The sequence below is a fragment of the Homalodisca vitripennis genome, chromosome 4, assembly GCF_021130785.1.
Source record: "Homalodisca vitripennis isolate AUS2020 chromosome 4, UT_GWSS_2.1, whole genome shotgun sequence".
NCBI classification, from domain to species: domain Eukaryota; kingdom Metazoa; phylum Arthropoda; class Insecta; order Hemiptera; family Cicadellidae; genus Homalodisca; species Homalodisca vitripennis.
The window spans coordinates 201,412,643-201,670,000 of record NC_060210.1 but is presented as its reverse complement, the minus strand read 5'-3'; the positions used below and the strand labels follow the sequence as shown (position 1 = coordinate 201,670,000).

The 257,358-nt window shown below is 36.6% G+C and overlaps 7 protein-coding genes, 1 long non-coding RNA gene and 2 other non-coding genes across 20 annotated transcripts in view; 7 read left to right on the top strand and 3 right to left on the bottom strand.

Moving 5' to 3' along the window:
- The window catches only part of LOC124361371, a 29,353-nt gene extending 29,178 nt beyond the window's left edge, over positions 1–175 (top strand). Inside the window, exon 25 of the mRNA XM_046815419.1 lies at positions 41–175. Coding sequence (XP_046671375.1) covers positions 41–175 — 135 coding nt within the window. The remainder of the gene's footprint in view (positions 1–40) is intronic.
- Positions 176–6,562: 6,387 nt separating this feature from the next.
- Positions 6,563–34,141, top strand: LOC124360910 (polycystic kidney disease protein 1-like 2). Its single transcript, XM_046814913.1, has 12 exons — positions 6,563–6,701; positions 7,076–7,187; positions 7,827–8,095; positions 9,549–9,657; positions 9,864–10,047; positions 20,730–20,873; positions 22,045–22,247; positions 27,212–27,291; positions 27,996–28,079; positions 28,915–29,100; positions 30,817–31,040; positions 33,111–34,141. The coding sequence occupies exons 1-12, from the start codon at positions 6,641–6,643 to the stop codon at positions 33,900–33,902; spliced, it is 2,448 nt and encodes an 815-aa protein (XP_046670869.1). The 5' UTR covers positions 6,563–6,640; the 3' UTR covers positions 33,903–34,141.
- Positions 34,142–37,763: 3,622 nt separating this feature from the next.
- LOC124360906 (ubiquinone biosynthesis O-methyltransferase, mitochondrial-like) lies at positions 37,764–59,987 on the top strand. Of its 4 annotated transcripts, none has more exons than XM_046814908.1 (6): positions 37,764–38,076; positions 48,422–48,472; positions 49,196–49,336; positions 53,744–53,873; positions 55,858–56,097; positions 59,630–59,987. In XM_046814908.1, the coding sequence occupies exons 1-6, from the start codon at positions 37,994–37,996 to the stop codon at positions 59,810–59,812; spliced, it is 828 nt and encodes a 275-aa protein (XP_046670864.1). In that variant the 5' UTR covers positions 37,764–37,993; the 3' UTR covers positions 59,813–59,987. The 4 variants fall into 4 exon arrangements, with proteins under 4 accessions (XP_046670864.1, XP_046670863.1, XP_046670865.1 ...); XM_046814907.1 differs by having other exon boundaries at positions 48,419–48,472; XM_046814909.1 differs by lacking the exon at positions 48,422–48,472.
- Positions 59,808–63,280, top strand: LOC124360907 (ubiquinone biosynthesis O-methyltransferase, mitochondrial-like). The gene is made up of 2 exons (XM_046814911.1): positions 59,808–59,988; positions 63,087–63,280. The coding sequence occupies exons 1-2, from the start codon at positions 59,895–59,897 to the stop codon at positions 63,212–63,214; spliced, it is 222 nt and encodes a 73-aa protein (XP_046670867.1). The 5' UTR covers positions 59,808–59,894; the 3' UTR covers positions 63,215–63,280.
- LOC124360908 (ubiquinone biosynthesis O-methyltransferase-like) lies at positions 60,842–62,783 on the top strand. Its single transcript, XM_046814912.1, has 2 exons — positions 60,842–60,984; positions 62,600–62,783. The coding sequence occupies exons 1-2, from the start codon at positions 60,891–60,893 to the stop codon at positions 62,704–62,706; spliced, it is 201 nt and encodes a 66-aa protein (XP_046670868.1). The 5' UTR covers positions 60,842–60,890; the 3' UTR covers positions 62,707–62,783.
- A 7,331-nt stretch (positions 63,281–70,611) lies between the features above and the next one.
- Positions 70,612–74,210, bottom strand: LOC124360909. Its single transcript, XR_006922286.1, has 3 exons — positions 74,178–74,210; positions 73,820–73,953; positions 70,612–70,665 (listed from the first exon to the last, which is right to left on the bottom strand). It is a non-coding gene; the product is annotated as an uncharacterized LOC124360909 (long non-coding RNA).
- Positions 74,081–74,222, bottom strand: LOC124361626. Its single transcript, XR_006922371.1, has one exon. It is a non-coding gene; the product is annotated as a U4 spliceosomal RNA (small nuclear RNA).
- Positions 74,223–74,808: 586 nt separating this feature from the next.
- LOC124361633 lies at positions 74,809–74,949 on the top strand. Its single transcript, XR_006922377.1, has one exon. It is a non-coding gene; the product is annotated as a U4 spliceosomal RNA (small nuclear RNA).
- Positions 74,950–94,825: 19,876 nt separating this feature from the next.
- On the top strand, positions 94,826–165,858 carry LOC124360905 (solute carrier family 22 member 21-like). 5 transcript variants are annotated; one of them, XM_046814903.1, is made up of 11 exons: positions 94,826–95,134; positions 141,762–141,904; positions 145,999–146,239; positions 147,883–147,989; positions 149,606–149,760; positions 152,183–152,351; positions 153,368–153,513; positions 158,160–158,274; positions 160,775–160,998; positions 162,780–162,967; positions 164,978–165,858. In XM_046814903.1, the coding sequence occupies exons 2-11, from the start codon at positions 141,762–141,764 to the stop codon at positions 165,146–165,148; spliced, it is 1,659 nt and encodes a 552-aa protein (XP_046670859.1). In that variant the 5' UTR covers positions 94,826–95,134; the 3' UTR covers positions 165,149–165,858. The 5 variants fall into 5 exon arrangements, with proteins under 5 accessions (XP_046670859.1, XP_046670858.1, XP_046670860.1 ...); XM_046814902.1 differs by lacking the exon at positions 94,826–95,134 and adding an exon at positions 95,160–95,307; XM_046814904.1 differs by lacking the exon at positions 94,826–95,134 and adding an exon at positions 101,301–101,323.
- Positions 165,859–173,647: 7,789 nt separating this feature from the next.
- On the bottom strand, positions 173,648–219,834 carry LOC124360904 (extensin-like). Of its 4 annotated transcripts, none has more exons than XM_046814898.1 (7): positions 219,768–219,834; positions 179,796–180,039; positions 179,356–179,666; positions 176,978–177,067; positions 175,624–175,806; positions 174,277–174,626; positions 173,648–174,245 (listed from the first exon to the last, which is right to left on the bottom strand). In XM_046814898.1, exons 1-6 carry the CDS (start codon positions 219,798–219,800, stop codon positions 174,291–174,293), a joined length of 1,197 nt encoding a protein of 398 aa, XP_046670854.1. In that variant the 5' UTR covers positions 219,801–219,834; the 3' UTR covers positions 173,648–174,245; positions 174,277–174,290. The 4 variants fall into 4 exon arrangements, with proteins under 4 accessions (XP_046670854.1, XP_046670855.1, XP_046670853.1 ...); XM_046814899.1 differs by having other exon boundaries at positions 173,648–174,266; positions 174,298–174,626; XM_046814897.1 differs by having other exon boundaries at positions 173,648–174,626.
- Positions 219,835–257,358: the final 37,524 nt, after the last annotated feature.

The following is a 257,358-nucleotide window of genomic DNA, read 5'->3' as shown; positions in this document are numbered from 1 at the left end:
CAGGGACCACAGCAATATATGATAGTGTTTGGTTGTTTAGCGCTACGTGATAGTCCTGGAAGACAACTACCCAGGAGACGAGGCAGCGTACTTGGTGTGTGTGGTGACTGGAGCACGTTTCAGCGCAGGGACCACAGCAATATATGATAGTGTTTGGTTGTTTAGCGCTACGTGATAGTCCTGGAAGACAACTACCCAGGAGACGAGGCAGCGTACTTGGTGTGTGTGGTGACTGGAGCACGTTTCAGCGCAGGGACCACAGCTAATGTCGGCATGAAACTGTACGGGGAAGTTACAAACTCGCGGGTAAAATGACTTGGGTAATCTCTTCACCTTGAACTGATTATTTCTTGCATTTCTTAGTCCTATTATGGTTCACAAAGATTAGCAAACCTTAATTTATTTTTGCTTGTACTGTTAATAAATGTACGAATCTAAAAAATATTGCTTATAGCAAATAGATAATCTAAATCACTTTTAACTTTCTGACTAGATTGATAAATAATAGAGTTGTAATTTTTTAAATTTGAATGACCTTCATATCAGAACGAATTGATATATGAAGGTCGCTAATTAATTTAGCTGACTAATTATAATACCCTTTCTTGTATCAATTTTTAACTTTTTGAGCTTTTTGTGGGTTGACATAATTTCCACCAGCCATGTTATATAGCATGTATGGTGGTCATGTTCAGTGAGGCTATGTAGGAATTGTCAAAAACTTACCAAATATCATATATACGAGTACAATACCTGTTGTAAGTTCTGCAGTCTTCATCCTCATTAAATAGTATGTAATCCCTCTTGTAATGCCTTACTTGTAGTCCTTACTTACAAAAATAGTCAGAAGTTCATTGATTACACGACATTCTAGTGTGAAAAAATAGGCCAATTCTCTGTACAATGCCCTCTATAGTTTTTTTAATAATTTTACGTAACTGTTAATGAACACAAGTTGTAGGAAATCTATTTCTTTCAGTGCCATATCCTCGACTCCAAGTCTCATGGAATACTCAATACCCTAGGGGAAGACTGGTTCATCATCTACCACCCTGAGCCCTTGGGAGTGTTGAGATATCTGTACTTGTGGCATGACAATGCTGGCATGAGCCCTGCATGGTTAGAACAATTTATTTTTATTAAACATATTTAAAGGTTCAATAGGCATTGAGATACCTGTACTTGGGGCATGAACGACCATATTGTGTGGTCAGAACCATTTATAGTCAGTTATGGCTTGGTCCAGAAAATTCTTGTGTTAATACGTTTTGCTATCCCTAATGGCCTGTTAATCAACAATTTATATATTGAGGTGTACATTTTCCTTAATATGTGACTAACAAATCTTAGGTAACACAGCCCTTAATGTAATAGTCATTGTGCAATTCTGTAAAGGTTTGATTAAAACCAATGTTCAAACTAACATCATATTTCAGTCTACTGACTGTACGTATCTAATAGTTTAACAAAAGTTGTTTTCCTTACCGATGTTATTCAAAATGTTATTAATAATAAAAAGTGCTGGTCCAGTATCTTAGATAATCTAAAAATAAAAAGGCCGAAATCTTGGGGCATACGTGTTAATAACATTTTGAATTATATTGTTAGAATTGCGATTCCGTCCCTCTAACACAATAATATTCTAATACTGCACATGTAATATTATGTGACAAACAGTCAAAGACTTGACTTATCAATGAGCACCATACCAAAGGACTCAACATTTCCAACAATTCTATTGAATAATATCACTAAGGTATTAAATAGTTCATCCTAACGCAACAACTATGAAAATATTTCCAGGTTCTGCGAGAGAATAATGGTGTATGACTTGGACGAAGGTATTGGTTACTATTTCTACGTGAACAAGTGGATCTCTATGCAACCATACTCAACACCACAACTGCCGGTGTTTCCATCGCCCCGTAGTGAGATCCTGAGTATTAAACAGCTATTCCTGAACAACGTAATCACAGACTTCCGGATCCAACATCTCTGGCTGGCCACTCTGGTAAGGTACGTCAAGTCGTTAGCCACAACCATCCTTTACCTTGTAGTGTTCTACAGGAAAACCATTCCTGAACAACGTAATCACAGACTTCCGGATCCAACATCTCTGGCCGGCCACTCTGGTAAGGTACGTCAAGTCGTTAGCCACAACCATCCTGCAGCTTGTAGTGTTTTACAGGAAAACCATTCCTGAACAACGTAATCACAGACTTCCGGATCCAACATCTCTGGCCGGCCACTCTGGTAAGGTACGTCAAGTCGTTAGCCACAACCATCCTGCAGCTTGTAGTGTTTTACAGGAAAACCATTCCTGAACAACGTAATCACAGACTTCCGGATCCAACATCTCTGGCCGGCCACTCTGGTAAGGTACGTCAAGTCGTTAGCCACAACCATCTTGCAGCTTGTAGTGTTTTACAGGAAAACCATTCCTGAACAACGTAATCACAGACTTCCGGATCCAACATCTCTGGCTGGCCACTCTGGTAAGGTACGTCAAGTCGTTAGCCACAACCATCCTGCAGCTTGTAGTGTTTTACAGGAAAACCATTCCTGAACAACGTAATCACAGACTTCCGGATCCAACATCTCTGGCTGGCCACTCTGGTAAGGTACGTCAAGTCGTTAGCCACAACCATCCTGCAGCTTGTAGTGTTTTACAGGAAAACCATTCCTGAACAACGTAATCACAGACTTCCGGATCCAACATCTCTGGCTGGCCACTCTGGTAAGGTACGTCAAGTCGTTAGCGACAACCATCCTGCAGCTTGTAGTGTTTTACAGGAAAACCATTCCTGAACAACGTAATCACAGACTTCCGGATCCAACATCTCTGGCCGGCCACTCTGGTAAGGTACGTCAAGTCGTTAGCCACAACCATCCTGCAGCTTGTAGTGTTTTACAGGAAAACCATTCCTGAACAACGTAATCACAGACTTCCGGATCCAACATCTCTGGCTGGCCACTCTGGTAAGGTACGTCAAGTCGTTAGCCACGACCATCCTGCAGCTTGTAGTGTTTTACAGGAAAACCATTCCTGAACAACGTAATCACAGACTTCCGGATCCAACATCTCTGGCCGGCCACTCTGGTAAGGTACGTCAAGTCGTTAGCCACAACCATCTTGCAGCTTGTAGTGTTTTACAGGAAAACCATTCCTGAACAACGTAATCACAGACTTCCGGATCCAACATCTCTGGCCGGCCACTCTGGTAAGGTACGTCAAGTCGTTAGCCACAACCATCTTGCAGCTTGTAGTGTTTCACAGGAAAACCATTCCTGAAGAAAGTAATCACAGACTTCCGTATCCAACATCTCTGGCCGGCCACTCTGGTAAGGTACGTCAAGTCGTTAGCCACAACCATCTTGCAGCTTGTACTGTTTTACAGGAAAACCATTCCTGAAGAAAGTAATCACAGACTTCCGTATCCAACATCTCTGGCCGGCCACTCTGGTAAGGTACGTCAAGTCGTTAGCCACAACCATCTTGCAGCTTGTACTGTTTTACAGGAAGACCATTCCTGAAGAAAGTAATCACAGACTTCCGTATCCAACATCTCTGGCCGGCCACTCTGGTAAGGTACGTCAAGTCGTTAGCCACAATCATCCTGCACCTCTAGTATTTTAGAGGTAGAATTGACAAAAGTACCCAATCTGGTTATGACGGGATGGTTATAGTAAGAAAAAAATCACTAAAATGATAAGCAACTTAAATAAACATTTACTTTATTACTTTTCAAAATTGTTGAATTTTCCCTCCGTTTTGTATTTTAAACCAGATAAAATTATGTATACTCTTATAGTTTCTGAAGTGTTTGAGAATAAAAATTTGAATTTGTGGTTTGGCTTCTAAGTGTACTAGGGGATCAATACTATTTTACCATTTGTTTCATAGTTATAGATTCACTGGAATTTTAAGGCTCAGTGATTTTGGTACAAATACTCTATAGGATATTTATGACTCAATGCAATGCTTTTCTCTGTGTAGACTTGTGGTATACTATCAAATATACCATTTATATACTGATATTAATTTATGTAACTATTATTCCTACATAATTTCAAAGTTATATTCCTATTAAATATTCGTGTTCTTAAACCGATTATCAACAATTTCAATTTGTTAGCTCATTATTAACAGTCAGATTTGTTTCGGCTTTACTGGTGTACGCCAACAATAAATGTACGAGTAATATAGAACACTGTAATGATGTTGTAGATACCCGAGGGACCCAGTGACACGGCTGGACCATCTGACAGTCGGGATGTGCTACATCTCTGTCGCAATGCTCTTCAGCCTTAAGCTCTTTAAACAGGTGTAGGCCTACTATAAATTTATTACAGAACACTGTAATGATGTTGTAGACACCCGAGGGACCCAGTGACACGGCTGACGACTGAGGGACCCAGTGACACGGCTGGACCATCTGACAGTCGGGATGTGCTACATCTCTGTCGCAATGCTCTTCAGCCTTATGCTCTTTAAACAGGTGTAGGCCTACAATAAATGTAATACAGAACACTGTAATGATGTTGTAGACACCCGAGGGACCCAGTGACACGGCTGGACCATCTGACAGTCGGGATGTGCTACATCTCTGTCGCAATGCTCTTCAGCCTTAAGCTTCTTTAAACAGGTGTAGGCCTACTATAAATGTATTACAGAACACTGTAATGATGTTGTAGACACCCGAGGGACCCAGTGACACGGCTGGACCATCTGACAGTCGGGATGTGCTACATCTCTGTCGCAATGCTCTTCAGCCTTCTGCTCTTTAAACAGGTGTAGGCCTACTAATAAATGTAATACAGAACACTGTAATGATGTTGTAGACACCCGAGGGACCCAGTGACACGGCTGGACCATCTGACAGTCGGGATGTGCTACATCTCTGTCGCAATGCTCTCCAGCCTTCTGCTCTTTAAACTGGTGTAGGCCTATAATAAATGTAATACAGAACACTGTAATGATGTTGTAGACACCCGAGGGACCCCGTGACACGGCTGGACCATCTGACAGTCGGGATGTGCTACATCTCTGTCGCAATGCTCTCCAGCCTTCTGCTCTTTAAACAGGTGTAGGCCTACAATAAATGTAATACAGAACACTGTAATGATGTTGTAGACACCCGAGGGACCCAGTGACACGGCTGGACCATCTGACAGTCGGGATGTGCTACATCTCTGTCGCAATGCTCTTCAGCCTTAAGCTCTTTAAACAGGTGTAGGCCTACTATAAATTTATTACAGAACACTGTAATGATGTTGTAGACACCCGAGGGACCCAGTGACACGGCTGGACCATCTGACAGTCGGGATGTGCTACATCTCTGTCGCAATGCTCTTCAGCCTTAAGCTCTTTAAACAGGTGTAGGCCTACTAATAAATGTATTACAGAACACTGTAATGATGTTGTAGACACCCGAGGGACCCAGTGACACGGCTGGACCATCTGACAGTCGGGATGTGCTACATCTCTGTCGCAATGCTCTTCAGCCTTATGCTCTTTAAACAGGTGTAGGCCTACAATAAATGTAATACAGAAAACTGTAATGATGTTGTAGACACCCGAGGGACCCAGTGACACGGCTGGACCATCTGACAGTCGGGATGTGCTACATCTCTGTCGCAATGCTCTTCAGCCTTATGCTCTTTAAACAGGTGTAGGCCTACAATAAATGTAATACAGAACACTGTAATGATGTTGTAGACACCCGAGGGACCCAGTGACACCGCTGGACCATCTGACAGTCGGATTTGCTACATCTCTGTCGCAATGCTCTCCAGCCTTCTGCTCTTTAAACAGGTGTAGGCCTACAATAAATGTATTACAGAACACTGTAATGATGTTGTAGACACCCGAGGGACCCAGTGACACGGCTGGACCATCTGACAGTCGGGATGTGCTACATCTCTGTCGCAATGCTCTCCAGCCTTCTGCTCTTTAAACTGGTGTAGGCCTACAATAAATGTATTACAGAACACTGTAATGATGTTGTAGACACCCGAGGGACCCAGTGACACGGCTGGACCATCTGACAGTCGGGATGTGCTACATCTCTGTCGCAATGCTCTCCAGCCTTCTGCTCTTTAAACTGGTGTAGGCCTACAATAAATGTAATACAGAACACTGTAATGATGTTGTAGACACCCGAGGGACCCAGTGACACGGCTGGACCATCTGACAGTCGGGATGTGCTACATCTCTGTCGCAATGCTCTCCAGCCTTCTGCTCTTTAAACAGGTGTAGGCCTACAATAAATGTAATACAGAACACTGTAATGATGTTGTAGACACCCGAGGGACCCAGTGACACGGCTGGACCATCTGACAGTCGGGATGTGCTACATCTCTGTCGCAATGCTCTCCAGCCTTAAGCTCTTTAAACAGGTGTAGGCCTACTATAAATTTATTACAGAACACTGTAATGATGTTGTAGACACCCGAGGGACCCAGTGACACGGCTGGACCATCTGACAGTCGGGATGTGCTACATCTCTGTCGCAATGCTCTCCAGCTTTCTGCTCTTTAAACAGGTGTAGGCCTACTATAAATTTATTACAGAACACTGTAATGATGTTGTAGACACCCGAGGGACCCAGTGACACGGCTGGACCATCTGACAGTCGGGATGTGCTACATCTCTGTCGCAATGCTCTCCAGCCTTCTACTCTTTAAACTGTTCGAACCTCGTAAGCATAAAACATATACATGGGTGAAAATAACACAAATTCAGCTAAATAGTACTTTACGTTTTCAACTTACAGAATTGAAACTGTGCTCATCATTGTTTTACATAAAAACAATTTTCCCAATGCAATAAATTACTGTTATGTTCTCATGGAAATAAATCAACAGCACTATGAGAGAGGTGAACTGGAGCTAAACTCAATATCCACAAAAACTTATTATTGTATTTAGGAGTAAAAAGTATAGTATACTTACCTTGATAAATTCAATTTTGAGAAAATAAATATGATTATGATTAAAAACACTTTGTTTGGTGTAATATTTCATGACAATATATCATTTATAGGTTAATATTGTTTTATTGGTTGTCTGTCAGATCCAGGAACGGACGATACGTCGTACTCCCTGGGTGTGTCAGAAGTTACCTTGAGTGTCTTCAGTTTCTTAACGTCTTCGTGTACAGCTTGTATCTTGATGACATTGTTCAGGTTCGTTACTCTCATAATCCTGCTATGGTATAAATTATGAATTTTAAAATTAATTAATTTACTTTATTTGTATTTTTGTCATAATTGGAGGAATATCCAAAGTTGTAATGTTGCAGCAGGACTAGAATAATATGGACTGTCAATAGCTTGACAGGGGTGACTCTAGCAACCACCAGGACGGGTTATTCACTTATTAACAGAAAAACAGATAGACGAACATAAAGTGTAATGATACTGCTACCTTTCGTCAATACAATCGAACTATAACAAATTTATATTATTTAAATAATTTAAGAAAAAGTGCTGAGATTTTTATTACAAATCAGTTGGAAAACAGGAATTTTCCGGATATTTACTATTGTTCAGTGATACATAAAATCAGTAACATTACGTTTCGAAGAAGAGATCAGATTGCAGATCTCGAAAATGAACAATGACAAGTGACCGGAAAAATCCTGTTTCCTTCAAAATACTTCCCTCATAAAAAACAAATATTTTAAACAAAGTACATCTCCTTAATATGAGTTTAAGAGCTACTTTCAGAAACAAAATTTCCAACACCTTACTCTATAGTTATTTTTTAAGTGAATAGTTTTTGAACCACTTGACAATTTTTCGCTTAACTCAATTTTCTTGTAGGAAAATCTACAAGATAACATTCTCACAGGAGGAACTAGAAAATATTGAACAATCCCAACTTCGCTTCTCACCGCCAAGAAAAACTCTTTGGCCGACAAAGTTGGGTGGATTTATAGCTGGTATTAATGATGATGATGACGACGATGATGATGACGATGATGATGATGATGATGATGATGATGCCGATGACATTTTTTATGTTAAGCTTCAAGAGAGAAAGAATCGACCACCATCATACGCACAAAACAAAAACTATTTGAGAAATCACGGTAAGTAAAAGTTTTCAACATATTTCAATGTTTCTGCCCATTCTATTTATATTCTCACTCACAAATGGTAGAGAGGAAAGTATATAATGGTTCACAAAAACTGGCCATGACAAACTTATCTTTGGGATATAACAAGATTTTGATCTCGTTTGACGTGAAGTTGTTAAATAATGTTTTACTATAAAATATATATAAAATTCTAAACAACTACTGTTAATAATTTTGATTATATTTTTACCAGTTTTGTGGCTGTTTTGTACTAATAGAAATAACTCAATGCTCGCCATAGAATAACAAGAGACACAAACAACTCTGTTAAAATTATCGTTTAAAAGTTATGACACATTCTAGTTCAAATTTGTTGTAGAATAAAATATGTTGTCTAGGATAAAATAAAATTTAAAAAGATCAGAAATATCATTAATGAAATTCAGCAATTAAGTCTTAATTTAATGAAATCTCCAAAAAAACTTAATTTCTTAGTTCAAGATTTGTAACAGATGCTATCCAAGTGGTAATACGAGTATGCTGGGAATTCACAATGGTAATTGGTTAGTTTAGTAAGTTAACTTTTTTATAGTCTCAGAGTCACAGCTCTTAAGATATTCTCATAAAAAAGACAGATAGAAATATAAACTTTTGATCAATTTACGGGAAATTTTGGCCGTTTAAAGTACGAGTTTTGGGCAGATTTGTAACCTGGCTCAAAATAAAATGGCTGAAGATAAAAATTTAAGTTTTTCTTGCTGCGAATATTCACTATACTTCAAGTGACACGTTTTCTAATGATATGTGATGTATGAAAATAATCGCTTTAAGAATAATTATAGTTTAAGACAATAATTTTCTAAATAAATTATACTTAAAAAATTAAAAACATTCTGAAAAACATTTCAGTCATTTTCATAAAAGTATTCTGAGAAAAGTTTTTGAATATTCAGCCATTGTGGTGATGATGGAATTACTCTTAGAATGATTATTCAAGAAAGGTATCTTAAAGGGCTTTGACTAGAAACGTTCATAACAATAATGTGTTTAAAAAAAACTACGTTTTAGTAAATCCTCAAAAAGAGTCACGCTTTCAGAACTCATAGAAGGAAAACAATTTGAACACTTTTTGATATGGGAAGTGATCAATTCTATGTATTGTATTTTGCACAACTTTGGTGCAGAAAACTTTCACAGTTGAAGATTGACAATTTTTGCACGATGGTGAAACAGAATTTTTTACCGAGTGTATCGACATTGGTTAGTCCAAAGTTGGCAACACCGATAGAGGAACTGATCTTGGATTGTCCTACCTACATCTCAGGAGTTAATTGTTAAAAAATACCTAAGCGACTGAGACAGTGGTATCGTGCTGTTTTATAATGTGAGGTAAATGTTTATGCGTAACCAAACATTTGAATTTGGCTTGGATTTTATTGCAATAATTCTATTCTTGTATGTTTAGTGAAGTGGATGGCCTACCGGATGTTGACACGTGCGCCGCTGGTACCTGTGCAGCTCCCTAATGATGCACCCAATGTTTATGTGGACCGGTTCCTGGCTACACTTACTTGGTAAGCCCACCCCAGTGTGAGTTGTAAGGCCCGTAGTGTTTGGCTGCATTAGAAACACTTATAGTTAATTTTGTATTACTTGTGTTGGTGACAAATACTACAGCAAAATATCAAATTATTATGTCACTTGGTGATTCTCAATCATACTTTTATTTATGTTTTTGTTATTAATGTTATGGTATTTTTTGTATTGAACTGTTTCTCAGGTCTGTTTGCATCCTGATGGTAATCGTCTGCGCTGTCGTCTGCTTCTTAGTGGCTCAGTACATGGGGACTGTCAAAATTCTCAAGTGGATCACCATTTTCACTTTGGCCTGTCTGTTCCATGCTTTCATCTACTTGCCTCTTAAAATCGTTCTGGTCTCTGTCTTAATGGCTGTTACATTCAAGGTTAGTTTATACCTTACTTTACACTACTGTGCTGTAATAACGATTGCCACTCCAGTCAGGTGCCAACCGCACAGTTGAAGCTGCGATTTTAACAGAGGAGAACCTGATAAATCGGATGATATCATGGCCTCTCAATATGGGTTATTAAACGTTGCTATAAGCCCTTTTCAAAACCACTAACAAAATTGGTTAATTTGTCCTTTGTGGTGGGAATTTTCAAAAAAGATCTAAAGCTCTCAAACGTTATTCCAGTGTTCTATAAGGGAGATTCGTGCCTGACCAGCAATTATAAACCAATTCCAATCTTGCCTGAATTCAGTGAAGTTTTTTAAAGACTTTCTGAATAGATCGTTAATGAATGATTCAATATACTTTCACCTAGCTTTTTGCTTCTCAAAAGTGTTTCCACGGTCTAAGCAATAAACACGCTTGTGGATCTGGTGGTTGAGGAGGTTTGATAGACGAAAGTACTCACTCAGTGTCTCCTTGGATCCATTTCCGTTTAGTTAGTGCGGTTGTCTCAAAATATGGTTATATATATATATATACGGTCGGGAGAGAGAGAACTCTTTTCTAAAAAGAATTACTCTTAGACCAAAGATCACTAAAAGTGTATCATTAAAATTCGCCGACAACGAGACTACTCTTATTAGAAGTTTGTGAATCTATTTACAGGCTTCTACTTCGAAACAAACATTATAAATGTTGGCAAAAATCAATAAAATCGATATTAAATCAAAATATTGGCTTGTGCTTTTACTAAGTTCTACAAGTTTTGCCAAAACTATACTGATTTGGAGACATTATAAGTACTGTAAACAGAAAACAAATGTAAAAATTAAAGGCTTTCAGTTGTATTTCAGTATTAGAAGACAAAATTTTAAATTATATATTATGGTTCAGTGGTCTGGACCAACAAATAAAGTTTTAAAATGCCTCTTAAAACAAATGAAGTCTTAAATATGCCTCTTGATTTACATTCTGCAAGGTTTCAACAAGCAATATATCTTAAAAATAAAGTATTGCTATTTATTTTGTATTTTCTTTAGCTGATAATAACATTAAAGTCTAACTAATTTTTACTTACACTAAACTGAAAATGGAAGATAACTTCAAATGTAACTCCAAATGTTGACAATACGTGTCATTATACTGTATTTTATTAGTTTACTATTACATGCATTATAAACGTTATATTTAGGCTAACAGAAAAACACAGTCGTCACTATTATCATTCTCTGGTCTTGTCTTCAAGCAAGAAGCGGCAGCTAGGAGATGACGTTAACAACTCTTCATCTTGCCCTTCATCTACAGACGGTTCATCACCAACAGCAGAGCCAAAGTCTTCAACCAATGAGTTTTCTAACCAGTCTGCTGTTGCTGCTGAAGAAATACCTTCTACTAGTGTCAATGCATGACAATCATCAGTTCATGAACACCTAATAAATTAACAAAACCCTTTTCACGATCCTAAATTTGCCAAGAGATTCGTACATTTGGGCCCATATCATCCTAAATGTGAGTACCCTGTAAATAAAGGGAGAACATTTCGCTCATAATGGTACCATGCATATAGGAGCGGCGTTAGGGTAGGGCGCGGTTGGGCGACCGCCCAGGGGCGCCGGTAGCCTTTTTTCGTATGTAATTGAATTGAATTTAGGGGGCGCCGAAGAAATCTCGCCCAGGGCGCTAGGAGTGCTAAAACCGGCACTGCATGCATACCCATGGCTTGAATACAGTCTCCAAAAAAACAACAGCTTTTGGTTTTGTTTGTAGAGTGAACTGTAACACATTGAACTAAGCAAAACACTGATGTAGAAGTCTGGCCAACAGTTGTAACATCACTAGATTTAGAAATAGAAAATGTACGTGCTCATGCTATTTGGAGCCACTAACATGCGGAACCCATGCCAGCGTGTGGTGGCTAGACTGTTATATGACAGTCTGTTAGCCATGTACATACATTGCCATGCGCATGTATTGAACATCTACATCATTAGTGAATATTGCCATTCTAGTTTAAGCCATTGGAAATGCGTTGTTCGTACTTCAATCGCTCTACAATGTTTTTGACAAATCTACCAAAGAAAAGAACACGCAATATTTGAACGTATTATGAAGAATTCTACTCCTTTTTATGAAGGTCAAACCAAGTTGACACAATATGGAATTGCAGATTGGAAAGCGTAAACATAATCCTAGACAACTATGAAGTAGTGACTGTTGAAACACAGAGCAGAAACAACTTTCCTCACAGGGGTAAAGCCAAAACTCTTTGATAAAATCCGGGGAATAGTTTAATTTTATTTTCTGTTTTATTCTACTCAAAAAGAGTACTAACGCAGTGATATATCTTATCAAAAGCACTACAGGCAACAAAAATCGACTATTCAGTAGTCGACGGCTTGGTTAAGTCCACTACATCTGTACTATCATCATTTTAGAAGTGACAAATTTTTGAACAACTTTGGTCTCATTGCAGTAAAATTGCAGACTTTAAGCCAGCGGAAATGCCGAGGAATATTGCAGACGTGAATGTGATCAACAAATTTACAACACCGCCAAAAAATGTAACTTTGTTTAAAATCAATGAAGACTACGCTTAACTTTTGGTAAAATATTGTAATGTAATGTAATGTAGTAATATGTAATTTTTACTCAATTGTTTGTAATGTTGGTTTTGTAAAATAGTATATATGTATAAAGTCAAAATTATAGTTATACTGTAAACTACCCATACATGATAATTCTTGGTAAAACAAAATACACTTTACATTACACTATCGTACAGCACGGCCCTTTCCAGCACTCACTGAGAGTTTAAATAATGTTTTTACCTTAAAATAACATAGCAAAATTATAGTTATACTGTAAACTACCCATACAAGATAACTCTTGGTAAAACAAAATACACTTTACATTACACTATCGTACAGCACGGCCCTTTCCAGCAATCACTGAGAGTTTAAATAATGTTTTTACCTTAAAATAACATAGCAAAATTATAGTTATACTGTAAACTACCCATACATGATAACTCTTGGTAAAACAAAATACACTTTACATTACACTATCGTACAGCACGGCCCTTTCCAGCAATCACTGAGAGTTTAAATAATGTTTTTACCTTAAAATAACATAGCAAAATTATAGTTATACTGTAAACTACCCATACAAGATAATTCTTGGTAAAACAAAATACACTTTACATTACACTATCGTACAGCACGGCCCTTTCCAGCAATTCACTGAGAGTTTAAATAATGTTTTTACCTTAAAATAACATAGCAAAATTATAGTTATAGTTATACTGTAAACTACCCATACATGATAACTGTTGGTAAAACAAAATACACTTTACATTACACTATCGTACAGCACGGCCCTTTCCAGCAATCACTGAGAGTTTAAATAATGTTTTTACCTTAAAATAACATAGCAAAATTATAGTTATACTGTAAACTACCCATACAAGATAATTCTTGGTAAAACAAAATACACTTTACATTACACTATCGTACAGCACGGCCCTTTCCAGCAATCACTGAGAGTTTAAATAATGTTTTTACCTTAAAATAACATAGCAAAATTATAGTTATACTGTAAACTACCCATACAAGATAATTCTTGGTAAAACAAAATACACTTTACATTACACTATCGTACAGCACGGCCCTTTCCAGCAATCACTGAGAGTTTAAATAATGTTTTTACCTTAAAATAACATAGCAAAATTATAGTTATACTGTAAACTACCCATACAAGATAATTCTTGGTAAAACAAAATACACTTTACATTACACTATCGTACAGCACGGCCCTTTCCAGCAATCACTGAGAGTTTAAATAATGTTTTTACCTTAAAATAACATAGCAAAATTATAGTTATACTGTAAACTACCCATACAAGATAATTCTTGGTAAAACAAAATACACTTTACATTACACTATCGTACAGCACGGCCCTTTCCAGCAATCACTGAGAGTTTAAATAATGTTTTTACCTTAAAATAACATAGCAAAATTATAGTTATACTGTAAACTACCCATACAAGATAATTCTTGGTAAAACAAAATACACTTTACATTACACTATCGTACAGCACGGCCCTTTCCAGCAATCACTGAGAGTTTAAATAATGTTTTTACCTTAAAATAACATAGCAAAATTATAGTTATACTGTAAACTACCCATACAAGATAATTCTTGGTAAAACAAAATACACTTTACATTACACTATCGTACAGCACGGCCCTTTCCAGCAATCACTGAGAGTTTAAATAATGTTTTTACCTTAAAATAACATAGCAAAATTATAGTTATACTGTAAACTACCCATACAAGATAACTCTTGGTAAAAACAAAATACACTTTACATTACACTATCGTACAGCACGGCCCTTTCCAGCAATCACTGAGAGTTTAAATAATGTTTTTACCTTAAAATAACATAGCAAAATTATAGTTATACTGTAAACTACCCATACAAGATAACTCTTGGTAAAACAAAATACACTTTACATTACACTATCGTACAGCACGGCCCTTTCCAGCAATCACTGAGAGTTTAAATAATGTTTTTACCTTAAAATAACATAGCAAAATTATAGTTATACTGTAAACTACCCATACAAGATAACTCTTGGTAAAACAAAATACACTTTACATTACACTATCGTACAGCACGGCCCTTTCCAGCAATCACTGAGAGTTTAAATAATGTTTTTACCTTAAAATAACATAGCAAAATTATAGTTATACTGTAAACTACCCATACAAGATAACTCTTGGTAAAACAAAATACACTTTACATTACACTATCGTACAGCACGGCCCTTTCCAGCAATCACTGAGAGTTTAAATAATGTTTTTACCTTAAAATAACATAGCAAAATTATAGTTATACTGTAAACTACCCATACAAGATAACTCTTGGTAAAACAAAATACACTTTACATTACACTATCGTACAGCACGGCCCTTTCCAGCAATCACTGAGAGTTTAAATAATGTTTTTACCTTAAAATAACATAGCAAAATTATAGTTATACTGTAAACTACCCATACAAGATAACTCTTGGTAAAACAAAATACACTTTACATTACACTATCGTACAGCACGGCCCTTTCCAGCAATCACTGAGAGTTTAAATAATGTTTTTACCTTAAAATAACATAGCAAAATTATAGTTATACTGTAAACTACCCATACAAGATAACTCTTGGTAAAACAAAATACACTTTACATTACACTATCGTACAGCACGGCCCTTTCCAGCAATCACTGAGAGTTTAAATAATGTTTTTACCTTAAAATAACATAGCAAAATTATAGTTATACTGTAAACTACCCATACAAGATAACTCTTGGTAAAACAAAATACACTTTACATTACACTATCGTACAGCACGGCCCTTTCCAGCAATCACTGAGAGTTTAAATAATGTTTTTTACCTTAAAATAACATAGCAAAATTATAGTTATACTGTAAACTACCCATACAAGATAACTCTTGGTAAAACAAAATACACTTTACATTACACTATCGTACAGCACGGCCCTTTCCAGCAATCACTGAGAGTTTAAATAATGTTTTTACCTTAAAATAACATAGCAAAATTATAGTTATACTGTAAACTACCCATACAAGATAACTCTTGGTAAAACAAAATACACTTTACATTACACTATCGTACAGCACGGCCCTTTCCAGCAATCACTGAGAGTTTAAATAATGTTTTTACCTTAAAATAACATAGCAAAATTATAGTTATACTGTAAACTACCCATACAAGATAACTCTTGGTAAAACAAAATACACTTTACATTACACTATCGTACAGCACGGCCCTTTCCAGCAATCACTGAGAGTTTAAATAATGTTTTTACCTTAAAATAACATAGCAAAATTATAGTTATACTGTAAACTACCCATACATGATAATTCTTGGTAAAACAAAATACACTTTACATTACACTATCGTACAGCACGGCCCTTTCCAGCAATCACTGAGAGTTTAAATAATGTTTTTACCTTAAAATAACATAGCAAAATTATAGTTATACTGTAAACTACCCATACAAGATAATTCTTGGTAAAACAAAATACACTTTACATTACACTATCGTACAGCACGGCCCTTTCCAGCAATCACTGAGAGTTTAAATAATGTTTTTACCTTAAAATAACATAGCAAAATTATAGTTATACTGTAAACTACCCATACAAGATAACTCTTGGTAAAACAAAATACACTTTACATTACACTATCGTACAGCACGGCCCTTTCCAGCAATCACTGAGAGTTTAAATAATGTTTTTACCTTAAAATAACATAGCAAAATTATAGTTATACTGTAAACTACCCATACAAGATAACTCTTGGTAAAACAAAATACACTTTACATTACACTATCGTACAGCACGGCCCTTTCCAGCAATCACTGAGAGTTTAAATAATGTTTTTACCTTAAAATAACATAGCAAAATTATAGTTATACTGTAAACTACCCATACATGATAATTCTTGGTAAAACAAAATACACTTTACATTACACTATCGTACAGCACGGCCCTTTCCAGCATTCATTGAGAGTTTAAATAATGTTTTTACCTTAAAATAACATAGCAAAATTATAGTTATACTGTAAACTACCCATACAAGATAACTCTTGGTAAAACAAAATACACTTTACATTACACTATCGTACAGCACGGCCCTTTCCAGCAATCACTGAGAGTTTAAATAATGTTTTTACCTTAAAATAACATAGCAAAATTATAGTTATACTGTAAACTACCCATACAAGATAACTCTTGGTAAAACAAAATACACTTTACATTACACTATCGTACAGCACGGCCCTTTCCAGCAATCACTGAGAGTTTAAATAATGTTTTTACCTTAAAATAACATAGCAAAATTATAGTTATACTGTAAACTACCCATACATGATAACTCTTGGTAAAACAAAATACACTTTACATTACACTATCGTACAGCACGGCCCTTTCCAGCAATCACTGAGAGTTTAAATAATGTTTTTACCTTAAAATAACATAGCAAAATTATAGTTATACTGTAAACTACCCATACAAGATAACTCTTGGTAAAACAAAATACACTTTACATTACACTATCGTACAGCACGGCCCTTTCCAGCAATCACTGAGAGTTTAAATAATGTTTTTACCTTAAAATAACATAGCAAAATTATAGTTATACTGTAAACTACCCATACATGATAATTCTTGGTAAAACAAAATACACTTTACATTACACTATCGTACAGCACGGCCCTTTCCAGCAATCACTGAGAGTTTAAATAATGTTTTTACCTTAAAATAACATAGCAAAATTATAGTTATACTGTAAACTACCCATACATGATAATTCTTGGTAAAACAAAATACACTTTACATTACACTATCGTACAGCACGGCCCTTTCCAGCAATCACTGAGAGTTTAAATAATGTTTTTACCTTAAAATAACATAGCAAAATTATAGTTATACTGTAAACTACCCATACATGATAACTCTTGGTAAAACAAAATACACTTTACATTACACTATCGTACAGCACGGCCCTTTCCAGCAATCACTGAGAGTTTAAATAATGTTTTTACCTTAAAATAACATAGCAAAATTATAGTTATACTGTAAACTACCCATACAAGATAACTCTTGGTAAAACAAAATACACTTTACATTACACTATCGTACAGCACGGCCCTTTCCAGCAATCACTGAGAGTTTAAATAATGTTTTTACCTTAAAATAACATAACAAAATTTATTGTTAATTGAGACTAAAAACAGCCTTAAAAAGCAATATTAGAGCATTACATTCTAAAACTATTCCTGGAGGTTACCCCACAGACTCCCTTTTCCCTGGGTGGCATTTCCACAACCCCCCAATAGGTCTCCCCCCAAAGGCTTTCTCCTACTCCCACCCATTGGCTTCCCAAAAAATGTAAAACTCATTCCACATTTTGTTCTTTAAAAAGGTCTTGACTTGTTTATTTGTTAAGAACGATCTTGCAACAGCACATGTCAGTAATACTAAATTATTTAAACAATAATAGTTTACTAAAAAAGTAATTGAAAATTTTGGGGGAATCTGGACCCCTTGCTGCCTACGCCCTTGAACAATAGTGTGCCCGTTGTAAAAATTTGCACCATTATATCATTGTCGAGTTTGTAATAGCAGTGAGTACACATTTACACTATGTAGACTATAAGCAATTACCAACCAGAAGTAGGAAGAACCATGCGATACTGCAGCTAGACTTGTACCGAGTCACAGAATGTTCAGACACCAACAAGAACCATGTGATACTCCAGCCAGACTTGTACCGAGTCACAGAATGTTCAGTCACCAACAAGAACCATGTGATACTCCAGCCAGACTTGTACCGAGTCACAGAATGTTTATACTTCAACAAGAACCATGCGATACTGCAGCTAGACTTGTACCGAGTCACAGAATGTTCAGTCACCAACAAGAACCATGTGATACTCCAGCCAGACTTGTACCGAGTCACAGAATGTTTATACATCAACAAGAACCATGCGATACTCCAGCTAGACTTGTACCGAGTCACAGAATGTTCAGACCCAACAAGAACCATGCGATACTCCAGCCAGACTTGTACCGAGTCACAGAATGTTTATACATCAACAAGAACCATGCGATACTCCAGCTAGACTTGTACCGAGTCACAGAATGTTTATACATCAACAAGAACCATGCGATACTCCAGCTAGACTTGTACCGAGTCACAGAATGTTCAGATACCAACAAGGACCATGCGATACTGCAGCTAGACTTGTACCGAGTCACAGAATGTTCAGACACCAACAAGAACCATGCGATAGTAATGGTTTGGCCGTGAATACTGATAAAACTACATTGCTAGATTTTTTCAATTTCATCAAGACGCAATGACTCTTTGAGTGTTTGGGTTGGCGATACAGAGGTTTGTTCTGAGCAAATGGTCAAGTTTTTTAGGCCTAATTGTCGATAGGAATCTTAGCTTCTCCTTTCATGTAAATCATGTCGCACGTAAAGTCTGTGCTGGTATTTTTGTTCTTCGTAGACTTTCATCTTTCACGGGCACCGATGTGCTTCTAACTTCATATTTTTGCATTAGTTTATCCCTACCTTTCATACGCTGTTGAAATTTGGGGTTTTGAAAATTGCAGAACAAACCATGTCTTTCTTTTGCAGAAGAAAGCGGTGAGAGCTATTGCTGGCATCCGTCAATCAGAATCCTGCAAATCACACTTTAAGAACTTCAATCTGCTTACTTTTCCAAGTATATATATTTACCACACATTGGTCTTTTTTAAGCAAAACCAGGGCATTTTCGAGTCACTAATTCCGCAGTCCGGACACTGTCTCAGAAATAGCAACAAATTAAATATTCCCCCCCATGCAACCTCTTTTTTCAAACATCACTGTTTTTATAATGCCGTAATTTTTTATAATTCTCTTCCTGTGGACCTAAAGAATGTAAATGATATAATGGTCTTTAAGAGATCACTGAAGGCTTTTTTAATAGAAAAATGTTTCTACACCCTCAGTGAATTTATTGGAAATAAATAGTCTGTATGATGTAAAATTAATTAGTTTTAATAATTGATTAATTATAATATATAAATATTAATAATTGATTAATAATAATTTTATAGATACAAAACTGTACATGTGGTTTTTTTTAATATTTATGACGCAATCCAATGCATGTTACATGTCTGATGGAAATAAAGGATATTTGATTTGATTTGATTTGATTTGATTTGATTTGATACTGCAGCTAGACTTGTACCGAGTCACAGAATGTTCAGACACCAACAAGAACCATGCGATACTGCAGCTAGACTTGTACCGAGTCACAGAATGTTCAGACACCAACAAGGACCATTCGATACTGCAGCTAGACTTGTACCGAGTCACAGAATGTTCAGACACCAAAATGCTAGCAGAAGCTCCCCTTCTCCACAAGCTACTTTCTGGATAATTCTTGTATCGGTACTAAAAGGTCCTTACTTAAACTAACTCAAAGATTTAGCTGATGAGTTGAATGTTACCATTCCTCACTGTTAAGGACTGTAGGCTATTCTGTAAGTTTTGTGTGCTTTGTCTATACAGCATATAACTTAAGTAAATTCTTCAATTTACGTCACTTAATATTTATTCGTGTTTGCATTTGAGTTGTTTTAAATTTTATTATTGATGACAAATATTTATATTACTGATGATGATTACTCTGAAAAGCAGTGTATACTGATCAGCTCTGTGTGAATAAAGGTATTTTCATTAAAACAATGTTAAAAGAAAACACCGTGCCTGCATAATTAGTCAATCCCAACTTAGTATGCTTCCTGAATTTCCTGCCTTCAAAATTTTAAAAACATTTACACATTTAAAGATTCATACATATTTTTGAGATCTCATAAACATATAAAATGAAATTAAAATTAAAAGTGTTAAGTGTTAAATAGATTAATGATGCGATAAAAGTAATGATTTATAGAGTAATTTGGAGTTACAATTAATGCATATAGCTATCAGTATGCATCTAAAAAGGTCATTAACTTCCTCAATGTTGTCTTACAGATTTTCCATGATGCATTCCAAAGTATCCCTTAGTATACACATGTTTATTGTTGCAGAAGAAATTTTATACAGACTTTCACACGTTGGACCCAAGTAAAGGAAAGCGTATGGAACTAATGGGCAATAAGGAGCACTTGGAGAACATCATGGAGATGCGTCACGCGCCTCGATACCTCCCTATCATGGGCGTCAGGAGACAGGTCAGAGTTCATTCTACTTGGTCACATGTCGGGGGGACCACACTGAAAGTCTTAAACCAAAATAGTATAAAACAAGTCAGCATGGAATCCTTGTGGGAACAGTTGGTATGTAGTATACTCGATTGCACCAGGATTCTGTACACAGTTGGGACAAAAATCCTAGGCTAGACCAGTTGATTAGATTTGTGACGTTTACACACACAAATCATTATGAATGCCTTTGACTTCTGTTTTTGAAGATGCAAAATTAAAGTCTGTAAACAAATGTAACTGTAACATTGTAACATGATGTTTATTATTCTTATTTTAAAAAAATAAGTTAAAATATATGGAGTATTTTAACTAAATCATTTACTTATTTTTATATAGTTTATGTATTTATGTCATCTCTTTCTGTGTCTTAATTTAAGACAGTGAATTTAACTTGATTAAAAATTATATTCCGCAACAAAAAATCGTTCAATACATTTTTACGAGTATACATAGTATTATTTTGCAACATGTTCTTTTTTTGTTTGGAGGTTATTTTTGACGATGGAAGGATTGTGAAGGAAACAGGATTTTTCCGGACATTTGCCATCGTTCTGTGAAACTGTCGTAGGTTGTTGGTAGACGAGTGCAGACGTATTGTGACCTGTATTCTGTAGTTCAGTTTTAATGATTAGTGTTGTGTATAGTTTTTTATTAAGTGCATGTTAGGTACATGAGTTAGTGAAGTTGACAACATGGTGGTTGTGATTCCTGACAGGCGTGCCACAACGCTTTGGTATGATTTGTTTATTTTAACCTAGTTTGTAATTTTGTATTAGGTTAGTTATTACCTGAAGAAGAGACCAGATTGCAGATCTCGAAACGTAGTGTTACTGATTTCTTGTTTCACTGAACGTTGGCAAATGTCCGGAAAAATCCTGTTTCTTTCATGTTCTTTTTGTAGGTTATTTTTCATATTTGTCTTATACCTGACTTTTGTGTCAATACTTCTTTAAGATTTTTGACAATAAATATATTCTTATTAATATAGTAGCGGACGTCAGTATGAAAGCAAACAAAAACATGTTTTGTGTACACAAATATTATAAAACATGCATAAAGATCTAAAATCTGAATTCTAGTAAAGCGTCCCTTCAGGGTCTTTTATGAAGTTTAATATAGTAATATATCGATCTTTAAGAGAGAAGAAAAGAGGATGAAACTGAAGACCAAGTGGTCAGAGTTATCCGAGTTCCTGATGATATTGCTGTTGCTGATCGTCCTGGAGGGGAATCTGAGAGGAGACATCCTGCAGTATCACACCAACAGTCACGTGCGCAGGATGATATCCTCTTCCTACCGTCCTCCGGACCCTGCCTTCACCAGCGTCTTCAACAGGACCGAGTGAGTAGTGCCGTCTAACAGTACTGTTTATTCAAAACTATTTCTCACACACAGGAGTGACTAAATGAGAAGAACTGCTGCAAACCTCGTAACTTAATTTCAAAAATGTGTTTCCATTACTCGGATTTTGGGACACTCCAGTTCTTGAGATTTTAAAATTAAAAGTATTTTTATTTATCAAACTGTTAAGCACTTCAGCTAAAATGTTCAATACAGGAGATACTGATAGAGTTCAAACAGTATCCAAAAATCTCATAAGAAATTCGACATAATATTACAATGATTGGTAAATCTAGAAAAAGGATGTATAATTTAAATAATGAAAACCGTACAATGAAGAACATTCTATATTGATTATATGTGCGGGTACTGTTCACTCTAGATTTCATATTAAAGAGTAACATATTATAAATTTAAAAACTCTGCCCTAATATTATTTATAAAATACTAACAATTTATTTGAAATGATTTTATTCAACAAAGATTTATTTTAGGAAACCTCAATTTAATGTCTCGTATAAAAAAGATTCGTCTTACAACTCTGTTACAAAGTGTTGCATCTCCATCTTCACCCTCACTGGGGATCAAGTAGAGACCAACACCTCATATTGTGCCGATACACTTCACCATTGTATGCAAATGGAGCTTCATCACATAGATGTAGATGTTAAACCGAAACTAACTGTAGATGTCTGTCCACGGTAATAAACACTCTAAGCAATGTGTCGCCGCGGCGTGAACTAGACTTAGATGTCATTCGTAGTCGTAGCACTGATCGAGTGAATGTTACTGTTGATTTTTTTAGATTATTTGGTCATAATTACCCAATTGCAATGCCTTTCAGTTTAATGTGTGCTTTAATTTTTGGGAGAGAACAGAAGCAATCTTGTCATTTTGGAAAGGACAAAATTTAGTCAAAGCATTGAATGTAAACGTTGTTCGGTTAGAAAATATCTTTAATGTAAGGTATAACACGACATATCTTTGCGTTAAAAATTGTTATTTCATTTAAATTTAGAATTTTTAGAAGTTGGAGTACGGGGTTTTGCCCAATTTTTTTAATAATTCGTCCTTGTGAGGGATCATCTAAGAGGTGCTTTTATACAAAAAAAACTACAAGGCTAGTTGCTCCAATGACCATTCTACAACATATAAAAGTGAATTTCTGGACTGGCCGAATTTTATCATGTAAAGCAAGTTCTGTTCTGAAATTATTATTAAAATTACATTGCATCAAGTGACACAGTTTTCAATCTTGAATATTTGTAAAATTAAGTTATTCTCATTTTCACGTGTGGAATAATAAATAAATTAAACCTTACATAGATAATAGCAACCTTAATTTGTGGATATAAAAAATAGAAAACATCCTAATTTTTATGTGTTTGAAACAAATAGGGGTATAAAACGTAAAACAAACTGTTTGACTAAAACAATACCTATAAAAATTATCACTTGACACATGTTTACATTTACGCTTTTCGAGATTCGAACCCATGATCCTATATTTCTGGAATATTCTGTAAATTAAACTAATTGTAACAGGTAACCAATAGATTTATTTGATGGGACTAGCTAGCTCTTGCTGTTTTATGCACATAAATAGTGAACGATAGTGGCTCTGGGACACCCTGTATATTTGCATTTTAAATAATTCGTGTAACACTTTAAGCTATTAAAAGGAGTTTATTTGAAATATTATCAGATCTGATGTCTGCATAGTGTATTATAACATATGCAGCATCTCACTATATCCTGACGTATACTATTTACAATGTGTGATGTAACACAATCACAGAATATTAGGTTCAAGAGCAATATACATTAAAATATTAGATCTACCTACCCCATTTAACCAATACCTACAGCATCTCAGCAATACACAATCACTATTAGGTTCAAGAGCAATGATCATATACCTTCTCACTATATCCTGACGTATACTATTTACAATGTGTGATGTAACACAATCACAGAATATTAGGTTCAAGAGCAATATACATTAAAATATTAGATCTTCCTACCCCCATTTAAGCAATACCTACAGCATCTCACTATATCCTGACGTATACTATTTACAATGTGTGATGTAACACAATCACAGAATATTAGGGTTCAAGAGCAATATACATTAAAATATTAGATCTTCCTACCCCATTTAACCAATACCTACAGCATCTCACTATATCCTGACGTATACTATTTACAATGTGTGATGTAACACAATCACAGAATATTAGGTTCAAGAGCAATATACATTAAAATATTAGATCTTCCTACCCCATTTAAGCAATACCTACAGCATCTCACTATATCCTGACGTATACTATTTACAATGTGTGATGTAACACAATCACAGAATATTAGGGTTCAAGAGCAATATACATTAAAATATTAGATCTTCCTACCCCATTTAAGCAATACCTACAGCATCTCACTATATCCTGACGTATACTATTTACAATGTGTGATGTAACACAATCACAGAATATTAGGTTCAAGAGCAATATACATTAAAATATTAGATCTTCCTACCCCATTTAAGCAATACCCTACAGCATCTCACTATATCCTGACGTATACTATTTACAATGTGTGATGTAACACAATCACAGAATATTAGGGTTCAAGAGCAATATACATTAAAATATTAGATCTTCCTACCCCATTTAAGCAATACCTACAGCATCTCACTATATCCTGACGTATACTATTTACAATGTGTGATGTAACACAATCACAGAATATTAGGTTCAAGAGCAATATACATTAAAATATTAGATCTTCCTACCCCCATTTAAGCAATACCTACAGTATCTCACTATATCCTGATATATACTATTACAATGTGTGATGTAACACAATCACAGAATATTAGGTTCAAGAGCAATATACATTAAAATATTAGATCTTCCTACCCCATTTAAGCAATACCTACAGTATCTCACTATATCCTGATATATACTATTACAATGTGTGATGTAAAACACAATCACAGAATATTAGGTTTCAAGAGCAATATACATTAAAATATTAGATCTTCCTACCCCATTTAAGCAATACCTACAGCATCTCACTATATCCCCTGATATATACTATTACAATGTGTGATGTAACACAATCACAGAATATTAGGTTCAAGAGCAATATACATTAAAATATTAGATCTTCCTACCCCATTTAAGCAATACCTACAGTATCTCACTATATCCTGATATATACTATTACAATGTGTGATGTAACACAATCACAGAATATTAGGTTTCAAGAGCAATATACATTAAAATATTAGATCTTCCTACCCCATTTAAGCAATACCTACAGTATCTCACTATATCCTGATAGTATACTATTACAATGTGTGATGTAACACAATCACAGAATATTAGGTTCAAGAGCAATATACATTAAAATATTAGATCTTCCTACCCCATTTAAGCAATACCTACAGTATCTCACTATATCCTGACGTATACTATTACAATGGTGTGATGTAACACAATCACAGAATATTAGGTTCAAGAGCAATATACATTAAAATATTAGATCTTCCTACCCCATTTAAGCAATACCTACAGTATCTCACTATATCCTGATATATACTATTACAATGTGTGATGTAACACAATCACAGAATATTAGGTTCAAGAGCAATATACATTAAAATATTAGATCTTCCTACCCCATTTAAGCAATACCTACAGTATCTCACTATATTCCTGATATATACTATTACAATGTGTGATGTAACACAATCACAGAATATTAGGTTCAAGAGCAATATACATTAAAATATTAGATCTTCCTACCCCATTTAAGCAATACCTACAGTATCTCACTATATCCTGATATATACTATTACAATGTGTGATGTAACACAATCACAGAATATTAGGTTCAAGAGCAATATACATTAAAATATTAGATCTTCCTACCCCATTTAAGCAATACCTACAGTATCTCACTATATCCTGATATATACTATTACAATGTGTGATGTAACACAATCACAGAATATTAGGTTCAAGAGCAATATACAGGGAGCGGGAAGGCCCTATCCCGACAATGTTAAATTACCAATTTTCAGGTACATTTTTCTCATCAAGAACTAATTGGACTACGTACATGAAATTTTTACACCGTATTATATACACTATATTGAGTAAACACATGCCGTTTTAACATTTCTTAACAAAGTTTACTATAGTTTTTTGAATTTTTGAAAAATATTACTTTAAAAGTTTTAATTTTCACATTACTTAATTTTTTTTATAGAGGGTTAATGTAATGTTAATACCTTGATTTTTAGCACGTATTTGTTGAATATAGCCATCTTCAAAAGCACAAAAAATTTCAACTCTCTACCTCCAATAGTTTTTGAGAAAAATGTACCTAAGTATTAAAATATTAAAGTTAACGGAGAATGAGCATTAAAGTCAAAACTCACCAATAAGCTCAAAACATCCCTCCACCATAGGCTGGATCATCTGCTTTCTCTTCTTCCTCTTCCAACTCAATTTTTCTTTTTCTTCTGTTAATTCTAGCTTCCTTTGTCATAATTTTCAGCCGCTTTGTCCGCTTTTTTCATATACTATATGAATGTAAGCTTAGTTTCATAAGCGCCCGCCCACGCGCAAAGGGTAAAAATTCTGACGTGACATGGCTTACAAAAATATTTATAGTAAGCTAAATAATCATCCCACGACATTGAACCTTATATTTCTTAAAGAAGACATTCCAAGGAACAATGAAAAAAATTAAAGTGGAATTTGTAAAAATTAAAAAAAAGGGCCTTCCCGCTCCCCTTAAAATATCAGATCTACCTACCCCATTTAAGCAATACCTACAGCATAAATTTTGAGTTGAGAACGTAAAGTAAATCTAATCATGAAGTGTTAAACAAAATGAATTATTTGAAAGTCTAAATATGCCGAGAAAATATTATCTTATGTGTAATGTTTCAGCTACGAGACCTTCCTACAGACCACATTTCTGGCGCAAATGTACAAGTTTGTTTGGTACAACGTGGATCCCATTTCTTCTGGTTAGTTTTCCTTCATTTTATTTATATATTATCCAGTAATAATTAACTAAAACTATTTGATGTATTGTCATCCTAAAATTACTGACTGAATTATATAACCTTTTATCTAGTAAAAGTTGGAAATCTAGTAAACGAATTGAAGATCGTTTTGTTCTCCTTTTAGTTGAAAGGTTCTCCCCAGTTGTATTCCTTGTAACTTAACTTGACTGAAGTGTAGAGAGTAACACACCAAAGAAATCAAAAAATATTTTACTTAAATTTTTGTTGTTCGTAATAGTAAGAATTACAGAAACAAAATTAAGGGATGTACATTTTTTTGTCTAACTTTAGATTAGATTCTTTCTTTGAAGTTTATTTTTGACGATGGCAGTATTGTGAAGGAAACAGGATTTTTCCGGACATTTGCCATCGTTTAGTGGGACAAACTCTATGTTTCGAGATCTGCAATCTGTTCTCTTCTTCGAGCAAATAACTAACCTAACACATAATTACAAACTAGGCTAAAATAAACAAATCATACCAGAGCGTTGTGACACGCTGAAGTCAGGAATCAAAACCACTATGTTGTGTGTCAACTTCACTAACTCTAAAACATGCACTTAATAAAAAACTAAACTAGATTATAGACTAGGTTGAAAACTAAACTAACATTAGATTAGAGATGGAACACTCCACCTGTGATGTTAACCCTTTGGTCTGTACAGCCGGGGGCAGAGAGGACTGGGTGTGTGACGTCACCACGAGAATCCTGGGCACCATAAGTATGAGGCAGTTCCGTGTCCAGCCAGGTAGACTACAACTGTTGTTGCTGTCCAGTCCATTGTGTTAATCTACTAAATATTATTTGATTGTGACATAAATATAAGTATACTACTATACATCTTATTTTACTTCAAAGGTGGTTTCTGGCATTAATGTAAAATTTTTACAAATCTATTCTTAAACCACAAAGTGACAAGATAGAAATGGCCATATACTTTGCTTTAAGTGATGTTCAGTAAAGTGCTAAGAGACAAACCCAGCACCAATGGCAAACAAATGCCTAGTTCCATTCAAATTACACAGATATACTGTACAATAATAGTAAATGTCATCTATTTAAGAATGTTATAAAGTGGAAAAAACACTTTTGGCAAGAGTTGTAAGCAGAAACTGGCATTTTAAGATTTAAAGAGGCAAACGGTTAAATTCATTGCAACATGTTTTAAATTTACAATTTTAACACAATTTTGTGATGTTAACTAAATAATAAGATTAAGCCTTGAGACTCACTTAGTACAGATGTTCTATAATTGAATAGAAATGTTCTAGATATTATATTGATACTTCGAAATGATTGTAGTGCTACTATTTATTTTTCCTGTTGATTATACAAGTTTTGCAATGTTTATACAAAATTGTCCAGTATATTGAATAACCCTGTACATACTATCAAGGGTTATATAACAACACTGATTACATTTTATGTTTAAGTTAGTATTCCCTCCAAAAATTGAAAATTATTTATAAAAGGTTAAGGAATTGATTGCTCCATAAAAGTTACGTAGTGCATATGCACAGGATTTAAAGTTAAGGCAAGTTGAAAAAGACATTTCCTCACTTGATACCGATATGTTCTGACAGAACACTGCCGAGTACCAGAGGTGATGGCGAGAGACACGATATGTGCAGCACCCTGGAGTCGGTACTCAGAGGACACCAGCGACTACTTGTCCAGCTGGCTCACGATAGATCGGTCCTTGGGGTTCCAGACCAGCGAGAACTGGACATACACTGACCCTTCAGATGTTGACGGGTTCTGGTACTATGGTGAGACTTGCATGATCCACTTGATGACATGAGCAAGGATATGACTATTGATAGTTTCTTACTCTAAGGAGAATGGGTGCATCAGTATTTGTACGTTTCAGTCCTTGGGGTCCCAGACCAGTGAGAACTGGACATACACTGACCCTTCAGATGTTGACGGGTTCTGGTACTATGGTGAAACTTGCATGATCCACTTGATGACATGAGCAAGGATATGACTATTGATAGTTTCTTACTCTAGGGAGAATGGGTGCATCAGTATTTGTACGTTTCAGTCCTTGGGGTCCCAGACCAGCGAGAACTGGACATACACTGACCCTTCAGATGTTGACGGGTTCTGGTACTATGGTGAAACTTGCATCATCCACTTGATGACATGAGCAAGGATATGACTATTGATAGTTTCTTACTCTAGGGAGAATGGGTGCATCAGTATTTGTACGTTTCAGTCCTTGGGGTCCCAGACCAGTGAGAAACTGGACATACACTGACCCTTCAGATGTTGATGGGTTCTGGTACTATGGTGAAACGTGCATCATCCACTTCATGACATGAGCAAGGATATGACTGTTGATAGTTTCTTACTCTAAGGAGAATGGGTGCATCAGTATTTGTACGTTTCAGTCCTTGGGGTTCCAGACCAGTGAGAACTGGACATACACTGACCCTTCAGATATTGACGGGTTCTGGTACTATGGTGAAACTTGCATGATCCACTTGATGACATGAGCAAGGAGATGACTATTGATAGTTTCTTACTCTAGGGAGAATGGGTGCATCAGTATTTGTACGTTTCAGTCCTTGGGGTCCCAGACCAGTGAGAACTGGACATACACTGACCCTTCAGATATTGACGGGTTCTGGTACTATGGTGAAACTTGCATCATCCACTTCATGACATGAGCAAGGATATGACTGTTGATAGTTTCTTACTCTAAGGAGAATGGGTGCATCAGTATTTGTACGTTTCAGTCCTTGGGGTTCCAGACCAGTGAGAACTGGACATACACTGACCCTTCAGATGTTGACGGGTTCTGGTACTATGGTGAAACTTGCATGATCCACTTGATGACATGAGCAAGGATATGACTATTGATAGTTTCTTACTCTAGGGAGAATGGGTGCATCAGTATTTGTACGTTTCAGTACTTGGGGTTCCAGACTAGTGAGAACTGGACATACACTGACCCTTCAGATGTTGACGGTTTCTGGTACTATGGTGAGACTTGCATGATCCACTTGATGACATGAGCAAGGATATGACTATTGATAGTTTCTTACTCTAGGGAGAATGGGTGCATCAGTATTTGTACGTTTCAGTCCTTGGGGTCCCAGACCAGTGAGAATCTATCAGTTTAAAAAATAATTAATACTTCTAAACCTATACCTTTCTAGTTAAGCAACAAAGCTCATTTTTATTCAGCATTAATACACTTTTATTTTTAACCATTTTACTGGGCATCATTCAAATTTCATTTTTTATACCACTGTTCTTCTTTTGTCTTTAAAGTGATATGCAATATGTCACTTGTTTGTTGTATAACATTGTCCTCAGACTCCTAAGTGTCTAGCCCCTACGGTATTGAAGGCATAAAACAGTGTATTGAATACCCACTGATGTGTCAAGTTGTGTGTTTTGACAACAGATTTACTTCTGTATTAGTTAAGAGTTACAATGAGTATCAAACAGACTTTAAGACGTACATAAACACTCAGGGACGCAGGGATATCCACCCGGAGGTTACTCGCAGGACCTGGGTATGTCCCGGGAGGAGACACAGGGAGTAGCTGAAGAACTCTCGGAGGATGACTGGGCCGACCACTACTCGCGGGCTATCATCATCCAGCTGACTCTGTACAACGCCAATGTCGGCTGGTTCACGGAGCTGGCGCTCGTGGTGGAGCAGACTGTCACCGGACAGTATCTACCCACAGTTCTGGTTAGTGCTACAAATGTTTCTCAGAACTAACACGTTTGTTACAACACACTGCTGATTTTATATATTCCAGATAGTGCATCAATTCACTCCCATTTCCCGTCCACGAGCCAGCGTCCCACACATGTGATGCTTCGTCTTCCTAGTACCTTGATGTACGACGATGTTTCTGACTTTGTCGATTTTGCAGAATTGGTGTAAATGTGTGCTACCTTGTAACAAAGGCATTAAAGAGGATACAAATGGTGCAGCTAAGAAATATCAAGAATAAAGAAAGAAAAAATATTAAGAATATTTATACAGTCATGTGTGAGTGACAAAATACTAGAATTTAAAAAGATGTTGGTATTTTTGGTTGTGTGTTAATTGAGATACTAATAAAATAGAATGGTTTGTAAAGTCGATTACTGACATCTCCCTGGATACATTGCTGCTTGTAACAAACATATCCCCACCTACTGTCAGATTGATGGAGAATCTGTACGACCTGTGTAGAGTCCAAGGGGGGGAGTGCAAGTGTAGTAAATATAACAGCAAACAAACTGATATAAACAATATTTAAAATAATAATAAATTTTATTCTGAGTGGTAACTATCACTGAAAAATAATCAAACACAGCTGTGTTCAATGCAACTCACCAACACCAGCTACACTAAACCAAAGCAATGCGTAGCTTATAGTTTTAAGAGTAGACTCATTCTCCTCCCAGTAATATTGTTCCAGAGAACAATGAAAGAATCACACGAAATGACGTAACATTGAGAAATAGTTTATGTATATCCAAGTAGCATTATCAAAGTGATGCTGAAAACTTGTACATGTGTTTTGTATGTAGCTCTGGATACAAAATACGACATCCGCGATGTTAATTGATCCAATATGTTAATTGAAATTATTCGTAGTCAAGGATGCACAAAATTATTCATTATTATGTCACCACAAAATTAAGTAAAACTAAACTACAGTTTAATAGCATCATCAGCTGATGATTTCAGGGTCATGAGGTTCACAGTGTCTTCTTTACCACAACACTAACGATGGACTTGGCCTGTCTACTCTGGACGTGTTGCTCTGTAGACTTGGCCTGTCTACCGTAGACTTGTAGCTCTGTAGAATGCCATCAGTTGCAGGTGTTTTAATAGCAATACAAAATAACACAGTATATTGCACATTACTATTTCCATTTTTAAGTAGCAATTATTTGTCTTCAATTTCAGTGACCTGTCATTAAAAGATATTTTAAGAATTTATGTGGATAAAAAATAACAATTTTTAATCAACGTTGTGTTGATTTCTGTTGACTACTCCCAACTTCGTTTTTCTATCTCCTCCAGCTTGACCACTTTGAAGGTACGCTTCGAATATTATCATCAGTTGAGACGCATCAGCGGTGTTGAGATGTTTGTTCCTCCCGGTTTGTGCAAGCGTACCTGCATACTCATTTATGTGTTGATGGTTTTCGTTAGTAAAAATACTCTAGGAATTTAAATAAAAATTACTAAATAGTTGTGATCTTGTAAATCTTTTATAGCTATACTGCTTTATTTGTTATTAGACTTTGAAAAGTTTCAACCGGAATATTAAAGTAAATCACACAATAATGTTTTTGAGTTTTTCTCTTATTTGTCAACTTATGTGCGAAATTTGCTATCTGTAGCTTTACTAGTTCTAAAGATAATATTTTTTATAAAAATACAAAATGACGGCTAGCGGTTAAACGAGGCATTCTTTAACTTGACATATTTTTGAAACCATGAGTACTACAGCCACAGAAGTTAGTGGCACCCTTTCTAAACACCATATACATTTTCTTGATTGGAGGCATCAACATAAAATCAACTCTGAAACCGGAAATTCTTAAAACTGTTAAGTACCATTCCATTTTTTTCAATATACACTTCAGATCTTCTGAACATCCCCTCTTATGTAGGAAATAATCCATACTCCCCAGACTTCCTGGGCAAACCCTCTTTATTAGTATATCTAGATCCTCCACTATTTTTTAATGTTTTACTTGTATAAATATGCTAACACTTCCTGAGCATCTCTAAAATGTGTTGGTTTTGTTTCAGATACAATCTGTTCTTGCAAGTATACATATAGACTTCTGGAGTGAAACTTTCTTTTTGTTCTTCATTGTGTTGATGGTGCGACTGATCGGAAGAATGAACGCTCACGGACTGCGGAATTACTTCAAACAGTCGTGTCGCCTGTACGAATTGTTAATGGCGGTTCTAGCGGGCCTTGCCTTATATAACATGATCTTACACCAGATCAGTGCCAAACGTTACGTCGCCTACTACCTATCGCACCCTGAAGACAATCATTTTGACTTCTACAAGCTTGCACACTACGCGTATGCAGCAAGAACCCTGCTCTGTGTTTTGTTTGTTTTAAGTGTGTTACGTCTGTACTCGTTATGGAGATTTGGAGCTATATATTTCAGATTTTTTAATACTTTCCAACTCTCAAGATGTATTCTTTTGTTTTCCACGCTAATTTTCTTGGTTTACTTGTGTTCTATTTGGAGACTTATAGGTTATTCCTTGAGTATACTTATAGATGTGGTTTTTAATCCTAATATGTTTTATTGGAACACTAACTTACGTATCTGTGATAGCAATAGTTTCTTTGTTCATAGGTTAGTTTGCTTTCTTATTCGCTGTGGTAGTGTGATCCTGACGACATTAATGGTTTGTGTTTTCTCGTATGAATATAAAATTGCAAAATCTTGTAATTTAAATAAGTGGAATACATTGAATTTTATCGAATTTACGTTTGAAGAGGTGAAGATGAATTTTAGAAAACCAGAAAGAAACTGTTATATCGGTAAAAGAGGAGCAAGGAAACTAAGATGGGTGTAACAGCCGGAGGTAAAAGAGGAACCTGTACTTTTAACTATGAAATTATAGAATTGTCATGAATGCCTATATGTAATGTAGAAATGGTGTTTACTGTGCTGAGCTCATCACCCTATTTAAACAATGTAGACTACTAAACAAAAACTTAGAAATCCATATTCATGAGAATATATGATATAAGTTGTAAGAAAATGAAGCAGTTTGTTATTTTTTATCTTGTTAGTATCAATAAACAAGCTTTATAATAACCATGTTTATGTTTTTTTTCTTCCTCATAACTAAAAAACAATTACTTAAAAGTATACTTCATTCGTTTGAATTTTTGCAAATTTCTAGGTGCTGTGCAAAGTTTATCCACCCTTAAATTATATTCAGATGTTAGTATTAGTACCATACCTCCAATCAGATTTTATTCTGATGTTATTATTAGTATCATACATCTCAATCAAATTTTATTCTGATATGAATGAATGAAGGAATGAAATTTTTTATATTATTATTAGTATCGTAAATCTAATCAGATGTTAAGCCTCAAAGCGTCAGGTCACTTTTGATATATTTACAAGACCCAATAAATCCTTTATAAATATACTAAACTTAAACACTATGGTTTTACGTCTTTATATTAATAGGCTATATCATAATGTGTTGTCATACTACAATTTGAGAATTTATTCCTCGGTAAAAAACATTGGTTGAGGCTAAGAAAGCTCAGTATTGGCCTTAGATGAAATAACAACTCATAAAGGAAATGAAACGTACAAACATATCTCCAAAAGAAATGTAAAATGAGGATAATACCTGTGGCTGCAAGTCGAGAATATTGTGATTGGTTTGTCAGTTGCAAAATCTGTAGCCACTGAAACTATGAATAAAATACGTAATTGTCCTAATTCTAATGTTTGCCGACGTCAAACTGGCCATAGAAAATAGGCGCAGCCTAAGAATGAGTCTTATAATGTAGTATAGTATAGTGTGTTTCAAATACGTATATAACGTTGTATCAAAATTGTTGTTTCACTGTTCAAATTAGAAGGATTATTTCTACAAAATTAATTATAAATATACACCAAAATAATTATTAACACCATTCATTAAAATAATAATCCAATATTGTAATGCTCATACTAAACCCAAAGCGCATCCAAAAGAAGAACACACACACACACACACACACACACACACACACAATATAATTTTATTTATATTTACTATCATAAATATATGAATATACTGTAACACTGGTTTTGTCCAAGTCGTACTGTAGAGTTTAAAGGCGATTTGCATGCAATTAAATACGAGCAGAATTAGGAAATTGCGCTGTCCAGCGGAACTGGCAGAAAGGTTGATGGACCATCTTCATATTAAGAAAAAGCGCAAAGGACCAACATGGACTATCTAATTTATTTATTTTTTTATTCTTTACTCCATTTTTAGACATCTCCGGCTCACCACCTTCCACCCAAACCCAGAAAATAGCGGAACTCAGATCGTCGAACAAAAGTAAGCGCAACATTTTGTCATTGCTCTACGTCGAAACATACTAAAGTTTATTATGTTTACGTGAGAGTTATTACTGTTGAGGAGTGTACTGCGTTTCAGCCCAACCGCCCTACGAACGTTTGCACAGTGTTCAAAACTGTTCATCAGGCCATGGCAGTTTACGGTTTTGGAAGTAGGAAGCAGGAGGTTAGAAAACTTCAATTTTAATGTGAAAGAAAGGGGGAAGTTAAAATAGAAAATGTATAACTAAACAATTTTAACAAAGCCGTTACTCGATTGTTATTGAATTGTCAATATAAGATCTTGCGCAAGGCGTTGGTATTGAAAAATTACTTAGATATGAATAAACTAAATATTGCTTAGAATATACATTACAAGTGTATGAACAATAGGTAAGGGGTGAGGTAAGAAGGTTTGAATAGAGAATAGATATCAACCAAAGACACAGTTATTATTTTCGTCACTTCAAAAGTGAAACCTACCCATCTTTAATGTTATAATAACTAGTAGATTGTGCTGATATATGATGCTAGTAAGACTAAAGAAAGCGGACAAGCCTGTTATACTCATTTCAATTTATAGTTGACTAGTGGTAATAATCAGTGGTTTAATGCTGCTAAAATATATTTACTCTAATACTTTCTGAAAGAAACAGAAGACTAGTTAGTTACCTATGGACTCTTCCATGTGTGCTGAGTTCAAAATGGCTTTAAAGCTCTCTTGTAATAAGCTGCACACCAGAATATGTGTGTGTATGAATGAAACAAGGTATTGTATGTATGTATGAAACATTTGTATTGTTTTGAGTTACTAAAGCTATTTAATAGTTATCGATGCTCCCAATTCAAACTTATTAATTTATAGTAGCCAGCAACCTCCCTGATGATCATGGTAGTTCAAGATGGGCTCAATCGTAATCTAATGATTTACGATAATTGAACTTCAATTCGAGTACACTATGGATCAATTGTTAATATAATCTTTTCTTAATATTTATTGACAATCTTCTTAATACTGTAAATAAAAGGTACGTTTGTCTTTCCACAGATGATACCTCATATCTGCAAAACTTGTTGCAAGCTTGAAATGGTTGCATATGAAGTAACTACTGCCTTAATACCCCAAATAACTTAATTTGAAACAAGAAATTCTGGCTTGCACGATTGTATTAAAATTCTTAATTGATAATAAAAAAATTACTGCCTGTCTTTCAACGGGATTCCTTGAAGTCATTATTTAGGATAATAATAATTTCAAAAAGCCTATTAATGGTATTTGGAAGAGAATAGGTTGTGAAATTCTTGTTCTAGGCGTTTTCAAGATTGGCTATAATATTTATAAAATATTATGGAATAATTTACCAATTGTTAATGCAGTCGAGACAAATATGTCTCAAAAAGTCATGTGAACGGGCTAAACTCATATTTAGACTCCAAAAGAGAGCAATTAGTTCAATTTTTAAGAAAATAGCCTACGTCTATATTCCTGCAAGCATCTTTTCCAACATATTATTTTAACCTATACATCAATATATATTCTTTACGCAGTTAAATACGTACATAAAATCTGTTTAAATTATTCGTCCATGGACAATACATTGCTACAAGCTTCGTAGACAAAGTAACATAATCGTTTTCAAACATAAAATCTCAATGTTTGAGAACTACTTATCATTGAATTGCGTCAAGCTCTAAAATGCACTGCCGGAGGACATTAATCTTGAAAATAACATGTTTTTGGCTTGAAAGTTTAAAAGCTTCTTTAAAGGCGCTGCCATTACAGCATCGCAGAATTACTTCATCCCCGGTAGATTAATAAACTATGAAGACGTATATTTAATGTAATTATTTTAATGCATATTTTTTATTTGTTTGGGTACATGCGTTTAGTTGTGTTGTATAAGTAGTCCAATTAATTCTTGACGCTATTGTACAGAACCAACAAAGATTTGTAAATCTTTAACATGACAGCAAATTATTGGATCGCCGTCATGTAAGTAAAAAAGAATAAAACGTAGATTTGGCTTAATTTACTTTGTATACAGCTAATTGGAGCTGAAAATAAATTAGAGAGGTTAAAGAAATTAATATGTAGTAAATTAATTTTAATAATGTAACAGTTTTGAGGAGAAACCGAAAGGATTTTACACCACTACATCTAACTGCTTTTATAATTTTATTCCGCTCGGGCGCATCTCGTAATGAGACGGCGTATCCCGCAGGTCAAAACGAACCGTTTTATTGCAATTTGCATTTTAAAATTATAGTATTTATATCAACTCCCAAACCCCACTTCGCCACAAACCCCTACAATCTACTATGGTATTGTAATGGTCTTTGCTAAGTGGTCCAGGCGCGGCGCCATGTTGCCACCCGGCAGGCCGGGCCGGTCGCCGGCAAAGGCGATGCTTATTTACTTGCAGACAGTACGATTTTTTGTCCCTATTGTACTGTGATTATAGGTTGTGGAAAGAATTTGTTGTCTGAGAAGCTGGTTTCGAACATTTTTTATGACATGATATTCATTACGACTGGCTAAATAAGTGAAATCTAAAATAGAACAGCTCAGAAGTGAAACGCACACTGAGTAATATGGTAGTGTTTAGTTCACCGTCAATTCGCCGTTACTTTTTAGTAGAGTTCAGCGATGTTTTCAAGAACAACAGATCATTTTGGTAAGACACAATCAATATTTGTTGGGGTAGTCCTAGAAGCTCTTTTCTCGAATGGACTGGCGCACCTTATTTATTTATTGTACTAAAGTAACAAAATCATGTTATTATGTTTACAACATAACTTTGCCCACTGGCAGATTACACCTGTATTTGGGCTAAATCAAATTAACCTAACCTCACACTAGAAAGTTAATCTTATAGTTTCAGGACTAGGTGTAAAAATTGTATGTAGGACCTAGGCTACATCTAGACACCATAAAATTGATTTACTTTTAATTTTGTTTCATTTTACTGAACATGAAAGAACAAAGTGTAGTGAGAAAGAGAATATCCTCAGCCTATCAGCTAAAGTTCAAGAATCCAAATTTGTTAAATATATTTCCATGTTTATAAAAATTGATAAAGTGTTTTGTATTACTGTATAGGCTAACTAAAGGGGTAGGGTACGATAAGCATACCCGGTTTTTTTATATCAAAGAATGTAGCCTAAGCATTGATACCTAATATTCGCATCTCAAATCCTAGACTATCAATCAATATAAAAGTATCTATAGCCCTTAATAAAAATCATATGTTTTAAATTAAAATGTGAATTTAATATTTACAGCGGTCAAACAAATTATTATAACCAAAATTAGGAAAACCGAAGACTACTATATTTGCTCCTCTCACAGTTACAGTTGTTTCTGTCCCACAAATTTCACATAATGGGGTTTTCGGTACGAATCCAACATGTTGAAGCCATGAAAAACATGTTATCATCTTTCAAAGCAATGTCATGTAGTTTTCTAAAATTGACTGCCATTTTTAATAATGAAATGTTACTTATGTAAAATTGAAATATTTCCTTACGTGTATAATTTGAAAGTATTTACAGCTGTTGATATAGATTATTTAAGTTAATTATTCAAAATAATTAAGCAGTATCGATTGATTATATCTATGGTTATGATTAAGTAATAACGTTTTCCAGTTTCGATATAAAAAACCAGGTCCGCTTATCGTACCCTACCCAAATAGTTTTATTTTACAATCATGCAATAATAAGTTCATGTTTACAGAATATGTAAATAATGTTGTCTACTGATCTTTAATCCTCTCAGTGGTTGAATTACTACAATGACCTGATGTTACTGGGCTGAGTTTATTGGGATGTTCTGGGCTGCATTGATTGGGATGTTCTGGGCTGCAGTATAGTATAGTAAGCTTCGGTCACCACCACAATCGAGTTTGGGTACTAAATTATTGATTACAAATACTTACTAAACTATCGAATACAACGACATTCAGTACTTTGGTATTATCCGGTGGCCACTTTTTTTAAAAGAGTTTTCTTACTGGGAACATAAAAAAATTAAATTATTAGAAATAACAGACTTAATGTACTTACTCTGAAAATCACATGTCAATCACTCTGTGTCATTGTGGACGTTAAAATAAGTAACATTCCATTTTCAATAGCCGCTATTTATCGACTGCACGAATACACACAAAAAGATTTTTTAGTTGAATTAGAAGATAAATTAAAACTCCTAAAAGCAAACTCGGTAGTAATAGGAGATTTTAATATAAATATATTATCAGATAAGCCAGACGTGCAAAAATACATATCTATTATGAGCAACAACTGTTTTGTACCCATGATAAAACAAATTACCAGAATAGGACATTTAACTCGCAGTCATGTCTTGATCACATATTTATTAGACACAAATCTGTAAATATATTTGATATAGCTATTTTTCAGTTAGGAATATCAGATCATTTTTTATTAGCCCTAAGTTTCGAATATGGTAAAAATACGTCACACGTAAATAGGGAAGTACTAATAAATAAAAGTAAAACTTTTGTGAATTATAACAACGTATGTAATGATATACTTAGGAGTAACTGGGCGGATGTATATAATAGTATTAATGTTGATTTAAGTGTTGAAAGTTTTTTTGTGATTTTAAAGGCATGTATAGAAAATAACACGTATGTAATGGAAGTACCGAATAATTTAGCTAGAGCCAAAGTGAAAAGTCCGTGGATAAACAAACACATTTTAGATGCAGTTAAGAAAAGGAATACTTTATATAAAGCCACATTGAATAGGCCTTACGATATTAATCTTAAGAGATATTATGAAAATAACCTTGAAAGATTAAAACAAAAAATAGATTTAACTAAGAATTCGAATTATACTAACTTGTTAACACTTTCACTGCCGACAACGTAATTTGACGTCGCGCAAGGAGTTCTATAGACTGCCGACAACGTCATTTGACGGCGCCGACTTTTACAGTAATAAAAACTCATTTAAACGACTATGAAATTCGGCATTGATAGTCATTCGCTAATTCGATGTTTTTGTTTCTTACTCTATGTATTATAATCTATGAAATGTTGTTGGCAGTCATCTGTAACATCGGAAAAAAAGTGGTTTGTTTACCGCTTCGCGTCGGGCGTCGGCTATTTGTTGTCGTTCTGCTACCGTAGTTCGTCGTCTGCGTCGTTATTGTTTTGCTTGCTATTACGTTTTGTTTATGATTGTTTTGTGAGTAAATACAATGAATCGTAACAGTATTGAAGACAATCAAGTTCTAGAAGAGTTACTCAGATGTTCAAGTGACAGTGAAAGTGATGATTTATTCCAAGATGACACAGATAATGATCCCGATTTTACTACTGATGGACTTCTTGGAGATGCAAGTAAGTTTGTTGACATTGTATTTTTACTCAAATAACAAATATAAGCAAATTAGTAATAAAAACATTTATTCTTGTGTTTTGTAAATAATTGGTTTATTACAGAATTTTACAGTTTATTGTTTATTTTATTTTATTTATTTTTTATTTTTTATTTTTTATTATTCAAGACTTTCCACACTAAAAAAAATATTTCAGCATAAGTAAATTTTAATTGTAAACATGTGTAGCTATAGTGTTAGTAATGACAATTCTAAATACAGAAAAAAAATAATAAAAAATATATTATGCTACAGACTAGTACATGGTGATGTTTTTTTGGTCAACTTTTTATTTTTTACAAAAAACGTTATGTTTTTAAGTTTTCAACCAAGACTTTCTGTTTGAAAATATTTATGCATGAGCATCTGTGTAGAAAGAGGAAGAACTTAGCTTTAAAAAAATGTAAGTCCTATGGTTTTCTTATAATTAGTTAAAAAATTATATATATTTAAAAATCGTTAAAAATGGGCGGCAGTGTAAGAAAGTTGTCAAAATTAGGAGGCGGCAGTGAAAGTGTTAAATAAATACAGTGGTAATAGTAAAGAGCAATGGAAAATTATAAATCAAATTACAGGAAATAGGAGTAAAGGCGAGTTGAGTCAAATAGAACTAGAGAGCGGCATTGTAATTGATAATCCAACTCTTATCAGTATAGAAGTAAACAAATATTTCGCCAGTACGGCTAATCAGCTGACAGCTAACCTTCCCAGTGCCGGCGCTTGGGACAGCAGCGATACCACCTCAACTCTTGAATCTTTTTTTATCTATAGAACCGACCAGGAAGAAATCCTGGATATAATTAAACATTTTAAAAACAAAAAATCACGAGGTGTGGATAACATTTCTGTTGATATACTAAAGCAAATCAGTCATAGTATTGCACCGGCACTTGAGCATATTTTTAATTTAAGTTTTAAGTCAGGCCATTTTCCAACTTATTTTAAAAAGAGTATTGTGGTTCCTTTACTGAAGAAACCTAATTCAATAAAATTAGACAACTTGAGACCGATTAGCCTTCTACCGATAACTTCTAAAATAATAGAGAAAATTATGAAAAAACGGCTTCTTAGATTCCTAAACAGTAAACACTTTTTTAGCGAAAATCAGTTTGGGTTCACGAAGGGAAAATCAACGGAAGATGCACTTTCAGTTTTCGTAGAATGTTTATATAATAACATCAATTTTGGCAAAAAGGCATCTGCATTATTTATTGATTATAAAAAGGCATTTGACCTGGTGGACCAAACTATTTTACTTTCTAAATTAGAACATGCAGGAATAAGAGGAGTGGCGCTCAGCTGGTTTAATACATACCTTTCAAACAGAGAACAAATTGTAAAATTTAAAGACTGTTATAGTAATCCAGAAATAGTTGAAAAAGGTGTGCCACAGGGCTCTGTGCTCTCGAGTACGTTATTCTTGATTTATATCAATGATTTGCTGAAAAAAACATTCAAATGGCAAATTTATGCGTTTGCCGATGATTTGGTTCTATTATATGTTGATGAAAGCGAAGAGGAGATATGGCAATGTATAATACAAGACTTAAACATTTTGAAGTTGTGGTGTGTTCAAAATAAAATGATTGTAAATGTATCTAAAACTAAAGTAGTTAATTTTAATTTAAGAGATTTTAAGTTTATTAATGATATAACTTTTCATGAATTTAATTGTAAGCAAACAAACATATGTAGATGCGAGAAAATTGAGACAGTTAAGCATTTTAAATATCTAGGAGTATTTCTAGATAGTAAATTGTCATGGGTAAAACATATTGAATATATACAAAATTCTTTAAAGCGTCAAATTAGGAAATTTTATTATATAAGGAATAAATGTAACGCAGATCTATTACGGACTTTGTATTTTGCTCTTATACATTCTAGGTTGCAATATGGTATTCACTGCTGGGGAGGAGCGTTTAAAAATTCAATAGGAAAACTTAGAGCAACCCAAAACCATTTTTTGCGTATAATTTTATATAAAAACAAGAGAGAATCATCTTTTCCTCTTTATCAAAAGCTGAATATTTTACCACTCCAACATTTATTTATTTATAAAGTATTACAAATTTTTTTCAAAAGAAGCGGGAACAATAGAACAGAACGTTTATATAAGCATACGTACATGACGCGGAACGTAAAAAACAAAGCAGTTTTAAGACCAAAAGTTAAAAAATCTTTTTTTAAAAAATCGTTTGTGTTTTTAGGCCCAAAGTGTTTTGATATGTTACCAATTGATATAAAAAAGTGTAAATCTAATAAAACTTTTAAAGTTCACCTGAAAAAATGGCTGATGAACTCTGAGGAAACCAAACAATTAACAGATATAATTGAATAAAACATTTCTGAATGTATATGTGAGTGCTGTAAAGGTTGTATATGGAGTATAGGGAAAATTTAGATTTCATGGGTTAAAATAAAATAAATAAACTACGAAAGTAGCAGTATTTGATAAGTATGTATAATTGTTCCAGTAATTATGTTTTGGTTGCTTAATTTTATATTAATAAGTAAGGTTTAAGATTGTCCACATTAGTTTGTAAACAAATAAAGTGATAACACTACAGAGGCCGAATGCCAATTCTCAGTGTCATAAAAGTAGTGACTGATAATAATGTATATTGTTTGATTGCCGGCCATCAAAACTGTGTAGGATGGTCGAGTATATTCCTACCATTATAAGATGCATGAAGTGTAATAATGCAGAAGGAATGAAGATATTTTCATTTCATTTATTTTCATTTCATTTATTTTCATTTCATTTATTTTCATTTCATTATTAAAATTGGTTCTTGTTTTCTTCCTCCCAAAAGGAAGCAATGTCGGTTAAGAGGCCACTCTGTCTCCCATCTATTATTTGTTATTACGCTATAAATGAGAATAGGTTTAGATTGGTTATCATGTTACTAAACTAGAGTTAAAGATAACCTTTGCAAGAGATCTGAGCTTGAATTTGTGTAGTTTAAAATAGTAAAAAGTAACTAGTGCTTAATGTTACACTCTTGTTTGTAACATTTTATAAATACACATAACCTAGCTAGGATTTTATTCATCATCAATTCATTATTGTTTTATACATAAAAACAGCTGAACTATACTTTAATTTCAAATAACTGTAACATGACATGTCTTCAGTAGTTTAGATATAAATACCTATGATTCGATTCTGGTGGTGGTCGATTATTATACTGCAGCCCCTTTCTGTCACAGGAGAATACACTCATGTTTTTATTATTTGAAACAAAACTATTAAATATTGTACATCATGAATACTCAGAAATATTTGTTTGTATTTTTATAAAACTAAATGTCTTGTGTAAAGAACTGTAAAAACAACATGTCTGTAAAACAGTAGCTGCGGGATGTTACAAATAGGTCTAATAATTCTATAAGGTAATAATAGATGTTGGAAGGACTTTAGAAAAACTGCTAAATCACTGTCAATGAAGAGATCGATAAAATGTTTCATATTAGGTAGCATCATCAGGCATAACATGCAATAAACGAGGGCAACAGTACTGCCAATAGATATTTCCATTATCAGTTCCAAAATTAGAGGTATGATGACAGCACAAAGTAGAGAGCAATGATAAACCAGCTCCTAGCGATTGGACTTTAGCACCAACCCCTCCGTCAAGGTGAATACCCGGGAGAGAGTTAATCAAGTATCCATCTAAAAAAAACATGAATACACATCAGTGTTTGTAATAAAGAATACATTTTTACCGATTCCAGTAAAATGGTACATTCTGATTTCCAATAAATGAGAAATAAAATACCATGATATGATATGCTTACTAACTACTGTATGTTTAAGAATACAGTTTTTCTTGTTTAAATTGAATAACTTAGGTACTCATAAAAAACAAATTTAGGGCTACAGTATGATAAGAGTCCAACACGACAATCGAATCATTAAGAAACCGAATTAGACAATAGACAATAGACAATAGACAAACTTCTTTATTTACATATTCATTAAGAACAGTTATAGAGTCACATAATATTATTACATAAATATGGATGATGAATGTTTATAGGCCTACATTTTTGTTTCAGTTAAAAAAAAAAAAGTCAAGGTATATTTTGAAATCTCCATGTTTCATTGCAGGCGTTGAGGAACTCGTCCAGTGAATAAAATGGTTGATTTACTAGGATGTCATGCAGTTTTCCTTGTAGGGCACTCCTCTTCAATCTTCTCATTGTTTCTGGGAGAGCGTTCCACAACTTCCGGCCGATATAAGATGGTTTTTCTCCATAAATTGCTGTGCGATGTGGAGGCAGAACGTAGTTGGCTGCATGGCGAGTGTTGTATGAATGGATGTCTTTCCCTGTTTGAAGACCCAGGCTGTGCACATGTAGAATTACTTCTTGGATGTATAGAGCAGTGACGGTCATTATGCCGAGGGTTTGGAAGGCTTGTCTGCAGCTTTGTTGATGTTCAAGGTCAGCGAGGATTCTAATGGCTTTTTTCTGCAGGACAAGCACCTTGTTGAGGTTTCCGACAGAGGATCCGCCCCATACAGCAATCCCATACCTCATATGGGTTTCTACTAATGAATAGTAGGCTGTTTTGGCATTTTCTAGGTTTCCAATCCATTTTATGCGCCGAACAGCATAAATACCTATGCTGATTTTTTTGCAAAGGCCATCCACATGCTCTGTCCAGCCGAGATTTCCATCCAGAATGATTCCAAGGAATTTAACATGGTTTTCAATTTCTACATCAGGTATTTTTGGAATGTAGTCTTTTCTTTTACTAAAGTTAATCTGTATGGTTTTTGATGGATTTACAGCCAGGTCATTTTTCCTGCAGTATGTCAGTGCTTTGCAGAGGGAGTTGCAGGCGGTTGTATGTACTCCTTCTGCAGTGTCATCCTTTATTAAGAGTGTTGTGTCATCAGCATACATTACACAGTTGGTATTGTGATCTTGGATGTATGCTGGGAAGTCATTGACAAATAAGACAAAGATGACTGGGCCCATTAAGTTACGTATTTCATATTATGATTATAGTTCATATATTTTTTTAATATAAAGAGTAATAATTTAATGATGAGCTACAAACTATGTCTGCAGTATGATAAATGGCCACCATGACAATCTATTCAGGGAACCCAATTAATTATTGATTAGAAATACCTCAACTATCAAATACAAAACTATTTTTATTGTATATTTTTTTAAATTTAATGCTAACTGTTTTAAATAAATATTATAACAACAATAGTTAATTAGTTGTGGTTTTCGAGGAATGGCCAGCAGTTAGTCTACAGCCTACATTATAGCTATATGTCAGTTTGTTAATTTATTGTGTACAATTTTTGTTGTTATTGCTTGAGCAATAAGAAGCAATTTAGTACCAAAGGAAATATTATAACCATGGAAAAAAATATTTACAATTAATTAATTTGTTTATATTTTTCTTCTTTGGATAGCGATTGGTTTAGTTGAATTTTGTTGCTATATTTCACAATATAAACTTAATGGGCTGATATACTGACAAATTATGTGAATATAAAGAAATTATGCATTAATAGTTATTTGAATTTAAAAATAAAGTATTAAAATTCACCAAGTCTATACAAGAAAAGTATGTATTTACAACATTATTCTGATATTTTTATGTTAAATAACTGTCAAAAAGTAAATGCCTCTTGGTGGTTTAGAACCTGTGACACTGAACACAACTGTTATCAGTATGGCAGTTGCCATACAGACCTCTCTCTAATAACTCAGCCACTTGAGTGTGGGATGTCTGTGTTAACTGTGATGTTTACTCCCACTCGTTCATCGACTGGCATGGCAGGCAATCAGTTCTTTAAACTTTTACTTTGGACCTGTCAAATCTATGCTCTTATGATTATAAATCAGTTAGTATTTATAGTTAATTTCAAGATTATTTAAGTTCTGTGCAATAAGTGGTTCTTTAAGGTTAGATGTACAGGTATGTGATAAATTAATCAGTTGTCAATTAAAAACACTCCATTTACAAGAGCTAAATTATCAACTGTTTGCCTTTACTGTTTAATATTTTGCTTAATGTGGGTTTGTGAAGGTTGCACTTTTATTTATTTGGCTTAAAAGTTAATCAACTAAGTCTAACGTAAGCTTAATCTACTAATTTTAAAAAATGGTAGTAAATTAGATCTGATTGGTAGTTACTTTTTCATAATACTTTTTTTGAAAAGCACAGATTTAGTTGTCTGGTTCCTGTGGGGAAAGTTCTTTTAGTTTACATGAATTATAATTACCAATAAACTATAAATTTAATGTCAACTACATTTTCAGATAAATGATTTTGATCTGAAGCTTTTTTTATTTATTTATCTCAAAGGTACAGCAGACTTTGTTGGAATCGGTCTGGTTTCCTGTCGTTATTTCCTCTGGTGAAAATTCTCAACACCACTACGCTAACTCAGGTGTGTAATTTTTAGTTTTATTGACAGAATAATTTTTGAAGAAGGAGATTCCTGCTGAATGTTACAACCGGGGTTACCGTTACCTCTGCTTGCGGATAAAGGCTCTGTGGAAGGTAATAATATGTCTTCCTTGGGGAGCAACTCCATCCAGTTCACAAAAGTGTGCCATTGGAATCCTTTCAGGCACTTTACATAAAGAGGTGACCATCAGCTTGTAGACCAAGAAGTATTGCAACAAGGATCGGACATACACAGCCATGACATGGACGAATTCTACCAATGGAGGGACACTTACAGTTGAAGACTACAAACTTTAAAAACTGTTAATTGTTCATATAACGTAGCTATGGTAGGAAAGGTTGATTTAATTTGAATGTTGAATTTGGCTCACCTTCCTTTTATTGAAGTGTCTGGTATCTGACGCTGTCTCAGACTTGAGTCCTGGAATCTGGAGTCATGTTTGTCTGAATAGATCCAAAGAAAGTCAGCGACGAAAAGCTCAAAACGAATCTTTACATCATTTCGACACCTATAAATAGGTGAAGTGGTAGTCCCATTGTCTCATCAGGTGCACAGTTGAGTGCACTACGATGTTTCTGACACGATCTCTAGAAGCGCGGTGGAGCATCTGAGTTTTCTACACTTAATGTAGCTATGGTAGGAAGAGTTGATTTAATTTTGTATGCTAAATGTTCTTAATTATCATTTCCCTTATTAAATTTATTTATTTCATTACAATCCTCTTAGTTACTGTAAGTAAAAAATGTTTTTGACTTAGAAACAATGTACTTCATACTTTCATACTTTTTGGTGACAAGGTTCTGAACTCTAAAAGCAGTATTTATAGACTCTATCTTGTAGGAAAATGTTTAATCATATTCGATTTCTATGTAAAAAGATTGCTTTTTATCCATAGCTGATAGATTAACTTGAAAACTCGTTGTAAAAACTTTATCCCAGAAACATTATTGGAGTCACAGTTGCATTAGAGCATTACGAAACAAAGTTTAAAAACTCTTATTCTAAGATGTTTTAGAACTTAATTTTTCTTAAAGCAGATATTTATGGTAGTTCAGCTGATTAGCTCCTATTGGTGTATGTACAGTCTGGTACCAAGTAAGTAGTTTGAATATTAAAAAATTATAATCTTATATTTATGTTGTTTTTAAACTGAATTTGTGACAGTAGGAGCAGTAGCCTTTATTACTGCAAGGAGGGTAAAGTGAAGAACCTGAACAGGTACATACAAATTTAATTTACTTATTTTTTGAATTTAGAATAAAGTATTTCACAAATTATGACTCAGCTGTGGTTTAATAACTGTAGTTAATGTTTTTTATAATGTAACATTTTGTTTGTATACTGTAAGACCCACTTAGATTTTGTACATTGGTAGTGAAACTATTAATGAATTAATGTTGTAGACTTCCTTCATTGCGTCATGTGTAGAAGTATTGCAACACTGTATATACAATCGTAGTTGTAAATGTGACCATAAATTGAATAAGAGAAGAGATGAATCATCTGGTGATGACTAAATATAGCTCATCACTTTCAAGATACAAGATTTTTCATTACACAATAGGCTTTGTCAGACAGTAATACGCTTACAATTACTTTAAATATTTCGTAAAGTCTACCATTAAAATTAAATATTCATACACTGAATGAAAAGCTTAGGTTTTAAACAATTCAGCAACAGAAATTTTCAATTTTTAATTAGTAAAATAAAATTATATTATGTAAATGTAACATATTGAACAATAAACATTAATTGGTAAAAATAAAAATTTTAAATGTCTTATGGATAAACTTGTAATTGGTTAGACTCAATAAATAGACAGAGTAATTGTCAATGTAAATATAGAGAATCATCATCTATAAAACTACCTACCAATTTTACTAATCTATTGAACTTATTCTCAACATCAGTGTCTTTTGAATTGCTTTGTTATGTTGCAGCACCAAGGCCGGCAGCATTGACAAGCCTGATGTCAACTACCACTATGACATCAGGGAGGTGAAACATCATGAGACCATGGCCAAGGAGTGGTGGGACCCTCAGGGCTCCATGAAGGCTCTCCACGCCATGAATGATTTGAGGTAATATATTTTGTGTGGTGTCTTTGACCTACAGTAGTACCAACTTGTAGTTAGGTGACTACTACTACTACTACTATAGGCTCTGGAGGGGTTATATGATGACACATTACCCGCTACAGTCTGAGGTGAAATCATCTTCATAATGAAAGAATACTTCTAATGTTGTTAAAATTATATCAGGATGTTTTTGTGCTAGTGTCATATCAATGAGTTTAATATAAATTTTGGTTTTATAATACAATCTCGAACTATAGTAAACATTCAGCAGTTCCTGCAGAATATTGAAAATGCTCATAGTTATAGCTCCTCTGTCTTTTGTATTTTGTGTACTTTGGTATTATCTGGACCACCTTACAGTGTAATATTTACTTCTTATTACACAATATAAGTAGTTTTGAATTAGGTTATTATAAATATGTTAGTAGTGTTACTAACACCAAAGAAAAAGTTAACCTTTATGAGTGCTCATGTGATCTGAGCTTGTGTTTGGGTACTATCTTGGGAGACTTTTTTCTATTGTCCAACTTTTGCTATTTATAATATCTATGTATGTATATTTATATAATCGAATAACAAGTAGAAGATATGGCCAGAGTGGACCCAAGATAATACCAAAGTACCAAATGTTGGAATAAATGATAAAAATTAAAGTTTATTCATTTCTAAATTAATTTTGATTATATTAAAAATATTCTTTGCATTTGAACATTCTCAAGTGCCATAAATCTAGTAGAAGTCGTCAATGACCTTGTTTATTACTCTTGCCTGGGACGGGTGTTTGTTTATCAGTGGACTGTTCATAGAGTTCGATAAGTCAGCCGGACACATGACATCGTGTGGGTAGGGAGGGGGGAAGTCTACCCGCTGAGTTCAGGCTGCCTCTCGCTACGGTGTATGTGGCATTGAAATATTGTGTCAGTTCAGTTTGTGTGTGAATTCATTTATACCAGTAGCTTTTCTTATCTCTGCTCTGTATGCACAATTTTGTGGTAAATTTCTGTTTTTTTAAACAATGGCATCAAAAGCAAAAATGGCTTTGAAGCTTTGAGACGAATTGATAAAGGTGAGCCATTCAAATTGATTGCAGCTTATTATGGAAGTGGAACTTCTAAGTCTTAGACTGGAAGAAAAATAGGAAAAACATATAAGAGTTTTGTTTTAAAATGATATCTAAAGACAATTTAGATAATCAATGCGAAGCAAAGAAAGCTAAAAATGAATCACTGGATGAAGCGTTGTTCGTTTGGTTTTGTGCAGAAAGGGAGTGGGGTTTACCATTGTCAGGTCACATTGTACAGCAAAAGGCTGTAATTCTGAATAAACATTCGCCAGATGGTGATCCAAATTTTACTGCCAGTGAAGGCAGGCTCGATAGGTGAAAAAAATCACCAAGATTCACCAACTTACTGTAACAGGCAAAAGCTTGTCTGGCAATGTTGAAGGGGCCGATAAATTCAATAAAGAATTTGAAGATTTTGTAAAGAAAGAGAATTTATTAGCAGATCAAGTTTATAATGCTGCAGAGACCGGTTTATCTTATCGTATGTTACCAAGTAAAATGCTGGCTTTGAAAATTGATGAGTCAGCAAGACTTGAAAAAAAACAAGGATCGCTTTATCATAGTGATTTGTTGGAATGCGTCAGACAACCATACGTTTCCGTTTCTTTTACTATCAAAATCAAAAAACCCCACAGCACTAAAGAATGTAAATATTGTCATTACCAGTAATGTAATGATCCCAAAAGAGTCAGTGGATGGACAGCGCGACTTTTAAAAACAGGGTTGTTGAGTGTTTTGTTCCTGGTGTTTGAAATATTTAAAGGAGTGTGGCTTACCTATCAAAGCTGTCCTTTTTGTTGACAATGCCCCTACACACCTGGCTGCTGAATGACGTATCAAACGGGACATAACAGTCAAATATTTACCGCCTAATGTAACTGCACTGATTCAGCCAATGACTCAAGGTGTTAGAAACCATCAAGCGTGTTTTCAGGCGGCACATGTTAGGGCAGCTAATTAAAGGGGAAGAACAGGGTGTGGTGGACATTCTAAAATAATTTAATGTCAAAACAGTTTTGTACATGGTCTCAGAGTCATGGGAACATGTTGGCAAAAGCACGCTCATAAAGTCATGAAAGAAGTTGTGGTGTGTGTGTGTGACTTTTTTCTCTTAGCATAAGAAACTTATAAATTGCACTTGTTCCTGTAAGAACCTTAACGCTGCTTCCGGAGTGACAGGATATTCAAGATGGGTAAGGTTCGGGAGAAGGGGTCTCCTCCTATCGAGATACATGAGGAAGAATTAGGGCACTACATCTCAAAGTCATGTCTCCCTGGAAGAAGGGGAGGCCAGCTCTGAACCATCTTCTCCGGTCAAAGCAGGCAGGAGGTGGCACACTCTTGTTGAGGCTAGCAAGAACTTCTGAGGTTAGGGAACAAACCCCACCAACTCCAACAGTCATCTTCCACAGTAGACTAGACCTATCGAATTGCCCATGAACCCCAGAATCTCAACATTTGCGGTTAGTGATGTGCCGCTCCTGTAAATCCATAAGGTTGCCCAGATTTAAGTGACACATCGGTTTTTGCTGTGGCCAGTGGTGGGTTCAACTAGAAGGTAAAAACCAGCCTGAAGTGACCCCCTGCTGGGTTACGTCTGTGACTTGCCAGAGAACCAGATTGAAGCCATGGGGAGAGAAACTGACAATGAAGTGTAGTCTCAGGAGTTAGTAGGAATGTTTAAAAACGTCAACGTATGGTCAGACATTGAAAAAGATGCGAGGCTGCACGAAATGGAAACGTCATTCAAAGGTGACGCAACTCAAACAAAATTCTTTCATCAAAATTGAACTGCTTGTACTTTATTGCGATGCACATTTTAATTGTTTTCCACAATGAAAAAATGTTGTATTGTTTGTGCATGTTGTTTTTTTTTAAACATTCTCTGTTTAACCCAGATTTTTTTTGTTTTTGATAGATTAGCCGCGGTCCCGGCTAGTCCAACTTAACGAGGTTGTAGTATATTAGATAAACTTTTATTGCTGTGAGCATTCAAAGACTGGACCTTGTACATTGGATCACATTATGTAGAGAATCTTTTAATTTCTATTTTGTTGGACAAGTACTGTTTGGTACTTTGTTGTACTATATATAAATTTTCTTTGTTTGCTTTAGCAAAATTGATGCCATTAATATTTTTGTTGAAGATTTGCTTGTGAAAATAATGCAGTTACACATTTATATTTAGACAGTATACTAATTGTTCCTTTGACAAATGGGTAAATGTTTACTTTAGTCACTTCACTGTATATGTAGTTTTTTTAAGAAAATGCTTAAAAAGTAAATAAAAAAACAACATAAAACAGTTAAATATTGAAAAGGTCAAAAATTAAAAAATAATGTTGTACTATTGGTAGAATGGGCCAGGGCCATCAGTGTGTGCAACCTCTCACTCACAAAAACCCTTTCTCAGTATTACATTGTATCAGTCATTAAAATATAAAATTCAAAAAGGCTGACCGTGACTAATGTTTAAAAGCTAAAAACATTACAAACCCACCTAACCATATTATTCTATGAAACAGAACAATAGCCGCTACTGCAGAAGTACCGGTACACAAAGAATTCAAATTCACATTGCAAAGAAGAAGAAAACAAAAAAGTCTTTTTATTAATTCTGACACAACATTAGTAGTATACTTAAAAGTGTACTCACGATATTGACTTGTACATTGAATATGCAGAAAAACTTCACTCAATTACACCACCATAGAGTCTGCTTGAACAACATCAATTTTTTTATGTGAGTACGCAACCAAATTAACCAATTAGAAAAAGCAACGCCAAGATGTCCAAAGTTGTGCAACGGCAAACAGGACCAAATAACAAAAGAAAACTATGAATAAAATTGTCATTTTTGGACATGGGTGTAGAAATTGTGGCCAAAATTATGTAAAACAAACAAAAGCACAGATAAACTTTTGAATTACCTTCAAATGCTTGTAGACCTGTCCTAGCTCAAACTTTCTCGTGTGAAAGTCAACAACCTGGTTATCTTCTTCTCTTGTACCTACACTTCCTTAGGTTGCTCTACTTCCCAATCCAGAAATTCCAGATTCTTCTAGGTCCACTACATCAATGGACTAATTTGAAATATGACCTGAATTCATACGTTAATAATTTTGAGTGTAATATATGGTTTGTGACCGCCTACATATTCTTTTTGGAAATAAAAGTATATTATTTTAGGAAACGTGGCTAAATGAAACATTATCCAAAAAATGAATAGTGCTCTTCTCTAAAATTATTAAATAAGAATAATGATAGTTTTAAAAATGTTGGTAGGGTTACAGAGGTAGGACGGGTTGGATGTTCCAACATTAAAATCTGTTTGGTATTTTTAACAGAATTCCTTTCATCAAGAATGGCCTAGTAAACTCTCACCGGCTGAAGGCTTTGGAAGTGAAGAATAAAGTCAAATTTCTTGAAGGAATAAAGATATTGGACATAGGATGTGGAGGGGGCATCCTGACAGAGGTATATTAGTTATAATTCAGACTAGGTTTAGTACAAATTTGTAGACAATCTCAACCTTGATGGATTATTCCTATCACTCTGGTGATAGTTTGGATTCTCATAAAGTATTTCATCACTCAGTATTCAGTGTAGTTCATTTTAGCTTTGTTTGTACTTTGCAGGTTTAAATCATGTTTCATTTTTAGTTTTGTGAACGGAATACATAATTTTTATGAAGGAGTTTGAATATTTCTACCCTTAAATGTAAAATTACTGTTAAATAGGAATAGTAAAGTAGCATCATTGTGTTGAAGTAGTGGCAGCAATTGTAACATGCCAATAAAATTGTGCATTACTAAATGTCCTTAAGTACATTAAAAATAAAGCAGCAACAAACAAACATGACTTTGTGCTTTGCTTTTTAGAAGCCATGTTAGATATGAAGTGAGTAACAAGTGAAATGGGAACATTGGATGTACGAGGGGTATCCAAAAAGTAAGTTTCCCTGTTCTGTAAAAAGACGCGTACGTAACACAGCGTGCAGCTGTGGGCGGGGATATGTAGCGCGGTTTGGTTGGCAACAGGTGCGCCGGTCACTGGCCCATTGTCACGCTTCTCAGTCAGTTGCTGCCCAAACATCATGGAGACTCCACTGCGTTCTGCCGCCAGTTGCGAAGTCCGTAGTGTTATTCGTTTCTTGACCGCCAAAAACGAAACTGCCGTTGAAATTCATCATCAGTTGTGTCAAGTGTATGGTGAACATGTTATGTCCGTTCAGATGGTCCTTCGTTGGCGTGCAATGTTTTTGGAAGGAAGAGAAAATGTTCATGACGATGAGCGTAGTGGCCGACCGGCCAATTCTCGGCAACCTAACGTCATTAATGCTGTACGAGCAGTTATTGACAATGATAAGCGAGTGACTCTCGATGAAATTATGGATAAACTGCCGTCAAGTGTTGAAGTTAGCCGGTCATCTGTGCACAATATCATGACAGAAGATCTTCAGCTTGCAAAAGTGTGTGCAAGATGGGTGCCTCGCTTATTGAGCAATGCCCATAAACAACAACGAATGGCTGCTGCCCAGTCTTTCTTGCGATTGTTTGACGATGAAGATGAAAACCTTTTCAGTAGAATAGTCACTGGTTGATGAAACATGGATTCACCACTCAACTCCAGAGACCAAACGCCAGAGTATGGTGTGGCAAAAAAAAGGAGAGGCAGCTCCTCAAAAAGCCAAAGTTTTTGAGTCGGCAGGAAAGGTAATGGCTACAGTTTTTTGGGACTGCCGTGGAGTGTTATTGATTGACTATCTTCCTCGTGTCGAAACCATAAATGCAGAAAGGTATTGTGAAGTTCTCACCAGACTTCGGCGGGCAATACAGAATAAACGGCGCGGACTTTTGTCGCGCACGGTTCTGCTTATTCAAGATAACGCCCGACCACACGCTGCTCGTGCAACAATGGAACTTTTGAGGAAATTTAAGTGGGATGTTTTTGGTCATCCACCATACTCACCAGATCTTGCGCCTAGCGATTTTCATCTGTTTCCGGAGCTGAAAAGACACCTTGGCGGTCGGCGATTTGCCAACAGCGATGACCTTCAAAATGAGGTGGATACTTGGCTTAAAAATTTGGTGGGTGAATTTTGTGATGCTAGAATAAAAAAACTACTTCCTAGATACCAAGAGTGCTTAGAAAGGGATGGTAACTATGTAGAAAAATAAGGTATGATGTAAAAAGTTGAATAAATGTGTTTCAGTTATTTTTTGAGTCTTTTTAACTTTTTCATAATTAATGGAAACTTACTTTTTGGATACCCCTCGTACAAGATCTACACAATATACATGATTGGGGTTTGCTTCCTTTAATGCAAGGATTTAGTGAAATTACTGAAGGCTTGATGTACAGTGACCTTGTTTTATAGTGATAATAAATTGCTTTTGATTGTCCAGCCGTAGTGAAAGTCTCTCTCTATATGTTGATGATTGATAAAAGATGTCGTCAGGCGCTGGCGAGGCTGGGAGGCTCGGTGACGGGGATCGACCCCAGTGAGCAACTGATTGCGGTGGCACGTGCGCACACCCTCTCACAACCAAATGCCACGCCACCCTCATACACTGCCACCACGGTCGAGGAGTATGCTCCGAGTGTCATGGCTCAGTACGATGTCGCAGTGGCTTCCGAGGTCATCGAACACGTCCCTGACAAGGACTCCTTCTTGGCAGCAACCGTTGCTACCCTCAAGGTAACTGGCATTACCTTTCAGATATTTCTAATTTTCTATGACCTCCTACAAACATAGTTATTCCCTGTCTTGGTGTATCGTCTGTTACTATATGCAGAAACACAATCATTGCCATATCCTGTTTGAAAATCCTATTTTCTCATTGGCATTGTGATTTGGCTGCAATGCCTCAAAATTAATTTTGTTTTTATTTTTTGTGTGGTCGTATTAACACACACTGATTATTCACCTGCCACATACAGAGTGGTTAAAAGTATGGATACAGTTTGTTTAGTTTTTAATGGATAAAGATGGATGGATGTAATTCGAGACACTTTCTAGGTAATAAAAGTGAACGTTTTAGTCACTGTTACAACTTCCCCATTTCCCCAAAATGGGATTTGGGGGGGGGGTGGAGGGCTCAAAATATTTAATGTAAAGTGACACCTCATTTGATAGGTCTTGATAAGTTAAAAAGGACAGTAGAAACTAGACATTTCTATCTCAACCCACTTCAAAATGGCAGCTTATTGAAATTAATTGAGGCAAAAAATGAACATCCCCATTCAGAAGGTAAGTAACTTTAATAGACAAGCACTTTCCTAACAAACTCAAACCTGTTTTACAGTTATTACCTGCTGCAGGACAGGCCTCCCTTATCTTATTAGTTTTGAGGAAGTCCAGTATCACGTTGGAGTTTCCAGTTTCTGGTTGGAATTTCAGTTAAGACTTGTTTTTGTGATACTTTACTTTGAACAAGATAAGTGTATTATGATCCTGATAATGCGAGGCTACGGAGACCGGGTGGGATCTTATGATGAAGTAAGGAATTTATTTAATGGCACTTATCCCAATTGAAACTCTGTATCTAAATCAGGAATTAAAAAAAACAATCGCAACGTTTTCAGGGAACTGGCAGCGTTAAAGACCGCCCAAACCTGGACGATCAAAATTGCTTACAAACGAAGCATTGTCACTTGACGTTTTACAGTCTGTTGTAGAAGATCCTCTTGCCTCAACAAGAAATGTTTCTCAAATATTAGGTATATCTCAAACATCAGTTTGTATAGTTTTACATGGCAGCGGTTATAAAGCGTACAAAATTCCTTTAGTTCATGATCTAAGGACGATTTTGATGTTTAGATGAAACATCATTGCTTTCTTAGATGTGTGTTAAACGGTAACGTTAACAGACACAATGCTCATCATTGGGCTGATGTTAACTCTTATTGGATGAGAGACCAGCATACCCAGCACCATTGCAAATTAAATGTTTGGCTTGCCATTGTGAGAGATCAGTTTTTTAGACTCTTTTCTATTGATGGAAACCTTAATGCCGAGGTATACCAGGAAATGTTACAAAATCAGATTTATCCAGCTATCCAAGTAGCAACCAACAACTGCAATGAAATTTGATTCCAGCAGGATGGAACACCTCCACACTATGGCCTGCATGTCCGTGCATATTTAAACAATATTTTTCCAAATCGCTGGATAGGCAGAAAAGGAAGTATCGAGTGGCTACCAAGATCGCCAGATCTATCTCCACTTGACTACTTTGTGTGGGGTCACATTAAAAATGTCTATAAAATGAAACCCCAATGCAATGACCTTAGGGACAGAATAGTAAAAAAAAGGAAGAAACACTTCTTTATTGAGGCGAAATTAGGACCATATGGTCCTTTCTTACATTTAACCTCAAACAGCGGAAATTTAAAAAATAGTGCATGAATACATGCACTGTGCTGTTTCAAGTTTCTATAACAGACTTGGGCATTGTCAAACTGTCCTGGGATAGCAGTGTGAACATCTGATTTAAAAAAAAACAGGTTAATAAATCCAAGCCGTTTTATTACTTAACATAATTGTAATTACTAGTGCTACTGTAACTTCACATTTAAAAATTTTAAACTGCCCCCCAAAAAGCCCATTTTGGGGAAATGGTACTGTACACTTTTGTTTCCTAGTGGGTTATCCTTAGTTTCAGTTTTCTATCTTTGTCCATTGAAGGTTGAGGAGAATCCATCCATACTTTCAACTTAATTATGTCAATGAGCTGCCATTTTGTGCTGGGTTGAGATATAAAGCTGTAGTCTCCACTGTTCTTCTTTTATTGGTACCTTTCAAATGAGATGTCACTTAATGGGTCTTTTTACATTTTAAAAGTTTTAGCCAACCCACCCCAAAAATATTATTGTTGTAACAATGGGCAAAGTTACAATAGTGGCTAAAAAGGTCACTTCTGTTTGCTAGAAAGTTGTTTCATCCCTCCGTCTTAACCATAACAAATTAAACAGAGTGTATCCATACTTATAACTCACACTATACAGGGTGTACATAGAAGGATCCCTTATAATATTTTCTAATAACAGATAAATTTACACTTTGTTACATCAACACTACATAAAAATCTACTTTTTGAAGGAACTATCAGTTTTCTGTAATATCATGGGGACGTCCCGTCAAGGAGTACATGTAAAAATGTTAATGACAATAGGTCAATATGGACATCATTTTAAAGGGCTTATCTCTGATGTCACCCAAATATATTTTGCCGCAATCGCACTCAAAAAGATTGATCCTGTACAAAATGGCGGTTGTTCAAAGGTTTTACTTGGTTACATTTTATTAGTAGCCATAACCCCAGTAAAGCAAAACTGCAACCAAACAAGTACTGCAGCTAACTACTATCATTATGCTTCTTCATATGTACAGATTAGTGAATTATGACATTAGTTATCCTCAAGTCAAGGGTTACAAATTTGGTCCTAATATATTGATTATGGGGAAAACCTGATAACAGTAACAATTGAAATCTCTTATCTTTGGATCGCAATTAGGACATTCCTATTAGCCAGTCTATTCATAGTAGGCTATTCTAGTTTTCTTGTTTTAGTAGTGCTGTCCATCCATTTTATCAGTGCGCTTTAGTACAAAAGAGTTTGTTGTATTGCTTGTAGTTCTTCAACTACATTATGTCGCTTGACGAATGTGAACGTATAACACTTCTTATGATGGTTGGTTCAAATCCAACATAGTCTAATCGAGGGCATGTGTTATTTAATGACTACTTTCACGAGAGGCAGCCAATTTCTAGATGAAAGAACTGTTCAACGCTTTATGGAAACAGGAAGTTTTTTTCGTCATGGTCGCTGAAAAAACAACCAATAAAATCCTGGTCTCATACTGAAAGTTCATGTACCGCAACCTCTGACCTAGTGCTTGGACTTCAGTCTGACCCATGGTAATAATGGTTAGTAATTGTTTGTTCCCTTTATTTTTCCGAATTGGATACATGGATTTTCCATACATCACAGAAATGAAAGTTACCTGATGTACACGATATTATGTAGACACAATGAAAGACGCAGAAAAACAAATAGAGCAGCTTAAAATAGGTTGTAGCGATGAGTCGTCCCTGAAATTCTTACATTTATTGCTAGTGACGAAATTTAACTAGGCCAACGCAACTTTGTGGCATTTCCTGCTGAGCTGTCAGCTCTACTTGATAAATGTGCTAATGTTGTAATAATATAACCTGAACTTGTTGCAGCTGGGTGGATCTGTATTTTTGACCACTCCCAACCGCACCCTGTTCTCCTGGCTAGGTGGGATCGTGATGGCAGAGAATGTGTTGAACATCGTGCCCAAGGGAACTCACAACTACTCCAAGTTCATCAAGCCTGCTGAGCTGTCAGCTCTACTTGATAAATGTGCTAATGTTGTAATAATATAACCTGAACTTGCTGCAGCTGGGTGGATCTGTATTTTTGACCACTCCCAACCGCACCCTGTTCTCCTGGCTAGGTGGGATCGTGATGGCAGAGAATGTGTTGAACATCGTGCCCAAGGGAACTCACAACTACTCCAAGTTCATCAAGCCTGCTGAGCTGTCAGCTCTACTTGAGAAATGTGCTAATGTTGTAATAATATAACCTGAACTTGCTGCAGCTGGGTGGATCTGTATTTTTGACCACTCCCAACCGCACCCTGTTCTCCTGGCTAGGTGGGATCGTGATGGCAGAGAATGTGCTGAACATCGTGCCCAAGGGAACCCACAACTACTCCAAGTTGATCAAGCCTGCTGAGCTGTCAGCTCTACTTGAGAAATGTGCTAATGTTGTAATAATATAACCTGAACTTGCTGCAGCTGGGTGGATCTGTATTTTTGACCACTCCCAACCGCACCCTGTTCTCCTGGCTAGGTGGGATCGTGATGGCAGAGAATGTGCTGAACATCGTGCCCAAGGGAACCCACAACTACTCCAAGTTGATCAAGCCTGCTGAGCTGTCAGCTCTACTTGAGAAATGTGCTAATGTTGTAATAATATAACCTGAACTTGCTGCAGCTGGGTGGATCTGTATTTTTGACCACTCCCAACCGCACCCTGTTCTCCTGGCTAGGTGGGATCGTGATGGCAGAGAATGTGCTGAACATCGTGCCCAAGGGAACCCACAACTACTCCAAGTTGATCAAGCCTGCTGAGCTGTCAGCTCTACTTGAGAAATGTGCTAATGTTGTAATAATATAACCTGAACTTGCTGCAGCTGGGTGGATCTGTATTTTTGACCACCCCCAACCGCACCCTGTTCTCCTGGCTAGGTGGGATCGTGATGGCAGAGAATGTGCTGAACATCGTGCCCAAGGGAACCCACAACTACTCCAAGTTGATCAAGCCTGCTGAGCTGTCAGCTCTACTTGAGAAATGTGCTAATGTTGTAATAATATAACCTGAACTTGCTGCAGCTGGGTGGATCTGTATTTTTTGACCACTCCCAACCGCACCCTGTTCTCCTGGCTAGGTGGGATCGTGATGGCAGAGAATGTGCTGAACATCGTGCCCAAGGGAACTCACAACTACTCCAAGTTCATCAAGCCTGCTGAGCTGTCAGCTCTACTTGAGAAATGTGAGTTATTACCATGTAAATAAAATTTTCCTGTTATTCATATTTTAGAGCAGTATTAGGAAAATTTAAATTTTGTAATTGACAATCAGTTAGTGGATTGTTTTCAGATCCATAGTTTATGCTCTTCGTCTCAAGTTCTGAACAATGTTGTGAGATGCTGGTCAGACTCACATTGGAGAGGATACTGCACATTTTCAGACATAGGCCTAGTCACGTAAAAGACAAGACAATAGACTTTATTTGCACAATTCATAGAGAATTACATTAGCTTTAAAATATCTGCGATATTGTCTGCTGTATCTAGATACTTGTAAAAGGAGGTACATTTCAGCCATTTTCCTCAAGAAATAAGAACCATAAGACTTTTGAATTCCATTGGAGTTGGAAGGGCATATCTAGTACACTGACTTTCCAAACATGTTCTCAAAGATGAAGATTGGAAAGGATGAACAATTAAGCCTGTGCAACTACACTTCTGTGGGTCAAACACAACGGCCACTGTAGCTAGTCAGTGAGCTAGAGATGCAAGGAGACGGTTATGTTATGTGCTATTGTGGTGTTTGAATTGCATCATTGTAAGTATTTATCCCTGTCCCTAAAAAATCCAAAGTGGTAAGCTTAGGGAATTTTCTTTTTTTCAAAAGATGGAATTCTTGTGAGCCCAATACCTGAGAATTTGATGAATAGTGGACACTTGAGTCTGGGCTTGAAATGTACCTATATATCCTTCCACTTATCTTATATATGGGAACCAATTATAAGATTATTGTTGTCAGAATAGTCATATCTGGCCAGACTCATTGTGGAGGCTCTCGGCAGGTTGAGCTCCTCGATCACTGTGGCCAAGAAGGCTGAGGTTGCTCCTGACACCCGCACTGCCACCGCAAACAGACTCACTATAGCTGACTCCAGAGCCCCCGATGCCAACTATATCCTGTGACGACGCCGTGAAGGAAGATCGAAGAAATGGCCCTGTTGTGCATTCTGCAGCTTCAAATTTACAAAAACAAAGAATTGAGTCTGCTTTTTTAGGGACCCCTCTTAAATCAGCGGACAAAAATTGGCAAAATATCACCACCAAAAACAGACAAACGCAAACATTTACAAACAAATTGAACTGATTGAAAGATCAAACAAATTGAAAAATCTTGAATCTTAAAGAAATTTTAGATTAAAATCTGTGGTGTTTACTGTACAATGTACTATTGTCACTGCAATAAAACTGATTTGATATATTGTAATGCAATTTGTTTGTAAAATATTAACCATCTAAAGTGTCTTTTTATTATAATGTTCAAGATTTTTCTTATCTTTTCAAGATAAAGTACAGTGGGATTTCTTGTTTAATAGGTCAGATAATGGTTGGAGTGTTAGGAATCCCTAAGGATAATTAGCAAGTCCATGCTTGAGAGAACCTGTCCACTTTGAGACTAGAACATTGCTAGTTTCCCCTCCATGGGAGGGTGAGAGGGGGGCTCCTCCGCACCTCTCCTGAAATTTTCCTCACTCTGGAAGTGATCTCCAATTCTCTTGTAGAGTAGGACAGGTACAGCAGGCTGAGGCTATTTCCCTCTATCCTGAGCTGCTAACAATAATTGCCAACATTATGTTCCAGACGGGTGCAGCGTCCAGCTGGTCAATGGGATGTTTTACGATCCCGTGAGAAACCGATGGATGTGGTCCCCAATTCTCTTGCAGAGTAGGACAGATGCAGCAGGCTGAGGCTATTTCCCTCTATCCTGAGCTGCTAACAATAATTGCCAACATTATGTTCCAGACGGGTGCAGCGTCCAGCTGGTCAATGGGATGTTTTACGATCCCGTGAGAAAACCGATGGATGTGGTCCCCAATTCTCTTGCAGAGTAGGACAGATGCAGCAGGCTGAGGCTATTTCCCTCTATCCTGAGCTGCTAACAATAATTGCCAACATTATGTTCCAGACGGGTGCAGCGTCCAGCTGGTCAATGGGATGTTTTACGATCCCGTGAGAAACCGATGGATGTGGTCCCCAATTCTCTTGCAGAGTAGGACAGGTACAGCAGGCTGATGCTATTTCCCTCTATCCTGAGCTGCTAACAATAATTGCCAACATTATGTTCCAGACGGGTGCAGCGTCCAGCTGGTCAATGGGATGTTTTACGATCCCGTGAGAAACCGATGGATGTGGTCCCCTACCAAGGCCTTCATCTACGCCATCCATGCTATCAAGATCAAAGATCTCAATAGATAGATGTTTTAACTAAATTTGTAAATAAATCATAAAGTTATAGTTGTTGCAATAAACAAATTATTTTTAGTGGTTGTTTTAAACGTTTTCCTGACCCGTTTGTTTGATAGTGGGTAATTGAAATTCTGTAACCATAGTTAGAGTAAAGGATAAATAAGTGACCAGAGAGTCTTGGAGAGGTATCATTTGATCAATTAAGAAGAGCTGTGAAAAGTGCTGCATAACCTGGTTCTTTGTCCAAAGTGATTCCACGAGATCAAAATGTAACTGGTTCACTAACAGTACCGTGAGATTCCATCTACCAAAATGATAATAAATGTTCAAAACAACTGTGAAGATTTCCATTTTGGGTATTAAAATCACTTCAACAGTACTCTTAGAACAATATTATTTATTGAAAATATTCTTAGAGGTAAATCTTTGGTAATACAAGTAGTATGTCACTGACATAGAAGAATCATGATTATTTCATTTTTAATACACTAGGTGTACATTTTAAAAGTATAACTAAACACTATTGTTACACTATTACACATACCTATTATTGTTTTCAGTTCAGGATCTGAAAGCTAATTTGCATTGTATGGTTTTGTGAAATCAATAGAGAAGTCTCCCATAAGAAAGGATTGACTGTCAGCCGTTCTGGTGTTGGTCAAGGCCTGTATACGACTAACTTTCAGTCCCTATCTGGTTGTCTGATGATATTATGTGCCTGGCAGTCGGTTTTAAAAGCATATGAAGTTCAAAAAATAAAATCTGAGGAAAATTACCCTTTCATATTTTTACCCCTATAAAAACCTTCTGATTCGACCACTAAAATTGCTGTTAATTTCTGTCTTGGGAGAATCCCGGTTGTATGTTGACTCCTGGACCCATGTATGAAGATATACACAATATACATTACAGGTGTAGTTAATTAATGATTTACACACATCTTACTTGTAGGAAGATGTTTTAAATTACTTAGATGTATTAAGGAAACATTTATTATTTACAAAGCTTATTGATGTCAAACCACCAAAACGTAAGATTATGTTAAATTGTAAATTTATATTTTTAAGGTAATTTACTAAACTAGTTTTTCTAATTGCAGAAGATCTCACAGATCTGTCTGTTCTGGGTTATAAAGAATAATTAGTTCCATTACTTCATTTTATGGATTTGCTATCAAATTCGTCATTTGAAACCGTTTAAAAAAAAAAATCCTTCTGTTTGAAATTCTAACAATTATTTTCAATTTTAGCCTGTCATAACAACTACTGCCACAATAAACTAAACTGTCTCTCTTCGGATACAAATTGTTTTTCCAAATAGCTCCTGTACGAGTATTATTGTGACTGCTGATACTCCGTCTGGGAGTGCCTGCGTTATTAGCAAGATTGGTAGGCCTGGCTAGGAGAGAGGTCTGCAGTCAATGTTGTACCACCAATCACAGACAAGGAAGTCTTGACTGAACAGAGTTCCGTTGGGACACAACATCGGCTCTCCCGGGCCATCACCTACACAGATGTAGAATACCTGCAACCACAACAATAACATATGTACAGTATGATCGTTAGGTGAGGTTGGGACACAACATCGGCTCTCCCGGGCCATCACCTACACAGATGTAGAATACCTGCAACTACAACAATAACATATGTACAGTATGATCGTTAGGTGAGGTTGGGACACACATCGGCTCTCCCGGGCCATCACCTACACAGATGTAGAATACCTGCAACCACAACAACATATGTACAGTATGATCGTTAGGTGAGGTTGGGACACAACATCGGCTCTCCCAGGCCATCACCTACACAGATGTAGAATACCTGCAACCACAATAACATATGTACAGTATGATCGTTAGGTGAGGTTGGGACACAACATCGGCTCTCCCGGGCCATCACCTACACAGATGTAGAATACCTGCAACCACAACAACATATGTACAGTATGATCGTTAGGTGAGGTTGGGACACAACATCGGCTCTCCCAGGCCATCACCTACACAGATGTAGAATACCTGCAACCACAATAACATATGTACAGTATGATCGTTAGGTGAGGTTGGGACACAACATCGGCTCTCCCAGGCCATCACCTACACAGATGTAGAATACCTGCAACCACAATAACATATGTACAGTATGATCGTTAGGTGAGGTTGGGACACAACATCGGCTCTCCCGGGCCATCACCTACACAGATGTAGAATACCTGCAACCACAACAACAACATATGTACAGTATGATCGTTAGGTGAGGTTGGGACACAACATCGGCTCTCCCGGCCATCACCTACACAGATGTAGAATACCTGCAACCACAATAACATATGTACAGTATGATCGTTAGGTGAGGTTGGGACACAACATCGGCTCTCCCGGGCCATCACCTACACAGATGTAGAATACCTGCAACTACAACAATAACATATGTACAGTATGATCGTTAGGTGAGGTTGGGACACAACATCGGCTCTCCCGGGCCATCACCTACACAGATGTAGAATACCTGCAACCACAACAACATATGTACAGTATGATCGTTAGGTGAGGTTGGGACACAACATCGGCTCTCCCAGGCCATCACCTACACAGATGTAGAATACCTGCAACCACAACAACATATGTACAGTATGATCGTTAGGTGAGGTTGGGACACAACATCGGCTCTCCCGGGCCATCACCTACACAGATGTAGAATACCTGCAACCACAACAACATATGTACAGTATGATCGTTAGGTGAGGTTGGGACACAACATCGGCTCTCCCGGGCCATCACCTACACAGATGTAGAATACCTGCAACCACAATAACATATGTACAGTATGATCGTTAGGTGAGGTTGGGACACAACATCGGCTCTCCCAGGCCATCACCTACACAGATGTAGAATACCTGCAACCACAATAACATATGTACAGTATGATCGTTAGGTGAGGTTGGGACACAACATCGGCTCTCCCGGGCCATCACCTACACAGATGTAGAATACCTGCAACCACAACAACATATGTACAGTATGATCGTTAGGTGAGGTTGGGACACAACATCGGCTCTCCCGGGCCATCACCTACACAGATGTAGAATACCTGCAACCACAATAACATATGTACAGTATGATCGTTAGGTGAGGTTGGGACACAACATCGGCTCTCCCGGGCCATCACCTACACAGATGTAGAATACCTGCAACCACAACAACATATGTACAGTATGATCGTTAGGTGAGGTTGGGACACAACATCGGCTCTACCGGGCCATCACCTACACAGATGTAGAATACCTGCAACCACAACAACATATGTACAGTATGATCGTTAGGTGAGGTTGGGACACAACATCGGCTCTCCCGGGCCATCACCTACACAGATGTAGAATACCTGCAACCACAACAACATATGTACAGTATGATCGTTAGGTGAGGTTGGGACACAACATCGGCTCTCCCGGGCCATCACCTACACAGATGTAGAATACCTGCAACCACAATAACATATGTACAGTATGATCGTTAGGTGAGGTTGGGACACAACATCGGCTCTCCCGGGCCATCACCTACACAGATGTAGAATACCTGCAACCACAATAACATATGTACAGTATGATCGTTAGGTGAGGTTGGGACACAACATCGGCTCTCCCGGGCCATCACCTACACAGATGTAGAATACCTGCAACCACAACCTATGTACAGTACACAACATCGGCTCGACCGGGCCATCACCTACACAGAATACCTTATATGTACAGTATGATCGTTAGGTGAGGTTGGGACACAACATCGGCTCTCCCGGGCCATCACCTACACAGATGTAGAATACCTGCAAACCACATACAACATATGTACAGTATGATCGTTAGGTGAGGTTGGGACACAACATCGGCTCTCCCGGGCCATCACCTACACAGATGTAGAATACCTGCAACCACAATAACATATGTACAGTATGATCGTTAGGTGAGGTTGGGACACAACATCGGCTCTCCCGGGCCATCACCTACACAGATGTAGAATACCTGCAACCACAACAACAACATATGTACAGTATGATCGTTAGGTGAGGTTGGGACACAACATCGGCTCTCCCGGGCCATCACCTACACAGATGTAGAATACCTGCAACACAATAACATATGTACAGTATGATCGTTAGGTGAGGTTGGGACACAACATCGGCTCTCCCGGGCCATCACCTACACAGATGTAGAATACCTGCAACACAACAATAACATAAGTACAGTATGATCGTTAGGTGAGGTTGGGACACAACATCGGCTCTCCCGGGCCATCACCTACACAGATGTAGAATACCTGCAACACAACAATAACATATGTACAGTATGATCGTTAGGTGAAGTTGGGACACAACGTCGGCTCTCCCGGGCCATCACCTACACAGATGTAGAATACCTGCAAACCACAACAATAACATATGTACAGTATGATCGTTAGGTGAGGTTAGGACACAACATCGGCTCTCCCGGGCCATCACCTACACAGATGTAGAATACCTGCAACCACAACAATAACATATGTACAGTATGATCGTTAGGTGAGGTTGGGACACAACATCGGCTCTCCCGGGCCATCACCTACACAGATGTAGAATACCTGAAACCACAACAATAACATATGTACAATATGATCGTTAGGTGAGGTTAGGACACAACATCGGCTCTCCCGGGCCATCACCTACACAGATGTAGAATACCTGCAACCACAACAACATATGTACAGTATGATCGTTAGGTGAGGTTGGGACACAACATCGGCTCTCCCGGGCCATCACCTACACAGATGTAGAATACCTGCAACCACAACAACATATGTACAGTATGATCGTTAGGTGAGGTTGGGACACAACATCGGCTCTCCCGGGCCATCACCTACACAGATGTAGAATACCTGCAACCACAACAACATATGTACAGTATGATCGTTAGGTGAGGTTGGGACACAACATCGGCTCTCCCGGGCCATCACCTACACAGATGTAGAATACCTGCAACACAATAACATATGTACAGTATGATCGTTAGGTGAGGTTGGGACACAACATCGGCTCTCCCGGGCCATCACCTACACAGATGTAGAATACCTGCAACCACAACAACAAACATATGTACAGTATGATCGTTAGGTGAGGTTGGGGACACAACATCGGCTCTCCCGGGCCATCACCTACACAGATGTAGAATACCTGCAACACAATACAACATATGTACAGTATGATCGTTAGGTGAGGTTGGGACACAACATCGGCTCTCCGGGCCATCACCTACACAGATGTAGAATACCTGCAACACAATAACATATGTACAGTATGATCGTTAGGTGAGGTTGGGACACAACAATCGGCTCTCCCGGGCCATCACCTACACAGATGTAGAATACCTGCAACACAACAATAACATAAGTACAGTATGATCGTTAGGTGAGGTTGGGACACAACATCGGCTCTCCCGGGCCATCACCTACACAGATGTAGAATACCTGCAACACAACAATAACATATGTACAGTATGATCGTTAGGTGAAGTTGGGACACAACGTCGGCTCTCCCGGGCCATCACCTACACAGATGTAGAATACCTGCAACCACAACAATAACATATGTACAGTATGATCGTTAGGTGAGGTTAGGACACAACATCGGCTCTCCCGGGCCATCACCTACACAGATGTAGAATACCTGCAACCACAACAATAACATATGTACAGTATGATCGTTAGGTGAGGTTGGGACACAACATCGGCTCTCCCGGGCCATCACCTACACAGATGTAGAATACCTGAAACCACAACAATAACATATGTACAATATGATCGTTAGGTGAGGTTAGGACACAACATCGGCTCTCCCGGGCCATCACCTACACAGATGTAGAATACCTGCAACCACAACAACATATGTACAGTATGATCGTTAGGTGAGGTTGGGACACAACATCGGCTCTCCCGGGCCATCACCTACACAGATGTAGAATACCTGCAACCACAACAACATATGTACAGTATGATCGTTAGGTGAGGTTGGGACACAACATCGGCTCTCCCGGGCCATCACCTACACAGATGTAGAATACCTGCAACCACAACAACATATGTACAGTATGATCGTTAGGTGAGGTTGGGACACAACATCGGCTCTCCCAGGCCATCACCTACACAGATGTAGAATACCTGCAACCACAACAACATATGTACAGTATGATCGTTAGGTGAGGTTGGGACACAACATCGGCTCTCCCGGGCCATCACCTACACAGATGTAGAATACCTGCAACCACAACAACATATGTACAGTATGATCGTTAGGTGAGGTTGGGACACAACATCGGCTCTCCCGGGCCATCACCTACACAGATGTAGAATACCTGCAACCACCACAACATATGTACAGTATGATCGTTAGGTGAGGTTGGGACACAACATCGGCTCTCCCGGGCCATCACCTACACAGATGTAGAATACCTGCAACACAATAACATATGTACAGTATGATCGTTAGGTGAGGTTGGGACACAACATCGGCTCTCCCGGGCCATCACCTACACAGATGTAGAATACCTGCAACCACAACAACAACATATGTACAGTATGATCGTTAGGTGAGGTTGGGACACAACATCGGCTCTCCCGGGCCATCACCTACACAGATGTAGAATACCTGCAACACAATAACATATGTACAGTATGATCGTTAGGTGAGGTTGGGACACAACATCGGCTCTCCCGGGCCATCACCTACACAGATGTAGAATACCTGCAACACAACAATAACATAAGTACAGTATGATCGTTAGGTGAGGTTGGGACACAACATCGGCTCTCCCGGGCCATCACCTACACAGATGTAGAATACCTGCAACACAACAATAACATATGTACAGTATGATCGTTAGGTGAGGTTGGGACACAACGTCGGCTCTCCCGGGCCATCACCTACACAGATGTAGAATACCTGCAACCACAACAATAACATATGTACAAGTATGATCGTTAGGTGAGGTTAGGACACAACATCGGCTCTCCCGGGCCATCACCTACACAGATGTAGAATACCTGCAACCACAACAATAACATGTGTACAGTATGATCGTTAGGTGAGGTTGGGACACAACATCGGCTCTCCCGGGCCATCACCTACACAGATGTAGAATACCTGCAACCACAACAATAACATATGTACAATATGATCGTTAGGTGAGGTTAGGACACAACATCGGCTCTCCCGGGCCATCGCCTACACAGATGTAGAATACCTGCAACCACAACAATAACATATGTACAGTATGATCGTTAGGTGAGGTTGGGACACAACGTCGGCTCTCCCGGGCCATCACCTACACAGATGTAGAATACCTGCAACCACAACAACATATGTACAGTATGATCGTTAGGTGAGGTTAGGACACAACATCGGCTCTCCCGGGCCATCACCTACACAGATGTAGAATACCTGCAACACAACAATAACATAAGTACAGTATGATCGTTAGGTGAAGTTGGTACATGTGGAATAGAGAGAGTATCCCTTTCTTTCAAGGTGGTATGACTGAAGTAGTGGCTATTTTCCTCCTCCTAACGGCTGTACCATTGACCTTGGCTAGAAGCAGATCCTGTCACTCCCGAAGCCACGTAGAAGACAATAGGCTTAGTACTTTGAGGTTTCTTCAGTTTCTAGTGAATAAAGACACCACTATTGTTTAAGGTGGACTAACACTGACTTGTAAGTGGAGTTTTTGTGTGGACGTAGAAGATTGTCCATATTAGTTAAGCACTTTGGTCCGTGGACATATTTGAAAACCTCATTGGGTATGAGAAAGATACAAATGATATCTCAAGGTGTTTACAGACTGATTTTTCAAAGATTACAATACAAGATTTATTTTGTATTTTGAAACAATGATAACTTCCTTTTAATGTTAAACCACTAACCGAGAAATATTTATTAAGGCTGACTTCACGCATTTAAAAGATGAGAAATTAAGAAACTGGTTGTGTTGGAAAAACCCTTGCAAATAAAATTATAAATAGCACAAAAACGTTATGGGCTATGAGAATGATGAGATAATGGACCCTACCTCAGCTCCACATGGAGGATACCTCAACTCACATATATAAAATGTGAATGTTCAGTTTAGCTCAGTTCATCATGAACTTTTCTGTCACCAACTTTTTTTGGATTTCTTCAGACAAATATGACTCCAGATTCCAGGAGTCAAGTCTGTGACAGCATCAGATTCCAGACGCTGCACAAAGAGGAAGGTGAGCTGGAGCTAAACTCAGCATTCACATTCAACAAATGGTTTTAAGTTGCAGTAGAATAGAGTTAGGAACTTGAGAGGGAAAATTAAAATTAAACAATGACAAGTCAAAGCCTCCTAGACAGTTTCTTAAACTGATTTTCAAGCTTTGTGTTTATCAATATGTTAGTTGTACTTAAATAAACAAAATTTGAACACAAATAAAACAAAATAAGCCATTTTACCTGAACCCTAAACCCTTTAACTTGATATTCCTAGTCTATGTGAACAAGTATGCACATGTGTTTATTTTTTATTAATGTGAGTGAGTGATTTGTGTGCATGTACTCGTAGATGCGCACAATTTCCTTCTTAAGTTCATGTGTTTGTTTGTGTGCCCGTATTTTTAAGTTTTGAGGAAAGCACTAATAATTTATTTACTAGTAACACATACTTATTTTTATTATTTATAAATATCCTAATTTCTGTGCGTTTATCAACACATCAACATGCTGTTGCATTCTCACATTGTTGGCCCGTTTCGTTTCCTGAATGTCTACGTCATCTTTGATCTAAAAATATTTTCATCATAAACATAATCAAAGTATTTGGCAATATTGTGTTGTACTGTGTAACAGACTTCTACTACTTTAGGAACTTTGATGCCAAACGTGAACAATTTTCCAGCATTGAGAATTTTATTTTTAGCTGTCTGAAACACATTTCAATAATGGGACTAATCCTTTTCCCTACAATGGCTCAAATTGAAATGCTTTCTGCTTGACTTTTTGATGATTTGGAAGGGGTTATTAATCATGGCGATATTCCGTATCCAATTATATTCTAAGACTCTCCAAGTAGACATGCTCTACCACCAAAACGTGACATGATGTTCCTAAGTGCACACTCCTTTACCACTCTGTACAAATATTAGTAACTCTTACAAGAGCGTTATATGCAACCTGGACATAAATTAATACACTTAGTATACCTTTTTTATTTGCATATTCATTTCAGTGCAAACAAGGATTTTTAATCTACCAGTGGGTTTAATCTAGTGCAACAATCACAGTTGGAAAACAAAACTATCTCTGCCATTATGTTTTCTTTTATTATTTCTTTATAAAAATAGCTGTGTTAGTAGCTTTATCCACAACAAAGCTTATAATGAACCCCGACGTCTCAGGCTATACCAGACTGAAAAACAGGATAGGTTACAAAAACGTAAGAGGATCTCCATTTGTTTCTTAGAAAACGTCATTTACCACGACTGTAAGAATCCTTAAAAAATCTCATGGCTTAAACTCAATACTTCCCGACTCAAACCTTACACATTTACCACGACTGTAAGAATCCTTAAAAAATCTCATGGCTTAAACTCAATACTTCCCGACTCAAACCTTACACATTTACCACGACTGTAAGAATCCTTAAAAAATCTCATGGCTTAAACTCAATACTTCCCGACTCAAACCTTACACATTTACCACGACTGTAAGAATCCTTAAAAAATCTCATGGCTTAAACTCAATACTTCCCGACTCAAACCTTACACATTTACCACGACTGTAAGAATCCTTAAAAAATCTCATGGCTTAAACTCAATACTTCCCGACTCAAACCTTACACATTTACCACGACTGTAAGAATCCTTAAAAAATCTCATGGCTTAAACTCAATACTTCCCGACTCAAACCTTACACATTTACCACAACTGTAAGAATCCTTAAAAAATCTCATGGCTTAAACTCAATACTTCCCGACTCAAACCTTACACATTCACGTATCACTTGTCAAGCAAAATACTGCTTTTATAGTCGAACTTGCATAAACTCTGCCAAGGCTGATTCCAAACAACTACAGAGTATAAGCTGGCACGCCTAGGAGCTGACTTAACATTCATATATCAGTTTATCTTCTGAACCAAGACATTACTCTCTATTATTGCTTTGTTTGTAAACAACTGCTATGTTATGTACACTTCTTCCTCTGTTCTACAAATTAAATTTCAGTATTGTTTATATAGTACAAACATATAAACATGTCTTGAAAACTACAACTTGGTATATTTCACATCGATAAAATGCCACACTGTTTGAAACTGTACTATCAAAACATCACCCTCAATCTAGGGACTACTAGTAGAATGTAAATTTAGGTATTCACTTTATTTGCAATTATTAGAGTATTCATCCAGGATTATTTTTTCTAACCCTCCTTTTCTAAGCTGTTTTTCTTATTTTTAAATATTTTTTCAGCTCCAACATTTTTGCTCTCTCAAGCAAGTTGGATGATGTGCTCCTCAAAAAATGCTTCAATAAGAAACAATCGGACAGACACCCCTTAATATAATAATGTTAATCTCACCTGACAGCCAGTGGAAGGATCAGCCACGTAGCCTCGATGGTATCCCACAGAGCGGCAGGAGAAGTTTGATCCGGAGGGGGGAGAAGACAGGATAGGGTAGTCTTTGCCTGGACGTCCAGGAATTACCCTCAGATCTGAGGACAAAACAGATACAAAAATTCTATAGCACAAAACTATAATATTGTTCCATAACAAGTAATATACACATGCACCTTACCTACTTCCTATTTGAGGCTACAAACTAATTGAAAGTGAGATAAGCCCCCGTAAGGGCTTCCAGAAATTGCCAGTGCGGGCGATATTTCACGCCCCCACGGCGGGGTATTGGTAAAAAGTTTTCAATAAGCAATAATCGCACCTCAGATGAACTTCATTGGTTACGATATTGCCACTGCGCAAAGTTAACCTGAGCGTGTGAGGGCTGGAGTAGTCTAGAAAGCTACAAATTGTTTTAACTGTGAGAAGCGTAAATTTCAGTTCAATATCATTAAATATTTGTATGAGTTAAGTGTATTTAAAATATATATGTGTAATGATATTTATATTTTCTGAAGGTTTACAAATTTTTATTTCGTGAAATTGTAATATTTAATATTATATTGTTGTTAATTATGGTTATTGTACACATTTCTCTCCCAACGACGACAGCTCACAACGCCAATACTAGCGCAGTTCACATTTGTACCACAACTGGCGCTAGCATACACCGGGACACCAGCGCTACTATCGGCGTTGTTAGCAACTAATTATCATTGGGAGAGAGAAATGTGTACAATAACCATAATTAAACACTAATATAATATTAAATAGTACAGTTTTATTAAATAAAAACTGATAAAACTTTAGGAAATATAAATATTATTACACGTATGTATTTAAACACACTTATATTGTCTAAATATTTAATCATGTTGATTTGAAATGTACGCTTCTCATAGTTAAAAGAAATTGTAGCTTTCTAGACTACTCCAGCCCTCACTCTCTATGTTAACTTTGCGCAGTGGCAATATCGTAACCAATGAAGTTCATCTGAGGTGCGATTATTGCTTATTGAAAACTTTTACCAATACCCCGCCGTGGGGGCGTGAAATATCGCCCGCACTGGCAATTTCTGGAAGCCCTTACGGGGGCTCATCTCACTTTCAATAAGTTTGTATGTGCAAAATAAGCACAAGTACATTATTTAACCGTAATGAACCAGCTGTAACCTCAGTACTAATACAAGCCATTATCATGTAAAGTGTGACTTCGGGGATCGTCTGATCCATCTCTGTCGGTGTCGTTCACTGTAGGGGTGTGCCATGCCGTTCCGGAACTGGAACCGATCCGACGTTCCAGGTTCATGCATTCCGTTCCGACTGTGTTAATCTACTTATTTCAGTTTATGTCTGATTTCGTTCCAGTGCAATATATACGTTCCGATATTTGAATTTTAAACACAGTCTCTCTGCTCAAGTGGTTTTCGTGCATCATAGATACTCCAAATTAAACTTTGTGAAAGCCAAGGTTCGTAAATATCAATTTGAAACTACATCCACTCATAAAAACTACTGTCAGTATAGGTGATCAAAGTAAAACTTACCTGGGGGGGGTGGGGGGGGGGGGGGGTGGGGGGGGGGGGGGGTGGGGGGGGGGGGGGGTGGGGGGGGGGGGGGGTGGGGGGGGGGGGGGGTGGGGGGGGGGAAGAGCGACTGATATGCCTGCCTGGACAGAGAGAGTGATATGCCTGCCTGGACAGAGAGAGTGATAATGTCTGCCTGGAACAGAGAGAGTGATAATGCCTGCCTGGACAGAGAGGTGATATGCCTGCCTGGACAGAGAGAGTGATATGCCTGCCTGGACAGAGAGAGTGATATGCCTGCCTGGACAGAGAGAGTGATATGCCTGCCTGGACAGAGAGAGTGATATGCCTGCCTGGACAGAGAGAGTGATATGCCTGCCTGGACAGAGAGAGTGATAAGTCTGCCTGGACAGAGAGAGTGATATGCCTGCCTGGACAGAGAGAGTGATATGCCTGTCTGGACAGAGAGAGTGATATAGCCTGTCTGGACAGAGAGAGTGACATGCCTTGCCTGGACAGAGAGAGTGATATGCCTGTCTGGACAGAGAGAGTGATATGCCTGTCTGGACAGAGAGAGTGATATGTCTGCCTGGACAGAGAGAGTGATATGCCTGCCTGGACAGAGAGAGTGATATGCCTGTCTGGACAGAGAGAGTGATTGTGCCTGTCTGGACAGAGCGAGTGATATGCCTGCCTGGCCAGAGAGAGTGATATGCCTGTCTGGACAGAGAGAGTGATGTGCCTGTCTGGACAGAGCGAGTGATATGCCTGCCTGGCCAGACGGAGTGATATCCCTGCCTGGGCATATATATATATATATTATATATATATATATTTTAATAAACATTGAATCTTAAAAAGTACCTGCTCCGCCGGGAGTTGAACCCGATTTCTCACTTGCCGGGTGAATGTGCTACCATTACACCACAGAGTGCTTACTTTTTCGGATTCAATTATTTTGTATTTAGCCGTATCTGTCACATATGCGTTTAAATAAGCAAACTTTATATTTAATTATATATATATATATAAACTATCCGTTGCTGTCGCTTTTATGGCCCAAGCCATTTTTTAACATTTCGTATCTTATCGTTACCTTGTTGATTTAAAACTTGACAACAACTTGATATCCTGGTTTTTTTCTAGCTTACACTCCTTATTTGGTACTAATGTTTGGTTCAAAGTTTAGTTCGACGACAGCTATTAACAAAGAATGAAAGTGTCATGAACATCTCGCGATATCGGTGTCTACTGTGTTCGCTGTTGCCGTCACGGCCCGGAGCCACAGGAGAGGGGGTAACCCGCTCTGTTTAACTGCAGTTTCGGCGGCAAAACAATGTGAGGATATTTGCAAAGATTGGAGAATGGGTCGAAGAGACATTGGAACACTTGAGGTCGGCTTGCGTCACTTTGCTATTGTTTGTGGCGGCGCTGTGCGGAGTACGGCTCCGAGCACTTCCATCTGTCTGGTTTTTTTCATTGAGAAACAGAGTAAAATATGGTGGAATAATTCATCAGCAGAAGTTAAACACACTCACAAACAGTCCGCAAAAACTAAATGTTCACAAGAATTTAGCGACCTTCCTGTCCGCTCATTCAGTCTCTGTCACGGGAAGGTTAAGTTAGCTCCCACTTTACTGATTGGCTTTCTTACGTTTACGCGGCAAATCGCTGTACTCAAAAAGTAAATTTAACACCGAAAAACAGTTTTAACTGTAAATTTATAAACTTTACCGATAAAGTAATGAGTAGTACTGATTTCACTTAAAACATAAAGCAGCTACCATACGCTTCCATAACAAGGAACAGGCGAATACATAAATACGATTCGAATTTTAGAAAACTAACTCGGAAAGCGTTACAGTACTATAACTTGAATCCATACCCATTCCTACATTTAGAGCTTGGTGTTTCAATGGTTACTTATTCTTTCGGCAGGAATTTCGTTAAAACGTTTTAAAATAAGGTAAGGAGAATTGATTCGTAGAACGGTTTTGCTTTGCATTACATTTTGATAAAAAGTGTATTTTTACCATTTAAAGCAAAATACAATACATTTACTGAAGGTTTTAAATGATTGTATTCTAATTATTCGCGTGAATGAATGGTTCTCACCGAATTCTGGGAGACATTTTGGAGATGTCTCTTAGAGTCAACACAAAATTATAGTTGAAAATGAGATCAGAAATGCTTAATCTATTGCCTGTTCACTTAAAGGTGCACAATTCATAAATTACTACTGTTGCAAAGTTACAAACGTAGTCCTTAGCCGTATTTCACTCAGCACCTACAAAACTAAAGACGCAACTTTCGCTGCTCAGGTGATTCACCTAGGGCACATGTTCGGTTTCTGTTTACATCCAGCAGACATTTAACAGCTGTGCTCATTCTCATGGCTTCATCAGCTGATTATATAATTAGCGGCCATATTAGGCGGCGGCCTTCCTGTCCGCTCATTCATTCCCTGCCACGGGAAGGTTAGGTTAGTTTTCAACTCTAATGATAGGCTCAAGTATTAGATAAATATTAAACGAAGGTTGAGGTTAAGAATAAAATAACCGGCTTTTTGCTCTTTACTTCAATTACATGTTTATCTTGAGTGTTGTTGTAGAGGAGCGAGCTGAGGAATTATTAAATAATCTGCTGCTTGAACTTCAGGTACAAACCGCGTACTTAACCTCGCCAGCGACACTGACGGTGGTACTCTTCCTAGTTGCTCTTGAAATAGTACGTAATTACAGAAGTCGTATACTTTACCTTATTGACGTGTTTTATTACTCGACTAACTCAATAAGTTTGTCTGTAATTTAGGAAATTATTGTATAATAGTTTCAATATTCAATACATGTGAAATATTAAATGCAGTTTCATGTGTGTCAAATGTATAATACTTAGCAAATATAATACTTCTATCAAAACTCAAATAAGATAACCGTCTTAAAATGTATAGAACATTTTATTAGATTTTTTAAATATTTTAACCACGGACCCCAAGAATATCCATGTAAAATTTTAGTACAATCGGCACATTAGTGTTTCTGTAAAGGAGAAACACACACACATAGAGAGAGATATGACATTATATAGTATTTAGATAAACAGGCTCCATTGGAATAAGCAATGATTAGAAGACAGAGACAGAAAATAACCTGTTACCCAAAACGCCTGAAAACGTTACGATATTATTTTTACTTTAAGTTGAAAGTCATCCCAGAGAAATATCCTACATCACAGGTATTTTTATACGATATTTTATAACGACTTAGACCATTGTGAAAAGATGAAAGGGACAACACTGTAGGCCTACTGCGTTACTCAACAATTGGAATGATATTACTCTACATGTTGTGTTCGACATGTTAACTCCAAATTAAATCTCGATTGAGATATTCTAGAATCTAGATCTCTGGGAAAGGGGAAGATTTAACATTCATCTTTTAAAGGTAGTCACTTGAAAAATAGATTTAGCTCAGTAGAAGTGAAAGTACTTACACGGTAAAAGTAACGGTAACGGAGGTTAGGTTAGGTTAGGTTTGTTTAGGTTAGGTTAGGTTAGGCTAGGTTAGGTTAGGTTAGGTTGGTTTGGTTTAGGTTAGGTAGGTTAGGTCCAGTACTAAAGGTAGCGGAGTAGCTTACAAGAGATTTCATTAACATTCCATGTTTTATCCTCAAACGTACTTATTACGTGATATTCTAAAATCAATTTTCTTAAATTATAACAGAGTAATTTAAATCAGAGTTAACATTTTTCACGATCAATAATTACACAAAATTACATGTTTTATCCTTTACATAACATTTTAACGTGTAAAGGTTTTCGCGATGATGTTTTTCACTCAGTATTTGTCTATATTTACAGATGGATTCAGATCTCCTCGCTAGTTTCATGTACTCGTGTAACCCCTGCTGAACTGATAAAGTATATACCTTATCGTAATGTTTGATGTACAGAGTAGCTTACCTTTTATCGATAATTGAATCAAAGAATGAAAGGATGTTGTCCAACACTCAAATGTCACACACCCCCCACTTATGACTGCATTTTGAAAAAGTTAAAACAACTTTTTGCATGAGTAAATTTATATTTATTGAGCTTCTGGTATAATGTGAATATATTGTAACTGTATGTAAATACTACACAATAACTATACTATGAATAGTGAAGTACTCACACGCTATCGGGATAAGGCGATATTTTGTTACATTTGCATTCCGAAACAGAAACAGACATTGGAGATGAAAGGTGGCAGGGATGTGTGATAGATCAAATATTAAAAATCTAAATAGTGTACTGTTAGCAAACAGTAAAAACTAAAATAATTAATATGACTTAATAATAACATTAATTAGTGACTGAATTTGTGTGCTTCTATTTATTTTGATTTGTAACCTATTCGTGATTTGCATCATGTCGAGCCAAGGATCAGGCGCTGTGCGTCCACGACGTTTATGTCAGCGAGTGTCAAACTTGAATATCTTTGGGACTTTTATCCTCATATGTTCGGTGACTGAGAGTTCAATACTCCTGATTCACCGAACTTGTGTGACCAAGAGATTCTGCATCTCGTTCATTCCAAAAACCAACTTCTACACAGACCCGTGTTCTAGACGTCAAGGTCACGGGCATCAGGTTCCCCGGAATGAACCGGTTTCCTCACTCCTCAGAATACTTAGGCAATACTCCAGAGTTCATTATTGTATATGAAGTACAGTTTTCCAAAATGCCCACCCTTGTTTAAATCCCTCTAAAGAATTGCATGACACAGACTCGCTCGTTTGTTGGGTCTGCTACTACAGTGGGCACTCGACCAATGCTGTCATATATCACTACCTAGGCTACTGCTCTTTCAGACTGGTATGCTGGAAATGGAGGGAAATTTTTGTTAATAAAACATTAATCTGTGTCTTATAACATATCTCATTCACGTTGTTTATCGTTTTTTAGTAGTATTATATTATCTTTCATACAATATAAAATTAGCCTACGCACAGGCTGCTTGCCCATGTAGGCTAATTTCCATTTTATAATATATGTTAATATGTAATAAATAGTTTTACTTAAATTATATAAATAATATTTATCCAACTACTGTACTTAAAATTAAATTCTTTTATTTTATCGCCACTTAGTAAGTATAGTAAGAGGGTAATTTACTATTTATCAAATGTAAATAAATATATTATCTATGTGTATATGTTTTTGGAAATAAAAAATGTTTCTATTCTATTCTATTTTAAAAATAGCATTCACCAAATAGCATTTTATTTAACGTACAAATTCGAAACAAACTAAGCACATTGATGGGTTAACTAGGTTTCTTTGTTTCGTGTGAACCTCTGCGTTCTCGATAAATACTCGTATGTCTCTTTTATCGACGTCTGTTGTCTTTTGTCAAAATGTGGTTATCCTTATATTTTCACCTACTCGATCGGTGTTTTGTATTTTTAACATGATCTCGTTATGTTAGTATTTTTTATAATGAAGCCTTCCATCACACTACTGGTGCCCATTAAGATCAGACGGTTATCAGTCAGCATTTGATTGATGTGTCATGCGGAAACAGATTCTAATCCGGTCCCTAATTACTTAGTCAGTAACAGAGTGCTATAAGACACTGCCAAAATTTGGAATTCCAACTAAACGCAAACTACTCTGGCCATTAGACGATCTAAATCGCTTTTGTGTGCCTTTGGCACATTCAAGGGGATGTTGCTATATAGACCGGATCCAGAAATAGATGTACCCACACGAATATGGTGGCGGGATCGAAGTACTATATAAGCTTCTTACCGAAGTGAAAGAAATGCCAGAACAAATTGCTATATCCTTGCGAGCTATTAGCGACCATTAGCCGATTTCCGTCATCTGCCGATGTTCCCACTTCTGCGAGTTCCCAGGGCCTACGCCGTCTTCACGCCCGGCGGCCGCCCATCCTCGCGGTGGCCTTCACCCGGTTCCCCGGGTCCTCTTCGAGCCTCGGGCAGTCAGTCGGTGTCGGTCCTCTCCCTCGGTGCATCATGGAACTTCCCGTCCTCACTCTCTGGCTGGGTGAGTCTGTGCTTTAGGAGTTCCTGTACGGCTCGCTGACTCTCTTGTGGTCAGGCGGCACGTAATGTTTCTACCGATGAAATGTGGCGTTCTTCCTTCATTTACACGGTATTAAAAATAGTTTTTCTAAGGCTGAAATTCCGTTACTCTACATACTCGAAATTCATGTCTGACCTGTGGAGGAAATAAAGGGTACTGTTACCATTCCTGCTTAATTGGTATGATCGGATACTACTTATATACCGGTACGAATGGTAAATGTCTAATAATTTAGTTTCGGTATCTCTAATTTAATCATTTATACCATAAGCCTAAAAAATTACCACAGAGACTTTATGTTGTTCAAAATTAATTATATACCTTACTTCAATAATATCGATTAAAGAGTAGCCTCTCCGCCGGACTCGAATCCGGACTTGCCGGGCGACAAGCTACCGTTATGCCCTTACTTTTGTTCTCAAATAATTACGTTTATCTTATGTATTTTAATAAAACTGAAAAGTTTAATTTTAAATTGAATTGAAAAGAAATATTAAAATATTTAACTTGTATTGTTGCCAACAAATTATATACTGTCTATCTGTATATTTAAAACTCCTCAAAGTTGTACAGTTTTAACATTGTTCCGACTAAAATTGTAAACTTGGTTTTACAAATGATTATGAATCTCCAAAAATGTAATAGTGAAAAATGACGGTGTTGCTTCATTTCAGGAGCTGTATTGCTGTTACGTTGCGTCGCCGAGCCCAGCGGAGACAAGAGCACGCCCGCCTCCACAGACAACACCTTGGACAGCTCCAGACCCATCCTGAGCACTCGAGTGAGCAACAGTTCCAAGTACCACGACCAGGTCGAGTTCATCAATCACTTCCTTCTGAGCCCGCAAGAAGTGTTCAACAGCAGTCTCTCCGACTCCTCAGTGCCGCCGAGTGAGTCTAACGATCCTCCCAGGAACCAGAGCGAGTTCACGTCCGAGAGCAATAACACTACGCCAACCGATCTCCCAGTGATCCCCGTGAAGTCGGTGCCTGCCGCGTTTTCCTCTGTAATAGACACCGTACCTATCCATCCTCGCATTCCTAGAAGGTCTCTGGTCAGGAGGAGAAGTAGGATTCGCCAGAACAGGTACAGCACCAGAGTCCGCTCCTATCAGCCTGCCAAGTTTCTTCTTCCACCGTTTGAAAATGAGCTTTCAGAACCACTGACAACGCTTCCTCCAACGAGCACGTTTTCTACAAGTGAGCTTTCTCCGGCTCAGGTCACTCCGAGTGCTGTGCCCTCCCAGGAGGCTCCACTGCCACTCCAGATAAAGTCCGGACAGAGAGAGTCTTCTCCGAGTGTGTCACCTCCCCAGTACCGCAAAGTCTTCATCCCACCGCCTCTGAGATACTTACTTCCGCCCTTCTTCTACGAGAATTACATTGCCGCTCAACCGTCCTCCTCGCAGTTGCCCCCACTGAACAAACTCGGATCTTTCTCACCGACAATCAACGTTTACTATTCCACAATTAGACCGTTTTGTAACAAAAGTTGTTACAATCAGGACATAGAAACCTCATCAATCGCTCCAATCATCGTGATAGAGACCGCGTCTGAAGGCAACATAGACCTAGGCACTTGGAAGCCTTGGAACCATCAGAGTAGCCCGGCCCCTCCTGTTCCTCCGACAAAGTACCCTCAAAGTGATCTCGACAAAAACCATCAGAGTAGCCCGGCCCCTACTGTTCCTCCGACAAAGTTCCCTCAAAGTGATCTAAACAAGGATGTGGAACTCATACAAAATTCTGAAGTCAGCCAATATCAAAACCAAATTCCGTCAACGACAGAAAGGTCTCCACAAAACTATAGTGAAGCAATACATTTCAGAACTACTAATTATAACAAATGTAACAATGGCAAATGTCGGAACAGTTTTGAGGATATAAACTTGCCCTTGACCTCCAGACAGTCAACTCTCCGTCTATTCTCTTCCACCACGGCTCCTCCAACCGACGTTCAACCGAGTGCCGTCACTTCTACACCATTTCAGACGTTTCCTTCTAAAACAACAACACCGTCCACCTCGGCGTTCCCCGTCCTGAGGGGGCCGAACATAGAACAAGTGCTGTTCGAGACAGGAGACTTCCAGATCTTCGACGAGAATCTGAACGACTCAGTGGACACCACGGTGTCGATGATGAACCGTCCCCTGCTGGCCCAAGAAGTGGCTCGTGCAGGGATGAAGATCACTGCGAGCCTGCAGGAAGACAGGATCAGGAAGGGGAACGTGAGCAGAGGAAGTTTCAAGTTCAATCATCTCGACCAATTCAACTTCCAAGGCAGTTCCCTGAATGGAGCTCCGAAGACATCTCGACTCGCAGTGGCCGAGTCATCTTATTACAATGACAGGAGAACATCGAGGCACCCGGGCCAGCAAATCGGTAAGTTTTAGTCTCCAAGCTATAGTACTGCAGCATGAAGTCAGAGTAACAGTAACAGCTTTAGTGATTATGTTTATGATCAAACGGTGTATCATGGCATAATGCAGCCTTGCGTACACTAATTATACTGCAGGCTTCTAGAAATATGGTTACAAAGTTCAAGAAAATTTTAATAGTGTCAAAAACATAACCTCACTTTAAGGTTTTACAATCTGCTTAAAAACATATGTTGTTTTAAAAATGTAAATGCAAAACCTTTGTTAGTTTATGTTTTATAAATTATGTTTTCAAGTCCATCATTTAAATTTTTTACGTATATCTAATAAAATTTGTCATTTCAATATGTTTAATCCAATCAATAATGTAAAGTAAGAAAACGGAATTACTACACCTTTGCTATTAACTGGATCGCTCAGACAATATCAGAGACCAAATTAGATTGCTCTAAATATTGGTATAGAAATCTGTTTCGTTCTTTCAGAAAACTAATAATAATAATTATGTTAAAACTGATGAATAAACATGTAGGCGGGCTTCTGTGTTAATTCAAAAAACGCCAAATTACCATGTAAGAACAGAACACTCAGTCTCTGTCATATTATTGTCTGTCCACATAATGTCTCGAAAACTAAATTACCTATGAATTTGATATTTTGCTTGAAGTCTTTTTTCTACACAGGTAACATTGAGTTCATGGTGTATATCACTTCATATGATTTGGCTGAGCGTTAGCGAATATTTTTACATAAATCTTATGAGTAACCATGATGCCAACGGAAAAATTGCAAAATAAATAAATTTGGAAACAATTTGAGTACAATCGTTTGTGATTTTAACATACCATATCTTTATTCATAGAGTATTATTTTGAAAAATAATAGAGTAAGTCAATGTTGGAACGTTTGTTTGTGCTCAGTGGGAGCGCCTGCTTAACTCTGACGCAACTCGCAACACACAGCTGTCGGTCGGGTCTGAGAAAAATACATTTTCATCATCGACAAATACTCAACTGATAACCGTAGTGAAACGACCTTGAGTTTTAGTCCTTGAAACAAAATTACAAGTCCAAATATCCATATAACAAGTGTAGGCCTATTTTATGTCTACTTATACCCTTTGTGTGCCATGAGCTGATGAGATCTGTCCGCGTATGTTTCCGAAAAGTGCCGATCTGCCGTCAAGATCTGCTTGTCGAATATTTATTACTCTGTCACTAAATGTTACCATATGGCATTTTACTTAGATTATTTATATTTATTTGTTACAACTGATAAGAGCTGTGTGCCAAGTACGAAAGACAACTCCTATACAAGTGCAGATTATGTACATTTTGCACTAATATATAACAAAAGTTTGTCTATTAAATTCAGCAAAATTTAATTTCTTATAAAATTATAATGAACAACTTAGTTCATATCTAATACATCACATTTATAGTTGTATCAAATTACATTAAATTGATAACTATATGAATAAAAAATATTTGATTACCTTAAATATTGGCCCTTGGCCCCTGTAAACCAAAAAGTAAACGAAACTTATCTGCCTACAGAGACATACTAGCTTATGTAATAAGAGTGCGTGTATATACGAATATCAACGTGTCTATCAGGAGTTAAGTTATATTAAAAATTAAATTATTAAAACAATTATAACTCAATTAGGGAAATTATTTGTGCAGACTATCTCTATGTTTATTAAATCAACAAGCTTGCAGTATGAACCAGTTTCTTAAAGATTTTGAAAACAAATAATGAACCCATATTAGAAATTTCTTTTTTTTAATTAACTTTACTGTACCGGTACTATTAATTATTATTATTATTAATAATTGTTGTAAAATTATTATTATTAATTCTAATTTACAAATAAATGCTGAACTGAATAGCAACACGAGATTGTCCTAAAAAGTAAGTTAACTTTTGACTCACAAATGTAATATAATTCTGGAAGAAAACTACTTTTCCGACGGATATTGCTATTTAAAAAAACTACAACTTACACAAATTTTATTGTTGAATGTTGCGGATAGTCTAGGTAGGCCATAAAAAAAATAATATTATTCACATAGTTATATCCTCTAATAAAAATTCAAAACGGTGGATAATTCGATGAAGACCGGATACAAGAGATGTTCTAGTTTAATTGAAACTCCCAGTTTACTGTACATCACTGTACGCCGCTACGACATATTATAAAGTTCAAATAGTGATCCAGGAAAAACAGGAGATAAGATTTTAGTTACTAGCAGTTACCATTGGTGGACTTCGAAACGCAACAAACTCTTAAATATATTCTTAACCCCTTTTAGTTTGATTCCCATCTACAATAAATTAAACCGTTTAAAATTTGGAACATCGTATTTAATATAAACAAATGCTGTAAGGTTTTTGAAAGGTACACGATAACAATTCATGTTAAAACTAGTAGTTTCTTCGTGGTTCGCACGCATTTTCGTAGGATTTTCGTATGAACACTTCTGGTTCGAGTGAATTATATTTCCAACGCCATTATTTGAGATTTCCTTGTTCATAAGATCAAGGAAATATGTCTAAAAGTGTATACTTATGGCTATTTTTAATTATTTCAGGTTAATATGTTTTGCGCCTTAGTTGATGTTGCCTTGTTTCCTAGATCGAGGAATTACATAAATACAACGGTATGAGAAGCCTACTTCGTTCAAAAAGTCAACTAAGATGCGTTTTATAACTGTCATAAACTTTCAAGTAAAAAGTTATATAGTAAATGTTTCTCTGATATCTGCATTACAGTACTCACCAAGCACTGCACACTCAGTATTTGCTAAAGTGTACAGATAAAAGTAGATTTTTACTAAAACTTGTTTCTTATCTGAAAAATGTTCTTACTCTGTGCTCAACAGTGGTTGCATAAAAGTTCGAAACAAAAAGTATGGTTACTATTAAGCTTAGTCCTGTGCTTTTCAAGACCAAATGTAAACAAATTGAAAATAGTGGTTAAATTAATTACACGAATGTTTGTACTGCCATAAAGCAATGTTTGCATAGAACAGTTGATTAAAGTTTCAGTCTATACTGTTATATAAAATCTTTTCCTATTTATCTGATTGTTTCCGTGAACTTTTATGGTATTTTAACAGTTATTCTGTTATTCGGGGCGGAGCTGAATCCAACACATATATCATTAAGTTAGAGCTATTTTTGGCTTATAAAACAGTAAAACTGACCCAACTTTGATCTTTCTGCTGCTGTCTTCTGTAGCTAGACAGAAAGAACCAGTAGTTTACTGGACTACGTTTTACCAAATGCCAGAGAATAGTGGTGGGGGGGGGGGGGGGTGGGGGGGGGGGGGGGTGGGGGGGGGGGGGGGTGGGGGGGGGGGGGGGTGGGGGGGGGGGGGGGTGGGGGGGGGGGGGGGTGATTACATAGTTTATACTGTTATTCGTCATTTTGTTTTATAGTACTAGTTATGTTGTTATCTGACTTCCGAGTTATCTTGTCGATATTACAGTTAATACTTCTGAAACATTATAATTTGAATATGTAAAACATGGTGTACATTTTTATATATAACTATGATGTTTTGCTAGTGTCATAGCCAGTTAATGTACTTGTTTGCCATTGTTATAGTCTTCTATAGTTATACTTCTGTTTTATCCACACCATCCATTGACTATTTTTGTGTACGTGAAATGTTGTAATATTTGTTGTATCCGTTAATCCCAATGGCCAATTATAAGTTCTATGGAGTAAAGGCGGTCAGGGCGAGTGAGTGTTTTAAGGGTTTACAAGTTTTGAACTCCTGTAGGGTCAAAGTTAAGATTATGTCACTCCCTATTTTTAAATGAGTCATAGATATGGTGCATATACTTTTTATTTAAAATTGAATCTTGGATAGCCACAACCACAGAATGGATATCAAATTATAGAGAACTTCGTCGTTTGTATATTAAAAAACTAAGCACTTTATAAGAAAAACCAAGAGCCATTTGATGTGTAATAATTACATCATTGAAAAGTAACACCTCCAAAAATTCTGCGATCAAAGATGAGGATAAGGACGTTGAAATGGACTGTTTCCATATCATATAGCTCTGATTTGCGGATTGAATATTAGCAATAACTACGAACCTTCGTTCAAACTTAAGTTATAACACTTCTATTGTTTCGACTTCAACTAAGTCATCTTCTGGCGTCAATAAGTATTGACTTCAAAAATGAGGAGTCGTTTATTACAGTTGGAACTGTTTGACAAAGGTAAGTGGCAATGTTGTTAGTTTAAACTAACATTGCTACTATGGGATAAAACTGAACGTAGTTTAATACAGACGGCTCTTAAATCGAAAAGTGTTCGTTTTATCACCTCGGGAGCCGATCTGGCCTTGTCTTCGCTTTAACATTTCCCAACATCCTTGAGATACGAAAGGAATGAATTAGCAAGACGTGAAAATATGTGGTTTTCATATCAGTTGTAAGCGTGGTAAACTCGCTACCAGCTGTAGATTATGTGATTGTCCATTGTGTTGCTAACGTAATAACAAGGTTAGTCACAATGTTGTTTCTTCTAGCGGTACAGCCTGCACTTCTACTGTGTTGGTAAGTATGCTGCATGCATCACATCAGCGTATTTGTGGACTTGGTGTGCCAAGTTATATTGTCCATTGTGTTGCTAACGTAAGAACAAGGTTAGTCACAACGTTGTTTCTTCTAGCGGTACAGCCCTGCACTTCTACTGTGTTGGTAAGTATGCTGCATGCATCACATCAGCGTATTTGTGGACTTGGTGTGCCAAGTTATATTGTCCATTGTGTTGCTAACGTAAGAACAAGGTTAGTCACAACGTTGTTTCTACTAGCGGTACAGCCCTGCACTTCTACTGTGTTGGTAAGTATGCTGCATGCATCACATCAGCGTATTTGTGGACTTGGTGTGCCAAGTTATGTCAATAGTCAATAGTCAAGTATTTATTGCGGAGACAAATAGTACATTTGTATAGCAAACGTCAAGTATCTAATAATTTTGACACACATGCTACATCGAACTCTCATTCATACATACATTTTGACACTCACTCTGCTCCATTCATCGCCAATTTTTTACCCACCTCAATTCGAGAGCAAGTCTTCTGATTGTGCGGTCTCCCAGTTATACGCCATAAACTCGTTCACGCTATAAAACGAACGTGTGTTATGCGTTGGACACTAAACAGCGTTTCAAACGAGTTTTAAATTTTTTATGCGTAGGTGAATTTTTAATTTCATCTGGCAAGCTGTTCATGAGATAAACTCTTGCCTGTGAGGGCAAACGTTCATGAACTACCGTCCTGTGTCTCCTGGTTCGGTAGTTTTCCCTGCCTCTTGTCTCGTACGAGTGAACATCCCGTCCGTTGGTCAAGGTGCATTTGAGCATACAATATGACGTTGTTTCTAAAATGTAAAGAATTGGCAGAGTCAACAGTTGCAATCTTTTGAAAACTGGCCTGCACGACTCTCTTAATTTTAATTTTGCAATGATGCGTATCGCTCGTTTTTGAAGCTTGAACGCTCTTAAAACTTGGTTACTTGCTCATGCATCCCACAGCACTAGTCCATAGGTGAGATGTGGATAGATCAAGCCATAATAAGCCGTCATCATAACCTGAATAGGGCAGTATTTAGCTAGAGAACTCAGCACATAAATGCCTGAGGCTAATTTGGAGCAAACGTAATCGATATGAAAATTCCATGTCAAACCTTGATCAAGGTAAATTCCAAGGAATTTCGAGAAACAGACCTCTTCTAATATGGCCTCATCCAACACGATGGCCGGGCCATATTCGCAGGCTGTCGAGCGCAAAGAAAAATTTATAACATTGGATTTTGAAGAATTTGTTTTTAGATTGAGGCTATGAAAATGTTGCACGCAACTGTTTACTGCAACAAAGGTGTTTTGTTCTAAAACTGATTTTGTTGTTTCATTAAAACAGAGAGTCGTATCATCCGCATACTGCACGATTCTTCCGTGTGGTAGTTATGAGTCTATGTTATTGACATAGAGCAGGAACAGAATAGGGCTGAGAATTGATCCTTGAGGGACTCCATAAATAATTTTCATTGAATTAGAAACATGGTTTGAAATTTGGACAACTTGAGATCTGTGGCTTAAAAATGAACTAAGCCACAAGAGAGGCACGCCTCGAATGCCATGGGATCCCAATTTGTCAAGCAGCGTAAGATGGTCAACACAATCGAACGCTTTAGATAGATCGAGAAACACACTTAACGTGTGATTTCGACTCTCTAGCCCCTCTACAATCGTCTCAACAAGACTCACAATTGCGTCTATCGTTGATTTGCCCTTTCTGAATCCAAATTGTTCATTTGAGAGCTGATTGTATTTGTTAAGAAACTGAAGCATTCGTAATAAAAAAAGCTTTTCAAATATTTTTCTTATTACAGGCAAAATCGAGACAGGCCGATAACTATTGATGAGTGTGGGATCGTCTTTTTTGAAAATAGGGATTACTTTTGAGATTTTTAGGAGCGAGGGGAAAACTCCTTTGCAAAATGACAGATTAACTAATACAGTCAAAGGCCTCACAATATGCTTAGAGCATTGCTTGATGAGCCACATTGACATTAAATTAGTATCATTGGACTTTTTCGATGGAAGCTGCTGAATAATTCTATCCACTTCTTCCTCAACGACAGGTGTTAAGACCATTGAGATTACTGGACTTTGTCTTTGAATGGGTTTTACTTGATGTGATGACGGACGAGGGCCCTGCTCACAGGCTACATATGCAAAAATTTGTTAAATGCATTTTCCACCTCAATCTCATCATCCACAATTCGATCCCCAATTTTAATTTGGACTTTTTTCGAATCTTTGACTTTATTGTTAATAATGCTCCAAATGGTTTTTGAAATGTTTTTGGAAGACTTTATCGAATTTAATGTATCATACGTGTATGATTTTGCAGCTTGAATGACTTTTCTATAAATCTTTTTATAGTTCCGGAAAAAACTTTAAAGTTATTGTCTTTTGTGTTTCTGTTAATTTCGGAGAAAAATTTAAGTTTTTCTCTCGAAATCAGGATGCCTTTGGTAATCCAATTATTTTTCATATTATTTATGTATTGTCCATGTGCCTGTATCAAACTGCCAGACACTAGGGGCGACTGCATAAACTTTCTAATGGGCGAACTAAAAACAATACACTTTATGTATGCCTATTTCCAACTCAATACATTTAATGGAGTGGAATAACAACATAATATTCAGTATGGTTTGGTATATGAACAGTGCTTTTGTAAAAATTAAAGGCTTTGACTTTTGCTGTGTTCAAAACAATGCAATGAATAAAATTGTTGCTAAAACATGCAAATACGTTTATTTTTCTCGTACGATCTTAATTTGAACTAAGAATTATAAATACATTTTAAACTATAAAAAGCACGACTTGTGCCTACGTCTGAATGTTTCACTGTGGCCAGTGGCTACAATATTTATGTAAGGTAAGACGTTTGTGTTCATGGTAAAATTTTGAACCAACTCATTTTGACGATTACACTATTGAATTATATCCTTTGTTTAAATTTATTATTGACGTTGGTTTATCTGAAGGAAAAAGTGATTTAGGATGTTTCCAAAGGTAATGTTTTACATGGATAGAACACTAAGTTTCCAGGATGGGAATCTACCCTCTTCTTCAAGTAGAAAAATACTTAACACATACGATTAAGGAAGTACAAATGGAGATGAACATGCCAAAGTCATGAAAATTGACGACATATATAGCCTAGGTGTACGTCAAAAGTCTTCAAGCACACTTTTGTAATATCTGACATTCTTATCAAAAGGGGTAATTCAATCAGTCAAAGTATCCTTCATCCATGGTGTTTAATGCACTTTAATATAGTGCCACACGTGTATTAAATATCAATAATTAACAGTATAAAATGTAAATATATTAATTTTCGTTACTGATTTGCTTCTCTAGATTTTTTATTAAAAAAAAATATATCTCTTGCCATTGTATTAAAAACACTTATTTAAAGAACAAGAGGATTTTCAAATATTTTTTTCTTTAGTGTTTTTAAGAGTTTTTTCCTCGGGAATCAATCTACAAAGTGCTGTATAAAAATAGATATTGTATACCTATGTAACCCATGAAAATAAATTTCTTTTTATAAAATTCTAATCCAAATTATATTGCCAGTATCTATAGTTATATTGTTGATTCCATAGATAAATGTTTGTTTAATATTGTTTAGTAAAACAGACAGTTATTAGTATGTAAACATGTGTACTATAAGTATAACCAGTTCGCAAAGGTGGTATTTCACTATCTCCCTCCATTCCAACTTCGGCATGGTTCTTATAGCGTGTTTCTAAAGTTCGAATTTTATTTGTTTTCTATAGATGTATTACCGCGAATGCTTATGCCATATGCGACTAAATAAATGAAAAATAAACAAGCTTTAAAATATTAGGGTCACATAAACAAACCATTTTCCAAGTGCATAAATGGTAAAAAATTTAGATTTTAAACAATCGATGTTTTCCCAGCTCAAAATATTAAGCCCTACAAATTTTGGAGTATAAATATGTTCTAAGTCATATATAATATAATAAAATATCATACTATATACTATAATATATATACATAATATGTTTTAATCACCTATACATTAATGGATGGGTAACGAACATAAAATATTATTACTGCCTTGTAATACTTTTTACACTCATGGATGATTACAGTTTATAGTTATTGATCAATCGCTTAAATTGAAGTTAAAAGCGAGACACTCTTGACATCAAAGTTTCAAATCAATCTTCAATTAGTATAAATTAGACAAGTTTGTTATTACTGCAGGCCACATGTATCCAGACTTCGCTGAGGCTGCATGCAAAATTTCGATTCTGTAGCTCATTTCTTGAATATAAAATGATGCAACTTAGAACTTGTTCTTGTTGAAATGAAATTTCAAGTCTACAGATGAAATCTTTCTCAAGATATCTTGCTGTATGATACATTACCTCTCTTATTTCATTTGTGTCATTTAGTTTCATAGCAGCTTTCAAATAATAAAATTTATTATTGTGTATTGTGAAAAAATTTAATGTTTCATCAGACCCACATAACTGAAATAAAAGTCTTATACAATCAGACCAATAAAACTAAATAAAAATAAAATTTTATTTCAGTTATTTATCAGACCCACATAACTGAAATAAAATTTTATTTTTATTTAGTTTTATTGGTCTGATTGTATAAGACTTTTATTTCAGTTATGTGGGTCTGATGATGTGTTCAATGAACACGAAAGGCCTCACAAAAATAAACTTTGTTATTTATTGGAGTGTTTGTTCCTATTTTAGGATACATAATATGTTGCATGTTACAATACATAATTATACTCAGTTTTTTAAAACATTTATTTATTCTGCTATTTTCTCTGTGCCATATTGGTTATGCATAAAACCGACGTAAAAATGTTCGCTAACGCTCAGCCAAATCACATCGAGTGACATGCACCATCATCGTAACCTGTGTTGCCCATATGTGAATGTGCTTGCGCAAAGATAGTTCGTGCGGATAGACAGACAGAAATTACATTTTCCTGCTCTAATTAAATATTATTTAAACATCAATTCATTAACAGTTCAGATAATATTAACAAATTGCAACTAATCATCATTTCAATACATTTGTGACTTAGTTGCAAAAAGCAAGATTAAATGCAGCGTAGATTATTAGTTGGGCCAATTACTAAACCGACTGGCGATAGAGAAAGGTCAAAGATACCGTAGGTCGTGTGGGCATTGGACGTGCTGTAGATAGCAATGACAAGGCCCTCAGAGTGACCGCTCTGCTGCCAGTGCTGTTGAACTAGTCACACTACGCCACACAGTCCACCTCTCTACAGCTGACCGAGGTAAACTATCACTATGTTTCGTCTAGAGTGAGGTCACAGATAGCGTAGGTCGTGTGGGCATTGGACGTGCTGTAGATAGCAATGACAAGGCCCTCAGAGTGACCGCTCTGCTGCCAGTGCTGTTGAACTAGTCACACTACACCACACAGTCCACCTCTCTACAGCTGACCGAGGTAAACTATCACTATGTTTCGTCTAGAGTGAGGTCACAGATAGCGTAGGTCGTGTGGGCATTGGACGTGCTGTAGATAGCAATGACAAGGCCCTCAGAGTGACCGCTCTGCTGCCAGTGCTGTTGAACTAGTCACACTACACCACACAGTCCACCTCTCTACAGCTGACCGAGGTAAACTATCACTATGTTTCGTCTAGAGTGAGGTCACAGATAGCGTAGGTCGTGTGGGCATTGGACGTGCTGTAGATAGCAATGACAAGGCCCTCAGAGTGACCGCTCTGCTGCCAGTGCTGTTGAACTAGTCACACTACACCACACAGTCCACCTCTCTACAGCTGACCGAGGTAAACTATCACTATGTTTCGTCTAGAGTGAGGTCACAGATAGCGTAGGTCGTGTGGGCATTGGACGTGCTGTAGATAGCAATGACAAGGCCCTCAGAGTGACCGCTCTGCTGCCAGTGCTGTTGTACTAGTCACACTACACCACACAGTCCACCTCTCTACAGCTGACCGAGGTAAACTATCACTATGTTTCGTCTAGAGTGAGGTCACAGATAGCGTAGGTCGTGTGGGCATTGGACGTGCTGTAGATAGCAATGACAAGGCCCTCAGAGTGACCGCTCTGCTGCCAGTGCTGTTGTACTAGTCACACTACACCACACAGTCCACCTCTCTACAGCTGACCGAGGTAAACTATCACTATGTTTTCGTCTAGAGTGAGGTCACAGATAGCGTAGGTCGTGTGGGCATTGGACGTGCTGTAGATAGCAATGACAAGGCCCTCAGAGTGACCGCTCTGCTGCCAGTGCTGTTGTACTAGTCACACTACACCACACAGTCCACCTCTCTACAGCTGACCGAGGTAAACTATCACTATGTTTCGTCTAGAGTGAGGTCACAGATAGCGTAGGTCGTGTGGGCATTGGACGTGCTGTAGATAGCAATGACAAGGCCCTCAGAGTGACCGCTCTGCTGCCAGTGCTGTTGAACTAGTCACACTACACCACACAGTCCACCTCTCTACAGCTGACCGAGGTAAACTATCACTATGTTTCGTCTAGAGTGAGGTCACAGATAGCGTAGGTCGTGTGGGCATTGGACGTGCTGTAGATAGCAATGACAAGGCCCTCAGAGTGACCGCTCTGCTGCCAGTGCTGTTGAACTAGTCACACTACACCACACAGTCCACCTCTCTACAGCTGACCGAGGTAAACTATCACTATGTTTCGTCTAGAGTGAGGTCACAGATAGCGTAGGTCGTGTGGGCATTGGACGTGCTGGAGATAGCAATGACAAGGCCCTCAGAGTGACCGCTCTGCTGCCAGTGCTGTTGAACTAGTCACACTACGCCACACAGTCCACCTCTCTACAGCTGACCGAGGTAAACTATCACTATGTTTCGTCTTGAGAAAGTTTCCATTCCTGTTGAATACTATTCGATTAAAATGTAGTTTGCAAAGTTATTGTAAATAATATGTTTTCAATGTAGCCGTAGAATAATGAGCTACCTCCTCTGTCTCTTGTGTAGAGTTGTAGTAAGGAGTAACGCATCCAGAACAGTAAGATGGCTCGATATTTACAAGTTTCACTTACCTCATGGAAATCGTTAAAAATTATACGATAATTACAAATATGTAAAGATATTTATTGAAGACATTTGATCTCAAACAGTTCTCGAGAAATGGACAGACGTAAATATATAACCTACGGACAAACTTGTAAGAAGAGGATGTGTTCGTCATTAAGCACTTTTTATTTAACACATTTTAATTGATTAATTTTCGCGTACCTTGCACTACATCAGGGGGTTTGCTTTAATAATGCCCTAATTAAATAGTGCGTGATTCCAACTTTCTTCCCCCGATTCACTTCTCTTTCGCCCACATGGACGACTTCTTGAGATCTGAATAATTGCTTTGTAATAGTCCTTAAGTTCTGAATGATTGCTCAATACTAGTCTTTAAGATTTGAATTATTGCTGACTGCTAGTCCTTAAGATTTGAATTATTACTGACTACTAGTCCTTAAGATTTGAATTATTGCTGCTTGCTAGTCCTTACGATTTGAATTATTGCTGACTGCTAGTCCTTAAGATCTGAATTATTGCTCAATACTAGTCTTTAAGATTTGAATTATTGCTGACTGCTAGTCCTTAAGATTTGAATTATTACTGCTTGCTAGTCCTTAAAATCTGAATGATTGCTCAATACTAGACTTTAAGATTTGAACTATTGTTGCTTGCTAGTCCTTAAGATTTGAATTATTGCTCAATACTAGTCTTTCAGTTTTGAATTATTGCTCAATACTAGTCTTAAGATTTGAATTATTGCTGACTGCTAGTCCTTAAGATCTGAATTATTGCTCAATACTAGTCTTTAAGATTTGAATTATTGCTGACTGCTAGTCCTTAAGATTTGAATTATTACTGACTACTAGTCCTTAAGATTTGAATTATTGCTGCTTGCTAGTCCTTACGATTTGAATTATTGCTGCTTGCTAGTCCTTACGATTTGAATTATTGCTGACTGCTAGTCCTTAAGATCTGAATTATTGCTCAATACTAGTCTTTAAGATTTGAATTATTGCTGACTGCTAGTCCTTAAGATTTGAATTATTGCTGACTATTAGTCCTTAAGATCTGATTCAGAAGGTTTTCCCTGATAGTATACATTTTTTTTATTTTCTTGGGACAATAAGTTTAGAAATTGCACTTATTCATAAAAAAAATCTTTCAGCTGCTTTCGGAGTGACATGATTTTCTGGATGGGCAATGTTGGGAGTAAGGGCCGCCTCCTGTCGGGATCCACTTGGAAGGGGTTTGGACATTAATCTGCCATGTCTCCTTGGACGTAGGGGAAACTACCTTTGTACCAGCCTCTCCAGTCAAAGTAGTTAGGAGGTGTCTAGGCTAGCAACTGCCCTTAACACTTAAGGACCCCCACCGACTTGTCGTAACCTCCCCCGCAGCAGACCTAGACTTACCCTTGCACCCCAGAATCTCGACATTTGCGGTTATCGATTTGCCGCTCTTAGGCCTACATAGAGTTGCTCAGATTTAAGTGGCACATCGGTTTTTTGCTGTATCCAGTGGAGGTTGAACTGGAAAGTATAAACCAGCCAGAAGTGAACCATCCTGGGGGTCGATCAGTTGTTGGTTGAGCTCCGTACGTCACCGCCCTTGCTAGTTTTGGTTTGCCAACTGCTAACTCCAAGATAATGATAGCTCTCCAAAACGAGGTTGAAATACTTTAAGATTTTAATTGATTTTTCAATTTTTCGGCACAGTGTGGCCCTGACACCTTAAACGATAGTCGTTGCTAATGCAAATTTCATTTGTGAATTTTATTGGTGTGGCGGAATAGGTTTTGAATAATTTAAATTGCTTAAAGTGTATAGTGTAAAGCGTAAAGTGTCGTTGCTAATGCAAATTTCATTTGTGAATTTTATTGGTGTGGCGGAACAGGTTTTGAATAATTTAAATTGCTTAAAGTGTATAGTGTAAAGCGTAAAGTGTCGTTGCTAATGCAAATTTCATTTGTGAATTTTATTGGTGTGGCGGAATAGGTTTTGAATAATTTAAATTGCTTAAAGTGTATAGTGTAAAGCGTAAAGTGTCGTTGCTAATGCAAATTTCATTTGTGAATTTTATTGGTGTGGCGGAATAGGTTTTGAATAATTTAAATTGCTTAAAGTGTATAGTGTAAAGCGTAAAGTGTCGTTGCTAATGCAAATTTCATTTGTGAATTTTATTGGTGTGGCGGAATAGGTTTTGAATAATTTAAATTGCTTAAAGTGTATAGTGTAAAGCGTAAAGTGTCGTTGCTAATGCAAATTTCATTTGTGAATTTTATTGGTGTGGCGGAATAGGTTTTGAATAATTTAAATTGCTTAAAGTGTATAGTGTAAAGCGTAAAGTGTCGTTGCTAATGCAAATTTCATTTGTGAATTTTATTGGTGTGGCGGAATAGGTTTTGAATAATTTAAATTGCTTAAAGTGTATAGTGTAAAGCGTAAAGTGTCGTTGCTAATGCAAATTTCATTTGTGAATTTTATTGGTGTGGCGGAATAGGTTTTGAATAATTTAAATTGCTTAAAGTGTATAGTGTAAAGCGTAAAGTGTCGTTGCTAATGCAAATTTCATTTGTGAATTTTATTGGTGTGGCGGAATAGGTTTTGAATAATTTAAATTGCTTAAAGTGTATAGTGTAAAGCGTAAAGTGTCGTTGCTAATGCAAATTTCATTTGTGAATTTTATTGGTGTGGCGGAATAGGTTTTGAATAATTTAAATTGCTTAAAGTGTATAGTGTAAAGCGTAAAGTGTCGTTGCTAATGCAAATTTCATTTGTGAATTTTATTGGTGTGGCGGAATAGGTTTTGAATAATTTAAATTGCTTAAAGTGTATAGTGTAAAGCGTAAAGTGTCGTTGCTAATGCAAATTTCATTTGTGAATTTTATTGGTGTGGCGGAATAGGTTTTGAATAATTTAAATTGCTTAAAGTGTATAGTGTAAAGCGTAAAGTGTCGTTGCTAATGCAAATTTCATTTGTGAATTTTATTGGTGTGGCGGAATAGGTTTTGAATAATTTAAATTGCTTAAAGTGTATAGTGTAAAGCGTAAAGTGTCGTTGCTAATGCAAATTTCATTTGTGAATTTTATTGGTGTGGCGGAATAGGTTTTGAATAATTTAAATTGCTTAAAGTGTATAGTGTAAAGCGTAAAGTGTCGTTGCTAATGCAAATTTCATTTGTGAATTTTATTGGTGTGGCGGAATAGGTTTTGAATAATTTAAATTGCTTAAAGTGTATAGTGTAAAGCGTAAAGTGTCGTTGCTAATGCAAATTTCATTTGTGAATTTTATTGGTGTGGCGGAATAGGTTTTGAATAATTTAAATTGCTTAAAGTGTATAGTGTAAAGCGTAAAGTGTCGTTGCTAATGCAAATTTCATTTGTGAATTTTATTGGTGTGGCGGAATAGGTTTTGAATAATTTAAATTGCTTAAAGTGTATAGTGTAAAGCGTAAAGTGTCGTTGCTAATGCAAATTTCATTTGTGAATTTTATTGGTGTGGCGGAATAGGTTTTGAATAATTTAAATTGCTTAAAGTGTATAGTGTAAAGCGTAAAGTGTCGTTGCTAATGCAAATTTCATTTGTGAATTTTATTGGTGTGGCGGAATAGGTTTTGAATAATTTAAATTGCTTAAAGTGTATAGTGTAAAGCGTAAAGTGTCGTTGCTAATGCAAATTTCATTTGTGAATTTTATTGGTGTGGCGGAAATAGGTTTTGAATAATTTAAATTGCTTAAAGTGTATAGTGTAAAGCGTAAAGTGTCGTTGCTAATGCAAATTTCATTTGTGAATTTTATTGGTGTGGCGGAATAGGTTTTGAATAATTTAAATTGCTTAAAGTGTATAGTGTAAAGCGTAAAGTGTCGTTGCTAATGCAAATTTCATTTGTGAATTTTATTGGTGTGGCGGAATAGGTTTTGAATAATTTAAATTGCTTAAAGTGTATAGTGTAAAGCGTAAAGTGTCGTTGCTAATGCAAATTTCATTTGTGAATTTTATTGGTGTGGCGGAATAGGTTTTGAATAATTTAAATTGCTTAAAGTGTATAGTGTAAAGCGTAAAGTGTCGTTGCTAATGCAAATTTCATTTGTGAATTTTATTGGTGTGGCGGAATAGGTTTTGAATAATTTAAATTGCTTAAAGTGTATAGTGTAAAGCGTAAAGTGTCGTTGCTAATGCAAATTTCATTTGTGAATTTTATTGGTGTGGCGGAATAGGTTTTGAATAATTTAAATTGCTTAAAGTGTATAGTGTAAAGCGTAAAGTGTCGTTGCTAATGCAAATTTCATTTGTGAATTTTATTGGTGTGGCGGAATAGGTTTTGAATAATTTAAATTGCTTAAAGTGTATAGTGTAAAGCGTAAAGTGTCGTTGCTAATGCAAATTTCATTTGTGAATTTTATTGGTGTGGCGGAATAGGTTTTGAATAATTTAAATTGCTTAAAGTGTATAGTGTAAAGCGTAAAGTGTCGTTGCTAATGCAAATTTCATTTGTGAATTTTATTGGTGTGGCGGAATAGGTTTTGAATAATTTAAATTGCTTAAAGTGTATAGTGTAAAGCGTAAAGTGTCGTTGCTAATGCAAATTTCATTTGTGAATTTTATTGGTGTGGCGGAATAGGTTTTGAATAATTTAAATTGCTTAAAGTGTATAGTGTAAAGCGTAAAGTGTCGTTGCTAATGCAAATTTCATTTGTGAATTTTATTGGTGTGGCGGAATAGGTTTTGAATAATTTAAATTGCTTAAAGTGTATAGTGTAAAGCGTAAAGTGTCGTTGCTAATGCAAATTTCATTTGTGAATTTTATTGGTGTGGCGGAATAGGTTTTGAATAATTTAAATTGCTTAAAGTGTATAGTGTAAAGCGTAAAGTGTCGTTGCTAATGCAAATTTCATTTGTGAATATTGAATTCGTAAAGTGTCGTTGCTAATGCAAATTTCATTTGTGAATTTTATTGGTGTGGCGGAATAGGTTTTGAATAATTTAAATTGCTTAAAGTGTATAGTGTAAAGCGTAAAGTGTCGTTGCTAATGCAAATTTCATTTGTGAATTTTATTGGTGTGGCGGAATAGGTTTTGAATAATTTAAATTGCTTAAAGTGTATAGTGTAAAGCGTAAAGTGTCGTTGCTAATGCAAATTTCATTTGTGAATTTTATTGGTGTGGCGGAATAGGTTTTGAATAATTTAAATTGCTTAAAGTGTATAGTGTAAAGCGTAAAGTGTCGTTGCTAATGCAAATTTCATTTGTGAATTTTATTGGTGTGGCGGAATAGGTTTTGAATAATTTAAATTGCTTAAAGTGTATAGTGTAAAGCGTAAAGTGTCGTTGCTAATGCAAATTTCATTTGTGAATTTTATTGGTGTGGCGGAATAGGTTTTGAATAATTTAAATTGCTTAAAGTGTATAGTAATTTTACTTTAACTCTTTTAGTGCCAGGGATCTCGATACGAGACGATTTATTTTTAAAATTTATCGTCCGCAAAAAGTGCCCGAGAACTTTATCCCATACTGGCTGACATCGTAGCAAAGGTCAAAAGATGAACTGAACTAATCTTTTCAACCGTTTCTACTTTGTACTACTGTTAGATGACGTAAACAACTAACTAAAATACAAAACTTCCTCAGTTAGATCGCAATCGGATGTCGTGAAGGTAGCGAAGAGTTTTTGTTGTTATGCAGTTGTGCGATTTTATTCATCTAAAGTGTTTCTAAGTTCTAAGTTGGTTTCGCATAAGAAAACTTTTACAAGATGATTGTGCCGGTGAGACGACCGAGTGTCCATGAAGACAGTGTTGTAGAGTTTGTTTGAACATTGCCTGCGAAAGGTTATGTTTATGTTTTGAGTTTCTTTTTAGTAAATAATGGTCTATTACACATGATTTTGCATTGTTTTAAATGGTCTTTATCATTTAAGTATTAAAATTTCAAAGGAAAGTTTTCTTAAGAAGTTGTTTAACCCAAACTGGATTTTATTTTGTTTCCGTATAAAAGTCGTTGTCTAAAGTGAGTTTTAATTTTTGTATTTATATAAGAATCTGATTGTTACATATTATCTGATGAAAAACCTATTTACCTTTCAAAATAATTTAAAAGTAGCTTGTTACAGTGAAAAATAAAGTTTGTGATTGTTTTTCCAAAACAGTGCTTTTTAGAAAAAATCGATCTCTAGCAATTAATTATTTAAACATTTTTGTTTATGATAAAATATTAGGTTATTAAACATGAATTTTGATATTTTTTAAATGCTCTTTAAAACAAAAATATTGAAATATAAAAAGAAAGTTATGTTATAATAGTTGTTAATCTCGCACTAGATTTTTATTTTGTTTCCGTGAAAGTGATGCTGTCTGAAGTGATTTTTAAATTTTAAAAATTATATAAAAGTCTGAATGTCACATTGTTTATAATATATAATTCACTTACCTTTGAAAAGAATTAAAAGTTAGCTTTTTATGGTTAAAAATAAATCGTAGGTGAATATTGTTCTAAAACCTTGCGTTCTCGTCCAAAACCCTCTGGCAATGTTCGCAGTCACACAAAGATACCTGGGCACGTTTCAAGTTTCCATCTCTGGCACTAAGAGGGTTAAGTTAAGTTTTTAGAATATATTCTATTTCAACACTTTTTTTGTTATTCCACAATGATTTACAGGCTTTTAAAGTAATAGTAGAATTTATGGAGATTTGTGTAATCAGTAGACTACCTACGACAAACTGCTGAAGATTTATCCGTGATTTTTATATTATGATTTATACTTCAGGGAATGTACATTACACAAGGGAGCTGTTCACAGCTGAGTGATATGTCAGGACAGAGGGACGTGACTGCCGATGTGGATTCAAGAGATTTTAGAGCTATTGCCCTTTCAATATAAGGGTCACAGTTGTGTGGTAAAGCTGGGAGCTCCCATTGAACAGCGGTTGGCTTGGTAGACAGAATCAGTGAATGGGATTAAAGAAAAGTTAAGGCGTCTCTATCATTAACACATTAATTCTTACCATTTAACAATTAACATGTTTAATTCTTGTCAAAAATAAAAATAATGATTATGTTTGCTATATTAGTACAAGAGCCGGAAGCCACTCTGTAGTGTCCGAACAAACAATATGGTTTTTTTGTGAAATAAAAAGGGAGGGTGTCAAACAAGTTACAAATAATGAATAAGGCTTTTTCTCATGTCATATTTTTGCCATAATTAAAACCTATCGAGAGAAATGTAAATAAAAGTGAAGTCATTGCCAACCTACTTCGGTTGGCGGATTCTGTTTTTTGTAAAACCGATAAAAGAATTATTATCCATGCTGCAGAAGTTTCGGTGTGGCCCGACATAGATTGTGTTAAAAGTATGAAACGATAATTTTATCTCAGTTTGCATGGTTTTATGTTTAAAAACTGAACACCAACAGTCAGACACGTATACAGTAGACACGTTACCGTCAGTTGATATAACAAATAAAACGGAACCCGCCACAAGTCAGCCGAAGTATGTTGGCAATGACTTTAGTTTTATTTACATGCCTCTCGATAGTTTTTAACTGTGGCAAAAATATAATTTGAGAAAATCATCTTTTATTACTTTTAACCTTTATTATTATGGTACCCTCCATTGTGATCTCCACCTGTACTCGCTTGGCTGACAGTCAACGTCACTCATGGGAGACTCTGTACATCTGAACAGAAACTGGATTGTGTTGGCTTCTGCTTCTTTACAATGTATCTTGGCTAATCGTATTCAATTTTGTTAAATTAGGCACATATTTGTTATGCCTAAACCGAGAAAAGATAAATCAAGTTTTTTATAATAACGTATAAGTTTTTCATAATCATGCAATAACATGAAATCATTGTATCGAAACAACTACAAGATTCAATAAAAATTGATACAGAAATAATACTGACTCTCGCCTTACACAAATTTGTCAGCGGGCCTTACTTCAAGATTTATATTTTTTCGCATTTATTCTCAATTTCTTTGGCGACCATTACATAACGTGGAGCAGAGATGACGTATTTTGGAAACTGTAATAAAGAGTAAAGTAGCGGTTAGAAAGGTTGAATGTTGAGTTTAGCTCTAAAGCGCTTAGAGATCGTGTCTAAAACATCGTAGTAGACTTAATAGTATAGTATCTGGTGAGATAATGGGGATCCTTTTCACTTAGTTTACACTATATTTTGTAGTCTGTGTGTCTCTGATGTGGAAACGAAGTTCATTTTGAGCTTTTTCGTAGTCGATTTTTTTATCTATCTCTCCAGAACATGACTGAAGACCGAATTCCAGGAGTAAAGTCAGATCCCAGATGATGCACTAAGAGGAAGTTTTACTGGAACTAAAGTACACATTCAGATTGTAATAAAAGCTTTTAATACTCTCTTTAATATATAATATCCTTTATCCTCTAAAATTACACAAAATAATATTTTCTTATACCTATTAAAATGTCAAAGTGGGGTGGCCGTTTGGAGTTTCCAACTAATACGATTGGTAGATCAAAGCTAATCAGGGTTTTGGGATTTAGTACGATGTCCGTAGTATGAAGAACTGTACAGAGCCAACAGTTATGACAAATTGTACTCTTTAAAATAATTGATTATTCAAATATTATTTACTCAACAGCCTTTGACGTTGTACAAAGTAACCATGTAATATTTCAATCTCTTTGCTACTCGTTGCATTGTATCCAGACTGTGCTGGAAGAGATATTATGACTTTCGAATGTCTACCCCGATTGTGTGGCAAATATCAATAAGAGTTTAGTGTCCACAACCACAACTTCACTTGAAATAAGTCAATATAAATTAATAGTAATTTTGAAAACATTCAAAAATGTACAAAATAAAAATATTTTTTATTGGCAGTGACAATAAGAAAATTATATGGTAAACGTCAAAACGGGTTTTATAAAATTCCATACATTCATACACACAATACACATTCATACACACAATACACATTCATACACACAATACACATTCATACACACAATACACATTCATACACACAATACACATTCATACACACAATACACATTCATACACACAATACACATTCATACACACAATACACATTCATACACACAATACACATTCATACACACAATACACATTCATACACACAATACACATTCATACACACAATACACATTCATACACACAATACACATTCATACACACAATACACATTCATACACACAATACACATTCATACACACAATACACATTCATACACACAATACACATTCATACATACAATACACATTCATACACACAATACACATTCATACACACAATACACATTCATACACACAATACACATTCATACACACAATACACATTCATACACACAATACACATTCATACATACAATTTTACAATCACGCCTCTTTCATTCATCGCCAATGCAACCCACTTAGTACAGCAGAGTCAGTCTTCTAATTGGGCGGTTTCCCAGTCAAATGCCAAAAACACACCTGCATTATAGAATGTTTGTGACACCAAGAGGCGTTTAAGGCGAGTCTTTAACGTGTTAGGCGTTGGGGCATCTTTAACTAAATTGGGCAGTCGGTTGAGGAAATACACACTCGCTTGCGAGGGCAGGCGAGTGTGCATAAACCACCGTTCTGTGTCTCCCAGTTCGGTAGTTGGCTCTCCCACGTGTCTCAAACATGTGTACGTCTCGGCCTCTGGTTAAGGTACATTTACTTATACAAAACAAAGTTGTTTCCAAAATAAATGTAGAGGCACGGCAGAGTCAACAGCTGCAATTTATTGAAAGCTTGGTTATACGATGAAAATTTGATTTTGGCGATTATATGAATCGAGTGTTTGCTCAAACTCCCCAAAAGACCACTCTGTAGGCCAGATGGGGGTAAATCAAGCCATAATACGCCGTAATAGCTACCTGACTTGGGCAGTATTTGGCTGAGGATTTCGTAACAAAAATTCCTGAGCAGATTTTGCCGCAAAAACGATCAAATGTGCACATTCCAAGTCAGCCCTCGATCACGGTGTATTCTTAGGAATTTTGAAGAGTTGACTTCTTCCAGTGAGGAGACAGCTAACAAGATGGCAGGCTCACACTGGTTGCCCGCAGTGTGCAGGGCAAAATTCAAAATGTTGGATTGTGAAGGGTTTATTGTGAGATTGAGACTATGAAAGCATTGAACACGGTTGTTGATGTCAACAGAAAGCTGTTGTTCCAAAGCTTTGCTAGACATTACATTGAAAAAGAGAGTCGTATCGTCGGCAAACTGCACCAATTTTCCATGCAGAAGCGATGAGTTTATATCGCTGATGTAAAGCAGGAAAAGCACAGGACTGAGGATAAACCCCTGAGGGACTCCATAAGTCAGTTCTCTTGATGTGGGTGATTTATTTGATACCTGGACAATTTGAGATCTGTAACTTAGAAACGAGGTAAGCCATTTAAGAGGCACGCTATAATACAGTGGGACTCGAGTTTGTCGAGTAGTGTACCGTGGTCAACGCAGTCGAATGCTTTGGACAGGTTTCATTGTGTGGCTTCGACATTCAATCTTCTCTACAATAATATCGACAAGACTCACGACTGCGTCAGTGAAATAATGAAAACAGAATTTTTAATAAATAAATTAGATAAATAAAATATACTTGATATTTTTAATTAATTACCTTCCAAAAGAAATAGTCGTGAATACAAAGGGCAAACAAGTAATCTGAATTCTACAGTATTTTACGGGTTTAAAATATTGTTTTCCGAGAGTCTCTCATGTCACTTTAAGGTAGGAACTGTGTGAAGAGAAGGATTTAGGATTAAGGAATATTTTGTAAGTGGATTATAAGCATTTAATTACTTAGTTTGAGGGGAGAGGACATTAGTCTGACTTGAATTCACAATTTTGGATTTTAAAAGTTAAAATGGAGGGAAATTTGTACTGACTGTATTATATCTACACTAATGTCTGTGGGGAGAGGAGAGTGATCAAACAGTCAGATATATTTCACTGACTCGTTAAACATTTCTGATTCTTTGTCAATAGTGTAGCGTTTATTTAACTGTATACACAAATAAACTATCAATTTTTCCAACAAACATCCCATATATTCTAAACATCCGACATATTTGATGACAAAGGGGCTTTTACCCAAACATAATCACATTGGTGTTTTGATAAAGATAAGTAAATTAACATGTACCAACAGTTCAAGACTATTTACTCAGATAGCTAGTAGATAACACTCTCAGCTACGAGTTCCTGTGCCGTAGATAAAACGTGTTGCAAGCAGAACTCAGAGACTTGGGACACGGCTGTACAAACTTCAGGGCGAACACTTGTTTGTTGTCAGTTCTCCTTCGTACACCGCCCTTTCTGTACGGTAAGAAATCTTCCTTCTGTGCCGTAGTTATAGCTTTTTGTAATCAGACCTTAAGACTTTGGGACACGGCTGCACTAACTTCAGGGCGAACACTTGTTTGTTGTCAGTTCTCCTTCGTACACCGCCCGTTCTGTACGGTAAGAAATCTTCCTTCTGTGCCGTAGTTATAGCTTTTTGTAATCAGACCTTAAGACTTTGGGACACGGCTGCACTAACTTCAGGGCGAACACTTGTTTGTTGTCAGTTCTCCTTCGTACATCGCCCGTTCTGTACGGTAAGAAATCTTCCTTCTGTGCCGTAGTTAAAGTTTTTTTAATCAGACCTTAAGACTTTGGGACACGGCTGCACTAACTTCAGGGCGAACACTTGTTTGTTGTCAGTTCTCCTTCGTACATCGCCCGTTCTGTACGGTAAGAAATCTTCCTTCTGTGCCGTAGTTAAAGCTTTTTGTAATCAGACCTAAGACTTTGGGACACGGCTGTACAAACTTCAGGGCGAACAATTGTTTGTTGTCAGTTTTCCTTCGTACATCGCCCGTTCTGTACGGTAAGAAATCTTCCTTCTGTGCCGTAGTTAAAGCTTTTTGTAATCAGACCTAAGACTTTGGGACACGGCTGTACAAACTTCAGGGCGAACACTTGTTTGTTGTCAGTTTTCCTTCGTACATCGCCCGTTCTGTACGGTAAGAAATCTTCCTTCTGTGCCGTAGTTAAAGCTTTTTGTAATCAGACCTAAGACTTTGGGACACGGCTGTACAAACTTCAGGGCGAACACTTGTTTGTTGTCAGTTTTCCTTCGTACATCGCCCGTTCTGTACGGTAAGAAATCTTCCTTCTGTGCCGTAGTTAAAGCTTTTTGTAATCAGACCTTAAGACTTTGGGACACGGCTGTACAAACTTCAGGGCGAACACTTGTTTGTTGTCAGTTTTCCTTCGTACATCGCCCGTTCTGTACGGTAAGAAATGTTCCTTCTGTGCCGTAGTTAAAGCTTTTTGCAATCAGACAACAAGACTTTGGAACACGGCTGTGACAAATTTTCTGGGCGAACACTTGTTTTTTGTCAGTTCTTTGTAGACCGCTCGTTCTGTACGGTAAGAAATCTTCCTTCTGTGCCGTAGATAAAAATGTTGTTGGAATATTAGGATTTTACTCATTGTCAAGAAATGAATAATTCGTTATCACGTAGGTTTCTCTTACCGTATAATAATACCGTTATAATTATTCTTAACGTTATAGTTTTAGCAAAAAAAAAAATTATAACTCAATATTAATTCCAGTACTGTTTGTAATTTTACATTAAAAGGGTGAGTGTTAATGGTCTTCAGACAATCTGGTGAGCTCTTGGCTCTCTTGGCAACGACCAATAATAAGCAGGAACGTGAAAATGGTATAGTATATTGTTAAATGTTTTATAGTGCTTTGAAGGCAGTACTTAAAAATAAATTTTGTGAGAAGGAAATAATACTTTTTATTACTTTCTATTACTTTCCTTATTAACTCTGATAACAAACCTATTCATCAATTGAATTCATCTACAAGAAGATAGGCAGTAATTGCGTAAAAACAGAAACTAATTAAATTAAAATAGTTTTCATTCTAAAATACAATGTTATCAGCGTAACTTAACTTGCACACCTAACGATCACGATTGATATGTAAACTTATCATAGTTAACACGTTAAGTTAATGGCATAGAATGTCGCTGTTATTTGTGTCTTATCAAAGTGTCAAATTAACTACTAACAAACCATTATTTTTAAATGGCGTGTACTAAAAATAGACAAGGCACTAGTAACAGTCCACTCAAGGTGACTTGGCCGCGCGGGTCTCAGCACAGTGCAAATCACTGCGGTGTCTGATCACTCCACACACTGATTACACGCTCTGCATGTTGAGACACGAATTTGTGCTAGCCCGGGATAATATGTTTTATTGCGTATACACACTGATATGTTATGGCAACCGTCAAAGTTGTGACACTTGTGTTAATGAAAATTGTGTGTTCGTTCACTACATTTAAATCTCATTCACAAATAAAATGTTTACATTCAACTCAATTCTCATTCATATCGAATGTTCCCACTCTGGGGATCATGAGACATCACAATCCCGACAATCTTCCATTGCAAAGGCTCACAAAACCTTTCTTCGTGAAACTTATAAATACATCTTTTTAAATTGTGAAATGTGCTTTCGGTAATATATTATTTTTGACTTGGTATCATTTTTCATTTTGGTTGTATCCCTTCTGAAGGCAGAATAAATATGAATAAAAATGAATTTGTAATATTATTTTAGGACATCGTATAAAATCAGGCCCAATGAAAAACGGTCGAGAAAGAATACTGAACTGGGAGACAGAGAACGGTAGCTTATGAATGTTTACCATCCCAGGCACAAGTTCAATTTGTCAACCAACCGCCAAAGTTCATTTAAAAATGCTGCGACTCCTAAGGCATTAAAAGCTCCAAAGAGTTGACAACAAAAGCATTCTAAAGCATATACGAGTTTATGACTCACGTTTGGGAGACAATATGATTGGCTGAATGACATTGGGACAAGAGTGGGAACAATTCTTCATGAATTGGGGTGAATGTAAAAATTGTACGAATGGCAGTTTCAAATGTAGTGAATGCATGCAAAATGTTAGTGTGTTATTTAATTTAATGGTTACCACAACTTTTCAGTATTTTAACGCCATAAAACATATTATTATTACATATAACTTTGACATTGTGTACATGACACGACTGGGGGGGAATTACATGTATTTTATTATATTTTTAACACATTAAATTTTATTTATAAAATCGTAATTAAAGGCATGTTATATTCTTAAATTAAAAAGAAAGTTCCTCGAGTCATAAATGAAAAACTCTGACGTACATAGGTTACAAATTTTATATTTTAATCTTCAGTAGTTTCTACTCGGCCTTGACTACAGGATTTCCCGTAACTCAACTGTAATTACTCGCAGATTGATAAAAATGTGTTTCTACTTTTTCTGTTTTATGACCTTCAAAAATGAAATCGTCAAGTGTGTCATATTTAAGGGGGGAGGGTTGAAATTGAGAAGGTTTCGTAAGGGTTACAAATATCAATCTATATTATTTTTATCCACATTTATTTCGTTTGAGACACTCAAAATCAACCGAGTAACATGTAAAACATCAGTCAGAGTTGGCTAAGTAGATGAAGTTAGATATTTTTGAGTTGCCTCTATGTCTGACGCTGACACAACACTATATAGTCTACACAAGTATCATTTAAATGTCTGACGGCCAGAGGTAAGCGTATGAGACTAAGAAGTGAACTGTCAAACATACTCGTGTATTTACGTCACCTGCCGGTGCGACCTCCACCTACGTCACTAAGCCTGTTCAATCTTACGGGAAATCCCTGAGTCGATTAAAATTAAGATAATACGCTTATACAAGGAAACTAGTTGCCTTGCTGACAGTACGCTTTGGCTCTTGCAATGCCATTAAAGGAGTATTACTAAAGTGTTAAATACTCCTCTATCTGTAACACAGAAGTGTCGGATTAAACACGTATTACTGTACATACATACTGCCATCATGCGGGTTTAGCAAGTTTCGTTACCTCACGCTTCTCACTGTGATGGCTGAAACATCTGTGACGCGTCCGAAAGGAAATGTTTAAAACATGGCAGATACCGCTGCTATCATCGGCTGATTCCAGAGAATTTTGTACACCAAAGTTTAAACTCTAAAAACACTGTTTCATTTAAAAAATGTTGCGATTCTGAATGGTTTAAAATAGAAAAGCACTTCTGATTGAAAACTTATATTTTACTACATTATTTAAAGAAAAACACAGAATCACATGTAACCGATTATGACGCCTATCACGCGCGCAGGTGCTGACTCTCCACAGTCAGCTGCTGCAGTCTTACCTTCAACACTGCTTCAGTTGATTAATTCTTGTGTCACTTTTCAAATATTCCGATCATGGAACAAGAAGGATGAAATACTTATAAAACCAATATAGTCTAACTATAAAGAATTATAATATCATAGGCGCTCAGTAAGTAACGCATTTAATAATTAATTATTGGTTACACCTATTCCATATTTGTTGATAGGGAAGGAAACGACATGTGTTCATACATGACAATGAATGCCTCGCCACAAACACTGGGAGTCGGCTGTAGAGTAACCAAAGTGTTATATTTCAATGTACAATTCGCTAAGTATACTATTAACAGGTTATAAAATATTACTAGAATCCCTGATAAGATATAGTGTTGTGTTATTAAACTCTGCCGCTAATCGAACACTATAAAATATAGTCAGCTATCAAGTAAATGTTTGAGACATGCTGATAGAGAAATACTACAATGTAATTTATTTCGAGTAGCCAGAACTACTGTCAACAAGAGATTATTATGAACAGTAACAAAGTGATAGTAGATAGACTTAAGTAGATAGTGACAAATAGCGTTGTCCCTGGAAACATTGATAGTATAAACCTTTTACTTTTAGTTTTCGAATAATATTGATCCTTTTTTAACCATGTTTTTCGTTCGAAATATATGAGTTTATAATAAAGTAGTTTAATATTTACTGTTCATTTTCTGTTGATTCATGTATGGAGATTTGACAGAAGTATTACAAGATTTTCTGTTGTTTCCAAAAATGAGCAAAAGGAATCCGAAATGGCTATACATAAGTAAACAGTGATATATGGTTCCTGGCGCACTTTTGGGACATACAGAAAATCCATTTTAACTACTGTTCAAAGGAACATAAATCAATGCTTTATAAATAAGCACGGTTGGCATGTCATGGTAATAGCAAGAAAAAATAGTTTACATAGCCATATGACACTGTGCAAGTTTATAGATGTTATCTCCTATGGTTTTTAAAATATTAAGCCGTACCCATACTTTTCAAACACCTTGTATGTAAATGCGAACTGGTTCACGTTTCGTATACTTACAGGGTGTCTCAGAATACTTTACCAACCTTTACAGTTTACAGATATTATTCTTGAACCAAATACAAACCAAAATATCTTATTTAAACTTTAAAAAACTCAATAGTTACCCGTACAGACGCCATTTTTATATATATATATATATATATATATATATATATATATATATATATTTAAATTAACTAATTTGAGAACGGCTTGTTGTAATAAATGTCAATTTGGTATACAGCATTATACCGTAAAGACCTAATTAAGGAGGAACTAACAACAAGTTTTTTTATATGGTGGCTTCTTAAAACCTTTAAACATATTATAAAAACAAAATACGATGAAAAAGTTACTGTTATAACATTTTAGTTTTATAATTATTTACAAAGCAAACGATACCAAGTTCAAGAAGATCGGTTAATAGACAAGTGAGATGTTAATAGACAAGTGAGATGTTATTAATAGACAAGTGGATGTTAATAGACAAGTGAGATGTTAATAGACAAGTGAGATGTTAATAGACAAGTGAGATGTTAATAGACAAGTGAGATGTTACTAGACAAGTGAGATGTTAATAGACAAGTGAGATGTTAATAGACAAGTGAGATGTTAATAGACAAGTGAGATGTTAATAGACAATTGAGATGTTAATAGACAAGTGATATGTTAATAGACAAGTGAGATTTTAATAGACAAGTGAGATGTTAATAGACAAGTGATATGTTAATAGACAAGTGAGATGTTAATAGACAAGTGAGATGTTAATAGACAAGTGAGATGTTAATAGACAGGTGAGATGTTAATAGACAAGTGAGATGTTAATAGACAAGTGAGATGTTAATAGACAAGTTAGATGTTAATAGACAAGTGAGATGTTACTAGACAAGTGAGATGTTAATAGACAAGTGAGATGTTAATCTACAAGTGAGATGTTAATAGACAAGTGAGATGTTAATAGACAAGTGAGATGTTTAATAGACAAGTGAGACGCTAATAGACAAGTGAGATGTTAATAGACAAGTGAGACGCTAATAGACAAGTGAGACGCTAATAGACAAGTGAGATGTTAATAGAAAAGTGAGATGTTAATAGACAAGTGAGATGTTAATAGACAAGTGAGATGTTAATAGACAAGTGAGATGTTAATAGACAAGTGAGATGTTAATAGACAAGTGAGATGTTAATAGACAAGTGAGATGTTAATAGACAAGTGAGATGTTAATAGACAAGTGAGATGTTAATAGACAAGTGAGATGTTAATAGACAAGTGAGATGTTAATAGACAAGTGAGATGTTAATAGACAAGTGAGATGTTAATAGACAAGTGAGATGTTAATAGACAAGTGAGATGTTAATAGACAAGTGAGATGTTAATAGACAAGTGAGATGTTAATAGACAAGTGAGATGTTAATAGACAAGTGAGATGTTAATAGACAAGTGAGATGTTAATAGACAAGTGAGATGTTAATAGACAAGTGAGATGTTAATAGACAAGTGAGATGTTAATAGACAAGTGAGATGTTAATAGACAAGTGAGATGTTAATAGACAAGTGAGATGTTAATAGACAAGTGAGATGTTAATAGACAAGTGAGATGTTAATAGACAAGTGAGATGTTAATAGACAAGTGAGATGTTAATAGACAAGTGAGATGTTAATAGACAAGTGAGATGTTAATAGACAAGTGAGATGTTAATAGACAAGTGAGATGTTAATAGACAAGTGAGATGTTAATAGACAAGTGAGATGTTAATAGACAAGTGAGATGTTAATAGACAAGTGAGATGTTAATAGACAAGTGAGATGTTAATAGACAAGTGAGATGTTAATAGACAAGTGAGATGTTAATAGACAAGTGAGATGTTAATAGACAAGTGAGATGTTAATAGACAAGTGAGATGTTAATAGACAAGTGAGATGTTAATAGACAAGTGAGATGTTAATAGACAAGTGAGATGTTAATAGACAAGTGAGATGTTAATAGACAAGTGAGATGTTAATAGACAAGTGAGATGTTAATAGACAAGTGAGATGTTAATAGACAAGTGAGATGTTAATAGACAAGTGAGATGTTAATAGACAAGTGAGATGTTAATAGACAAGTGAGATGTTAATAGACAAGTGAGATGTTAATAGACAAGTGAGATGTTAATAGACAAGTGAGATGTTAATAGACAAGTGAGATGTTAATAGACAAGTGAGATGTTAATAGACAAGTGAGATGTTAATAGACAAGTGAGATGTTAATAGACAAGTGAGATGTTAATAGACAAGTGAGATGTTAATAGACAAGTGAGATGTTAATAGACAAGTGAGATGTTAATAGACAAGTGAGATGTTAATAGACAAGTGAGATGTTAATAGACAAGTGAGATGTTAATAGACAAGTGAGATGTTAATAGACAAGTGAGATGTTAATAGACAAGTGAGATGTTAATAGACAAGTGAGATGTTAATAGACAAGTGAGATGTTAATAGACAAGTGAGATGTTAATAGACAAGTGAGATGTTAATAGACAAGTGAGATGTTAATAGACAAGTGAGATGTTAATAGACAAGTGAGATGTTAATAGACAAGTGAGATGTTAATAGACAAGTGAGATGTTAATAGACAAGTGAGATGTTAATAGACAAGTGAGATGTTAATAGACAAGTGAGATGTTAATAGACAAGTGAGATGTTAATAGACAAGTGAGATGTTAATAGACAAGTGAGATGTTAATAGACAAGTGAGATGTTAATAGACAAGTGAGATGTTAATAGACAAGTGAGATGTTAATAGACAAGTGAGATGTTAATAGACAAGTGAGATGTTAATAGACAAGTGAGATGTTAATAGACAAGTGAGATGTTAATAGACAAGTGAGATGTTAATAGACAAGTGAGATGTTAATAGACAAGTGAGATGTTAATAGACAAGTGAGATGTTAATAGACAAGTGAGATGTTAATAGACAAGTGAGATGTTAATAGACAAGTGAGATGTTAATAGACAAGTGAGATGTTAATAGACAAGTGAGATGTTAATAGACAAGTGAGATGTTAATAGACAAGTGAGATGTTAATAGACAAGTGAGATGTTAATAGACAAGTGAGATGTTAATAGACAAGTGAGATGTTAATAGACAAGTGAGATGTTAATAGACAAGTGAGATGTTAATAGACAAGTGAGATGTTAATAGACAAGTGAGATGTTAATAGACAAGTGAGATGTTAATAGACAAGTGAGATGTTAATAGACAAGTGAGATGTTAATAGACAAGTGAGATGTTAATAGACAAGTGAGATGTTAATAGACAAGTGAGATGTTAATAGACAAGTGAGATGTTAATAGACAAGTGAGATGTTAATAGACAAGTGAGATGTTAATAGACAAGTGAGATGTTAATAGACAAGTGAGATGTTAATAGACAAGTGAGATGTTAATAGACAAGTGAGATGTTAATAGACAAGTGAGATGTTAATAGACAAGTGAGATGTTAATAGACAAGTGAGATGTTAATAGACAAGTGAGATGTTAATAGACAAGTGAGATGTTAATAGACAAGTGAGATGTTAATAGACAAGTGAGATGTTAATAGACAAGTGAGATGTTAATAGACAAGTGAGATGTTAATAGACAAGTGAGATGTTAATAGACAAGTGAGATGTTAATAGACAAGTGAGATGTTAATAGACAAGTGAGATGTTAATAGACAAGTGAGATGTTAATAGACAAGTGAGATGTTAATAGACAAGTGAGATGTTAATAGACAAGTGAGATGTTAATAGACAAGTGAGATGTTAATAGACAAGTGAGATGTTAATAGACAAGTGAGATGTTAATAGACAAGTGAGATGTTAATAGACAAGTGAGATGTTAATAGACAAGTGAGATGTTAATAGACAAGTGAGATGTTAATAGACAAGTGAGATGTTAATAGACAAGTGAGATGTTAATAGACAAGTGAGATGTTAATCTACAAGTGAGATGTACAAGTGAGATGTTAATAGACAAGTGAGATGTTACTAGACAAGTTAGATGTTAATAGACAAGTGAGATGTTAATAGACAAGTTAGATGTTAATAGACAAGTGAGATGTTAATAGACAAGTGAGATGTTAATAGACAAGTTAGATGTTAATAGACAAGTGAGATGTTAATAGACAAGTGAGATGTTAATAGACAAGTGAGATGTTAATAGACAAGTGAGATGTTAATAGACAAGTGAGATGTTACTAGACAAGTGCCAAACAGTGTCCTACAAATCCCTAATTGGACCCTAATCCTACAATAGGAAGGGATATTATGTCAACAGTTCAAAATTGTACTATTATATAATCAGCTGATTAGAGCAGCTACAATTAAAACAGCTGATTGTGATTGTCACGAAGTAGTGATGTCACACAATGACAGTTGGTATTGTTTAGTACATGGCCTTTAAAATCGAATTACCTCACTTATTTATCAGCCGATTCTCTTAAACGTTGTTATACTTTAACTTAAACATATCGTTCGATTTTTAATTAAACTATCAACATAAAATGAAGCGAAAATGACTTGTTTTATTGTTTGTCGTTTTTATTATTTATAATGTAATTAGGCCTAATAGGTTATAAAGCTATGTATCAAATTTAAAGTTATTACTTATAGTGATCCGTATACTAATCTAAATTTTAGAATTTACCCAAGGTCGGGTGTGTGTGTGTGTGTGTGTGTGTGTGTGTGTGTGTGTGTGTGTGTAGATAAAAACTTGTAAAGTTTTTATTCAAATACAACAAAATAACGTTCAGTGCATATGTACCTTGGAAAATAGTCAATTAATTGGTAATGACAAATCTGACTATGTTCGGTAAATAGCCTCAATCAATGTATCATTGTAACTCTACACACGTGCGGATGTACGCCTGGTACGCATTGTAGATCACAGCTTATCACCTGAACAATAAGAGATAAGAGAGTGTTAAGTAGGCAGAGCAGCAGTGTAGTGCCGGGGTAGATCAGAGAGTGGCAACATTGAGAGTTGACACATTGACACCTTCGTCCGCCGCAGCCGATCTCGACACGAACCAATCATGCGCACAATGTCCTGGCTGCAGGTTTGTCAACCATTTTATTATTGAACGTAACGGTTACTGTGCCGTTACTTCTAATTGGAGAATGGGGGTCAAACCCCCAATTAGCGTTAGCGAAGCCTCGGGAGACTCACAACATTTCTCTTTTTCTCTGTCTGTTCACGCTATGTCTCGAGAACGATTTGCACTACAGATTTAAAGATTTGTGTGATATAGGTAATAATGAGTACACTAGTAGCGTATGTCCCCTTACGCGGCTTGGCTGAGCGTAAGCGAAGCCAAACTGTTTGGATAATGTATCGAGGTCAGGGGTGTAAACGTCAGCCTCTTCCTGAAACCTAATAATAATCTTTTATTGCTATAAACAATTGTATTGCTAACGTCGTTTCTCAAATATTAGATTTAAACTGTTTTGCTACCTTAGAAAATTAAATACCATAGCTAATTACATTATAAATTCTAAGTAAATTTCTACAGAGTTATTGAAAAGTAAGTTGCAACCCCCCCCCCTTAAATGTTACGTAATTTTAGATATGTGAAATCTGTATACGGCACTGTTACTAGATAATAATGATAGTTTGAACATTTTTGACTCAGTGGAAAGGGGTGTTGGGGGGTAACTCAAAATTGTTAATAGCGCTCATACTCTTGTAACATGTCATTTTAAAGGTCTTTGTTATTCAATAAGAAATGTACTTAAATAATTGAAATCGGACAACTCTAAAAGAAATGGCAGCCCCAACCGTAGCTGAGCATTATTGTAATTTATAACGTAGAAACTAATACCTAATTTAAGAAATAATGAAAAACCAACTAAGACAAAACTTATTTTGGCAATTGCAGATAAGTATTGTTGTATTAGGGGGGGAGTAGTTGGGGAAACAAATACCCTCTCGTTTATTTGATTCTTAACTTATTCTATGCTTCTATTTAATCAGTTTCCTACATTTCTAACAGTTCACTTGAATAGGACTTATTCAGTTACCAAATACTAAGTTCCTACTAAGTTAGTTGTAGTTTTTAATCCAGGGTATGAATCGAGGTAGATATAATTAATAATTAGAGACTCGTGTAGGAATAAATTTAGGGAACTTGTGTTTGTGTCAATGCCCTGCTTGTACATATTTGAGACAATAACATATTACCGTTCGAAGTGTGTGCTGACGCAGGGTAGGACGTTCATAACTACAATACTAGAGGCCGGGAACATTTCAGAGTTGCCCAACATAGACTAAAATCTTACAAGAGCCTACCATCTCAAGTTGGTGTAAAATATTTGAACAAAGTTCCTGATCATATAAAGAACCAGACGAACCCTTTGCATTTTAAACAATTACTCAAGCACTATTTAATATTGAATGAGTTTTATAGCGTGAGCGAGTTTATGGAACATAACATTTGATCGGGCACCTCTCACTGGGTGTTGACATGTCTATTCTTATGTTGACATTGTCTACTTTAGATGAAGATTTAGTTTTTTGCTAGGTACAACAATTGCTTAAATAAAACATTATAAACATTAACATAATTTATTTGTAAGTCTATAGAGTTACACGTATTTATGACGATTGCTATACAGATTTTTTTATTTGTTTTCTGGCAATAAACAATTGTGAGTGTGATAAAACAGCTGAACATTGTTGGACAGCTGAGCGTTTGTTGGCAGTTTTTCTTCATATGTTTGGCTATACCAATCCACAAAAACACACAAAATATTTTTATTCTACTCAAATTGGGTAAATACTACCCAAACAGTAAATAATTATTTTCGATGCGATAAGATGTATATTTTAATATAGTACAAGTTTGCAGAGAGATGTTATGTGTGCGAGAGACGTCGCCTGAATCTTTAGAAAAACAATCTCTAGAAATACAAACACCACGGTCGACTGGAGCGTGACGTCACTGATAACGTCGAATCTACGTAAACAAACAAACGGTCCGTGCACGACGCTCTACTTGGCCAAACCGTTCTATCGTTCTCCGTCGTTTTAAACTTGACGAATCACCTAGGTGAAATTGTAATTGATGTATTCAGTATTACGTTTAGGTGTGGGTGTACACTGTGTCTTTTGTTTATCTGAGTGCGTTTGACACTGCCATAACAGACGTGCCACGTGGGTATATATATATATATATATATATATATATATATATATATATATATATATATAACTCATGGATTGCTTCAAAATGTAAGTACGTAATATAAAATTCTGATATATTTCTTTTATGTTTTTTTATTCTCTTTTAAGCCTCAGCTCTTGGTTATGCTGGCTTGGTTTTTGGTCACTGTGGCTGTTATTCCTATCATGATTGGACCTCCCCGGGATTTGAACCCGTGATCCCTCAGTTAGAGAGCCGAGACTGTATCCACTAGACTACGGAGGGGGATAGATGTTTCTGTATAGTCTATTAAATTTGTATTTAAAATAGTTGTTCCATAAGTCTCAAACCGCAAAAAATGTGGATGTAAAAAGCCAAAATGGGCTCTTTCAGTACATCGCGAAAACGTACAGAATTTCGCTAGATAGTGTAATTCCTGTACTCTGAGCAAACGTTTATGGATTTATTCAGTTTTATCTAGGATAGCTTCAGCCATATCACACAGTTGGTCGGTATTGCCTTTCCACCAAGTTCCGGACCAACTGAGTTATATTGTATTATTTTAAAAACTAAACTGTAGAGTGTATACTAAAAATTAAGAGTTCTCCAAAATTAATTGTTTTTTATGTGGGTGAAATAACGTTTGATAACAACTTTAGAAATTAAAAAATGATTATAAGCAGCCTTGAGTAATTTTGTATATAAAGACAGCTCTTGGAGTGGGACAAGGTGAGCGGGAGTGGAGGTTGGTCAAGTTTGGAGTAGACGCGTGGAGTAGATAGTTAACAGTGAGTAGAGAATATATACGTAATAGAAGTAAACTGGTAGCCGACCCAGATGTGGTGGAAGGGAAATTAGTTGCGTTTCCCTGGCAAGCAAAGTCGCGAGATAACTTGCACAACTGTTGTCACCTAGTGTGAGCAAGGGTAAACAGTTTTAATTGCGTGTAGTGTTGACAGTACACGCGACAGCTGCATTTCTGGTTGTTGCGGGAGTCAACGTAAAGTATGTACGGCTAGACACAACAGTAATATACGGCTAGACACAACAGTAATGTACGGTTAGACACAACAGTAATGTACGGCTAGACACAACAGTAATGTACGGCTAGACACAACAGTAATATACGGCTAGACACAACAGTAATGTACGGTTAGACACAACAGTAATGTACGGCTAGACACAACAGCAATATACGGCTAGACACAACAGTAATGTACGGCTAGACACAACAGTAATGTACGGTTAGACACAACAGTAATGTACGGCTAGACACAACAGTAATGTACGGTTAGACACAACAGTAATGTACGGCTAGACACAACAGTAATGTACGGCTAGACACAACAGTAATGTACGGCTAGACACAACAGTAATGTACGGCTAGACACAACAGTAATGTACGGCTAGACACAACAGTAATGTACGGCTAGACACAACAGTAATATACGGCTAGACACAACAGTAATGTACGGCTAGACACAACAGTAATGTACGGCTAGACACAACAGTAATGTACGGTTAGACACAACAGTAATGTACGGCTAGACACAACAGTAATGTACGGTTAGACACAACAGTAATGTACGGCTAGACACAACAGTAATGTACGGCTAGACACAACAGTAATGTACGGTTAGACACAACAGTAATGTACGGCTAGACACAACAGTAATGTACGGCTAGACACAACAGTAATATACGGCTAGACACAACAGTAATGTACGGCTAGACACAACAGCAATATACGGCTAGACACAACAGTAATATACGGCTAGACACAACAGTAATGTACGGCTAGACACAACAGCAATATACGGCTAGACACAACAGCAATGTACGGCTAGACACAACAGTAATGTACGGCTAGACACAACAGTAATATACGGCTAGACACAACAGTAATGTACGGCTAGACACAACAGTAATGTACGGCTAGACACAACAGTAATATACGTCTAGACACAACAGTACTATACGGCTAGACACAACAGTAATATACGGCTAGGGTTGAGCTGTAAACAGTGAAACCTCTTACACGACACTCGGTGTAGTAAGGAGCTCCTACATTGTGTCTAGTACCTTACATCTTTATACTGATAGAAAGTAGCGCAACAGATCCCTGTACCACGATCGGTGTAGTGACTTGTGTCGAACAGTTGTTCACGAGAATTGGAGGGCAGTGTCGGACTGTACCACGATCGATGAAGTGTCGAACAGTTGTTCACGAGAATTGGAGGGCAGTGTCGGACTGTACCACGATCGATGAAGTGTCGAACAGTTGTTCACGAGAATTGGAAGGCAGCGTCGGACTGTAAACATATACAGTACAGTGTAAATAGATCCCTTTTACGTGATCATATGCCACCACACGAAGTAAATTAAGTGACAATCAAATCACAAGGAAGTTGGTCCGCCACAATTGTCATAGATGATTCTTCCTTGTTTACGGAGTCATCGGATCTCTTGAACGTGACTCCATCTGGAACTCTGCATATCTTCGGCACCGCCGTTTATAAAGCTATAGCCACAGTGTAGCGACGAATTCTAACCATTTTTCGAGTTTGAGATGGCTTTGCAAGTCCAGGTCCAGTGCGAGGATTCTTTTTGAGTGCTCGTTTCAAACTTCCATCTTAGTGACGGTTTACATTAAGAGCCTGAAAGACCGGTTAGCGCCATTTTGAACAAACCACTCTGATAATTCTTTATATCTCCTCTCACATAGAGGGTAAAACTCAATGTCTCAAATTAGGTATTGGCTTCCACAAGGAGGAGCTTGCCTGGAGAGGGCTGCAGGAATTTACCCGATCGGATGTAGCCTGGATCCTTTAAGGATTACCATCTCGACAGGATTCACTATTTTCCATATCAGCAGTGTAACCATTTATGAAAAGCGGTAGTTTTCACGCTTTCCACCATCCTTAAGCGTTCGTAATATTAAAACTTAGAGCTAAATTGATTATTGTTATATCTGTGAGTTGAAAATGTGTTAAAAGAAAATACACAAGTATATGAGGCAAAGAGGACTGGATCGGGGAGGATTACAAAGGGGTGAATAATAAATTAAGGAATGCTGTCTGACATACGGTAATTATGTTTTCATGCTTACACGACATAGCACTGCACTGTTTGGTTTCACGAAACTGCGTCGAGTTGGTCTTGAGCAACAAGTCTTGAGTAAGTGCCACACAGTAGTCCGACAAGGTATACGGAACACGGTAGAAAAATAGAGAACTGGAACTAACAGATCTTAACTCGAGAAAATACTGCTACTAAACAGGGACTTGCGACACGATACGTTGTAACCAATCGTGGACTGTGGGGGCGGCGAGGGAGCTCATAGAGAACTGGAACTAACAGATCATATCTCGAGAAAATACTGCTACTAAACAGGGACTTGCGACACGATACGTTGTAACCAATCGTGGACTGTGGCGGCGGCGAGGGAGCACAAGCCATACACCTCGCTACAGAGATCAGACTAACTTGCCATAAAAAACTCTGCACGATATAGAGGTCTAAACAAGAGAGCGGGGGACGCGACGTTACCGTCTAAAATAGGAACCAAGAGTGCATGGCGTGAGCTCCGATCATTAAGAGACAAGAGAAGGAACCGAGAGGGCATAGCGTGACCTCCGACTATTAAGAGACAAGAGAACAGATTTTGGAGAGAACTGATTTTTGCAATAAGCTGTCTTTGCCAAGCCAGTTACTGAATTTCATTGGAGTTATATACACAAATACATATTAACAAATTAATATTAAAGTGAAATACACATGATTGACAATGTTAGAAATACAATATTGTTGTTTAGTGTGGTTTTATTGTAAAAGGCTTTATTTAGTGCTCTGATAAATTAACTGCTCAATAATTTAGCTTAGTTATTCCTAAAAATTGGTTTTGAGCATATCTGCCATTGTTATTATAAAATAATATTGACATTAATTTAGTTTAAAATATCCTATATTATGCTATATGTCTATATGTACAACTGTCGTATGTAGACGTCAATATTTTTCCATTTCCAAATTTAACAATGGACCTCAAAACAAACTCGCCGGCTCTCTCACTCCCAAAAACTTGCCTCACTTTGATCTCGAGAGAGGCATTATGCACAGCAGCATGTCACGTGCCATGCTCCCATCAATGTCAGTTATTGACGGGTTTCCTCGAGTCACGAGTGACGAGCGCACCACGTGACTGCGGTGAGAACAGGTCGGGCGAGTGCCGCGGCTCCAGTGTGGATGTAGGTCGGGTCCACAGTCAGTGCCTGCACGTACGTACGCCAGTCTGCAAGTCACTCACTGTATGATGGCTCCCAGCGATGACGTAAGTCAATAACTTAGTGGTTCTCGGTTGAAACAAAACCGCGCTCGTTCGCTTTTAAGGGTAACTTCAGTCAGTTGTTGACCCAGTCGCTCAGAGTTGGCGATAACAATTTTTTAGAATACGCTGTTCTGGAGCCGCGTGAGTAGATAATATCTAAGACAGTGGAACTTGCATGGTTGTTGTATGCTCAATGAACTCATTCCATTATCGGAAATTCCAAATTAATAGAGTTTTAACTGTCCGAGTTTAGTGTATATCTTGTGAAAATTATTTTATGGATTCATCCGATGATAGAGGTATGATCTGAGAGCAATTCTGAGCAGCGTTACTTCGTGATTCATGCAGTGTACAATGTTTAGAGAGTAACATTTTTAGAGTGTAATATTTTCGGAAGAAAGATATGTTATTTTTATGTTATATTATAAGTACTAGTATTTAAACTACGTTTTGTGTTAAAATATCGGTCCTATTGAATACCACAAATAAAACACAAAGAAAATACGTGTTTTGTTTCAAAACGATTTTCTATTAAGTATACTAGTGACTTTTATTAATCAGAAAAATACTTAAAAATTAGTATATTTTACTTTTTCTTATATTACCTTTGGCAGCAGCGTAGGCGCTGTAGTTGACAGATGCAAAGATAGTTCGTGTACTCTCCAGACTGATATAGGTTTTCTACAAATTAATGAAGTTTTGGCCTTGTTTTATAAGATAATGCCCTTAATACTGTTGAACAAGTTTTCATTTTTCCATTAATGCTCAAAGAAAAATCTTTACAATTTTAACCAAAAATTAAAACCTGTTAAACCTGTATTATATTCAAGAAAATCCTAGATATGCGTTATATGACATAATGTTTTAACTTAAATATATCATTAGGGTTGTTTCTACTAAATACAATGATTAACTGTTGTTTTTATTCTAATTTTTCAATGTAAAAAATCGAACAATGAAACGAAGGAAGTCAAAGGGAAATAATTGTTCGTATATAAAGATTTTTTATTAGTGTACAGTTCCCTCGCCCCTCATCCATTTATGCATTACACGTAAGGTCACTGGCATACAAACTTAAGTACGAATCTGATACCATAACCTTTTGCCTTTTATGTTACTTTTGTGAGATATTCGACTGGCATTATTTGAAAGATCCGTTACAAAATTCCCATGCATCAAAATGTAAACAATAAGTACACCATGCTCAGCTTATCAAGCATTTTTAAAACAAAACACACTGAACTCTAAAACAGAAGACGTTAGCCCAGAACACAAATCGAACTAAATCCTTACTAAAATTTAACATTTATGTTCTAATTTTCTATGTAAATTATCGTTTAACGAAGTTACTTATTATAAATTAAATAAAACTGTCAATTCCCAATGCTAATTTAGAAATATTTACTTTAACCCATCTGAATGCTAGAGACAATGTACCAGACTATTAGAAGCAGCTCTACAGTCACCATAGTGAGACATTCAGAAGGTTAACAGGATCAATTTAATCACAGGCGCGGAGTACACCAAAATCAAACTTACTTTACCACTGCTAGAGACAATGTACCAGACTATTAGAAGCAGCTCTACAGTCACCATAGTGAGACATTCAGAAGGTTAACAGGATCAATTTAATCACAGGCGCGGAGTACACCAAAATCAAACTTACTTTACCACTGCTAGAGACAATGTACCAGACTATTAGAAGCACCTCTACAGTCACCATAGTGAGACATTCAGAAGGTTAACAGGATCAATTTAATCACAGGCGCGGAGTACACCAAAATCAAACTTACTTTACCACTGCTAGAGACAATGTACCAGACTATTAGAAGCAGCTCTACAATCATCGTTGTGAGACATTCAGAAGGTTAACAGGATCAATTTAATCACAGGCGCGGAGTACACCAAAATCAAACTTACTTTACCACTGCTAGAGACAATGTACCAGACTATTAGAAGCACCTCTACAGTCACCATAGTGAGACATTCAGAAGGTTAACAGGATCAATTTAATCACAGGCGCGGAGTACACCAAAATCAAACTTACTTTACCACTGCTAGAGACAATGTACCAGACTATTAGAAGCAGCTCTACAGTCACCATAGTGAGACATTCAGAAGGTTAACAGGATCAATTTAATCACAGGCGCGGAGTACACCAAAATCAAACTTACTTTACCACTGCTAGAGACAATGTACCAGACTATTAGAAGCAGCTCTACAGTCACCATAGTGAGACATTCAGAAGGTTAACAGGATCAATTTAATCACAGGCGCGGAGTACACCAAAATCAAACTTACTTTACCACTGCTAGAGACAATGTACCAGACTATTAGAAGCAGCTCTACAGTCACCATAGTGAGACATTCAGAAGGTTAACAGGATCAATTTAATCACAGGCGCGGAGTACACCAAAATCAAACTTACTTTACCACTGCTAGAGACAATGTACCAGACTATTAGAAGCAGCTCTACAGTCACCATAGTGAGACATTCAGAAGGTTAACAGGATCAATTTAATCACAGGCGCGGAGTACACCAAAATCAAACTTACTTTACCACTGCTAGAGACAATGTACCAGACTATTAGAAGCACCTCTACAGTCACCATAGTGAGACATTCAGAAGGTTAACAGGATCAATTTAATCACAGGCGCGGAGTACACCAAAATCAAACTTACTTTACCACTGCTAGAGACAATGTACCAGACTATTAGAAGCAGCTCTACAGTCACCATAGTGAGACATTCAGAAGGTTAACAGGATCAATTTAATCACAGGCGCGGAGTACACCAAAATCAAACTTACTTTACCACTGCTAGAGACAATGTACCAGACTATTAGAAGCAGCTCTACAGTCACCATAGTGAGACATTCAGAAGGTTAACAGGATCAATTTAATCACAGGCGCGGAGTACACCAAAATCAAACTTACTTTACCACTGCTAGAGACAATGTACCAGACTATTAGAAGCAGCTCTACAGTCATCGTTGTGAGACATTCAGAAGGTTAACAGGATCAATTTAATCACAGGCGCGGAGTACACCAAAATCAAACTTACTTTACCACTGCTAGAGACAATGTACCAGACTATTAGAAGCACCTCTACACTACAGTCATCGTTGTGAGACATTCAGAAGGTTAACAGGATCAATTTAATCACAGGCGCGGAGTACACCAAAATCAAACTTACTTTACCACTGCTAGAGACAATGTACCAGACTATTAGAAGCAGCTCTACACTACAGTCATCGTTGTGAGACATTCAGAAGGTTAACAGGATCAATTTAATCACAGGCGCGGAGTACACCAAAATCAAACTTACTTTACCACTGCTAGAGACAATGTACCAGACTATTAGGAGCACCTCTACACTACAGTCATCGTTGTGAGACATTCAGAAGGTTAACAGGATCAATTTAATCACAGGCGCGGAGTACACCAAAATCAAACTTACTTTACCACTGCTAGAGACAATGTACCAGACTATTAGAAGCAGCTCTACACTACAGTCATCGTTGTGAGACATTCAGAAGGTTAACAGGATCAATTTAATCACAGGCGCGGAGTACACCAAAATCAAACTTACTTTACCACTGCTAGAGACAATGTACCAGACTATTAGAAGCAGCTCTACAGTCACCATAGTGAGACATTCAGAAGGTTAACAGGATCAATTTAATCACAGGCGCGGAGTACACCAAAATCAAACTTACTTTACCACTGCTAGAGACAATGTACCAGACTATTAGAAGCAGCTCTACAGTCATCGTTGTGAGACATTCAGAAGGTTAACAGGATCAATTTAATCACAGGCGCGGAGTACACCAAAATCAAACTTACTTTACCACTGCTAGAGACAATGTACCAGACTATTAGAAGCAGCTCTACAGTCATCGTTGTGAGACATTCAGAAGGTTAACAGGATCAATTTAATCACAGGCGCGGAGTACACCAAAATCAAACTTACTTTACCACTGCTAGAGACAATGTACCAGACTATTAGAAGCAGCTCTACAGTCATCGTTGTGAGACATTCAGAAGGTTAACAGGATCAATTTAATCACAGGCGCGGAGTACACCAAAATCAAACTTACTTTACCACTGCTAGAGACAATGTACCAGACTATTAGAAGCAGCTCTACACTACAGTCATCGTTGTGAGACATTCAGAAGGTTAACAGGATCAATTTAATCACAGGCGCGGAGTACACCAAAATCAAACTTACTTTACCACTGCTAGAGACAATGTACCAGACTATTAGAAGCAGCTCTACAGTCATCGTTGTGAGACATTCAGAAGGTTAACAGGATCAATTTAATCACAGGCGCGGAGTACACCAAAATCAAACTTACTTTACCACTGCTAGAGACAATGTACCAGACTATTAGAAGCAGCTCTACACTACAGTCATCGTTGTGAGACATTCAGAAGGTTAACAGGATCAATTTAATCACAGGCGCGGAGTACACCAAAATCAAACTTACTTTACCACTGCTAGAGACAATGTACCAGACTATTAGAAGCAGCTCTACAGTCACCATAGTGAGACATTCAGAAGGTTAACAGGATCAATTTAATCACAGGCGCGGAGTACACCAAAATCAAACTTACTTTACCACTGCTAGAGACAATGTACCAGACTATTAGAAGCAGCTCTACAATCATCGTTGTGAGACATTCAGAAGGTTAACAGGATCAATTTAATCACAGGCGCGGAGTACACCAAAATCAAACTTACTTTACCACTGCTAGAGACAATGTACCAGACTATTAGAAGCACCTCTACACTACAGTCATCGTTGTGAGACATTCAGAAGGTTAACAGGATCAATTTAATCACAGGCGCGGAGTACACCAAAATCAAACTTACTTTACCACTGCTAGAGACAATGTACCAGACTATTAGAAGCAGCTCTACAATCATCGTTGTGAGACATTCAGAAGGTTAACAGGATCAATTTAATCACAGGCGCGGAGTACACCAAAATCAAACTTACTTTACCACTGCTAGAGACAATGTACCAGACTATTAGAAGCACCTCTACACTACAGTCATCGTTGTGAGACATTCAGAAGGTTAACAGGATCAATTTAATCACAGGCGCGGAGTACACCAAAATCAAACTTACTTTACCACTGCTAGAGACAATGTACCAGACTATTAGAAGCAGCTCTCTACAGTCACCATAGTGAGACATTCAGAAGGTTAACAGGATCAATTTAATCACAGGCGCGGAGTACACCAAAATCAAACTTACTTTACCACTGCTAGAGACAATGTACCAGACTATTAGAAGCAGCTCTACAGTCACCGTTGTGAGACATTCAGAAGGTTAACAGGATCAATTTAATCACAGGCGCGGAGTACACCAAAATCAAACTTACTTTACCACTGCTAGAGACAATGTACCAGACTATTAGAAGCAGCCTCTACAGTCACCATAGTGAGACATTCAGAAGGTTAACAGGATCAATTTAATCACAGGCGCGGAGTACACCAAAATCAAACTTACTTTACCACTGCTAGAGACAATGTACCAGACTATTAGAAGCAGCTCTACAGTCATCATAGTGAGACATTCAGAAGGTTAACAGGATCAATTTAATCACAGGCGCGGAGTACACCAAAATCAAACTTACTTTACCACTGCTAGAGACAATGTACCAGACTATTAGAAGCAGCTCTACAGTCATCGTTGTGAGACATTCAGAAGGTTAACAGGATCAATTTAATCACAGGCGCGGAGTACACCAAAATCAAACTTACTTTACCACTGCTAGAGACAATGTACCAGACTATTAGAAGCAGCTCTACAATCATCGTTGTGAGACATTCAGAAGGTTAACAGGATCAATTTAATCACAGGTGCGGAGTACACCAAAATCAAACTTACTTTACCACTGCTAGAGACAATGTACCAGACTATTAGAAGCAGCTCTACAATCATCGTTGTGAGACATTCAGAAGGTTAACAGGATCAATTTAATCACAGGCGCGGAGTACACCAAAATCAAACTTACTTTACCACTGCTAGAGACAATGTACCAGACTATTAGGAGCACCTCTACACTACAGTCATCGTTGTGAGACATTCAGAAGGTTAACAGGATCAATTTAATCACAGGTGCGGAGTACACCAAAATCAAACTTACTTTACCACTGCTAGAGACAATGTACCAGACTATTAGAAGCACCTCTACACTACAGTCATCGTTGTGAGACATTCAGAAGGTTAACAGGATCAATTTAATCACAGGTGCGGAGTACACCAAAATCAAACTTACTTTACCACTGCTAGAGACAATGTACCAGACTATTAGAAGCACCTCTACACTACAGTCATCGTTGTGAGACATTCAGAAGGTTAACAGGATCAATTTAATCACAGGCGCGGAGTACACCAAAATCAAACTTACTTTACCACTGCTAGAGACAATGTACCAGACTATTAGAAGCACCTCTACACTACAGTCATCGTTGTGAGACATTCAGAAGGTTAACAGGATCAATTTAATCACAGGCGCGGAGTACACCAAAATCAAACTTACTTTACCACTGCTAGAGACAATGTACCAGACTATTAGAAGCACCTCTACACTACAGTCATCGTTGTGAGACATTCAGAAGGTTAACAGGATCAATTTAATCACAGGCGCGGAGTACACCAAAATCAAACTTACTTTACCACTGCTAGAGACAATGTACCAGACTATTAGAAGCACCTCTACACTACAGTCATCGTTGTGAGACATTCAGAAGGTTAACAGGATCAATTTAATCACAGGCGCGGAGTACACCAAAATCAAACTTACTTTACCACTGCTAGAGACAATGTACCAGACTATTAGAAGCACCTCTACACTACAGTCATCGTTGTGAGACATTCAGAAGGTTAACAGGATCAATTTAATCACAGGCGCGGAGTACACCAAAATCAAACTTACTTTACCACTGCTAGAGACAATGTACCAGACTATTAGAAGCACCTCTACACTACAGTCATCGTTGTGAGACATTCAGAAGGTTAACAGGATCAATTTAATCACAGGTGCGGAGTACACCAAAATCAAACTTACTTTACCACTGCTAGAGACAATGTACCAGACTATTAGAAGCACCTCTACACTACAGTCATCGTTGTGAGACATTCAGAAGGTTAACAGGATCAATTTAATCACAGGTGCGGAGTACACCAAAATCAAACTTACTTTACCACTGCTAGAGACAATGTACCAGACCATTAGAAGTACCTCTACACTACAGTCATCGTTGTGAGATATTCAGCAGGTTAACAGGATCAATTTATCACAGTAGTACATCAAACTTACTTTACCACTGCTAGAGACAATGTACCAGACTATTAGAAGTACGTCATCGTTGTGAGACATTCAGAAGGTTAACAGGATCAATTTAATCACAGGTGCGGAGTACACCAAAATCAAACTTACTTTACCACTGCTAGAGACAATGTACCAGACCATTAGAAGTACCTCTACACTACAGTCATCGTTGTGAGATATTCAGCAGGTTAACAGGATCAATTTATCACAGGTGCGGAGTACACCAAAATCAAACTTACTTTACCACTGCTAGAGACAATGATCTGCTGTGTCTGGTATTATGACTGTACATTTTATTAGTTGGGATGTTGCCAGAAACGTTTTACGGTTTATGTAGATCCAACAAGCAAAGTTATGTGACGATAGCAGCTATCTCATTGACACTGACCTCGGTGAGTGTGATTATTGAACTCACATTCCGTATCAAGTGTTCAGAGTTAGGTTACTGTTGTTCACCAGCCGTATATATCTTGACGGTGGGCCAAAGTAGCAATAAATACATCTGTACGTCTTGAATTATGACTGTAAAAGTTTTTAGTTGTCATGCCAGAACCGATGTACGGTTTATGTAGATCCAACAAGCAAAGTTATGTGACGATAGCAGCTATCTCATTGACACTGACCTCGGTGAGTGTGATTATTGAACTCACATTCCGTATCAAGTGTTCAGAGTTAGGTTACTGTTGTTCACCAGCCGTATATATCTTGACGGTGGGCCAAAGTAGCAATAAATACATCTGTACGTCTTGAATTATGACTGTAAAAGTTTTTAGTTGTCATGCCAGAACCGATGTACGGTTTATGTAGATCCAACAAGCAAAGTTATGTGACGATAGCAGCTATCTCATTGACACTGACCTCGGTGAGTGTGATTATTGAACTCACATTCCGTATCAAGTGTTCAGAGTTAGGTTACTGTTGTTCACCAGCCGTATATATCTTGACGGTGGGCCAAAGTAGCAATAAATACGTCTGTACGTCTTGAATTATGACTGTAAAAGTTTTTAGTTGTCATGCCAGAACCGATGTACGGTTTATGTAGATCCAACAAGCAAAGTTATGTCACGATAGCAGCTATCTCATTGACACTGACCTCGGTGAGTGTGATTATTGAACTCACATTCCGTATCAAGTGTTCAGAGTTAGGTTACTGTTGTTCACCAGCCGTATATATCTTGACGGTGGGCCAAAGTAGCAATAAATACATCTGTACGTCTTGAATTATGACTGTAAAAGTTTTTAGTTGTCATGCCAGAACCGATGTACGGTTTATGTAGATCCAACAAGCAAAGTTATGTGACGATAGCAGCTATCTCATTGACACTGACCTCGGTGAGTGTGATTATTGAACTCACATTCCGTATCAAGTGTTCAGAGTTAGGTTACTGTTGTTCACCAGCCGTATATATATCTTGAAGGTGGGCTAAAGTAGCAATAAATACATCTGTATGTCTTGAATTATGACTGTAAAAGTTTTTAGTTGTGATGCCAGAACCGATGTACGGTTTATTTAGATCCAACAAGCAAAGTTATGTGACGATAGCAGCTATCTCATTGACACTGACCTCGGTGAGTGTGATTATTGAACTCACATTCCGTATCAAGTGTTCAGAGTTAGGTTACTGTTGTTCACCAGCCGTATATATCTTGACGGTGGGCCAAAAGTAGCAATAAATACATCTGTACGTCTTGAATTATGACTGTAAAAGTTTTTAGTTGTCATGCCAGAACCGATGTACGGTTTATGTAGATCCAACAAGCAAAGTTATGTGACGATAGCAGCTATCTCATTGACACTGACCTCGGTGAGTGTGATTATTGAACTCACATTCCGTATCAAGTGTTCAGAGTTAGGTTACTGTTGTTCACCAGCCGTATATATCTTGACGGTGGGCCAAAGTAGCAATAAATACATCTGTACGTCTTGAATTATGACTGTAAAAGTTTTTAGTTGTCATGCCAGAACCGATGTACGGTTTATGTAGATCCAACAAGCAAAGTTATGTGACGATAGCAGCTATCTCATTGACACTGACCTCGGTGAGTGTGATTATTGAACTCACATTCCGTATCAAGTGTTCAGAGTTAGGTTACTGTTGTTCACCAGCCGTATATATCTTGACGGTGGGCTAAAGTAGCAATAAATACATCTGTATGTCTTGAATTATGACTGTAAAAGTTTTTAGTTGTGATGCCAGAACCGATGTACGGTTTATGTAGATCCAACAAGCAAAGTTATGTGACGATAGCAGCTATCTCATTTAACACTGACCTCGGTGAGTGTGATTATTGAACTCACATTCCGTATCAAGTGTTCAGAGTTAGGTTACTGTTGTTCACCAGCCGTATATATCTTGACGGTGGGCTAAAGTAGCAATAAATACATCTGTATGTCTTGAATTATGACTGTAAAAGTTTTTAGTTGTGATGCCAGAACCGATGTACGGTTTATTTAGATCCAACAAGCAAAGTTATGTGACGATAGCAGCTATCTCTTTAACACTGACCTCGGTGAGTGTGATTATTGAACGCGCATTCTGTATTAAGTGTTCAGAGTTAGTTACTGTTGTTCACCAGCCGTATATATCTTGACGGTGGGCTAAAGTAGCAATAAATACATCTGTACGTCTTGAATTATGACTGTAAAAGTTTTTAGTTGTCATGCCAGAACCGATGTACGGTTTATGTAGATCCAACAAGCAAAGTTATGTGACGATAGCAGCTATCTCATTGACACTGACCTCGGTGAGTGTGATTATTGAACTCACATTCCGTATCAAGTGTTCAGAGTTAGGTTACTGTTGTTCACCAGCCGTATATATCTTGACGGTGGGCTAAAGTAGCAATAAATACATCTGTATGTCTTGAACTATGACTGTAAAAGTTTTTAGTTGTGATGCCAGAACCGATGTACGGTTTATTTAGATCCAACAAGCAAAGTTATGTGACGATAGCAGCTATCTCTTTAACACTGACCTCGGTGAGTGTGATTATTGAACGCGCATTCTGTATTAAGTGTTCAGAGTTAGTTACTGTTGTTCACCAGCCGCACATATCTTATAACTACTGCTGAAAGTACAAAGTTATCATTTTTGTCTGTTGCTCTTAAAATTTTAATTCTTCAAATTTACATTTCTTATTGCCAGAAAATGTTTTGTTTTGCTTACTAATTACCAAACAAACCTAATATTAGTACTTAGCGAAAAGATCAGGTAATACAGTCGGACATAATGCATACATATTTAATTAATGGTGTACATGAAATTCTCTGATTCTTTTTGCCCAAAGATTTCTATAATTTATTAATGTTTCTGTAAAACACACAAACTTTAGATAAACATGTGGATAGTTTAATATGTTATCGCTATTAATTTTCGTACAGAAGTTTAAACTGCAATAATTCGTATAACTGCACGATCAAAAACATATTTGGAAACTTTTCGATTTTTGAAAGTAAGAAAACGTTTCCAGTCCTACATTTACTAAAGTGGTGGTTAAGTTAAAATACAAGGTAGTCGACACCAGTTTTGATTAGCAGTCACATCATATTAAACAGACCAATATTGTTGATTTTTAGTTTTTTAAATGGCTAAACAATATCATACATTGGGATGTCGGGGATCTAAGGTGTCGGACTTTGGAAGTGTACTAGAGAATAAGTGCTGTAATCCTGCCTGTGGCCATATAACTTTACCATTATTATCACTTTGTACTGCACCAAACCACAAGCACAGTCACGCCATACTTCATACCCATTTGTGAGAGTTAATCTGTGATACGTGGACTCACACGTTTCTTAATTGGATATAAAACAGAATCTGCCCGAAGTCACGACTCTGATAAATGTGCAGTAGTTTAACGAGCCAGCAATGATTGTTATTTAGCAGTGGAAATCAGCTGTTTTTACTATCGTGACTCACTCTTCCAGGAGCTTATCACTGGATCGTGCTGTTGGGAATGTCATGAAACAATATACACATTGTGTTGGAATAGTTTATAATCTATTGTACTTTTCCATGCAACACAACACCTATCTGTACAGCAACGGTGACCCAACAAACACATTGTAGACTCAACTGAATTTGAAATTATTCGGTTAGGCAATAAGTTAGACCTTGCCAAAATATTCTTCGAGTTAGAGGCTTTGCTAAGAATAATTTATATGGAATAATTGAACTAATTTTTATAAAGGGGGTGTTTCTACAAGGTTATAAACTGCTCTTAAAACATTGTTAGGTTAGTTTTGGTCCAGGAAAATATTGTGTACTAAATTATTGATCATATCTATATAATATTGTTTAAGTGATGCTTTTATGGTTTTTTGACCTATGACTTTTATCACTAACACAATTTTTAGAATATTCCTTTGTAATAGTTTTAGCAGGTTTTTCAATATAATTTTGGTATTTTAATTGGGTTATTTTAATTATTGTTTTTCTTTGAGTTTCCAACAGGATGGCAGCTGCTACTGTGCCAGTAATGCTTGGTAGTGTTTTCATGTTTATAGCCGAACTTTATAAAACCGTCTGAAAATATAACGGTTATTAGGGATGATTGCTACATAAATAGAGCAAATTACATAAGTAGAGGGTTTTTATAAATGTTTCCAATAAGGTATTCTCATGTTGTCAAATAATTATACATATCTTATTCATGCAAGATGTTTTTGTGCCTGAAAGTTCAGAAAACCCCCAGGTCACTCATGCAGAGGCAAGATGACATCCTGGTTCCCACTGCGGTACTGTTTAGTTGTAGTTCTCCTAAATGTATAATTATGTATACTTAGTATCATGTTTAGGAAAGTTATTCTGACGCTTGTATTAGCTTTAGAATTGCTTGCCCTTCTGTTTCAATGTGACGGGTCATCTTTGAATTGTCAATCACGTTATAATTACATTAATCAGTTCGTCACTTTAGAATTGCTTGCCCTTCTGTTTCAATGTGACGGGTCATCTTTGAATTGTCAATCACGTTATAATTACATTAATCAGTTCGTCACTTTGGAATTGCTTGCCCTTCTGTTTCAATGTGACGGGTCATCTTTGAATTGTCAATCACGTTATAATTACATTAATCAGTTCGTCACTTTGGATTTGTTTGCCCTTCTGTTTCAATGTGACGGGTCATCTTTGAATTGTCAATCACGTTATAATTACATTAGTCAGTTAGTCACTTTGGATGCCAAACCTTTGGTTATGGACAGTTCTCAAAAAATCCTTGGAGTCACTGGATTCCAATCTTGATTTTACGAGTCATGTAAAATCTATATATAAAAGCATCGTGATCAAGTTGAAGACGTTATAGAGATGTGTAAAAATACTGCCAGTGTCTGCTAAGTTGAAAATTGTCCGCTCAACAATTTTTCCTACTGTGTACTATGCTCTTTCATCTTTCGCTCGTTGCTTTACTCGGGAAAATGTAATGTTCACACTAGATTGCAAAATAGAGCTCTGAGATTTGTCTACAGTCTCAAAAAATTTGATCACATCAGTGAATTTAGGTTAAGTTCTAAGGTGCTATCGATAAAGATTTCTGTGACTTGCAAACTGTTTAACTTTTTCACAAAATTATTCAGACTGGCAAGCCTGAATATCTCAGGAAGAAACTAATTTTCAGGCATGAAATAAACACTCTCAAGTTCTCGACAAGACGGCCTACTTCATTTGCCAAGGGTTCGTCTAGAAATCGGGAAGAAACCTGTTAGACGTTTTGGACCGGAAATATACAATGCCCCTGCTTTGAAGAGCCTTAGTTACCGTTCGTTTAAAAATCTTGTCAAAAATATTGTTATACAATTTTATTTAGTTTTATATTTGAATGATTATTTATCTGTATGCTATGACAAGAGTTGTATTGTAAATCAGAGTCTGTAACTTTGAAGAACGCTTGCTGAAAAAAGACGTTATTGTTTTATGAAGTTACAAAAGGCATGAGAAATGTTGGTATAAAGTAATTGCACAGCAATATTTACTGACAAAGTTATTCGGAAGTGGTTTTTCGATTACACCTAGTCTTTCAATGAAACCATATGTGATTTCACATAAGAGTCCAAGTTTGTTTAGCAGAGGGCTGAACAAGTTCGTCTACATTACAAGGAGTACGTTCAGTTGATGATACGGAAAAATGGCTCTTACTGGAGTCGGTGTAAATGTTTCCTTGATGCTTTTTTGAAGCAGTAAATTTAGATTCCGCATTGATAACTTAGGGTCTTTTTGTAAAATTATTCTTTTATATTTTCCATCAACCTAACAGGTTTCGCTCCGACAATCGGTTTGTAAAATATTAAAATGTGTATTTGTTCAGTTTCAGAAATTTAACGGTTAATATGTAAAATGACGATGGAATACACATCATCAGTACACGAAATTACTACACTTTGGTTTCTTCAAAGGTTAAATCACCCTTCGTTAATTTATTGTGGAATTTTCTTTGACCTGTCAAGTGTCAGTAATTGAAGGTTGAGTCACATTGGCTATTGCTCTACGGGCCTGTGGCAGATATGGAGGTCCGGTCTTATTTGGATTGGAATTTGCATTCAGCGTGTGGAATAGATTTTTGTTAGGCGATTCTTGTTCCGGAAGGACAAATTTAAGAGCCTCTGGAAAAATTCATGAAGTTAAATTTGGGTGTTGGTACAAAGTAGGCTCCTTCTCTATAACCAATGTTTCTTTACTACTGAGATTATTCTGTAGAATACTAGACAAGATGACAGGATAAACACCCCTAAACATAAAAAACCAGTTTATTTACCCCTCCGAGGTTATGAGGATAAATATTTTAATCAAACAATTTTGACACTTTTTACTTGGATTATTACTTTATTTGGATTATATATATGTATATATATATATATATATATATATATATATATATATATACACATATATCGTGTATATATATACATATATCGTGTATATATATACATATATCGTGTATATATATATATATATATATATATATATATATATATATATATGAACATTGTGTATAGTCATCATGTATGTATGTATATAATATGCATACGAATAATTATGCTTATATATAATGTGGAGAATTTAATTCTGACAAATGGTATGATATTGTACTCCAATGCCAACATAGTAGTGTATTGACAATAAATACACTGTCCATAGTGATCACATGAAGAACACACGTGCAACTGACAAATGTAACATCGTGTTTCCCTAACATTTATGTTATCCTGTATGTTGTACTACGATAGCAGGTGACGTAGTTGTGGTGATTTACGAACTTTATCCTGTACATATGTTAAGTGAGTGCATTTTCGCGCATCTACTCAAGACTTGAACAGATAACTACAATGCAGGTTTATCTACAGCCATATTTACTTTTAATACCTGTTTCCTTATTTGAAAAGTAAATGTAAGGAAAATAAGACAGCTTTGTTCGCTGTCATGGACAATGCTAGCAAAGTTTGAAAGACGGCTTACTTTGTTGTCATAAACAATGCAATTGTTATAATACCGGTTGCTTTGTCTCATAAATAATGGTATAAAATGATTGTTAGACGGCTAGGTTTGTTCTCATGGACAAGGCTATCAATGGTTGTGAGACATCTTTGTTTATTCTAATGGATAATGCTAGCAATAGTTCTAAGACAGCTTGATTTTGTTATCATGGGGAATGGTAGCAATGGTTGGAACAGCGTAGTTTATCTTCATGGACAATACTAGCAATAGTTGTTAGTTTATTCTCATGGACAATGCAATGATGCTAGCAACGGTTGTTAGTTTTTGTCTCATGGACAATGCTAGCAATGGTTGTTAGTTTATTCTCATGGACAATGCTAGCAACGGTTGTTAGTTATTCTCATGGACAATGCTAGCAATGGTTGTTAGTTTATTCTCATGGACAATGCTTTGTTAGTTTATTCTCATGGACAATGCTAGCAATGGTTGTTAGTTTATTCTCATGGACAATGCTAGCAATGGTTGTTAGTTTATTCTCATGGACAATGCTAGCAATGGTTGTTAGTTTATTCTCATGGACAATGCTAGCAATGGTTGTTAGTTTATTCTCATGGACAATGCTAGCAATGGTTGTTAGTTTATTCTCATGGACAATGCTAGCAATGGTTGTTAGTTTATTCTCATGGACAATGCTAGCAACGGTTGTTAGTTTATTCTCATGGACAATGCTAGCAATGGTTGTTAGTTTATTCTCATGGACAATGCTAGCAATGGTTGTGAGACAACTTAGTTTATTCTCATGGACAATGCTAGCAATGGTTGTTAGTTTATTCTCATGGACAATGCTAGCAACGGTTGTTAGTTTATTCTCATGGACAATGCTAGCAATGGTTGTTAGTTTATTCTCATGGACAATGCTAGCAATGGTTGTGAGACAACTTAGCTTATTCTCATGGACAATGGTAGCAATGATTGAGTGATTTTGTACATTTAGATGTAAGTGAGCCCAATCGTTTTTATTAAGTGTAAAATGTTATTGTTTGAATCTAGACTTCATCGTTTCTAGTAGTAAACTTAAAACTTGAAAATTAAAAAATAAAAATATTTGAAGTGTTTGGTCGTAGTGCAGTATAGATCTTTTTATTTCACCCACTTTTGAATGAACTCTGACAGGTTTCCTCCATCTAGGCTTCCTTAAACTGTATAAACCGTACAATAAACCATATTTAATAAAGATAAACTATGACTTATGTTAACCACCTTCTATAACAATATGATATGTGTTGTTACCCCATTCTGTGCTATGTGCACTAGTTCGGTGCTCTGGGCACTAGTTCGGTGCTCTATAGAAATGTTAGGATGTCACGGTACCACGATTTTGGTTTATACCATTAAATATAAGTACAGGATTTTATCAATAATCACAAAAATGACAGATTTATTAAGACTGGTGTTACACGCGGCTTCGCACGCAGATTTCAAAATCAAAGTTATCCACTTAGTAAACACTTATAACGTAATATAATAGTGTCCTATGACATTTAAAACGTAAGTAGGCATACACCAGTACATATTATTTCAGTTTTCATAGTTAAGAGAATGAAAACTTCATCGCTCTTATATCAGGTTCTGCGCAAGTATGAATTGTTTCAGAGCCATATCTGAGTTTGCCTTGCTGCTCTGATTAAGAAAATAAATACTCGTTGGTCTCAGAAATATTCAATCAAAAAGTTTTTCTTCCAGTTCTTGACATATATTTCGATCAAGAACATATTTATATTTAGGTCTCGGAAATCCATTCTGGTTAAAATGACGACTTTTAATATATTTTCGATGCCATAGTAGGGTATGCCTTTTGGCTCGATGAAGATAAGACGTATACGTAGAGAAAATAAGCCAACAAGTATAATTACAACGTCTTAGAAGCCAACCACTTTCGAATGACATGTGAAAATAGTTTCAGCTTTGTCCGTTGGGGTTTATAATAGAGTTTAAATAGTTTTACCAGTGCATTGGTTCCTTTAAATTCGCTTCTGGCAAAATATGGGATAAAACGTAGATACTAACTTTGTATTCGTTGTCCCCATTTACATTATTGATCAAGCACTGTTACAACGTTTACATTTTAATTTATGGTTCGCCCTCTTTGACGAATTCAGCTGAAAGTTTTAACAGATGTTTGGTTTCAGTTAATTTTGGATTAGATACATAAATATCATTACTTTTTCCGAATTCTACAATATCATGTTCCGGAAATTTTTCCGATCTTTTTCTTCATATAAACCTTTCTCGGTTTTAAAAGAATATTTTACAAGAAGAATTAGCCCTGAGATTAGCGCTTATTAACACATTTAACGATTCATTTTTATTTACAAAATGAGTTTAAGTTTTATATTTTTAACTTTTTCGATAACCTCCCTTTTCGACCCCCACTCTAATGGTGCTTGCAATTAATTCCTTTCTTTAGGAGAAATTCTTCTTTTGAATTCCAAAGATTAGCAAGATAGTAGATGAAGCAAATATTAAAAAATAAAGAAAATTTGTTTTGCAAGAAAATTCTATACAAAATGACAGGAGAAACACCTCTAAACCGTGTATCAACTAGTACTTTAGATATACTTGATTATAAGAATTATTATTGGTAATTATACAGTTTTTCGCATAAAGTGTACCTTCGTTCAGTCTTTATTTTACTATTTACATTCAGTGTATTCGCTTGTCCTGACTTATACTTCCATACTTAGACCTCCCCCAGTTGGATAGGAAATATGACTATAAGGATAACAGGCCAGTGCCATAACTAACAAGCCGTAAAATTTGCAATAACTTTGACGACCTTCGAGTGAACGTGCTTGCTTCTGTAAATATCGGACCGAACCTGGTGTCGTAATACGGAGACTGGCAATACAGTAGTACCAACCTAGGGCGTATTACACTCTGACGTCAGTGTTCTTGCATATATAGCAATAAGTGTAAGTGGGTATCTTTAGATAACGTTTTTATTGAAAACCGAAATAAACATAATTGAGGTTTTCTCTGAACCATCGAACCCATCTGCACTAGGTTTTAATTTTTATTTATAAGTAATTTTATCAAAATAAAAGGAAAAGTACTAAACACATATTTTGCTAATGTAAAGTAAAAATGCGTCGTAAATTTTATAAATTTCTTTTTTAAGTAAAAAAAGTTTATACAATTCTTATTTAAAAATATAGTGACTTCACAAGAATTAAGAAAGCAATTAAGAAAAAGTCTAAATAGTAAAAGAGACTCTTAAAATAATATTATATCAATGGATTTTCATTCCTCATTAAAATTAGTAGAACATATTAAATGTAATTTTGTATGTAAGATGTATATAATTTTTCAAAGACTTCCGTCACATACTAGGTGTGTTCCAGCACTCTGACGAGTAAACAAGGGTATATTGAATAAACCTTGGAATTCTATAGTGAACTTGATGGGTGTCTAGTCTATAAACATATATGGATTCCCAATCCATCATTGCATTTATAAACATCAATTTCACACGCCTTTATCGGTTTAACTCTGGACGCCAAAGAGGATTCTGGCCAATGGCCCTGGGAACATTGTCTAACATTTGCTGTTACTTTTTTCTTATTGGTTAGTAACTTGTTTACTTTGTATCGAAATCTCCTTGCAGTAGATGAGGCTTATTAATATAAAACTCTGCCAACAGATGGACCTGGATGCCATGTTGAAGGAGTTGGGACAATTCGGCAAGTTCCAGACAGTCTACTTCACGATGCTTCTATTCCCTGTCCTCCTCTGTGGCTTCCAGTCAACCGAGTATATCTTCACTACCATGAACATCCCTCACAGGTAGGCTTACTGATATGGGGACTGAGTGGTAGGTAAGCAAGTTCCAGATAGTCTACTTCACGATGTTTCATTTCCCTGTTCTCCTCTGTGGCTTTCAGTCAACCGAGTATATCTTCACTACCATGTACATCCCTCACAGGTAGGCTTACTGATATGGGGACTGAGTAGTAGGTAAGCAAGTTCCAGATAGTCTACTTCACGATGTTTCATTTCCCTGTTCTCCTCTGTGGCTTTCAGTCAACCGAGTATATCTTCACTACCATGAACATCCCTCACAGGTAGGCTTACTGATATGGGGACTGAGTGGTAGGTAAGCAAGTTCCAGATAGTCTACTTCACGATGTTTCATTTCCCTGTTCTCCTCTGTGGCTTTCAGTCAACCGAGTATATCTTCACTACCATGAACATCCCTCACAGGTAGGCTTACTGATATGGGGACGGATTGGTTGGTTGGGCCAAAACTTGTCTGATTCTAAATCAGTCGGTGTGGCGAATTGGGTGACGTGTGGCAGGAGCCAGCGATTTGGAACAGTCCGAGTTAGCAACCCGGATTGATGTGATGCCATCAGTCGGTGTGGCGAGTTGGGTGACGTATGGCAGGACCCAGCGATGTGGAACATTCTGAGTTAGGAACCCGGATTGATGTGAAACCATCAGTCGGTGTGGCGAGTTGGGTGACGTGTGGCAGGACCCTGCGATGTGGAACATTCTGAGTTAGGAACCCGGATTGATGTGAAACCATCAGTCGGTGTGGCGAGTTGGGTGACGTGTGGCAGGACCCTGCGATGTGGAACATTCTGAGTTAGGAACCCGGATTGATGTGAAACCATCAGTCGGTGTGGCGAGTTGGGTGACGTATGGCAGGACCCAGCGATGTGGAACATTCTGAGTTAGGAACCCGGATTGATGTGAAACCATCAGTCGGTGTGGCGAGTTGGGTGACGTGTGGCAGGACCCTGCGATGTGGAACAGTCCGAGTTAGCAACCCGGATTGATGTGATGCCATCAGTCGGTGTGGCGAGTTGGGTGACGTGTGGCAGGACCCAGCGATGTGGAACAGTCCGAGTTAGCAACCCGGATTGATGTGATGCCATCAGTCGGTGTGGCGAGTTGGGTGACGTGTGGCAGGAGCCAGCGATTTGGAACAGTCCGAGTTAGCAACCCGGATTGATGTGATGCCATCAGTCGGTGTGGCGAGTTGGGTGACGTGTGGCAGGACCCAGCGATGTGGAACACTCCGAGTTAGCAACCCGGATTGATGTGATGTTATCATCAGTCGGTGTGGGGAGTTGGGTGACGTGTGGCAGGAGCCAGCGATGTGGAACAGTCCGAGTTAGCAACCCGGATTGATGTGATGCCATCAGTCGGTGTGGCGAGTTGGGTGACGTGTGGCAGGAGCCAGCGATGTGGAACAGTCCGAGTTAGCAACCCGGATTGATGTGATGCCATCAGTCGGTGTGGCGAGTTGGGTGACGTGTGGCAGGAGCCAGCGATGTGGAACAGTCCGAGTTAGCAACCCGGATTGATGTGATGCCATCAGTCGGTGTGGCGAGTTGGGTGACGTGTGGCAGGACCCAGCGATGTGGAACAGTCCGAGTTAGCAACCCGGATTGATGTGATGCCATCAGTCGGTGTGGCGAGTTGGGTGACGTGTGGCAGGAGCCAGCGATGTGGAACAGTCCGAGTTAGCAACCCGGATTGATGTGATGCCATCAGTCGGTGTGGCGAGTTGGGTGACGTGTGGCAGGAGCCAGCGATGTGGAACAGTCCGAGTTAGCAACCCGGATTGATGTGATGCCATCAGTCGGTGTGGCGAGTTGGGTGACGTGTGGCAGGAGCCAGCGATTTGGAACAGTCCGAGTTAGCAACCCGGATTGATGTGATGCCATCAGTCGGTGTGGCGAGTTGGGTGACGTATGGCAGGACCCAGCGATGTGGAACACTCCGAGTTAGCAACCCGGATTGATGTGATCTTATCAGTCGGTGTGGGGAGTTGGGTGACGTGTGGCAGGACCCAGCGATGTGGAACACTCCGAGTTAGCAACCCGGATTGATGTGATGCCATCAGTCGGTGTGGCGAGTTGGGTGACGTGTGGCAGGAGCCAGCGATGTGGAACACTCCGAGTTAGCAACCCGGATTGATGTGATGCCATCAGTCGGTGTGGCGAGTTGGGTGACGTGTGGCAGGACCCAGCGATGTGGAACACTCCGAGTTAGCAACCCGGATTGATGTGATGAAATCAGTCGGTGTGGCGAGTTGGGTGACGTGTGGCAGGAGCCAGCGATGTGGAACAGTCCGAGTTAGCAACCCGGATTGATGTGATGCCATCAGTCGGTGTGGCGAGTTGGGTGACGTGTGGCAGGAGCCAGCGATGTGGAACAGTCCGAGTTAGCAACCCGGATTGATGTGATGCCATCAGTCGGTGTGGCGAGTTGGGTGACGTGTGGCAGGACCCAGCGATGTGGAACAGTCCGAGTTAGCAACCCGGATTGATGTGATGCCATCAGTCGGTGTGGCGAGTTGGGTGACGTGTGGCAGGACCAGCGATGTGGAACAGTCCGAGTTAGCAACCCGGATTGATGTGATGCCATCAGTCGGTGTGGCGAGTTGGGTGACGTGTGGCAGGACCCAGCGATGTGGAACAGTCCGAGTTAGCAACCCGGATTGATGTGATGCCATCAGTCGGTGTGGCGAGTTGGGTGACGTGTGGCAGGACCCAGCGATGTGGAACAGTCCGAGTTAGCAACCCGGATTGATGTGATGCCATCAGTCGGTGTGGCGAGTTGGGTGACGTGTGGCAGGAGCCAGCGATGTGGAACAGTCCGAGTTAGCAACCCGGATTGATGTGATGCCATCAGTTGGTGTGGCGAGTTGGGTGACGTGTGGCAGGACCCAGCGATGTGGAACAGTCCGAGTTAGCAACCCGGATTGATGTGATGCCATCAGTCGGTGTGGCGAGTTGGGTGACGTGTGGCAGGACCCAACGATGTGGAACAGTCCGAGTTAGCAACCCGGATTGATGTGATGCCATTAGTTGGTGTGTCGAGTTGGGTGACGTGTGGCAGGAGCCAGCGATGTGGAACAGTCCGAGTTAGCAACCCGGATTGATGTGATGCCATCAGTCGGTGTGGCGAGTTGGGTGACGTGTGGCAGGACCCAACGATGTGGAACAGTCCGAGTTAGCAACCCGGATTGATGTGATGCCATCAGTCGGTGAGGCGAGTTGGGTGACGTGTGGCAGGACCCAGCGATGTGGAACAGTCCGAGTTAGCAACCCGGATTGATGTGATGCCATCAGTCGGTGTGGCGAGTTGGGTGACGTGTGGCAGGACCCAGCGATGTGGAACAGTCCGAGTTAGCAACCCGGATTGATGTGATGCCATCAGTCGGTGTGGCGAGTTGGGTGACGTGTGGCAGGACCCAGCGATGTGGAACACTCCGAGTTAGCAACCCGGATTGATGTGATGTCATCAGTCGGTGTGGCGAGTTGGGTGACGTGTGGCAGGACCCAGCGATGTGGAACACTCCGAGTTAGCAACCCGGATTGATGTGATGCCATCAGTCGGTGTGGCGAGTTGGGTGACGTGTGGCAGGACCCAGCGATGTGGAACACTCCGAGTTAGCAACCCGGATTGATGTGATGCCAACAGACTATAATTGACTTCAGTGGTTTGATGGGACAGGCGCAAAACGTATTGATAGCTAATGGAAACGTGCAATAAATCCTGATCCATTCTAAGCCTTACATCTTCTTAAATCCCCCATGTTCTCTTTATTTGTTGTATCATAAAATCTTTAAACCGAAATGTTCATATCCACCATCTGACCAGCTCGTTTCTACACAGCTTAAGAGGAACGCAGCCAGAACCAGCAGCCGGCATACATTTCTTCCAATTAATTTATCTGGAAATTGGATGAACTTGTACAAAGTTAATATTCCTTTCTGAATTCACTAAGGTTATTGAAGTAACGCAGGCTATATTGTTTTTTTTTCTAGGAGTATTGAATCCCCAATAGTCCCCATACATAACCAAGAAAATGCTAATCTATAAATGTGTTTTTGAATCAGTCTCACCCCTGTATGTGTGTGTAGGTGTCGGATACCCGAGTGTGAAGGTACTACAGGTGACGCCTCGTTCTCCACCCCTTGGCTTACCCACGCCGTGCCACTCAATAAGGACCACGAGCCAGAGAACTGTCTGCGATACCGTCCCCTCAGCAACAACACGGTTGGCCTCAACACGTCCTGTCCTGCCGACCTCTTCAACCTCAACGTCACCCAGGAGTGTCAAGAGTGGGTGTTCGCAGAGTCGGCCAGATCCATCGCTCATGATGTGAGTTGCCTTCTCTTCACATTCTCTTGTCACTTATATTATATCCCATTCTTTACAATCCGTTCAGAACTTTTGTATACACTGAACAGGCAGAAGATGGATGTTGAGGAGTGAATATACCTTTTGAATCAGATTCGAAAAGAACATCTTTGAAATTTTTCTCAATCAATTTTGCCCATGAACAATACACGATCAATATGATAAGACGATCATACAACTATCAATGCTACTTGGTCTTACACTTACTTATTAGAAGAGATAGTTTTACTGACGAGACTGATTCTTAAATCGGCTACCGAACAAATTCGTGTTTAGTGTGGTTAAGTGATAATGCTCGCTGGCAACATATAAGACACGTGCATATCTTGCATAATGTAATGAGGTACATGATATGAGGAAGCTAATGAGGACATGAACCTTCGTTTTATCATGACAAACGAGTTAAAAGTTATACAGGGTAGATATGGATAAAGCTGCAGTCTGGATGTGTTCAGAGAGCATTAGACAATAGGAACATTTCTAATGTACTTATTGCAATGGAGGAAATCTGGAGGCTGTTTGTTGGCAGCCATCACAAGATTATCCAGCAGGTTTATCAGTACCTCGAAGGCGTGGTTTATCCTTCTTTAGAGATCCTATGACCTGTAAAGATTTTGACCCTCGACATCCCTCTGCAAGCAATATGGAGTTACTCCTAGGCAGTTTATACTATGCCTCCAGCATTAACGTGTAACCTCAGTATTGGTCTCTGGAACTACCAATATCCTCTCTGGCCTGCAAACAATATGGAGTTACTCCTAGGCAGTGTATACTATGCCTCCAGCATTAATGTGTAACCTCAGTATTGGTCTCTGGAGCTACCAATATCCTCTCTGGCCTGCAAGCAATATGGAGTTACTCCTAGACAGTATATACTATGCCTCCAGCATTAATGTTTAACCTCAGTATTGGTCTCTGGAGCTACCAATATCCTCTCTGGCCTGCAAGCAATATGGAGTTACACCTAGGCAGTTTATACTATGCCTCCAGCATTAATGTGTAACCTCAGTATTGGTCTCTGGAACTACCCATATCCTCTCTGGCCTGCAAGCAATATGGAGTTACTCCTAGGCAGTGTATACTATGCCTCCAGCATTAATGTGTAACCTCAGTATTGGTCTCTGGAACTACCCATATCCTCTCTGGCCTGCAAGCAATATGGAGTTACTCCTAGGCAGTGTATACTATGCCTCCAGCATTAATGTGTAACCTCAGTATTGGTCTATGGAGCTACCAATATCCTCTCAGCCTGCAACCAATATGGAGTTACTCCTAGGCAGTGTATACTATGCCTCCAGCATTAATGTGTAACCTCAGTAATGGTCTCTGGAGCTACCAATATCCTCTCTGGCCTGCAAGCAATATGTAGTTACTCCTAGGCAGTGTATACTATGCCTCCAGCATTAATGTGTAACCTCAGTATTGGTCTCTGAAACTACCAATATCCTATCTGGCCTGCAAAAAAGGTGGTATAAAAGGTATTAGAGTAATATAAGGTTATTGTTTCATCTTCTCCTTTGAATCTACATTTTCGTTGTTTGCTTAATTTTATTGATAATTTTGAAATTTTAATGATTTCTTACAATCATTGTGTCTGTTCACAGTTCAACATCATGTGTCCAAAAGACTTCTGGAAGTTGACTATTCTCGGAAGCTTCTCTGTAATGACCAGTTTCGTGGGGCTGCCGCTTGTTGGTCTTATCTCTGATAGGTTCGTTTAGTTTTTATCTGCAGATCTATATTATCTATATTATCAGTTCACAGTATTAGATTAACAAGTTATATTCAAATTTGTTCATTAATTATTTTTGTATTTATAAGTTATGATTCAAATATTTGTTTAATTTCCTGTCACAAAATATTGTTTTAGTTGTACATCACCATGTTTATTTGAGAAATATTTCATAAAGTATTTTAAAACTAGCATGGAAAACACAAAATGATCACAATAGTATTAAGCATTCATTAAGGTATCAGGAGCAGTGGAAGGCGATATAGGTCGTTGGTCGGTGGCACAGGACTGGCAAGCTAGCTGACATCGGTTATATCCTTTTGTCTTTTCGTGGCTTTCAGATAGAGAGCCACAGAGTCAACCATTTGGCTCTTACTGACTAAATTCCATTGTTAACAAAATTTGAACTGATTTTTTCAAACAACTCTTAAGCAGGTGGATCGGGCAGTGCGTAACCTTGACTTACATCCGCCTAAGTGTATTGTTTTTACTCTTCGTTTGGCGTTCAAATGTAAGCTAAGGTGGAGGGAAGGGTTAATACAACGTGAATATTAAATTTAGTTCCATTTATCTTCCATTTAGTGCAGTGTCTGAAATCTAATCTGCCACAGACTTGAGTCCTGGAATCTGGAGTCCACGTCCGTCTGGAGAGCTACTTATAAATCGGCGAAGAAGACGTTTAAACCGAACTCCTTGCACAAACTGAGACAATCAGAATACTACTTTATCTGGATTACAGCAGATGGCTGCAGGTAGTCTCTTATGTCGAAACAATTTAATGAGTTCGCTTTGAACGTCGTCGCCGACCTTCAAGGTTTCAGACACTGCACTAAGCGAAGGTGGAATGGAACTAAATTCAAGGCTGAAGTAGTTACGGATCCTATATTCACCTTGAATTATGGTGTGTTGGTATTAAAAATATCTGCATAATATGACTTTAGTGAGAAATTTTCAAGACACAGGAAAGTGGATATGGATCTTCTGTGACAACAAAGGCTTCAGTAGTGCTTAAAGGCTTTCTATGTCAAATCCAAATGTTTGAGTATGATAAATCAATGGTAGAAAGTTTAGATTGCTGGATGGCTAGTTCGTGTCTCAGTACGGCCACGCCCGCAGTACGGCTATTAAGAGTTCTACACTAGAGTGCGCGATGGTGGAATAAACGTTTCCCTATCAGGATTTCACTATCCGGTTCGGTAAACGGTAGGCTGAGAGGTTTACTATCGCGACCTACTGTAAATGCAGTGTTCTATTGCAAACGGATTAATCAACAAAACATTAGGCTCGGAGTGTCTCTACTATGGAGGTTTAGAACTATTATATCTACTACCAGCGTAAGGGCGTGTCAGTTCAACGGAAGATTTTGAAATTAAGGGAGTTTTTAATGCAGCTTCTTCAACTGAATGGGTGAAAGAGGCGTTTGTTCTTTATTGGTTTACTGAATACCAGTCCTGTTGTAAATGTTCGATAGTACCGCACTCACAACTTCCGTGATTGGACTCCGAACTCGAGCGCTGTTCCTCAACCCGTCTATCTCTAATTCACGTTTTAACTGACAAACAAATATCTAAAAGAAAATGTGATTTTGTTTTCAGATTGGGCAGGAAGACTGTAATGGTGTACGGGGCAGTCCTCATATGTTGTGTAGGCATCATCCGCTCCTTCGCTGTCAACTACGAGATGTTGGCCTCTCTTGAGATCCTGAACGGTCTGGTCACAGGTACCGTCTACGGACCTGCCTTCTTGCTGGGTATGTTACTACTACAGTACAACTCTGCTGCAACTCGCTATAACATAAGTAGGCTAGAATGTTGGTCATAATCATAACAGTACAACATATCTGGTGAAAACTATGTAAACATGGTTTAAGTATCGAACGTATTGTTATTGCTTTTGAACGACCGTGATTATAAGGAAGTGTAAACCTCATAAGGAAGGGAACAAGTGAACTGCAGCAGGAGGTTTTTGTGTTTCAGCGCTCAGCAAGCTCAGGGTCGCTTCTTCACAATAGAACTCTCAAGGACATTATCATTATATAAATGATTACATAACTGTGATGCTGTTGAAGGATGTACAAACAACTCTCTTTGGACTTATACTAAGTCTTGAATTACCGTTTTTGAATGCAAGTATTCCTTATAAATTGAATAGTCTTTAATTTTATCGCTATTTATAATTATAGTGAATAAATGTCAGGAATTACTTGGCAGTGGTACTTGAGTAAGTTTTGTTTACCAAGAGGAATGGAAGGGACTCTCTCGCGCAACAGATAAACAGTTCGGTAACAAAGTTATCTCAGGTCTTACTCAAGGCAGCAAGGCACGGTAGTGGCAATCGAAACCTTCGCTTCGCGATAATTTGTTTACCGAGACGAATAGAAGAGACTGTCTCGTTCAACAGACATACAGTTCGGTACCAAAGTTATCTCAGGTCTTACTCAAGACAGCACGGCACGGTAGTAGCAATCGAAACCTTCGCTTCGCGATAATTTGTTTACCGAGACGAATAGAAGAGACTGTCTCGTTCAACAGACAAACAGTTCGGTACCAAAGTTATCTCAGGTCTTACTCAAGGCAGCACGGCACGGTAGTAGCAATCGAAACCTTCGCTTCGCGATAATTTGTTTACCGAGACGAATAGAAGAGACTGTCTCGTTCAACAGACATACAGTTCGGTACCAAAGTTATCTCAGGTCTTACTCAAGGCAGCACGGCACGGTAGTAGCAATCGAAACTTCGCTTTGCGATAATTTGTTTACCGAGACGAATAGAAGAGACTGTCTCGTTCAACAGATAAACAGTTCGGTACCAAAGTTATCTCAGGTCTTACTCAAGGCAGCACGGCACGGTAGTAGCAATCGAAACTTCGCTTTGCGATAATTTGTTTACCGAGACGAATAGAATAGACTGTCTCGTTCAACAGATAAACAGTTCTGTACCAAAGTTATCTCAGGTCTTACTCAAGGCAGCACGGCACGGTAGTAGCAATCGAAACCTTCGCTTCGCGATAATTTGTTTACCGAGACGAATAGAATAGACTGTCTCGTTCAACAGATAAACAGTTCTGTACCAAAGTTATCTCAGGTCTTACTCAAGGCAGCACGGCACGGTAGTAGCAATCGAAACTTCGCTTTGCGATAATTAAATATATGTCACAAAACAATATAAATAATAGTATTAATTTTATTGTCTTGTGATGAAACCCCAAAGAGAGTATTTTTTATTTTAAGTAAGAAATGTCAATGCCCAGATATAAAGTGTTGGATGTTGTAGGAGGCATTGTGATAAGGTGGCGGAAGTAAACAAATCACTTGCTTATCGTGGGATAAGGAGAAGAGGAATCAACGACCTGAACACTGATTTCTTCTTTATTATTTCGTGTTGAGTTGAAAATCAGCCAATCCAACTTTTTTTAAGAAGACGCAATATTATTAAAATTATTATTCCATTGTTAATAAATTTAAGCCCAATTTCAAGTAACTTAAATCATGTATGTTGTTTACTGGCCACAGCGTTAGCAGCAAGGCTAGTAGCAGTATTTTTACAATACAGAGTCAATGACTCCTGTGAATTGTAAGTCTTGTTTCAAATTATATTCAGTACGTATAATTATAAGTGAGTACATTACATTTTCAGCGATCTTGACAATTCCTAGGAAACTTTATTTTAAAGCAGTTATCAATGAAAGAATTCTTATTTACAAAGTGAAGATAGAAATTGTATTCTGTTGAGTAGTATTTTTCCAAGAAATAAGCTACAAGGCAACTTCACGTACATTTTGACAAAGTGCTATACGTTAAATCAAATGGAAATTGCAACACAGCAATGTCATGTCAAGTCACGGAATCGGGAGACCATTCAAAACTGGACGTGACGTGGCGTGGCGTGGCGTGGCGTGACGTGAAGTGCTGTGTAGGATGTGACTTCCTAATCACCTCTATGGCCGTTCATGTAGGCAGTCAATATCGTTTAGCGGTCAACCATCTGAGTTGCTTGGCTAACCTTCTCAACCATAACCGCTGTACGGTCTAGACCAACCATCGCCGATTTGATCAACAGAGTTACGAAACTGAATCATACTGGTTTGATTTTTATTTCCACAAGAATCAAAATCCTACGTAATGTGTACTGCCTATATGAGATGATAATTTACAATGTGTTTTCTAATTTCAGGGTTGGAGACTCTCTCGCCAAGCAAACGTCTCCTGGGCAGCATGCTGGTCAACGTGTACTTCGCGATGGGAGAAGTGGTCATGGGGTGCTACATGTGGATCGTGCAGGATTGGCGAATTCTTCTGAGGTTCTTCTACATCCCAATGTTGGCTGTGGCGGCTCTTCATTGGTACAGATTTTAAATAAAAATTCCCTTATTAGCCAGCGTATTTCAACTTTACACAAAAAGCTTTGCAAGTCAACAGTTGTTTATTTCAGCGTTACTGCCAACTGTTCAAGTGCCCAATAGCCCCGTGTCGTGTTCTGTTCATCGCGGAACGTGTTTGAGAACGTCGGACGGTTCTCCTGCACTCTGTGATGTTCCTTCATTTGAGGATATACAGATACAGATACTAATGCCGTTTATCCGAAAATATACATGTAAAAAATCTCTATTTCCATCTTGATACTACAGTTGTACCATGCATTTAAAATGCCAATAATTTGATATAGTAACAAATTTAGACTGGTGGAAATGAAATGCACATATCACTAATAATTTATATATACACCGCTGTGTAGTGATGCAATTATTTTTATTTAGATTCACAAATAAATTATATAATTATCCTAGATCATGTTCTGAAAGGACACGCTGAATTTGAATTTTTATATTAACTTTAAAATATCTCGTTAAAGTAATAAATACATTTCAATTCTCCATAAAAAACACATTTTGCTTAAAATAAATACATTTTATAATTATAGTGAACTTCTCGTTACGATTATTTTCAAAATTTACTTATTTAGAATTATAAATGTGTACTAATTTATGATATTTCTTATATACAATATAATTTCGTTCTGTAATAAAAAATTCAAACGACTGAGCTACAAAATATAAAAGTACTGAAATATTTTAAGTTGTTTTGTATTTTTAGGTCTTTTTTGATATATTAGATTAGAAAGGGGTTTTTGTGGAGCCTCTAAAACAGACTAACTACGGGTAACAAATATTCTTGTCACCGTAGAGTTCGCATTAACGACTACTAGAGATGTAGGCTACAGTACATAAAGTGCTTTTCAAGGCGCTTCATAGTTTGTAGTATCATTAATAGACATACTTCTTATTGGTTTTCAGAAGAATAAACAAACACTGTTATAAACAAATACAACAGTTGTTGACATACCTGCATCTGTTACCAGGTTACTGCCGGAGTCGGTGCGCTGGCTGTACACGCGAGGCAGGTACGACGATATAGAAATTATCTTCAACAAGATTGCCAAAATAAACAAGACTGAAAATAGTCTACAGAACGTCCTCACCGACCTTCGAACTCCTAAACCGATTGGTACGGTTAGGTTAGGTTCTTTAGGCTATGATATGTTAAAGTAGGTTAGGGTTAGGTTAGGTTATGTTAGGTTATGTTAGGTTATGTTATGTTATGTTATGTTAAGTTAAGTTATGTTAGGTTAGGTTATGTTATGTTAGTTTAGGTAATGTTAGGTAAGATTAAGCTAGTTATAAAATCAAGCTGCTAATGACGTAACTTTTAATTTCTGCCTATTAATTCGTTGGCAATTTTCTTGTAGAGAATGAAATTATTAGGTTATGTTAGTTTAGGATAGGTTAGTTTATTTTAGGTTAGGTTATGTTAGTTTATGTTATGTTATCTTATGGTAGGGTAGGTTAGGTTAGATTAGGTTAAGCTAGTTAAAATTAACCTGTTTATGACGTAACTTTGTAATACACCTTATTAATTTGTTGCTAATGTTCTTGTAGAAACTAATATTTTTTAATGATACTAAACGTTGGCGAATCTTAGCAACCAAACCCAAGTTAATCCTGAAACTTTTAACATTCGTACAAGATCAATTTTGAACGTTCCAGCTTCCACCAATCTGGGTATATGACCAAGGAAGGATAGTTCAATGCTCTGCCCTTTATCTAAGTATGTTGTCCACTAACTCATTGAAATTGCTGAATTATATGTAAGAGATTACGAGCGTATTACACCGTACACGATACTACTTATTGTGATCATTTGGGAAACGTTGTCTCAGGAAGCTGGATCATTGCAGGTTTTAGAATGCCATCAAGTTCCATAGTATGGAGGTATTGTAATACCCACTATAGGAAATTGCAGAGGTAAGAAATTGTAGAGGGCACAATGTATTTACTATTCTGTTTTAATACAAGGTAGAAGTACCCCACATCGGGTGTCGTAACAGGATTCGCTGAGCTTGCATACAGAAACTTATAGCTCATTTCATTCTCCAGATGGTTTAACGACGCTCAGCCAATCTGCATGATTGGACATACACCATTATAGAACTTATTCTCATCAATGTATAAATTAGAAATTTCTACAGGTGAATTTATTTGTCGAGATATCTTGCCACATGATACATTCAAGTTTTAGATTATTAAACCGGGTTTCATATCGATAGTTAATTAAAATATCTGCACACCAAGTAGCCATAAAATTATACTGTATAAGTTTGAATAGTTTGGGTACTTTTTTACACTGTTTGAATCTCTTGTGGGTGTATTAAGTTTATTTATTCTTCTATTTTCTCATTGTCATAATGGTTACCCATAAGAACATTGTAAAAATATTCCTTAACGCTTAGCTAAATCCCATAGAGTGACATGCACCATCTTCGAAGTCGTGTTCCTCAGACATATAGAAATATAGAGGTTTCGTCTTGTTCAGTCTTTTTGGTACATACAGATAGAGACAAAAGACAGACGGCCAGACAGAAATAGTATTTTTCTAGCCCCAAGAGTGATTGGCTTCGCTGACGCTCAGCAAATTAGTATTATTGGGTATGGTTTAAAGTACCACTTAGAATATTTTCGATGCAAATCTTGGTTACTCTAAAAATACAAGAGAAAAAAGCTTAGATAAACAAATTGTGATTAAAATATGTATCAAGTGTGTAAGACATGATTAACATTAGGACTGTATGTCGCTACTGCACACAATAGCACTCATGCTACTTTGTTCCAGAAAGATAAAAACCAGGTTGGGAAGGGAGAAGCTCAGGAGCCGGTCAAGAGCCTCAGACTCACGGCGGTGTTCAAGTGTGTAAGACATGATTAACATTAGGACTGTATGTCGCTACTGCACACAATAGCACTCATGCTACTTTGTTCCAGAAAGATAAAAACCAGGTTGGGAAGGGAGAAGCTCAGGAGCCGGTCAAGAGCCTCAGACTCACGGCGGTGTTCAAGTGTGTAAGACATGATTAACATTAGGACTGTATGTCGCTACTGCACACAATAGCACTCATGCTACTTTGTTCCAGAAAGATAAAAACCAGGTTGGGAAGGGAGAAGCTCAGGAGCCGGTCAAGAGCCTCAGACTCACGGCGGTGTTCAAGTGTGTAAGACATGATTAACATTAGGACTGTATGTCGCTACTGCACACAATAGCACTCATGCTACTTTGTTCCAGAAAGATAAAAACCAGGTTGGGAAGGGAGAAGCTCAGGAGCCGGTCAAGAGCCTCAGACTCACGGCGGTGTTCAAGTGTGTAAGACATGATTAACATTAGGACTGTATGTCGCTACTGCACACAATAGCACTCATGCTACTTTGTTCCAGAAAGATAAAAACCAGGTTGGGAAGGGAGAAGCTCAGGAGCCGGTCAAGAGCCTCAGACTCACGGCGGTGTTCAAGTGTGTAAGACATGATTAACATTAGGACTGTATGTCGCTACTGCACACAATAGCACTCATGCTACTTTGTTCCAGAAAGATAAAAACCAGGTTGGGAAGGGAGAAGCTCAGGAGCCGGTCAAGAGCCTCAGACTCACGGCGGTGTTCAAGTGTGTAAGACATGATTAACATTAGGACTGTATGTCGCTACTGCACACAATAGCACTCATGCTACTTTGTTCCAGAAAGATAAAAACCAGGTTGGGAAGGGAGAAGCTCAGGAGCCGGTCAAGAGCCTCAGACTCACGGCGGTGTTCAAGTGTGTAAGACATGATTAACATTAGGACTGTATGTCGCTACTGCACACAATAGCACTCATGCTACTTTGTTCCAGAAAGATAAAAACCAGGTTGGGAAGGGAGAAGCTCAGGAGCCGGTCAAGAGCCTCAGACTCACGGCGGTGTTCAAGTGTGTAAGACATGATTAACATTAGGACTGTATGTCGCTACTGCACACAATAGCACTCATGCTACTTTGTTCCAGAAAGATAAAAACCAGGTTGGGAAGGGAGAAGCTCAGGAGCCGGTCAAGAGCCTCAGACTCACGGCGGTGTTCAAGTGTGTAAGACATGATTAACATTAGGACTGTATGTCGCTACTGCACACAATAGCACTCATGCTACTTTGTTCCAGAAAGATAAAAACCAGGTTGGGAAGGGAGAAGCTCAGGAGCCGGTCAAGAGCCTCAGACTCACGGCGGTGTTCAAGTGTGTAAGACATGATTAACATTAGGACTGTATGTCGCTACTGCACACAATAGCACTCATGCTACTTTGTTCCAGAAAGATAAAAACCAGGTTGGGAAGGGAGAAGCTCAGGAGCCGGTCAAGAGCCTCAGACTCACGGCGGTGTTCAAGTGTGTAAGACATGATTAACATTAGGACTGTATGTCGCTACTGCACACAATAGCACTCATGCTACTTTGTTCCAGAAAGATAAAAACCAGGTTGGGAAGGGAGAAGCTCAGGAGCCGGTCAAGAGCCTCAGACTCACGGCGGTGTTCAAGTGTGTAAGACATGATTAACATTAGGACTGTATGTCGCTACTGCACACAATAGCACTCATGCTACTTTGTTCCAGAAAGATAAAAACCAGGTTGGGAAGGGAGAAGCTCAGGAGCCGGTCAAGAGCCTCAGACTCACGGCGGTGTTCAAGTGTGTAAGACATGATTAACATTAGGACTGTATGTCGCTACTGCACACAATAGCACTCATGCTACTTTGTTCCAGAAAGATAAAAACCAGGTTGGGAAGGGAGAAGCTCAGGAGCCGGTCAAGAGCCTCAGACTCACGGCGGTGTTCAAGTGTGTAAGACATGATTAACATTAGGACTGTATGTCGCTACTGCACACAATAGCACTCATGCTACTTTGTTCCAGAAAGATAAAAACCAGGTTGGGAAGGGAGAAGCTCAGGAGCCGGTCAAGAGCCTCAGACTCACGGCGGTGTTCAAGTGTGTAAGACATGATTAACATTAGGACTGTATGTCGCTACTGCACACAATAGCACTCATGCTACTTTGTTCCAGAAAGATAAAAACCAGGTTGGGAAGGGAGAAGCTCAGGAGCCGGTCAAGAGCCTCAGACTCACGGCGGTGTTCAAGTGTGTAAGACATGATTAACATTAGGACTGTATGTCGCTACTGCACACAATAGCACTCATGCTACTTTGTTCCAGAAAGATAAAAACCAGGTTGGGAAGGGAGAAGCTCAGGAGCCGGTCAAGAGCCTCAGACTCACGGCGGTGTTCAAGTGTGTAAGACATGATTAACATTAGGACTGTATGTCGCTACTGCACACAATAGCACTCATGCTACTTTGTTCCAGAAAGATAAAAACCAGGTTGGGAAGGGAGAAGCTCAGGAGCCGGTCAAGAGCCTCAGACTCACGGCGGTGTTCAAGTGTGTAAGACATGATTAACATTAGGACTGTATGTCGCTACTGCGCACAATAGCACTCATGCTACTTTGTTCCAGAAAGATAAAAACCAGGTTGGGAAGGGAGAAGCTCAGGAGCCGGTCAAGAGCCTCAGACTCACGGCGGTGTTCAAGTGTGTAAGACATGATTAACATTAGGACTGTATGTCGCTACTGCGCACAATAGCACTCATGCTACTTTGTTCCAGAAAGATAAAAACCAGGTTGGGAAGGGAGAAGCTCAGGAGCCGGTCAAGAGCCTCAGACTCACGGCGGTGTTCAAGTGTGTAAGACATGATTAACATTAGGACTGTATGTCGCTACTGCGCACAATAGCACTCATGCTACTTTGTTCCAGAAAGATAAAAACCAGGTTGGGAAGGGAGAAGCTCAGGAGCCGGTCAAGAGCCTCAGACTCACGGCGGTGTTCAAGTCCCGTATCATCATGTGGAGGCTCTTCGTCTGTGCTTTGTGTTGGTGAGAAGTGCATGAGTCTGGGGGGAGGATATTAACCTCTCTGTAGTGGCCTCTTGTATTTATAAACAAAACCTATGACAAGTAACATAACACCTGTAAACGCATAACAAAAATCACCAACGATCAATCATGACAACGCGAAATCTTTGAATGTAATTAGGACAGTAATCACTGAGTCTTTGTTACGATGTAGGGATGAGGTTCGTACGAGGTCTATAATTTAGTGTATAGTAAATATCTCTTAACTTTAGCAATAATAACAACTAGCAGTCACGTGCAAAAATCCTAGTAATACGTGTAAGTGATGATCACTGTATACTATTACAATTTCGTGATTAGTTTTTGAAAGAATAATTGGACTTTAAGTTTAATGTGAAGTGTGTTGAGGTCCTAGTCAGAGAGTAAATAATTTTGTATTAGTATTAATGAAATAAATCGATTTCCTCTACAGCATAAGGTGACGTTTATTATATAAAAGCAAAGATTTAATACCCCCTTGAACTTAGACCAATGGGGAGAAACTCGAGTCCGTGTCCGTACTTTTCCTAGTAATAGGAATTTTGACGTAATATGGTGGAGCTCTGTAATGATTACTATTAACTTTAATTTCCCGAAAAAGACAAAATCTGTTCACTAAACTCGCTTCTTTGTTTGTACTCTTGGTTTTCGATCTTAAATATAATTGGGTCTTTGGTTTCCAATCTATGTTCGCCGTATCACCCTATTCACTTGGCTCAGACGAGGATTTATATAAATTCTTATACATCTAATCAGTATCGTATCCTTCCTCAGTGCAAAAAGGATCCGCTTCCGCTCGATAGTTTCCTCTACTGTATAACAGTTGATTTTGTTTTCAGTTTATTTATTGTTTACCAGAAAATATCAAATTTATCACAAATCAATCAAAATTCAAAAAGGCGTTGAAACAATATTTTAAAAAAACACATTTAATTCCGTGGGCGAGTTCCTGGAACTCAGCAACCAACGTTGTCAGAGCTGAAAGATTTCGGGAGCTGGAGGCTGTGCGACTGAGTTAATATGACAGATTTTATAATATGTGTATATGTGCAGTTATTTATTGGATGCATTTTTATTATTATTACTATTACTGTTACTTATGTTAAATGTTTATTTAATTTTAATTTTTAATGTTTTATACATGACGAAGCTTATTGGCTGAAAAATAGGATTAGTGACGCATGTCATACAATTTTGTATAATTGTTTAATAATAACAATAAAGAATTAATGAATGAAACAAACAGTGTTGTTGGGCCTGTGATCAGTAGAGTAATCGAACCTCTATATCTTTATAAAGTGGTTCGTTGGGTTAACGACCCTCTGCATAAATTAAATTTCTTTCAGGAGGGTCGTTGGGTCAACGATAAGTGGAGTAATCGAACCGTTCCCTTAATATGTCGTTTTCTATTGTCAAACGACAGCAAATTCGTAATTGTGTTCATTATTAAAGTTTACAACTATGTTTAAATGTAATCGAAAGAGCATTCTGACACTAAAAAGACAACCACAAAAATTGTCACCTATTTTAGGCACAGTTTTTATTAACTTATTCAGGATATATACTTCATGTTTCAATATTTTTTTCAAACAGTTTCTAAACAAAGCCCATTATAATATTTAAAAATGCATCTAATTTTATAACTATTTTATGAGATGGAGTTGGTTAGTGAATCGAGAAAATTAGCCAGAACTACACATGTGTTTTAATATTAATCTGCTTTAAACTAAACAAAATACTCTTATAAAATTAACCTTTGAACGTTGGTAGCTTCTGGTCAGATGTATTTCAGATCCAGAAACGTGACATGTAGAGTATTAGAGTTTTGATGTCAAATATCCATGTAAAATAAGTTTTAGTTTTTAGTTACAAGCTAAAATCGCCGTACAAAAATCAAGAATTCTTTCAATGGTATATCATATATAAATAGATATCATGCGAGGAAAAGTTTTAATAAAATAGATTTTATCTTAGGCATAGGGATGGAGTTAATACTTTCCTTTACTGCTGTCTCCACATAATATGATAATGGGCGGTTTTTACATTGACGTAGATATTTTCATTTTCAAGTGGGGAAAAGATGAATATGGGAGACAAAATAAGATTTGACTACAGTTCTAGTACTTTTAATTCAAAAGATAGTTTGTATGCTCTGGGTTTAGCATAACTGCGAATGTAGTAGTAATTGTATGTACCCTATAAAGTTTGTACAGTTGCTCTGACTGAGCGAGTTTACCATGACTACCAAGCATACTAGTAGCTCAAATTCCAACATCATATGTAGAGCGTTATTAAACTGTTCTCGTTAAATATTATAACTTACACCTGCCTATGGAGTATTGCTATCGTGGTGACTACATACACAGTACCAGGGTGTCCTATACAGGTAACTGTAGGGCAAAGTGGGTTAAACAGCTAACATGCCCTATTTGAAAGATCATTTCATAACATATAAATTTAACAATTGGCTCTGTGTCTCTAGGGTAGCCTCCATATTTGCATACTACGGGATATCTCAGAACGCTACGTACCTGAGTGGCGGGAACCGCTACGCCACGTTCTTACTGGTGAGCCTGGTGGAAGTGCCAGCGTACATAGCCAGTCTGTGGATACCGGACTGGTCTTTCCTGGGGCGTAGAGGAACCAACGCCTGGTCTTTCTTCGTAGCAGGAGTCTCCTGTCTGGCGCTCATGTTTGTGTCCTCAGGTAATCAACCTCAGCTGGTAGTCAGGTGTCCAGGACTATTTACGTACTCAAGTAGACTTGTAGCCACGTGTCCAGGACTATGTATGTACTCAAGTAGACTGGTAGTCAGGTGTCCAGGACTATGTATGTACTCAAGTGGACTGTAGCCAAGTGTCCAGGACTATGTATGTACTCAAGTAGACTGGTAGTAAGGTGTCCAGGACTATGTACGTACTCAAGTAGACTGGTAGCCAAGTGCCCAGGACTATGTATGTACTCAATTAGACTGGTAGTCAGGTGTCTAGGACTATGTACGTACTCAAGTAGACTGGTAGCCAAGTGTCCAGGACTATGTACGTACTCAAGTAGACTGGTAGCCAAGTGTCCAGGACTATGTATGTACTCAAGTAGACTGGTAGTCAGGACGTGTCCAGGACTATGTACGTACTCAAGTAGACTTCTTGTGATTTGTAGCAAAGCGAATGAGATCTATTCTAGTGGTTCCAGTGTAAGCGTCATAAAAGTGATCATTGCACTATCCTTAGCTATTCCACGTTTCAAAGATCTAACTCGCCGAGATCTGCCGAAACGTCTGTAAGTCAGTAGTTAAGCTACACCGACAATGGTTGTATGATTAGCAACAATCCGAGCTAACTTACTAAGTAACAAACAGTCTTTATAGACTGATATGACAAAATATAAACATTACAGGAGTAAGAAAGTTCTCTAATGAAACGTCTCACAAAACATCGCCATCGTCGTTTAGATGATTTGAGACACCCAATTTGACGGGCAGGAGATTCTTAAAGACGAATCCCTCAAATTCAGCTCTCTCCCTTCCCCTCTATTTTACACCCAACCCCTTTCCCTTCTCCCCCTTCCCCCCTCTCACCACACACTCTCTTAAGCTCTTATGAGGTCTTCCCTGGAGTCAAAACTTAGGCTTTAAATAATGATATATCATTTTTACAAAAAGTATAATTTTCTTCAGAAATAACTTATTAAACTAATTATAATTATCTTAAATCTTATACAGTTGATGAGAGATGTAATGTTCTCAAACGGTAGTTAATTTAAAATGTTGCATTCCATGAAGTCATTACAATATACATACTGTAAAAATCTGGTATGAATCTCCAGCAGTTTTCCCTTGTTATTAATGCGACAAGTGCCCATAAATTCTACATAAAACGCCTATAAATCATCGTGGATTAATATAAAAAGTGTTTAAATCAATCAAAATCCGATTCCAACATCAAGAAAATGCAATATTTTCACAAGGAAATTTGTAGTTAGTAATGAGTAACATCTAAGGTTTCCGGGCCACATCCTTGACGATTGTCTCTGATTGGTTAATTCAGTCGGTGATTGGTTGAGCAATCACTATGAAACTCCCCTTCAGATGAAACTTGTAAGCGGCTGTGTATTATAGGCCCTGCCAGACATCTGTTGACTGAAAATGGTTCTCTAATTTGGAAAAGGAATATTAACAGATTTTAATTGCGTTAACAATAAAATGCGCGGTGTGAATTACATAGAAGGTAATCGTAATACCGTCCATGAAAGCCTACGAGTCAATGCTGTGTATTATAGGCATTCATCTGTCACCTGTCCAGTCACATGTAGGCCTACTGGCTAACTTGGAAAGATTGATGTAGAAACATGTGTCATGATTGAATGTCGTTTCTCTGTAAACTTTACAATGTGAGAAATAAGTAAAGATCTTTGAAGTTAAATATTGCTTGAAGTATCTGTTCCGTATTTAGTACAGAGAGTAAGAATGTAATTGATGTTCCGATCAGCTCCAGACTACCAGTGGTTGAGCCTGATACTGTTCTTGGTGGCCAAGTTCGCCTCCACCATGACCATCACCGTCATCTACCTGTACACCGCCGAGGTGTTCCCCACGGAGGTGCGACACTCTCTTCTCTCCACCTGCTCCATGTTCGGCCGCATCGGCTCCATCCTGTCGCAGCAGATCAGGCTCGTGGTATGTGGTACAAGTATAGGTAGCTTTAATATATATCCTATATAGTTTACTTTCTTCTAGCTATAACATTTCATGATCTTGGTGCAACATCAGCACCATATAAACAACCCTATAAGACGAGTACATGTACCACATTGTGTGAGTAAAATACTCGCGATAATACAGAAGCTATACGCAAAATCTTGTGCACCTGAAACTATACTAATAGTTTTTACCTGGAGGATATAACTATTTTTAAAATTTCTGTAAATATATGTTTCTTTTTAAATAATCACGAAACATAATGTCGATAGTTAACATGGTGTAATATTAACTGTAACAACTTTCTTGCGAGTGTTAATGGTTTGATGATATGTGTTTTTGAAAATTGCTGCCACCAAATAGTATTTTTGTTGTCTTAGGACAAGAAACTTAGAAATTGAACCTAGTCCTATAAGGACCTTTGCGCTGCTTCCAGAGTGATATTCACCATGATAAACACCATGCGGATATTCAGGATGGGTAAGGTCAGGAGTAGGGACCGTCTCCTGTCGAGATCCATGAAGAAAAATTTCGAGCACTAATCTCAAGTCATTTACCTTCGGAAAAAGGGGAAGGCAGCTCTGAACCAGCCTCTCCAGTCAAAGCAATGGTGATCAACTAAATGGTGGCAAATCCTTGATTGTAGGACTGTAGGTCCACGCCTAGTTTGACGAGGGTGGCTGACGTCACTTTTCTGCAGGGTAGGACAGTTAGTCCACGCCGACACCTGTGGACTAACTGTCCTACTTTTCAAAACTGACCTGGCCGTGCATTAGTTTTTCTACCTGCACTTATTCTTTATTTTGGTCAGTGATGCTTCCACTACGCACAGGGTACTGCTAAAGCAGCAAATATTAACAACAGTTTACTCAAGCTATCGCATATGAAGTGGATTACTAATAGGGATTATATCTTAACGAATTCCATATAACATTATATTACTTTCTGATTAATTTGGTTGGCATTGTCCTAATGAATCATAAACATCTACAGTAAGTTTGTATTAGTTATTCCTTATATTGGACCAACGTTTGTATAATACTGTATATACCAGTAGACACTATAATCGTTACAGACATTCTTAAGTTAGAAATGGCGTAACTAACCTGACTTTATTTTATGTATATAATTTCGTTTCATTCTTTTTGCAGCTGTCTTATGTAGTGTACTGAAAATTATTTAGCAGATATAGAGTTTAGATCTCGAAACATCCATTAAAGTGCTGCAGTGTGAGTACGACGATCCCTTATCAACTCCTCGTCAAAAGAAACCCGTGAGTCGGACAGTGGGTCCCAGGCCGGGACCGTGGACCTACTGTCCACCCCTTAAGAAGTAGGTAAGAAATGCTTCCGGCAGTTTTATGACGTGGACCTACAGTCCGTTTACCCAAATCCTTATGTCTAGGCTAGCAAGAACCTTTGACACTTAGGGCACGAATCACACCAACTCTAACAGTCATCTCCCACAGTAGATTAGGTCTATTGAATTACCCTTGCACCACAGAATCTCGACATTTTCTATTAGTGATGTGCCGCTTCTGGTCATCCATAAGATTACCCAGAATTAAATGACATCGGTTTTGCTGTGTCCAATGGGGGTTCAACTGGAAGGTATAAAACAGCGAGAAGTGACCCACCACATACAGTAGTTACTCTTAAGAATCCTCTAGTTCATTTAATTAAATTTCCATTAAGAAAACAAATTCAATTTAATAAAGGTGTAAATCAGATGATCATGGACGAAAGAAACCTCCCAACCTTGACTCTCGACTCTGCTGAATTGACCATTAAATCTGTGGATGGATGTTGAAGATGTTGGCGAGTCTGGTGGCAGTTCTAACTCAACACTCAAGCTGATATAGAAAACAAAGTTTTTGCAAATTCAAATTGTTGAGTAAGCTATCTGAAATGTTGGAACAACGATGAGAATGAACAAATAAGTATGAAAGCATCGGTCTGTCAGTGATGTGTGACATAATGCCGGTTCCAGGAACTGTACGTGGACCCGAACCTCGTGTTCGGTGTGGTGTCTCTGATCGGCGGAGTCCTTGCCCTCACCTGCCCGGAGACCCTGGGCACCAAGCTGCCGGACACGATCCTGGAGGCCGAGGCTATAGGCAGGGACGTGAGTCAGCCCACCGCGGAGAAACAACCGCAGTGACCGATCTCTCGCAGACTGCTACCGTACTTACTGTCCACTAAAATGTCGTAGCTTACAATGTATAAGGAATATTTACTGTGCATGCAAGTTCTCAAGTAATATAACAGTTACCTGCCTCCCCCCCCCCCGTATACACATTTTTCAACCAAGGACTGAACATTCCAAAAGTAGTATTTTTGTAACTTTCAAAATGTTATGACAAATTGGGGAGGATGTTCAAATAGCAAAAAGTATGATCTATTCTGACAATTTTTTCTAGAGTAATTTCAAACAGGTATTTGTTGTAAAAACTGACGTGTGAATTTTACAATAATCGTGTAATGTTACTACCACTACATGGCATATAAGTGCATTATTCTAGCAGATCCATTTTTAGGCCATCTTGTTGGTTACAACTCATAGAATTCAGATGATATCGACTGACAGAGGTTTGGGAGGAAAACCTGCTGTCATGTTTATTTACAGCCTGTTTTATTGCGCACACTGTAAATATTCCTACTAGCTGTAACATGTAAACTCGTGCACACTCTAGCATAAGGTTGTTGTTGTAATTGTGAATAAAAATTACAACCGTTTAGGATATATGGAATCGTTACGCTTTTACAAATTTGCACATCACATAACGCGAGTCAGACTATAGAAAGTCTGCTCAGAGGGTAAATATGATTAGTATTTATTTACTTTTATAAAAATAAAACCACATTTTTAAAGTGTTTCTATTATTTTATGATCCTATGATCTAATATTTTGATTAGGACGGAAAATATCTTCTATACAACAAATTAGAATAATTAATATTGTGTTTAACAGTGTTAATTAAAACAAGTAACAGCCTATTAAATTATGATAGTAACAACTACTTCTCATTACTAGTAATTGTACGTTCTGCTGATAGTGACTCCTATTCTATTTGGAGTAACTTAATTACAAAGATAGTGAAAACAAAGTTATGGGTAAAATAAAGGTGGCGTGGAAAATAACCAAGCCTGAAGAGATCGTTCCAATTACAGGTTTGTAAGTATAATATGTACTTTACTAGTGTAGCCTCTATTGATTTAAAATAACGAAAAGTAATCGTCACTCTCACTTGTAATCACCAAGACGTTTCAAATATACGTATTAAGTTTTAGATTTTAGTACTGTTTTTGTTATTTACAACAGAAACAAGAGATTAATTCACAGCAAAACTAAAATCTAGGAATTCTTGTGAATTTCTTGTCCACATCATCAATTTGAACTACAGTTCCTAAATTTAAAAAAAAAAACATATTATGTCATAGGTTTAGACTTTATATTCTGAGTAACCACATTACAATATATATATATATATATATATATATATATACACATATATATATATATATATATATATATCTATTTTTATAGCTGTATCTTAATCTAAGGCACTCCATTGGAATATGCGTAAAAAAGGTTTGTATGTGTATATAAATACTGAGAGACGGCTACATTGGCAGCAGTGTTGAGTTTTGCCCTCTCAGAACAATTGTATCCATCAAACACCTTAATCTCCCTTATTTTTAGACGTTTAACTAAGGGATCTCTTTTTAAATAGACCGTTAATAAGTCTGTTATAGTTAGTGACTTTGCATAAAGCAATTTATCGTTTAGTTTAGTGCAAACGTTTTAAATTATGAGGAAATCAAAATCAAGTAAATTTATTATTTTTGCTATGATAATAATAATAAAGGCAACACTGCATTATACCCAGTTAACGTTAGAAGCCAAAAAGTATTTCAAGTTTAGGTATACTTTTAAACAGTTTGTTGAATTTAAGTATTGCCTCCATTAAATATCTTAAAACTTAAATTACTTATAGTTTCACGAGGTCTGTTGGTGGTTCGATCTGACATTGATTTATTAGTATTAGAAATTCCATTCCATAGTAAAAAATAGATTTTAAAAGTAGCAATGGTGTGTGACATATTTATCTAAAATATCTGTTTTGTAACAAGTACAGTCAAATTATATGAATGGCTTTAATAAAACGTGGTTAATTAAAAACTTCACATACGGTTAATACAATCACATTTTGAGACCACTAACTCAATTCATTTCTAGACCAAGGGGCTTTCCCCTCAGATGTGAAGACCTCACCAATCTTGAAAAAGGAGATGCCTCTTTGGCAAGCAATTACCGCCCAATTTCAATCCTCTTCGCATTCAAAAAAAAGTTAAAAAGTTTTTCATTACAGAGGTATGCAATCTATTTGAACGTTTTAGAAAAAGAAAAAAAATTTGATGATATAACCAAAACTGATGGGCATGAGGATTGAGAGAGGCCAAAGCATGCTCTAGGTGCGTTCTTGTATCTCTCTCCAAATGGATTATAGTGTCCCACAAGGATCTATCCTCTGATTCATTATGTTCTTGTTGTAAATTAACCGGCAGAACAAAACTATCTAAGATGTATATATATATATATATATATATATATATATATATATATATATATATTGTTCAATATGCGCATACACATATAGACAAATTCTACATTAGATTAAAATTAAAACTTGATTTGAAGTTCCAAACATTCTCAAAGCTCAATTTTTGCTTCCAGTTCTTTCTGAAAAGAATCTCTCAACTAACAGTTTAAAATCCAACTTTCCAACTTTACCGATTTCTGTTTGAGGCAAGAATATAGAATTTAGTCGTGGTGGACGATACGATATTAGAAAAAGTTTAAACCACAAAATTCCTAGGAATAAAACTCGACAAGAGGGCTTACTTCGGATAAAACTTTAATTAATTTTGTTAAAAAAAAAATAACAAAACCCTTGTAGCTTTCAAAAAGATTTATTTAAAGAAGCTGTCGATATGTTGGAAACCAAGCAATGTTTACTCGCAAGTCTTGTTATGGGTCGGTGATAGACTGACCTATCACATCTTGAAACATTATTGTTAAATTTTGGAACACCCTGTGTTAGATAATTATAGCAAATCTATCGTGGCTGACGATCGATGTACATATTAAGGCAACTTCTATCGATTTATTTTCAGACCAGCTGTGTGGTTATACAATATCGGCTCTCAGATCCAAGACTGCAAGTATTCTAACAAGCCCAAATGTGCTCCTTAATTAACTGATTTTGTATTATCATCCTCTTCAACAATTTACTTTTATAATTAAGAGTTTCAACATTATTTTAAGAGTTGTAATTTAACTGCACTCGCAGTTACCAGTTCTTGTCCGTTTATGTGGATGTTTCGAATCTTCTAATGAAGCAGTTCTAGTCTGTATCCATGTCTTTATTCTATTGATCTGCAGATAACCTTTTTCAATCGCAATATATATATATATATATATATATATATATATATATATATATATACAATATATGCAATTGTTAAAAAATTATATTCCAATTTAGTTATCCGTTGCTCTGAAATTTGGCATAAAAAAACTTGAGTGGCCAAAATTTTGAAAGTTATATATAAATTTATTGCGATTTTCAGATATTTGTGCTATATAAGTAAACAGCCAAATTTTGTAGTCATTATTTTCTTCAATCCTTTATATAAATAAAATATTTAAAAATATATGTATACACAGAAACATTTAGATATTACCTTCACAGAAACTACTTTTCGTGTTTGAATTTTCAATAATTTCCCAAACATAAAAACGAAATTCTGAAACGCGCTGACTACTACTAGTTTTTAAAAATCACTCAAAAATTGTATTAAAATCTTTTTAGCTGCATGTTTAAATCTTACACATGTTGGTACGTGTTATCCAGATATAACATGTTTTATCGAGGACACTCCGTAGAAGAAAAGAGTAACAAGTAAAACATTTCGTAGTTATATTGTCGTTTCTTACCCCTGAAAGTCTTAGAATGTAATTACCATCCGTCAAACGATGACAAAATATAGAGATTGAAAGCGCTAAAATTTTTAAAATTATTTACGTATTACGTAGAACAGGTAGTGTTTATATTGTCGTTGTCATGCCCCTACAGTTTTTAGACTGTAATCTCCGTCCTTCAAACGATGACTAAACGTAGAGATTTAAATTGAAGGCGCTCAAAATTTAGGAATTATTTATGTATTACGTAGAACAGGTAGTGTTTATATTGTCGTTGCATGCCCCTGCAGTTTTTAGACTGTAATCTCCGTCCTTCAAACGATGACTAAACGTAGAGATTTAAATTGAAGGCGCTCTATATTTAGGAATTATTTATGTATTACGTAGAACAGTTAGTGGTTATATTTTCGTTTTCATCCTCCTATAGTTTTTAGAATGTTATCATCATCCGTCAAACGATGACTAAATAGAGAGATTTAAATTGAAGGCGCTCAATTTTTCTAATTATTTACATATTACGTAGAACAGTTAGTGGTTTAAATGTCGTTTTCGTACTCCTGCAATTCTTAGAATGTAATGCGTGAACAATATTTAAATATTCTACGTTTTTCTGTTGGAATTTATAACCATTTTATTATTTTTTACTAAATCTTGAATGCACTGAAAAGTTTACTGCGTAGGTAAAAATTAACAAGATCGATAAACATTCGTAAAGATTCCCAGCAAGAAAACTTATGAAGCTTAACAAAGTTTGTTTCTAGTAATGTCATAATACACTAGCAGTTACCCGTGGTATCACAAGTAATTTCATTTTGAAAAACGCGGATACCATAATCATATTACGTTTTTAGCATTTTAACAATCCTGAGATAAGTGTTTGTTAGGCACTTAAAGATATTCCAATCTCTTGATCCCATTTTTTATTTAAGTTTTAAGGTGAGGTCTGAGGTCCTGAAGTCGGTTTCACGATATTGTATTGGATAGCTCCAACGGTTTCAGTAACAAATTGAACCATGTTAGGCCAGTGTGGAGAAACCCTTAGACTAAGGTGGGACTAAAGTCGAAGTGCTTAGCTTTTCGGGTAACAAAGTTATGATGTAATACCGATGGCTTTTTACTGTAACTGAATAAAATTCCAATAGAAACGAACTCAGACAAAGAAAAGCTTCTAGAAGAAACATGACATTTGAAAAGTGAGACTGACTTTTACAGATTATTAACAAGTAATATTTGCTACCACCTGTTAAATGTGTTTACGTCATTATTATTACAATCTGCCAGTTAAGCCAAAAAGGGTGTTTTTGAAATAGGAATAGGCCTATATGTTTGTTAACTAAGGACCCTAAGATTGTTCATGTAAAATTTCAATACAATCGGTTCTGCAGTTTTTTACGTGATTGAGAAACACCATTATATTGTTATATAATAATATAGATATTTTACTTATATTAACTGTAACAACTAATAATAGTTCAAATGTTAGAAATAGTTTAATGTTATCTCACGGGTTTTAAAGAAAGTGATTTGTTCCCGACTGCCAACTGACTCCGACACCCATTCATCACACTGACACTTACACGTACAGTGGTTGGAGATGAGGCCCTTCCTATATTCATAACTTATTTCAGGAACGTTTGATTTCAGTAAGGAAGGAGTATGTAGTTAACTAGTAACCATATCATTCTTGAGTCGCAAGGACAGTTTAAATTCTACTTCTCAGCAAGTTTGTTGAAAGTTGTGTTATTTGACCTAAAACACACATTTTCGACACGAGAGTGTGAACTCACGCTTTTCACTGTAATCTCGTCACGTACCACCATATAACCTACAAGGTGTTATCAGAAACCCGCTCACGTGACGAAGGCCCTCTTGGAAATTGTAAGTGACTTTGTGACCATGATTTGTGTTGTGAGACAAAAACTAATATAAAAAAAGGTGACTCAATTATTGCCTTACGTTTTAACACCAGTAGCATTCTACTCGCAAGCTTTCGTCAGGAATAGTTCGATAGGCTACATTACTGGCAGTTGCAAAATGGTTCATTAAAAGAATTGTGATTTCATAGAGTTATCTATGTAATTTATTTGTATCTTTGAGATATTACAAAAACAAATATTCAAAACTAACAAACTATATGTGAAGAGGAAAGTGATTGGGAAGATAGTGTAATGATTATTATAAATCTCTGTATATTATAAATATAAAAATTCAATGTTGACTGCAACTTTTAACACAAATTTGACTCTCTAAGTCTTTTTTTGAAATATTATCAAATCACGTGAATGTGTGTTTTGTGTATGTGGTAAGGTAGACCACCCATGCAGTATGTATAGCGGGAAAACGGTTTGATGTATTGACATAAAACAGAGTGCTTTCCCCATAAAACGTCCATGGGGAGTCCATTGGAAATATGTTCATGAAAATATATGCACAGGGTGATCCAAAATTAAGAGTCGTGTGATAGAATCTAAGATTTTTAAATGTAACCATAGGGTAAATAATACATAGTTTTAAAGGTCTTGGTAAAATGAACTCATTGGAAAAAACATAATTCGCTTATCTCAATCCGTTTCACATTAGCGGCCGTTTTTTAATGTTGAAATTTACGGAACATACTTTATTTTTTTATTCCTTTGAGCTTGCTTATTTCTAATTCCGATTTCTTGCTCACGAGAAATTCAGCTTCATTCTGATAAGCCTTATGATTAATTTAATAGTATTTTGGTGTTGATACCCCAACTGAAATTTTTAAAATTGAAAATTCATATATTTTAACATTTTTTAAATAGCAACATGCATAATTTTAAAGGTCTCGTTTAGACGAACAAAGTTTGTATTTAAACCTCTTTCGTATCATTAATGGCTTTTGAAAAATAAGCAGATAACTGTTTTACGTAGTTTTTCAAGGTATATTAGTGACACTTTGGCCATTGACCTCCAAAATTTAAGTACTGAGTTCGAATCTAAATTATTATATTTTTACGAATAAATATTATAAAGCAAAAGAAAAAAATTGGTTTTAAAAATTATAATTTACCTTAATATGACCCCAGACATTAAAATTCTTATACTGTCATTAAATATTTCACCTATTTTTGCTCTGGGGGGGAGGGTGTATGGTTGGTTTGAGAAAGGTTTGTTTTAAACTATAGGTTACGTGATAGACAATGTTATAGGTGGTCTTGCATTAAACGCTTTCGCACAAAATAAAACACTATTTACATCGTGCAATAAGACAGGGAGTCTTTACACTGACCGCTTGCTTTTAATGTTGACAAACGATCGCCATTTTGAAATAGTTTGAGATAAGTGAATTCTTTATTCCAATAAGTTCCTTTTAACAAGACCTTTAAATTATGTATGATTTGCCCTATGGTTACATCTAAAGATATTAGATTCTAATACTTAACTCTTAATTTTGGAACAACCTGTCTATAGATTTTGATGAACATATGTTCAATGGACTCCCCATGGACGTTTTATGGAGAAAGCACTCTGTTTTATGTCAATACATCTAACCGTTTTCCCGCTATAAATCCTGCACGGGTGGTCTGCTGCACCCGGTACATCGTTACTTGCAATAGTTCCTGTTTGTAGTAACTTTTAATTAACCTTCGGTTTGTTATCCAAAATATATAATTATCACTTAGCATTGCGCTTTGCTACAGCCATTACATTGGGTTATAAGCCACTAATATGTCATTACATTTGTCCATTTCGTAGCTATCATAGGATTAAACTTTGATGATTGCAAAATTATTCTTTGGATTTAATTTTGATTTGTAAAAACGAAGTTAACAACATGCTGAATTGAACGATGTTGAAAGCACAATAGAAAATATCCATAATTCTTAGTTCTTAAGCTGCACCGAAGAATATATAGATATCGGTGATGTGCTTTACTGCTTGCTAAGGGGGGGGGGGACATTGTCGACATAAAATCCCCAATAATACTATTGACACTTTTAGAAGTGAAACCACGACTGAAGGCTAAAGAGCAACTACCGATCGGTTGGACAGATAAGAGCTGTGGGGGTTCAAGTCCATTTCATAGGAATACACTAAGCCACTTCTACAGTTTTTGAGAATTGTAGATTTAATAGTTTGTATCTAAAACGGTTTACTTTTATGGTTGAGTTTCTTTGTTTTAATAACTATCCAAGGATTCTGAAGGTAGCAAGTTAATCATCAGTAATGGATCTTTCTTTGCTCTGATACCATGCAAGAGACGAAACATGTTGGAAAACACAGCATACGAGTAACAGAAATTCGTAATTGTATCCTATTAATATTTAATAAACATTTGTTTTATTTTTATAACATACAATTAACATTCCCTTAGACATTCTTTAATTAATTTTTAGGATAGTGGATTCAAAATTAAAATATATACAGTTGATGAATAATGTAAGTAGAGCTTTGCAGTTTTGTTCAAGAAAAGTAAATGATTTTGATAGAATATCGCTGAAATTATACTTGCTGTAATATTATGAAGAGATAGAATTCCTGATTAAGGCATTAACTTCAGTGTTTCTTGAATTAAATTATATTCCCTTAATAAAAGTTAACTCAAAATTTACCTTTATGTTATAATTTTTATTGTAACAAACGAACAAATCTCGAGGTGAAACTAAGTTCAATAGAATGGTCACGATTAAAATAAGCTACCGTAGATAACAGTGTATAAAAAACAGCGGAAGCTACATTTATTTGTGTACAAGTAATAAAGTACAGTATGGCTGATGAAATACCTCTTAAAATAATATATGATGTATGTCACAACATATTTGTTAATTTATCACACTTTTAATTTACTTACTTTTTTAAGAATATAAGATAGTACAATATTCGAAATTTACTACTAAAATTATAAATAATAATATGTTAAGACTTTACGACTTGTGCAGAAAATATTTTACGAAATAAATAATTGTTTTAAGCTACACTATTTCAGATACATTTTTACTCTTAGAAACAGTTGTGCGTACTTATTTCATATTGATAAACTACGGTAAAATAACATTAAAAATTGTATAACAGTGTACGTTTCAAAATTGTAATATCCAGTAAGGGTTCTGCTGCCCGGGCTCCCAAAAATGTTTTGTAGCTAACTGATGAAAGCACCTTTATTTAATTTGTATTCCTCCCGAGGTGGAATATAAGATTAGAAATCTTTAGTTGAGTTCCTAACTTAACTTTTCGACCGTCACATCGATGTTCCCGTCACTGCTGAACAGCATGGTTCACATTTCACTGATATAGACTCTCATGTGTGATGACAGACACTCAGTTCCTGTACTCATGTGATGCCCGACACTCAGTTCCTGTACTGCTGGGGAGAGATGGGCTTACGCGCTCTGTTCTTCACCATCTTGTTGAGGTCGATGCTGTCTCCGTTGGGCAACACGTACTTGTTCTCCGCGTAGTCGATGTATCCCTCGCTGCCTTGCTCCTGACTGTCCTTCTCCTTGTCGCAGGGTATCCCCGTGTTGTACGTGTACTCCCGCCGAGTGCCGTCGGGGTCCACGTACCCGTACTTGCCGTACGTCACACAGTCCGTGCCGATCGTCTCCTCCTTGTACGACCCGTCGTCGTTCTCGAACCCCCACGTGATGCTGCCGTCGGGGTTGTCCTCCCTGTACCTCCGCAGGACCTGTACACACAGTGCACCATTAACTACCGTACCTATTCCAGTTGTAATGTTATACTACAGATTAGGATTTACTAATTACATTTGAGTTCACTTATAAGTTTTATCATATGTTCAACTGCATTTAAAAAAAAATAAACAAGTCAACTGTCAACAGTTGTTAGACTTTTTGTTATTGCTTTAGAAACACAACATGTTATAATTGTTACAGTGCTATGACTTTATTACTAAACACCTTTTTATAATTGCTATATTTTAGTTATTTGGTCATTTGAATAGTAATACGTATTTTATATTTTAAAATAATATAAAGTACCTGGAAATATCGTGAAAAACTAAACAAAAGAACAGCTGTGTACATTCATTTTGTGGACCTGATAGATTTGGCAGAATAACAAGAGACAAAATAATTTAAATGATTTGTAGGGCCTACACGTATTTAGGTAGAATTTTAGTATCAGTAAGGAATCTAGCCTACATTATGTCTACTCTCATGTGACAGAAGCATGTGTTATGAGAATTCAGCTGTTACAAATTACAAATCCTTTTTTCTTTTTTCTTTTTTTAATCTCATTTAAGCCTCAGCGTCAGCTATGCCGGCCGAAGCCGGTTTGTTCTTCGAAAAGTGCGGTTTTTTTTTTCAAAGTACAATGTACATGATTGTTCCTCCCCGGGATTTGAACCCGTGATCTCTCGGTTAGAGAGCCGAGAGAACCATTAGTCTACGGAGGAGGACTTACCAATCATTTTAGTTACAAAATTACATTTATCAATAAGGTAGCCTCGTACTTGGCACTCCGTGGGTTGTGAACATTACCTCTTCAGCTGTCAAATACTGCCACTTGGTAAGAGATTCTGTGGTTTGCAAGTATCTTTGGAGTTGAAATATTAGACTGTAGAGTGCGTATAACACATTGTTATGTCTACATTATACCATTTCCTTCCCCTGCACAACAGAGAAGAAATGAAACATGAAATATAAAGTAAGGCCCGTGCATACCTGAGCCACGGGCTTCCTAGGCCTCTGGTACTGCCTGAGGGGCTTCTCCTCGTCCTGGAGCTTGCCGCTGGAGTAGACCGGCTTCTGGGGTGCCCTGACCACGGCCTGGGCGCGGTTGTACTGCGACTGCGACTGCGACTGTCTCGTGTACTGCTGCTCTTCTGGGGCTTGTGTGGGTCTCACCTGTTCCGTAACATCAAAGGCTCAGTTACAGTGCACTGGCGGACCCCAAGTTTCCAGATACCGGTAAATGTTCAGTTCCCGATGTTACATTGTTGTGATCAATTCATCTCATCCCAAGATCATTTGTTCCACTCCACGACATTTGCCGTTTAGCATTTGTAATAGGCCAAAATTCTTGAAAATGTAAATTAAGGATAACAAGTTAGTTACGATCCCATAACATTTTGCAAACTGAGTATTCTGATAATTGCATGGAAACTGGTGTTACATGGTGTTCTACCAGCACCATTCTGAGGAAATATTCATTCTATTCGCTAAAAAAAAAATAATAATACATATGTCTAATTTCTCTCACTAAAAGACAAATAAAAATACCTTTTTAAGTGGACAAATTTATGAAGCTTAAATCTAAATGAACGTGTTTCAATGGTTTCAGTACTACAAAAAAGTAGATTGTTACTAAAAATCAGTCATGGCTATTTTATAATCAAGGCTATTGCTAAAGTAATTTCTGAACTTTATAGAAACTTAAACAAGTGCATTATATGAAAATAGACTATTATATCAGAAATAATACACCTATATTTATCAAAGTAAAAACTATGAAGTAAAAACTATCAACTAAAAACTGATAATTCTAACTTAGAGACAAGCTATATAATTTTTTAAATCATATATAATAATGATATTTTACAAGGTACTTTCAGCAAACATGGAAACGGTTTAGTGTTATCACGTAATTTTGATATGTTTTGTCGAATTAAAAATGAATATATAAATTTATTGGAACTCTACGGAGTAGCTAACTTATAACACCGGTTGAATTGCATTTTTTAGCTTTTATTTCGGTTTTTTACAAGTTACAACGTGAAGTTTTAACCATTATTACATTACGATTGTTTCTGGCAGCGCCACATATTTAATTTGTTATGCAATTAAATATTTGTTTATTATTTTTATTAGCCAGCGTTTATTTGTACATTTACAAGTTGCATCGTCAAAACTTTTTTAAACCTTAAATAAACAAATACTAAATCTTTTGACAAAATGAGGACCTTTGTGAGAGTTATTATTTTTTAGATATATAACAGATGTTTTTAAATATTTGTAGGCATGCTGTTTAATGAGTAATCGAGATGACCACTATCATATATATTCTATAGTTAATTACTTTATTCCTCTGTGGGTACAGTTGGTCGACTCTGTTGTACTGAGATTTCCTCGGAATATCGCCGTCCTCAGGCAGCGCAGAGGGTCTCAGCTGATGTAAACAGATATAGCACTGCTCAATTTGTTGTTTTAACCGTTAGTGCTGTTATGATTTTGTTACTGTTTTCATGCCTTTTTACAATCTGTTTTAGTTACCTTTATATGGAGTTTATGTACATTTCAGATTATAAAAATAAAACATTTGCGTCTTTATTTACATGCAGAATTGTGTATGACTAAACATGCATGGATCGTTATTTATTTCTAAGCCTTTAATTTATTAAAGGTTGTTGCCTTTTTTGGTTTTTTAAATAATATTTATAAAATAATGTTAAACCTTGGTGTAATATTTTCACAAAGTAAACAATAATAGATTTTTATTTGACTATTATAAATTATGATGAGTGGATAACGTTTCATCTTGACTGATCTGCGAGAGAGTGGAATAAAAAACTTGTTTTAGTGTTTTAAGTTTAGTACAATGTGTCATTATCTATTCTCTTGTTATTTTAAAAGAGTTGTGAAAACTAAGCACGGGGAGAAGCTTATACCAAACATGTTATTAGTTCAGACTAGGATGTGCGAGTATATGTTTTTAAAGCGCCTAAACATAGTTTCATACTGCATTCTTTTTCTTCTTGTCACTTTCATATATCGAAGCAATGATAACATATCAGCAGTGGAGGCCAAACCAATATTGATTATTGGTTATAACTATATATAACTATTTTTAAACTAAAGTACTCCTACCGGTATATATATGTAGGCTGATAACAATAAGACTAATAGAAGAGCGGAGCTAGACGTAATTTGTTGATCAACATTAGACATGCACACATGCAGGGTCTTATATACAGACAGCATATCTCTGTTAATTTATCAAAAACCTTATATTTCATAAATACTTTGTGATATTTTTAGTACAAGAAACATACTTTTCCATTTATATAAGATGGGGAGTTTGAAAAGAGGGTATACCCCTACTCAAAGTTTAAATAGCAAACCCCACCAACTTTCTGAAACTGTTCAAAAAGTACGAGCCTAATTTGAGACCCAAACTGCAATGTCTTATGTACCGACTGCGGAAGTACGATTTACCTTGTAGACAAGAATGAGAGTCGGGTAAGTTTCTAATCTTATCTTATCTTATCTAATACCCCCAGCCATCAGTGCGGGATAACACTTGACCTTCAGTGCTGTCCCGCACTGATGGCAAGGGGAAAATTCTCGAAACAGAATACAATTCTAGAAGATCACAAATGCCTGAGAGAACGATCAAATAATATACAAGCACACAGAAAGGTTTCAGTGGTTTGGTGTGAGCTAAAAACGTTAAACGATATAAATTCCCTGGGAAAAATCCTTATCTGAGAAAATTTGTGATCTTTATCTTTATTTGGAAACAAAGAAACCTAAGAAACCAGAAACCTATATACGAAACTTATATAAGTTTCAGGACTGAATTGGAGTTATTAAAAGTTACACCGATACATAACTAATCAGTTTTTACATTATCTAAAAAGTAAACTTCTGTGTGTAACGTTTAAGCCCTTCAAATAAAATGTTTATATCGTGCCAGTTTTACTGCAGCTGTCTCAGACATTTTTCATTACAATTTTGACAGATTAAGGGCGTTGCAAGGAGTTGTAAGTTAATACAGCTTTAAGCATACCGACTATCCTCGGAGATAATTGACAAATGTATGTGTTTTATGTACAAGACACTTAACAGAACTAAAATATTGCAACCGTTAAAATTAGGAATTTGTCTAAAATTGGCCTAATTTAACTTAGACCGTATTTAATAATGAATTCAGATAAATAGATAAATTTGTTTCGATATTTACAATGTTTGTTAGTAAACATGCAACTCGCAGTTTATGCTAATTATAAAACAAAAAATACAGAATTTATTATTAGAGTAAGAAATGTTTTAACGAAATGTATTACTAAAGGTTTGATGTATTACTGACATTATTTTATGTGCAATAGACACATTAAGAATTTCTTTATATATTAGATATACTCTAACCTCAATGGTTCATTACATTAGTGAAATGAAGTCAATAATTTCAGTAAACAAGTGTTACTTAATTTTAATAAACGACCATAAATATAATTTGAGAATTTACTTTTGATTTTATAATATTAAAGACTCACAAAAGTTATAGCAATTAGATTGCCTTAATTATACTATGAGGATCAAATAGTTTCTGGATTTGTAGGAACTCATTAAAATGGAACTCGCTTGTACTTTGTATATGTGCTATTGAAACGACGACGGTAGTACCTACAAATGAGTGTTATAAACGATAGCATGTTGCTGGAGCTATCAACTCACCTGCTGTCTCGAGGGGGACACAAAGTTGAGCTCAGGAGCAGGAGTCGGCAGGAGGGCAGGACGTTCAGGGCGGAAGACAGGTGGTCTGTCGGGGCGGAAGGAGGGCGCGGGTCTCTGTGGTGGGGGAGGTGGAGGAGGTGTGGTGGTGGGTGCTACGGGGGCGGGTGAGAAGGATGTGAAGGAGGGAGATTCCTCCTCGTAGTCGTCCTCCGCATCCTCGATGACGGGCCGTGGAGGGATGTCCTCCAGCTGCAGCAGGGGTCTCTGCTGAATGGCGGGGGAGGGCGGGGGTGGCGAGTAGAACTGGGGCGCTGCAAGTGGAACCATCGGTCAACACTTGTACAACAATATTAAACTATTAAACAAATATAATATTAAACTCAGACTTGTTTAAGCCAAAAACAAACCATAGAAATTAAGTACACCAGGGGCGTACGTACCAGAGGGAGCTATGGGGGCGGGTGCCAGGGGTAGTCTGCTGGAGCGACCCGGGGGCCTGGACCTCAGCCTGGGCTCGGGCTCGGCCTGGACCTGCTGTCTACGGCCCTGGGGACGGCCCACGCGTCTGGCGGGGCCGGGGCCAGGGGCGGGCCCTAGAGGCACGGCGCCCGGGATCAAGAGCCGGGGAGGCGCCGGGGCGCTGTCGAACCCATCGTACTGCGCCCCCACCACTGCTGCCACCACCTGCACAACAACAACAAACAATTCAGTACAACAGCTGTAAATTAAGATCTGAAAAATACCCCTACAAATTAATAACTAAAATAACACATTGCATTAACTGATGAGGGCGACACAAATTTGAAAGTTAATTAGCAACAATATAACATTCACGTATTATTGTCCATTTCAAGTTAGCAGATAGACATAATTTAACGCAAACGTTATGGTTGAGACAAAACCGTCAATTATAATAGTAATATGGTAATTATATGGGTATTATCATGGTAATGTGGTGGATTAAAATGGCAACATGGTTAAGTTTATTGTACCAAGTATATGTATTCAGTACGATACACGTTTTAATGTAGAAAATGGCGTTACCGTAAGAATGAATAAATAACTAAATCTTTTTAAATAAACCTAAAATTAGTACGAATGTATTTAGGGATGAATTATTTGGTATCATTAGTGTTACTAATATCTAACAATAAATAATTTACTAAACTGTTATTATTCAACTTCTGGAATAAGGTAAATTGGGTATTTAATTTTGTTGTATAATTAAATAATAATTCATTACGCTTACAGACTTGAAACAATTTCGTGAACTGTACAGAAAATACTCCTGCATGCGTCTTTAGCAACATCATAACGGCAGTGTATAGCAAAATGCATCACCAGAATTCAGGCGCTGCGTGGATCTCTTTATAAATACATTCTGTATTTTCATGGTATAGACGTAGGTTACAAAATTTATAAAATATTGGGTTTACATTTTAAAGTAAGCTACTTTTTAAATACGGATTAATGAGTAATAATATTTCTCCTCCAACAAACTGTAGTATATCTTTACAATGTAAATTACTGTTGTTGAATACAATAATCGTGATGGGAGTACACGCGTGTTTAGTAGGAATGTCACATGGGTATAGAGTTCATTGATAAAATTTCACTTAAAACAATTTTTAAACAAAAGCAGGATATGAACTCATATTTCAAAACAAGTTTACTGAAAATTGCAGACAAAATGATGCACTGAGAGCATCCAGTGGTAGTATATTGGAACTTTAAGAATGACTCCCTTGACAAGACTAAAATGTTCTGTTATCTATGAGTATAATGTTTTGACTACAAAAATATTTTCTAGTTAAGAATTATGGTAAGAGAATTTTATTGGATCATTAAGGCAGCGAACCTGTACTATATAGTTTTAACCTCAGTATACAAATTTTAGACCAATATCCATTATCACAGTCGTTCCAAAGTTTTATAAAGTTGTGTATAAATTTGTTTATGACAGAACTGGTTACTGGTTTAACCACGTCAACTGGTCTTTGTATAAGTGGATGCTAATTCCCGCACTAGTTAGGCAACCTCTTAAATTTTTTATTGGATTTCCTCCTTTTCTGATTCCCTTGAACAAACCATGTCTCTTCGGACAAACCATGTCTCTTCGGAAAGTTAGGATCTCTGCAAATTCTGGTGAAGTGAACCATAACAGATTGGTTCTAGTCAATTAGATCCCAATTTGGAATATTGGGTGGTTGTTCATTCTGAATAATCCAACACCCAATGGCCCTTTTACAGTTTTTTCCAACAGACATTTGTCTTCTGTGAAATGACTAGGGACAGAGGTTACACTACTCGGATCATTAATGATCGTTTCCAGAGCATCAGTTAGGTATTCCACTTAATCTGTTTGACCTTTTTGATCGTCGTACAGTAGTAGTTAATTATTCAGCACTGTTATCAACATTTTGTTTTTCAACAAAAAGCAGGGCTATGTTCCCTTTTGAAAGAACCAATCTTTCAATAGCTTTTATCATATGGCCCATTAATTTTATGGTACCGCCACATAAAGTTTTGATGTGTCCTGTTCATTTCAAGATACGGGGGTGCAAGGTCAGATCGACAGATCTAGTCTACTGCGGGGATGACTGTTGGAGTTGATGGGGCTCCTTAAGTGTTAAACATAAGAGCACGAAGGCGTGTTGCCTCCTGCCTGCTTTGGCTGGAGAGGCTGGTACAGAGCCGGCTTCCACTTCTTCCGAGGGGACATGACTGAGACTAATGCCCTAAACCCTTCCTCAAGGATCTTGACAGGCGACGTCCCCTACCCTCAAACCTCACCTCTCCAGAATATCTTGTCACTCCAGGAGTAGCGCAAAGATCCCTTTAGTACTATGTGCAATTTCTAAGCTTCTTGTCCTAAAAGAAAAAATCGTAAAGGTGGTATTTGAGTAAAGACTTTTGCAAATGAAAACTCAAATCCATCCCTTTTTTAGGCTCTTTCCTTATAGATACATGAATAAAACCTTAAGGTTCGTTTGGCTCTATATATTCAGTTGGTCCGGCAAACTTTGAATGCTCTATTAGAGAATCTGTAGTAAATAGTCATCATGAATAACTTTTCAGCTGCAACCTTTTATTTTGGTTGCTAATATCTTAAGAAAAGCTAAGTTTACCTTTATGCTTGATACAAAACATATCAGCAACATAATTGTAAAAGTAAGAATAAATATTACTCCAATATATATTTTTAATCGAGTATTCGTACGTGTCACAATTAAACAGCCGTTATTAATTCGTGGAGTGAATGAGTTACTTTCACCTAGTTTCATATTTGTCTACAATACAATAGTTAGTTTCCCATGCATCTCTACTCACAAGTAGGACAGTTTGTCAGTGACCTTTCCCATGATATATCGCGATCTTAATACGCAGAAACTTTCAAGTCCTTTATCGAATCTCATTTTGGATGCATTCAAATCGTTCTTGCAAGTACAATGTGATACACGTATGACAATTCGTGTCAACTGCGATTTCTTTCGAAATAAGAATAATAGTATGCACAGAGTTTGCAGTCTATACATGTGTTCCGTAAGTCACATGTTAAAGTTCCATATGATTTTACGTAGCTTGTTTACAAACTCGATTTATTTTTTTAATTTTCCGGTGCCCCCATAGATACGGCAAATGCGAAAATGTTTACAAACGCTCATCTAAATCCCATGGAGGCACATGCTCCATCATCCACTCTGTGTTGTCCATGTAGAATATGCCAAATTTCAAGTCTCTAGGTTCTCAAGATATCGTGCAGACAGACAGACAGGCAGAAATGGATGTTCCATCCCCGTGAATTCGCTAGCGCTCAATCAGTAATTCTTTAACATCACACAATGTCAACCTTCACCACAATACCACAGAGCGATCTTATCACCTAAGAAGTAAATCCTTACAGTCCCAGCAACTCTTAAGCCGCTGTTTTGGCAACATTCCGCCCTGTTATTATCAATGATGGACACCCAAGGCCTGTCCGCGTCCTCTATAGAAAGCGATCACTTCTGGCACCACTTTCGCAACCGGTTCACCTTTTCACAGTCCACTTGTTGCGACCCAAGCGATGCTCGAAACTGGATTGCTGGAGGTCCAGAGAGCGAACTACTGGAGGCTGAGGGGCCTTAGCATCCTCGCTGTCTAAGTATGTAACACTTCTCATAACTGCAATCTAAAAATGTAATACAAAAACGCCATTATCCTGATTTGCCGCCATCTTTTTTCAGTGATGATCGCCATCTACTATTGGCCGCAGGTGGTTCGTTAGTGGTTGGTCGTCCAGTGCAGACCTATTGTGACGTATATTCTTGAGTTCAGTGTAACAAATTAGTGTTTTGTTTTCCTGAAATGCATATGTTTTACATTGTGTTCAAGGAGTTGACAAATTACATGTTTGTTGTAACTTCTTACATACGATTCGTCAAAACTCTAACCTACATTGAGATCGTGTCTATCACATCGTAGTGCACTCAATTGTGTACCTGATGAGACAATGAGACTGCCACTTCACCTATTTGTAGGTGTCTCTGATGTATGTTTCGTTTGGAGCTGTTTCTTCGTCGACTTTCTTTGGATCTTTTCAGACGAACATGACTCTAGCTAGATTCCTGGGGTCAAATCTTAGACAGCGTCAGGTACCAGACGCTGCAGTCAAAGGAAGTTGGACTGGAGCTAAACTGAAAATTAAACTAATTTGAAGTTACTTGTTCAGTTAGTCCACGTGAGGAAGAGATCAGATTGCAGATCTCGAAACTTAGCGTTACTGGTTTCTCGTATCACTGAACAATGGCAATTGTTCAAAAAGATTTATATTTATTGTTCTTATGTTGAAAATTGCTTAAAACCTTTCCTTTAGGTGAAGGTTCTCCTGGTTTCGTTCGTCCTTAGCACGTTCTTGTTGACATAAAAAATGTTCTTGAATGGTGAAATCCAGATCATTTATATCTCTTAAATTCTATCAAGATTTTTTTATTACCGAGGCCAGAGCTGCTGACCAGTTCTTCTCTTACGTCACTCGGAGTCGGTAAAGGAATGTAGGACAGTTACATGGGCGGGTGCCAATTCCAAGATCACGTGGAGGTAAACCGCTAGTCCGCCATCTTGGATCCGGTAAGTGCAGTCTGTGTCTGCACTATGTGACTTCATCGTCTACCTGGAGACGTTTGATTGAGACGAACAAGCTGCATGTCCAAGGTTGAGGCGACATCTAATGTATAGCTAGATGAATGTGTAAAGAACTTCTGTAAAGATAATATTACGGGTAACCTTTCCTTTTCCTGCAATACCATTTCCTTACCTTGACCGAGTCGACCTTGACTCGTAGTCAAGGTCACGTCTGGTACTTACACTGTTCATGGCATCTTTCCCTCAAGCAAACACTTGAAGAAAGTAATTGCAGTTATATAGATAGAAAAAGATTTATAGGAGTTGATTTATACAGTTTATACCCATTTTTATTTTTTTTTTTTTTTTGAGCATGATTGTTTGTAAATGTATCCTTATAAAAATATCAACACTGCAATGGGTAAGACTTTCTGGTATTTAAATGTTGAAATTTATACGTACGACAAACCACACGAATGATTCAACATTTTCACTCAAATTTTTAAATAGAATCTTTTCGACCGTTTTCCTCTCTTTCATTAAGAAAGTTCTATGGATTAAAATTAAAATATACTGTATCCTTTTCTTTACAAATTCATCGTATGGTATGTTTCTATAAAAGGCACTCCTGGTGTAATATTTTGGAAACATGTAAATTATTTCAGATGTGTATCAATTTTGTAAACCCCAATGGATTCCCTAATACTTTGTCACCTGAGGTTACGTATTGCTAATCCATTATTTTAAATAACACCTTGTTACTTATCTACGAGATTGCAGAATAATAGTATTTAGATGTGTATCAATTTGTAAACCACAAATTGGATTCCCTTAATTACGCTTTGTCGACCTGAGGTATTACGTGATGCAAATCATATTTTAAATAACACTGGTAACTGATCTATCTAGTTGCAGAATATTAGATTCAGATGTGTAATCAATTTGTAAACCACAATGGGTTTCCCCTAATTACCTTTTGTCACCTGGAGGTTTACGTATGCAGATCATTATTTTTAAAATATATCACTTGTACATTAATCTCACTAGTGTGCAGGAATATTAATTCAGATATGTATTCAATTTGTACAACTCACAATGGATTCCCCATTATACTTGGTCACCTGAAGGGTTACGTATGCAATCATATTTTAAAATACACACTTGTAACTTATCTACTATGTTGCAGAATATTATTCACGAGTTTTTGGATCAATTTAGTAAACCACAATGGATTCCCTAATACTTTGTCACCTGAGGTTACGTATGCCAATCATATTTTAAATAAACACTTGTACTTATCTGACTAGTTGGCAGAAATATTAATTCCAGATTTGTATCAATTTTGTAAAACCACAATGGATACCCTAATACTTAACTTTGTCACCTGAGGTATTACGTATCGCAATCATATTTTAAATATCACTTGTACTTATCTAACTAGTTGCAGAATTATTATTTCAGATTTGTAATCAATTTGTAAACCACAATGGATATTCTCCTATACCTTTCGTCACCTGAGGTTTACGTATGCATATTACATATTTTAAAATAATACACATTGTATCTTTGTCTACTAGTTGCAGAATATGTATTCAGGATGTGTATCAATTTGTAATAACCACATATGGAGTTCCCTAATATTACTTCTGTCACTCTGAGGTTACGTATGCAAATCATATTTTTAAAATAGACACTTGTGACTTATCTACTAGTTAGCAGAATATTATTCAGATGTGTATTCAATTTGGTAAACTCACAATGGAATTCCCTAAATACTGTGTAACACTGAGGTTACGTATGCAATCATATTTTAAATAACACTTGAGTACTTATCTACAAGTTGCAGAATATTATTCAGATTTGTATCAATTTGTAAACGCACAATGGTTATTCCTAGAAGTATCTTTGTGGTCAACCTGAGGTTACGTTATGCAATCATGATTTATTTAAAATACACACTATGTCGTATCTTATATACTTGTTGCAGAATATTATTAAGATTTTGTAGTCTTCTCTTCAAATTTGTAAAACTCTCAATGTATTCCCTAATACTTTGTCACCTGGAGAGGTTACGTCATTGCAATCATATTGAAAATAACACTTTGTACTTATCTTACTAGTTGCAGAATATTAATTCCGATTTGGCCTTCAATTTGTAAACACAACAATGGGATTCACTAATACTCTTGTCCCACCTGAGGTTACGTATGCAATTCATAATTTTAAATAACACTATGTTTATACTTATCTACTAGTTGCAGAATTATTATTCAGATGTGTATCAATTTGTAATCACCACAATGGATTCCCTAATTACTTTGGTCACCTGAAGGTTACCGTATGGCAATTCATATTTTTAACATTATATTTGTACTTATCTAGCTAATTGCAGATGATTGTATTCAGATATGTACCAATTTGGTTAAACCCCAATGGATTCACTAATACTTTTGTCACCTGAGGTTACTATTACAATCATATTAATTAAATAACACTTGTACTATAGTCTACTAGTTGCAGAATATTATTCCAGATTGGCAATCACTGATGGTAAACCACAATGGGATTTCGCCTGAATACTCTTGTCCATCCTTGGATGGTTTTACGTATGCAATCATATTTTAAATAACACTTTGGTACTTATCTACTAGTTGCAGAAATAATTAGTTCAGATTTGCATCAATTTTGTAAACCACAATGGATTCCACCCAATAATTACTCTTAGTCACCTGAGGTAACGTATGCCAAATCCATATTTTAATTAACACTAGTTACTTATCTACTAGTTGTGCAGCAATATTATTCCAGATTTGCATCAATTTGTAGAACCACAATGGATTCCCTTAATGACTTTTGTCACATGAGGTTTAACGTATGCAAATCAAATTTTAAATGAAATAACACTTGTACTTATACCAACTAGTTTCAGAATATTATTTAAAGATTTGCATCAATTTGTAACTATAACCTCAATAGATTCACCTAATACTTTGTCAACCTGAGGGATTACGTATGCAATCAATATTTAAATAACACATGTGCTACTTATCTACTAGTTGCAGAATATTATACAGATTTTGCATCAATTTGTACAAACACAATGGATTCCTAATACATTTGTCCCCCTGAGGTTTAACGTAAGCAATAGTATTTTAAATAACACTTTGTAAACGTATCTACTAGTTGCAGTATATTAGTCAGATTTTGCATCAATTTGTACAACCACTAATTGGATGTTCCCTAATACTTTGTTCGACCTGAGGTTACGTATGCAATAGACATATTTTAAATTAACAACTTGTAACTTTATCTACTAGGTTGCAGTAATATTATTCAGAAGTTGCATCAATTTGTAAAACCACAATGGATTCTTAATACGTTTGTCACCCTGAGGTAACGTATGCAATCATATTTTTAAATTAACACTTGTACTTATTCTACAATTGCAGCAATATTATTCAGATTTTGCATCAATTTGTAAAACCACAATGGAGTCCCTAATACTTTGTCACCTGAAGGTTTACGTAATGCAAACATATTGTAAAAAACACTTGTACATTATCTACAAGTTTTTGCCGAAATTATTATTCAGATGGTGTAACAATTTGTAAACCCCAATGGATTCCCTAATTACTATTTGTCACCTGTAGCGGTTACGTAATAGCAATCATATTTTTATTAAACACATGTACTTATATACTACTATTTGCAGATTATGTTATTCAGATAATGTACCAGATTTGTAAACCACAAATGGATTCTCTAATACTCTTGTCAACATGAGGTTTACGTATTGCAATCATATATTTTAAATAACATTTTGTACTTTAGCCTACAAATTGACAGATTAATTGTTCAGATATATGTACCTAATTTTGTAATCCACTATGGATTCTCTAATACTTTTGTCACCTGAGGTTACGTTATGGCAATCAATATTTTCATAACCCTTGATACTTTTATTCTATCTACAAGTTGCAGAATATTATTCAAATGTGTAATCAATTGTTTGTTAAAACCCCAATGGATTCCCTAATTACTTTGTCACATGGAGGTTTAGTATGCAATCATATTTTTTTAAAATAACAGTTTGTTCTTATCTACTAGTGTGCAGTAGATTATTCAGATGTGGCGTCCTCATACCTGGTTTTAATATTTCTTGTAAAGATTTTACCAACACTAAAAATAATATAATGCTCGTTTTCTATGTTTAATTCTTTTCCATTACAACAAGGAAAGTCAGTAATAACAATAACATACAATAACAAGTATGAAAATAAATAACGTAATAATATTTTAATGAATCAATGTATGGACACAGGACTACAGATCATTGATGGAACCTAAACACGAAATCTTAACGCCCTTGGGAATTATTTCAATATGCCAAGGAGAAGTCTAGGGGAACTTTACCTTAGAGATGAGACAAATAAAAAGATACAATTTAAAAATAATTGTAAAAAAATTGTTCTCCTAAGCAGTTTATAAATGTGACATTCTATATAGTTGTGATATTCTATATAGTCAATTTAATTGAATACAAGCGGCTTAGCAACAACGATGGGACGCCACTTAAGGAAATTTTAATTTATTGAGCGAAAATGGTTATAGCGAGTGAAGCAATCAAATTATAAAGTTGGTACAAAACTATATATCACTTAATTTGATCTTAGAGCAAAATATGATGATCACTAAAATTTTAATTAAAATTTACTTATATAAATGTATGCTTTCGGTTTGGTAAGCTCGAGGGAGTAACATTGTTTTAGTTAGTCGACTTTGCAAATCTAGCATAAGATGATATTTAAAGTGGAGAGCATGGCTGAATCAATCTCCACTGTTTAAATATATGTTCGTTTAGTGCCTCCGTACAAGACCAAGTCCTGTGGGTCAAGATTGATCCATTCTGAGAGAGTTCTGAAGCAATTCGTCCCATGGTTCCTGTTTAGACTTTGGACAGTCTATTTTAGCCCCACACACCACTTATCCCCAAAGTGTCCACACACGCTCCAAATACAGAAGTGCCATGTAATGCTCGTAGGCATTGTACTTTTACACCATCATCAAATTCCCAGCAATGAGCAATGCTCACCATGAAACCGCCTTAACGTGGCATTGGCCAAGCAGGCTGGTATGTTGATCCCTCCTCAGCAGCTCATGAAGGAAATCTACAATGGCTTATACTAAGCATTGCTTTAGTTTTGAGACGGCTTACCTCGCCAGACACAAGGCAAGAATGTGCGACATCGCTATTTCAGCGTCTTCCGACCGGTCAACATCATCCTCTTGCAATCGGTCGCTTACTTGTTGTTAGTTTGATTGTTGGAAATTATCACAAATTTGTGACACTATAACTTCTACTAAAATGTGATCTAATTGGTTTCATAGTCAAGTCAGATCATGCAAAATCAGATTACATGAATTTATTTTGGATGTGGATTTTTTGCCTTATCTATAAATCCTACTTTAATAACTTTTTGGAACATTAGTGGGGAAAAAAGCTTTTCGATGAAGTGTCAGTTATTAAATCCAGTTCATTGGAACTTAAGATCTTGTAGTTACAATGAAATCTAAAACTTCACTCCGCTAATCACAAAATAACTATTACAGCACTCGGCTATGCAGTACGAGTATGTATGCTGTGCTCTCGACAAGACCGGTTCTAGATCACCGGTATGGCAGCCGTCAGCCTGAATTGTCGCAAGACTCGCCCAGCCTCTCGCTCACCTTGAGTCCAGGAGCACTGGGTCACCAGAGCTCTGCAGCAGCTGGACTGCAATAACAACCCGACCCCAGACACCACTGAGTCACCAGAGCTCTGCAGCAGCTGGACTGCAATAACAACCCGACCCCAGACACCACTGAGTCACCAGAGCTCTGCAGCAGCTGGACTGCAATAAAAACCCGACCCCAGACACCACTGGGTCACCAGAGCTCTGCAGCAGCTGGACTGCAATAACAACCCGACCCCAGACACCACTGGGTCACCAGAGCTCTGCAGCAGCTGGACTGCAATAACAACCCCGACCCCAGACACCACTGGGTCACCAGAGCTCTGCAGCAGCTGGACTGCAATAACAACCCGACCCCAGACACCACTGGGTCACCAGAGCTCTGCAGCAGCTGGACTGCAATAAAAACCCGACCCCAGACACCACTGGGTCACCTCTGCAGCAGCTGACTGCACAGACACCACTGAGTCACCAGAGCTCTGCAGCAGCTGGCCCAGACACCACTGAGGACTATCGTAGAAACAGACTCCGCCTGATTTTACGGGTCATTGTGCCACCGTCGAAATCCCACTCTGGGTTACGTAGGGCTGTTTTACGGGTCCGGAGATAAATCGGCAGCTTGTCATCGAATGGAGAATGGTGGCATGAGTTCGATGGATTATTGCGGCATCAACTTCCCTAATGTCCTTTGAATGATGTGACAAAGAAATCTCTCGCCGAATATGTAAGCGGAACTGCACAGGTTGAGTCTACAAAACCCACTTCACCATCACATAACGATGTAATGCTGTGTTACTGAATATCATATTATCTCTTTACGGTACGATGTGGTAAATTGCTGTCTATTGTTTGTATATTACGCCGCTGGTAATACCGTGGACTAGTGTTGCAGACTATGGAAACCATTTCAATTGGCATATACAACAATGTTTGTATAATTCTCTAAAAATCCAAATTGTTAGTGCAGAGCATACAGTTATGGAGATCTCGGATAGTTGTTAAGAATTTACGAGTTTAATTTTCAAATGGATTAGGAAAGTTAACTAAAATTTTAAATACCAAATATGAGGATGGCGATGATGTAGGAAGAACAACACAAAGAGGAAAAGATATTAATGTTTAGTTGCGTTAATTTTTATTTTGAACGTTTCAAGACTCTAGCTGTGGCAGTGAGACCATTTTGGAAACTCTGTCTGAAGAAGGCTTAAAGCTAACACCTTTCTTAGCTCTCGAGAGCGATGCATAATTGAGAATTACGTGTTCCCTCACCACGACACGGGCTAGCGACTGATAGTCCAAATCTCCAAGGCCGGCTTGACCGATGTCCGGTCAGACACCGCGTAGTTGTCCTCGACCATTCGGTGGCCGGTGACCGGTGACCGGTGACCGTTACCATCAGCCTTATCGCGCAGATCAGTTCGGTTCGTTACAGTTTACGTAACGCGGGAAAGGGATAAAACTTTCACCTACCGTCGCTGGACAGCGCGCGTGCTGGGGTGTGAGTAGGATTCTACACACTGCATTCGTCCTGCAGGACTAACACTTTCATCCACTTCCGGTGTGAGTAGGATTCTACACAGTGCAGCATTCGTCCTGCAGGACTAACACTTTCATCCACTTTCGGTGTGAGTAAGACTCTACACAGTGCAGCATTCGTCCTGAAGTACGAACACTTTCATCCCCTTCCGAACCCTGAGGCGGGTCAGTTCTGAACACACACAATGGACTACAGTCGACTGTGGAGGCGATCTAGAAGCTGATGTAGCTTTGTCAATCCCTCTGAGTGGAGTTGGATCCTCGAGTTTGATCTGTTACACATATGCAGAGGCTCAACTGTGATATGATTGCCATAGACATAGTTAACGTCCTCTACTATATTCTGAAGGATAAAATTTACATTCATACTAATTTGTTTGGTAAAAGATAGTTTTTAGATTAAAAATTATTTTTTTTTAACAATGAGTAAATTCATGATTATTTGGGAAGAGGACTTGAAAAGAAGACAAGCCAGTATAGGAAATGTTCGAGACATTCACTGCAGCTTTGGGTTCTACAGTACTCTACGAATGGATGATCTTTGAACAAAGATGCAGATTGATTAAAAAAGCACGTAACATGCTTAGATAATCAAATATTAGGATATAATCGAATTGGGTAGTTGATAAGGAATAGATCTACAGGAGTAGAGCATTGTCCGGGACATTGCTTCCTTGTAAGATTGCTCCGAGATTTGTGATACAATTCGGTCAGGTAGGATCTATATTTAATCTATATGCGGTTCGTGCTACTGGACATCCGAGCTCTCACGGCCACGGATGTACATAATTTCCGCAATGGAAGTCACGCACTCGTGATTCCGTCCAGTGATCTACCGTCCAGGAATACCAATCACTACTGCATTATTCCTGACACGTGTCACTGCACCTGACTCCTCACTTTTAGGAATCCTCAACTACAGACAAACTCGTATATCATCAACATTAGTTACGTTTGTTCATAACATTGTACATTTTATACTTGTAGTTTGCAACTTGTCATATTACTGATTACCTATATCTCAGATATTTTTGTATGAAAGTCATAAATGAGACTATGAGAGCCTCATGGAATGAGCAATTAAACTCATTACGTCAGAATTAAACAATAACAGTGCTGAAAAAACAATATATTATGTTTTATTCATTTTTTGTCGTGACGTGAATTTGTAATTAAAGGTAACTGATATCACTGATCTTACTATGTTATTAGTCTGGAATGATAGATAGCATAGACAAATCAATGATTTTGGAGAAAAATTACATTCTTTGTATTCAGTCATATTCCAGATCAAATATTATACATATCTGAATGAATAAAGATAATACATTACATCACATAGAACATTACAATAAAAGAACACCATGGGAATATTTATTTTACCACCTCCGTCAGTAGATTCTTATTACAGTTTCCAGAAGTCTCTTAATTTACTATTGTTCCATTGATGTGATCGCCTCTTGTCATAATCTCTGGGTTTGCAAGATGATTAAAAAACGTGGAGGCACGTTTTAGAGCCTAGTGCCGTTGTTTTGTAACACGAATTTAATCGTTGTATTTGCATAGAAAGTGCATATAACATATTCTTGTAACACCCTGTCGGCGTTGTGTTATTTTGCTTTTATAATGGTTATGGAAGTTATTGCATGGATTTCAAAATAAAATTAAGTTTAAAAATAAGCATATACTCTAAAACTTATCAGCAATTTATATATAATATTTGAAATATTCACGAGACATAACAACAACAGTTACTAGCATACTATGTATTCACGAGACATAACAACAACAGTTACTAGCATACTATGTATTCACGAGACATAACAACAACAGTTACTAGCATACTATGTATTCACGAGACATAACAACAACAGTTACTAGCATACTATGTATTCACGAGACATAACAACAACAGTTACTAGCATACTATGTATTCACGAGACATAACAACAACAGTTACTAGCCATACTATGTATTCACGAGACTGTTAAATGACTAAACTTATAAAAATAAGAAATAAACTGTAATCTGCCATAACATTGAATTGTAATTTTCAGAACACATTTTTAAAACATAAACAAACAAAAAACATCTGATGGATTAATTATAAAAGGCAAAATTAAAATCAATCAATATGTATCAATTCTCCCCCCCTAAACTTCACATTCAATAGCTGGTCAACATGCCTCCTCCAAACACTTCCATCGTCCATTTTAAACTTTGTATAGTAGCGAACTTTCTTTTTCCATAATTGTTCCAAAACTCCACTTGTATCTTGAGTTGGTGTAAAATCTCGAGCCTGTACTCTGTCTCCCACCTGAAATTGTCTGCGTACGATTCGTGTAACTTCTTGTGCTTTTTTGCTATCTGGTAGTAATAGGCTCAAGTGAGTTCGAACACTTCTTCCAAACATTAAGTTGTATGAGTTTGAGCCAGTTTGTGTTTGGAAATTGTCGAAGTTGCATCAAAAGCCTGTATAATTTTAGCTCAATCTTTCCCCCTCATCCCCCTCATCTTCCATTGCCCACAGTGATTTTTTTACTGTTTGGGACATAACGCTCAGCTTGTCCATTAGACGAAGGATGGTAGGGAGCTGTAGTTTTTGTGTACAACACCATTAGCAGATAAGAACTGGCGAAATATTGTAGATGTAAATTGGCTTCCATTGTCTGAAACTAAGACCAAAGGAAGGCCGAATGTAGAAAACATTTTTTCTTAGCTCCTTCATACACCATTCTGCTGACGTGTTTTTAGTAGGGATTACTTCAACCCACTTGGTAAAGGCGTCCACAACAATGAAATACCACTGACCTTGTATCGGGCCAGCAAAATCTATGTGTAATCTCTCCCATGGTCCTTGAGGGGTCAGCACATGGAGATTTCGGTTCTTTTGCAGGTTGATTTTGTTTTAGTCGACATTGTTTACATGTACGTACCATTTGCTCAATATCTCTGTCAATACTTTTCCACGTGCAAAAACTTCTAGCAAAGGATTTTCATCTTCTCCATGCCTAGATGTCCAACATGTTAGTTCATTTAACACTGAGTGTTGTAAAGCTTCTGGAATCATTATCCTGTAGCCCTTGAATATGCAACCATTTTGTAGTGTTAGTTCGTTGTCGTGGAAACCAAAAGGTTCGACCGTCTCTCCTGTTTCAAGGGCATGTTAGTACTGGTTGTAAATATTTATCTTGAGCAGTTGTTCTGGATATAAGCATACTGTCAATCTGCAATGAATCAAGTTTGATTAAGTTGAAAAAGGCTGCAATCGTCCACAAAGTTTGTAGTGCTATGTTCAGTAGGAAAACGAGACAAAAAGTCAACGTTGGCATGGTCAGAGGTTCTTCTATATTCAATTGAGTAGTCAAAACCTGAATAAAAAAGTGTGCATAATTGAACAGTCTTGTAGCAGGATATTGTTGGAAGGGTTTTGGTGGGACTGAATATTGACACTAACGGTTTATGGTCAGTCACTAAAATGAACTTTCGCCCTAGCAGTAAGGGAAAAAATTTCCTTGAGTCCCCACAGTTAATTGTCATCTTCTTGAGAGCCACCGAGAATTCACTAACTGATTCATGTTCTTGTTGAGTCCGTGAAATAAATTTATGCTGCAAGGCCCACTGGCTTGGTTGCGGGTCGATAAAAATCCTTAAGAAGCTGTACTAACTCGTCGTAATCTTTATCTAACGGGTCGTTGGGAGCACAAAATATCGTACAGTTGTTGTTGCAGTTGGGGAGTGAGAGCATGTAGCAATGTGTAAATCTTAGTTTTTATCATCAGCTCTTTGATTCTTTAGTTGTAAAAACACTTCTAATCTTCTCACAAAATTTGAAATGGTTTCATCAGGGTGGTAGGGATTGAAAATTTATATTCCCTGAAGTGTATAGTTTGAAACCGTACAAACAGCTTCACTTTGAGATGAAGTAGATGTAAAGTTTGTGTCTTTGAGATTGTGTACCATTTTCTTGTAATTTTGTTGTAAGGTTTAAATACTCATCCCTCCACATTACATCTGTATTCTATTTCATGTTCTAAATAGTTTTCATCTGTCAAACAATCAATGCCATTCTGAACCTGCTTGTAAACGTTCCCAGTATTCAGTCACAGCCTTGATTTTTTATATTTAGTTCGGTTAATGTAGGGATACCTTCAGCAAGTCTTTTGCCCTTTGAAAAATTAGGCCCTTAATAATAGATCGAGCTTTTTTAGTTTTTGTAACTCTTCTTCTTCTTTAGTCATTTCTCCTTCTTTTTACCTCGTCGCCACTGTTAAACTGACTAAACTTATAAAAATAAGAAATAAACTGTAATCTGCCATAACATTGAATTGTATTTTCAGAACCACATTTTTAAAACATAAACAAAAAAACATCTGATGGATTAATTATAAAAGGCAAAAATTAAATCAATCATTATGTATCAGAGACATAACAACAAACAGTTACTAGCATACTATGTATTCACGAGACATAACAACAACAGTTACTAGCATACTATTTGTACTAAGACACAGATTAATGTATGTAACAGTACAGTACACTTGGCAGTCGGATACCGCCATATTTTGTATTTTGTATTGTATTCTTTTGCTAGTAATACAACACATCATATACAATACATACACAACTCAATACAACACATCATATACAATACATACACAACTCAATACAACACATCAAGGTACATAATAAGTAGAATTTTCTAGAGTGTGAAATACAGATAACCATTGGAAGTTCGACTTTTCCGGCAATACCACCCCTCCCCTCCCCCTGGCCGTATAGGCATCGAACTATCAAGATAGATCTAGCAATGATTCAATTATAACTATACATAAAATTGAGATACTACGTAAAGTTTTTGTTAAGTTGTTACATTCTGTTAAAGTGACATTGTAACACATTGATGTCGCTTGTAACCAGTTATCGGACTGTAACTAACATTAACCGAGAGTAGATAAAGTGAGAACGTAGGAGGCACAGTCTCGCTCGACTACCCGCGCCAGTACGCCAGTAGGCGGCTCCACACATACTGGGCTCTAGGCACCTAGTTCTCTTTCATAATTGGAGAAACCCTCGGGGCGGTCGGTGGACCGTTTCATTATCGAGTAAAAGTGGCCCGGAGCTCCACTAGTTGGCTCTTACATTCACATACGCACACACACGTGCAGGCAGTGCTCGCTACGCTCTGCACGATCTGACACCTTCCTGTCTCTCCATCATTTCCCGGTCTGATCTAACGGGACGTCTGACTGACGTGGTTGTACAACTAGCTGCACTGCTGTCATGAGCTTATTGTGAGCAATCTTCAAGGAAATTATCTGTTATTCCAGTTCTAACCATTTATTTGTAGTTCCACTTGTGATCCAAGGTAATATTGATATCACTTGTCTGGTTTCCTTTCCTTCGATTGTTACGAGTATACAGTCTTGAAGAGTGTTAAGAATGATTTAATATTTCTTTTCGCGTTAATTTTTTATTGGTTTCACGTGTGGAAATCACATTCTTAAAGGCTTTTCGAGTCAATATAAAGGAATTCTCCAATGTCAAATTCAACTTTAAGTGTCAATCTTATGTTTGTGGTATGTTGTTGTAGAGGACATGTTGGATTTTGGATCAAAAATTTGGGAGGAAAATTTGTATAATATCATATTCCAGACATTTAATGTCAAATACTGCATGGGACCCGATTGAGTAAAGATGGATTGAAATAAAGCACGCGCTTTGAATATTTATAATATTATATATTAAGTTTTGTGTCCTGTATAACCTGGTGTTTTTATAATTCAACCTTTTTATTTTTGATGTGTATATTTTGGAAGTGCTTCTATACCAAGTTTTAACTAGTAAAATTTGGTTTATTATGAAAACTATTCAGCACCATTCACCAAATTCCTTTTTGCGATCTCTCACAGAAATAAGAGTTATTTTTGTCCACAAAGTGTCATCCAGTTGAACAATTCTAATATATGGCACATCAGTTGGTAAGAGAGGACCCCAAGGAATGAAAATGAGAGACCTGGATCGAGTCTGTAGCGTAGAAAGGATACAGTCGCTCAGTCAGGATCAAACATGTCCAAGGCTGGCCACAACTGTCAGGTTACCTCACCACAATCCATTTCTTCTGCACCTATCCAATAAACCCTTCTAACTATCCTAGCCTGGAATGTTAATTCACGGCTGGAGTAATCAGGGTTTACAGCCCATTAGTTTGGCATTGCAGAATATGGTAATAATACCAATAAAATACTATTAGACATATACTCGTATTTATTAATTTCATTCATTATCTCCTTGTAATATGAATAGGATATAAAACGTAATTTCAAATACTTTCAAATATATTTGAAAAATTATTAATTGGTAGAAGACTAATACATGCTCTAGAGTATGCAATGGCCATGCATATGTGAAGTAGGTATATAAGCTAAAGCTTGGTTAAAGATTATTGTGTAGATATCAAAATAACCCCTAGATATCAAACTAAAAAAGAACATTCACTGGCCGTTCTAATTTAACAACGGTAACAGATAAGGTTGACAATGACGTAACAAAGATCGTGACGCCTCCGGGCAATCCCAGATAAGATCGTTTAAGTTTCTCAGAAAGCAGAGAGTTACCTACTCCTAGTAACACTCTCGACACGAGCTTTGGTTTAGAAATGTACAAAACGTTTTTCAAGTTCGGTTTCAACAAGACAGGCGTTATGAAATTATTCACTTCAGTTTATCAATAGTAACACTGTAATCGTGCCCAAAAAGATGAATATGATGTTTAAGGCGCATGGACATGAACCCACTTATCATCAACGCATACTGTGACAAATACGCAGAGTATGAGACAATGAGAAGCCTCGGCAAATACATTCTCTGTGAGTTTATACAAATAATCAGCTTATACCGAGTGGCCCAAAGATCACACCTCCACCACAACTTTATAACTGATGAGAATTTTCTTTGGTACCGTTGTAATACATGTAGAATTCTATATCCAGGTGGCCGTGTCCTAGAATGGAGGAATCATCTTAGGTGCTCTAATTTTTACCAAACTTCTTTTATCGAGGACTTTAAATATAAGGTGTCATATGGGTTACTGTTTACCCCTCTTGTCATAATTAATAGTCATATGAGGAATAGGTGAAAGATATTTGACATGACTAGAACAATAATCTACACATAACGTGGTTATGGAGTGAAGGGCTTTGTGAATTTTGAGTTTAGTTCCAGTTCACCTTCCTCTTAGCGCAATGTTTGGACAATTGTGTACCTGATGAGGCAATGAAAATGACTTTTCACCTATATTACACAATTTGTTTTATATTTTGAAGACAAGATGCCGCTGATATCGAAATGGTGCAGAGTTCATTTGAGTTTCTTCATAACCGACTTATTTGGGATCTCTTCAGACGAACATGACAGCAGATTCCAGGAGTCAAGTCTGAGACAGCGTCATATACCAGACGCTGCACTAAGAGGAAAGCGAACTGGAGCTAACTCAATACCTGTATTCACAAAAACCTCGTTAAACTAAAATATCTGCATTCACGCATGATGGCATCTTTGGTGTTAGAGGCCTGTAAGATCAAAATTCCGTTATCTTTCCTAAATTTTAAATTATTTGTACGCGACTAGTAATGCTTAAACGATTTCGTACATTATTCTATATCGTCAAAGATACCAAGAATAAATTTTACGGGGTTATCAGTGAAACTACCCGAGTCAAACCTCTTATCTACATAAAGATAACGAGTACTTACCGGAGTAGTCAGCTAGATCTCATCGTAGAAATTAATAGCTCTCTCAGGCATTTGCGATTATGTATATCAATGTATTAAGTAGCGTATATAATTTAATGTATATGTAACATGTCATCAATGGAGGCATTATTTTGGTCAAGGTTTCTTGAGATCACTGACTGACCATCATCACTGTTGGAGGTAGGTAAGATGCTTTGTTCCAATATCATTAGTTGTTCCAATAGGATTTCAGTAATGCGGCATCTGAAATCCTTACTAGAGGCCGTGACATGATTAAAGTATCAAATTTTGGTGATATCCAATAACAACTAAATATTCGTAGAGAATGCAGAGAATAGTGTTGCATTAAGTGAACAGCATTGATATAGTCCAAGATAATCATGCGATAAGATTAGAAACTTTGAAATTGGAGTGTTTGACGTTGTTATAGAAAGTGTTTATTCAAGAAATTACAACAACAAAACAGTGCTCTTTTCTCCACTTCTCAAGGTGAAGGACCGCCTGCGAGTAAACCATGTGCTAGGTGCGTTCTCTCGGGGCTCGCCGCCGTAGGAGTGTGCGACCTTCCGCGTGAGAGAACAGTTAGTCGCTGGAGGTCGACAGGTACGTACTTGTCGTTTATACGGCTTGTCTGCTCGGGTATTACTATCTATCACCTCTGTAGAGAAACTGCAGCCACCTTGTTGTTTTCATACCGCTTTTTACAGACGTTTACTTATTGGAAAACAATCTTTTGGAGTACCAAAAATCTATGTAGGAAATACCAAATATGGGTAAACGCTCTAAAATAGTAGAGCGTGAAGCATTATTAGACTACTAGTAAGAGACTACAATGTCATATGACATACAAGTATTAAAGTGTTGTGGGAAATAGGAGACAGATAAAATTATTTTATTACGATTGGGTACTAATTAGTACTAATTGAAAAATACTACTTGCTTTATAGTTCTAACGTTCATTTTATAAGATAAACTTTCACTGTGTGAATAGGTTGAAGTAGTCAAAAAAGTCTCATTGACCAAAGATGGATTCTCGATCCTATTAATTAATTTATAATGCCAAGCTTCACGCTGCGTTGCAGAGAAATTGGAAGGATAATCCTTTACTAACGCCCCTAATTATTCTTCTCGGGAACTCTCATTGTTAATCGGTAATGATTTTTGATTAATGGCCATCACTGGTGAATTAATGATATCATGAATGATACCTACCGACACATTGTAGCACTTTTAAAGGTTTTCAATGATGATCCTGTGGGAATTTGCAAGGAGCCGTGCCTTGGCATAGAGCATCTTAGCTCCAACCGTGATGGTGGTCAGTAAATGATCTCAAGAATCCTTAACCAAAATAATGCCACCACTGATGACACTCTGTTCAGGTGGCAACACACACGCACGCGCGCGCGCCCACACACACACACACACACACACACACACACACACTAAGCAGCATGTTGTGATGCGTTCATTCTTGTTTGTAAGACAATGTTTGGGGTGAGATGATAACCTCTTGTAATAAACATCATAAGCCGGAAAAGACTTGCTGTCCTGAGATGCTCTTGCTTGGGAACAAAATTTCCAGGATCTGAGTCAAGTGCAGACAACCAACAACCTTGGGGATGTTACATGTAAGAGGTTATTAAACCTTTATAAGAAACGATATCAAAAGTATTGTATTGGAATAAACATTGCCAATCGCACACTTGAAGAAGATATACAGCACAAGGGAACGCACTCCTAGGGTGTGACAGACGACCACGTTTTGCAATGAGGTTTCTAGAGAACCAAGGTAAACGCGAGTTAAGTTTATGAAGAGACAACTTTTCCCAGAGTCTCAAGGATCAATATGTTAGTCTCGAGTTCGTAACACCGCTACTTTATTTTAATGAAGCATACGGTTTTCTTTGTAGCAGTATAACTCTGTCCAGATGTTATTTGCCATAGTAATGGTTTGCCATAGTAACAAGGTATATAGTGGGTAGAATTGATTCATTGCGAATGTTGAATTTAGCTCCTTTCGCATCGTAGAGCACTCAGTTGTGTACTTGATGAGACGATGAGAACACTTCCGCATCTAGACTACACTTTCTGCTAAGTAAACCTGCACTTTTCTTTAATCTAGGTGTCTCTGTCAAAGCGACGCAACACAAAAACACATGAGAACCCATCGTATTGCCGAGAGTAAAGTACTGAAACCATGGTAAGTACGAATTGCCAAGTTACTAAGCTGTTTTAGTTTTGCTGGATCCCTTTGGAAGGACGAGGACTCTTGATTGCAGAAGTCAAGTATGTGACAATGTTCATATCTCAGATTCTGTACTATCTTTCGCATTCAGGTCAAGGTTAGGATACCTTAACATCAGTAAGATACCTTCCACTCAGATACCACTCTCTGTGTTAACGCTGTCTTAATTTTATATTCTTGTGTTATTTTAACAGAACTATTTGATTCGTACTCACATCCTGGGATACATTAAGGATTCTATGAATCACCCGTGACTCTATTTTACTCAATTATTTAGAAATAGAGAAAAAATCCGGAGGTCAAAGTAAACTATTTGAGTTCAAAGACTTTTTGGCCATAGATTTTGATAACAGGTTGTTCCTCGATGAAGGGTTCTAAAGGCAACAGGAACCTCGCTCTAAATTCCTGTCAGGACACAATGGAAAGGAGTGGGTGGGAGTCCTATTGACCTTACTACGCCTTCCTGGTTCTCGCTCGATAGGGCGTCGAGTTATTGACTCTCAAGGTCTCCGTCTCGACTCTTATCAAAGTTCAAACAAATTTGAAAAGCTCGAATGAGCAGTGATTGCTGACGTTGAGGCATAACTACTGCACAATCCCAGGTTTCTTGTTTACTGATATTGAGATAAGAATCGATACTGCCTTGTCTGAGGCGAGCCATTCCAAATATGGCGTGGTACAAATTTGGTAACATGGAAAAGTATTTGAAGTGATTTTTATGAATCTCACAGAAAGCTGTAATAAATAAAAACTGACTCTTGATTAAGTTAATTAAAGCCCGGGAACAACGGGTTAAGTGGAAATATGGAAAAGGCAAATACCTCTCGGATTTAGATTTACACTTTCGGGGATTAGGAGCATGGCCATTCTCACTAAACCTTCTTCTCTTGCAGAGAGTACGAAGATGAAAGAAGAAAACAAGAAGTAGCCAACTCTGCTGGACTCTAGTCCAAAAAATCTCTTATCGGTATGCTAGGATATGCGTATTTAGAGAGGATTCTATAATCCAAGAAAGAAGTTAATGTGGTATTTATATTGCCCAACCCCAATGGAACATTTGCATACAAAATGACTCTTACCGATAATCTGTAGTTACTGACTTGGTACGTTAGCATCTTTCACCATTGATTACAACATTGCTTGCGTATTGAACACTTACTTTGTGTCATGCAAGTTACAAGGATTCACTTAGAGGACGGTTGGCATTAGCAGTAAATTCCTAATTGAAAATGCACTAATAATTCTGAAATCTAGGTTGAAGGTTTAAAGTTCAATGTAAAGTGACGACAGTGTGGAAAGGGTATTTCGTTGGCCGTTTCCTTTTAGTTTAATAAAGCCTGTTTTTACCAAATACTAGTACTTTAGTTAGTCACGAGCCCTGTACACTTCTCTAGCAAACTAGTTTTGCTTCGCTCACCTCACTCTTCAACATTGAAAGTTGCATACCATAAATTATTTGCTAGTAGAAAATTCTTACCTTGAAGCATCCCAAGCCATGTGACTAAGAGGTGAAATTTGAAGGTGTCAATTTTATTCGTAGATTGCTGCTAAACTGCAAAATTCTAAAGAAGGACAGTTAAGCATTGTTTGAATATTAATTACCTTAATTAGTCTCTTTAAAATACATTCCACTAACTGCAAAGATAAAATATTAATGAAATCTTGATATGTGAAACATTTCAGGTTACAAAAATCGCAAATCTCCCAAAACCATCACTTAGTTCACCTAACGAACTTCCCGTTGGACTACTTGTTTTCAAATTAATTACTTTTTATTTAATACAAGGAAAACATGTTGTATTATGACTGGAATTATAATCACCACTACTTAATATAAGTTTAATTGTTTTAACTTAACTTCCGTTTCCACCCCAGTGCGGTTTCTGTACCGTGCGGTGCGCCAGGGAGGTCAATGTGAACCTCTGTACAATTTTAAATACGTTTCACTTATTAATTAAAACCTTGGTCAAAATGTCACGAGAAAATAACTTTCACCATTCTGATTTGGTTAATTTCACTTCAGGCGGCAATGTGCGGTTTATCTCGCTTCCGGTGAACTCAGGACTCAGGATGACAGGATCGAAGGACTGGCAAGGACCGAGTTCTGAACTTGTTCTGGCGAGGTCGTTTCCTTTACCCATTATACAACCTTTCGACATTGGACATGTACGAGTACTTTGCCGTGTTTGCTCTTGAAACCTCGATGCAAATTGCAGGTGTCCTCAGCAGAAATGGTTATCACCTGCAAAAAAAACTGCAGCAAGGCTCACTGACTGACGGTTTTTGAGACGCGAGCGAATATGACATCGTTTCTGTAGCGTTGACAACTCAAGTTGTTGGTTAATTTCTTTGAAACGCAGACCTAGAACTACATTGAAATAAATCTTCTGCAGAAATCTATCCTTCGTCTAATTAATTTAGTATTTTTGTTTTAAACACAGCAAAATTATGAATAAAAATTATATATTCATCATTTTCTGTGTTCTTTTGTTTAAAGTTTCTTTGAAATTATATCTTAGAACTTTGATATTTTATAATTAAGTTTCCACTTTATAACTTAGTATTTCACGATGTAAGGATTATCCATGTAAGTTTTTGTACCGCCAGATCATGGTTGCGTTATTGTCCAATTTGTAAAGAACATTTTAATGATAAGTTTTATAATTATACTTCACTATCGCTTGTACAAAAAAAGTGTTGATAGTATTTTATTTAAAATATAAAAATTCTGTGAAATATATAAGAGCTGAAATAATTAATTGACGATTTTACGTGCATTTTATTTTATCCTTAATTATTTTTTTCCACCATAAACGTATTTCTGGCCGTTTTCTTGCTTGAAAGAACTGTTTTTACAACAAACGTGTGTTGTTTATTGTGTTGTACGCATTTTATATTTTGTTACACTCTATTGAAGATTGATGCTCATATTTCATTCGATACTACTGTTTAGGAGCATACAGATTTGTTCAGCAATATATTGTTTGCTGAGGACACTTGAGCTACTTCCCCGTTTGAAATCTTGTAAAGACGACTCGAGTATTTTATTAGTGATGAGTGGATTTTGGCAGAGAAGTGTGGAATTCAACAACTGTAATGGTTGCGAATGTAGATAGCGTATACGGAGATCTCCACTCGCAACTTCATTACACATGGCTATTGAACTATCAAATAACGATACTAAGATCACTTTAATCTTAGCCAGTGATAAGGCTAGAGAAAAAAAAATTACATTCATCATCCTTCAGCGTATGTTCGCTTGGTCCCGCTTATCAGTCTAACATATCTTTATTACATGTTTCCGAAAAGAGCACTTGTCACCAGACTTGTGCAGGGGTCTGGATCAAATCTATGGACAGGTCGACACTCCATGTCTTGGATCTGTTTCCCTAGTCACTTACAAGAGCTCTGGTATACGAGGAGGGAGCCTCTCTTTGACCGAGACATCTGCTATTCCGTTTCTCGACAACAACATGTGATCGGTAACCCAATATTCTTACCGCCACCTACTCGGTGAGATGATTAATTATTAATGATGAAATATATCAGATTTCGCTAAGCATTATAAGGGAATACAAGAATGGTAAAATAATGCAAATCACGCCGGTGGTTTCATCAGAAGTAACGCAGTTTATATGGCAAGGCCTTGCGTTGCAACTGGGTCAGACCGTAGTAGTGAGCAATCATTAAACCTGCAGGCTCAAGGAAATAGCACGCTTGTAGTCGGTCGGTTATTAAATGTAGATTTGGTTCGGTTATCCTGAGAGAAGGGCTTCGTTTAGACATCGTAGTCGAAAATCGTAACTTAAAAGCAACGATATACCTGTTAAACTAACGTACTTAGAACAACGATTTCAAATAGATATGTTTTTAATTCTTTATGGTTTTAAAATGCCGTTCACGATTTGGATATTTAATTGAATAAACTCACATTTTCATAATTAATATAACGAACCTCGGAAAAAAGCTGTTATGATGGAAAGACTTTCTGTTTCGCATCGCGTTGAAACATTTCCAAAAAATCAACTCGTTGAAATATTTCGATGTCACTGTGGAAGCCCATCTTCAGTCATGTGTTAAACTGCAACCTTTTCTAGTCGTAACATTGGCCGAGTAGGCATAAAACTAAGATGATCGAGTATTAACGTTATACTACTAAGATGATAATAACGTATTCGACTTCAATGTCTGAGTATGAGTATGAGTTACAACATAACAACTGATGTTCCACATATAACGTAAACAAACAAGGGTACAGTCTAACTTCAATATATGGACATTACTCTACAACCACTAACCTACGAATTTCTTTGGTAGCGAAGAAAACAAAAACAGAGATTGGCAAAAAATATGGCAGGTGTCTGTGCAGAAATTTCCTCCTGGACACTGTTTACGCGTCATTACGAATATCGAGGGAAAAGATTATATGAACCAAGTCTGATCTAGTGACCTACACTGCAGGAGTGGGTTCCTGGCAACAGCCAATGGTACCAACCTTTCACTTATGTTTCATTCACTAAGCCCAATAGTTATGATTGTCCGATTATGAATATATTACATCATTTTTGATACCCTAATAATCGTTGTATCAACCACAACAAGTTCTAGATGTAATTTGCTGAGATTTAAAATACCTACAGTTTCCTCCATACTGAGAGACAGACATAAAGAGACATGGCAGTTTAAAATTCAGGCCGCTGACCGTATGTTAGTCAAGCATCGTTACACTTAGACCTTATTAAATCGAACTACAGTGTCGTTAGAGAAGTGTTACTAGCGGCATGGCTACAATTATACAGCCCCGGATGTATTCCTTGTGGTGACAGGTGAGGGTGGATGTTGTACTTCAGCCCTGTCCTGTTTTCTAAACATTATATAACGACTGAGGGAAAGGTTTTTGAGTTATATGCTGTCATTTCAAACTGCAGGAGTTATTGGCACTCTCTACTATTATAAATTGCGAAAATTACATTCGAAGTTAAGTGCGAAGATTAAATCCATGTCTGGCGTCCTACAAGGTTCCGTACTTGTTCCGTTTATGTTCTTACATGATCAGTTATAGAACACCATTACTCACTTGTTACAATGTCTATTTGAATGCTTTTACACAGCAAAATCTGGATGTCCAAAATAAATTATAGTAACGACTTATTAATTACTTTTTATTTATTGGAACGATACTACTCAGAATTAAACTTTTACAATCTTAACTTCTTTGGATACTGTAATAGTTTTAATATAAGAAGGGTCTAAGTACGGCAAATTACATAATTAACAATAAGCGCAGGCCTTGTCCATGAATCAGTACGACATTAGATGAGTTTGATGACTGTAAAATGACGGTAGACTATTGTCTACCACTCCAGCCTCCTCTCGCACTGTATTGTACCCGGGTCGGCGCGGTGGGAGACAATGCCTAGTTACGCCTTTCGGTACAGATGAGATACGCCCTGTGGCGTAACAGCACTCGCATAGGATTGCGCCACAGCCGCTCTAATTGTATCAGCCTCAGTGGCTGTGGTTTGCCATTTGCGTGATTGGTACCCGGCAAGCGGCGGATGAGAAAAAATTGACTGTCATTGGTGCAAATGTCTCATTGTATGGAGAACTGATGGGTGTTGTCCGCTCTAAATGACTGTTTTCTCCTCCACTTAACTTTTGGGTCAATCATTCGCGTGGTATATATTTATATAATTGAGCTATTTGTTTATTACTATAGCGAGTCCAGTGTACTCAGGCAATGGTTGAGAGGTTAGCATAACTCTCGGTCCAACTTCTTACAAGACATTGAAGTGATACACATGAATGGAACAAAATAATCAAGAGCTGTGACAAAACGTTTCTTCTATTACATATTAGTTCATGGATTGCAATCACTGAGTTTGTTTCAATGACAGCAAGAATGGGATGCTACTATCGTGGATGTAACTTCGGTTTATTCCCAATGTGTTGCTGCTCTTGTGCAAGCCGAGTCCAGGATCCGTGTGGTGTCACATTGTCCTGCAGGAAGTCGACTAAGCCTTTCACCTCCGCTGTCAAAGTCGCCAAACCCTTCACTGGATAACGCATGGAGACAGGTGCTTGGCGGTCCGTCACTGAACAGTTGGCAAACCTGACACTACATCTGGACTAACCCTCACGCTGTACTAATTCTTGTAACAATAGTCTCACTCCTGGAGAGTATTAGGTCTCTACCTGAACACGGTCTGTTCTTAGGTGACGACTATAAGTTTCTCAGTTCGAAGCACGTCGAAACATTGCTAAACTCTAGTATTAACCTCACTGTAGAGAGCCACCATCAGTCAATGTATGTTAAACTAAACTGCTAATAATATACACCGGCTTATACAAGTGAGATAAAGGAGAATGCTGCTTCGTCATTGGTTGAGGCTAACCAAACAACTGCCGATACTACAATCAACATAAATTGTTTTTTCACAGGCTCCATCCTTTCAATAATTAGACGCTCTCTTAGTTAAATAATGTTCGTTCTTTATTTACAATAAAGTTAGTTATTTGCGTACTTCATCGCAGTAGTACCCAGGCACGGCAAGGTAACATTTTGAATTGATGGAAATCTACTTAATAGATTTTGTGGCATTAAGAACAATTTGTACAGATTGGAAAATACGAAGCCGTAAAGTGTAATGTTGAGCACATGATACAAAACGCTATCCACTCTCCAGTGTGAGGAGCTTGTCGCAACTGCACTGTGACAACGCCGCTAGTGAAATGTGTGACACTCGTGTCAATTCTGCAACCCCGGCGAGGTACTCGGCGTACTTGAGGCTCTATCGCACAAAATGACTAACAGATGGTGTGACTGTCTTTGGAACATTCGACCCCTTAATCATTTCAGTTTTTACTTTCACTAACAGAAACCTAAACAACAAGTTTCAAGTCTCAGGACTTTTCTATCAAGAGACATTGCAGGTCTAGCAGATGGACATGTCGGGACCTTAATAATAATACCTATACAAGAGATAAAGAATGTACAACAGTAAGCGGTCACACACGGCCTCGGAAAACTTGTAATAATATTTATAATTTAGTTTTTGAAAGAAAGAGGACTTTTCCGGACTATTGCCGCTATAGTTCAGTGATACAAAAACATACGTAACACTACGTTTCGAGATCCAACGATCTGATTTCTTCTTCAGGTGAATAAATAGGAACTGAGTCACATCTGCCCTTGTCATATGTCTGAGATTTATCTTATGTACAGAACGGAAATATGACTCATTATTTTAACTTCATGAGGGACATTTATATATACATATATATATTTATATATATATTTATATAGTAAGTATGTTAGTATATAGTAAGTTATTTATAAGTAAATGAGATATCTCCAGTACAAAACAAATACACATTAAAAAGTAAATGTGTAAAACTTTAGAGCCTAAAGCAAAATTTAATCGAAGTAAAAATGCTTTTAATAAAAGTATTTAACTTTTTAGTAATACAGTTTTTATTTTAGACAGTAGAATAACAAAATACTTTTTATGTGTAATCATATGATTTTTCATTTTAAATATCAGAGTAATAAAATGTTTATGGACGCAATTAAATTATATCCGATCATGAAGGAACTATAACAGTTTAAATCGACAACTGTTATTTTAAGAAATGCAATTATCATAAATCAGATATATCACCAAAATGGTGAAAGATAGGTTGCGAAATTGAAATTATGGTCTATTTAACTCGAGAAAACCTCCGTTGTTGAAAGTGGAATGAAAGAGTTGAAGTGAAGATGATGTACAATGGTGGTACAGAAGATATCACTAGATTACTTCTTGTAAAAACATGTTTGCTGAGAGAGCATCTGTTACTCTACTTCAAACCGGTTTTCCTTGTCCACTATCGTCATTACGTTGTCACAAGGATACTTCCGGTCATAAGAGCGATTGAATTCCCTCGGATATGATTCCAAGAGAAGGTCCAAAGTTTACATACAGTGTTAGGGCATTAACGTTATATTCAGACAGTCTTTATTTCTTTTTTATTTTAAATTAATTTTTATTTTATTACTTAGATTTCTGGACAGATCTAGTATTATTGAAAATACTGTAGTGATTTCAACATCTGATTCCATCCTCTTCCCAATAATACTGGCCTTGGTCATCTCTCTTGTACGTTTGTTAGGACGATGATGATCCGACAAGTGCAGGGGTCTAACCTTGCAGTAAATAAGAGAATTGAATGATGCCCAGATCCAGATTCAATTATAACTGTCATCATAGCCAAGGGCAGCCATGGCGACTGATTGTTGCTGCAACAATGGGACAACAAAGGTGCGATTGTTGCATCACCCCTGGGCGCGATCGTCCTGGGGTCCTGGTCATCGACTCTAAGACCAATCAGCCGAACAGTCCTCACATTCCAGTGTACCTTGTTGTGGGAACCCCTGGAGGAATGCGGGAATTGGACCGTGAAATACTAAACCAACAATGCCAGATTCTTGGAGATACTGAGTCTGGTTTATGCAATCGAGAGGGGGTCATGCTTTTATTTGTAAATGACAATCTTCACGAATATCTAAAAGTAATTTTCCACATGCTGAATTGGGAAACAGTTCTTAAGCCAGAGAAGACTTTCCATGACGAAATACCTACACACCTAGTTTTGGTTGAGCGTCAGAAAAGCAACTAACTTTCCGCATGATATGTCAAGGAAAGGTTGAGCTTTAAATTTTTGCTCGAAACTTCATATCTATATAAGCAACATGTGTATTGATGGAGGTGCATGATACTGGATTTGACTGAGCGTCAGCAAAGCCTAACTTTCTGTAAGATATATCGAGAATGAAGTGAGCTACAGGCTTACAACTAAAACACTTTTAGAGTGTATCAAAATTATTTTGCCACATAATTTCAGTATTAAAGAAGAGCAATAATAATACAGTGATTCACTTGGAATTGAGGAATGTACATCATAATAAACATACAAGTTGACAATCAATTTGTTGTAAGTCAATTTAAGTAGAAAATAATTAAATATTTGGGAAATGCGACAAATATAATGACGAAACTTAATCTTATAATTGTCTGCAGAATTAATAATATTGCGTTGGCTATGAATATCACGAGAAATTTCCCTGTTTACAGCATTGGAAAACTAATTAAGGTTTTACCCAATGATAATGTAGTAGGTATATGAAGATCGACGTTTAGTATTTTAAGAAATAAATCTCTGCTGACAGATTGGATCACCGCCGCCAAGCACACTCCAGTAGACCTTGAGACAGGTTCCCTTCGCAGCACATTCCACTGTGCACAGCATCACGCCGTGTTGAGGCTGGCTAGTATTTAAATAATCTCGGAAACTGTGCCGGAGCTGCGGCGGCAGTGGGAGGGCGGGTCGCTCTACTTTCACCGTCACATAACACTCGCATAACCTCAACAAACATTGTCCACTGCGCGTGCCCTATAGTGTTTACACCTGGTGACGCGCATAGATCTGACAATCCGAAACGTTACTTCACAAATGGTTTACTTCACGCTTGGGACATCGTACCACTTGACATCTTAGCATTTCGTGCTTTTTATTTACATCAAAATAGCTGAATACGTGTTATAACAATTTCAAAAATATATTTGTTACATTTTAACATTGTTAATTGTGCACTTATCTCGATAATATTTCCAAGGATCAATTAAAAATTAAGTTTAATGAAAGTAATTTTTGTTATTATATATTTATCTCGATCAACATCCTCTTTATATTCTTCGCCTTCTTATAGTTTCTAGGGACACGTTCTTTTCCTCAGAGCTTCCTCGTACAAGTTACGCTTCTGCTCTCGTTTGCTCGTTTATACCTTGGTACGCTTAACATGATCACAAAAACTTGATTTTTTAACTTCTTCTTAACTTACTTGCTCTTCCCGTTCTTACCTTTATGCCAGACATAACCATGCACGATGTCTTCCTATGCCTATACACGGTGTTTTTCATATAAGTCATTGTCTGGATGTTGTACTACTGCGCAAAGTCTTTCACTAGTTCAGCTCCATCGGCTAGAAGACTATGCCAGACATAACCATGCACGATGTCTTCCTATGGTCTCTATAATTACACGGTGTTAATAAATAGTCATTTGTAAGTTGTGCTCTGGAATGTTGTACTACTGCGCAAACTCTTTCACTAGTTTCAGCTCCATTGGCTAGAAGACCTATGCCAGACATAACCATGCACGATGTCTTCCTATGGTCTCTATAATTACACGGTGTTAATAAATAGTCATTTGTAAGTTGTGCTCTGGAATGTTGTACTACTGCGCAAACTCTTTCACTAGTTTCAGCTCCATTGGCTAGAAGACCTATGCCAGACATAACCATGCACGATGTCTTCCTATGGTCTCTATAATTACACGGTGTTAATAAATAGTCATTTGTAAGTTGTGCTCTGGAATGTTGTACTACTGCGCAAACTCTTTCACTAGTTTCAGCTCCATTGGCTAGAAGACCTATGCCAGACATAACCATGCACGATGTCTTCCTATGGTCTCTATAATTACACGGTGTTAATAAATAGTCATTTGTAAGTTGTGCTCTGGAATGTTGTACTACTGCGCAAACTCTTTCACTAGTTTCAGCTCCATTGGCTAGAAGACCTATGCCAGACATAACCATGCACGATGTCTTCCTATGGTCTCTATAATTACACGGTGTTAATAAATAGTCATTTGTAAGTTGTGCTCTGGAATGTTGTACTACTGCGCAAACTCTTTCACTAGTTTCAGCTCCATTGGCTAGAAGACCTATGCCAGACATAACCATGCACGATGTCTTCCTATGGTCTCTATAATTACACGGTGTTAATAAATAGTCAGTAAGTTGTCATTTGTTGTTAGTGCTCAGGAATGTGCTGCACGAATGGTCTCTAGTCTTTCACTAGTCTTTCACTAGTTTCAGCTCCATCGGCTAGAAGACCTATGCCAGACATAACCATGCACGATGTCTTCCTATGGTCTCTATAATTACACGGTGTTAATAAATAGTCATTTGTAAGTTGTGCTCTGGAATGTTGTACTACTGCGCAAAGTCTTTCACTAGTTTCAGCTCCATTGGCTAGAAGACCTATGCCAGACATAACCATGCACGATGTCTTCCTATGGTCTCTATAATTACACGGTGTTTAATAAATAGTCATTTGTAAGTTGTGCTCTGGAATGTTGTACTACTGCGCAAAGTCTTTCACTAGTTTCAGCTCCATTGGCTAGAAGACCTATGCCAGACATAACCATGCACGATGTCTTCCTATGGTCTCTATAATTACACGGTGTTAATAAATAGTCATTTGTAAGTTGTGCTCTGGAATGTTGTACTACTGCGCAAAGTCTTTCACTAGTTTCAGCTCCATTGGCTAGAAGACCTATGCCAGACATAACCATGCACGATGTCTTCCTATGGTCTCTATAATTACACGGTGTTAATAAATAGTCATTTGTAAGTTGTGCTCTGGAATGTTGTACTACTGCGCAAACTCTTTCACTAGTTTCAGCTCCATTGGCTAGAAGACCTGAACCGTGAACCGGTGCAGGACGCCAGGACTGAAGAGTGACCTCGACCTGACGAAAGTGAGATCGGTTGCGTCACGGAAGCGGTACCCGGGTCGACTTTGACATAATACAAGTAGATCACGGGCTGGGGTGCGGCAGACCGGTTCACGGCCCAGCGTCTGCTTCGTGAAAACAAGAATTCACGAGATAAACTTATTGTTTTCTAGATCTTTTTTAGATCCTGCTTCAATCTCGCACCACGAATTGTCATGTGGTGTCCAGAGAACGATCAACCTAAGAATTCTTTACAGGAGATACTTGCCGCAAGTTCATATTTGATTGTTAAGGGCGAACGGTGAGTGAAGTGCATCCTCATCACTGTAATATTGTTGTTGCTCAGCACGTGGCATTAAGTAGGCTTGGTAGTGACTTTACGACAACATAACAATATGTATTGTGCTCGTTCAATCGGCATAATGCTGGTAAATGGTGCATAACGAACGTCAAATCAACACTAAGGTCAATAATTACTAATGTGTCTCGAATAAATCTCTCAAAATGTAGTTCTTGGTGAGAAGATTCATGATATCAGAACTATCGTGGACGATTTGGTTATGACGTGGACTCAATGAGCTTATCTGAGCTTATAAAAGCTGTCAGGTAAGATATAAATTAAAATTTTCAAATTTCTATTTTAAATATAGGATTTACTAAATATTCTGAAAGCGATTTTAGATTTAATTATGATGAAAGTCCTACGAGTGCCCCGATCAGCGGACTGCAGTTTTTGGCAAAACTTTCTTAGGTACAACACGCCCTCTGAGATATGCACACAGAGCAGATCGCCCGGACCGACAACAGACGTGTCCATGTGCGAGAGTGTGACTGTGTTGAGTTGTATCTCACAGACAAGACCCTTAAAATCTTGAAGTTGTACAAAACTCGTTAAGCTATTGTTAATTTATAACCTACTTCACTTATTTTTATTAAATGAAGGCTAATTATGAAGGAGCGATGTGGAAGTAAACAACTAACTTTCCCTGTTGTAGTAAAGCAACATTGTCATATCATTTCAAATTGCCGTGTCCAACCGAGATTCGAACTCGCATCCCAGAACGCGGAACTCAGATTCTAAGAATGGTGGGACGGGAACTTTAGTTCCGTAAGTTTCTACACTGTTGTTAACGTTCTGTTTGAGGTATAATAAAATCGGAACCAAATTAGAAAACAAGAGGGCTTCATATACTTTTGTTGTACAATACTAAGTATGAAATTAATTTAATATATAGATCCATTGTTCAAAGAGTAGTATAAGGATAAACATTCAGTAACTTTACCAGAAAAATAGAGTTTAAGGTTTTTAAAGAAAAATGTTTCCGTTGAAAGACGCTAGATGTCGCATCAGTCTCTGCCCTGATCAAAGCAGGGGTAATGAAGCGAATGTTGAGCGGAAACCAAAATACTTGAGTTTGGGGGAAACAAAATGTGATACATTTTTAGAGAACGTTTTCTTTAGAATATACAATCTGAATTGCTCTACTAACTATAATGTTAATTTTACCACGATTTAAAGTTTTTATCATAAAATTACTTTATTAACAATGTTAAGCACCGTGATTCAACATGACTTCATGAGATCACAGAAATATTTGTGATATAATGTTGAATGGTGTTAGTTATATTATATTATGATTGACTTAAATATATAATAAATAATGCCTTACATTCAATTTGATCGGAATCGAACGTAGATACGTAAATTAAGATTTTCTTACTTTTGAACTGATTACAACAGAATAAAGTTATATTAGAAGAGAAATAATAAATTAAAATAATAGCTTTATGTAGTTTTCAAGATATAGTTCACTCAGACACATCTAACATTTACTCGTATACAAGTAAAGTTAAAAATACATACACATTGGAAGTAGTCGTTCATGTTAAAGACTAGATCGAGGTCATGATGTGCGAATTATTTAGTAATTACAAATCTACTTTACGTTCCTTAAAAAAACAATTACTTTTTTATTGCTTTAATATTCATTTGTATTGACTAAAAAAAGATCTTCCTCTTTTTATATTTTAAAATGTTAAAGCGTCTCTCGTCCTTTTACCCTAACTCTTAATGAATCAATCAATTGTCCAACAAGACCCTAAGATCTAAACATTAATTACTTGTGTAGAAACCTAGTTTAACTCAGTGAGAACACTTAATTAGTTCCAAATCATAAGCCACTTTCAATTTCTGAATCAACTCGCTTAAGTTACTTTCTAATTACTAAGAGCACATTGGATGCTCAAGTATCACGTATAAAAAACAAAAGATCACAAGGAAAGTTACTAGGAAAACTTAGGCATGTTTATTGATACAAGTCTGTCACAAGAATGTGAGAAAAGGAGCAGAAGCCGAAGCCCCTGTCGTACACAGCTGGAAAACTCCAGGCAATGAATAAATCATTTACTCTACACAGCCTTAGTTTTTAGAGATTTTTAGATACCGCACGATGTAAGGCCTAAGTTAGAGATAGCGCAGAGTGAAATCTCATCTGTGACTTCAAGATTGTTTATCGGTACAGTCGACTCTAATCTGTAAGCAACCTCTCCCAGAGCAGTCTCTTAGACGAGATCCTCACACAGAGCAGTTGCTGCTAAAAATACATCATAGCTTACAACACTGCTTGCGATATGAAACAATTATCAAATTGGAATCTATGAGAACATCATTCCGCACAGTGGACTTTCTCTTTATCCTACTTCTTCCGATCTCATAAATAATCGGTGGATTAATTACAACCGTTTGGATTCGATTCATTCCAGCCCACTTCACAATAGAGCGAACGGCAGATTGCGGTGAAGTAGTCTGCAGCCCAGGTCGGGGACTGCAGGAATGGTGTGAATATTGTCTCCAAAAAGCTCTGCGCGGTAGTTAATCGCAGTTTGTTAAGGTGTCTCTGATGTCAAAACGATGTAAAGAGTTCGTTTGAACTCAACAGAACATGACTCCAAATTCCAAAATTTGACGGCGTCAGATGACAGACGTTGCACTAAGAGGAAAGTGAACTGGAGCTAAACTCAACATTCACATTGAGGCAACCCTTCTTACCATAGCTACGATATGTGTAGAAGCGTGGTTTGATGAGGAACTCGAAGGACGAGGGAGTAAAGTTGAAACGATAGAAGATCAAAACCTGAGCACATCTTTGTACCTCACAGAAACCACATGGATATTGTTAATAACAAGGACAGCAGTGGCAGTCACACGACATCTTTAAGAATAGTAGTAGGTAGTGGAGAAATGAAACGAGAAAAGTTCAAATAATTCGGATTTCTTTCTAAAACAAATTAAAATACTGATTGTGATGGAAAATGTTTGAAATTAGATAGTTATCTATAGCCACATTTTTGGAATCTGAGTGACTGGAAGAAATCTTTCCTTCAGTTCATGTAAACACACTTGAGTTGAACACTGAAATAGATCCCAAATGTCGGTATCAAGACATAAGTACATACTGTTGATACTGGACACGACGGTAAACTGCAAATCATTATACAAAGTAACTGTAAGGGTATTATCTATTCAGGAGGAAACAACTTTAATCGAAAATAGTCAGTGAAATATCTGCTTTTTAGAGAGACTTCAGATGAAAACAAATACAACTACTGGACTTGTAGTATGCGAACACAGGGCAAGCCGCTAGGTGAATAGTCCCGAAGAGTAAACAAACGTATTATTGTTTATTCCATAATTCCTTTACAACTATTTCAGAACATCTGGAATGCTTTGTTTTCTATTAGGAGTCTTTAGGCAAACCTGGCTATATTGAAAACGAAATTCAACTGTTTTCTTGCACTCTCTATCAGTGACAACGAGTATGTCTACTCGTATATCAACAATGTCCATGACAATATTTCTGATTTTCGGTTATCTTATTTTAACCAGATGTTAAAAGTTGGCCAAAAGCTGGAAATGGAGTTTGTATCGTGTTCCGGAATATCAATTAAAGTAGTCAGCTTTACAGTTTTCCTAACTCACTCGCTTTAGAAAGTCGCTTTAAAAGCTTTACAAACAATTTGCAGTGTTTGAAAATCACTAAATAATTTATTATTAATAAATATATTACATATATGATTTGTACTGGCACTGAAAAAACTTAAACTACTCAAATATTGCATATTGTACAAGTTAATGCATCTTTTAGTTTTATTACCCTCCTAACTCTTGGAATTAATAATTTCTCTAAAAAATATGTTCTAAGGATGATTTTAAGTGTAAAAGATCGCCACAACTGTAATCCCGGTTTCCATAAATCAACAGGAAGTGTGCGAGGAACATGCTTCAGATTAAATAGTGTTGGCCTTCAATGTTTATTAAGTTCATATTTTTACATGTTTATGTATTCGTAATTATTATGAAATTGGGCATTTTTTAATCTATAAATTTGTTACAATAACTAATTAATTTCATATCAAGGGTAATGTGATCTGTTAAGTATTTTGACGGACAAAAGATTTTTTGTGGTTTATTTGAGCTAAGTTGGTGCGGTGAAATCTATTTTCAGTTGAAACGATTTATTTTAATTTTTAAGTAAGCCAAGTAATGGGTGAAGATATTTAATGTAATCGTTTTACAATATGAACATCAATGGTGACTGGAGAGAGTGATATGTTCTTTTCTTTATGAAAAATAATTAAATGACGTATATTTTCTTAAACTATATTTATATTAATTTCAAATATAACTTATTTGTCATAACTGAATGAAAAAGTCACTCTATGCTGTAAGTTATGTCCATCCTTTAAATATTTCACATTTATTTCCCATCAATTTTTCGGGACCTTATTACAAAATTTGCAAAGTTTATCACCATATAATGCAATACCTCTTTCTACTTATACAGGGATTGTATCTTAAAGAGCTATACATTTTAAACTAAACCAAATATTTTTCTAACCAAAAATAATTTGCAATATGTTAAGGAATTGTTCTCCATTACCTAACGAAGTACAGGAGGTGCGTGATATCCAGGCCCTACTGAGTGATTTTTCCTTCAACGAGAACTGAAATTCATTACAATAAACACAACGTTGTTTGTAGCTGAATGGACTTGTTGTGTTAACGAAGTTACAATATTTATTCACGGATATCTGTTTATAGGTTTCTGATGATGAGTAGGCCTACAGTAGTTTGCTCTAGTGGTCGGTTCACTCCCCAGCTACACCTAACTCAGCAGTGCTCACGGCTCTAGAGTATACTCGTTATCGTGACCTGGACATTTATCGGCATCATAAAGATAATTGACCGACATGATGATCTTTCCAAGCACAAAAGAATTGCAACGATTCATCTAAGTAGCTTTCTCCGAGCACAACACAGTTTACAGGGAGTACGAGAGCGAAGTACTTGCTGAGATATTGTATCTTTCAAGTGACAGATTGCTAATGCTACAACCATGCGGTCTTGTGGTGGCCCCGACAAGACAATACTAGAAGAGAGCCACGCCCAAGATTTGGCATTTTCTAAATATATTTTGTTCTTAAACAATTTATTCCAATTCAGTCTTCAGATTTTTGTTTTTTTTTTTTTTTTTTTTTTTTTCAAGAAAAATTTCATTGTCTAAAGCAACATTACTTTTAATTTAGGAATGCCGATGGCCGAGCGGTCTAAGACGTCGGACTTAGGATCTGAGTTAGAGATAGCGCAGGTTCAAATCCTGATGTGACTGTTGCACTTTTGTCACTTTTGTCGACCTTGTATTGCATCGAATTCCTTCTTATTGTGTTTCATAAGATCCTCGCAAAATCCAGCATAATGCTTAAAATTGGATCATCCTCTCCTTAATCAAAAATTACTTTATGGTGTTGGTTCACAAAAATTTACCATATAATTCATGGAATAAATAATTATTAAACCCTTTAGTGCTAATGTGTCCCACTACATGTAACTATTTAGATCTTCCTAGTTTAAAATCTCCGGCACTGTGAGGGTTAAACACTGCAAGATATGTCACACGGATCACAAATTTCAAAGAAATTGTTGACATTTTCCTTTCGTGTATGCGTAATTCTTCAAGTCGTACTTAAAGTACTTCCCATCATAATGTACGATACATCTAAAATTTTTAATTTCTCCATTCAGTGTAAGATGCACAACAGTAAATACAGTATACACTATAAGTTTATGCTGTTTGGGGTAAACATATTTCATAAAAAAACTGATACAATAAGATACGGCAAACCTTATACAACTTAGAGTTATAACATAAATGTAATTGCGTAACATGATTCAAACGTAAGTTGTCTTAACCTTAATTTAAAACACTTATGTAGAATACACTTTTGGAGTATTTATAAACAATGTAATATATCCAGTTAAGGAAATCAAGTCGCCTGTATTCTAGTGTTTATATTAATATTTATGTAAATTTTTAAATTATTAACATAATTAAGTAACGTTACAACAAATAAAACTCTAATATCCTGCGTATAAAGCACAAATTAAAAGGTGAATATTGAATGAGTGTAGGTGTAGGCTACTGACCAGCAATAACGCACAATCCAGCAGAGCGCGCATGTCACAACTGTAATAACCCAGACTGCGCAGTGCGAGCCGTGCGCCCAGCTTTATACGCCGCCATCTTGCTTTCCTCCCTACTCGAGCCGTACAACAATATCTCTCAATTAATTGGTTAATTATAAACAAACAATAAAGCAATTACATTTTTATGAGGCCTATATTGTCTCATTAGGCTAAATACATCATGCACTCGTAAAACATTCGTTAAGTGAGGATCTACACCATTGCAGAAAATGTAGAAGAAGGAAGAGAATCGAATAAAAAATACAGAACTTATGGTATTTTACCTTCATCTTGTTCATCCACCAAATTTAAGCTATTAAAGCAACTTGAATTTAGATGTAGGATATACTTGTATGCACCTGATTTCATAAAACACCATGCTGTAGGATCACTCCTTTATTTAGGGTGAGGCAGACCAACCCTGCGGTAACTAAAACCATCTTTATTTCTTTGTACCCACTAATTTGACGCTAAAGAAGTCTCAAAATCAAATCATGTTAAAATTTAGAAAAAAATACCCCGAATGGCCCATTTTGGGGATGGGAAAATTTAAGAAATTATAGGTACTATGAACGGAAGTGTTTCTTTTCACAATGAAAAATAGAGTTTAATTATCTTAACCCGTTTTTACAGAATCTAAGTTTAAAAAACAGCCTTCCGATTAAGTATTCGGATGGTTCAACTATAACATAGGAAGGTGCAACATTTTTTCCAAGCTTTTAAATGAGACCTTCGTTCAGGACATATGCGGTAAGGGCAGTTTTAATAGGAGTTTCCAAATTTAAAGAGTGCTCCAGCTACAGAAATAATAAAAAGCATGAACTAAAAAATGTTTAATAGCGATATTAATGCATGGTACTTCTAATGAAATATATCCCTAAAACAACTTTTTTAATTTTCGTTTTTGGCTATCTCTAACTGTTGATAACGGCACTCTTTGAAAATAATTTAAGATTACAATAAAAAAACTAATATTTCCGATCTAATAAGAGAGCTAAAATCTACGGTTCTTGTTCTTTAAGTTTTAATGTGAAGACTTTTAATAACTATATACGGTTTCACATTTTAAGAAAAGAATAAAATATTCAAAACTTATAATAAACATCCAAAGGATTTCAATTAGTTTAAATTTGTATCTTATATCGAAGCCTTTGCTTGTATTTTCCGCAAGAATAACCAGTGTGTCACGTATAACACATTCCAAGCATTCCTATGGCCATTGAGGATTATTAGTAGAAATACTGTTTCTTGGATTCCGTAATGCTGTATCTTAGCCTGTATCTAAGTTCTGGCCCTCTACATAGATTCTTGGTTCTACTAAAGACTTGTCTCGAAACCCCCTTGCTTGGAGAAGGGGTTCTTGGACTGCGATAGGATCTTTAATGGCAGAAATTGTAAATTAGTTTAATTAATTAATTGGTAAGTTATGGTTAAATTAAATGTGAAACTCTGTTCAAAGTTTAAACTGTTTTAACCACGTACTAATAACCCTAAAAACTGACTTACTACAAGACTCATTATGAACATATCATATAATGGGATTCCGGATATTTGGCATCCTCTAAGGTTACGAAAAGAACTACGTTTCGAGGATGGGAATCTATCATCTTCATCAGGTGTCAACAAACCTTTTGGCGTAACAGTAAGCATACAGTAACATGTTACTGTATATAATAAGCACACTGAATACTAGTAACAAGGCTGTAACCACTAACAATGGTTACTTGGTCGTTATGATGACGGTGATGTTTTGTAAACTTTAGTCGTGATCTGACAAATATATTACGATTTGTCTAATTTTTCAAACTAGGTTGGCATATTTTTTAGATTAATAAAGATTATATTTACGCTTGTTAAGAAAACTTAAATATACTTCTATATATTATTGTATATGCACATATATATATATATAAATTATATATACATATATATAAATTATATATATACATATATATATAAATTATATATATACATATAAGTAGATATGAATATGCCGATTCTGGCGCACTTTTGGGACAGTCAGAAAATCAATGTAAAATACTGTCCATTGAACACAATAAACAAATCTAAGAAATCTAACAGGAAACCACGAATGTTAAATAACCGAATCTATAGCTGTTTTACTGTTCATTGTAGGCTTCTAATTTCTTAAGCTATTTTAATGAAAAAATCCAGAAATTCTTAATAAAAAATCTTTATTCTACAAAGTTAATTGTAACACAGTCTTTATCTTTAATAGTCTTCTTTTCCAGTAACAACCAAGTGTAATTTTTCATTTTTGTTCAATTCTTTAATCTTTTTTTCATCCAAAACAGTCAAAAAATCTGTTCGGTAAGTGTACTTTATAATCTTCCAACTCGGCAATTATTGTAAACCCGAATTTATCTTTCATTTTCTCCAGATTCAAAATTTTGTATTTCTTATTTTCTTCTAATTCTATTAATTTCTTGTATTCTTTGAATGTTAAATCACCAACCTTATTCAACTCTTGTAACAGTGCCATTTACATAGAAAAAAAATTAATACTTCTACACTTTTAAGGTGAAAAAATCAACACTATACTTCCAAAATACACAAAAAACCGGGGTTTTGAACCCTAAAAAACACGGTTTTTAGGGTCAAAACCACAGCTCTTAAGGTGCATATTACTAGAGTTTTTTGAAAAATCCTGAAAATCTACTGAATTTCTCTAATTATTGCGAATTTTTAGCTTTAAAGTTGATTAATGTGAACGATATTTTCTCGAAAATTCTGTTGTAAATATATTAAAATCTTAATGAAAAATCTTGGAAAAGTTAAAGAAAAAAATATTGAAAAAATAGTATTATAGAATTTAAATTACCCCTACAAACCAATATAGTAATAAAAGTACTTTTATTACTATAACTATACTATTTTTTCAATAATTTTAAGTCTTAGTTTACAGATTTTTCTATAATAAATAGAAGAATCTACAGCTGTTTTACTACAATTTGTGCTGATTTGTGTAAAATTCTAGTAAAATTCTCCACTTTTCAAAGTGTTAGTTAAACAAATTTTTCTTCTTTAAATAGAAGAATCAAAGGCTGTTTAACCATAAATTGTGTTGATTTTTATCAAATTTTGATAAAAATCCTTACAAATCTACTGAATTATTGCTATTTTTCAGCTTAATAAAAAGATATTTTACTAAATAGTAAAACTTGGCACATTCAAATTTTCCCTATTTAAATGGAGCGGAAAAAGATAGAGTGCCCATACTGCAAAAAAAGATGTTTTCGAACATCATTTTAACCCGACATTATAAGTCGAAAAATCATTTGAAAAAACAAAGAGAACTTTATGAGAAAGAACTAAATTATTTGAGGAATTGGGCTAAAGAAAATCAAATTGTCGATCATGAAAAGATGTACAATATAGAAAAAATTGCGTGTGAACTAAAGAAAAAATTTTAAGGAAAGTTAAAAAAAGATCTCAATCTATTTAAAGATGAAAAAAATTCAATCAATCGCTGAAAAAATTGTCCATTGAAACAAACGATAAAACTAAGTCTGAAATGATCGAAGAAATTGACAAAACGCTTAATGAGAAAACCAGAAAATATCATTGATGTCGAAGTTTTATCCTCTATCCATGGTCTTTTTCAAGCAATACATTTTAACGAATTTAAATGAAAATTTCATGTCAATTTACAAATATCTTTCTATTTTGCGTCCAGAAATTAAAAAGTTTAATCGAAAAAATTTCAAGAAACCGTTAAAAATATGAAGGGCTATCTCTCTTTAGAATGCGATTACGAACGTACTTTAGTGAACGGTGAAACACAAACTTGCCCAATGTATTTTTACTATAAAAGCAGACGAGATCTTTGACATAAACGACTTTATTACTAAGCAATTTTAATAAATTAACACATCGAGAAACAAACGAATCATCCAAAATAAAGGTTCTGGAATGGACATTAAAACGCTGCAAACAACTAGTTTTGAGCCTTAATAAACACGAATTTATAAACGCAGGATCATTATATCGATTTACCAAAGAAAATCAAAGATAAAAAAGCTTGTATAAAATATCAAAAATAAAGATGATTATTGCTTTATTTATTCTATCCGATGCGCTATTGAAAAACCCGAAAAGAGACTGCGAAAGATCAAAACAATATGAAAAATTTGTAAATGACGAGAATATTTTCAGGTTTCGAGTATCCAATGTCCTTAAAAGATATACAATTATTTGAAAAAACGAAGTTACAATTCCAAGTACAAATATCCAAAAAATGTCTATCAATGTCTACAGTTTTGATGAAAGTATTAAGGTTGTTCCGTTACAAATTTCTGAAAAATATGATGCAGAATTAAATATTGATCTACTGTATGTAAAACAAGAAGACAAATCTCATTTTGTTTTGATAACCGATTTAAGTAGGTTAGTGAGTTCTCAAACATCCAAACATGGACATAAAAATTTTCTATGTAGGAGATGTTTAAGCCATTTCTACAAATCTTAGAGATTTTAGCAGACCATTTTAGAAATTTGTAAAAATCACGAAGTTTGTAAGCCAAATTATGCCGTTTCCGGGTCAAACAACTAAATTTACTAATTATCAAAAGAAGTTTAGCCATCCGTACGTAATTTATATGGACTTTGAAAGCATATTAGAGAAGATTCCCAACATGCAAAAACAATCCGCAAAAATCGATCACAACCAAGATTCAGAAGCACATTCCCATATGGTTTTTACTCTATACTTAGTGTCTAATGTGACCAATCGTATGTACAAGCGATATGTTATCGAGCCAAAAAATGAAGAAGATTTTGCCAAATGTTCCTGCAAAATTGTTTGAAGAACTTAATAAATTATCGAAATACATAGCTAAAAAGTATAATTCTAAGAATAAAAATACCTATGAAATTAACTGAAGAAGAAGAAAGAAATTTCGTATCAAAATGCAAACGTTTGTCATATTTGTGAATGTGAGGGTTTTGATAATCAAAACAAGAAAAAAAAGTACGAGATCATTGTCATTTAACAGGTAAATTTCGAGGTGCTGCTCATTTATCTTGTAACTTGAATCTCAAATTTCCTCAAAATATTCCCGTTTTTCTGCCACAATTATGTCATGTTACGATACTCATTTGTACATAAAAGAAGTTGGCAAAACAGTATGTAATGTTGATTATGATCGCAAACACAGATGAGAAATATATAAATTATTCTGTAAATTCTGGATATGGATATGAGTTTGAAGATGATAAAACCAAGAAAGTTCATCAAGTTTTCTTTCGTAGACACGTTCAGATTTATGGCATCGTCTATAGAAAAGTTAGCTAAAAATCTAAAGAGAGTAGACTTCAAACATACAAATCATTTTATACAAGATGGTCTGAACGGCAATTCTAGATAGACAACCAAATGACGACGAAGAAGAAATCTTTAAAATTCTATCTGGAAAAGGAATATTTCCCTATGAATTTATCGATAGTATTGAAAACTTGATTACACAGAAGAATTGAGAATTCAAGATTTCTATTCACTTTTGACAGACGAGAGCATATCTGAGAAAGATTTTCAACACTACTTAAATGTATGGAACAAATTAAAAGTAAAAAATCTAGGAAATTACTCCGATCTCTATAACATTCAAGATGTTCTATTGCTCGCTGATATCTTTGAAAATTTTAGGAATATTTGTTTGAATTGCTATAAACTTGATCCAGCACACTATCTAACAGCTCCCAGTCTTGCTTGGGATGCTATGTTAAAATTAACGCAGATAGAATTACAATTAATTAGTGATTATAATATGTATTTGATGATCGAAAAAGGTATTCGCGGAGGCATTTTCTCAGTGTATTAAACGATATGTGAAAGCAAAATAACAAATATTTAAAAGATTTTGATAAGACAAAGCCTGAAAACTATTTGTTGTACGTCGATGCAAATAACCTTTATGGGTATGGCCTAATGCAAAATTTACCATATAACGAAATCAAGTGGATGGATCCAAAAACTTACACAACTGCAGAATGGAAAGAAACAATTTTAGAACTCGCTGGCGACGAAGATTATGGCTATATTCTCGAAGTCGATCTAGAATATCCGAAGAATTTACATGAAAATCATAAAGATTTGCCTCTTGCTCCAGAACATTATAACAACAAACTTTGCACAAACTCTACTGGTTAAAAACTGAATATGTTGTTCATTCGAGAAATTTGAAATTCTATCTGGAACAAGGAATGGTGTTAAAACATGTGAATAGAGTTATTGCATTCGATCAGAAGCCTTTTATGAAAGAGTACATTGATTTTTAATACTAGTATGAGAACCAAAGCTACAAGCGACTTTGAGAAAGATTTTTACAAGCTGATGAACAACTCTGTTTTTGGAAAAAATCTATGGAAAATGTGAGAAACAGATGTGATATTAGACTAGGAAATGAAGAATTTTCAATGAAACAAGCTAAGAAAACAAATTTCAAATGCTTTAACATCTTTGACGACAACTGTATAGCGAGTCACATGTACAAGCAGAAAAGTTAAATTTAACAAGCCAATCTACATAGGTTTTTCAGTTCTTGACCTTTCAAAAATTGTTAATGTACGAGTTTTATTACAACAAATTAAAGAAGTTTGATCCAGATTTGAATCTGTGTTACATGGACACAGACAGTTACTTCCTAGAATTGAAACGTGATCCTTTACAAAATTATTAAAGAAAATATAGATGACTTTGATACGAGCGATTATCCAAAAGATCATGAATGTTTCACTACTAAAAACAAGAAGGTAATAGGGAAATTCAAAGACGAACTAAATGGGGAAATCTTAGAAGAATTTTGTGGTTTGAGGTCAAAGATGTACTCGTACAAAATATCTAGACAAAAATCCAGTTAGGTGTAAAGGAATTAAGAGAAGCGTTGTAAATAAAAAACAATAAATATCAAAAACTTGAAGAGATGTTTGTTTGAAGATAAAGAAGAATTTAGAGAGATGACAGTAATCAAAAGCTATAAAACATGATTTGTATACCATCACCATAAACAAGCTGGCACTGAACGCTAAAGATGATAAGAGAAATGTCCTAGAAAATAAGATCGATTACAGTACCGTATGGCTATAAAAATGAAGCAAAATCTGATATATTAGACGAATTAAATAAACTTGGAAACTTTTGAAAATTGAGAAATAAACGGAAGTGTTTTACGAATATGAATTGAGAAAGTCAAAGCTATAATTTTTTCTATATAAATGGAGTCTCAAAAAGAAATGTACAATATGTCAAGAATTTAGACTTTTTGAAGAATTTTCTAAAAATAAGAATACCAAAGATGGATTATACTATTATTGTAAAGATTGTAATAAGAAATATAGAAAAGAATTATATGATAAAATGGAAAAAAAATTAACTTTAGAAGAGAAAGAATGCACACGCTGTAAAATAGTTAAGAATATTTCTGAATTTAACAATTGGCATTATAGTAAAGATAAAAAACAAGCATATTGTAAAAGAATGTATTAAACAATCTTTGCTAGACCAGGTTCATTGCGTATGCGGAAGAGAAATTTCAACATTTCTATAGTCTTAAAAAGACATTTACAAACAAACTATCATAATTCGAATGTTTAGTAAAATTTAGAAACATTTTCATCGTGTAATTTAGATATTCTATAAATCAGTCGAGATTCAGTCATATTTGTGGTAAAATGATTTCCGTTGTATAAGATATTCAAAGATTCTTTCATTTGGTTATACAGATTGATAGAATTTGGTTCGTCATCAATGAACAAAAATCTCTAATTCAGGATAATTTATTTTTAGATGTTTTAATCGGTTTGGTATTTCTCGTTTCTGAGCTCTGATAACGTAATAAGGATATTCCCACATGTGATTCTTCTTAATTAACCACAAAAACATGGTGTTTTTTCTTATCAAAATCTTTACAAACAAGATCTGGTTTCATTAACTCCATTCGCAATTCTTGATTCTCTATTTTCAATGATTTCATTATGACCTGAAATTTGTAAATGTTTTATTTCATCTTTTAACTGCTTATTTTCGTTTTCAAGTTTGTACTCGCCATATTTTTCTAATACTCGGTAAAACTTCTTCTAAAAACCCAATTTTGAAACGTTTCTGCAATCTTCATTTTAGATTTCAGTATTAAAGAATATATGCCTGGTTCATTGATGAAAAATAGTGTCTGGATGTAATTTTTGTAAGAGTCGCGATTCGATACCCTTGTCAGAATCTATGTTTTCAAAGCTTTTTTTTGTATTTTTCTTTAACATGATCTATGATAGCTTGTCTCGTATTTTTAAATTCCAATATTTCTGCAACATTCTTTAGCCTTAAACAAAAATTCATTATTTTCGTCAACAATTGTTAAAATTTTCTTTATTATTGAATTTTAGTTGATTATTTTCTTAGATCTATGACTGACTCCATTTAGATAGAAAAAATTTAACAAGCAATTTTTATTTTGAGAGACCTGGTTCATTAATGAAAATAGTATCTTTGTGAATATTTGCGAGGTGGCCCTCGAGGGCTACCTTATCTTTTAGATAAAAGTATTGAGATTTGTCACCTTCATCGACATTATTTCTAATCGCTTTTTTCTGTATTGTTATATTCCAATATTTCTGCAACATCTTTAGCCTTAAACCAGATTACATTGATTTCGTCTACAATCGTTACAATGTCTTTATTATTGAATAATAAGTTGATTATTTTATTGGATCTACAACTGTCTCCATTTAGATAGAAAAGAAAATTTAACTAGTAATTTTTATTTTGAGAATAAAGCCCAGATTTCATTAATGAAAACAGTGTTTTTTTTGAAAGTTTTGAAGGTAAGCTATTTATAGCCCCCCTTATATTTAGATTAAAATAGAAGTTTTTTATCATCATTATCAACTCGTTTTGAAAGTTTTGAAGGTAAGAAACGATTCGTTCCCCCCTTGATTCATCATTCTTTCGACAATCTTAAATATATTGTTGTTTTACTCTCATTATTTAATAAAATTTCCCTCAGAGTCTTGAATAGTTTAGAACGATTTTTTGAATTCTTTTAATATTTTTTCTAATTGGAATATAATCGATTTCATTCGGTTTTTCACTGATTTTTGATCCATAAGCAACATTTGGGAAAAAAAGTGTACAAAATTTCAGATTCTTTGTGTAAATGTTCGGTATGATTTTTCAAAACTAGGTTCAACGAGATTACAATGTACTTCAATTACATCGAACGGTCTAAATTTTGGCGTTTTATTTCCTAAATATACCTGATTTGGCTCAATAGTTTCTTGAACAAACCCTAATAAATCTACAATAATTGCTGAAAACATTATTCTTACTGGTGATTTTATTTGAATTTTATTAGAGAGATAATTTTTTTGCATTTCAAAACTTGTTTTCGTCAAAGTTTAAAGATTTATCTGATTGTTTGAATGTTTTCAGATAATTTTTAAGGGAATTTTTTATTTGATCGAAAGTATAATATCCTTTGTTTAAACCATAATATTTTGTTATGTTCTTCTCACTAAATCCTATACAATAAAGGAGAACTTTCACTAATATTTATTACAAAATTGTCAGAATAAAAACCGCTTAAACCGATAAAATAATTTGATTCTTCCTCTAAGTGTATAGGATGTTCCAAGTTTAAAAACTAATTTAGAGCTTTCTGAAGTCAACTTGAACAGCTTCATTTTCGCAAGCGTTGCTTCAAGATGAAAATCTTCTATTTAAATGGAGAAATTTTAAAGCAAAAAGATCAGATAAAAACTTCAAACGTTTGAAGAAAATAAGAAAGATCAACCAATCAGATTGTTAATTGTTGGTTCAAGTGGATGTGGAAAAAACAACTTTATTATTAAATTTTATCTACAATAGGTTGATTCCTTATTCCAATTTGTATGTTTTTAGTAAATCTTTAGAACAAGACGCCTATAAAAAATTACAAGAAAGATTTGAAAATATTGAGAAAAACTTAAACAAAAAAATATCACATTTTTATAATGCTTCTGAGGACATAGTTCCATTAAGCGAATGTAAACCCAATTCGTTAATCGTTTTTTGATGATTGTATTTTAGAAAATCAAGACGTTATTAAGGAATATTTCGTAATGTCTCGTCACAAAAAACATATCTTGTATCTATCTTTCCCAATGCTTTTCAAAGGTTGATAAACAAGTTATTAGAAAATAATTTGAATATGTTGTGTGTTTTTAAGCAAGACGATCACTATTCGAGAAAGATTTACAACAATTATGTGGGATCTGATATGAGTTTTTTAACCACTTTAATGAATTGTGTGATAAAATTTGGAAAGAAGACTATGGATTTTTAACTATTAATCTAACTTTGAAGCCTAAAAATGGTAAAATATTTGAATTAAATTTTCCAATATAAACGTGTGATAATCTAGTTGTTTTCATGATTTTTACGTTCACGTTTACGTTTCGTGTTCTCGTTTCCACGTTCATGTTTCACGTTCGTGTTTACGTTTCACGTTCATGTTTCACGTTCCACGTTCACGTTTTGCGTTTCCACGTTCACGTTTTACGTTCCACGTTTCGTGTTCTCGTTTCGTGTTCACGTTTCGTGTTCACGTTTCCACGTTCCACGTTTACGTTTCAAAATTTTCCTAAATAAATGGTGAAACGTAACTTCTGAAGAAGCGAAAAAAAACTTGATCAAATCGAAAAAGAAATTAATCAAAGAATTTAAAGAACAGATTCGAATTGATGAAAAAAGAACAAGAATTTATTCAAAAAATTAATCAACCTGTAAACTTCTGCAATAAAAAATGTTGAGGGCAAAATTGAAAAACGTTTTAAGCGATAATCAAAATTTAATGAATTTGGTTCCAGTTTGTACGACAATTTGCTGATATTTCGATTCCAGAATCTGAGTTTGAATTGCCAAAAATTACCATCTTCAACACCATTTAGACCTCGAAATCATTGAAGACTCTACCATAGTTGAACCAATAAGTCCTGGAACAACGGATATAATAATTGGTGAAATTGGTAAAAAATTTCTTCCTAGAGCGAAGGATGATAAATTTGGTTTGTATTGGGACAGAAAAAAAGAAAAGTTTTATGTTTGGAAATTTGCCCGTGAATTTTTTGAACAAAATGATATAATTATTAATGAAAAAATGTACGAAGGTACTCAAGGTTTATGGAGATTATTAACAGACAATGACGTTCCAAAAGATAATTTATATTCTGAAGAAGATTTGAAAAAGTATACAGAAATTTTATGGGAATCTGACTCAATTTACAAAAATAATGATCCATCTACTAAGAAGCCTAAGTCAAGTAGAGGTAAAAAATATATCAATTTGATTAAACCAATTTGGGAAAAAAAACGAATCGAAGGATCAGGTGTAAGAAAATACAATGATAATAAGATTGAGTACAGATATATCGACGATTTGACAAAACTCGATGGAATTATTAATTATATTTATGCTCAAGAGAAGCCTGGAAATAACAATTTTTTGAATGAAAAGAAAGCAATTAAAGATTTTATTTCGAACAAACTTGACGAAATGATTGAAAAACCTGATGGAATTAAATATTTAAAGCGTGTTTTGCCAGCAATAAGTTCATCTATGATTGAAGGTAGCGGACTTTTGAATGATTTTATCAACAATTTACCTTTTGAATTACACGTACCAACTTATCAGTATCTGGGGCCTGGCACAAAACTCGAAAAAAGACTAAAAAGAGGAGATCCTGGTATAAATAAATTAGACCAAGCTGCTATGGAACACGATATTTTTTATGCAAAACATAGAGACACAAATTCCAGACATATTGCGGATAAAACTTTGCAAGATAAGGCAATGGATCGATTTTTTATCAAAAGAATGCTAGTTTAGGTGAAAGATTTGTTGCACTTCCAACAGTTGGAGCAATGTTTTTGAAGAGAAAACTAGGAATGGGAATTGAAGAGAACTTGAAATTTTAACTATATAAATGGAGGTGAACGTAAATTTCAGTAAAAATCAGAAAGAAAAAATAAAATCCGCTTTTAAGAAAAAAATACCCGTTAGTATTCAATTTAAAATAGATCAACTAAAAAAATGGCGAAGATAAGATATTTTTAACAAATAGACAATACAATAAACTCGAAAAACATAAGAAAAAAACAATAAAGGAACCAGAATAGAATTTTCTTATAATCAGTTGAAAGAACTTAAAAATGGTGGGACTTTTGAAAGATTTATTAGATTTTGGAGAAAAATATTCCAGTTGTTAAAAATGTTGTTCCTTATGTTCGTAAAGCTGCTCCAATCGTTAAAAAAGATGTGATTCCTATTGTTCGAAACATTTTAAATTGGTTAGATAAAGAGTTGGAAGATGTTACAGGATCTGGATTAGATGAAAAAACTTTGAATTACGTGAAATCAAAACATTGAAAAAAAAAATTTAAACCTTTAACATTCGGGGAATTGGAAGAAATCTGCAAAAACATTAAACATTTTAGAGGAATTTTTATGCGCGATACATTACCTGAAAAAGTTAAGAAATTTGAATGTGGAATTGTGAATTTAGACTCGATTATGGGAAGTGGAACGCATTGGGTTTGTTATTATAAGAATGATAAGAATGCCTGTTATTTTGATTCGGTATGGAAGAATTGAGGACAAACCGCCGATAGAATTGATCAAAATATTTGAAAAAATCAAGCGTCTACTACAATGACTCTCAGATTCAAGACTATAAAGATCCCCCAATTTGTGGACATTTTGTGTGTTTTTGTTTTGAATGAAACTGAGTAATGGTAAAGATTTTAAAGAAGTTGTTAACAAATTATTACTTAATAAAATATGGATTCACAAAATATTTTTGACGTATTTGGAACACAAATTATTCAAAATGTAGATAATAGTTTGAATTTTGATAGTTTGAGAAATGAGTTTGATAACAAGTTAGAAAATTTATTACAAAACCTTCCAGATTCAGATATGTTTGCTGTCGAGATTGAAGATTTTAAAGCAGAATATGATAACAAAACTTGCAAATTTTCATGAGTTTCAAATGAAGTTGCTGATAAAATAAAAAACATTGGAAAAAGAAGTTGATGATGGTGTAAAAAAATTATTTACCAATTTAATGTCTCATATCGAAAAAGCTGATGAAATTACTGAAGCGATCAAAGTTGAAAAGAATTATGTTAGTTTGGCTAAATAAGAAAAGAATTGTCGGTGTTCGACCTGGTATTGACAAAACATGATGTTGTTGTTAAAGAACAAATGTTAAAAACCTCTAAAATTATCAGAAAACATCGATATTGTTGATTTACATGATCCGAATGGTTAAAAATGCCTTAGATTTTAAAGGAAAAAGGAATTAGCGGTGTTAGTAAAGGAATTAATCCATTTGATGTTGTTGTAATGATTCAATTAGAAGATCCTATTAAAATGTTTAATGAACTAAAACAAAATTACGAGAATCATAAACAGCATGTTAAAGATTTTACAACAGAAGTCTATGACAAGTTAGAAGCCAGAAATAGAAGATCAGTAGACGATGTTGGTGAAATTAATGAAAAACTTACTAATTTTAAAGAGTCTTTTGATAAGTTTAGTTTAGATGCTACGAAAACTTTTGAGAATATTGGTCATAAATTTGTTGAATATACAATGATTCTTATGCTGTCAAATTTCAAAAATTAGAAAAAAAACTTAATAATATGGAGGAAGATCTTACTGAAATAGGTATTCACGTAGGGTTTTATGCACGATAAATTTTCCCTAAATAAATGGCGCTCATATATTGTGTGAGATGTAAAGAGAAAACTGCCACAAACGATATAAAATACTATGCAAACATCAATGGAGTTAAGAGAATTTCTGGAAAAATGTGCTAAATGTAACGCTAAAAAAAGAGCCAATTTATAAAAACTTGAAATTTTTTCTTAATAAATAGAGATGGCGGGACATTACAGTGCTTTCGATCTTTTTATAATGCAAACACGAAAGAGATTTGAAAAAAGAACATTGGGATGATATTTCTCAAAAATATGAATTATCCGAAGATATGATGAGATTATACGTAAACAAATTGAATTGGTATAACATTGCAAAATATCAAAATCTGTCCCCAGAGTTCATTCAAGAAAATATACATTATCAATTAAAAGATCATATGTCTGTTCTTTGCCTCTATCAACACTTGAGTATAAAGTTTTTGGATGAAAATAAAGATACAGTTGATTGGAACAATATTATAGATAGCGGTTACTATCCTGTGCAGATTTTATTGAAATATGTGACCGAGATCGCAAAATTTAAGGAACAGAATCCTGAATATGACGAAGTAGATCATTAAAAAAATGACTAAAATCTTTTTCTTATCGACTTATACATGATGTTTTAAAATTTCTAAATTTTCTCTTATTAAATGGTGGACTACAAAAAGTATTCAGGGCGATATTGAAAGGGCGGAGTTTAAAAATTTCTATCCAATTAGTAAACAACATTTGAATGAACCGAATAAAAGAACTGAGTTTAATATTGATTTTGGAGATAACTTTTGCTCGTCTAAACTTCCAGTTTTATATTTCTGGGAACTTTAACAAAACAAGATGGTCAAGCATATCTTGGAACTGATAATGTTAGATTAATCGATAATTTTATACCGTTTTTATTTTTCTAAGATTGAAGTAAGAAAACACAATAAATTGATAGAAGAAGTCGAAAACTGTGGCCAATTAAGCACTATTAAAGGAACCATTTGTTATTCCAAAAGTGATGTATTTTCAAACAGTTTTGAATCAACTTTTAAATTTGGACAATTTGAAGCGGTCGGTGATTTAGCACATTTCGGCTTAGGATTTTTTGAAAATGTTACTATTCCGATCTATAAAGGAGGATTTTATCTAAGTTTTTATAAGAGCAGAAGACGATGATGTGATTCTGAAGACTGCAAACTGGAAATGTTATGCCTGTTGATGGCAAAATTACAATTAACGAGTTTTTTCATTAGAGTTCCAATGATTGATTATAAAACCACGAGTAAAATTAGATTGATTGATGAAATTACAAAAAGTCAAAACATTATGTTTAATTTTCTAGATTGGCAATGTATTGAACAAAAAGGTATTTCCGGAACAACTTATTCGTTCGATATCACAAAATATTTTATAGAAATATCTTCAATCCCAAGTTCGTTATCATCGGTTTTCAAAACAGATAGACAGAATAATCCAGAAAAAAAATCCTTCAAAGTTTGATAGTTTGGATGTGAAAAATATCAGAGTAAAATTGAATGGTTCTTATATATCCAGATGAATTACAAAATTTAAAACATTTCCGGTGGTCTTTTCAGAATCATGTATCAGATTGTATCAAGATTTTTAAGAAAGTTTACTACAAAAATATGGAAATGTATTACAACCCCAAAGAATTTATAGCAAATAGACCCATTTATGTCATTGATACAACAAAGAGTTTGACAAATATTTCTAGTTCAAAAGAACGATATAATTATCAATATGGATTTTCAAAAAGCTGTTACAAACGCGATTTGTTATGTGGTTGTGGTTTCTGAGAAATTTTTAGCCTATGATGTGATTAAGAACGATATTAGAGAAATTCAGTAGTTAATGATGTTCATATTGTTCTCTTTCATTCCTTCTAAAACTTCAAAAATATACTCTTTCGCCGATGAAAAAATCTCGATTTCTTCCGGAATAATCTTTATAATCATAAACAAAATATCCTAAATAGTTGTACAATAGAATGAAATTATTTCTTTTTATCTCGGTAGTTGAAATATAAACATAAACATTTGCGCTGAAAAATTTATATCTCGGCAGACTTAGTTCCATAGCTTCCATTTATTCTTTTTGTAAAATGGAAGAGTATAATGCCAACTGTTACAAGTGTTATAATAGAGGAGAAATTATTGATAAAAGATTAGTTTGTAGAGATTGTAATTTAATTTTGTACGAAAGACCTAAGCCTAAGAAATTTCGAAAATAAATTAACATATTTGAATAATCTGCTTATGAAATTACAATACGGAGGGACAAGAAGCAAACAAAATTTGTTACAGAATTTAGAAAAAAGAACAAAAATTTTTTACTTATCTCTTGGAACCATTGACAAAATTTATTTTCCTTTTCAAAGAATACATTAGGTTTGTTGGTTTAAATACACACGTTTATTATGAAAAGATATTAACTGTATTTTTTTCATTATCTGGATGTTGAATTTGTCTACGATTTTTAAGCCAGAAAATCCTCGATGATTTTATAGTACATTTGGAGAAATTAAACGAGGAACCTCTTGAAAAGAATGCGGTTTTACTCACATTCTCCCCGACTTCTCGAGTGATTGTTAGCAAATTTCATTATTTCCGTTTATAGATTTTTTATTAAGATTTCTGGATTTTTTCATTTAAAAACAGCTTAAGAAATTAGAAGCCTACAATGAACAGTAAAACAGCTATAGATTCGGTTATTTAACATTCGTGGTTTCCTGTTAGATTTCTTAGATTTGTTTATGGTTCAATGGACAGTATTTTACATTGATTTTCTGACTGTCCCAAAAGTGCGCCAGAATCGGCATATTCATATCTACTCATATATATATATATATATATACATGTACATCTTGATGTTATATGTACTAAATGTGTTTGACTATAAATTAAATTTTGCTCTTTATATCGCAAGACAATCTTGAGAATGCTGTGGACAGTTGTATTAAGTTTGTATTAATTTTATTAATTGAAATAAATCTCAAAGTTAATGACACCTACTTTTTTGGCGTATCAAAAATGTTGCCCCCCCCCCCCCCAAATGGTGCATCTCAACTCAAAAGAGGGAGGTCTTTCTCAAAATGTAGATGATTGTAAATCATAGTTAAAAAACACAAAATAAGTTTTTAATCATGCAATGAAATATTAAGTAAGTAATTTTAAATTCTTGTCGTTTACTGAATCTTTAAAAAATATGACATTTTATTTTATTTTACTTATCTCAAAAACTGTTAGCAATTCAAAAATATTGTTCACCGAGGTAAAGGTTTATATGGAGTTTTACAATGTCGAACAAAAATCAAGCGGGATTTTATTCGTGAAAAGTTCATTCCCACTGTGTGAACAACTCCAGCCTTCACACGCCCAGAGTTAATTATCCTCCTCTTGTTCCGTTTTAGAGGGTAATAGAAGTGCTACGGGCATTTGTTATTGTTAAGGATAAAAATTGTTAACACAAAGTTTTGTGTCCTGGAATCTACTGCCTTCCTCAGTTACAAAACGTAAAGTCGCACAGTCGAAAAGCCAATTAGGTTAATTACATCGTGGTTATCACGTAAATTATTCAAGTGTAAACAGTTCACAGCTCTTCTAAATGAAGAAAGCATTTAATGTCCTGGGTTTGGTTTACCCTACATTCTCGTCACTATACCCAGGAGTGGGTTTCACGTTTATGGAAAGAAATCTACTAATCTGTGCAGTAGAAATGTTATCACGGACTAAATAGAGTGCATTACATGAAACCAGCATGGCCGTGACATCCCGTGACATCGACACGTCCTGTGGCTGTCCTGATGTCCTGATGGGTTTCTCTGCCCTAATTAGTCCTTCACAGATCTGCATGTTGCGGTCAATTTCCTGTCCTTCCTCCGGCACTTCCTCGTCCGGGAACATAGGTCATCCCTCGAGGAACGAGGAAGATGGGCAATGTTGTAGAGCGTCCCCCCCCCACCCAAATAGCTTATTATACTTGACACATTTTTTCTGAAGAAATTTTCAGAAGTAAGACGTAGAAATTTCAAGAAATAGTCCTCGATGTAATATTTTAATCAAGGTAGTTTGTTGTAAAACAGCTTTATAAAATTGCCTAATTGAAATGAAATGAAAAATGCCTTTATGGAAGAGTTAGGGCTTTACCACTCAATCTCAATTTTAGGTGATTTGTTAGATTATTTATTCACTTGAATAAATTGGAAAACTAATTCAGTTATTCTCTTAGGACAATAAGTTTGTAAATTACACCTAGCCCTGTGAGGACCTTTTTGCTGCTTCCGAAGTGACAGAATATTCTGGATGGGTAAGGTTAGGGAGTAGGGGCCGCCTCCTGTCGAGATCCATGAGGAAGAATTTAGGGTATTAATACTAATATTAAGATTAATCTTAGTCGTGTCTCCTCGGAAGAAGGGGAAGTCAGATCTAATCCAGTGTATTCAGTCAAAGCAGGCAGGGGGTGGCACGCCCTTATGTCTAGACTAGCAATAACATTTGACTATAAGGGAACGAACCCCACCAACTCCAACAGTTATCTTCAGCAGTAGACTAGACCTATCGAGTGCCCTAAAAACTCGAAATCCGCGGTCAGTGATGTGCCACTCCTGGAAATCTATAGAGTTGCCCAGATTTAAGTGTCACATTGGATTTTCACTTAAATGCTCAGTGCTCCTGGGTAACTATTTAACTTAAGCGTTATATTTTTGCTGTTGTGACTCATCATTAATGGTATCAGAACCTAATTAAGGATCAAAAAGTAGGAAATGTGTCAAATTTTGTAAAATTATTAATATTGAATAATGATCGTGTTAGACATGGCAAGGTTCTACTTAAAAACAATGGGATTACTCAAGTTATGATTAAGATGTTGAAATGTTGTCTATCGTTATTCAAAAGAGTTAAATAGCAAAAGTATTACTAGTTAGAAAATAATCTGAATTTTTTTATGATCTGAATTCATTTTCTGATCAGAGAATAAAACTGACACTCGGATTTACAAGCAATTTTGTACAAATGCTCACTAAGAAACGCACGGTTTTGAAAACTTCGCAGCCTAACACCGGAAATACTTCAGGATATTTAAATTACCATTAGGCCACCACACGAGTCCCTTAGATAGGCTGAAGACCCTTTTGCATTCTTCATAAACAATCGCGAGAACTCGTGGGTAACCACGATATCATTACCCTTGGAAGTATTGGATAACGTTGGAATTCCTTCTTCGAAGTGGCTTGAAGGGTAGAAGTAGCCGCTTACAATGATGAATGTAATAATGCTCAATAAGATCCAAAGTTGTATGGTCTCACTATATTACGGGCCCAGTGCAGTGGGGAGCCCCTCGATGCGAAAAAGGCGACTTGTTCTAATAGCGATGTTCAGAAACAGGTCGACACCATTGTAAAGATCCATGTCATTCCTACGCTTAGAACCACAACGAGTGTCTAGTGTACTGCTTGAAAGAATAATAGGTTATGGATATTTTACATCTTTATATTTTAAACAACTAGACACTACTATTTTACAACATTACCCAAATCACAAATCCGTACCCCACCAGCACACACCTGATGGCAAATATCCAAAATCTTATTATAGTATATAACTGAAACAAAGAATAACCATGTGCTAAAGAAGGTGAAAGACTGCTCGGAAGAAAGCCTCCAGCAGGGTCAATTACAGCGCTGCAGACGCAGATCCAGATCACGTGACATTGACCGCGTGATCTACGCGGACATCTAGACTAGCAGTGAGTGGACAGAAGTGAAATGCAGGTGAAACCCTTGTAGAACTTTCTGATACTTTCTTCCACAACTTTGGTGGATACCTTGCTGTGAATAACGTCTTTATTCTGTACGTGAAGACAATTCTGTACTTACAATCTTAATCTTGGACTTACGCGACACCATTAAGGGTTTTTTTTTTAAAAAAAAAAGAAGCCGATCCCCTTTTATGCCTTATTCTGCCCCCGTCCTCAGGGCCACTGGCCTGTTCGAGGATCTCATCAAATAGAATAAGGGGGGGAGTCGATACAGTACAAGGTCGATGGTACTGATGAAAAGTGCACTGGTCACAGACAGGATTTGAACCTGCGCTATTTCTAACTCAGACCCAAAGTCCAACGGTTTAGACCGCTCAGCTATCGGCACTCCCAATTAGGAAAAGAATAAGAAATAAACTCTGCTGAATAAACTACACGAGAAACAACTTGGGATGGAGGTGAAGTTTGGAGCTAATCCTCAGGGACTACTACCCTAAAATAACGAAAAAGCCAAATATCTTATTAAGAACAAATATGAGAGATAATATATTATGTAAAAGACTACTTATATACTACAAGCAACTGTCTGTGAGTTATGACGTGTCATTAATATTCTACAGCAATTAAATTACTGAGTTGTAGGGAGTTTTACATTGTTAAAAATCGCTTTGGTTATCAATCTTACTTAATGGTGAGATTGTTGAATCCAGTTGTTACAAACTGTAATCCCTTCACCACTAGAGTCTACATGTCATGTGTGTGGTTAGTGCGAGGTCAGATCACATTAGACCAGATTCCAATTCACTCTACCATCAAATCGTCTAAACCTCGAATCTCTGTGTGGTTTCGTTATAGCTCTGCCAGTAATGTTCTAAAACGGCATATTGTGTGTGGAATGAGCTGTACAGAAATGAGGACGAACGATGGCTCAAATGTAAACAGTTAGTTAACACCTGCTGAGTGCTGCAGCTCTGTCTGACACGGGATTGTGTGAGTAGAATAAAGCTGTACAGAAATGAGGCCGAACGATGGCTCAAATGTAAACAGTTAGTTAACACCTAGTGCGTGCTGCAGCGCTCTGTCTCACACGGGATTGTGTGAGTAGAATAAGCCGTTAACGAAATGAGACGAACGATGGCTCAAATGTAATCAGTTTAGTTATACCTGCTGAGTGCTGCAGCTCTGTCTCACACGGGATTGTGTGAGTAGAATAAGCCGTTAAAGAAATGAGGACGAACGATGGCTCAAATGTAAACAGTTAGTTAACACCTAGTGCGTGCTGCAGCTCTGTCTCACACGGGATTGTGTGAGTAAATAAGCCGTAAAAGAAATGAGGACGAAACGATGGCTCAATGTAATCAGTTAGTTATACCTGCTGAGTGCTGCAGCTCTGTCTCACACGGGATTGTGTGAGTAGAATAAAGCCGTAAAGAAATGAGGACGAACGATGGCTCAAATGTAATCAGTTAGTTATACCTGCTGAGTGCTGCAGCTCTGTCTCACACGGGATTGTGTGAGTAGAATAAGCTGTACAGAAATGAGGCCGAACGAATAGGTCAAATGTAAAACAGTTAGTTAACACCTAGTGCGTGGCTGCAGCTCTGTCTCATACGGGATTGTGTGAGAAAGAATAAGCTGTACAGAAAATGAGAACGAACGATAGCTCAAATGTAAACAGTTAGTTAACACCTAGTGCGTGCTGCAGCTCTGTCTCACACGGGGATTGTGTGAGTAGAATAAGCTGTACAGAAATGAGGACGAACGATAGCTCAAAATGTAAAACAGTTAGTTAACACCTAGTGCGTGCTGCAGCTCTGTCTGACACGGGATTGTGTGAGTAGAATAAGCTGTACAGAAATGAGACGAACGATGGCTCAAATGTAAACAGTTAGTTAACACCTGCTGAGTGCTGCAGCAACTGTCTCACACGGAATTGTGTGAGTAGAATAAGCTGTACAGAAATGAGGCCGAACGATGGCTCAAAATGTAAAACAGTTGTTAACACCTAGTGCGTGCTGCAGCTCTGTCTCACACGGGATTGTGTGAGTAGAAATAAGCCGTAAAGAAATGAGGACGAACGATGGCTCAAATGTAATCAGTAGAGTTATACTGCTGAGTGGCTGCAGCTCTGTCTCACACGGGAATTGTGTGAGTAGAATAAGCCGTAAAGAAATGAGGACGAACGATGGCTCAAATGTAATCAGTTAGTTATACCTGCTGAGTGCTGCAGCTCTGTCTCACACGGGATTGTGTGAGTAGAATAAGCTGTTACAGAAATGAGGCCGAACGATAGGTCAAATGTAAACAGTTAGTTAACACCTAGTGCGTGCTGCAGCTCTGTCTCATACGGGATTGTGTGAGAAGAATAAGCTGTACAGAAATGAGGACGAAACGATAGCTCAAATGTAAACAGTTAGTTAACACCTAGTGCGTGCTGCAGCTCTGTCTCACACGGGATTGTGTGAGTAGAATAAGCTGTACAGAAATGAGGACGAACGATAGCTCAAATGTAAACAGTTAGTTAACACCTGTGCGTGCTGCAGCTCTGTCTCACACAGGATTTGTGTGAGAAGAATAAGCTGTACAGAAATGAGGCCGAACGATAGGTCAAATGTAAACAGTTAGTTAACACCTAGTGCGTGCTGCAGCTCTGTCTCATACGGGATTGTGTGAGTAGAATAAGCTGTACAGAAATGAGGACGAACGATAGCTCAAATGTAAACAGTTAGTTAACACCTAGTGCGTGCTGCAGCTCTGTCTCACACGGGATTGTGTGAGTAGAATAAGCTGTACAAGAAATGAGGCCGAGAACGATAGGTCAAATGTAAACAGTTAGTTAACACCTATGAGTGCGTGCTGCAGCTCTGTCTCACACGGGATTGTGTGAGTAGAATAAGCTGTACAGAAATGAGGACGAACGATAGCTCAAATGTAAACAGTTAGTTAACACCTAGTGAGTGCTGCAGCTCTGTCTCATACGGGATTGTGTGAGTAGAATAAGCTGTACAGAAATGAGGCCGAACGATAGGTCAAATGTAAACAGTTAGTTAACACCTAGTGAGTGCTGCAGCTCTGTCTCTCACGGGATTGTGTGAGTAGAATGAGCTGTACAGAAATGAGGACGAACGATAGCTCAAATGTAAACAGTTAGTTAACACCTAGTTGAGTGCTTGCAGCTCTGTCTCATACGGGATTGTGTGAGTAGAATAAGCTGTACAGAAATGAGGAACGAACGATGGCTCAAATGTAAACAGTTAGTTAACACCTAGTGAGTGCTGCAGCTCTGTCTCACACGGGATTGTGTGTGTGTAGAATAAGCTGTACAGAAATGAGGACGAACGATGGCTCAAATGTAAACAGTTAGTTAACACCTGCTGAGTGCTGCAGCTCTGTCTCACACAGGATTGTGTGAGTAGAATAAGCTGTACAGAAATGAGGACGAACGATAGCTCAAATGTAAACAGTTAGTTAACACCTAGTGAGTGCTGCACCTTTCTCTCAAACGGGATTGTGTGAGTAGAATAAGCTGTAAAGAAATGAGGACGAACGATGGCTCAAATGTAAACAGTTAGTTAACACCTGCTGAGTGCTGCAGCTCTGTCTCACACGGGATTGTGTGAGTAGAATAAGCTGTACAGAAATGAGGACGAACGATAGCTCAAATGTAAACAGTTAGTTAACACCTAGTGAGTGCTGCAGCTCTGTCTCACACGGGATTGTGTGAGTAGAATAAGCTGTAAAGAAATGAGGACGAACGATAGCTCAAATGTAAATCGGTAATTTAAAACCTGCTGAGTGCTGCAGCTCTGTCTCACACGGGATTGTGTGAGTAGAATAAGCTGTAAAGAAATGAGGACGAACGATGGCTCAAATGTAAACAGTTAGTTAACACCTAGTGCGTGCTGCAGCTCTGTCTCACACGGGATTGTGTGAGTAGAATAAGCTGTAAAGAAATGAGGACGAACGATGGCTCAAATGTAAACAGTTAGTTAACACCTGCTGAGTGCTGCAGCTTTGTCTCACACGGGATTGTGTGAGTAGAATAAGCTGTACAGAAATGAGGACGAACGATGGCTCAAATGTAAACAGTTAGTTAACACCTAGTGAGTGCTGCAGCTCTGTCTCACACGGGATTGTGTCAGTAGAATAAGCTGTACAGAAATGAGGACGAACGATGGCTCAAATGTAAACAGTTAGTTAACACCTAGTGAGTGCTGCAGCTCTGTCTCACACGGGATTGTGTGAGTAGAATAAGCTGTACAGAAATGAGGACGAACGATGGCTAAAAATGTAAACAGTTAGTTAACACCTAGTGAGTGCTGCAGCTCTGTCTCACACGGGATTGTGTGAGTAGAATAAGCTGTACAGAAATGAGGACGAACGATAGCTCAAATGTAAACAGTTAGTTAACACCTAGTGAGTGCTGCAGCTCTGTCTCACACGGGATTGTGTGAGTAGAATAAGCTGTAAAGAAATGAGGACGAACGATGGCTCAAATGTAAACAGTTAGTTGACACCTAGTGAGTGCTGCATCTCTGTCTCACACGGGATTGTGTGAGTAGAATAAGCTGTACAGAAATGAGGACGAACGATAGCTCAAATGTAAACAGTTAGTTAACACCTAGTGCGTGCTGCAGCTCTGTCTCATACGGGATTGTGTGAGTAGAATAAGCTGTACAGAAATGAGGACGAACGATAGCTCAAATGTAAACAGTTAGTTAACACCTAGTGAGTGCTGCAGCTCTGTCTCACACAGGATTGTGTGAGTAGAATAAGCTGTACAGAAATGAGGACGAACGATAGCTCAAATGTAAACAGTTAGTTAACACCTAGTGAGTGCTGAAGATCTGTCTCACACGGGATTGTGTGAGTAGAATAAGCTGTACAGAAATGAGGACGAACGATGGCTCAAATGTAAACAGTTAGTTAACACCTGCTGAGTGCTGCAGCTCTGTCTCACACGGGATTGTGTGTGTAGAATGAGCTGTACAGAAATGAGGACGAACGATGGCTCAAATGTAAACAGTTAGTTAACACCTAGTGAGTGCTGCAGCTCTGTCTCACACGGGATTGTGTGAGTAGAATAAGCTGTACAGAAATGAGGACGAACGATGGCTCAAATGTAAACAGTTAGTTAACACCTAGTGAGTGCTGCAGCTCTGTCTCACACGGGATTGTGTGAGTAGAATATGCTGTACAGAAATGAGGACGAACGATAGCTCAAATGTAAACAGTTAGTTAACACCTAGTGAGTGCTGCAGCTCTGTCTCACACGGGATTGTGTGAGTAGAATAAGCTGTAAAGAAATGAGGACGAACGATGGCTCAAATGTAAACAGTTAGTTAACACCTAGTGAGTGCTGCAGCTCTGTCTCACACGGGATTGTGTGAGTAGAATAAGCTGTAAAGAAATGAGGACGAACGATGGCTCAAATGTAAACAGTTAGTTAACACCTGCTGAGTGCTGCAGCTCTGTCTCACACGGGATTGTGTGAGTAGAATAAGCTGTACAGAAATGAGGCCGAACGATAGGTCAAATGTAAACAGTTAGTTAACACCTAGTGCGTGCTGCAGCTCTGTCTCATACAGGATTGTGTGAGTAGAATAAGCTGTACAGAAATGAGGACGAACGATAGCTCAAATGTAAACAGTTAGTTAACACCTAGTGCGTGCTGCAGCTCTGTCTCACACGGGATTGTGTGAGTAGAATAAGCTGTACAGAAATGAGGACGAACGATAGCTCAAATGTAAACATTTAGTTAACACCTAGTGAGTGCTGCAGCTCTGTCTCATACGGGATTGTGTGAGTAGAATAAGCTGTACAGAAATGAGGACGAACGATAGCTCAAATGTAAACAGTTAGTTTAACACCTAGTGCGTGCTGCAGCTCTGTCTCACACGGGATTGTGTGAGTAGAATAAGCTGTACAGAAATGAGGACGAACGATAGCTCAAATGTAAACAGTTAGTTAACACCTAGTGAGTGCTGCAGCTCTGTCTCACACGGGATTGTGTGAGTAGAATAAGCTGTACAGAAATGAGGACGAACGATAGCTCAAATGTAAACAGTTAGTTAACACCTAGTGAGTGCTGCAGCTCTGTCTCGTACGGGATTGTGTGAGTAGAATAAGCTGTACAGAAATGAGGACGAACGATGGCTCAAATGTAAACAGTTAGTTAACACCTAGTGAGTGCTGCAGCTCTGTCTCACACGGGATTGTGTGAGTAGAATAAGCTGTACAGAAATGAGGACGAACGATAGCTCAAATGTAAACAGTTAGTTTACACCTGCTGAGTGCTGCAGCTCTGTCTCACACGGGATTGTGTGAGTAGAATAAGCTGTACAGAAATGAGGACGAACGATAGCTCAAATGTAAACAGTTAGTTAACACCTAGTGAGTGCTGCAGCTCTGTCTCACACGGGATTGTGTGTGAGTAGAATAAGCTGTAAAGAAATGAGGACGAACGATGGCTCAAATGTAAACAGTTAGTTAACACCTGCTGAGTGCTGCAGCTCTGTCTCACACGGGATTGTGTGAGTAGAATGAGCTGTACAGAAATGAGGACGAACGATAGGCTCAAATGTAAACAGTTAGTTAACACCTAGTGAGTGCTGCAGCTCTGTCTCATACGGGATTGTGTGAGTAGAATAAGCTGTAAAGAAATGAGGACGAACGATAGCTCAAATGTAAATCGGTAATTTAAAACCTGCTGAGTGCTGCAGCTCTGTCTCACACGGGATTGTGTGTGAGTAGAATAAGCTGTAAAGAAATGAGGACGAACGATGGCTCAAATGTAAACAGTTAGTTAACACCTAGTGCGTGCTGCAGCTCTGTCTCACACGGGATTGTGTGAGTAGAATAAGCTGTACAGAAATGAGGACGAACGATGGCTCAAATGTAAACAGTTAGTTAACACCTGCTGAGTGCTGCAGCTCTGTCTCACACGGGATTGTGTGTGTAGAATGAGCTGTAAAGAAATGAGGACGAACGATGGCTCAAATGTAAACAGTTAGTTAACACCTAGTGAGTGCTGCAGCTCTGTCTCACACGGGATTGTGTGTGTAGAATAAGCTGTACAGAAATGAGGACGAACGATGGCTCAAATGTAAACAGTTAGTTAACACTTGGTGAGTGCTGCAGCTCTGTCTCACACGGGATTGTGTGTGTAGAATGAGCTGTACAGAAATGAGGACGAACGATGGCTCAAATGTAAACAGTTAGTTAACACCTGGTGAGTGCTGCAGCTCTGTCTCACACGGGATTGTGTGTGTGTGAGTAGAATGAGCTGTAAAGAAATGAGGACGAACGATGGCTCAAATGTAAACAGTTAGTTAACACCTGGTGAGTGCTGCAGCTCTGTCCCACACGGGATTACAGAAAAATTAATGGAGCACGATTCATATTAGTGTTGCGAGTTATTAAAAATGCTGCAACCGCACAGACACCTTGACACGGGCTGACGCAGTGGGTTCATGCGTTACATCTATTAACTGCACTTTATGGCATGATTAAAGCAATTCTAGTCTGTTAGGGTTTACTTAATCTTTGTATTTCGCACGACGAACTAAATAAACAGATAAAACGTTTACGTCCATTATCCGAAATATACTGAAAATATGCGAATATTGAGTTTAGTTCCATGTCGCACTGAATATGCTGTATGCTTGTAAAATTAGTTTCTAATGGGAACAAGAACTATTTTAATAGCATCGTGAGATTAAAACATTTTTCAAATAATTATATGTTTCGTGTATTTTACATTGATTACATATCGTGGCTCATTTTGCTAGCAGACGGTAATATCACTACTATTTACGTGTAAAAATTAAAAATACTGTTAAATATTTTTCTTTATATTTAAACCTTGCCACACCACTCGAGGTCTCAGTTTTAGGGGAGATCCCAACATCGATGTCACGATAACAAGGCTGTGTGGTTATATAGCGCAAATGGGCCATCGAATTTATATATAGATTTTGTTGTGGCAATATACAAGCGTGACTAGTACATATATAAATACTAATAGAAGGACCTTCCTGTTAAGATGAGGTCTTAAACATTGGAGTGCCGAAGGCCGAGCGGTCTAAGACGTCGGACTTTAGGTCTGAGTTACAGTTCAAATCTTTGACTGATGCAATTTTTATCAGTACCATCGATCTTGTACTGCATAGAATCTCTTCCTTATTCTGTTTGATAAGATCCTCCCACAGTCCAGTGACCCATGAGGATAGCTAGAATAAAGATATAAGGGCTTCTCCTTAAAAAATTTGTTCGTAGGTGGTCTTAGAATAGCTGGTTGCTGCAAATCAGATTCTCAGTGTTATAACATCAAGGATATAATAACCTGTATAACAGGTGAATTTTACGAAAAATATATGTTATGAGACTTTAATATAACATTCGACTTAAAACTTAGATAATAGGGTCACGTGACCAGGTTTAGGATGAATTGCTTCTGGGGACCCAAATTTGGTGTAACTCTACCCAGCGCGGAATCGCTGTCTTGATGGCATTGCTGTTCCAGAAGCTACTTACTGGTCGTCTAGTACCATACCCCTACTCTCGACAGTTGTCACGTCCATATTCTTGTAGTTAAGGGATTGTTATGGACATTTTTGAATTTCTTACCCTATATCATTCTTTGATATTAATTTGTCTGTTTTCTCTTTACCACTTGTCCAGCTTCCATCTCTTCATTTCTATGGACGGTTAACGACTTATGTGGAATGAAGTTTGAACTGGAATGAAAAGGAATTGTAAGAGTGGCATTGGACTTCAGTACAAATTAGTTGTAATTAACTAAACTCTAAAGCGTACTAGGAAAGACCTACTGACACTCAAGATTTTAAAAATAAAATAGTAGACATGAGATCCTGACGCGGAGGTCTGAGGCGATCAGATCCTGCACCAGTCAATCGTGCATTACATCGGTCTTCGGAGAAAGACTATGAGTGACTTCTGGCCTTGATTATGAATACTTCTGAGAAGGTATGTAAGAGAAAGTGACAGTGACAGTATCTGTATTAGGTTATTTGATGTCTGTTCCATGGAAGCGATGTATCGAAAAGTACTTTATACCTTCCCTAGGACACGAGCAATGTAATTTTGCTGCATCCTTCCTTCGCCAAGGCCATCCACAATGTTCCGGTCTGTCCTTGCTGCGAGGGCTGCCGCTAGGTCGTGGCAGGATAACGCTAATACTACCTGGGGTACTGACATTAGTGGGGTAGTTTTTGATCGTCACGTTTTTTTACTCTACTCGAAGATCACGTTTTGGGAGGATTAGGAGAGTAAATTTTCACAATAGTTGTCCTGGATACAACTACCAAAGTCTGATGTGACCGGGTGACCAAGAAGAACCAGGACGACGTCGCTGAAATACATGAGAGAAAACTGGGAAACTGAGAACAGGAAATGTTAAGAAGAATGTTTCTTTATTGGGTCCCATACTAAAATCTCCTTAACTTCACTCTGAATCACTCCCTAACCCTAAGAAAATATACGGGCTTCTGAAGATAAGAAAAGACAACGGATATTCAAATACAAACATTAAAATTAATAATTAGTGTTTAATATTTCAGCGAGTTAAAAAATAAAGCGTATAAATGACATCGTTGCCTCTGCAAATTCTGTAGTTTATCTTTATAACATTTTAAAATCATACTGGTGACGAACTTTTTAAATTGGCCTATTACCGTCTTTATATTTTGCATTAAGACTAGGAGTATGACATGGGTTTTCCATGCCTGAAAGTGAATTTTGAGAATTTAAAGAAATTTTAATTCACGGTGGCGTTATTTTGGTTTTTAGGCATAGCTGTTATTATAGAAAAATAACCGGACAGTGATTGAATTACAGTAATCGGAACAGATTTACCAGGTATGTTTCGAGAAGGGTTAGATAATGTGATCGCTCCACCAAATCCCCAGATACCTGGTCTCTATGAAGGTGGATTACACTAATTGCACTAAAAGTCGTGATCAGCGGCAACCGACTGCACTATCAGTTCCGCCGCGTACAGTCAGCACGATAGACCGCTGTACGCTGTACGCTGCTATGTGGAAGGTGTTGGAATGCAGCCCGTTCAGTTTCTGCTCCGTTGAGTTTTATCGGTCCACTCTCTCCTTCTAATGTAGAGCCTATCCCGCTTGTTGTGTTACTGTATTGCAGACCAGAGTTATGCGGTAAGCATCGGGTTGGAGTTTGGTGACCTTTCTTTAAACATACAGAGCTTTTGGAAAAGGCCGTGACCTTTTAGTACCGAGTGATTGATTGTGATGATGTTCTATAGCACACAAAGGTTAGCTATGGAGGAGGAGTTATTTATTGTGAAGATGCTCTATAACAGACAAAGGGTAACTATGGAGGAAGAGTGATTTATTGTGAAGATGCTCTATAACACACAAAGGGTAACTATGGAGGAAGAGTTATTTATTGTGATGATGCTCTATAACACACAAAGGGTAACTATGGAGGAAGAGTGATTTATTGTGATGATGCTCTATAACACACAAAGGGTAACTATGGAGGAGGAGTTATTTATTGTGATGATGCTCTATAGCACACAAAGGGTAACTATGGAGGAAGAGTTATTTATTGTGATGATGCTCTATAACACACAAAGGGTAACTATGGAGGAGGAGTTATTTATTGTGATGATGCTCTATAACAGACAAAGGGTAACTATGGAGGAAGAGTGATTTATTGTGATGATGCTCTATAACACACAAAGGGTAACTATGGAGGAGGAGTTATTTATTGTGATGATGCTCTATAGCACACAAAGGGTAACTATGGAGGAGGAGTTCTTTATTGTGATGATGCTCTATAGCACACAAAGTGTAGCTATGGAGGAGGAGTTATTTATTGTGATGATGCTCTATAACACACAAAGGGTAACTATGGAGGAAGAGTGATTTATTGTGATGATGCTCTATAGCACACAAAGGGTAACTATGGAGGAGAGTTATTTATTGTTTTTATTATGATTGTCTAGCTATTATAGCTCGTAACTATGGAGGAAGAGTATTTATTGTGATGATGCTCTATAGCACACAAAGCGTAACTATGGAGGAAGAGTATTTATTGTGATGATGCTCTATGTAACTATGGAGGAAGAGTTATTTATTGTGATGATGCTCTATAGCACACAAAGCGTAACTATGGAGGAAGAGTAATTTATTGTGATGATGCTCTATAGCACACAAAGCGTAACTATGGAGGAAGAGTTATTTATTGTGATGATGCTCTACAGCACACAAAGCGTAACTATGGAGGAAGAGTTATTTATTGTGATGATGCTCTATAGCACACAAAGCGTAACTATGGAGGAAGAGTTATTTATTGTGATGATGCTCTATAGCACACAAAGCGTAACTATGGAGGAAGAGTTATTTATTGTGATGATGCTCTATAGCACACAAAGCGTAACTATGGAGGAGGAGTTTTTTATTGTGATGATGCTCTATAGCACACAAAGCGTAGCTATGGAGGAAGAGTTATTTATTGTGATGATGCTCTATAGCACACAAAGCGTAACTATGGAGGAGGAGTTATTTATTGTGATGATGCTCTATAGCACACAAAGCGTAGCTATGGAGGAAGAGAGTGTCTGGAGGAGGAGTTATTTTATTGTGATGCTCTATAGCACACAAAGCGTAACTATGGAGGAGGAGTTATTTATTGTGATGATGCTCTATATCACACAAAGCGTAACTATGGAGGAAGAGTTATTTATTGTGATGCTCTATAGCACACAAAGCGTAACTATGGAGGAGGAGTTATTTATTGTGATGATGCTCTATAGCACACAAAGCGTAACTATGGAGGAAGAGTTATTTATTGTGATGATGCTCTATAGCACACAAAGCGTAGCTATGGAGGAAGAGTTATTTATTGCGATGCTCTATAGCACACAAAGCGTAACTATGGAGGAAAAGTTGAATAGATAAAAAAAGTCGGCAATAAAGACGTTCAAAACGGGCTGTTGGATTCCGTGGCTGTGCAGAGAACGTAGGGGCCATGTTGAAAACCTTTTCTAAATTAAACCTATTTAAAAACTGAGTTTTTACGTTTATAATCCTATCACAAAAAATAGTTCATTTATTATATTTTTTTAGTTAGAATAAACTAAGTTGCACTAATAATTGTGGTGTCGTTGCATTAAAAAACATTTACTAATCTGGTCTTTACTAATCTTTAATTATAATATTTAAAAACTAGATTAAATTGAATACAGATTGCATGTAAAAACATATATGTTACAGGTACTAAATGACAGTTTGAAATTAGTATGACCAAAAGCAGTTTTTTGAGCGCAGCGAGTGAATGACGCAACCAATAATGAACTTAACCACATTGATTTGTTCTCTTGTTATTACGCACAACTTTGTCCGTTTAATCTTTGCTGTATCTCTTTCGGTTTCCAAGATGTTTTTAGTGTGCATACAATTTGGAACATCCTGTATATTAGGATTTTTATCTAATGGTTCCTCTAACGTGCAGCATTTCACATAAGGAACTTGCAGAGTTGTTCAATTTAAAAAAATGCTAAACTTATTTCAACGTGCAGAGTTTGTTCACATTTGAGAAAAAAATAGAATGGTGTGTTTAAAGTCACTTATTTACATTTAGATGCAATAAAACTGAGCGGTGAAGCCGTATTCTTTAATTTAGACGTAGACAAAAATTATTTATTTACTATGTGATAAACATGTGATAAAAATTGTACTGTAGGCCTAATACACAAGTGACAACTTGACATACCTTCTTGAACTGTACGTAGAGTTTCTGGACGTTAAAAATGTCTGTCACTTTAGCGTAATGCATTGGAACTCTAAAACTAGTTTACATAAAACCATTAATTGGTTGTTTTCTCAATTATTATGGATACACTCTTTTGCAATGATTACATTTAATACATGTTGTGTGCCTCATGCACATGTGATATATCAACCAGAAAAACCTTAAATTCTACAAAATAGTGACCACAAATAAATATCGATAGAATATATTTCTACATTTTTGTACTCTTGCCACTACTTCATACTTTGTATGAAAAAGCTATTTTATTCTTATATGCATTTACATTAAATGCACCAAACTATGAAAGTCGTTATTGCATCAAAATAAAAACTACGCGATCGCTCCTGCATGCGCTGTTTGCAATATACATAGATGTAAACGTGATTTGCATCGTTATTATTTGAAGGCGTTTGATAACATGACGATTCCGGCAGCAGGTTGTCCCTAATATATCGTACCTACATGTAATACGTTAGTTTTAACCTCGATTGTTGTTATTTAGGTAATTTATACCCTTGGAGAAGACATCAGATAGGAACGAAACGTCGGAACATAATATTACCCATGGTTTGTAGCCAGTACCTGTTGACACTCACAGGTCACCCAACGTTAAGTACAAACTTTAAACAAAGAATCAAAGATGACTTAGTACATTTTTATAGAGATTGCCGTTCTTTGATACCTTCTCGGTACTGTCTTTAAGTGGGCATTATAATTATGGATCTCTTGTACATATTAATGCTTCAAGAAAGATGAACGTAACTATGTAGTAGCTCTGACATAATTTACAAAACCATAATCAGAGTTGTTAGCAGCTAGTTTCGGTTTTCAGTGTGAAAGAACGGATTTTGTAGACATTGTTATAATTAAACATGACGATATTTTAACAATAACGTATGTTGTTAACCTCAATAATTATCTGATATATTAAAAACAAATATGCCAGTCATCTTTTACATTTGTAAATAGTGACGACAAAACTGTTATTCTTTATTATCAGCACCATTCATCTATAGTATTTTTTCCGTGACAAATAATATTTTATTTGAAAATAAACATACAAAAATATGTAAAACCACAAAACACTGTGATTGATGTTCTCTCTTGGCAAGACAATGTTCACATTCAGACCATTCTTTAAACCTCTTAAGGCAGTGCTTTCTGTGACAGGTGACGATGACTCAGCCGCAGTTTCCCGAGCTTACTTTTACCCCTGGCCAGTTGCCACCTGGCAGCCCGGGGCAGTTTCTCCATCGATCCACTCGCCAACCCGTCTTCCGGCACTCCGCACTTCATTCTCACTGATAGTGGCTTCGTGCTTACTGAAGTCGGTTATCGATCTATCTACATCACCCCACGTAAATAATCAATAATATAATCAAGGCCTTGTCTTTACTGCAAGAACTGAACAGAACCTACGATAGTGTTGGACTTATAGTATCAGTAAACCTCGGCATTCTTTCTGGCGAATCATGTTTTGGGATCCATTTTATGATACACTTGTCCGCAAACGATAAAACTATAAATGCCATGGCTATTTATTGTTCTGTCATCTTCTGCATTAAAGGATGCTAGAGCAAAAGATGCCTTTATGTTTTTTTTTATTTCTTTTTTTTTCATGAAACTCTAACAAATATGGGTGACGGTTTAAAACAATTTTGGTTGCTCCATTAAAATTCGCCCATGCACAAACAACAGTCACCGAAATAATTTCTATTTATGCGATTAGAAACCCGTTCCTCAGGAAAATGCAATGCACCGCAATGGATAGAAAATTTTTGAAATGGTCCTAAGGCGTGATATTGCACAGCTGCAGTAACGGCACATTTATATGTTAGTGAATTGTTAATAGTTCTAAAACTCTATGACGTCTTCCGTCTCGACGTCTTTCTTCTTCCAATCGCTATTCTCGTTGCTCGTCATTTTCAGTAGCTACACGTTGTGCCGCACGCTGCCGCAAATCTTGCACGCGTCGGAACATCTAAATCATGAGACATTTCTGCTCGTATAATGCTAGTTAACGTTTGCAGGCATTTGACTTTATCAGTACGTGTGGGACGAAGAATATACGAGTAAAACAGATAAATAGATTTAATTTTAAAAGGAGTGAAATTATTCATCAACTTGTAATACAAGTTGTTCCTTTCGGTTTAAAACTTCGTTAATTTATATAAAATTTGTAATTTTTACTCTTTAGACTTTCTGATGAAACATCAGCTGTGAGGATTGGCTTACTTATTACTCTTGTTGTGATACGTTAGATGTCATTTACTATAGAATGTAAATAAATAAATATTGACTTTATAGCAGTTTTGCATTGCTTGAAAACACGGGTTTTATCCCAACGTTTTCTAAAAATAAAAAAACCTAACTAGGTCGATTTATCGGCACAAAAACCCCCTGCATACTAAATTTCATGAAAATCGTTGGAGCCGTTTCCGAGATTCAGATTATATATACAAGAATTTCTCGTTTAAAGGTATTAGATATGTGTAATATCATATAAATACAGTTACAAGTCAATTGTGTCACACGGGCTTATGAATGAGACAACTGCAGTCATTCATAATTGATTAAAACTAAACTCGTAGTATTTAAGAATGCTTTGGTTGAGTCAATTTGGCGTCCACACTCAAAGGAAGGTTTCAATATAGTCGTTTACTTTTGAACAGAGTGTTTGTCGTGACTATTACAGAAAACAAACCAAGATAAAATAAAAATTTTATATTTCATAGTTATGTCTCATAGTAAACATCGGAGAGAAAATCGAAAAGAGATTTACAACAATTAGAACAATTACAATAATGTGTGTTCTGTTCTGTACAGGAACAGCTCAGGATTGGTTTAGAAGTATTTTTACAATATATTATTAAAGAAACCAGTAATGTTGTTACATGGGACCAAAAACCTTTAACGAAACTGCAAAATGCCTTAGAAATTCAATTATTTTGGGCAAAAATGAGACATTTAAAATGAAAATATTTAATTGTATTTCAAATTAGATCTTAGCTTCTTAATTTAATAGTATGTACGGTGGAGCCAGTTGTATGGAGCACATATATAAATACCGATAGGTCTTTACTAAATGTTATCACTGCACGTTTCTAAAGAGTTTTTTTGTTTTTAATGTATTTCTTTGTAGTTATTTATTGATATTTATATACTTGTATTGTTATTGTTTTATTTATTTATATATTTATACATTATCATATAGCTGTAATGTCCATATTTGATAGGATTGGTAGTACATCTAAAAAAACCAAGTGAAATGAACTGATACTGCCTATATTTAAGTATATTATTATAATTATCAATTTATGCCAACTTACTTTTCGTACGCACAACAGTTTTATTTAGTTTAATATTAATAAATGACTCGACTTAAGGGTATTAAATTACGTCACCATTTCCATCACAGCTTAGTTAAATATATGAGCATAATTTCGTTGCAGTACTATTGATCACAGCTTCATTTGCTGTTTCTTTGTCCATTGGCACTGCTGCAGCACTATTTCCCCCTAATACTCAGTGTAAGACTTCTAAACGAAATTTAATGTAAGTCTTCAAGGAAAGTCTGGGACTGATGAAACCATCATAATTTGTTGGAGGTACGGACCTCACTTATGCACATACACATTGGGATAAACCTGTGTAACAAGTGGGTTTTGCAGAAATAAGTTGGAGAACTTTTTTAGCCCACTCAAACTTTTTCATAGGTTTGTACAAATTCCAGTATTTGAATGCACTCTGAGACATTTGTGATCAGAGCCCCTAGCATTGTATCCTGTTCCGTAATAGCCACTATCTCGAGGAAGTTTATTTCTGTAGCCTTCAGTGCTACCCCGCACAGTAGGCATAGTAGATAGGATAAGATAGGGAAGTTACTGGACTCAATCCCTGTAAAACAAGGTAAATATAAACAGCAGATTATAATACCTGATTAATAACTATTACAGAGCGAGTTCTTATACAAAACGTCTTTTCTTTTTTTTTTGAAAGGATGAAGAAGGAACGCTGTCAGCTATAAGGTTTTTACTGCTTGTAAAGATGAAGAAAGAAAGCTGTCAGGTAGAGGGTTTTTATTGTCTGTAAGGATGAAGAAGGAATGCTGTCAGCTAGAAGGGTTTATTGTTTGTACGGATGAAGAAAGAAAGCTGTCAGGAAGGGTTTTTATTGTTTGTAAGGATGGATAAGGAATGCTGTCAGCTAGAAGGGTTTATTGTTTGTAAGGATGAAGAAGAAATGCTGTCAGCTAGAAGGGTTTATTGTTTGTAAGGATGAAGAAAGAAAGCTGTCAGGTAGAGGGTTTTTATTGTTTGTAAGGATGAATAAGAAATGCTGTTAGCTAGAAGGGTTTATTGTTTGTAAGGATGAAGAAAGAACTCTGTCAAGTAGAGGGTTTTTATTGTTTGTAAGGATGAAGAAGGAATGCTGTCAGCTAGAAAGGTTTATTGTTTGTAAGGATGAAGAAAGAAATGCTGTCAGTTAGAGGGTTTTTATTGTTTGTAAGGATGAAGAAGGAATGCTGTCAGCTAGAAGGGTTTATTGTTTGTAAGGATGAAGAAAGAAAGCTGTCAGGTAGAGGGTTTTTATTGCTTATAAGGATGAAGAAGGAAATGCTGTCAGCTAGAAGGTTTTTATTGTTTGTAAGGTTGAAGAAAGAAAGCTGTCAGCTAGAAGGGTTTGTTGTTTGTAAGGATGAAAAAATAAAGCTGTCAGGTAGAGGGTTTTTATTTTTTGTAAGGATGAAGAATAAGGAATGCTGTCAGCTAGAAGGGTTTATTGTTTGTAAGGATGAAGAAAGAAAGCTGTCAGGGAGAGGGTTTTTATTGTTTGTAAGGATGAAGAAGGAATGCTGTCAGTTAGAAGGGTTTATTGTTTGTAGGGATGAAGAAAGAAAGCTGTCAGGTAGAAGGGTTTTTATTGTTTGTAAGGATGAATAAATGCTGTCAGCTAGAGGGTTTTTATTGTTTGTAAGGATGAAGAAGGAACGCTGTCAGCTAGAAGGGTTTATTGTTTGTAAGGATGAAGAAGGAATGCTGTCAGCTAAAAGGGTTTATTGTTTGTAAGGATGAAGAAAGAGAGCTGTCAGGTAGAGGGTTTTTATTGTTTGTAAGGATGAAGAAGGAATGCTGTCAGCTAGAAGGGTTTATTGTTTGTAAGGAAGAAGAAGGAACGCTGTCAGCTATAAGGTTTTTATTGCTTGTAAGGATGAAGAAAGAAAGCTGTCAGGTA

What these genes read in the sequence shown, in the direction of transcription:
- LOC124360910 (XM_046814913.1), top strand. Translation starts at nt 6,641, where the DNA reads ATGTGCTACATCTCTGTCGCAATGCTCTCCAGCCTTCTACTCTTTAAA. An exon ending in CTTTAAACTGTTCGAACCTC is followed by an intron (nt 6,702 to 7,075) that starts GTAAGCATAAAA and finishes GTTGTCTGTCAG; the next exon opens with ATCCAGGAACGGACGATACG. An exon ending in TGACGGGTTCTGGTACTATG is followed by an intron (nt 29,101 to 30,816) that starts GTGAGACTTGCA and finishes ATAAACACTCAG; the next exon opens with GGACGCAGGGATATCCACCC.
- LOC124360906 (XM_046814907.1), top strand. Translation starts at nt 37,994, where the DNA reads ATGGTAGTGTTTAGTTCACCGTCAATTCGCCGTTACTTTTTAGTAGAG. An exon ending in AAAGTGAAGAACCTGAACAG is followed by an intron (nt 48,473 to 49,195) that starts GTACATACAAAT and finishes GTTATGTTGCAG; the next exon opens with CACCAAGGCCGGCAGCATTG. An exon ending in CACGCCATGAATGATTTGAG is followed by an intron (nt 49,337 to 53,743) that starts GTAATATATTTT and finishes TATTTTTAACAG; the next exon opens with AATTCCTTTCATCAAGAATG.
- LOC124360907 (XM_046814911.1), top strand. Translation starts at nt 59,895, where the DNA reads ATGGCAGAGAATGTGTTGAACATCGTGCCCAAGGGAACTCACAACTAC. An exon ending in GTCAGCTCTACTTGAGAAAT is followed by an intron (nt 59,989 to 63,086) that starts GTGCTAATGTTG and finishes ATTATGTTCCAG; the next exon opens with ACGGGTGCAGCGTCCAGCTG.
- LOC124360908 (XM_046814912.1), top strand. Translation starts at nt 60,891, where the DNA reads ATGGCAGAGAATGTGCTGAACATCGTGCCCAAGGGAACTCACAACTAC. An exon ending in GTCAGCTCTACTTGAGAAAT is followed by an intron (nt 60,985 to 62,599) that starts GTGAGTTATTAC and finishes ATTATGTTCCAG; the next exon opens with ACGGGTGCAGCGTCCAGCTG.
- LOC124360905 (XM_046814901.1), top strand. Translation starts at nt 123,267, where the DNA reads ATGATGGCTCCCAGCGATGAC. An exon ending in CCAGATCCATCGCTCATGAT is followed by an intron (nt 146,240 to 147,882) that starts GTGAGTTGCCTT and finishes GTCTGTTCACAG; the next exon opens with TTCAACATCATGTGTCCAAA. An exon ending in GCTGTGGCGGCTCTTCATTG is followed by an intron (nt 152,352 to 153,367) that starts GTACAGATTTTA and finishes ATCTGTTACCAG; the next exon opens with GTTACTGCCGGAGTCGGTGC.
- LOC124360904 (XM_046814897.1), bottom strand. Translation starts at nt 219,800, where the DNA reads ATGCGCGCTCTGCTGGATTGTGCGTTATTGCTG. An exon ending in TGGATTGTGCGTTATTGCTG is followed by an intron (nt 180,040 to 219,767) that starts GTCAGTAGCCTA and finishes GTTGTTGTGCAG; the next exon opens with GTGGTGGCAGCAGTGGTGGG. An exon ending in TGTCCCCCTCGAGACAGCAG is followed by an intron (nt 177,068 to 179,355) that starts GTGAGTTGATAG and finishes TGTTTACATCAG; the next exon opens with CTGAGACCCTCTGCGCTGCC.